Source organism: Gavia stellata, chromosome 8, assembly GCF_030936135.1.
Source record: "Gavia stellata isolate bGavSte3 chromosome 8, bGavSte3.hap2, whole genome shotgun sequence".
In the NCBI taxonomy this organism is placed as follows: Eukaryota; Metazoa; Chordata; class Aves; order Gaviiformes; family Gaviidae; genus Gavia; species Gavia stellata.
The window spans coordinates 19,273,290-19,561,647 of NC_082601.1; the positions used below are offsets into that span (position 1 = coordinate 19,273,290).

The 288,358-nt window shown below is 38.2% G+C and overlaps 1 protein-coding gene across 1 annotated transcript; it reads right to left on the minus strand.

Moving 5' to 3' along the window:
• Window positions 1-12,616: 12,616 nt before the first annotated feature.
• Window positions 12,617-160,906, minus strand: RBMS1 (RNA binding motif single stranded interacting protein 1). The gene is made up of 14 exons (XM_059820219.1): window positions 160,791-160,906; window positions 80,256-80,431; window positions 54,048-54,106; window positions 51,099-51,190; window positions 38,967-39,124; window positions 35,631-35,710; window positions 26,795-26,901; window positions 25,855-25,904; window positions 25,665-25,758; window positions 22,325-22,375; window positions 20,087-20,197; window positions 19,340-19,420; window positions 18,001-18,085; window positions 12,617-15,105 (listed from the first exon to the last, which is right to left on the minus strand). The coding sequence occupies exons 1-13, from the start codon at window positions 160,863-160,865 to the stop codon at window positions 18,008-18,010; spliced, it is 1,212 nt and encodes a 403-aa protein (XP_059676202.1). The 5' UTR covers window positions 160,866-160,906; the 3' UTR covers window positions 12,617-15,105; window positions 18,001-18,007.
• Window positions 160,907-288,358: the final 127,452 nt, after the last annotated feature.

Here is a 288,358-nt window from a genome sequence, read left to right on the forward strand (position 1 = left end):
AGGCCAGAAGTGCCCGGAGAACATGGATGTGGAAGGACGCAGCAAGAAAGCCCACCACACTCCTCCAGCCAGGAGCCGCGCGGGGTGGGCAGCACTTCCCCGCTCTCCCCCATTTCTGGCTGTCAGCTGCAGTTAGGCAGATACAGTGAGTCATAAATCGCCTTGGCAAGCCGTGGTCCGGCACATGGGGTCACCAAGCAGCGTGCTCACAACGTGTCGAAAGCACGAGCTGCTCATGGCAGCGGCAGGCGGAAAGTGTGAGGCGAGGGGGGGCTGAGCCGTCCCGCGGGTGAGACCCGGTGTGTTGGCAGCACTGAAGGTCTCCCCTGACCTCACACAAACCCAGCAGTCTAGCTCCATGTAACAGCCGCTGATATGCAGTTATATGTATTTATAGAATACAAACCATAAAGACCATTTTCTTGGGCTTTCACCATCAGTGTGGTGATAGGACTGTGACACGTTGGAGAATTCTATTAGGTGCCCCTGAAAATGGTATTTAAATGTCTACAGAATGACTTTCTAATAATAATCGGCGATTAAACTCCTCTACTGAACTTCTGGGCCGTGGTCAGCACAGTGGAAAAGCACGATATACCATTATGATAGGTTTATCATAAAAGTACTTCTAATTTGTCAAAAGATATTGGACCAAAACCTGTAGACACCAGGTAATTTATTAGATCTGAGAGGGGTTTTTGCTTGCTTTTATTATTTTTATATACTTAAATAAGTGTAGTCTCTTCCTAAGTGCAGCTTGCCAAATCCTCTTTTCAGTAGAGTGTTTCTAGCTACATTTTTAGCACCTTATTCTTTCACTTTATTTTTTAATCTGATGATTCAAGGAGGACAGGCATGCAAACTCTGACCAGCTAGGATGCCAACACCTGCTGGGGAGGACAGAATATCCTCATTTCTCATTAGTTTTCATATGGGGCCCGAACACGTGCAACTCAGGTTGACAGTACATTGTTGTGGCACTTCCCTTTTACGCACCAATTTAATACAGAGGTTGCTGCAAATGTGAGCTGTACTTGTCCCGCGGGTGGCATCCACTTTCCCTTTTTGGAGGAAACATTGCATAAACAATGAAGTGAGCCAAATTTAGACTTTGATACCTAGACTCGCCATCTAATAGGTGGGACTGAGTGAAGACTAAGAAAGCAATGGACGTTAACAGAATTAGTATGATTAACAGCTCTGGAGAAAATAATTTTTAAAGCTGTCTCACCAGCAGTACCTGAAAATGCATTTAAGGGTTTTTTTGAATGATATGAAAAATTCACATGAAAAGAGAAAGACTGAGCCCTTCCAGTGGAGACGGCTGGATTTTGCCTTTGTTTCCTGGAGGAATATATTGCTAATAACTAGAGCTGAGTTTGTCCTTAGATACCCCAGGGAAAAAGATTACCCAAGTTGTCTGCAGTGGTAGCAACACATTACCATAATTTTTCTTTTTTCTTCATACAGGCATAGAATCAAAAGATTAATTTCCTTCTTAAATAAAGATCTGAGGCTAGACTCATCCCATATGTATAATTCTGTAACTTCTGATTCTGTTGATAAATTATGTTTCTTCAGTAATCCATAAGGATCAAGAGTGATGGAAAATTTGAAGGGAAAGAGGATGTTTGTTAAACACTAAATGTGTCCTAATGCACGAACAATAAGACCAGAAAATATTTTTCCTGTAATAAAATGCAGCCTCCCCCATCCCCAGAAATTCACTGCTTTTCTTCAGAGCAAACATTTATTGGCAACATACACTTCCCTGAACTAGGTAAAGCTTGCAGCTGCAAGAGCAGTGGTGGTAAACCAGAGGATCTAATATGCAGTGGACAAATTACATGTAAAATTATTTTTGACAAGCTCAATGAAATCAAATGCTGTCACCACTTATGACAGTCCACCTCACTGACCATATTGAATTTGCTAGATACATCCCTGAGAGCAGAAACTGCAGGTGCCTGGCATAAAAAGTCTAGATATAGAAGCCCAACAAACTCCCATGTAGAACTCTGCTATGCAAAATTAAGTAACAGAAGTACCTGAATATTTTATGGGACAAATTCTTCTGATGTATATTTATTCAAGATAAAACTTATGGCCAGAAATCTCAGGTCTGTGTTCTTGAAGATATTTACTTAATCTGGGGCTAAGACTTTGGGTCAAACTAGTGCTAAATACTTATATCACTTTAGATCATAATGGGCAAATATTGCCTGTACTTGATTTGTAGATATAAAAGGTGCTGGAGGTGGTGGTGGAAGCAGTTTATATTTTATTACTTATACTACAGTACTACCTCAATCAGAAACAGAACTTTGTGGTAGAAATTGCACAAATACCATTAGATACAACTTGTACCCCAGAAACTCAACACAGGTGAATTGATTGCACAGCAAAAGAGGTAAATTTGGGGGTGCATACCATGCACAGAAGTTGCTAGAAAGGGAGCATGGCAATGGGGATGGACTCAAAGCGTGATGGAATCTGTAAGTAAACAGCAGCACAAGAGAGTATGGACTGAAGAGGGGCTTCATGATGCTACAGGAGTGAATGAGCTTCGCTTCTGCTCTCTGGTAAGGGGACTACTAAGCATTGTGCTGGGGAGAACTGCAGGCACCATTCAGGGTCTGCCCCAGGCCAAGTACAGTGTCTTAAATTAATATCCAGAACAGAATCTAGTATTAAATATATGTAACTTTATTTTATCAGTCATAAGCCTGAGTGAAGTGTAATGCAGTGTTAATAGTGTCAAAGTATTAATAAGGAAAAATTAGATCAGTCAAACAATAATTTTCATAATTATTAAACCAATTAACTATCGTACCGTGCAGTGAACGATTCCAGGTGTCGTGAGGGTCTGAATTCTTAGCAGACATCACAGATCATTTCAGTACCACTTTACAATTGCTTTTTTAAAACATTCTTAATGCAGTAAAATACCTGAAAAAGCCAGAATGGGCTTTAGGCTGCATAAATGGACTATGACCTTCATTTGTGTTTAAAAAATAAAAGATATGAAAGTGATGCATCGTTACAGCAACCCTGACAAAACAGCTAAACTGTAACTTCAGGCATACTATTTTCATAGCCAAATCAATTTCTAAAAAACCTTTCAAAGGACATACCAATAAACCTTTCATGTTATTTAGACAAATTATCAAAAGAAATGAGCATTCACAAACTTATCTATATTTCAGAATGAATTATGTTCTCTTTTGCCATCAGCGTCAGTATTTTATCAAGAAACTTGTTGGAACCACAAGGTAATTATAAATATATTTTTAATTCCTCGGTTGCATGTATTTTTTGCATTCTTAGCTGCAAATTACAGTGATAATAGGAACAGACCTAGGATATGTGCTATGAAGCTTTTAACCACGCATTGCACTACTTACCATGCAGGACAGACCTTTCAATTCAGAAAATGCTGAATGCATTACCGGGCCCATTGCCCAAAACCTCTGCTAGACATATCATTTGTCTCTATTGTGGTAATAAAGAGATTCCTGGCATTCTGGTATTAAGAAACCAGAAGTAATATATTAGTTTTACTTTTCTTCTGCTAGTTAAAAATGAACACATATGATAGAGCACATAGTTTAGAAGACTATGAAGATAGTGTCCTATTGAATGACAGACTGCCTGGTTGATTTACATGAAATACCAAGTGCTCGTATGAGAAAAGGTTAAAATTAGATTGACGAGCAAATGTGCTACCAGACTGCTGGCTGACAAATGGCAAAGTTATGCCAACGTATTACTTATTCTGGAGGCGCCCAAGAAGCAAGCAGGAGGATAGTAATTCATGTGCTAGAATACATTCACGTTTAGCATAAACAAAGAGTCCTCAGGGTCTGCAACAGGAACATATTAGCTATATGTAATTTATGTCAACAAATAAGTCAGTGGAACAATTTCGTTATTAGATATGGAATTTGAATGACTTGTGTTTTCTTAAGTCAGGAGTGGGCTGCTCTACTGTCATGTAAATTAGTTCAGAATAATGCCCTGTTGAATGACTACATTGTTCTTCCAACAAATTGACTATTGTGCTACATCCTCCTTCCAGTTAGACAATGAAAATACAGATTAGTCATGTAGCTTTTCACAGTGACTCTTAGATTAAAGTCTGATTGCTTCTCGGTCACTGAGAAGAGTAGTCTAGTTCAGTAGTGGTATCTCCTTTGCCTTTCTCCTTTCTTTTCAGCAAGTTCTGCTGAGATCCACGCAGTCAGCTATATTAAAACCAATTGATTGAGAAATGTTAACTAAGGAAAAATTTTAACTTGCCCAACTGAAGGCACTTTGGTTCTTGAAATTCAGCATTATGCATTAAAGACTGACCTTCGTGCTCTGGGCACCCAGCAGATCTGAAAATAAAGTTCTATGAGAGATGGCTGCTAAAATGAATATATCAGAGATGCAGGACACCTCTGTAAGCATTAGCTTTAATGATTAGCAGCTGGATAATGGTGATAATGAATAATAACCAGTCAGGTGTATCTCAATTTTATGTATAAACTGGAAATACCACTCTGAAAGAGATAGAAAGAAGTTAAATTACTGACAGCTGCTACTTTTTAACTCATCCTATGCACCTTAACTAGTTACTGCTTAAAATTTAAAAAGCTGTTACTTTATGAAGTGGACAACACAAAACTGTATCTTTCTCCCTTTGGAGTTAATGGAAATTCTGCAGCTTACTCCTGTGGAATTACAGGTTGGCTATAGAGTGAATTTTTCAATATGTGAACATGAATTAAATAGGGATTTACAAAGCGGACAATATGGGCTAGAACCTGCTCTTCATTGGAACAAGTTTTTGACATTTTGTTAATATGAAACTATGCTAAAGCTTTAACAGACCCAAACCCATTTGCCAACCTGTTTCCTTAGGGAAAAGTGTTCTTATTCCCTTTCAAATGGCCATGACAGACAGCATGTTAGGGGAGGGAGCTAATTGTCCCCATTAGTCATCACCTTGTCAGGATGACTGGCAGCCGGTAGCCTTCAGGCTTGCTTGAAAAGCTAAAGCTAGTTAAGATCTTCTTAAGTCTGGGCTGGAGAGACACCTCGAGACCCGCTGCCCCTCAGTGACACCTGAAAAGCTGGTCCAATATTTTATGCCAGGTCTTTAATATGTTTGGTAGTTTCTTCTTCTTCCAAAACTACTAGTCAAGTAACAGGGGAGGAAAAAAAAGGAATTCAAGGTTTGAATCACAGCAGGGTCTCCTTCTAGCCTCCTCCCTCTGCAATATTATTCTTGCTAGTGATTGATGACCAGGGATATGCAGGAACAATTTGCTACTATCTAAAATAACTCACTAGGGTGCAAAATAGCCCCTATAAAAAGAGTAGCCATTTCTGGAAAAATCTCTGCTTTTTAAAGCTCTGATACACTGAATGGAATTTATCATCGGAGCCTTCACAAGTAGCTGTTGGAAGCAGTTATTAAAGTAGGTATTAGGCCAGATTCAGATCTCGTGCAAACAGTTGTAGCTCCCGTGAGTACGATCACACTGACAGGCTGGTTTCAGTCCTTTAGGCGAGAGAGAGGCAAAAAAGTGAGAGACGCTAGCAGAGCATCTGCTAGTTAGATCAAAAAAAGTCTGTCTTGTTGGCAGAGCTATTGTCCTTTGGTCACACCAATCCTAATTTGAGTCCTGCTTGCAGCAGCATATAAAACCTGTGACAAACATAGTCATGCTGACACTGAGGTGGGTGCCAAAAGAAGATAATCACAAGTACTCGAGACTGCAAAGAAAAAAAAAACACCGAGAAGGAAAGCTTTCAGGTCTGAAATTTGAAAAACAAAAAAATATTTTGGATTTGTGTCTTTTTCTCCCCAGTCCTCATTCAATATAAAAAGCAATCCTCAAAAATTGCAAACACACGCCTGGATCAGATCCTTTTCCAGAAATTCAAGTCTGCATCTGTGCACTGTTTAGCCTAAGGCTAGGGCGTATGCAAAACAGAGAAATACTTTGTATTTCCAGACTTACAGTATCTTTATTCATGAATGGCTATGAACTGTCCTATTTGTTCTGGTTGCTCTTTGGGTCTTTTATTGTGCCTGATACAGCAATCTGGCCTGGTCCAGAAGGGAGTCATCTAATTACTTTGAAGAATGATGAAATTCCTGGCAGAGATTAACAGATGCTTCTTGTAGTCCACGTCTAAGAGCAAGATTGTGCAGGTCAGAGTCGCTGGCCTTGCCTGGGGAATTGATGATGCAGTATAAGGCTGAGTGTCCAGCAGAACCAGAGGTGAACGCAACTGCCCGAAATGCATAGGCAAGCCGATTCCCCTTGACAAAAGGGATGCTAAGAAAACTTCTGAGACTGGAAGCACTAACATCCTCTGCGGGTTATGGTTAATTTATTCACTAGATTCAAGCTGTACTACAGACAGAGAGACAAGGCAGCAAAAATAACTATTTCTGTTGTCCCCTCCTCCCACCTTCCCATCTGCATTAGTAATCTGGGTAGATACATAAGAAGTCACCTTTAATGACCACCAAAAGGTCTTCTTCAGTGAATTTCACAAAACTGAGCAGCCTTTTCTATATCACCCCAAATACTTTGCATAGTCTTGTTTCGTAGTACAGATTTTTCATTTAGCCCCCAAGATACTAAATTATTTTCAGAGCTGTATTTACTTCCTGAAAAGGTGTTTGTTTCTTTTACACTGTGTTTTGAATTAATATATTTTTAATTGTCTTGGCTCTTATGAAGATATAATAATAATAAAAAGGATGCTCCCAAGAGTACATGCAAATAGACTGGCTTTGAGTTAATGGGAATAAGGTTTCTTGGTCTGGTCTGGGTTGAATCTTTGCAGTCTGCTTGACCTCTCCAGAATTCCCTTGCTGTTTGGCTCCTCGTGTTCGTCTGCCACATACAATCTACTTGTCCATTCTCCCTGACCCTGCCTGGAACACTTGTATTTTTGGTGATGTTGTGGTTTTGATTAGATTAATTTATGGGTTGTTTTTTTCCTTGCCTTGCACCCTTATACATTTCATTACCCAAAAGAAAATTACGCCTTTTTTTGCCCTCTGATAAAGACAATCCCATTGCTATCCTAACGATGTGTAAAAACACATTATTACAAATGTGAGCACTTGCGCTGTATTGTGCAAAGGCAGGACAAGGCTTTGCTTTTAATAATAGGCAACTATAAATACACTATAATTACATCCTAGGAATGGGAGTTCACTTTTTTGATTATTTCAGCTTATAACGAAGATGCCCTCTGGTGGCTGCAAGACAAAGATGTTATTTAAGCTCCTGGGTAAGAACAGCAGCGGTGGGACAGCTGGGGTGCGGGGTGTCCCCGGCCTGTCCCCCCGACTGCACTAGCAGCCAAAGGCAACTGCAGTGGGAGAGCCTGAGCCCAGGCCAGCACGGAGTGCCCCTCCGAGCCCAGGGCTCTGCACCGCTCACTCACCTGTGCCAGTCCGGCTAAACAGGGACGGCTCCCACCGCTTGGGTTTGCTGATGAGCACAACATGGCTTAGGAAATGAATTACAGCCTTGAAAGGAGGCAGGACTGCACATTGCAGGGCTGATCAGATGATCACCATCTGGAATAGATGAGCTGTGCATACACTTACTGTAATACACGCAATGGTATGGTTTGTCCTGAATTATTTTCCCAGAGATGACTGGCTACTTTCATCTGCAAAATATTTTCAGGAGAGGAATTCCTGGAACTGCTTAGGTTTTTTTTGTTGTTGTTTTTTTTTTAATAACTGAAATCTGGATTTTCAACACTTCAGTACCAAAAATTTGCCCTAGACTGCGGGGTAAAGTTTTGATGTTTCTAGAGACACCACAGTGAAGATGGAGCTAGACCACTCTCTTAAATACAAATATAGTTTACTAAGAAACAACTTGAAAACCAAGGGTGAAACTTGGGCTTGGTTTTTATCTGCCCACTCTCGTATGCAAACTTACTTCCCTACCACTATCTTTGTTCAATAACTTCTGCGGTTCAAGAGCTCACCCACAGTGACTGCGCAAGTGGCAACGGGCTTCTTACTGTGAAGCTTGTGACTTGCTGCTGAGCTGCCTCCTTCCCACTCACGTATGAACCCTCTTCCTACTGACAGCTGGAACTTGTTGAACTATGGAAAGTGAGCAGAGCAGGGCTGAAAGGTCATGAACTTAGGATACACGTAGCTGGCAACTTCTGGAGCATTTTATTCTACCAAGCTACATGGGCCCCTCTTAAAGCTCTTTGACATCTAGTTTTCATTTTCTTCTGGCAAAGAAGCAACACTCAGAGCTCTTTGGATACCCACTCCTCCAACTGCACTTGAATGATGTTTTCTTGACAGGAGGAAGAGCTGGAGTACGTCACCCCCTCGCTGCAGCCCCTGCCGTACGCCTCCCCCCCTCTCCCAGGGCTGTAGCTGCCTGGGCACCAAGGCCCAGCTCTGATCCGGCCCAGCTGCCTAACCTTGCCTCAGACTGCTGCAAAACAGCTGTGAGGAAGTCTGTGGAAAGACAGGAAAGGTAAAATTACAGACGAGGGTAGAGCTGTTGAGACAGGATTGCCGGTAGCTCAAGGATTCAGGAGGGAAAGCAGAAACGTGGAAAGGTATAAAATCTAAAGGAAGAAAAGAGCAAGTCTAGTCAGGAAGCACCAGGTCGGTTTGTTGGGGCAAGTCATCAGTGCCAGGGGCAGTGACGGAGCTTGGCAGAAGATGGAAACGCAGCAACGCTGAGGGTCTGCTCCGGGGAGCTGCAGGAACTGACCCTTCCCCTCCCGCCCGACGCCTGCCTGGCCAGCAAAGCCACCGCGGGCACCTTGGCTGGGTGAGCGTACTCGCGCTTTACCTAACGGCTTGTGAAATCCTACCCTTCTTTTCTGTGGGGTACTCAATAACTAACTGCTTTATGCTCCTAGTTACGTATATTCTACTTACAGATTATGTTTGAGACTGGCTAAAGATACCTGAACAAACCCATACAAAAGCGAGGATGTAACAAATACCTGTACATGCATTTTCATATTTTTTACATTTAACTGGAAGGCAAAAAAGAATTAGCAGAGTCTTTTCTCATTGGTGGAAAAGTATTTCCCATTGGGGAAAGACTGAGGTACACAAAGGAGAAAGTCATTTTCTATTTGCACTTGCAAAAAGCTAAAACTATTTACCAAAACATCCTATTTACTAGTAAATTTTCTCTTGGCTTTCTTTTAAACCATTGTTTTATTCCATTACCCTTAAGTGCTTCACAGATATTGCTTAAAAACATCAGCCCTGTGTGTGAATTTCAGGTGGTGAAAATCCTGGGGAAAATTCCTACTGTAGATGGCTTCTTTAGGATCAGCAGGCTGTATATGCAGAAATCATTTTCCAAATGTTTTTTTCCTTGGAATACTAGCATGCTAGGCTCTAAAACAATAAAGCTACTTAGAAAGCTGCCTGAGCAGGTTGATCTGTACACCTGTAGTGTGCATGTGGGAAGTCTTTAGGATGCCACATACCTTCATTCTTTAAGTTCTCCAAAAATCTCTTTCTATCCCAGTGAAGCTGTCAAGAGAGATCATGTTATTCAGCTGGAGGGAGACCGATGAAACACAGCAGAATTCAGAACACCACAGATGTAAGTACTGAGTGAGTACTTGAAAAAGGCAAGATAACTTGAACCGCCAAAGATTGCCTGTTGAAAAGCTGTCCTTTCTTCTTGGACTTGGAAAAAACCGCAGCAGTATTTTCCTGTGATATGATTTCTTCTTTACTACAGAAATGGGCTGCGCAGGTTTCTCAGATGGTAGATGCAGTTAGAGCTGTCCTGAAAAGGAAAGACTGACTCATTCCACATGCAGGCTTTTACACACTCCCTCTGGTCACTGCACTGTAAATCTTTGCTGTTCTGACATCAGCTTGGCTTTTCTTAGTAACTGGAGGAGAAGCTGCCAAACAGCATAGGTTTTGTATATCCTAACCCCTATTCTGGAGAGAATTAATGGACCAAGTCTGAAAGCCAAAAGCCTCAGATTTGTTTGGGTTAATCAATGCCAGAATTTGTTGGCTAGGGAATGATACAGATGATCTTTCACAGTTGAAAGAGTACGTCAGTGTTGCAAGTGTTTGGAAGGTAACAGCATACATGTCTTAAATGCCACCAAATAACACATTGGCTTTCACAATAAGACACTGCTGGACAGGATAGGATTGAGTATCTTATTCCAACACATGTGAAAGTTTGTAAATAATTTTTGAGCGGTCGATCAAAGCAAAAGGAACAAGTGCCGTGAAGTGTGCACAGGAGGAATAGGCGTACAAACTCATATAAATATTCTGGCACATAAAACGCATTTCTCAGATAACGTTTCTGCAGAAAGTGAGGTGGCACAGTTTTAGTCAATCATCAAGTTTGTCTGGTGTGGTGGAGGTACAATAGCATAAATTAAAGCTAAAAGGGAAGAGTGAAACAGCACTTTTAAATTACTTTTTTTTCCTGAGATAACTTGACAAAGAGTACCAGGAAAGTGCTTTAGACTACTCTGACTTACTCCACAAATATTCTAGCCCAATATATGCAGTCATTAGCAGAGCTCAGCTGATCAACGGTACTTTGTTAAGCTGCTGTTAATGCATTGCTTGCACTTGTCTTGCACCTGCCCAGTTCAGTTAATTTAGAAAATAGAGGGACATAGGTTTTGTTCAGCCCCTAAAGAAAGGCTACTTTCTAATCACTAACAACCAACAAACAATACGGTCTGTGCATGATCTTGCACAAAACATTTCTATCAGTATAAAATCATCCTACATAAACATGATGCTTATCAGTATTTGTTAACAGGTAAAAATTTTATTAACAGCATGTTTGCAAGTAGGGTTCAAAATAGGTTGTATGCAAGAGGATGGAGTCAACGTTTGAACAAGCCAGTTGGTAATAAATGAGTTTTATTATATATAATAAAAGTGTATTACATAAAGACATCGCATTATTGCAGATTGCCTGATAGAAATGATACACACAACCTTATTATATCTGGCAAAAGGTACTAATCTGAAAGCATTCATTCTTATCAAGTATATTTGAACTTACAGTAAGAGAGCTGTTTATCATAGGGCTAATTAGAAAAAGCAAATAGATAGCAAAAAGTCTTTCCAACCTGCATTATTCTGAGTCTACTAAATATAGCTTTTGTGAGGTAGTATTCATACTTACTTCGACAAGACTGTTTATTAGTATGAGATTAATTCAGTATGGTGGTGAACAGGAATAATGTAACAAAACTGTTTAAAAGTTTGCTGTATTCATCTTCTCATCCATTGTATTTTACACAGGCAACATACTGGACCAGTATTTAAATTACCACAAAATGGTTAAATGGCATTTTTTTCAGTTACAGGAGTCTAAATGTGTTTAGTAGCACACAGTGTGAGGTTTCTTTCTCTTCATTAATAACAAACGCCATCATCGTCGAGGATGTCTTTACTGCATAAGCTAATGTGAATCAAGTTTCCTAACCTCTAGGTGAGTCCCTTTCACTAGCTCCACTGAAAACACATTTATTCTCAGTATCTCGCATCAGCATCGTGCGAACGAAAGCTCGGGCTGCACGCTGCCCGCAGCGTGACCCCAGCTGACCCACCCAGCAGGCTGCCTGGCCTGTCGCAGGGCTGGCTGAGTCCTTGGGATATGTCAAAACCAGATGTATAATGAAAAGGACTGTCTCCCAAGTGGGAGAGGGTTCTCCAGGGTGGCACAGCCTGCAGCGAGTGAGCCCCCCCTTTGCCTATCCCACAGCGGTGGCAAGGCGCAGGAGCCCACTGGATCACCCAGTCACTGCTCTCTGCCTCTGGGTGCACCCTGGGGCACCCAAGACTAGGTCAGAGCCCCTCTCCTGCTACACGGGTCGATACAAAGCTACGTTGAGGACTGTGTGATTGGAAAAGCATTTGGCTGAGGAGACACAATAGTTGATTTTACTCTATTTCTTTTCCAAGACTTACTTTGGGCAGCGCAGTCCTCTACCTGATCCACAGCATTGGCAGTGGTGATCTTGCCAAAAGGATAGTAAAATCCGAGATTATCTTTAAAGAAATAAAATGCTCAAAGATTGCAGCTGGAAGGCGAACACTTGGGATAATTTTTAATTCCGGTGAAGTATCACCTCTGCTGTCCAGAACTGGGTAGGCCAGCCAACGCCACTGCACTTGGGAAGACAAAAGAACTTTTAGGCAGCAATTCAGTGCTATGAACTACCAAAGTGACCCCCCATCTCCACCCTTACTTCTTGCATTTACAACAGTGGGCAGGCCTGGTTATATACAACTCTCAGTGTGGGCTGACACACAGAACAACAGTTCTTGCATTCAAATCTGATATTTCATCATGTATTTTTCATACATCTTTTCCTGTTTTGTCTGAAAGAATAGGTGACTTTGTAATGTGGTTTGAAAGAGTTAAAATTTTATTTTAACAAAAGATGGAGGAGGGAAAAACCCAGCCTGTAAAGCAGAAAGCAACTCTGAGCACTTCAAAGCAAGCACAAAGGTTTTACCATGCCTTGTTTGGGTTTTTCCCCAATAAAGGAGCGGCTGAAGGAAAAAAAGTGATGCGTTTTCATTTTTTTGGATCTTTTTTATTCAAAAGTTTTCAAAGAAATAAAACAGAAAAAAGCTAACAATCTAATCAAATTTACAGTTCAAAAATGTCTTTTGGCGTTTAACAACAAGTCCTAGGAAACAAAACTACAGAGTTATCTTGAACCGGACAAATAAGTTACCACTGGCAAGTTTGTGGCACTAGTAAAACAAAAATAAAAAATTAACTCTCTTGATCATATAGATATCTCTATGAAAATCTTTTTTTTTTCAATCTGTACAAAAGGTCTTTCTTCATAAATTAATTTTTTATAATTTAATGGCTGTCTACTATGTGATGTTTAAGTAACTGATTATTTCTTTATGTACAGAGGTTAAATTTCCCAAATCTTACCCAGACAATGAGTATGGCACTTAGTTCAGACATTTCTGGCAGCAGCTCTTCCCTCCCTCTAACACAGCTATCATACTGCAGTTTTAATTAACGCAAAAATATCAAGTAGTGAGAGATCCAGGTTTGGAAAGTCACCAGATACAGGCAAGGTGCTGCAGGAAGTCTGGACTTTTACAAAGCAGTAATATTCCAGGGAGCATAGAACCAATAATACCACAACTTTTTAAAAAAAGAAAAAACAAAAACACATCTCTTATGACTATGTATTTCACTAGAATCTACACTTCTCAGAGCAGCAATTTACTTTTGAAACTATGAAATGTCACCGACATCTATACTCCAATACTCACACAAAATTTAAAAACTAAAAAATACTTGAAAGAAACAACTGCTTAGCCCTAGCTCCCGAGCTAGGATGATTTGGTCTGTGGAAACAGGGAGGGCCAGCAACCTGTCCCAATACAAAAGGAAATAAACTTTGAGGTAGATAACTGATCATATACAGCTGACCAGAGAAGTACACAGTTTTGGAAGACAACTTAATTTATCATTCGATTTAAAACATATGCAATTGTAATAAAGAGCTTTAGTAGCAGTGAATTATCTAATATGTGAAGTACAAATAACTGTGTATTTATGAATCAGGAATTTCATAGTTTCAAAATTGGTTTTCTTTACACTTAACACTTGTAGTGATGATGTAAAGTGTGGCACTGCTTGGATCCAAGTCTTCCTTCATGCTTTTGTGTCCATACATCAATTAAAATTATAAAACCTAAATGCAAATGTACAAAAAAGGCACATTCTCCTAACCGCAAACTGGTCCGGCAAAAATAAAGAGTACAGAAGACGTAATGCTGAGACAAATCAGAATTATTGGTTACTGGCTCTTTGTTCTTTGGTAAAGTTACCTTTTAAAAGTGCCAAGTCTTTTTATTTTTATTTACCTACTATAGAGAGCTAGTACCCAATCAATTATGCTTCTACTTACATCTCAGCGTATGTTTGAAAACGAGTCCTTTAGCTTTTGCCATTTTGCTGTAATAGCAACTTTTCTGTTTGCTAAGTCTCAGCACGATCCTCATCCTAAAGCACTATCATTAGTATAAAGGAAGGACAAAAACATTCGGTGATATCCCCACCCCAAACTCCCTACTCTACCTATGCTAAAACTAGAACATCAAGTTAGTTTCTGAAAAAAGGCAAAAAAAGATTTTACATTGCATCATACAGCAGAGTTCCTAAATCATTCAAACTACCAGAGGGAACTATTGGCATATGGCCTTACAAACAATTTATCCTATTAAAACTTCCCCAGTCAGAAAAATGTGTTTCACACAAAACATTTTTTCCCCTCTTGCATTTTACTACCTTACATATTATGTGAAAAATCATTAAAAACACTTACTACACATTAAAAAAGCCAAATTTTCAGCAATTTTTATTGACTACCTTTAAAAGCCCTATGCTGCTGTTTTACAAGGCATAATAGACCAGCTCATTTGGTCAAAGCATTCTACACCATTAGTTTGGACTACTTACTGAAACAGCTACAGCATTGAAAGATTTAAGGCAAATTGGAATTTATAGAAAAGGATAAGACACTTCACACTACGTTAAAAGAAAAACAGAAAGCTAAAAGACCAGACACTATAACTGCAACACTGCACTAAAGCAACACTCACACACTGCAAGCACAGAACATCATCTTAGATGTTTTACTATTTTAAACTTCAGAAAACCCATCTCATACAATTAAAAAAAAAGAAACAAACAAAATAAAAATAAACCAAAACACAAATTCTGTCATGCACGTGAATAAGTCTTCGTGGTCATCTGTGCATACCCAGAAATTTGAATTTTTTTTTGCGTCATAACACTTGATAAAAATTTTTTTTTTTTACTAAAATAAACCTGTTCATGGGAACAGCTACTAGATGAATTTAAGGTTTTTCTTATGCACCTTATAGAACTTATAGCAAAAATAGTTTTAGTTGATTTCATTATAAATAACATTTTCAAGAACCTGTGCAAAACTGTCAATAATTCCTAAAGCACAATTGATCAGTAAAATCCATGATTGTTTCAGCCTTTGCACCCTTCTCCAGGCCAGGTCAACACTGGACATCTGCAACACAGAAAGGTCAGAGCTAGAGCAGAGTTACAATTGCATGGGTGTTTTCTAATGTAGCTGTCCAAAAAGCTAAATTATTTCCTATTTTAGACAGCTGTGAGAAGACTAAGTGAATCTGAGTACAAACCTGAGAAGTAACACAGGCAGCACTACAGGTGCTTGGCCCTTCCCAGGATAAGGCTCTCTGCCAGGATACAGCCTGCATCATATTTTCCCCCTCTGTCTCTAATACCTGCTCAGTGTGCAGAGTTCCCACTGGGGAACCCTGAGTCTGCATTCAAAGCTATTTCCTTCTTTGTTGTTTTGTTATTGTTGTTTCCTTTTAATTGACTAAAAATGGTTGAGTGTGTGAGCTCACTCCTGCGGCACCTCCAAGGCTTTTGATCTCTGGAAAAGGAACACAACTTACTTTCGGTGCAGCCTCAGGGAGACTGTGTACAAGTTACAACAGCCAAGGCAGAGGCAGCTACTGTGCCTCCATGATGGTTAATACTTAACAGCAATTCAGGGCTCTTTAAATTTGAAGTAAGACTTCTCAATTCACTGTATCAGCTTATATTGCCATAGGGGTTAAAAAAAATACCCAGCTAATGAAAAAAATTTTAGACAATTTTTTAATTTCTCAAGCCAAGACAGAGTCTGGTATTTTAAGGCTTGTACATTTATAGGTGCATATATAATTCAAACTTTTTTTTTTACAAGTCCCTTTGACTATTTTCACATAATAGCAATTTTTTTAAAAGAAGCTATAAAGTTATTAAATGTATCTGTCAAAGGAAAGACGCTGTGTATTTCTGATTGACTGCATCCACTTGTGCAAATGGGATAGTTGTCATTTACCCCTTATTTATGGCAATATGTATACTGACTTTTAATAGCACATTCCCAAAAGTGCTGCCTGTGCATTCAGAAAGAAGTTTCAATTTGACAATAGTAATGGAGCCACAGCAATTAAGAGACTGCAGTGTTCCCTGTATTTAAGGCAAGAAATAACTGTCAGTTCCCTCCCCTTCACCTGTCTGAAAAATGACCAGTACCAACATGTTCCAGGGACAGAAATACCAAATGCCATACTCCGAGGCTGAAATCAGTTGAGTAATATTAACCTTCCCCATGTGCCCACTGCCATAGCCATTGCTGACATAGATTTCACTGGCTCCTACTGCATATAAACACAGGTAACAGTACTTCTCTGGAGAATAAAATACATGGAGCATTGGCTTACAGCAAACGCACAGAGTTGCTCAAAGAGCTCGCTATTCTACACAGAGTCATCGTTGTAAAATCTGTCTCAGATGGCAACACGTCTCATCCTTTCAGGAGACTAAATGCTCCTCTGGCCTGGCCCCAGCCGAGGGGAAAGGTACTGACAGGCTGGGAGAGAGAGGCAGGTCTGGGAGATGCCGGGCAGGATTAGGCTTCACCGTCTACCACAGATCTCTATTGGTAAGGAGGTTTTACATGCCCACAGGGGAGACTTAAGGCAAAACAAGTAATTCCTTGAAAAGCGGTTAACACCAGCCAATAGCCTTGGCAGAGGAAACATGCAGGAGCCATGATTTTAACACCAGGAGATGGATAACGAGAAGAGCCTGTGGCTTTGCTTTCTCCCTGCCCTGGATGCAAATCAAGGATGTGGGCTTTCTCTAGATGCCGGCATTTGGCCAGACTACAATAATAAACACAGGTTGTATGTTGCGCTATGCAGACTGTGCCATCTGTTGAATGTGTGAAGTTTCCCCATTGGTTTGTTTCTATCTTTACATTCTTGAACATATAAGAAGTTGTTATGCCAATAACAGGGATGAGAGCAGTGTTGTCAAATAACACAGCTGACCTGCAAAATCAAAGGTAACGGAAAATGTGTGTACTGTTAGATCTATACATTTTAGGGAGAATATCATACAATTAGAAGTTCCTCACACATAACTGATTATCATTTTTGAGTATCTAATAAAGCTGTGAGGGCTGTAGAAAAACCCTTCTAAGATGGCCTCTAGCACATTATTGCAGCTGAACAGAATTTTTCAGTATGAGGTCCTACAAAATATAATTAAAAAAATCACGTAGTCACGTTGCCTGGTTTACAAAGCACTCAGAAAAAGATGAGTTAAGGAACAACTAAATTCCAGAATTTTAAAACATGGAAGATGGAGAAGGGGATGGTTAGTGCAAACAGTATTTTCAGGGTGGCAATCTAGAGAAAGCAAAAATTTTGCATGGAAGGAGTTCAGGCAAAGCTAATGATTGGTTAGTAAAGAAAGCCCATACAAGCAAAAGCAGAGGAAACCTGAAGTAGGAAAGTAAAACAACTCTGGAATCGAGCCAAAGTAGAACATGGCTTAAAAATTAATTGACAAAATTCTGGACCAAACTGCTTTTTCCTAGAATGAAGGATGAGCAGGGAAGTCTTCAGGAGAAAGGGTCAGCAAGGATTTCTACCAGACCACCACCCAGCCTGTGATCTATAAGTTAGTCGCAAAGCTGCTTCCAAATCTTACATGTACCACAGAACTAGAGGATATTATACATATAAACACAATTCCCTTTAGCATTGCGATTCTAGTATTTTTGCACTAATTCATTCTTATTCTTGTATACAGCATGCTGCCAAGATGAACAAATTAAAATACAACATAATACAGTTACACTATAGAGAAATTATTAAAACACTATTACTCATAGCTTATTAACTCACTTCTGGAACCTGTGCTTCCTTTCCTGGCTTCTAACTCTGGCCAAGTTCAAATTAACTTCACTGCCTGTCCCCAGATATTATCAGCATTACTTGTATGATATAAAAAAAGAATTTTCAATACAGAGTACTGCAAGCTATGAAATAAAATATCTTTGGATCCACATCTTTTATGTTACAGGATGAGCCCCTACCTCACAGTTACTTATTTTGCTGATACGTATATGGAGAATGGTCACTGGACGTCTCTACTGTAACCTGTTGTTGACCACTGGCTTCCTGCAAATAAAACGGGAGACAAGACATGAGACACAAAATCAGGCAGCATTATCTGCTGATTTCATGCTGTATTTCCATGTGACTCAAGCAATTAACAGTCTTCAAATCCAAAGTCTTTCTCACATTTCTCAAGTGGGGTAATTCCAAATTTGAGGTGTTAACTTCGCATTGATTTACACTTCAGCAAACAGAAAAAATAAAAGGATCATGCAAACCTTGTATTTCCCCAGCTGCTTTGACGATAATTAAAAAAAGCCCTCTAACATTATAGAAATAAATACATGGAGGGAGCAAATAACTACTAGTATATTTTCTATCTGCAAATGCAAAAGAGCATTCTGCCTCTCTCCTTTTGAGGGGCAGCAAGAAGAATGAGATCTACTTACCACATGTACAAACACTATCACTTTGACTACCGTGGTGTGACTGGCACTAAGCAACGCAAGGAATTGTAGTTGGGACTTGGAACACAGGCCCCCCGAAACCAGGGAAGTAATTCAGCTGATACTGCTCTGGCAGACTGTGCAATCAGCTAATTGCCAAAAGTCTTTCTCCGACCCACATGGGCAAATGCATAAACTGAACCAAACAAGTTCTGGAGCTTGTGGACAAATAGACTCTGCCATGAAATGTTTCTTCTTACAGGCTCTGGAAGAGACTGTCTAGCCCTCATTCTGAATACAAGAGCTGCAGCCTACCTCGTCTAGTTCCTCTGTTAAAGAAGTACTGACCTATGGAAGGGTGTCGAGTAATTCAAAACAGTAGACAAACTATTGTCTACCATTGAGTTATGCTCTTCAACTGGACTTGCAGAGGGGTTTATTGGGCAAATGTGCACAGCATCCTGAGGTGCCAGGGTAAAATGGGGATTCTTTGCAAAAAGTTACAATCATGATCTTTTGGCAGAGAAGTTTGCTCACAGAAAAACTAAGTGAAAGATCAAAACTACAGTACACCCCCTGGCTTGTCCCTATTGGAAGTTAGGTTTCACAAAACACAACATTTGTCTGAGCTACGGTCATACAGAAGACTGCTCGAAGTACTGTACTGCTACAAGTACAGGTCATTCTTTGTTACAATACTAGCTATAATAGTTGAGAATAATGACACTTTATAGTTTTAACATACATTGTATTCACAGTACATTCACAGTTACAATGTTAGGCTTTAAATGGTAGTTTTCCTGGCAAAAAAAAAAAAATCTAGTATCATATTCATGCCTCTTATCTCTAGTCTTTTAGAAAATATACCGACCTCAACAGGAACCGCTGCTGTCTGGACATGTGTATATTGGGGTATGTAGGCTCCTTGCATAGCTGTTGTGGCTGGCATGTACTAGAAAGACAGAGAGTCCATTAAGTTGAGTTAAAGCCCAATGTAAACTTAAGAGTATTCGAAATACCTATCATGATACTGTTTAAGAGATATTGACTGTTTCCCTAAAGCAATATATATGAGAGAAAGACTTTTGTGTCTGAAATCAATAGGCTTTTCAGAAAAGTGAGATACCTGTTTTGAGAAAACTCAAATTTAGACTTCAAAGACTAGGTACAGGACTTTTCCCTCTCTGTTAATCCCAATCATCAGCTTTTCTTTTTCTAATTCTATCTGCTCAGAAAAGAAGGGTCTTTCAATTTAGCAGCTAGACTGCATCTCCTCTTCTGGTTTAGTTTCTGTTCCACACTTTGTAGTACTTTCTGCAACTCTGATCTCCTGAAGAGTAAAAACAACTATTTTTTCTTTTTCGATACAACTCTGGAGTTACCTCCTGGGTTCCTTTCATTTGCTTTGATCTATTTTTATTTACTAATATCCAATTTCTGATCAGCTAACAGACTGGAAAAAACCTGCTAAATATGATTTAAAAATGGAGATAGTTCTTAACACTTTATTGGATGAAAGACTACTTAAAGGATTACTTTTTTCCTACATGCAAGCTGTGATCTACATGCAGTATTTTCTACTTATGTAAGTTCTATTTTGTATCAGATTGCTACATACTGTTCCAGTACTGCCTAATGAAAGATGACTCATCTGCTGTGTCAGAGGGCTTATCATCGATGCAGGCTGTAGTGACATGGTGTGGTCCATGGAGGGAGTCAGTACAGCACCCTATTAAAAGAGAGAAAGAAAGAAATGGTTGCGGCAACACTCAGATTTTAATTACATTTTTGATTTGAGAGTCTAAGTATGGGCTATCCTTCCAAGGGGATATACCCCAAGAACTCTCCTTAATCCCAGGCACTGAACTCAGGAAGCAGGTCTGAGGCATTCTGAATATTCTACTTGAGCAGATGCATTTTGCACAGTTTGGTAGTGGGGTAAGAACTGCATTGACTTCCTATTGAACACACAGCTGATGTGCAACACGCTTGAGACACCTGCTGAAAACACTTTGTAAAACAGGAGTTTAATCAGATGCTAACTTTAAAGCAAAAATCGCCACACGTTACCAGGTATAGATTAGATTAGACTTAGATTAAGCTTTGGAATTTCAGGCTTTAGGAAGCAACTTTCATCTCATCTTTAAGAAAGGAGGCTTTGGAGGAACATTTGTGTTAGGAGAATTCTACCCGTCACATGCGATATTCACACACAAGACGGCTGCCCTACGTAATGGCTGGTTTCATTAGCACACACATTTTAGAAGAATGGGTCAGCAATGCTGATTCTTTGTCTAAATACCAGCTACTGTGATGACCTTTCCAGCACTCCTGTACCATTTTGTTAACTTCATAAAAAGTGTATGTTGAATTTTTAAACACTTGAGATTGCTAAATATGGAGGGCACACTCATAAGGTTTTCAGAATAATCTGAAATGGAGGGTTTTCAACAAATTTCATTTTACCAATCACGTTCTACAAAAACACATTTCTAAATACTCTGTATGACTTCTGCTTGCAGAAGTGTTGATTAAAACTGATGGAGGCTCAAAACTAACAGAAATAATTGCAGTGTACGGAAAGCCAGTATTTTGAATCAATAACTAATCCTTAAAAAGAAAAAAGAAAAAACTGTACAGAGCATAGTTGGAAAAACCACCATGTGATCACGTAGATGAAATGAGTCACAGGCACATCAAACACTAAAAGAATTTCCTGTCTGTAGACTGCAGGCTTCTCTGCAAAGCAAATGAGCAAGACAGCACCGGTCTTTGCACAGGCCAAAACTGAACTTCAGCCAGGAATCTAGACCTTTATTTTCAACTGTGAAATCTCACCTTGTATACCTGTGAATTATAACATATCAAATTGTGTCTTTCACAACATGATTTGCAAGATGTTTTTTTATGAAAATCTGTATTGATAGAGAAGTTAAAACCAGTTGTGTGCGTGTGTGTTTAACATCAAAAAACCACAAATACAATAACAATTAAGTGTGTGAGAGAGTGTTCTCGTTCAGTATCACCTTCTCTGCATGCACAAGAAGAAAATGTTCTGCCAAGAAGATTTACATTCTATAATCTGCACGGAGAGGTTAATTAAAGTCAAGACAATATCCTTTCTATATCTGGAAACAGACTTGTTTGTTAACTACAGGAGTGCATATATTAAAGCGCCTGTTATTATTTGTCACGCTCATCTGAAGAAACCCAGTAAGTCTCAGATATAATGGTACTTAATTGGCAAATGACATAGATAGGAAGCAAAATATCACGGGAGAGTATAGATTAGAAAGCCTGACAGTCTGGTACAGATGCCACAGCCAAAAGTGTAGGGAGACTAGCATTACTCATGAGTGGTGAAGCCAGAACAAGCTATGCAGGTTTTCTCAAGTGAGTGCCCATAATCTCATTTACATCACTACATCTGTCTTTCACAAATTATCCAGTCTGAACTATTCTAGACCCATTCTAAAACCTTGGGTCTTCAATTCTAGCTCCTGATAGGTAAACAGTATGTAAAACGTTGGTATTTGCAAAGTGCTTTTCATTTAAATAAAAAAAAAAAAAAAAGAAAAAAAAGAAAGTTTCCTCAGGATGCTGACTTGGTAACTTTAATTGTCCTCATCACCTTGATACCCTGCAGGCAGCTTTCTTTTTTTTCCTAATAAAATGAGGCCCCAGATCAGGTCACTATCTTTGTTTCTCTTTTCATTTTGATCCATGATTTCATCATGATGTAATTGTCAAAACTCTGGAAGCAATTGGGCAGGAGTTGACCTATTTCCTGTTGTTTAAAGTATGTAAAGTGTTTATACAATCAGTAACACAACAAAGGAGAAGCATAAAAACTTACTGGGTGCTGCATTATATATGGTTGAGGCTGCATCCAAGAAGGACTCTGAACCTAGAACAAAATCACTATTTTATTTTTCATTTTAGTCATTCTTTTCCTGAATACTCCAACTAAGATATAGTAATAATTTAATAAATCGTTATCAAGCCCCTTCCCTGATTTATTCACTTTTTAATGCAATTAGTCACTCTGTGGAGCAACATTCGTTTCTATGAAAAGTGTATTTATTGTACCTGTAAATCAGAAACAAGATTTGGAGACAATATACCACATAAACCTTTCAGAACAGTATGCTATGTTTTTAGTGCAGGTCTCAGAAACTTTATCAAGTACTCTGAAAGGGTTCAGAGAGATGCATGAGAGATTCTTGCTGTGTTGAAAAAGGAGGCACCTTCTGTGTCTGAAATTCCTTTGGGAAAAAGTAACTGGGATCTCAGAAGGTATAGCATCATTAGCCTTCTAGTGTGATCGGAATAAAATAAATTATTGAATTTTCACAAGGGAAAAAGAGATCAGGAATTCTGCTGGAATCTCGTTCCAGGAACAAGGAGAAGATTTCGGAGAATTGTGCTTCTCCAAGACATTGCAGTATGTTATTCCAAAAGCACAGGAAGAGGAGAAGGTTCTGATGAGCACTCCTGCTCTTGCAACTGTCATGTTTCTCTCCAAAAACACTGACTACCCAAATATTTAAACTGAGGAAGGATGCCTAACTTTGCATGACAAGGTAAATTAAAAAGATTAAAAGGTAAACTATTAGGTTATATGGTTATCTTACGTTAAAAAGAGCTGGGTGCAACAGCTCTTTGAAAAAGTGTGCTGCAAGAAATATTAAAGGTATGGATGGAAATGTTTACTCCCCACCTCCTGTAGGTGTGTAGGATAAGGCAGGATTCTGACCTGCAGCGCACATGCAGAACTGGCTCACCACTGCTGCCGGACATTTAAAGCCCCTTAAACGCCTCTACCATCATTCCCAGAGTCCTGTGAACAGGACAGGTAGACAAGACAGCCTTGAAAAAAATCCAGGGGAGGTACTTTCTGCAAGACGGAAATATTCCTTCCCTTCTTTTAGTACTGACTTTCAAATCATAGTAATATTTTTTTCTGTTTTAATCAGAGAAAGAGCAAACAGGAGTTCAAAAATGGAAAACACTTGAACCCTCCCTTTCCTCAGGCAAAAGCTTAATGGCAAAAATACTGGTACAGCCTGACTACAGCTTTGGCTAATCTACTCATAGTATGATAGTAACTGGCTTAGTACTGTCATTTGGGTATACAGAAGTTGCAGAAACAGAGACTAGCCAAAACTTTATTAAATTTGTTTACCTTTAATAAGAATAAATCTAGGAACAGGTTATACCATGCCTCAAAGAAAAAAATAAATAAATCATGCTCTTGTGATACATCCTGTTGTGCAGATGACAGAATGCTGCAGGTTTCAGTGAGAAGGGATCAGTAATGAAGATGTGACTAATACTCAAATTGTGAAACTTTTCTGGCCAAGAACGTCCTTCCTCCCCAATACAGAATACTTCAATTTAATTTTCAATTCCTATTATTGTAGCACTTTAAGCATAATGATCTTAATAACTCCATCCACAATAACTGAAGCTCCATGCCATGTATATTGAAATACTGGTAACATTTCTGGAAACATACACTATTGTGGTCTGCCTATCTCAATAATCCCAGAAAAGTGATACTATATTCCTAAGTAGTACATTTCCACGCCAACTTCCAACTTTCACTTGGATTCTAAATATCTGAGAGTCTTATGTTGATAAATAATTTATATTTTAATAAAGAATAGAAGCTAATTCTCCTGGAATATTTTTCTGGCTAAGAACTTGTCATTTTTGAGGTATTGCTGTACAAAGCAGAATGAATCAATATACTGAAAAATACAGTACCAGCACTGTCTGCTGAGAGCAAACATTGTGTTGCATAAGTCACTTCAGAAATTAATAAAATTAATCCAACTGCCCTTTACCCCAGAGTATACTGTTTTACCTCCTACATAACACTTTGCTTGCGCAAGAAGGCATTAGACCTCCAAACTAATACTAGACAATTCTTCCTCATTCTTCTCACCTGGAATGGGAGGGTACATGGAAATTTCTGCAAGGGAATACTGACCAAATGGCCCACAGTGCCTCTGTTAGCTTTCTATATGCCTTCTACATAGCCTTCTATATTCATTTTCACCCATAGTAAACTAGAAAACTCAGCACATCTCTCACTAAAAAGCAAACAGCCTCTTCTCCCTCCCCTGACACACAGAGGTAAGAATTTTCCATATTTAATTGGGTTTGGTTATTTATTACCTGAATCACAGATGTTTACTTCATCTATGTGTTAAACAGTAAAATGCCAAAATAGCTGATCATTTAGCTTACACTGGGATAATTGGCATGTCTCAAGTAGTAACTACAGAGCATATATCTGAGACTGCCATACTAGGTGCATTAAATGCAAGTTGTTTGTAAACTGAAATGTACAATGCCCTAAAATTGAGCATTCCTAAGAGATTTATATCGAAGTACAAAAACTGTTCCATATCATTTCTCAGCATGTTGAGTTGTTTGTCAATATCCCTTAGCAGAGACTCAAGGTGACACCTATCGAAATTCCTTTTCAGGAAGCTTTGGACTGCGGTCTAAGAACAAAATATGTGCATGATAAATGCTTTGATTTATTGTTCAAAATAAAGCAACTTTTTGTTTAGAAACACAGTTCTAGACAATTAAATGCTTTACTTTGACTATGAAAACACCAAATTTGAATGCTAATGCAATTTGAACTCTGAACTCTTTTTCAAATTTCCTTCTCTAATGTGAAGCAAGTTTCTGTACCCTTCTTAGTACAACTACATAACGTGTTATTGTTGGGCTTTTTTTTTTTTTTTTTTCACTGAAACAACCTGGAGAAAAGTTCAAAAAGCATGGAGAAACATCTTTGAAATAGAACTCAACTAAATCAAGAAGGTTTTAGATCTCTAAAATAATTATTCTTTATTTATTATTGACATTAAAAGAACTTGACTAAGAGAAAATGAAAAATTATACAGGAAATGCAGAATTGGCTACAAATATCTTAGCCATCAGTACAAGTTAGAGACTTTGTTTTGCAAGACATCACATATCTCACTAAATTGCTCTGCTTCCTGAAACAAACACACTTTAATTTTTAAGGCCTTCATTTTCATGCTGTACAGCATGAAGAGGCCACTTCATTAAAATGAATCATTATTGCAGAATTCATAAAACCAGATGTAGCAATTGATAAATAAACATAAGCTCCAAGGAACCATTTCAGCTACTAAGTTCTCAATACAAACCTGGTATGTGGAAACCGGAGAAGCAATATATGGCGTAATAGACGTCTGAGTGATCATTCTGTTTGCTGTAATACTGTAGGGTGACGGATAAAATCTATAAAATGCAGAAATATTTATTAAATGCCTGTTCTTTGCATCTTTCATAATGCAAACTTTTTTTTTTTTCTTACTGTGCCATTATTTAACATACCCATTTTGTAAAGCAGCTGTGGTTGGATCATACGTCAGTGTCATTCCAGCCTTGGGGGGAAAAAAAAAAAGTGGAAAGAAAGAGTTGACAAAATTCATTTTGATTGTAAATTATTTCTCATACTCTTTCTTTAGTTGTATTATTTTTAACTGAATATTTGTATTGAAGTAGTTTATTACTGTAAGATAGGGAAAGGTTAATTGACAGATGTAATTATATAGCGAAGACAGTCAGCAATATTGCCTATGAATACAAATTTCCAAGTTCCCAGCATGAGGAACAAAATGCAATCTATGAAATACCTGGCTAAGAGAACATGTGTGTGTTTGAGAGGCAGGGCATGAAGATGATTATGTTAGGGTGTTGCCTACAATATATTAACTACAAGAATGAATGAGGAGTGCTGTTTTTCAGAAGACACATTTGAATTTTCTTGTCTCATACAAATGAGGTGTCTAGGCTTGCTAACCACAGTAAGCCTATGAAACTATTATCTTGAACATTAAAGATTAAAAAAGCTGTGACTAAAAAAAAATTAATGCTGCATTGCACTGGTATACTATTTTAATCTTATGAAAGTGATGTGCATTTCAGTGCTGCATAAATCAAAGGATTATTTACTACATGTAAATGAAGTTATGTTTCACATAGTTCTATAATATGAGAAATATCTCAGCCATATTCCTGACGAAGTTGAAGGAGATTTTTATTGTTCACTTAAGTGAGGTATGATTTAGGGTTTCCTCATTTTGCCTTTTTTCCTCTTAAGAAAGATACAGTTAAGTGTTTTATAGAGTTGCAAACTGTCAGGTAAGAGCTGTGTGCCCATTTTTAATATGCCAAAGATCCAAGCCAAGAAGTCTCAATGCCTATCATTTTCATAAGTATTCGTTATTGTACACCCACACTAAAGCTTGAAGGGAGGACTTACAAGTCTCACCTCGCCTTCTCTGTGCCATGCTCTTCCATTCTGTATATATTTATTCTGATTCTGTCTCTTTTTCTGTCCTCCATCGGCAAACTTGCACAATAAAGGTTCTGCAGGAACTGAGAAGAAAGAAGAAATATTATTTCATACTCATGTGTTCAGCGCTCCAAATGAGATATGGTTTTTAAGTTATATTCCCGATATGACAGTTAAATAACACAGACTCATACTACAGCATCAACAACTGTTCTGCATAGCACAAAGATAGCTGCCACACACAAACAGAGCATCTGGAATGCCTTATATCTTTGATTTTAAACTACTGCTCTAAAACCTGTTGGAAAGAAACATGGTCTGTATATCCTGAGTATGTGTCTGTTGGTCTAGGGATGAATGAGAACTGCCATCTGAATTCTGAGCTCTGCCTCTTCGGAGGTACATCTAAGGAGGGTGGAGAATTAATCTGGCCAAAGGCCTTTAATATATTCCCCCCAGCACTTGGGAGGTTTCAGTAACATCCCAAAACTTAAACTGCTCTGCTCATCCAGAACAGCCGGAAGAGCTGGCACAGTACCTCCACTTAATCTAACCAGCAGGGTGGAGTGGGCACCTTTATCTCCTGCCACCTGGCACTGAAAAAATGCCACAACTGCCCATTACCTTTTTATCTCTGCTCTATAAAGAGCACAAAATGCAACAAGAAATTTTTCAAGATTTTTCTTTTATCTTGTTCTTTGCATACTGTCATGAAATGGTATGACTACACTTTTTTAAAAAACAAAAAAAAAACTTTTGCATAACATAATCCTAAGCGTGACTTCAATTTCTAATGTCAAAATTCAAGCAATGAACAAGAAGAGTTTGCATAGTATTCTTTCCCCATTACTAGCTTAAACTGTAATAGTTTCTGAGTACCTACGGCTGAAACACAGCTCTGCTACATCACACCCCACCCTCCCTAATCACAGGGTGGAAGCACTGTTATGACTTGGATGTGAACACTTCTCTGCCAATAATTCCTGACACATGAGCTGTCTAAGCTTTACCATGACACTCCTCCAGCCATTTGCTGTTTGGAAACACCTGCATGAGACACAGCTGGATCTGAAAACATGCAAGTTTCCAAATGTAGAGTAAACACATGAGGTGGGAGGGCCACCCACAAAAAAACCAACCCCAAGAAAAATTTTAGCTTATCTGTATCATGCAACAAAATCTGTTAGTATAACCACAGCCAGTGCTGATGTGCTCTTCACTCTGTCTGCATTTACAAAAGATGATCAGTATTGAAAACCTCCGAGACTTATAACCTGGCAAAAAGCCTGACTTCTAAACCATTTGCACAAAACTAACACTAATGGCCAAGTCACCCCTGGCTTTGGATGGCATACCTAAAATATTAGCTCTGGTTCTACTAGGAAAATATCCACTTCCTACATGATACATTTTTTGACAGCCTTCTCTACAAAAGATGGACAGACGGGGAGACAGAACTGGTATGTGGTTCCCTGTCTCATCTCCAACACTGACCACACATCCGTCAGAGACTTGTACCTCTCCTACCCGTGCGCTGTTATTCAGCAGTCAAATAACTTGAATATCAGAGAGTCAGACTTTAGTACTAAACAGACAACTGAATTAATTTAAAATGTATTACCTTATAGAAAATTGTAATTAAAATCCTATAATCATAAAATAAACCAGAGAAAGGTTAGGCTAATGACACTGGAAAAAGTATTGGAGACCTATGGACAGCGGAGGAAAGGCACAAGGAAATTAATCGAAACCCTAAAGTAGGAGAACATTGTCTTCTAAATCTTGCATTTCTGAGGTGATTTTTGGCATTCCTACAACCAAGTTTAGCTTTGTGGTCTTCTGTCATGAGAAAAAAAAAACGTCTGCCTTGGCATATTTGGGGCAAAAAGGTACCATGTCAATATGCTGATGGATAATTTGATATTACTTTATAAAAGCTAGCTCCCAATAATCTTGGTCATATCACACAGCATTTTAATCCACATACAGTTCTGTTGAAATAAGAGGAGTTAATCTCAGAAGACCGTACTCAATATGGGTAAAATTGTCACATTCTGGTCTGAAATTATTTTGACTCCGATTTTACACAGTGAAGAAAAAAATAAATCCATCAGAGAGAGCGAGCTGAGATCCAAATACCGAAGTTAACTGCCTTAAATGAAAAAAAGGTCTTTCCCAAGTTGAGTATCTCTGGCTACTTATAAATTATGTCAAACCACCTAGTATTGCGGGAAGCATGTGTGACTTCCAAAATACACACTGTGAATTTTTGAATGAAGTCGAAAGAAACTGGCATGAGAACGGCTTATGAAGTCATAGAAAATACCTAAAGGTTTCTAGCCCATTGATTCTGTATTATAGCACTCACAGGTAGCAAATAGTTTATTTAAAGCTGCATTATGCTTTCATTAAAAATCCCCATAGTGAATTGTACAAAACTTTCCTGAAAGCATTATTTGTGCTTACATTTCCCATAGTCTCAAGATAAAGAACATTTTTTTAAAAAAGTCAGAGTAAACCTGTCCAACTGTTTGAATAAAATGTTCATAAAAATCTATTTTAAGAATAAATTTTTTTTTTGGTCGGTAGATAACTGAAAACAGCTAAATTTTAAATGATGAAACATCTTCTGTGGTGCATTGAAACACTCTCCTGACAAATTTAAAGACAAAGAAAAAATGGGAGAAGAATTATCCACGTGTATTGGACTTTGCATATGTAATAGCCAAAACCTGCAGCAATGAAAAAAAGAAATTTAAAAAGGCATTAATTTGTGATTTGCCAGAAGTTGGTGCTCCATCTTACTGTACACAGATCTGGCATGGGAACCCTTGTTTTTCTGACCTTCCAGCTTCTCTTGCTCCTCACTGTGTCCATAAATGAAGCCAAATGCTGTGAAAGCTCCAACTCATGTTAAAAAAAAAAAATGAAGCAGACCATCTATTTAATACCGCCAACTGCTGTGAGAAGGCTCTATTGCGTTTGCCCGATTCCAGTTCAAGATCTGAACACGGATAGTGGCGACTGCTGCGACTGAAAGCCTAACTGCAATTTTTGGCTGCTCTTCCGTACATGTGACCTGAGTACTGCTGCGTTCATTGCTTCAAGAACACAATGACCGATGGTCATCAGAGGGAGGGTCGTGAGAAGGAGATAAACCTTCATGGGAGCCAAGTAGGATCTATTGATCCCCCTCCCACTGAAGAATGAACATAGGCCTTACTCTCTTCAAAATTAAATCTACAATTTATTTCTTCAGCTTACCTTTCCTCATATTTTTCACAAATACATAAGATATTCTCTCTCTTGCACATACCAACATGTATATAATAGATATGTGTATAAACAAAAAACTCCAACAAGCCCTACAGACCAGTCAAGCAATCTTTTTTGTGGTCCAGGAAGGAAGGGAGAGTCCTTTTTATTGTTTTATTGTTGGGAAGTGCGCAGGCCCAGTGATGAAGAGGATCATTAATCATTCAGTAACTTGTCTGTATGTGCAAGACAGAGGCAAAGCATAAATATTCAGAGTTGCATTCTCAGCTAAGAGATAACTGAGGCAAAAGGCTACGACTTAGAGTGGATTTATGCTTCTGCAGCTAACACACCATGTTTAAAATGCCCACTCCACTGACACTTAAAAGAAAACCAACAGACACTCTCAATGGTTTGTAGATGTCTGCTGAGCTGCTGCCACGGAGGCGTTCTGTAACTGTGAGCTTTCCTGTGCTTTAACAGCAGGTCAGTGCTTTAACACCTGGCTGTCAGAAGGGCTGACCATCTCCTCCTGCCTTGAATCACCCTCCTCTAGGGCTAACGTTTTTACAGAAGGAAGATATGAATGCAATATTAGTCCAGAGAGTAAATACTTCCTTGTCATACACATTGTGCACGTGCATACATTAGAATTCAGTCTTCATTTGTTCAATACATACCAGGTGACACTATAAATGCAAGACGAAATTGATGTTCTTATGTTGGACTCTGTGTTTACAACCTTGACTTTACATGGCTAATTTTATCAACTTTTCAGTAAACCCTGCTTTCAGGTATTAGAAACACAACAAAATAGTTTTAAAATACTATTATTTTAATCAATTTTCAGTTAAACTGCATTTTTCAGTGACTTCCATTGCTTATTTTCTAGTGACAAAGCATATGTGACTAACGAATTCTGACATTAAAACATCACTTTAATGATAGAGCAAGCCTGTACCGCTAGAAACTTTTGCCAAAAGCTGTGGAAATTAAAAAAGAAGTTCTGCAACCCAAGATCTCAGTAGCTTTATATGTTTTAAGAGAAACAAAACGTATGCTCTTCACCATCCTAATCTTCACTTAAACACAGTGCTCAGGGTTACATTTCTTTAATAATTTACACAGGGTTTAATAATTTGTCACAGGAGTATATTTTGAGTGGTTTTAAGTAGTATTTTTCTCTTCTATTCCAATGTTGCTTCTTAAAGCTAAGCAGTGATTACAAACTATGAGAATTGGAGCAGTAAAAGCTTCTAATCTTTGATCTAATGGGTAAAATCTTGGTTCCTCTGCTTTCAGTGTGACAATCAGGAGTAACACCAGCACTGTGACCTCTTGATACCCTTTAGCAGTGGTTTTCAGAATGTGGTTTATGGATTATTTCTGAAGGATCTGTGAAAGATAACTAAGAAATGTGAGTTTATGGTCAAACGACTTAAATTCACTACATAGAGATCTGCAGTGCTGGATACTTTGTAAAGGTAAGCAAATAGAAAAAGCTCGAAAATGACTGCCACAAGATAACTACTTCAAGGTTCCATTTTCACTCCTCTCCTGCACAAGGAAAGATGTCTGAGATCAGAATCATTTCAAACAGTAGTATCTACCACACCTGCGGACCTCTTCCTAGTCTACAGTCAAGAGCACAGGCAGGAACAGGGCTCTCTTCAATTCCCTCCCTAAACCAGAATCTGAGTGACCAATATCTTTATCATAAGTGGGAAGGGGAGGGTGGGTCATGGTTAACCTATGATTTTTGGGTCATCACCATAACCCACCATTCCTGAAGCAAAAATGGTATGGGCTGCTCAGCAAAAATACTCTCTACCTTACACCCATTAAAACAACACCACCTAAGTTATTTTTCAGTAAAAGAAGTATTAAATAATCCATAAAGCCTATACAACAGACATAAAACTTCTGTAACATTTTAACTTCCGTATTTTTCATTTTAAATGTAAGAGACAAATACGCCCAGACTTACACATACCTTACGTATTCTACAGCACAACTGCTTTATGTAATTATTTATATAATTATTCTCATGTATCATCATGCAGCTACACACTGCTGTGATAGGGAGGAGATGCCTTTCATGATTTTGCCCAGCAGATCATTTCTACAACTGTTAGGGGTCCAACACAAGACAAAACCACAGCAAACATTAAGCATCATCTTTAGGGGAAGGAGGCTAAGTATGCTGCTCTGCCCTCACTACTCATCTTCTGTGTCCTGGCTCCTTATACTAGCCTAGTCTCTGTTTCCTCCAATTCACGTCATGAGGTTCACATTTCATAGGAGAATAGAAAAGCTTTAAATATCACATTATTCACTGAAAACAATAATTCTTTAAAGAGAGAAAAGTAGAACTAAATGCAAAATTTATTTCAAGGTTATAGCAATCTTGTAATAAACATACAGTTGAGAAGAGAATGAAATACAAAAATCAAAGCCCTGAGAGAAATGGACAGAAAGTCGTAGCCCATAAACCAGAACAAACTACTACAATAACTTACATAACAAAAGCACAAACCCCAACTAGAACAAATGGTGAAACTAATACACCACTCCTAGGAGTTTTAGGATTATACCAACTTGCAATGCACTTGAAATTGCTCTCTGAGCTAACCTTCCTTCTTCCTGACTGAAGGCAAACAAGGACACACTAAATATTGAACATATTTCATTAAGCTAACATGGACCAGGGTAATAAAGCCCAAATAGCTTGTTACATCTGGGTTCAGCTTGCTCCGTATCATCAATGCCCAGTCACTCAATTCTACAGTCAACACTTTTGTCACCACCCTGTGCTACCCTTGGCCCTCTCAGATTCAGAGAGGTTTTTCTGTTCTGTCTTCTCATGCTCCAGAGGAGGTTTCACCCATGCTTCCTATAACTGTGTTTAATCCATTCTTCCATTTAAACCCAAACTTAGTTAAAATAACAAAGCTGCATTATGAAAGCATGTTTTTGTTGAACAGATGTTCTTCCTCCCACACCTATTTCATTACAGGCCCGCCTCTCCTACCCTCCTCATCCTGATAACAGTGTTTTTATAGCCAGCTCCCTTTGCTGATTTTAGCCAAGTTTCTAGGACACAATGTTTTAATTTAAACATAGTTCCAGTTCTAGAATTTTATTTTGCATGTATTTGAACTTGCTGCTCTATAACCCCAAAGGGGGCTGATGTATTTCAAAACATTTTCCTAACCTTTGTTTGTCCAAGAGCTTTCCCACAACATCCACTTTTCTCTGTGCAGGTAGTCCAAGACCACAGTTGCCCCATGACTCTGCCCCACTTTTTGGCAGACTGCAGCATATTATTATGCATAAGCTGCATCCTCTAATAAGACTGCATTATTGGACACGTGCTTGCTATGTGGTGAGGAACTCCAGGAAGAATTTGAACGCAATAAAAAGCTTTCCAAAGAGCAATACAACTTCACAGCGCCAGCATGGAAAAGTAAAGTTGGGGCTGCACCCTATAGAACAAGATCGAGAGTCTTTAATAAATAAGGTTCTCATGACTCCCTTACACACCTACTTATCTGTCGCATTTTTCAGCATCATGGAGGGTGCGACTCATCTCACTTAACTGACTTCCAGCCATTTAGAGTTATCTATTTCTGAGTGACTCATCTAGACGCTCTTTGTAACCACAAGGACAGCTGACAGTAAAGATACATCAGTCTCTGGAGGTGTGTGCTTCTTTACCTATTTTAGACAGAGAGCCTAGACAGCTACTTTGCCAAGTAAGCATTAGAAGTTAAAGTCCGTGAGGTAGATTACATCATCAGACCCCTCTTTAGTTTCCGCTTTCTGACAAATACCAGTTCTGTGCAAATTTCTTGTCCCTAATTAATCACACTTTTCTGGTAAATGGTTTCCTCCACACTGCAAAAATCGTTCTTACAATTCTGTGCAGCAACTTTTTATTTCTATCTGGTTGAATGTGATCATATAAGGGTGCAACTCCAGCTTCAGCAACAGCCCACCAGAGACATAGCATGATTAGCAATGACATGCTTGACAGCCTGTTCATGAGAACAGGATAATGCAAGTGAAAATAAAAAGGAGCAAACTAAAAAGCACTACTAGGAGGTTCTGTTACAGTTTTTTTACTGTCTCTAATTGAATAGAAACCCCTATATGCTAATTGGAACTCTTGGTTTCTCCATACTTTTTACTCTTAATTATGTCCAAGCCATAGCAGCACTATAAAACTAATCACGGAGGGTGGATCAGAGCACAGTCAGCATTCAGAGAAAATTGTTCCATGATCTCCTTGCCCCTAAAGGGATTTTCCATCTCATAAAACACAGATTGCTAAATATATGAAATAGAAAAGTAAATGTTACAGCCCCTATGTATAACAAAGTTCTAACTAAATAATCTCAGCAATCAATCCCAATGCAAAGGGTCTGCAAAAGCCAAGCCAGGGAAGTCAAAACCCTGCATTAAATTAGTGTTGGTGAAGGGAGTGGTTTCCTGTGCTCTGAAGCAGCTTTCCATCCCTACCGCAGCACAGACTGACTCAAACTGGAGTAAACTTTGGGGATGAGGCATGTATGTAGTTTTACTAAACAAGCCACATTCTTGTCTGCCTGCTGAGGGCCGCTTTCCTCTTCCTCGGTGTCAGGGTCTGGCTGGGGAGAACATTTCACCAGTGGGATAAAGGTGGCTTCAGCAAACACATCAACAATGTAATCTGTAAAATTCCCGCTTGGGATTCTCAATAAAATGGTTACCAAAAGCTGCTTAGAATGTCAGGCATGTATTCTTTCCTCCTTTATTGTCCTCTTTTCTTTCTATTTTACTCTGCTGCTCTGAATTTGCTTTCCTCAGTTTTAAGTGTTTATGGAATATACATTTTGTCTCTTAGAAACAGTGCTGACAAAGCAGGCAAACTGATGAAGAACTTGGTATGACAACAAAATTGCACCATGCAGCTTCTCTGCATTTTGCCTTGCACAATATTTCTAGAAGTAGCATTCTTTGTTGACCTCCTTCCATCTTCCTGAAGAACGTCAAAGCCTACTGTGACTTGAGTCACAGCTCCCCAATGCATGAAAGTGCCTGGCATTAAGGCACTGCTGCAGTATCTGTTTTTTTCTAATCAAATCTTTTTTTGAAAATTACTTCGAAAAAATCACCAACAGATGGCAAAAGTAGTCCATTTTTTGCCTCTCAAAAAAAATTGCCCGCGGACAATCAGCCAAATTCTGTTCTGATACACATACAACACATACTTGTCTCCTGACTTCAACTGGGATTATGTGGGACATAAATTTGTGCATAGCTGGCTTAAGGCATCTTAGCTGCTTGTCTATCTGCTAGGAGAGAACATTACTAGATTCCTAGAAAAGGTTTACAGTAGATAAGTGATATACTGTGTTCCAAGTGAGCGAGTATTGCAGTCATCCAACAAGACACAGTTTAATTTTAATAAGCCTGCCTCTGAATAGGAAGCCAGATACAACAATCAGCGTAACAGGCTTCCACTATGTAAGCAGTAACCCATTCATACATCTTGTTAGAAATATATGCAACATACCAGAAACTCCTGCTGGTGTCTTTATGAATTTCCCATTAAAATGAGCAATCACTGCTTCACATTTTTCTGTTGACTCCATTCTAAGAAAATAAAGAATAATTTACATAAATTAAACACTCATCCAGATTCCCATGTTTGTGATTTTTTTAAAGCATATTTCTTGCTTTTTCTCGCTTCACTTCTGTGGCTTACTTTCCCACGTGTGAGCAATAGAGAGGATGTTTTCTAAGAACACACAGCTTCAGAAAGGTAAAACTAAACTCAGTTAGCATTTTATGCAATCTGAGGCCAAAGTCAGTGCCAAACTGCAAATACAGTACCCTTATTTACTTAGAAATTAGGCAGAACATAACTTGGACAGCTATAGTACAAAGTACCTATGCCACCTTGAAGGAAGCAGAAAGACTGATCCACAATCATTCATAACTTAATCCCCAGTGTCCATGATACATATAAAAAATGTTAATGCCACTTTTGATGGAGGATTCTGAAGTGTCTGTACAGTTTAAGAGTAATAAACTCAAATATAAACATGCCTGACCACATGACCCAAACTGCCTTTGCAGCTTTTAGCTTATACGTATCATCCCAACTAAATGATGTACCTGTCTCCTATTTAATTGTTTCCAAGTTACCTTCAAAACAGGAACCAATAACAGAATAGGTGCTACTGAGAATTTATCCAGTATCCTGAACAGGTTTGTGCACTTACGTTGTCAAAACTAGACTTAATAGACTGGGTGGTGATCTAGTGCTAGTCTGGGAGCGGCTCCGTAGGTTGCAGCTACATCCTTACATTGCTATGCAGATGTGTCGGTCCTAACTGCCAGCTTGGACTACATTGCAACGGATGACCGAGACATGCAAGTGTAACAAAATTTATTTTGAAAGAAGAACATATTTTGCAGCTGTCTGCAAGATGGTATTTGCATAATGTTGAACAGAGATTTTATTTTTATTTGTTCATTAAATTTTGTAATTCAGATCCACAAATTAGGCCAATGGCCTCAGCAGCAAAGAAGCAGTACTAAAAATTATTAAGCCTTGGCACCTTTTTAATTCTGATAGCCTTTCTGCACAGGCCGATGAAATATAGTCATAGACAACAAGCAAAATCATCAAAATGCCAGACTGGACAAGAAGTTTTCTTCATGGTTTCAAAAATACCTTCCAGAGAATTTTCAGAAGTTCTGGATTGCTGGATCTGCATCAAAGAAATCTAATTTTTTTTGTCTCACATGAAACAAACAATATAACTTAGTTTCAGACTCAAGTCGGGACTTGATAAAATACATTACCCCTTATTAACCTAATAAAATGCTCCCAAAGGCAAGAAATTAAAATCTTTATTTAATGCCTACATGTTTCTTGGACAATTTTAACTTTAACTAGTATTTATCCAAAAATGTTCCAATACCTACCTTGCAGAAGGGAAAACATTCTGACTAGATATGACAGCAACAGCTTATTCTATAAATTATGTATAATATATGTATGCGAATAAAATTATGTATATAAAAATAACTTCACATTTATGTATATATATAAAACATATAATGTATAATACAGAACCTATTGAGAAAATATTTACTTTAAAACTAATCTTTTAATGTCTTCAATACAAGCGATGTTTTGGATACACACAAGTCCTTTGGACTTTTACATACAATTTTAAAACACTTCTGGCTATATTAGAATAAAAGCATTCTTAAAATACCACTGATTGAAGATAGGGTGAGCAAGTTTACGGAGAAAAGACTGAACAAATTTGTAACGCCTCCTGAATTCTAGCTTGGGTGTAACTGGATTCTGCCTTTCATTGTACCAAAAAGTGAAAGCTGCATTTAAGCAAGTATCAGTATTTTTCAAAATTAGTAAATATAACTTTTTGATATATATTGCTTTGCACATCATCCAAAAACACATACACACTTTCTGTGTATACTTCTGTGGAGTTCACACTCAAATACTTATGCATATGCTTATATCAAAAAAATACAAGTGTATGAATGAAATAAAAATGCCCAATTAAATTTTCACCAAAAATATTACAAATACTTATTGATCTATTTAAAGGGGACAGGAAGAAATTTTGGTAGAAACTGAACTTGATGGTTTTGCACTCTTAAATAAAGGAATATCATACCATTGTTTCTAATTTTGCTTCTTTGTTGCATCTTCTTGAAACTGGATAGTCTGCCAAGCAAATAAATGGGGAGAGAGGGGAAAAAAAAAAAAAAAAAAAATCACAGTGCTGTGAACTACCCATAGCCAACTCACAGGGAAACCAATCCCTAAAAATTTTGGCTTCATCAGGAGACATAATTTGTTCAGTTCTTTTCTGTGCACTAATTTTAGATTCTGCTATTTGTTCAAATACAGAGCTATTGTAATATTGGCTGAACATCCGAATTACTGGAATTTGACTGTTGACAGAGATCTTACAACATATTTTGAGAATCCCAATTCTTTGCTCAAAGCATGCCCCTATTTTTGATGATAGAAATCTCCAATCTAAGCCTCCAAATTTTGATTGCCATACTAGGTTTAAAGCAGGACTTAATGAGAGAGAGAAAAATATCAGAAAGGCACAGAAAAGGCTTTGATGAAGAGACCCCAGAACAAATAACTGAATTAACTAGAGAAAAAGTAGACTCACACGGACAGAACATTCGGGGCATACCTACTACTTTATGGAAAATATTTGGTCTTGTTGATTTGGGAGAGATAGTTGACTGAGCTGTCAAATATTTTAAGGTGAGATTTACTGTAAGTGAATAAAAGTATTTTCTTTCCCAGATGACAACATGTTAATGAGCCAGAAAATTCAAAGGGCTGATGTTTCAAAGGGCAATGATGAGTCGATTTTCTCAGAGGAACTAATGAAGAAAAAGAAGGAAAGAATAAAAAGGCGGGGGGGGGGGGAGGAGGGGTTCTTCCTTATGGTCTCCTGTCTCGAATTCAAGCCTCAAAAGCCAGAAATGTCACAGAAGTCTCTGTGAAGCGCTGCATAACTCTTCCTTACTGGTTCAGGGATAGAGGAGAAAGGAGAAGTACAGAGAAGAGGAGGAAGCAGTGGAGAGTGAACTCTTATTGTAGACAGTTGTCCAATAAGAGCAGTAGATTCAGATTTAGCCATCTACGCAAGATGAGACACAGCCATATTTGCTTTACCAAAGGAAGAATTAACAAAGCCCTGATGGTATCTCCATCTAGATCTCCCTCTTCTTTAAAAGCTTGATTGTTTTCAATAATTTATGCCTTTCCCTCTTATTTCTGTCTTTTTAATAAAAAAAAGGAAAAAAGGTGCCAGCGTGGTTAATGCCACTGAAGTACCTTGCAAAGCCAACACCACGGCTTGTCCCACTCGAGTCCCGCAGTATCCTCGTAGAGATGACCTGCCCAAATGGTTTAAGCATGTTCTCAAGCTCCTGCTCATCCATTGAAAGTGGCAAATTGGAAATGTATAAGTTAGTCGGATCTTGTTCTTGTTGCTGAAAGAGAATTCAAAACAATTGTTATTGTTGTTGCTACTAGAAAGACATTTTGAATATAAAATATAACAACAACTACATATAACTACTGGTACAGATTTTTACTTCTCAGGCCCCCTTCTAAAGGCTGCTCTTCCCTAGTATTAATGACGTCCATCTTCTGTCACTGTATACAGCATTCCTGAGAAAAGCTCCCCTCCTCCTATTACTGCTGACAACGACATTTTTAAGTGGAGATAAAGGTGAATAATTGACCAGTTTATAGTCTGTATTACAACTTCATGTTTCAGATTTTTCTGAAAGAAAAAAAAGGCAAAAACAAGATAAAGGAATTAGCAGACAAGGAAATACAAGACTGGTGGAAAGAGCTAAAAAAAGCCAGATGTAAATTAAACGGAGAAAAGATTGGAATGACACTTTGAAAACAATACGGGGAAAAAGGAGACAATGCATTTAAGAGTATGTACGTTGCCAAAATATTACCACAAGAATAGGCTGATACACACAGAAGTGAGTGGGACACTGTCTTCTTCTCCCACACATGAACGTTTTTGAGTTTTCATCAAACTTTTACATTATGCATTCAGACAGCACAAAAGTCTTCCAAAAACTTTCTCTAGAAACAGACAAGATGACAAAGGCGGGCAGCCAGGAGATGAGCAATTAGGGAGGAGGCAAATGTAGTCACGTCTTTGCCATTCTCCTGACCTTAGGCTCTCTACTTTGTGTGATCTATGTACGTACAATCAAATTCCATCTTAACCAAAGAAACATTTTTGTTGAAATTGATCGTTTCCAGTGTTTGTCTACAGATTCTCCAGCTGTGGTTAGGGAGCATCTCTTGCATCCCTCTCATACTGCTAATTGCTGGCCATGCTCTGGGATGAAATACATTCTTAATCTACGCAGATTTATATGACTTGGCCTTTACAGTTGCGCAAAACCTCGATGTCGTCGTTGTGGCTCCCTGTATAGATCTAAGCCTTTGCAGGATGCATTATATTCAGTAGAACTGTTTTGACGTTAGGAATGATATGATCTGAAACAAATACAATTTTGTTGGCATAGTCCTCAGTGTATTTTCATTCTGTACAAGAGGGCTAACTGACTTACAGGGAAGTTTGAATCAAATCAGAAAACAAAAACCAAAACCACAACACTTTACTACTGGAATTAAAGCATTTATTAAAGTGATTATACCTGTATGGGTGGTGATACCTTCTTATGCAGATTAGACATCACTTTGTCCTTAAGCTGCCCTTATATTAATAACATCTCAGTACCTTTGGTAGCATATTGTATAATTTAATAATTTGCTATCCTGGATATCACCTCTCAGTTGGGGTTGGTTTTCCCTAGGACAAAAAAAGAAAAGGAGTGCGGGCTGCAGGGAGAAGGTCGCACCTTTTAGGGACAGAAATGAATTCTCACGTTCCAAAAACTAATGAAACTTAAAAATAGAGAAGCAAATTCTATGCTTATGGACCTTCACTATTTGCGTTTTCACCCCGAGTTTCACATTTAGTTAGAAAGGTCTTTCAAGTTTTCTGTAAAGGTTTCTTGAGAAACTTCAGCATCACAGGACCTATAAAAGGGAAATAAGTTCCCATTACATCCTCCTGATCTCCACACTATGCCACTGATATGATTGTGATTCCTAGCCACACTGAAATCCCACATACCGTATAAAACACAAACTTTTCCAAGTGCCCTACTATTATCCTAGTCAGTCCCTTTACAGTCCATTACAAATGCATTGGACTACCATATACATTTTTCTTTGTGTTACCTAGTGGGAATATCCCCCCTCCCAAAGTAATGCTGAATCTATACAGTACATATAGAAGTTTATAAGTTAAATTATCTTAGAATATCTGACTTCTCTTTCGTATTAGAAAAATCAGGAGAAAGAGAAGATAGGAAAAAGGATTCACTGAGAGGCCAGAGCTGACATTAATATTCATTGCTGGGCAATGTTCAACTATGAGGGAAAACCTGTGTTACAGTAGTTACATCTTTGACACACAGTTCAAAATTCCTCAGGTAGGAATGTGAGACGAAAACAGCTTTCACGTTTTTAGAATTAGTTTGTTACTTAGATTGTATTAGCCAATTTTGTTTTGCACCTTGAGGTATGTAGGCTTACTTCCTTCTTTAATGAACGCTATTAGCAAAAGCTTTACAGAAGATTTTAGCCATGGGCATTACAAAATTGCATTTGTAGCTATAGCATAATTTCCCGAAACTCCAAATAGTATTTGAAAGGAAAAAATTTGGATTTTTTACTTTTTATTATAAGCTGCAAAATATATTGCACACAAATATCCTAAAACTTCCCTAAATAACCTAAAACAGTATACAAGATGGAAAAATCAGACCTTTTGCATATTTTAATCTAATCTGCTAATGTTTTTATTCTATAATAACAGAAAGTCTGAATTATATTATAAAAATGTTCTCATTAAAAAGCCTAACAATATTTGGAAAGATAAAAAAGGCCTCGTTTTGTTCACACTAATAAAAATGTAATTTACATGCAAAAAAGAAATGCTTACATTCAGAAACACCTAATAGGGAAAGAAATTTAGTCAAGTGCAGAATGTCAGAGCAATCTGTTTTATTTGGGTAACTGGGGAGATCACACTCCCCTTCTCTCAGGCTCCTGTTCCAGCCGAGGGGGTTACCACACTTTTGCATTATACAGGTAGAGTATTCAGGATGAGACATCATGAGCTTTCCTTGCCAAAAGGGACACAAAGACCTACTATGATTCACTGTAAGACAAGATCCTCCTCCATACACACTGGGAAGCTCGATTCTTGTACCTATCTACCTAGCAGAGAAAACTTCATGCCATAAAGTCATGTAACAACGTTGTTAGAGAAGGGAATGCTCAGCTTTGAAAGAGTATTAACTTTAACGTTAACCGACACTGCAAATCCCTTAGGAATGGAGGGGGAAGAAAAGAGCATCTAAGGAAACTGTACTAAGGAAATCACTTTCTCTGAACAGAAAGCATTTTGTGATGGAAAAATTTGACTTGCAGCCCACGAAACAACCTGTATTTGTATTAGTAACTAGATTGGGTTTTGGTCAGGCGTGTGCTGAATGCGTGACTGGAAAGGACTTACTGCTGCTTTCCTGACCCTTTCTCTATGTCAGTCTATTACAGCCTGAATACTCCCAGGGATTCAGATATTTCTGCTTTCGATCCTTCGATGGGACCCACGGACGACAGTGGCAAAAGGGGAGTTTGAAGATACTTCTACATATGTCCATATCTAGAACTGGTAAAGATGGCAGAAATGGGAGAGGAAGAGCAAAAAAGCAGCCAAAAGATGAGGGTGTCACACTGAAATCCTGAAATATGAGTTGAAATTTCATTCATTTGTAACTCTCCCAGAACAAAATAGTTGAAATGCCAACAAACACATTCCACAGTGCACCAAGGCTGTATCTGCACTGCAGGTGCAAACCCACAGACGCCCTGGGGAGCAGCAGCAGTTCAACTATAAGGACAAATCATAGAAACATAGAATATCTCAAGTTGGAATGGACCCGTAAGGATCATCGAGTCCAGCTACGTCAGGATAGATTAATTTAATCCATTTCTTCAATTTGCAGGAAAAAAAAAATACTGCCATTGGTTCTCAAAAGAGCTCATTTACAATATACTAAGATAATACTGTTGGGGTAGACCTAAAGCAAGACCAAACTCTTTTTAGAGCGTATTTGGAATTTTATACAGTTTGGCAGTGGAAAAATTATATTGATGGGCAAAACACCCTCTCCTCCTGTTAATTACTTACATCACAGTGCAGCTTCTGTCATCTCCACAAGACTACTAAATCTCAAAACAGCTATCTGGGTACATTTTGGGAGATCATAAGCAACAAGTCATTTCCTTCCCCTTAGAACACGCTAGATTTCCAAGCTGACTTCCAAATGGCAACCCCAACTAGGACTCCCCATCCATCTTTATCCTGTCTTACACAAAAGGCACTGTACAAACAGATGTTTGCTTTTATACAGGGTTTTGGCATGGAAAATGGTTAAACAGTTAAAAATTCAGGAATTTAGGAGAGAGACAAACTGTTTGTGTCTCTGGCAAACAGCAGTTTAATACATTAAGTTCTGTGACTTCCTTCCTTACCAAAACCTGTCTCACTATAGTTTAATTCACGTGGTTATCACGGTTCTGTTTCAGAAGAGAGAAAGAATTCCTCTGATATCTAAGTTTCTAACTTTTATTGTTGAATTCCACAAAAAAGTGAAACTGACAAAAATATCTGCAAATATAACAATTCAGCTCAAACCTTGCCTATACACTGTAATCATTCTAAGTGCTTTCAAAGGTAGGGTTTTTTCCTGTGCTTAAAATCCATGAAATCATATAAGCTGCCTTCACCTTAGAAATCTTAAATCTCCTTAAATTATTTGTACCATTTTACGGGAATGATCAAAAAGAATTACTAAAGTCAGTGGAAAGCTTCCTACTTTAGGGTAGCAAGTTAACATTAAAATATAAACCACTGATTTTTTTTTTTTTTTTAATTCTACTCAAATTAGGAAAACTGCTTAATTTGAGAGTCTTCATATCTCATGCAGGGTCTCCTCGGTTAACAGAACCTTCAGCAGGTCCTGAAAGACACTGAAAGTGCTCAATATTTGCAGATTATAGTCAATGTCAGTGAATTTGTGGGGTAGTCTAAGTATCCATATTACCAAGCAAACTAGGAAGTCTTATTTTTAGCAGTTCACATCAGCAAGTTTCTATCAGTCTTTTCTCACCAAACACCTTTAGTCACGTCTCTAGAACTTCTCTAGCAGAACACAGTAATACAAAGATGCAGAACAGTGCTCTTGCAGATTAATGCATTTCTTATTCCTAAAAAGCACTTACAGCACTAACTTAATAAGCTGACTACAAGATACAGTATTTCTCATAAAAGGGATAGGAATAATCAACTGCTAATGCTCATTTCTGTAGAAAAGTGGTGATCAGGAGTCCTACATAATGCGAAATGCTCTACCATCATCTGAAAGAAATTAACAAAAACCTCCCTGTGCGTGTGGAACTGTTCCTAAATTGCAAGCAAGAAACTTGGCAACATGATAAGACATCTGTTTTCTCTTGCTCTGTGTAAGGTCAGAGCAAACAGATAGCCATTCAGGAACATGTGACTAGGCACTGCTCACAGCATGGAAGATCCTCTGGCTGATAGGGAAGGGATTAAATGCTTGTCTGCCTTCGTATAGAAACTACTTTAAAATTTACAATTGGCCTGTGCCTCGCTGAAGTATGTCTGGTTTAGCCACAGTTTTAATACTGTCTGACCACAGACTGTTAACAAGACAATTCAGTGGCAAAATCACTACCATAATCTTCACTTGTTCTCCAGAATTGCATAAACACTACATATGATTAATAAGCTAAACATTTTACTTCATTTTCACATCCGTATTACAAAGAGGAATAAGAACGGTATTAAATGGAATTTTTAACTACAATAAGCATTGTGTTCAAGTTTGCAATCAGACTATCACTGCAATCATGCATTCCCTTTTTATTCCTTGGCATTCTTGCTTTCCCTTTGCTAGAAGGGCACCAAGATGCTCCCTGGGAGTTCTGCATGCTGCTCATGGATGCCACCATTTTCGACAGAAAGCTGAGTAAGCCCACCACGATTCATAACAGGGCACTGGACCCTTGTCTGAACAAGCCGCAGCACTACTTAGCAACTGAGATAAGACTTTTGTGGGTTGAAGCTGTGTACTGAAGGGAAGTGGTTGTTAACCGTCTTATTTAATGCAAATGCAATTCCTGAAATGATGGTCATTTAGCCCCCGGGTAAGCAAAATTTGGCTTACCTTCAATTGATTTTATAATGACTTTTAAGAACTTTTACAAATAAAATGAGGAAAATCGACTACATTTACTTAAAATAGTCTATTACAGTAGGATTTAATACTACTGCCTACAGAAAGTACTACAAATTAGATAAAAAGAAAAGTTTTCTTACAAGACAGTTGCTAAAAACTGCTGTAGAAATCTCCTTGAGTTAGTTCCTGTTTGCCTGTCATCTGTTCTTTAGCATTCAGAAGCCCAGATGCAGAACAAAAAAAATTGCAATATGCCTACCTTCTCTAGTTAGATTAAGTGCACTAGCTACCATGGTAACCTAAACTTATTTTCTTACTTTACTCTGTAGGAATGAAAACTGATTTAATTCTCCAGAAGGTTGCCACAGTGAAGACAAGTACAAAAAGCAACACATTATTAAAAGTCATAAAAGTTAGCTGTTTCTCATTTTTGCTAGCTCAAAACCATGTTCTTCATCAGCGACATAAAGGAAGACTGCCTTTAATACATTATGTCTAATAGCTGTGGAAAAGCCTGGATTTCTGTTACAGAGATGAGGACAAGTGGCTAAGCAGCCTTTCCCACCCAAAAACCCCATACCTGCTGTGCAGTTCACACTTTATATAGTGTGGCAGTTCATCTTTTCCAAATATGCTTGGAAAAAAGTCACCTAAAGTAACTTTAGAATATAAAAAAATGCTCCTACATTGAAATTAATTGGGAAGAAAGAGAAAGCTACCAGCACGTGGGGAGTGCTTCACAGTTCTGCCTTTATAACTGTTAGTAAAAAATACAAAGATTACAAATTCATGCTGTCCCTGGGTTCTGGAGGATCAACGTGAACGCACACAATGGGCTAATATTTTTCACAAACTAAAAACCACCCCCACATAATAAGCTTCAGAGAATTTGGTCTGTTGTTTTGAGGGCCAATAGACCACTTCAGACAACAGAAATTCTATCTTAAGAATGGTGGAAGAGTCGGTATATGATGGTACAACATAGTTTGCATTGTTATCACAGGCATCCTGCTGACACAATTTGAATAAGAAACAATTCTGAAGATAGCCCTAATTCTTTGCACAAGCCTAAAATATCTGATAATATTTAGTGATTTGTTAATGTGAGAGCTAATACAATATAAGCAGGAGCACACTGAATTGTGTCAGTGGAAGTGAAGCTTTTAAGGAGGAGGAAATTATAATATTATGACTCTGAAGCCCTAAGTCCTAAAAATGTGCAACTGTGGGGAAATCTTTGAATGGATAAACAATGAGTCTTCCCAAAAAACTGCACATTAGTACATGGAACAGCATTCTTTGGCTCAAATTAACGAGTTTCATTAACCACAGAAATCTTCTATGTCCATGGACTACTTTCATGGGTTCTATTATAAGAAGCATACGTTTACTAAAGGTAAGTTGGTGCTTCCGTAGGAAAAAAAAATTAGAAAAACACAAACTGGAAAAGATTGACTATCACTTGTTTAAGTTATAAATGATCTTGACAATCTTATAGCAAAGTTGTACACACAGAAGAACTAACAATCCCATGAACAGAGAGAGAATAGAGGAGATATGAAGGAAGTCAAGGTCTTCAACAACAAAGTCTGGAGGATCAGGCTTGTTGAGTCTATAGCAATTGTGTTGGACTCGGATGGTTATATCATTTTAAAGGGAGGACACTACACTAATTTTAAGGACATATTGCTGAAATACAATTGAGAGAACACTGGAATGTATGTGAATCCTTGTCATGCTCAAAGTACATTACAAGCTCTTTGCAAAAAGTGGTAACTCCATACAAAGAACAGTTTTAGTAGATGTAAGCCTTCTACTATATTATCTCAGGAATCTCTTAGTCTACCATGAGCTAGACAATATGGCTATACAAATACCACTGCCACACCAGGAAGAGAGTTGTTTAGCACTTGATGGACTGAGCTGCCACAGCCAGACTGGCATGCTAGCTGGCTTGTGTATCTCTACATTGCTGTCAGTACAATAGAGATATTCTCTAGCTGACTTTATCTGGGCTGCAAACACAATCATTCTCCTCCTGGCTTAAGTTTGCTAGATAGAAAGATGAGAAGAACTGTGGTTTTTATTAACCATTCTTATTCAGTAGTTCTTTTTTACCTTTTATATTTAAACATTAGTTTACATCCAGAAGAATAAGAATTAAATTCAGCTTTCCACTTAAAAGTGCCACTTTTCCAATCATCTGAAACACAGTTACTTCAGTAACTACAGTTGAACTTAGTTGAATACCATTTGATGAGACAGAACTTTGTCTGACTCAAATGCCTTATGTTAAGTTCAAGGCCAAAAACCTATGAGGATTTAGGTGACTCATACCTCCAGAGCATTTAGACCTCACCATCTCTAAAACATTCCTTACAGATTCTCAGTGTTTTAAATCTCGGTTCAAAATGCCAATATAGAGTAGATTTTCTGTGTGCATCTCTCTTCCTATACAAAGTCATTTGCTATCTGCTCTGAACAGCGTAGAAACCTACAGTTATCTCACTGATTTTTACCTGTGGGGTGGGGGGAAGAGAAGAGAGACGTTTCTCAGAAATTCACCCTGACAGCAACCGTAACAACTTTTCCAACAAAAGAAAATGGACAGAGCTTTTCAATACTACTACTAATCTTACCTAAGAATGCACTGCTCTGCAAAATCAGAGCTTTTGAACTTATTAGTATTGGTTTATTATCGAAGCACTTCTCCAGGAGCAAGGACAATAAACTAATTACAATAAAGAAATTTCAAGAAATTAAAATGAATTAAAATGAGACACTCAGCCAGTTACTAACTAGCTTAGAAATAACAGTACTCTCGCAAGACACGTATCTGCTCTTTCTGTACCTTATCTCTAGAGTAAGAGATAAGCTATTGGTTTTGTACTAGGTCCTGAAACAAGCCAGCTACTACTGCAGCTAACATAATCTCCTGATCCCTTTCCACAGCCACTTGTACACACTGAAAAAGTTGACTGGCAAGAGTAAATGCTGGCAATACTCAGCGTGAAGAGAGGAGAGGGGCAATAGCCCATTACCTCTATTTTAAATTTCCATCCAAAAGCTACTCCCATCCCCTGGCAATGCAGTATCATCTTACGTAAGCCCTTAGGAGCATTATCTGACCAACAGGAATCGTTGGAGGCATTTCCGTTACAGCAGTGACTGGAAGATACTGTTATCCAGCACAGAGAAAAAAACCTCCCAAGCTGCTTCATCTTAGTCAAGCGTTCCCAACCGAGATCTCGGAAAGAGCAGAATAACTGCAGACATAGCGTTTCTTGAGCCATGGTCTGACACTCGGTTCCTTCGCCGACACTGTCATCACGACGTCTCCCAAGACACGGCCACTTCTCCCCCTGAAGAGATTTGGCAGGATGTGGCCTGAAGCCGTGTCTTGGGCCCCAGGCCTTCCCGGTCTGCTCAACAATAGCCGAAAGGATGAGACTATATTTTTCTGGAGTCAGGTCAACTTGGAAGCAGATCGCTGAGTACAGCGTGATCTTACCCCATGGACAGGAAAAGCTCACAAAGTTATATATCTACAAACAAAACAACAAAGGTTTTCATACATATAATCTGAACCACTTCTACTAAACTAGGATTTGTAGATGATCTTGCTGACATGAGTAATTCTTAATTCACCAACATATAGCTACAGCAGGACACTGCAAAAAGGGGTTTACGGCAGCCAGAGTCAGGACAAGGCTTCGGCAGTAACATTTTCCTTCCCCTTCAGCTGCTGCGAGTCAGGGACTACCACCACATCCGGGAGGAAGGCGAAAATACTGAGGAGCCGTGCTGCTGGCTGACAGCCTGGGCACAGCATAGTCACACCACCTTCCCACGGACAAATCCCGCCAACAGACATCGATTTCTCTTTGGATCTGAAGCAGTCGTAGTGGTCAGTGAGGACAATCCATCGGCCAGACAGCCGAGAAACTGTCCTCCAAATCTTTCTCTGTGACATTCAGGCTAAAGCCTGAAGAGTTGCAGTGCAAGAAGACACTTCATGGCACAAGGTGGTAACATGCAAAAGGATAAAATATTAAATACACAAACACAAGTAAACTTCTATAGTGTCTTGCATGTGAAGAGTCTGATTTGCTAATCTTGCCAAAACAACTGTAAGTGACTGGCAATTCCCAGTTTACAGCATCCAAGTGGAGATAGGATTTTTTCAGACAAAAGGAGAGCAGCACTGCCCAGAAAAAAAAAATCCAATGGCTCAAAATAGACAAGGATCAAAGCACTCAAACTCTTAGTCACTTGTGAGTGTTTGTTGTGGTACTGTTTATTGGGTTGGTTTTAGGGTTGGTTTTTTTAATAATTCAAAACCTCTTTCCATGTTAAGAAGCAGAACAACAAGTTTCACTGGAACGCAAACTTTGTAGTTATAGATTTCCCACAGGTCACCAGGCCTGACACAGTGTCAGAAAAATCAAGCAAAACTGTCAGGTATTTTTTCATTAATGCTAACAGAAAGAAATATTAGCAATATTGCAACTAATTGTCAGGGGAAATGAGTCAGAAAAAATATACTATGGGAAAAATTAAGAAACTATTCATTAGATTACTATAGTGAATTATTAGAGCTTCTAAATCTACTCAGGACGACAATTAAATTGGACATCAAAATTCATTAGCAAAACGAATTTACATAACTTCGCATTCTCTTTTCTCCCCTCCTACCTAGATATCATATCCATAAGATGGCAGGCAGAAGCTTTGAAAAATCTGGTGTATATTTTAAAGTGATTACCTAAAAACTAAAGATTAAAAGGTCTTTATTAAGCATACAAAAAACCTTATTAAAAAAAACAAAAAGGCCCACAAACAAAAAACACAAGTGTTTTCCAGTTAGCATGTATATTTGTGTCATGGCTGTAATGAAACATGTCTTAAGTATGAAACATATGGTTTCCATTTTGTTGCCCTGGAATCCATCCAAAGACATTTTATGTTGTTAGCTTAACTGTTCTCCTCAGCTGAGAAGCTGTGGAAAATATCTCATCTGAAAAAAATCTGTACCTAATGGATAACTATAAAAGATTTGGTAGTTCTGCGGCAGACTACTTTATTTAAAAAAGCCTCCAAGATTACTATTTAATTACTGGATTTTTTTTTTTTATTAGAATGTAATTTTCAAACTCAAAAAAATTTGCTTTAAGAGGTACCACAAATTATATGAACAGATTATGTTGGTAATATTTTCTTTCTATAATAAATTTGTAGTGGTGTTTATGGCACTCTGTTAGAACCAGGCCATCTGACCTAACAAGAATGCATGACAAAATCATTACTAATTTATCATCTCCCTGATTTTATAGATTTGAGAAACTTATCTTATGCTGAAAGAGCACTGCTCTGAAGATCACTTTTGGCTAATAACCTGATTCAGAGGCAAGGATCAGTAAAAACGAAAGAAAAAGAAGAAAGATTCTATTTCTTTCTTTTTAATAATGCTTGGGTTTGCCCCAATGCAGAAATAGGTTGTCAAAGAGTTGGCTAAGAATTTCAAGACATCTGTCATGAACGCCTAGATTTAAATTTTCCTTACGTTAACAGAAAATATACTAGAAAGGCTGAAGACAAAGTCGCAAGGTTAAATTTTGCCATGATGTGCTTAAAAACTCATCCCCAAATTGCAAAGCTGCTAACCTTAGTAACAACAAGCAGACAATGTATAAAACCTTTCATACCTTTGTGCTGTAAACTATTTCAGCTATTGACTTGTTCCAGGAATTAACAAGTTGTATTTAAACCGTTAAGCCCGCTGTAGTTCTTACAATTTATTGCTAATCTTTCTTCTGCCAATGGAAAAACAGTATCATGAATAAATTGATAAATCCAACCAGATGAGTTTGGAGACTTTACCATACTGTGTTTACTTCATTAGTTGAGGTGATCTGGGATATGGCAGTTGAAAACCCCCATTTTGTTACCTTAATATATCATGCGGCTTGAGGGCTGTGCTCTCTGTAAAAGGCCTGCAACTTGAAAATTCACATTGCCGACGCTCTGCTAATGTACAAGCTGGTTCATCTTCACAACCCATTGCAAGAATTAGCCGGTTATTTTAACTCACCTTTGCCATCTGTGCTTGGACTCCACTAGCCTTTAAAGCAGAAACTGCCTTCTGAGCAGCTGCCGGGCTGTCAAAGTCAACAAAACCATAACCTGCAATATAAAACATATTTCATTAAAGAGACAGCAACCAGCTTATAATCAAACAGTTCATATGCTACTAGCACAGTTATTTAATACAATTTTCTTGGTGGTGAAGAGGGCCAATTTGAACTCCAAAGTTCTTCATGTAGTCCCACAAAAACAATCTACCGAAGTCCTTCAGCCTTGAACTGGTGGGGATGTACCCTAGTGGAACAAATCAGTTTCCATGCTCACGCATTATCAGGATTTTGCCCAAATCGTTAACTAGTAGTATGGTGGTTTGCTTTGTGTTATCTGGTATGTATCTTCTAAGAGCAAATGTGACATCATCAGCTTATTTCATAGAGATCACCGAGTAAAGCACAATCTGTTAATGTTTCTAAACTAAATTCTTAGTCCAGTTTGAATAAGTGACCAATAAGCCTCCAAGTTGGACATCACTTACTCAAAACAGGGAGAGGAATTTCATTTAAAAGATTCATCTCTACTGCATCATAACCCAATTTTTGGTGAATTAGTTACTTCATTGTATATTCATAAAAGACAATTAAATTTAAAAATTGAGTGAAAACTCAGCCTCAGTGGAATCAAGTGAATTTTTCCCAGTGTTATTATTGAAACCAGAATGTAAAAAATTGTCCTGAAAGCATTTTCTATGCCATATAATGCAATCTTTAAATGTTAAAGTAAACCCACAGTTAATTGCAACAATTTCCATATATTTGCAATAACTTCTTTTCTTATTCTGAACAACAATGTACAGCTAATGGATTCCACGACATCTGAACAACAATATATCTTGGCCTTTACAGACACTGACCTTACAGGCTGGGATATCTAATGCAACCTGGGAGTTGGATGCTCAAGTGTCACCAAAAGGCAGTCAGAGTTTGGAAAGCTACTTCCCCTAGATGTTACTGCAAACCTCATTCTGCATTTTTCAACCCCCCTTCCTTCCCACCAGTGAACAGTCTCAAATATTAAAGAAATCCCTCTCCAATGTCAAGTTGGGTTAAAAGAAAACAAACAAACAAACAAAACAATTTAAAAAAAGCTCTAGAGGAGTAGAAAATGGAATTATTTCTTCAGAAGGTAATGGTATTCTTTTACAGTATGTCTATACTGAGAAAAAAGGTTGTGTAAAGATATAACTGAACCAGCTTTAAAGTCCTTAACTTGGGAAAAACAACTTGAGCAGCCTTGTACATCAGCACAAGCTTATTTAACCTGCCAAGAAGTTGAAGAAAGCAGCATATTGTTCTGTGTAACATGTGGTGTTGTGGACTGTTAAATCTTGACATGAAACAGAGTGAGTTAGCTCATATCAAGTTTTGTGCTGCCAAGGCAAAACTAGCTTTCCATAGCCAAAACTAGCTTTCCATACCCATGACAGCCCAGGTTATCAACACCACCGCACTGCAGGGTGCAATACAGATGAAGTTACATGCTGATACCAAGCATGCCATCAAAGCCGGCTTTGCCATCTTCTAGATGATACATAAACTCAATTACTTGTTGCTCCAGTTACTTTAAATCCCATGGGGTGTTTTTTGGCAAGAGCCAGACACGCTGTCAATCTTTTGGTTAAATTCCAGTTAGGTATCTGCATTCTGCCTACTTATGCTCCTACTGCAATTTCAATGACATGCAGTGAGCTTCCCTGCAGCCTTAACTTACTGTATATTGTTACAACAGACTCTTAGTTACCACTTTTCACTAGTGAGATTTAAGATCTCTATTGGAAAAGTCAGCTTAAATCTCTTAAAACATTAATGTGAGAATTTCTGTATCACTGACAGAGCTACTGAAGTCTTCAGGAACTGGGGGAATGGACAGAATAAATCAATTAAGTGCTGTCGCAGGTATTAATGAATTAAAATAATTGAAAAGGGCATCTGCTCTTTCCTAGTCACAATATATGCAGATGACATCTGCATACAAGCTGGCAAAAAAGATTTCTAGAAATTTCTGTTTCTGAACTGTCAGCACCCCCTTAATTGCTTAAGATGGGGAGCTAAGAAGCTATGCCCCTGCACTGCTTCCAAGTTCTGCACAAAAACTGCATCTCAATTCATGATGAACTCTCCTCTCCTGCCTCTGCCTATCAGCTTTATGCTCATTCATGATCTTTACGCTTATTAAAATTGCTAAACCAGCGACTTAATTCTTCACTTTGCTTAGAAATTATCCTCTTAATTGCAAAAAAGAAAGTCTGAAATCTGATATTTCAGTGTCTGCTACCACACCTTCTCCCACCATGCACGTTCCTGGGATATGATCTCACTGTAATTGCACGAGTGATGAAAATCAGTGAACTGCTGTATCCAGCTTATCTAAAGGACTTCTAATATTTTTTTCCAGCTGCAATTACTTTGGTGAAAACAAACCCTCTCTTTGCTCCCAATACATTCAGTTGCATATAACAAAACACAATTAGAGGACTGGAACATGTAATTAAGTGCTGCTTTAAACTACTCTAATCAATGGAGCTCATTTCCACAATATATAATTTTTTCAGATGCTTAGTACAGTTGAATGGTCTTCTGTAAGCTTCCCTAGTTTCTCCGGGCAAAAGGGGAAAAGCTGCTTTTAACTCCATTTTTGTTTTTAAAATAGAGGCGAACAGCCAGCCACCACTGTGCATGTCAGCTTCACTCCGGCTTGGCTGTACCACTGACATAGGCTGTCTGCCAGCTCCACTGGAAACAAATCTATTCAATACACTGACTATGGGCAAGAATAAGACTAGTTCAGGAATAAGAATGGCAAAAAAAAAGTTGAAAGCACTTGAAATCCAACATTAGTGTATTTTATAGAATCAGTTAGGACTTTCAGATTAACGTAATATAAAGGCAAACATACATACCTTTGCATTTGTTTGTTGTCTTATCCAAAATAGCCTTCGTGGATACAATTTTCCCATACCTAAAATGCATTATACATATGTAAGGAAAATGAGAAAAAACATCCTATTACAACAGATACCCAATTCACATTATTTTATACCCTATTACCCCTTACTTTTAACAAAATGGAATAATATATAGACTATATAATTGTACAATGAAAGCTCATACGTAGATAGAAGTGACAAAAAAGGTCAACAATTTCAAGCATGATCTTATTCTGTTCTCCCTATGTTCTCAGTAGCACAGCAGAATCACAAAACAAGCCAGACAAAAAGTGCTTTAAAAAAAAAAAAGTAAAAAACTTCGCTATCTCTCCCACACACACAGGAAAAGATTAAAAATTCTGTTCTGGAAGGTGACAAGTCCAAGTCAGATTTATGAAAGCTGATCAGCAAAGATGGTAAAAAATTTCTGTATTTTTAAAATGGAAAATTGAAATGTAAACAATTTCAACTAAAACCAAAACATCCCTCAGGAAAGTTTCGATTTTCTTTTTTTTACAAGAAAAACACACTCGTTGCCTGTTCCTCAGCTTCTCAGTACCTGGGTAGTCCAACGGTGAGCACCCAGAGATCTAAGAGCAATTAAGCTTGGGAAACAGGCGGACAGCAATCCCAGCTACAGGAACGATTGCCATTTTTGAAGTGCTCTGCAAAGTTTATCAGTATTAGGTTTTTTGATCAAATTTAAAGTAGAAGTTGTCGCTGCTGGTGAAAACTTGCCATTTTCCTTGGAAGTCAAATCCCAGTTCCAATTTAAAAAAAGCAACTCCCTTGGCCTTCAGCAGCAGCAGAATCGGAAACAGAGCACAGGTTTCCCAAGTTCCGTACCACAACTCCTTTGTTTGCTTGTGAACTACATTTGATACAGTGCTGCGAGTATATAAAAGAGAAACAATGCAATGTGAGTTTGTTTTCACATGAGAATATAATGTAACTTATTACATTAACAGGTATACCTAAGCACTGTGTGCTAAGAGGTTCTTTATCATGTACAAGAACCCAAAATGAACTGAAAAATATGACAAATGTTATCAGCACAATAAAGTGGAATTTGGGGAAGAATGAAGTTTTGCCAGTTCACTTGCTAAATATCACTTCAACAGAGTGAGTATCATTTCAAAAATATATTATTTCAAAAGACAACTGACTCAATTTCTGCAGTGGCTGTATTAGTCTTAGGAGTTCTTCAAAATATATAAGGAGACTAATAAATACAGTTAAGCTTAGTTAGTTAAGAGTACTCAAGTAATTGTTCACTTGCAAAGTTATTCAAGGATGAAGCCTATTTACAAAGTACTTTCCCCCTAAAGAACATTTAAATACATGTTTCAGTGTAGTTATCACTCTTTGCGACCAGTTTCAAGCACCTTCTGTTTATTTAATGAATTATTGTGTGGCTTCAAATAGTTGCAAGGGGGTAAACTTGGGACACCAGCCACTAGGTGTTGGCTTCCTTATTGTATATGAAACTGTGAGCATCTGCACTGACATAAAATAGAACTATCCATCTATAGCCTAAAAATTGACAAGTGTCAATGAAAATCAGTGCATACCTAAATATATTATGCTAGAAGTGTAATAAAGCAATAGAAATTGTGCGTAATACCTGGAGCAGGTACTTCCTTATTAGTGCCACTTATTTTCCAAATATGTCATTCCATTTAGAAAGCTCTACACCTCATAAGTCCAAACTTTTGAAGCTTTCTCCAGAATTTTTCAGAGTGCAAAGTAAACATACATGTCATAAATGAGAGAGGCAAACTGTTCAGGGACAGTGCTCTTCAAGATCCACTGAACTCTTGTGTCCCAAGTCGCTTGCACCCAGCATTATATTTGCTGGCCAGCATTCTCCATACCCCATCAGCTTCCCTAAGCTTCTTAAAGTGAAGCACTACATAACCTTTCGTGGGAAAAAATCCCTGAAGAATGATCTTGTCCCTGCTACTGTTTCAGCTCGTGAAAGTGTAGAAAGTGGATACGGTCAAAAACTACAGCACTGGGTATCTATGTAAACAAAGTAACTGCAACTCTCAGCCAGTTTGGTCACGGAAGGGGGTCAGGGGCTGGCTGTGGACTGCACTGGCCCACAGATGCTGATGCACACCAGTCGGTAAACATGTGCCTGTATGTCTGTTCTTTACAACCACTTCATGGACCATCTTCCAACATGCAAGACCACTAGTGAATTAAATCACTGTCCTAGATAGCACGGCTCCTGCAAAGAACCAGCTGCCATGGAAGACTGCCAAGAAGTTTCAGCAGTGTGAATCTCGGAACGATTCGGAGAACCAGTATAACAATAGCAGCTATCACCAGGATTTCTCCTACGATTTTCCCTGTGAATACTCCTCCCAAGTGCTAGCTCTCCACTCACGCCATGAAGCACAGAAACGCAGTTTACCCCACTTCAGCCTGGGCAGAGGGATACATCCCCTCCTTGCTCCCACCATGTGGTCTGATATCAGGGGAACTTACTCCTTGCAGTTCCTCATAAGTGCTTCCTTCAAATGATGACCGTCATGAAGATCTACTTCCTTCCTCCTCAATTCTGCAGTCCTAATACTGCTGTTAACACAGGCTCCTGCATTCAATTGCTCATTTTGTTAGATGCAACTGCAATCGAAACCCACCAGAAATCAATGAGCTATAAAACCCATCAAAGTTTTTTATATTCCAAAGATGCTTGTGATGTTAGGTCTTGCCTGAAGATCATCATTCCTCCCAAAGCTCACGCGATATATCTAGTTGTCTTAGGCACCCTGCTGAGGCTACTCTTCTGCTCCAAAGCCTTACTTACATGCTTGGTGAGACTTGCTACCTAAGGCAGAGCACATCTCTCATGGTTGGCAGAATCACTTCTATAATATTTGGTGATTGCTCATTCCCCTCTCCTCTGAAGCATTTTTTTAAAGATATGCTTCCTTTTAAATTAAGTGCTGCTCTTGAGAAATAACTGCTAATCTGGCTGGTGACAAGCAACTAAGTATTCCTAACTAATTAGGATATTTTTCTCCCAAAAATAACATCAAATTAATGTTCAGCAGCAATGAAGATGGGGTTTTTTGTTTGGTTTTTTTGTTGGTTGGGGTTTTTTTGAGTGCTATTAACACATTCTCTCTTTAGTCTGAATTATCTTTGGAGATGGAAAAATGTTTTCAGCTTTGCATCTCTCTTCTATACAGCTCTTGTACCAACGTCAACTAACGTATTAAGGAAGAGAGGGCTTGGATAAGACGCAGGTAAATAATTGCCAGGGTGCATTGGTTATGGGATTAAAAGGGGTATGCTCAGTAACAGTGTACAAGCTATCGTTATAGTACAGAACACCGATACAAATGTATATTTGGATACCAGATAAAGAAGAAACTTGTTTTTGAACAAGTTAGGAAGATAAGCTGTACTGCTACTTAATAGGACAATGCTTACCGCTTACCGCTGCCCATTACACACTCTTTGCGCAGGAATGAAAGGGTAACCCCACCTAGTCAGCTGCCCTAAGAAGATCTACTGCCAGGCAACGTGAATGTCAAAACACAGCACTATACCTTTGTCTTAGATACTTTTGAAGTGGAAGGCTTGAAGCAAAGCATCAACATACACTTTTTAAAAATCACATTGTTCAGCAAAACAGTCAAACCCAGTGCAAATAATCACACTGACAGATCTGTTACAAATAGCTAGAAATACTTTTGGCATTTAAAACATCTCTGAAGCCTAATTTTCGTGACCTCCATGATGATGAAAGAAAAGGGTCCTTAGAAAACTAAGTACATGGATCAAACCGAACCATTGTTTATTTTTCTCCCTTTGTACATCTGCTAGTATAATGAATATACTTGCAAATGTGAGGGCGATAAGATGCCATCATGAGCATAACAAAGAATGGGGAACGAAGTAGCTTGAAGTCTCTGCCACAAGTGCTATTGAGTGTTGAAAGAACTTATCTGTGTGTGCGTTAGGGGAGGTACAATAAGAACAGGCAGTAAGAGGCTTGATAGGGGTTGTCTGGAATGAATTGTTCAAATCTTTGTCCACAATAGCTTAACGTAATATACCTCATACCACCAAGCTCACAGTGCTTCCCTTTGCAGTACTTTCAAACTGTCTTCCTGCTTGTGCTATGAAGGGTTTCTCTACCACCTGACATTGACTTGGACACTAACAAGCCAGAAGGATCTCTGCTACCATGGAAGGTCCTTGCCTTTTAGAGCTGCTTAGGTCCTCCATCCTGAACTGTCCAGAACTTTGTGTTGAAGATGAGCAGTGCTCTCCCTTTGCCTAAGTCCAGTCCAGCTGTATAAAGAGCGTGCCTTCAGATTCTGCTGCTATCCCTTGCGTTACTGCAGTGCTGTCAGAACTCCTCTGCTATGCAGAAACAATGCTGCGTATCTTCTGTGTTTATTCTAGATTAATTTTTACATCTTAGCACCTTATCACTGCCCTTCATGGAATGTTGTTTATTTCTAAGAGCCAGAATCATGTGGTAGAACCAGGCATGAATTTCATAACATAGAAGTGGCTTTGAGTACATTAACTCACTATCAGGTGGGACTGTGAAAGGAAAAAAAACCTGGCTGAACACAAAAATTTTGGTAGGGAGCCAATGTTCTCACCAGGTGACCCAAAGACAAGAAAGAGCACAACAAACAGGCAGATCCAGCAAGAAGCGTCACAGGGGAGAGCAGATCAGTTAATCCTAAAATACATTGCAGTTGCTGAATGGACCCACATCAAAATAAACCTTACTTTAGACTAGGGTAGAGAACTAGAACAAAATGATAAAGCAAATACTTCCAAAGCAATTCCTGTATATTAATTGTAACACTAAAAAGAACATGCAATTGTGGATGCTTAATCTGTAAATCAGCTTCTTTTTAAAAAAAAGAAACCAACCAAAAATAACTTTCTTATTCAAACATGGTCTTATTCAGTGCACAACAGTCAGTGGGCACCTTGCATGGGCTCTAAATGCAGCAAATTCCTGCTTGAAAGGGAATAATATTATCCTTCAGCATGACCCTAAATAAACACACGTAACAAACGCTGACTTCTGCAAAACATTGATTCGCAACTTTTAAGACAGCATCCTCACCTCCCCAAACACAGAGTATTCTATTTCGAACAGTATGACTCAAAACATCTACGTGAAACTAACGGTCTTAATTGCCAAGTCCCCACCACAGTCCATCTCACTTACAGAGTATGTGGAAGCCCAACCCATTCATCTCGACTGAGACCTGAAGAGGAGGCACCTGAGCAGTCCGTGGGAAGGCCTCCCCTATGCTGCAGTTCTCAGCTCCTCTATGCCACCTGGTGCAAAAGGAGCAAAGAAAATTCCCTGTAACTGAGGAAAATAGTCAAGGGAGTAGTCAGCAAGAGCTGACTTGGGATAACTGGCTCCCATACCTCACTGCTCTTCCAGCATTCAGGGCATTTCTAAGCCAACAGCACAGCCAAGGGAACAGAATCAGCCCCAGCAATCTTTTCTGCTGGATCCAAAAAACACCTCTGAGCAGTACAAAAGGTTTTATCTGGCTCCCATACCTCCCTCTCTCTGCTGCATCTTGGGAAAGTGGTGTACTGAACCTTAAGCTCTTGCTCCCTTTTAAGATCAGATAAACACAGGGAGTTTTTGTTTCTCCGTGTATCAAATTTTTAATTTCCCAATAAGGGGAATTTCAGAAAAATAATTGTCAATACAATACTGCCAGTCCTTGTGATTGCCTACTCTAATCCTGCTATTTAATTATGGGTAAATGTTCTCTTACGAAAACTTGATATAGAAATTTATTCAATCCAGCAGTATACTGAGTTTGGAGAGCAGAATCAAACCATATGGTTTCCATTTTTAAATTCTTCTTCACCACATCTATGCCCTAGTGTAGAAGGAGACATTGCTGAGAACATTTTGTCCGTATTTTGTTTTCTGTTGTTGGAAGACACACTGTTCTTTGAGAAACTCTTTGGAATCGCTCAGTTGCTTTATGACTAGCATGAACCTAAAGGTTTGCTACTGGAACATAACGACTACCTACCACCAAAAGCTGGACCAATCATTTTTAGTGCATAATTAAACATTACATAAAGAGTTGCAGTTATATTTTTCTTATTTTTATTTGCACAGTTAATGGGTGTGCATAATGTAGCTTAGTATAAGTTGTGTTTTGAAATTTTTATAGATTTGGCTAATTTGCCTGGTTCAGCAAAATCTCCTATACTAGCATCAGATATTCAAGCACTGGGTTAATCAACTCAGCCAGATGTGCCCTGTTTCAGGCATTGGATCATCTTTTTCACTATGTGCAAAATAGGACTTCCTTATGAACCTAAATAAAAGTTAGAGCGCTGCTTTGATGACATTCTGTCAAATGGTCATGTGGTTCTGACACAGAGCTAGTTCCTTCCTTTCTTATTAATTGCCCCTTTGACTCTCTGGTACTTCAGAGAGAAAGATAGTATTTTCAAAGTGTCCAAATATCCAAGTAGTCCTCATTGTCATTTTTTATTATTTTACTTGGGAGATAAATAATACCTCCAAATAAATTAGAATTTATTATTATGGAAGCCAACTACTGTTTTGATTGTCTTTACAAAATGACTAAAATTACATTTTGTCCATTAATGTAAAGACTACTTTTGATGAGTTAGGATCTGTGCCCTAAAAAAGGCCAAACAAATAAAAAACCAAAAAAACCCCTGAAACCTGCAATCCCACAGAACTTCGGCTTTACTGATAATTCAATAGTCTTACACACTGCTGTAAATTCTTCACAAGATCAAGAAAGCTTTCTTCACAACCCTTCTACCTTTAATTCTTCATTTGTGTTTGGCATATTTGTGTCTTCAGTAAGAATCAGTGGATAAAAACATATATCATCATCATTACTGATGCAGGTACCAATACTAGTACAAACTAATATTACTTTGGTACAAATGATCTTTTCTTCAGGCTCAGTAGATTACAATTCCAGATTTCACTGAGAAGTATCAGAAGTAGCAAAAACAGATGCAAAATCAGATATACTATCAGCTCTTACAGTTACCCACCCTTAGAAGACCTCAGCATAACAGACATATACAATTTGGTGAAGTGTTAGCGAATTCTCAGTTTCTTGGGTAGTATTAATTTTAACAGATAAAAAGCAGTATTTTATTAACACATATTTAGGTTATAACACACAGACTCTACACAAACATAACTACTCCATAGCTAAAAAGAACCAGGAATTGAAAACTCTAACGAATAGTGAAGTGACACACAGGAAGATGATTTTGGAGATGATTATTTTTCAGCTACCCGTTTTGTTTTTCTTAAGAGTAGATATTTCCTGGTTTAGCTGAGGATGAGCTGTGGGGATAGGGAAGAAATGTTTTTAGAATCAGGAAATACTTGCTTCCACTTGCTTTGTAGAGATGCTAATAATCTCTATCCATTCAGTCAGCTCCTAAGGAAAGTCAAGGGGAAAAAGTCCTGTTAGCATCCTACAGCTATTTTTAGGACATTTTGCAAAGGTTTTTCAATTAGTATGCTCCTTTTTGCACAACAAATTGATTAACTTAAAAGCATGACCTGCTTACAATGCCCTTTCATTTAGCACAACTGAGGAAAATTGCTTTTTTTAATATCTCCGGGTATTTTAAATGTTTAAGACATATTACAGCTGACACTAAAACAGCATTCCTAATGTGGCTTTCTAGCATGTACTAAACCAACAGATTTCCAACAATTCCCCCAGAGGTGTTTTCTTGTCAATCTTAAATCAACAAATAAAGTAATGGCATGTTTGTTTAGTTCTACTTTATAAGGTTAAAATGTTGCAATATGTGAAAAAGCAGTTATTCTTCAGTACTATGATGACACAATCATGGAGAAAGGGGGAAAAAAAAAAAAACATCCATGAAGCCTCCCCTCTAAAGAGCTTTTGGAGTAGTAAGAGAAGGCGCTCGTATTCTTCCCTGGCAGGCATTGGGAAGAATTCAACTGATGCTACTTTGAGAAAAACACAATAGCAGTAGAATCAAAATAATAGGGGATTTAAAAACTTAAGTATAAAATCTTTACATTAGTGTTTGTTTGGGGGCTTTTTTGTTAATTAAAAAAAAATAAAATAAAAGGCAAATTCTGAAGGATCAACCTGTAACTTCTATTCTAGGCTCTGACAAGTTTGTCATCACCTGTTGCCTCAGTCACTCCACTGAGGATGTGAATACAGATATTTGGCAGAACTATGATTAATAATCACCCCCTCTTCAGGGTGAGATTTTTTTCAAAGCCCTGAATCTTGGCCCGTCCTTGCTCCACTGCAACGTGATTTTTACTACTAAACACACGGTGTTTAATTTCCAGTTAATCTTTCCTAGGCTAGCAAGATGATAATGCTCAACTTGACGGTAGGGAGAGACCAAAGCAACAGCTCTAGACACTGAAAAAGGAGAGAGCAACAGCAGCAAGTGGCAGAGCCAACCTCTTGCACCACATAAGAGATCATCTTTCATAGACACCATCCGAATGCTTCTTATGAAAGCCAGGATACTAACATGCTAGTCCTAAATTCGTTGATTACTGCACCTCAAATACTGTGTTCAGTTTTGGGCCCCTCACTACAAGAAGGACATTGAGGTGCTGGAGCGTGTCCAGAGAAGGGCAACGAAGCTGGTGAGGGGTCTGGAGCACAAGTCTTCTGAGGAGCGGCTGAGGGAACTGGGGTTGTTCAGTCTGCAGAAGAGGAGGCTGAGGGGAGACCTTATCGCTCTCTACAATTACCTGAAAGGGGGTTGCAGAGAGGTGGGTGTTGGCCTCTTCTCCCAAGTGACAAGTGACAGGACAAGAGGAAATGGCCACAAGTTGTGCCGGGGAGGTTTAGATTGGATATTAGGAAAAATTTCTTCACTGAAAGGGCTGTCAGACATTGGCACAGGCTGCCCAGGGAAGTGGTTGAGTCACCATCCCTGGAGGTATTTAAAAGACGTGTGGATGAGGTGCTTAGGGACATGGTTTAGTGGTGGACTTAGCAGGGTTAGGTTAACGGTTGGACTTGATGATCTCAAAGGTCTTTTCCAACCTAAAAGATTCTATGATTCTAAGACGTCACATGCTGTGCAGAAAAATGGAATTTCAAGCAATAAACTGAGAAAAACGATCCCGTTCAGCGTTTCGTGCAGCCACTGCCCCTGCAGTAACCCAACCTAACTTCTGACAAGCTGAGATGATTTAACATAATCTCTGAACCATCTGCTCGGCTATCTATCAGTAGCCTCGTTACTTTACAGTTTATAGGTTAAGCAGGATAAATAACCTATCAGAAACACAGACGGATTTGCCTCTTTGACACACTTTGAAGTGCAAGTATTGTCTAAGTAACCATGGCTTGCTTTCTCCTAAACTGAAGAAAAAGAAAATAAAAATCACAGTAATGCATTAACCAAAGTGTCTGTTCTTTCAGAAAAGGAAATTGTTTATGTTTATCATAATCTTTACAGTTTATGAAATCAACAGTTCAGCAGTGCTAAGTAAATACTTTCTAACTTATTTTTGCCTATACTTTTAGGAGACTTTTCTATTTAGCCATTTGAAAACTCATAGGTGAAGTATTTTAAAAGGTGTGAACTACGCAGAGTTACGTACATTTTCAAACATCTGTTTGCAGGGACACAAATGCTGGTTGACACTGAAAGTGTTGTTTCCTGCCAACATTCTACTGAGTTTGATGACCAAATGATAGTGAAAGACCACTCTGTGTTTTTCTTATAAATTACACGGCATTGTTCTTTGAGAAAAATATTTAGAGTTGGATGAAATATGAAGTGATGTGCGTAAATTAGATTGAATGGTTTAGAAACTGATTTGCTACTATTCTACTTCTAATATAGTATATTGTAATTTATATGAAGTACTCTTACACTGAAAGCATTATAGAAAGTTTTACCATAAGACACTGAACTGAGGATCATTCATATGAAAATTATTTGTGCAGTTACTCAGCTAGTCAAAAACAACAAATCTAAGATTCACCATAAATTATCATAAATCAACTAACATATTAAGACACTAGCACAAGAAATTATCAGTAAATGCTACAGCATTAGAAAAAATTCAAGATGTCTGCCTCCCAATTCCTGCCTTACAAAGCAGGCTGCACTTTCTAATCTCTATCATTCAGCATCCAGTTTAGCAGAGCAAACTATGGACAATCCTTATTTTACAGAAGAGATAATTAATTAAAAAGATTTTTGGAACTCTTGGCTAACCCACTTTTTAGTACTACAATCATTCTTACTCAAAAAAATAGGACCATCTACACTTTCTGCAGGAATTGGCCTGTGCATCTACTGACAAGGCTATTCAGGTATAAGGGAAGGGGTTACAGTTTCCTACAGCTACGAGATGGAAGAACAAAGCCATATTATTTTAAGAAAGCAAATGGTCTCACCCTGTTGTTCTCTTACCCTAACACTACAGGACACAAATTATGCCTGGGTTAAGAGTAAAGCACTGAAAGAGATCTGCATTTTACACACAACTGAAAGCAAAAACTGAAGCAATATTCTTTGAAAATAAATGATCATAGTTCCTGTGGCTCCCAGAAAGAATACAAAAAGTAGGAGAGCATGGTTTCACATAGCCATGAAAGATACAGGGGTTTTTTGAAAATCATAATTCATTTGAAAGCAAAATAATGAAAGTTCCAAACAGGTTCAAATTACAAGTCTGGAATATTATTTCTACAGTCTAGCAATTTCTTTTATCCTTTTTTTCATACTGAGAAATGATCGCTAATCAAGACAATGATTTGGAAAGATGAGAAATTAAACCAGATGAATGCTAATATGTATTTATAAGCCAAGCTCATGGCAGGTCTGCAGACGTCCATGTATTGATTTACCACTGCTAGCTGTTTTAATCTGAAAGTAAGGCAATATTTCTACACCCAGCCATAAATCTTGACAAATTTCAGCCTCACCAATTTTGCAAAGCCTACACTAACAGCTTGAAAGAATAAAACTATGAAAACATAAGACAGCAGTTCTTGTTATTAATAATTTATAACTCCTTTCTCTTCCCTGTGCTAAACAGCACAGATCAGCTTAGGAGCATAAATTAGTCTCTCTACCTGAAAGTCCTTTATTTTTCAATTCCTCCTCCTCCTCCATCCAAGGAAACCAAACTCACTCATTGTCAGCATATGGTGCACTGTCCTTTATTTTGGCTTTTCCTAAGCATATTCCTTTTTCTCATGGAAGGGGATTAAGGACAAGGCAAGGGAAAAATAAAATTATGTATCAACACTTCCCAATACTTTTTTTTTCCTTGTTTTAGTCAGAATAGTATAAATCAAAAGGTGTTATTCTGGCTACAGTCCTAGCTAGTGTGAGATTACCTCCTATCCGGATAGATACACAGACACCTATTAATGCTACAAGCCTGCATACTTGCAGAAGATTAATTTATTCTTGCCTATTAATTTCACTTCTAGTGAAGTTGCTAACCAAGTCTTATACTCTCAGTTTAAATAAATGATGCCGCGAGCAATATGTTGGCAAAGTCTTGAAAACCATGAGATTGGAGATTGCCAAAGTACAAGGGCACTTTCAGCCACATCCCATTTCCTAAGCTCTGACCCATCTGTCAACTCTGAACTACAAAAAACTGTCTCACATATTGTGTAAATTACATATAGACATATACAAAAAAAACACATACATATATATGCACACACACACATAATGCTTTTTCTTGCATTTGTCTTGTATGGAGGATGTTTGGCCACTGGAATAATGCCTGTCATTGATAATTTTTTTAAAATATGTCAGCATATTTTGTATGTTTTCCTTCTGTTTTTGTTAACACTATGACAACGCTAAGCCAACAGGATGAATCCAAGACCTGGCCTGCTGGGTTAAAATACCTTCTACACAAAGATACCTATTCGTTCTTACCTCCATCTTCCACTAATTTAACACCCCATCTCGGAAAGTGCTGACTGCCCCCCTTCTGTCTGGAGGGCAGAAGAGGAAAAAAAACCCAATACATTCAAATAACTTCCAGTCTCTCTGAACTGCATTTTAACAGTTGTTCTTTTATGAAATACTCACAGTAACATCTTGCTTTCAATGGCTATTCTATACTGGAATTAACACCTAATTACAGAGAAACTGTAAAATTTAATATTAGAGTCTGATCTCCTTTAATTTCTGGTAACTTAACGTCAATCATGCTAGAACAGCACTAAATGGACAAATTATTCAAAGCCACTGCTAGACCTTCCAGAGGCCTTGCCCCCTTAATAGCACAGCATGTGGACCTGATCCCTATTTGAATCTGCTTCTCTAGTCTCAAGTCCCAGCTGTGCTGAATAGCAAATATCTCCATTTCAATAGGGAAAATGGTTGTACTAAAGTAGTTCTCTCCAGGGGTCAAAATACTTCAGACGGGCATTTAAGTGGCTATATGTTATTGAGCAGAAACATCAGCTCACATATTATTGATTATAACTGCATGGCTCTGTTGAAAAGATGTCTGCAGTAGTATTAAGTGCTGAGATAGGGACAGAGGAGTGTTATACATTAAAAAAAAATACTGTCCATCTGTTGCCAAATTTTAGATACATGAGCAATCACAAGCTGTAACACAAAATCTAAAGTGCAACCTTTGTGGCTGATGCGTCAGGGTCATATTCAGTGACACTTCCTCAGTTTCACACTGTTTAAGATAGACAGTCTTTGGAATATTGATTGAAGCAAGCAGGAGGCAGAGTTTGATTTCTGCAGTTTTGCAAAGAGAATGTAATAGATACTTATCTGGAAATTTGCTTTGGGTAGCTTAAATATACCATTTTCTTTAAAAACACCATTAACCTGTTCTGATCCCATCACTATGGCAGCTAGCCAAGAACAACTGAAGTCTTCTGGAACCACTGCACATTCAACCTACTCTTAGCCCTGAGCTGCAGACAGACCTGCAGTCACAGCACGCTGCCCACTACCAGATTGTCATGTAGAACCTACCCAAGCTGGCTGAAACCAATGTGATCCCCCAGACCCTCATTTCCAGTGTTTTGGGGGTTTTTTTTGTATAACGACTATGCCAAATGCCACCATGGAAGGATAAATTCAGTGTCCCAGACTGCCCTGGCTGGTGTCTACCAGGAAGCACTTGCATCGATGGGCTTCACAGTGAAGAACACAGACAAGGGAGGTTAATCCTGGCCTAGCAGGGAAAACCCAACCCATGAGCACCTGTGCAAAGGGGTGACTCAAGACTGGGTCAACTAGGCTCAAAGAAAATGGGGATCCTCCAGCTGGCTGTATCAACTGCAAGGCTGGATGGCATCTACATTAAACAGACGCAGATTCAAAGTTTCTTAAAAGGAGTAGCCGTGGCAGTGTCATGAACCCAGAGCACCAGCAGCCACAGAAGGGACAATTCAAAAAACTTATCCTGATACAGTGCCAAGAAAAATCAACCAACCACTGCATGACAGCAAAGCTGACAGGCAAGCCCAAAAATCAGTGAAGTTAGTCTGTATCACAACAGCCTTTCTTGAACAGATTCAACAACATATGCCAACAAGGAAGCTTGTATGACATGGTCACAGTGTTTCTGGGCTTTACAGACCTTTTTTTATCATTGAGAGTCTGAGATGACTATTTCTTTGTCTGCAAGAGGGCAGCAGAATGAACTTTTCTCTTAAAAGTGATAAAGCACTATATGAAAGAAGCCGTAACTTCTACTTGAGGATGAATCTCAACACCTACGCTTCAGATTCTAAAACAGTTCATTTACTAATTTTTCCGATCAATTTATCTAAACAAGATGCTTAAACCCATCCAAATAGAAATCTTAAAATATTTTTAATGAAAAACACTCAGAAGCAGGAAAATGTAATGGATACAGCTATCTCACAGAAAAGGACTGAGAATTGAAAGAGACAATGGCTATATCCAATGTCAGAAAGCCACTCTTTTTAGTAAAGAGTTAAACAGTATCTAGGTCACTCTACAGTCCTTCCTGCACACCCTCAGCTCACTGCATATCGGAAATGCTGTGTGGGAAGACCAGGGAACTAAACTCACAGACCCGGTATGACTCAGACTGCAGTATTTTAATGATACTTTTTTTTCTCCTAAATTATCCTTGGGATTAAAAGAATCCACACCCTCAACATGAAACCAAATCACGGTGAAAGGAAGAAACCACAAATTCACGGATCTTTGAGTCAACAAAAGGTATCCAGAACCAAATTAATTATTAATAGTGAAGGACTGAGACTTTTCCTATAACATACTATATGGTTAGAACAGCAGAAGGTGAAGAATTTGAGCCCCAGTCAGATGTTCTTCTGAAAGCCCTAGTGGGGATGATCTCAGCAATAAGAATGTCAGAGAACTGTCTGCCAAAAAAATAAAGGAGAGCTGTCACAGCCAAATGCTGACCTCTACCACCAGAGGAAAGCAATTTGAGAGAAAGAGCCTCACATTTCCTCCATCACTGCAGAAGCTGAACTCAAGAGTTGTCAAATATTTTCGGCGTAAGCATGAGCAGAAGAGAACTATAAGATCCTGGAGAAGGCAGAACACCAGCAACCCAGGTCCAAATACAAATCCAGTTAAATCCCTGAGGAACAATTAAAATTTCTGCAAATTCTGTCCCACTGAACAAAGCAGAAGTTTGGAAAGGATACTAATGAGCGGAAGAAAACATTGCCCTCAAACACTCCTTCCTGACTACAATATAAAATTATGAAAATTTACTCTTTCCTCTGCACTTAAAGCTGCCTCCCTCCCCTTCACTTAAGCAAAGGAGAAAAAAGGCATGCTAACTACCACAAAAAGAAGAGCAAAGCTCAAATGTCCTAACAGCACTAAAGTGTCTTCTATCATAGGAACTCACAAATTTTCATCCAGAGAAACAGGAACTAATTTCCCCATTTTCAGGGCAAAAATTTAACTAGTTTTGTTGTGGTGATATAAACAGCAGTGGATCCCTTTTTCAGAAGGGTTTTTATTAGTATGCTGTGAAGTACACGGCAAGCCAATTATAAAGAATTGAGCATCTGGCTTTACAGCTATATATTTAGATGTATTCTGCTCTGTTTCTAATTAAATGGTCTAATTTTTTTAATCCCATGAGATAAAGAAACTAACCATGTTCCCAAAACCTATATCCACCATATAAACATCACTAGGATGCTTGGTCAGTAACCAGTTACCTTTGAAAGTAAACTCTTGCTGCTGCTCACCTTTCAGCTACAATTGTGGAGAAGTCCCTGATCTCCTCTGATTAAGTGAGGGGTTTGGACCCAAGTGAGTTCAGGTGGAGGGCTCTATCTTGACAATACAGACAGTGTCACTTGATCAACAAGGGCGACATCTTTGATAGAAAAGACCAAAAGAATCGCCACAAATGAAGCCGAAGTCCCATGTTCCATACCGATTTAGACCAACATAGGTCTGCTTCAGATCACTGCTTCAAAAAGTGCAATTTATTGGTTAAATGGAAACTTAAGAGGAAAATAATTAAGTCTTCCCTGTCTTTCAAAAAGGAATCAGATTCAAAAACTTTTCTCACCCTGGCTATCTACCCAAGAACATCTTAACAACTTGGGCCTTTCTGTGGTCTGCTGAAACCTACCTACTTATTGCACCTTATCAATTCTACCCAATTCAGTTGTCCAAAACAGTGAGCTTTGCTCCTTAGACTGCCACCTCAATCTCAGCTCACGTGGTAGATGGGAAACAGCTGATTAGTGACAGGGCTGTCCCCTCTCCCTGGGAGGGCCACTCTTTTCAAAATATTTAATGACATTTGCGAAACTGCATAATTCAAAGCGAGTGTCCTAGACTTCAAAGAGCATTAACAAATATTTAACTGAATAAGCAATTAATAAAATGGGTGGAAAAAACTTCAGTATTTCTCATCGAACAAAGTAACATGGAATTCACTTGGGAAGAACGGAAGACTGGGACAGATAATTATGCATTTTTAGAATATCATAGCTCTGAATATTTGGAAGATGTTCAAAAAGAATTGATCCTAATTTACATAATAAAGAGTACATTCATGCTGAGGCCTTGGTATGATGGTGGATTGTTTTCAAGGCAGTCCTGGCTAATGGTCTTTCACTCCTGGTACTGTACCTCTGTACTGCAACACAGAAGCCCTGTAAGCTGCTGCTGAGAAAAAGGAACATGGAGCCACACTTTCCCTCTCAGTATTTGAGATCTTCAAAATATAGCAAATAGGCCTTTGGCAACAAATAAAAAAGCCTCAACAATAAAGTTAAGACAAAGCCTGCCACACAATAAAAACGAGTAGCTTCAAGTGTGGGAAATGTAGGGAGTTGAATACAGGATATCTGGAGAAAAAAAATGCAATTATTTACAAACACTCCTTTTCAGATCACAGTACTACAAACAGCAATGCGGGGAAGGAAATGCACACTGCTGAGTCAGCTCCACTGGATACTCCACCATGCTGATACCCTCAGGCCTTGAAGGAAAAGAGTCTCTCTTTGCCAAATGGCTTCTCCAGAACTCAGCCGAGGCATTCAGACTTGACACAGGGGAGATTTCTGCCTTGGGGTACTGCACAACTACAGGTTGAAAAGAAGAAAAAAACCAAAACACAACAAAAAAAAACAAAGAACGAACCAGAGACCATGGAGTTCACGTGGCTCTGTGCAATTACATCGCTGAAAAGCTCAGCCTTCACTATCAAACAAATCCTAAGTCCATACTACGGAGTGCTAAGCGGTTTTAAACCCTAATACCAGCAATAGGAGCTGCGGGCTCCGGTGGGTGCTCCCTGCTTTCTAGGATCAGACCTTTGCAAGCACACTGCAAACAAACAGGAATCAAGCTTGCCATCGTCTTAACGGCATAGGTACACGTTTCTGTTTTACACAGAGTTTGTTAACACACCAGTTCCTTGGAGATTTTACATAGAGGCTAAATAAAACTATGTACTGAACTGTAAAACTCTGCTAGCCTCCAGGCTCCAAAAGCTCTTCAGTTCCTCTATCAGCAGAGTCCTTGAAACCAGAAATAAGTAGCTTGGCTCTTTTTCCAGTGTTTAGATAATTTTATTTTTCACATTTAGGGTTTGCAAATAAAAGATTTGAGATTTCTGCAGTATTTGTATTACCCTGTATGAAGCATTTTTTTTCCTCCTGGTTTTAGATCTTCTGTTAACATAACACTTACTTCACGATTGCATTCAGTCAGACATTAAAGAAAAAGTCCTTATTAATGTACCAGAATAATTGCTGATATTTTGATAAGACTTGTGAAAGCTTGTTAGTGACTATATCTAAGCCAGAAAGCAGCACTAGGATTTTGAAATACTGATAAAGAATGTGTAAGGCCTTAAGTCAATAATGTCCTCCTAGACAAAAATTCTGATCCATACTGTCTTTTAAAAGGTAGTATGTACAATTACACAACTGCACAGAATAAAGAAAACAAACTTTTAAAAAGAACACACATTTTGGGCTAATATAACCCAATTAAGATGGCCAAAATGATCAATTAATTAAATGTATTATTAATATATATTGTTAATATTCAAAAAAATGGTGAAATAACACACAGTGTTTATCTTGGGGGATTCCTCTTGTGGCAGTAAAGCAACAGATTACGAATTTTTTACTCTTTTGGGACAATAAGAGATTAAAGTAAGTAAAAGAAGAAATGGAAATGGAAGAGGCAGGATAGGAGTACAAATCAGAACATATTTCTTCCACCGAAATTGATTCTGTTAATGATTAACTCAACCCACACAGGTTATTTCAAGTGGAATATTTGTACTAGTAACATTGTCAAAACAGACCCCAAATCAAAGTCTTCTCTTTTTGTGTTTTTCATTGGTGTTTTTTGCTCTGTGTCCATGTATCATAACATTACCAACATTCAAATTAAAATTTGCCTTTTATTCCAGGTACTGAACATCTATCTGCAAAGCTTAGATATTTAAATGATCAAATGTTAATTCTTCTCCCAGCAGCCCTTTAGATACCTAATTTTCTGCAGGGTTGATCTGAGTCTTGAGTAAGGCACTGCTCAAACTGAACTGAGGCAGCTGCATTTTTTGAATGTCAAGATAGAGTAGAATTTTAGGGTAGAGGTTGTGGGAAAGGATAAGCACTAGTTTTTCTGCCTTTTTTTCCTCAATTACACGTTTCGTTGGAGGTAGCAGGATCTGAATTTATGTTTGCTATGGATGTTTATTATCTGGGTTGCATACAATTTGGGGGTGTTACCTTCTTAACCCTAAATGCAGCTTGGCAACAAGGAGGGGGGGGAAGGCTGAAAGGTTACCCAAAAGATGACTGGTCTTATAATGTGTCAACATCAGATGGCTCGTTTTTTCATTTCAAGGAGTTAACATTACAGAAATCAGAGCTAAGCAGAACTAACCTTTAGCAAACAAAGTCAAGACTTCATGAGATTTCCAACCGTTACATGAAACCACATGAGATATTAGACATTAGATATAAGAATCTGCTTGCAAATACTGATCCTGCTTTCTACGCTGAATGGTATCCTGAGAAAAAGGGCAAGTTTAATGTAAGCATGCTGGGGCAGAAATCAACTTAGAGCCTAAGCTGATTCAATTTTGAAACTGTTTCTGAGTTGCCTGCCTAAGCAGTCTCTAACAGAAGGGACAATTTTTGACATCACGGAACCCACGAAAGAGCCTGATTAGTACTCATCAACATTTTCAGTAGTCCACCAAATTAAACAATCCCCTTCAAATGTTCTTGGATTACTGGTTATTCCTTTGAATAACTGTGGTGCTATCGCCTCCCATCTGAGTCGGCCCCTGCCATCAGGGAAGCTCGGGACCGGGACCCTGATCAAAGGCATTCCACCAGCTGCCACGGGACACACTTTTCCTGGGGCTCTTCGATAGGGAACAAGAGTTGCATCTCCGTACAACAAATACCTGCAGACTTGTAAACGTTCACAGATTTTACAGGCCCCACGCTACCAAATCAGCTTTTTGCTTTCCAACAAGAGATCTTCGATGGCGGTAACTGTTACCAATCTGTTTTCCTACTGCTTCTTTTACAAGCAGCTGTGGCTGAAACATTCCTTCCACTCTCCTCTCCTCCCTCGCCCCCACTTCCTAGAGGAAATTCCATGGGATCACCTCACCTCTGGCCCCACACTGCAACAAAACTCTCATCTCCTGTGGGAGATGAAGCTTGTGCAATCGCTGGGTCCCCGCATCTGCGACCACAACGCAGACACAGAGCTCCTCAGTACATTTGTATTCAGATTGCTTCTTTTTTAAGGGGGTGTACTGAGGGGAACTGCTGAACACTGTTAGGCTAAATGACATACTGAGTTCGAAAAACTTCAGTCTTTGCTTAATCACAAAATAGAAAGAGAAAATTAAAACTGTGTTTGTTTTAAATTCAAGGCATCTCAAGAGACTGTCTGCATCAAGAGGATAGGACTCCAGAAGACAACTTTTTTTTACTTTTTTCTCAATTATCATTTCCCCAAAAATACATATGGCTCCCTAATGACATTCTACGGGAAGGCATTATTGTAGAAAAAAATACTTTGGAACTCCTCAGAGAGGATTTCAGCGTGGATTTCATTTGATGGCGAATGTAAAGCTGTCTGAATTTTATGTCTGCCTAATTAAAGTGCAAATATTGAGGGGAAGATAGAGAGTCTTCCTTCATAGCATGCCAGGCTAGACGTTTCATAACATGACTGCTGAAAGCACTTGCTAAAAAATAAAGGAAATGACTATTTAAACCCAAACAGCACATCTCCAGGCCAATCACAATTCCCATGGTATACCACGCAAATGCCTCACCACTGACTGTGGAAGTCAAGCCCTAACAAAAAGGAGCATTTCAACCTCCACGTCAGACTTACATCTCTCCAGTGCATCTGGCAAAAGGGACATACAAAACTGAATATGATTTCTTCTCAGATGTAGAAATGGGACACTTACTTTTGACAGCAACCTCTTAAAAGATCATCAGCTAAGACAGAAGCTAGCAGAGCCGGTTTACATACCATACTGGCACGCAACTCCTCCTCTGGCAGTTTGTCTAGCTGAGAAACCAGGTGCATCAGCTGGGCAGAACACAAGTGAGATTATCTAAAACCTGGTCCCGAGGTTACGGCGGGTGTTTCTCTGCAGCACTGCACTGTGTTCCATACAACGTGTGCCTGCACAGGCAACACAGTACTGGCACAATCAGTTATTACATCTAGGGAACATACCTTCACCATTCTTGGTGTTATGTTTGCTCTGAAGTGCAAAACCGGATTAAAAAGCACCATTAAGGGAATTCTACTGCAGATTACACAAAACCCAAACCATGCCACAGTGCCTGAAGAAGGAATAAAGAAAAAGATGGTGCTGGTACCATACAACATAAAGCTGAACATAACAAATCACATACTGCTCAACTGCTAAAGAATCTACTTCCTCCTGCAAGCAAATGATATACTGTAAACCTGGTGTTATTTATAGAGACATGTATGCAATAATACTATTTTAAAACACGCATACATAAACCTCTAAAAGAATTAATTTGTAGAGGACTTCTTTCCACCCTAAGAAAGTAAGAACAATAGATAGGCTCCTGCTCCAGTATAATCGGTATTAACACTGATCTCAAAGGGAACAGTTTCAGAGACACTGATGTATCACACTTGATTACATGACATGAAATCATATTCCACATAATTATGAATGCAATATTTCACTGCAGCTGACAAACCATGAAAGAAAAATGCAAGAAAAATGGAGAATAAAAGAGAAAGGAGAGAAAATACTTTAAAAAAATTGGAGAAGTTAGCTTTGAAATCTTCCATTCCGCTTCCCCGTATTGCACCATCTATCTAAAGGGGTTGTATTCACGTGCTACAGGCATTTCCTGAGACTGAACTGAGCACCAGTGACCTGCCCAGACCATTCTCCCAAGGAGTTAAATGCAAAAGGCAGTCAAACTATTTCCTCAAGTCCAGCCATGTCCTTTCTCTAAGGAGATACGCTGAGTAAAATTAGCAGCTTTCTTGCTCTTAACTGACCACAGTGATGACAGGTCCCTGCCACACTAAGTGTTGGAGCTCCAGTTCACCATTTCTCTCTCCTGAGTATACTTGAAGGAGAAGGGAAATGGCAGTATGGGGAGAGGTCACAATTACACAGCAAGCAAAGAACATGGAAACATTAATATGCTAATGGCTGTCACACGACTTAATAAAAATGTGTGTTTTCTTAAGAGCAGGGAATTGAAACAACTTTTAGGGGCTCTTGCCCCAAAACAGGCAAACATTAGAGCATGCAACCACAAAAAAAAGTTCCCATACTGTGGAAACAAAGCTGTAGAGCAGGCCTGGCTCAAATGTTTCAAATCCACCATTAGCCTGCCATTAGCTTTAGCTATGCTTGTGTTCATGATGCTGAATATTTAGGAAGGAATCCTTAAAATACTCTTTCAGCAAGAAACACCATTTCCCAACACACATAAGCAAAGGCAGCCGCTACAAGGGTCTGTTTTTGTGTTCCGACCATCCTGGCACAGAACAACGTCTGTCGTGGTAATTATATCACTAACTTTGTTACCTTAAACCAGCTGCTTTCCTAATTGTAATCCCATTAAAAACCCGCATTACAACCATACAGCAATAATTTAAGGGGGAAGGCTTAAGTGAAACTGTCCAGAGCAAAAACAGATTTCAAAAAAAACATCATATAGACTACAAACAGCTCGATACGAGTGACACGGTATGAGCAAACAGCCTGGAAGGGAGCACACCAAAGGGTGGGCTGGCGTGATGATTTATGCTGAACTGAATGGGGGAGACCTGGGTTAAGCCTCAAAGCTTGAAGTCTCACCCCGGGACTGGGGTTTGTCAGGAGGATGAAGGGTCTGCTTCATCATCCTCCTTTAATGATGTAAATAGCACAAAAGGAGGTCTCTGAAAAAAATCAGCATTACAGAGATGCCATGCTGCAGACTAGTAAGTCAATCATAAGCAAGATGATGGAAAGCACAGGGCTTTGAAACCATGTGGCTTGGGCATAAAGGTCGTCCACAACGAAGCACAGCGCTTAGTGACAGTCTGGAAAGCACCTAGAAAATGTGTCAAAGCAAGTTAGAAACTCCTAGCTGAATCTCCCAAGACGTAATCGCTTAAGTCCCTAATCACATAAGCAGTCTCAACAATTCCAGTGAAAAACTGGAATGGATTTAATCTTGCATCTTCAGATACAGATATTAAATAAGCTACAAGAAATGACTGTCTAACAGTCACCAAATAAGGAAGTACAATTAAAGCCTAAATAATGTATTCATAAGCAAAAAGCCAACACAACAGCTGAAGGAGGCACATCAAGCAAGTATTGATAGCCATGCCAGGGGAAGGGAGTATAATTAGGCATGGCTGAGGCTAACACCACTCCAGCAGCCCTGCAAAACCAGCACTTCATGGCAAAGGTTTGCTCAGTACAGCAGAGCTCAAGCAATGGCACTACATGGTTTGGGAAAAGAAATGGCACAGCGGAGTCAGGCATCTTCCTGCAGGCTTCCCCAAACCGTGCTCATCGGCTCATTACTCTCATTTCTCCTTTCCTCTGCTCTTGCCCTTCTATTTAGCTGATGGCTCCTCTCTAGCCTCCCACGGAAAAGACAGTGTCTGTGTGCCACTGCGTCGACTGCTTTGCCTACCCTTACATACCTAATGGAAAGCTCTTACGGCCAGGACTGACTCACATGGTGTCCCCCTGACACTCCAGGCCCTGTTTCTGGGCTGGCTGTTAAGACATCCTTGCGACAAACATAATACCTACCTTATTCTTCCCCACACTTCTGCCTCTGGCGCAAGTGATATGAAGAAATTTGTTTTCCCAAAGCAGAACTGGAGTAGCAGGTTCAGGTTTGAATGAACTATTCAGAAACGTGGCAGCTTCATTTCCCACACAAAAGCCAATAATACTGTCTGAAAATAGCTGTACTCCTAGGTAAGCCTTCACAACAAAATTATAATATGCTCTTTTCATCTTGGAAAAGAGGAGAAAGCTTCACCTAATAGAGCACTAGAAAGAACCAAGCTGACGAAGGTGGTGAGCAGATATGTAGAGACATATACTGGCGAATCGCACTCTTGCCAGGAAAGTACTTTTCCACAAAAATGGTGAACGTTTGCTAACTGTGTTTGTAAATACCGCGCAGCTGTGCTACAACAGGAAAGCAAGCCCAACACTTGTATAATTTGATAAGAGGTTTCTCTAGTAATTCACCAGAAATAATTAATCAAAATAAAAACATGGCCAAAATTAGCACTGCTAGCTCTTTGTGAGCAAGAACTAAAGCAAACATATCAACTAAAGCAAATAAAAGTCACTGTATAACCAGACACACACACACACACGAACTCTGTAGATTTTTCTACCTTGTATTCTGAGAGATTATATTGAAAGCAATATTTCTCTACAATAACCATCTCTGAAAATAACTTTTCAGTACAATACATGATACAAGTCCATGATGATCAGAGGGAAAATCTGTGCCGATGGGATGTTTCTGGCATTTGTAGTGACAATGATGTTTTTCAACCATTATTTCCTCAAGCCACAAGTGTTCTTCTGTCTTGTCTGACAACAGCCAAAAGATATAAAACAAAAGCCAGTGACCTTTTTCTGTACATCCACTGAAAACTGCTTATTGCTAGCTAGCAAGATCATTTCTACAATATGCAGAGCAGCCTTTCTGTCCATTCTCAGCATCAAGCACTCCAGTGGACACCCTCTTAGGATGGCAAGATCCACCCTATATGGGGAAAAGGAGCTAAAATTACTCTAAAGTGTCCCAGTAAAATCTTAGGCATTCGGAAAGAGCTCATGAAAATATTTCAGTGGTCTGGAGTAAACAGCAGTTTCTTCATTGACTTCTATGTGTCCAAGATTTTATTCCCCATTTATTTTGTATTGTCTCAGCTTAAACAATGAACATGGCAGGTTCACTTTCAAGAATATCTTGCCCTCTATGTTCTGGAAGTTTAGGCAGATTTGTAGGAAGGAAACATTTTGCATCTGAAACTTTCCATACTCTATTAAAAGTGGATTACTGAGCTCCTGCGAACAAGGAGAGAGTGTTGTCATTTCTACCTTATTGCAGCATCAAGTTAGTTGCTAAGGGGCTATGTTGGCAGAGAAGTCTAAGGCCCTTAATAGATTACCCAGATTTTTGAAAGATGTTCCAAGCCTAAAATTTCTGGACATCTCACTTGGGTCCTCAGCAGAAATGGAGAATTTTGAGACAGGGCCTCCTTTCCTCCCAAGTAAGACATTTTGGAGAGAAATATCTCACAGGAAGAAACACCATGACCTTCCAAGTCTGTAAATTCATGTCAGAATTGATTTAATAACTTCATGGCTGCGGTTCTTGCCTTTTCTTTATTTGCAAAATTCACGCTGTTCCAACTACAATTATATATTGAACAGCAACAACAACAGAACTGCAATCCTTGGCTATCCAAGAGGAAAAGGACCGGTTACAACAAATTATCGAACGTATTTTTTCTAGGATGTTCACGCATAGATGACATCTAAGACTAGGCAAACCAAAATGTCTTCAGAAAGAGATTAAGGAGCTATAGTAACCACTGCACAAATAGTAGTTACTGGGCGGCTCCAGTGCAAAATAACCTCACAACTCTGTCCTAATATAACATGAGTGAGCAGGCCAAGGTTTCTTCATCCGTTCAAAAGACAAAAATGGGAAGGAAAAATCCACTTCTGTAAAACATGCATTTGCAACTAAAATTCAAGTGATGAGAGGTCATTGTCACAGAGGAAACTGTAAAAATGTTTAATTTATCAATGAATCTTTTCACAGAATGATAATCTGTTCTCTTTTCTGTAATACACAAGGATTTCATTTGCTGTTGGGAAAATTAAAGAAAAAAATTTTCCATTTGGTCAAGACCAAGTTCGTTTTATTATAATACTAAGATGACTGATAGTGACTACTATCCTGAAAGACCAAGTTTTGTTTAAAAGAGAAAAAAAATTCTTCTCCATAAATTAGGAATCAGCAATATTCAAAAACAAAGGCATCTCATATAAGCTGGGATCCAAGACTTACAGGTTTTCCTAGCTATTTTGCTAACTTGTGTTGTGATCTTGGGTATGTATTTTTGTATATTCGTAGTTACTTATCTGCTAAATTGAACATAAAATTACTTAGAGAATCTCAGACAGTAGTGTTATATACAAATCTTAATGATTCTTCATTCATTCAAGAGAGATTTGGGGTTTTCCTTACAGGTAGTATTGAAAATTTAACTAAGTACTTTTGATTTCAAAATAATTCAGAAAGTGCACTATGAATTTCAGAAGTACTAAGGATTTTTAAAATTCAGTAAAACATTTAAGAAAGGTGATTTTAAACAGTGTATAAACAACATAATTGCACAGTCTCTTGACATCTGACCCACATTTGAAAGTAACTATAAACTAAAAAGCATGTGCTGCTGTAAAAATTTAAAAACAAACCCAAAAACTCACACAAGCAAAAAAAAATCTCATGTTAACAACATCACCTGAAAACATTCTGCTAAGCCAAGTCTACCTGGAACTCCAGCCACAAGAGAGGATTCTTACGCAGATCAGCTATTTCTAATCATAAATATAATTGTGCAGTAATGTACAGCCAACATAAATTAGTCTGAAACTAGGATAAGCATTCAAATGCACACTGTAATTTACAGTGATGCAGAACAATTACTCGAGGAGTTTGTACCAACAGATTATCTTAGTAGTGAACAGAGGAGACCCTCTACTGCAAGTTCTTAATAGCAAGTTTCACCTTCAGGTGTTGATTTTCATTTATCTGTGATTTCAACAGCATCAGGCAGCAGTAGGGGTGATCATAATTTTTACTAAAGCAATGGGTTGCTTCTATTCACCACTATACTTCAGCTTTCTTTGCTTCTCCAAAGTGCCAAACTCATTCTTTTCCTTCTGATTGCCAGGGAAGATGAAACTTGCCATCATACTACAGCAGCACAAGGATTTTTATTTACGAATCTGTTTTTCTTCCCTCATAATCCAAACACTTGTTTTGTAAACCTACTATAAGCTTTTAAGGTATGACATTATAATTTATATTTAAGCGTAGTACTTACGGTTGGCATAATTTTACCAGGTCCTGATCGGTGGTGTTTGGAGGCAGTGCTCTGATGTAAAGGTTTGTTTTACTTAATTGATCCCATCCTGAGTTGCTGCTGCTACTACTGTTGTTATTACTGCTGGTGGTGCTGGGACTAGGAGGAGCCATTGGGTGGGCTGGTACAATGGACTGCTGCAAAGGAAAAAGCACGTTAGAGTAAACTATAGATAGTAATCGCAGCATGCACATTTAGCTCTAGCCTGTTTACCGTTTGGAGTGCTGTGTTAAATCTCTATGTACTTACTCATGTGTTTTAAATACACCTACTTTCACACCACGTTTGGGACAGGATTCAGGGCACATTCTAATATACCTAACCACCATCTGAAGCACCCTCAATGCATGACACAGGCTTAAATTATATATAACCTCTGCTGAGTATTACTCATAGGATTATATCACTCTTCATTGTGGCATCTGATGTGCAAATGAAATAAGAGATACTGTTCCTCTAGGTTCCAGCAGGTATAAACTAAGTTTACATCACTATGACTATTTCACATCGTAAATTAATTATTGTGGCAGACACAAAGACTGTGCTATTTCCTTAATCTATCCAGAAATATAAAAATCATTAGAAGCCTCTTTTGTATCTCTTCTGGCTTTTAGTACTTCATACAATACTGCTATTGTTTTTTTAAAGATAGGGAGCACAGACAGCTTAAGGACCAGACTTTAAATTAATTGTGTGCCTTGGCAGAACTTTCATACTGCCACTGGTTTCAGTATTTGTGGATTATTTCAAAAGTGTCAAGAAAAAGATTCTGTAAAATGGCAAAAAAATTCAAGTTTCAAAAGGAGATAAGCACATAAGCACTTCTGCCTAGTCCTCAAGGTATCTAATGATATTGTTCCTAAAAATCAGGCCCTAACAGAACATAAAAATGTCCTAGAGAAAATTTGCAGTAACAACAGTATAGCAGGACACTGTACAGAAAGTATTATGAACAGGTCTGTGGTGTTGTAAAAGAGGAATACTTTAACAAATGTATTAGAGAACTAAAGTTGCCAGTAAAAGTCTCATGACTACAAGTTTTTCACTGACAAAACGAATCAGCTGCGGGCAGCCCCTTTCCTGCAAAAGCCTGAGCCTCCACAGCTCGAGAAGCTCATAGCAGCCCTGTGAACTGCAGAGGAAGGGTGCCATGGGGGGAAAAAAACCAAAAAAATAAAGTGGAATATGAAGTGAGATGTCAGTGTAGACTCACTTGTTCCTGCCCCAGTGCCACCCTCTTCTTTGGACTAGTACAAACTGTTGTGCGGCCACAGCCTGAATCAAAAAAATTCTCTTCCCTGATCTGGTTCACCACATGTGGTTTTGTGCTACGCAAAAGCTTTGGCTGTCACAAGGCAGGGAACAGGAGTGTGGAGGGGATTACAGTTTACTTCGGTTTAAAGCATCCATGGAACTACAGCCTTAACACACAAGAAAAGTGAAACTATTTTGGAGATAACCTCGGGAAATTGGAATGAAATTGTGAGTGGGAGAAAAGTACAAAGGCATGCCTTATATCAGATACTTTATGCTAATTATGTGTTTCTTTAGGAAGGTTTTGAAATCTTCCAATTCAGCATATTGCAAAGTTTATTATGCAGCAATAATAGCCTGGAACAGCAAACTGCAACACTCACTATAAAAGTCAACACTGATATGTAGAAATTGTTGTTGCCTAATTTTATTGAACTGAAAATTACCATAAAGAATGAAATATATTCCTGATCATTTAACATTTCAAAACTGAATATCAGGATTTCATTGCCATAGGGTTGGAGGTTTGTTTGTTTGTTTTTAAATAAAGATTTTTAGAAACATAAATCTTCTGGAAGAGATTTGATACTTGGAGTTGAAGCACTGATCTAGAATTTCTTCCAGGCATGATTTAAAAATGGGAAAAAGATTAAACCATCCCTCCAAGTTTGTAATGGAAACATTGACGGATTTTAACTATAGCAGCGCAAGTCAGGCTGTCAGACCGTTCTGCTTCCAGTAACGCCAGGCAATTATTTTTAGGGTTACAAGCAACGTAGAATGACAGAGCAACTAGTTTCAAAACATTTTCATAACAAACTGAACAAACTTAGTCTGGCACGGTGCTATTCTTCTCTTCAAAAAGCTTTCAGCAGTGTTCTCAAAACGCACACAGTGATCAAGTGCACAACTGCTCTGTTCAAGGTTTCCAAACATGCACTTCCCGCGTGCATGCATGTACAGCTGCCATAAAAGTCAACATACATGTACCAGTCTTCATCTCAACTGGTAATTACTATTGGAGACTAAAAGCCTCTATCCTGTTTTTCAGTATCTTTGGTTTGGTTTTGCTTTTACTTCTTACAATGTTTTTCCCTTAAAATCTTTGTTTTTCTACATTATGAAGAACTGGAGTTTTGTAAAATCTTGTCACCAGCTGGCCAAAGGCAGGAGAGGAAAATGTGTGTGTGTGTGTGTGTATATACGTGTGTGTGTGTTGAGAGAGAAGAAATCCTAACTCTGTCTTCCGGTAAAACATAAACGCTCCATTCTGAGTAATTTAAACTTTTATTTAAACATGAAGATGCTCTAGTGCTAGTGGTCACATCCAAATATGATGGGAATGTAAATGTGATTACAGTTGTCTTCCTGCATTTACAGACAGAAGGTTTTTCAGTGCTTCCACAGAAACATGTGCCTTTACCAGCCTTAAAGGCTTTACAAAACATCGATGCTGGGCGTACTGCAGCTCTCAAACCCTGCAACCCAACGACACACAGACAACCAATAAAGGGCCAGTGACATCTTAAAGCCATACGACTTAAACACATTTTTTTACATTAAAACTTAATTTTAAAATTGGAAGCACTCTTTCCGCTCTGTTCCTCATCGATGACTACTTACAAAAACTAAATTATAGAAGTCTCTCTTTTGTTCGAAGGGGCTTTTCTTCCCCAGTTGCAGTTGCTGCAAAAGGCTCGTTGCAGTGCAGAGCCTGGCTGCAGCAGCTCTGCTGGCAGAGCCCCTCCTACGCTGACAGCACATGCCAAGAGAAGAGTTTTTCTGCTGGCATAGTTGCATCACCTCCCCAAACGACATAAGCTAAGCTGATAAAAGTTCTCTTCTGCCGGCACAGCTGCATCCACACCTGGGGTTTTGCCAACGTAGCGATGTCAGCGAGGATGTATGACTTCTTTCCACACCCCTGGCTGATACAGTGCTCGCTGGCAAGACGTTCTGCAGTGGAGACCTGGCCAAAGTTTGGGGTTGTTTGTTTAGAAACAGCTTTCACGAACATTAACGGAAAGCTTTTTATAAAACCTGAAATCAATTTTGAAAAGTTTTCTTTTACAAACTGTAGTCTCTGCTGCAAAGTCATATCAAAAGCTGTTTTAAGATTTTATCATATGGACTTCACAACCATTTGCAATAATGTAACATACATAAAACCACATTCATTAATTTTTCTTTTTAATAATTGAATCTTAAATTAAAACACTGAACACAAGTAGAGGAGGAATAAAGTAACAGACCATTATTTCTTGTGACAATATTCCTGTTCACAAGAAATACCATTTTTGCACTGGTTTGCCATTTCCTCCTTAGTCTTCACTCCCAAAGGCAATTAGCAATTTTTCTTTCTCCACAGCAGTTTCCTACCTGTCACCTTCAACAAACATCCAAGCAAAAAAGGCCAGTGACAGAATAACCATCCCATATGCTGTATGATCAACCCATCCCATTCTGGAGCCAGCTGTGAGGAGCCCTCAACACCCTTGCCTGATTTCTGAGGGACCTTCCCTCCAGACCTCCACAGCCCGACCGCAGCAGTGGGAAAACCACAGGTACTTGTTAGGAAAAGGAAAAGCTCAGTGACAGAACAGGCCCCGTGGAGTGCCTTAAATCAAGGAAAACTGCCTGCCTGTGTTTTCTTCTCGATATAAAACCCAAACAGGAATAATCACAAGTATTGAAAAACAACAGGAGAATATAGTCATCTTTATACAAACCATTCCTGTCTTTCTTATAAACCACTCTATGCTTAAGGACTGGAAATGACTCAGAGCAGGATTTTGCCTGCCAAGGAGAAGAATCTCTTCGCTGTCAACAGGAAAAAAACACATTAAAAAAAAAACACCCAACCAAAACAGAACGGAACAACCCTGAGAAATTCCTTTGACCTGGGAGCTGAGAGGTACTGATCCTTGCTGCCTTCAAACTACAGAATTCCAAGGAAACTCCAACAAGCAGAAGGTAACTTGGATAGAGACTGTCCCAAAACAGAGTGTGATTATTATGGTAGCAATCCATTTAAGTCTCTAACTTTTATGACACAAAGCATGTCTATGAAATTATGTAACACGCTAGCATTTAATTAGGAGTTCCTTCGCCCAGCTAAAATTCCTGATAGGAAAAATACTGTGACTTTTAACATCATTAGTTCTCATACATCTACTCCAAATTCAAAGCATAAATTACAGCATAGATTAACTATCTTATTTAGCCTGAACTGCTACTTGGATCATCTCATAGTTTCAAAATCTAGTCATTGGCGTTTGCCTCGTTTTGTTCAGGTGATTAAGCTTCAAGTGCCTGCTTACCCTGCCTGACTTTGCCTAACCTCCCTGATTTCACTAGACACCATTTCAAAACAGCACCTTCAACAACTGGCATTGATATAAAAATTACCATACATTTGTGTGGATGTGTGCAACAGTGATAAAAAGTATTGAATTACATGAATCTGGAAAATTTCTGGATTAAATCAGGGGTTGATTTTTTCTTTATTTATTAATCTACTGAACACAGAGCTTTACATGCACAATGAAAGCAAGGGCTCAGGAAAATAGAAGATGCCACATCTAGTAAAGCAAGACACTGCCACACCTAGTGTACAACTTGGGAAACAGGAGGTTGTTTGGAATAAAATCATGTCCCAAACAGAAAGAACTCCAAATGTTTAACAGAAATGACTGTTCACTGATGAAGACAGTTGCTTTATCACCTTCCTTTAGATAAGGAAACATTAAACCTTACTCACTCAGTCTAAGCCTGCAAACTGACGGCTGTCGTGGAGATGCCATTTTGAGTGTCCTGCACTATTCTATTCCATGGTTTCCATCATCATGTCTGAACTGTTATAGCAAGCAAAACTGAATTTCTGGAGGCCTCTCCAAGTCCAATTCTCAGTGGATGTGAGTCAACCAGTAGAAACAGAAAGATCTGCTGCTGCTGTATTCACATCTCCTGCCTTAGGGTAGGTTCTCCGACTGTTGTTCTTCAGTCTGTCAGCACTTGTCACAGGAAGATTCAGCAAGTCAGCTGCTTTCTAAGCATTTTCAGGATGAGACCAGTATAAAGTGCAGAGAGCATCTCAGAAGCTGGGTCCTCCAGACTCCTGTTGAAAATCTCCTCAGGAGGGAAAAACCCTGAGACCTGCCCCCTTTTCCTCCTTTAGACCACTGACCTTAACTTCTCTTTGCACGGGTAAAGACCATGGTCTCACAGTGACGCTGCAAGAGTCAACGGGACTACTGCAGCAGGGTCTGGTTTACTTCATAAGGCTGAGACCACAGATACCATGTCTTGTGATCATACAGAGCTATTTGCACACCCATGATCCAAGCCTCTTCCATCTTCCTTTAGATAGTGAAGATGGGTGTTGGTGCTCCAGCCACGTGCAGCAGAAACAACTAGGTGCTTGGGAGGAGGTAGGACCTGGTGGGTGGAGGCTGGCATCAAGCAGAGACTCTCCCTGTTATGAAGTATCACAGACAGCCCAGAAGCACCTGGAGATTCAGCCCTGGGTTTCTCCCAAAAAGCTCTCTGAACCTTCCGTACCTTGGCATGGAAGAATTATGCCCAAAATACTACAGCTGGCATTACAATAATAATAGACTGCAATAAATAGGTTGAGAATCAAGTACTCAAAAAAAAAAAAGGGAGAAAACCACACTGAACGGGGGAGAGGGGGGAAGGCCCTCAGCTTTAGTTTTATTCCTTAACACAAGTTTTAAGAGGAGCTTTGCAAGATAAAAAGAGGGTTATGCCCTTTTTCTTGCCTGTATGTTTCAGCCAAGTCCTATGAAAACTATTTTTCTAAATACAGATGACAGTCTTCTCCATACTAAAAGGAAATAAAAGGAAACAAAAACATAGATGGATATCATCACTTATCTATGAAAGTAAAAAAGAAAAGTTATGTTCACTTTGACTGTTTTTTTTTTTTTTAATTAGTATTGTCTTTCTTCTCAAGTCCATGGTGTTTCAACTAATAATTTGAACCATCTTGCCAGTAAGAAAGATTTCCAGCAAAATCCAGGGAAGCAGTCAATACACCTTTTTCCTGGGCCATTTAAGAAGCCCTTGCTTGAAACACAGAAATGCAGGAGTGAGTAGGTGCTTTTCTTGGCTTCCTTTTTAAATGATCTTCATGGAGAATGGCTCTATCAGCAATAAACAAGACAAAGTCTAGCATAAACCCTCAGTCACAGCTCAGATGCTCCTAATAATTTCATCCCTAGACTATTCTGATTATAACCCAAGCTCTCTCCCCACTGACAGCTATTTTGCTTTGTTTTCCTCAGGATGATGAAAGGACAAACCATCCTTCACAGTAACGTAACAGGACTAAATTTGTTCTCACCAGAAAGCAACGATTACTAACAGTAAGTACAGAAGTAAACCATTCCAGCTTGTTTCAAAATGTCACATTCCTGTATTTTTACAGGAGATGGAACCAATATTATTTAAATTATATATATTAAAGCTTAATGCAACAGCAATTTTCTGCTAGTAATGAAACAAAGCTCCAAAAATACGTATTTCCTTTTTATGAAGACAGTTGAAAAAGTGGGAGGATAATCCTGGCCACATTGAAGTATATGACAAAACCCATGCTGATGCTACCGAACAGTTTTTTCTCCAAGAATATGGGTTTTTTCATTATTATTATTATTACTAAAAAAAGAGATCTCTAACTCTGAGACAGCAGGAGAGGTTGCACCAACAGAGCAAGCAATGGATGCAGGAAGCTCCTCCTGATTCAGGTAACTCTTCTAAAGTCTCAGTGACAATGAAAAAGCTTCAAAGTACCCAGGAGCTCCCCTACTCTATTGACTTCATGCCCTCTCAGGGATTTTTTAAGTGCTCCACTGACTGACTCGCCCAGTCCAGAAACAAATAAAAGGTGCTGGATACATGAAACTAGCCACACCCCAGCACAAAAGGTGTCACAAAAGAGAGAGATGAAGCACTGAACTGGCCTATGTCCCTGTTCCTTTGCAGAAGCTATCAACCCTTCTCCCTTCTGCTTGCTCGTCATGAATCACAGCATCCTCTTCCCTCTCAGTTTCACACCTGGATTCCCTGGACAATCCTCTGAAGCAATACACTGGTACCATGTCCTAGCCATGACAAAATTATAGACTCATCTAAAGCAAAATACTTCAGTTCTAGTTTTGAAATTTGAACAGGCTGCAGCAATCCAACAGCTAGTCTATGTTAAAACAATATAAAAAGAAAGTCAAGATATTGAAGTAACTGAAGAAAGAGAACTTCTTACTGAGATCTACTGGACAAAAAAGCATGTACATGCTTTTGTGGTTAGCCCTTCATTGAGCAATAGACACAAAAGAATTCACTGCCAACTTCTTTCTTGACTCTAATAAATACACAGACTTATTTCCTTCAGTGAAACCAGCCAAGGCTTTTGCTTAAGATCCAAAGAGAAAACGGTACTGAATCCCTAGACTATGTTCAAGTTTTTGTTCCAGCCTGAGGATTTAAGTTGCAATTAGAAGAAAACACATCCCTTTTCAGAGGCTTAACTGACATACTAATGGGTGTATGCAAGTCTCTGAAAGGCAGCAAGTCCAGCACACAACACTGAATAGAAATAATAAAATTAATTCCTCCCTTGCATTACACATCTGTTGGTACACATTAATAGCAGGATATAAAATCTTACAATGTCCTCTGCAACAGGAAACATCCAAGATATTGTTGGTAGGAGAAATGCTTCAACTGCAACAGCAATTAACTTAGAAATTCCTGTGTCATGCAGTAGATAAGACTAGACCAGGGATGGTCACATCAGAGTTGGCAAATCACAGTACCGCTCACAAGCACTTCAATGGCAGCTCAGAGAACAGTACTGCCAGACACCACGTCAAATATGACTCAGTAAGCTCTTTATGTCTCAGGCGGTGTGATGGGGAGGGGCCACACCGGGTAATATGCCAGCAGGAAGGTCCTACATAGTGGCATGGGCCCTATTTCCAGTGGGGCCCAGGAGTGCCAGTGATAAGCATATGGAGGGTTACTTAGAGCATCAAAGGCAGCAGCTATGAGGTTTAAGGGGAAAAGTGCAGATATGTAGCATTTGCAGATGCTGACAGATGAGTCTTTCGGTGCTCACAGCGTTAAGAGGTTCAGAGATCCCTAAACTAGAAGGTCATTGCAGTCCCTTCGCTCTGTATATACAACTTTGCTTAAGCATTCATTGAACAGGAAACTCCTACTCACTACCATAATTTAAAAACTCTTCAGGTGTCAGCCCAAAACAGATAAAAAAAAAAATCAAAGAAAAGAACAAGTATTCAGGCAATTGTTGTACTTCATGAAAGCTGTCGAATTCCCAGGACGTGAAAAAAGGTCCAGCCAAACTGCGGCTGGCACATATAGAAGTACCATAAATAGCTTCACTTCTGTCAGCCATCAAACATCTTGCAATTTTTTATTTTACTTTTTTTAAAAGGGGAAGAGGAGGACCCAGTGAATTTTACAGCAGTCAGCCCAACTTCAATTCCCGGAAATATTCTGGAACAAATTATTGAACAATCAGCTTACAAGAATCTAGAGAATAACAAAATGACAAAAAAAGCAGACAGAGTAGATCTGTCAAAAACAGATCACAGCAAAACAATCTCATTTTCTTCACTGCCAGTGCAACCAGCTTAGTGGATAAGGCAGAAGCAGCAAATGCCTAGAGATCTTGACTGAGACACCATCCCACGTGGTATTTTCATCAGCAAAATAAGGAAATATTGTCTAGGTCAGCAGTTCCCTTTCTAAGGCACGCTGTAGCAGAGCGTGAGGCATGGACTGGAATGGAGCACAAGCTAATAAACTCATTAGCTTCTCAGCGTGCACTGTCATAGGAGGGGAGGAAGCAGAGCAAGAGGCACACTGAAAGGCATCATCAATCCTATCGCTTCCTCCTCCTCTCCAGTCCTGAAATTCATGGTGCTTCTGAACCTTTTCGGCTTTAACCGCTGCTTAATAAGTGAAGTTACCCTGAACAAGACTGAAGATCAGAAGGTGCACTAGTACCTCAAAGTAGAAAATACTGCTCTGATTAGGACAATACAAAGTTCCTATCTTTTAAGACAGAAAAATTTAAACCAACAAAAATAAAAAATGCAAAGGAAAAATGGCAATTATTTTTACTTATTCATGGAATCTGGAAACAAGCATACTGAGATCTGAAAATAAATAATATGTATTATCTTCTTACTGCATTTATAGTGTAATGGGAAGAAGTAACATACCAAAAGCAGCACCACCAGGTGGTACTTAAATGTATGGTAAATGAGACACCTAGATTTATCCTGGGTATTTTTTGGCTCCCGTGTAGGAAAAGAAGAGACAACAGGTAACCGTTTCTCTAACTGAATCCTGCGAAACTAAGCTCTGGCAGAGAGACTTTCCTGCATCACACAAGCAGTTTACTGTAGACTCTTCTATCAGAAGAACGCAGATCTCCAGCTCAACTGCTACCTTGTTCACCTTTTTTGTCATTACTTGTTGTGAACTTTTACCTCCAGTGCCAACAAATGGGGCCACAGACAATAGTCAATGTGATTGAAAACTTCCTGTTTTCAAGTACTTCTATTTACAGTATGTTAAAATTCATATTTTATGGGTGTTGGTAATTAAGTTTTTTATTTCATGAAGTAGTAAATGTGTAACATTCATGAGGCCATTGTCTTTTCTTAACAATTAAAGATGCCATCCATCATTGTATTTTGGTGGTTAGTCCAGCTAAATCTGTATATCTCATAAAGCTGCTGTTGATGAATCTAAGTACCATGTTAAAAAATAGCACTATAGAGACATGGAGATACTCAGCTTGGCTTATTCAGAGAACTGCTGGAGTCTCTGTATTACAAAGACTCACAGTACAGTAAAAAAAGTATGTCTGGCCAATCTTTAGTTCTTCAAAGTAATAGAGAAGGAAATGTTTTCTTTTGAAAAGTTAAAAACTCCGCAGAAAAGTTTCCGAAGTATTATTTACTGTTCTTCCATATTGTATTAGACTTATGGATTTCTGATAAGCTCTTGCAAGTATTGTCTCTTATTTAAGAAGTGTCACAGATTCCATGAAGCACATGGGAGGATTCTGCATTTTTTTATTTCAACTTTTTTTTTCCAATTATTTTTGTAGAGTTTCTTTTTTATTTTTTGTTATTATTTTCCAAACTCTTATTTTTTTCCCCAAAAAACTACAGTTCCATCATTCTGCTCATCTGGCTATCCTATCCACCCTCCCTCCATAGACAGCAATTATAGGATAGAAACTGCACTGCACTGAAGATGGATGTCAAAAGAAGCATCTGCTTTTTTGGCAAACTCCACACTGTTGGTGGCATTGGAATTATTGCTATACTGTTTGTCACAGGGTTAGACCACAGATGGCTCTTTTGGCTGACATGGGATCTGCTATGTTATTTTCTGTTTATTCAAGTTAAAAAACAAATTGAAGAACTTGTGCTCGACCATGTATGAGGGAGTCAATTCCTATCAAAATCCCTTTGTCTACAGTTGCTGGTTCCTTATGGGCAGTATACTACACCCAGCACGGCGGCAGCATTGTTACTGTCCACACCTCTATTCTATTTTAAAGAAGAGAATGTACGTTCTTTTTGGCAAGGCCATCTTTCTGTTACGCCAGTATTTAATAGGTAGCCCAGTGCAGTACACCCCAGCCTACTCCTGCTTCTCCTGCTGCGTTCTTTAACAACATAGATGGGACCGTGCAGGCTCTGGCCCTTTCGTCTACATTCCTAAATCTTAATCTTTCTCTGACAGACCACGCCAACTTCACTGCAGCCAGCATCTCCAGCTGGAGGAAAGGCGGCATGTCAGAAAAAAACTTGTAGAAAAAGAAGCCAGTTTTGTAAGACTTCATCAAGACTGAAACCGGGTGACCCTATGAACAGGTTCTTTTGAGCTGCACAATTGATGCTTTAAAGTAGAGATCAGTTTAGATATTTTATCCTTCCTACTCAGTTTGCAAATGTTTTTCCTTTTCGAATCGTCTAATGTATTTCTGCGTCTCAAGGCCTAACTACTGTAGAGGTATCATCGAAGTACAAGCCAGTGTCAATATACTGCACAAGTACAACACAGAGGTTACTGTAACACTGATACGAAGAAGGTCCAATTCTGTTGCTCAGCAGCTTGTTATGTGCCTATGCCAAGTTACAGTTAAACCAACTTCAGTGAGAATGGTAGCATCTTACATCACTTTCCATGGGAATGAATGACTCCTCCAGGAGCTGGACAACAGGAAAATATTCTTCAAGCATCGCTACCCTTCCTAGTTACTCCACTGCAAGTATTTCCATAGTCCTTTATAGTATTTGCGATGGAAGTGAGGTCAGCATGATCTGTGCTGGGCTGAAAGTTCCTTTCATCTTTTTGTTACTCACTTCTGAAATTTCAGAAAGTGCCCTTGGGATTCTTACATTCTGCTATATGATAAAATGCAGCAGATCCAATGTGTTGATTATAATGAATTGTAAGAGGACATATACAACATTGCTGGTAAACTATTAAAGCAAGTCTGAAATACAACTAGGAAAGCACATGCCTAATTCAAGAAACACTAACAGTGCAGATTAAATACAACATCAGGATTTCACACCCCACTGCCTTCTATATACTGCAGTCACATAAAAGGGAAGTGTAAGATACTTTTACCATTATTTCAGCACAGGTTGAAGTCACTGTCAACTAAATTTCAGCAGAAACGGAACTAAGAGTTTGTGCTAAATTTGTCATGGTATTTTGACATTCAAGGAGTCCATGGTTGAGGCCACATTGCTAAAGTTGCGTATGTATATACACATTATATATATGGTTTGACACTGAACTCGCAATTCTTTATGGCAGGGTGACCACACCTCCATAAATGTGATTCTCCCCCATGGCAAAAACACCAAACTGAACAGAAGCATCCAAGTATAATTAAATTAGCAAAGTAGCTGTTTTTAGAACAAGAGTGAGATCAGTAGCAACTTTTTAAATTATCAGACTCCTTATGTAAGGAGTGGTCAGTTTTCTGCACTTGCACACATCGGCCTAGTTCCACTCTCACCCCGTGGTTCTGCATTCATTTACACAAGCTGAAAATCTGTCCAAGAGTTTTATACATTTCAACATTGTATAAAACTGACAGACCAGAAGACACAAGTGTATAATGTTGGCAAAACTTTTCAACACAGGGCTTTTCTACAGAGTACCAGGGAGCAAACTCTGCTTGGTTTGCACGCTAAAACACGTATACCAATTTTCTTTGGATTTTAACAACCTCGCATGTAGCACAGACGAGACTGCAAATGAAATTCCTAAAGTCTTCTAAATGACTCTCGAGTCTCTTCATGGCTTCCTAAAATAAAACGTAGAATCTCATTAGAAAAGAACTTGAGTTGAACTTCATTGCTTTTAAAACGTTTGCCTCTTGCATCGTTTCCCATTTGGGAGGGGGGTGTTGCAAACCCCAGGCAAAGCTTGATGCAGGCGCCTGGCTGCACTGCCTGCAGCGTGCGTCTGACATGGTAGTAGCACTTACCAAAGATTTTCATTAATGCAACTATACCAGTGCAGTTACATGCGTGCTAACAACTGCAGGATGAACAAGCTGTTAGTTGTATTCTCATGGAAGGCGATGAATACCGCAATGCTTTAAGTATGCTTTATACCCAGCAAAAGTGATTTAAAGCAAGAGCTGAGAAAGAGCTGTGTGCAGGAAGACCCGACATCAGCATCAAGGACAACTGTTTCTACATTTTTGGGGCCAGTGGATACCAGTCAACTTTTGACATTTCTCAGAGATATCTTGCACTGTTACACAGTCGTACTAAAGCCCACCACATCCAACCTTTTTGGCCAAATGTTCACCTCGGCATATTCAGCATAAGTGGCATACAAGGTCCATTTTCTATATATGTATGACATAATACACAGTCATACACAGGATATCCTCTGCTCTTCAGGAAAAAAGGAGTGAGTGGTGTGTTGTGCCCAGAACAATTTGCACAGCTTTCTCCTATGTAGCACATGGAGATTTACCTGTGCACAGGCACCAGAGAACAAACTACCATCAGTTTAGCATCACAAAAGCAGCTAACTCCTGGGAAAGATAGAAGAAAGAACAGCCCATCAAGTCAATGAACGGTTCAGATACCAAACAACACTTATCCTACAGCTGCTATTACTACAGAAAATACTGCTAAGATGGTACAGACAACTTAAGATGGCCCCAGCTGATATGGAAAACACTAGCAGCAGAAAATGTAGCTTGACGAGCAGCAAGAAACTATGAATGTTTCTCTGATTTGTTATCACCATCCTGCCCCTTTGCCCTTAAAAAGTGTGTGTGTGCGTGAGTATACACACATAAAGCAGTTATATCTACGTTCTTTTAGATTTGTGTATTGCACCTGCTCGAATCTTGAATTAAACTACAGGTTGTTTGAACACTGAGGACTAAGACAGTATCACGCAATTTCTACTTTTTCCTTCCACAAGCCTTTATGATCTGCTTTCTTGAAACTATGTGCTATGAAGAGTACAAGGAAAACATTGACATTTGGACAATTTTCTCCTGGAAAAGACAAGGAAGTAATAATTTTTGTCTCTAGATATCTCCAAATTCCTAACCTGCAACTGTAGCTTGGTTTAGCTTCCTAGAAGTTAGAGGGAAGCATTTTCTTCTCACATTTCCAGTCAGTATGCCTTTTGCATCTCACAGTACTCCATGATTATACCCTCCGACACCTTTTTCTCTCTCCAGCTAGCCAATTTTTATGCACAAGCGTTGAAAAAGAGTATTTACTTTGTTTCTTTAAGGATATTTTCAGATGTTACAGTAATACACATATCACTTGTTTCTCTACCAGCATACGTAATGGAGGAATCACTTTTCCAGCACTGTTTGAGGAACCAGGGACTGGGATACTCAGAACACAGCGCTTAGTGTAGTACAAATACTGTTTAATCCCATTCAACTTGGATCAAGCAGGGCTTGTTAGCATTTGCTCGGCATCAGTCTCAACAGATCCAGGCTGTTTCTAGCAAAACCATTCTGTTGTTGTTTGATGAAAGCTAGTTCGGGCAGCACGTCTACCCCCATGGCCCAGAGAAGTTCACTTTAGAAGTCTGTTTAAAGCACAAAGTTGCTGAGAACCAATTTAAGATGATCGTTGGGTGAACTCTTTTGAATTTTAAGCCATAACAAATAGGAGCATGACATTTAATTTAAAAGTACTAGTTAGGGAATCTAACCAATTAGTAAATCTAATCCTGTTTGTGCAAAGTTATTAAAAATGTAAGTATTTTCCTAAATGCCGGTGATCAAGGGTGCACAGATGAGAATGAGTCCTTTCATACATTAAGGCAATTCACCACAATACTGTGAACACAACGAATCTGGGGACTTCATGAAACACAGCAAGGAGTTTGCTAAAATCAGCATAGCAAAACCCAGCACATGAGCCTGCTTTTATAGATAGTAGTTTGCTTCTCTTTATAAATAAGGAAGACAGTATTCCTTCAGTAGGATGAAATTCTCAAAGTTCTAAAGGCAGGCAAGATTAAAACTGCAGATTCATCCAAAAAAACTAGGGCAAGATTTCCAAGGGTAGGTAACTTCTGGTGGAGCTCCCCAGTAGATGTCAAGTTGCATATTAGGGATGATTTGTCTGTACTGGCTTTTGATGGTCTGAATATGGCATCGGGTCAATTAAGAACAGCACAGAAAGCTGAAATCTTTCAAACGTTATTGATAGGGTGTTTTAACATGAAAAGTCAACTCCTGATAAAAGTTGTGAAGTGGAAACTGCACTTTCTGAGAGATCTAGAATGTGCAGATAGGGAAAAGGGCAGTATAAGGAAGTCAAAAAGCTGTAACACTGGTGGTTAGATCTGCTGGTCTGATAAGCTGGCTTTGGTGCAGAACCAAATAAAGAGCAAAGATGACTTTGCCAGCCCTGTTGGCAGCTCAGCTTTGAAGCCAGCCTTTCCCTTGGTTTGGCTGCGAAAACCAAAGTGTGATGGAGGCAATTGCTGGCCCTGTGCGTCTCAGCTCCATCAGCTCTGCGATCTGGATTGCCCCAGAGCCACAAGTGTGAAAGAAGATAGAAGGTACAGGGACCGGAACAAGGGAGGGACATGACGGATGGCAGGCTAGGGACGACTGTGGACCCACAAACTGAGATGGCAGTTCAAGGAATAGCTTAACCTGGCACTACTGCCAAAAGCAGCAGCCTTGCCCCCATGGCTGTTCTTTCCCCCTCCCGGTGTCTCCCCCTTGCTAAACAAACAAAAAACCAAACCAAAACCAAACACAACCAAAAAGGAAGTTCAGACTGCTGCTTTTATCATCGATGCTGACTCATGAAAATGGTAACAAAACAGCATTAAGCTGTCAAGCAATCAGGACTTAAACCAACTTTGGTTTTACATACACAAACTAAGACAACTGCAGCGAATACATGTAGTACCTATGTCTGTAACTAAGCCTTACAAGTAAGGCAACAAGCAGCATGCACAAACCTGTCTGCTAAAACTTTGGTGAAATCCTGTGTACATACCACATGCAGCAATGCTGCTCTGGCCTTAGGGTCAGATTTTCCTTATAACCTTATCTGAAACAAACCCAAGTCAGTCTTCTCTCATTCTTTAAAGGATGATGTTCTGGTAGATGCTTATCACTTATTAGATCCAATACTTTCCGACTGCTGAAAACATTCTATTTTCTCTTTACAGATTACAATCTTTTCCAAAATCCTTGTGCATGCACTTCCAAAAAATCATGTGTACTTATGTCTGATTTATCATTTCCTGTTCTTCTTGAAATCTGGAATTTATATTTGAATAATGCAAACAGAAGCTATTCTAACTCCCTTCGACAGTACTCATCAATTTCCCTTGCATTTTGCCTTCTAATTTAAAACTTCACTCTTGGTTTGAACCAAGAGACAATTTATATTTTGTAAACTACAGTTTTAACTCATACAACTAATTTTTAACTCTAAGATATTTTTAATTCTAAGAGAAAAGTGGCTTTAAGCAGTTAAGAATATCATTCTGATGTCTGAAACTCAAGCAACACGATATGACTTAATCTAAAATTAAAATGTTGGTGACTTCACAGGGATAATGATAATTACTGATTCCTTTTACATCCAGAAACTTAGTTCTGAAGTTAAGTTACAAACGTTTAGCAACAGCATGCTGAGCAAATGCAGGATGCCATTCCTTGGTGCATCGTAAAAGTTAAAGGAAGCAACACTCCAAATAGCTGCTGGGGTGAATGTCTGACTGTATAATGAATCATTTTCATAGACACTACAGATAATTCACTACAGTTAATTCTGAAATGAAAAAATACAAGAATTAGATAATACCTAGGAAAGATTCCAGATGTACTGCTAATACAACACTTTAAATATATGAGGAATTCAACTGCCAAGATGAACTGGTCCTGGCAGCACAGATAACAGTCAGACATGCAGAAGTGATACAAGTAGTTGCTTACAGCAGTCACCAATGTATTTAGAAGCCCATGCAGTCAGCAGGCCATGCACGAGCACAGCCGGCACATACAACTGCAGCACTTGTGTGAGAGAGCCTCTGTCTCTGGAAGGCGAAGGGACATTTCACTTGAACCATGTCCGGCGCTATGTATGGCTAGAGACGATAAACACCACGTCAAACACTAGTCAGGAATAAACCAGTTCATTTGGGCACAGAGCCCAACTCATCCACAGCTTTGTTAGTCATGTTCTTGTCCTTGGTACAAGAATTCAGCTGAGGAATCATACCCCTGAACACATCAGAAAGTTATAGATAAAGGAAAATACTTCTGATAAGTACACTTGGAATTGATAATTAACTTTAAAACACTGCAGTGAAAGGGAATCTGCCCAGCTAATGGCTAACATTTTAAGATAAATTAATCACTTGCCTCTACTTACTGCACAGCTACAGTCCTGAGCTACTGCTTTCAGGTTTGTCCTACATTGCGGGCAGTTTCAAGGAATTCTATTTTTAATAGGAGAATTCAGCTCCACTTTTCTTAGCAGCAGTCCTACCTTTGCAGCTTATCAATCTGCGCAACCATTGGATGTTTAACACTAATAATCTTGTAAGTCATCACTAGTTTGCTACAACAGTCACAGTAAATTGAAGTTGAAAGACCGTGCATTGCATTTCCTAAAAGAATAAACCAAATACTTGAATTCATGCAATTTAATTGGATTTCAAAATTAAAATGGGACAACAGAATATTGGAATAAGGACTTCCCAGAGGAGAAAACAAAACCAGGAGTTAATTTAGTAGGAAAGATAAGGCCACAAAACCACTAAAGCTATGTAGATAAAAATTCTGCAAAATCTAGGCCACCGAACTTCATGGAGTTATTCCTGTTCTGAGTAATATTTTAATGATTGAACTCTGCCTTTCTGCACACAAAACTTCTGCTTAGAAATAAAGACAACCATTGCTAACAGAAAAACAACATCTACTCCTTTCTAAAACTAGAGTTCTAGATAGTTTTACCAGTCCAGTTTCTTGCCAAAACAAACTTTGCCATTGTTATTAAACTGGAAATATCAATAATAGTATTCACGTGAACATTCCCATAGACTGTAACGAAGCTACTCACACAGTAAATGACAGGCAGAATTTGAACATGAAGTTTTATCATTCTGAATAATCTGCTCTATCCTGAGATTTAGAGAACAGACTTAAACATACACATCTCTATACGTGTGTGTGTGTGCATATATTTAAGATATTTAGTCCTAATTGCTGTAATATTTGACCCACTTCCAGATGTTAGTAGATTTCTGTATAAAATCTACGGGAGGTAGGAAACTACTATTAACAAACATTTTTTGAAGAGCCAAACCTAAACAATTTACCTAAGATTATCATTGACAGGACAATTTGAACTTCATGTCACCATCTTAATCCCTGTACTGTCCTTGAATAAACTTTATAGGTATGGGTGACCTGGGACTTTTATTATCACCTAAGACAATGACTCAACACAGAACTTATTTGAGGGGAGGAAGAAGGTGGAGATGGAAACCAGCTCTGAGGATTCAGTAATTTTGAAAGAGGGTTGCCGGAGAAGTGTCACACCAAAAAAATGACTTTTGATAGAAGGATCAAACACACACATAGGCTAGATCTTTCATTCCATCATCTTATATATTAGAATACAAAACCACACATTAATAATACAAAAACAACAATAAAGTTGCAAGTGCAACATTGAAACAGAAAGTACAAAATGGTGAGGAGCTTCAGAGCAGGGAATTCCCAACAGCTCATCAGAATACCTAAAGAATGGTTACATGAAAAGCCAAAGTGGCTTTTCTAATGACTAAGCCAGTCTTCAGCCTTTGGTGACTTCCCCAAGACCATGATACTTCGCACCTGACAGATCTAAGAACAGTATGTTTGTTGGCAATCTGACAAAGTCTGGTTCAAAACTTAACCTGATTTTGTCACTATAGCAATTAAAATATTAACATAATGCTGAACCAATGAATGACTTCCTCAACCATTTCCATCTTGCATTAACCACCATAGGATCATGGAATGTTGTAACTAGGAATGGAGGCAGCTCCTAGGGCACGTCAGACAACCAAAAAACTACTGCATTCTTCTATTGGAGCCATGGTGTGCCCTAGATTTCACTAGCACCTTTAACCAACTGAAATTCTACATAGTGAATTACATCTTGGTATTCTTCACCATAAAAATTTCTCAAGTTTTCAAATATGCTTTATAGCTTCTCAGTACCGCAGGATACTGCCGGTCTTCTCCTTCCAAAAATTGTCCCTAATTCTGGACTATTTACATGCATACATGTGCATTGGAAGAGTCACTGCCCTAAGACAATAAAGGAACAGTTATCATTTATCTTTTTGTTTAAGATAAACACTGCAGAAATGCTTTTTTAAAAATCCAGTTTTGGTAAGTGTCTCTCATAAGTAGCACCCAGAGCTACATCTCCTGGAATGCCGAAGAAAAGCCAGAAACTGTCCCTATTTCAAAGGTTAGTAGCTGAGCAGCTGTATTTAATACCTAACTCAAATGTTTTTCCCAAATTACGCAGAAGTATTTTTAAATAAGCACAAGTACTACCGTAATGAGGACCATGTAAGCCAAGTAGATTGGATGGAATAGTATTAATTTAAATATCGTTTGATTCTGCTGAATGTCAGTCCAATACCAACCCTAGGATACACCAACTATTCATCTCAGGTTTCTCATTGGGGAAATTCAAAAGTCTTCTGGTTCTCTGTCTCAATAAGCACTTACTCATGTCAGTAGCCTCACCACAGGCAGTGGCACCACTGGGTATGTAAATATGCACTGGCATAAGCAAGAGTCTTAAAATTCAGACCCACATTTTTGGAACTCCTCTTGAACTCATCTGGAAGACAGACCACTAAATACTTCAAAGGATCTTGTCCTGCTGGCAGTTGCTTTCATACCGGACAGAAATCTGTGGAACTGTGTGCCTGGCTCTGCCAAAGCCCAGGTTTATCAGGCGCGGGTGCTGCCTGCCCGCACTCACAGGAGGCACGTTCCCAGGCATGCGATGTGTTCACAGATGCATGGCACACCCGCTCCATGCCTCCTCTCCCACAGCACAGCTGCAGTGGGCCAAGTTAACACAAATTTTTATTGTCTGTTACTTGTACACTACATACTTTAAAGAGTTTCATGTCATAGTAGGTTATTTAAAACCTTAGCTAGGTGAATAGCTAAGTTAAGCCAGAACAAACAAATGTGTGTAGCAACACAAATGGTTCAAAATGGGTCACCATGGCCATCCTCAAAGATGGGCACACAGGCTACGCAGCTGCCAGCCACCTGCAGCAGCTGGAATAACAGGGTCTCCCCCACTCCAGTAGCAGCCCAGAGAAAAGTCTCTGTTACACAACTGTTTAAAGCATTATTAGCAAATTATACATATAGGTAAAAGAAAAACACTGCAAGACTTGAAATTCATCCATCATAGCATGAAATCTCCTTTGCAACACACCAACCATCTCTTTAGTGCTTAGCTGAAGAGCACTCCAAAGCCTGGGCAGGCAGCATTGCACCTGGTGATGCCCAAGAGACATTACTACTTCCAAAGCAGGAAAAAACAACCTATGGTCTGGTGAAAGAAGGCTGAGTGAAAGAGGCATAACCAACTTAAAAAATAAAAAGAAACCTTATCCTCCAAATGGGTTAAGTATAAGGAAATACAGGGCCTTAAATCAGAGCCTCCTCTCCGAACACAACCTGAGGCAACAGGGTTGCACAATAACCAGTCTCCCTGGGAAGACTGGAGGTCGTCTGCCATGGAGCTGCATAAAAGGTGAAGGAAACTTTCAGGTCCTGTACCATTATTTTGGTGCGTTTTTTCCATTCCTCAGTTTTAAGAATTTTCTGATTTTGCTTGTGGATTTGTAAACAAGGATCTGCATTTGATTTCACCCTCGCCTGCCTGGTGTTTTGAGTGATTTCAGATTGTTGCAGTGGCATAAGCACAGCCTGATAATGCTCCTGTGGGTCCGACAAACCCTCGAACAGGATTCTGAATCACCTTGGAGGAGCATCTCATCAAGCATCTACAAACATTGCTTCAGATTGTCAAAGATAACTGGATACTCCTGCACTAAGCTGCAGCAGCCTTCCTAGGAGCTGGTAACACCTCAGGCATGAAAGAAGTGCCCTGCAGTGACTAACAATCCTGAGAAAAGCTCCCTGTAACACTCACCCAAACTCACACCTGAATCCTGGATTTCACTCCCGAAGCAAACTAAAAATGGAAGTGCCACACACATACCTCGGATATCCTAAAGGACTGAATTCCAACATTGTCGTACTGTAGTACCCAGATGACAGAATATATGAGCTGTAGTTAACCTAAGGAGTCATGTTTCCACTTTCTTGAAGCAAAGCGCCATATGGTAGAGGAGATTCAGATATAAAAGAACAGAAAACAATAGAAGGTGAGGAAAGAAATAAATCCCCTTCTCATCTAGGTGGAGAAACAGAAAAAACGCTTAGAATAAGGTGCGAAAGTGCCATTGCCAATAAGAGACGCTGTCAAGAAACAGAATCAATGTTGAAATAAAAATGTAAGTATATTTAGTTGCTGTAAAAAAGCATTTCATTTCACAAACAGGTAAATGTCAGGCTAGACTAAGTTTGATGCTCACCTTGCCCTGCTGTTTCTGCTGTTCTTCAACCAAGGAAGATGAAGCCCAAACGAGGCTCCCCAGAACAATGCGTTATTTCTTTCCACTGCAACCTCACAAAGTTCTACAGTTCTACCAACCGAGTAAGTAAAATCAAAACACCCACTCTATTTGACACATCATTTTTCTAAAGCAGAATAATTTAAACAAGTAAGACACACACACCAGTGATTTCCTAAACTATTAAGGTTAAGCGAACAACACCATTTTTATGAGGACATATGAACGAAAAGGTATTATCATGTTTTACACTATTATAAATTTGTACATATCTGTAATTACTGTCTTTTGTTTTGCAACAGACCATAGAGCTGATATAGCCTTGTACTACATCATAAATTCAGAAAAAGACATTTTGAAGTGTTGTAACTGTATTTCTGTTTTGAAGAGCTTATAACACTTCAAAACATTTGCTAGATATTTTTAAGCCAGTGCATCTTAGTGCACGGGTTAGGCCTTAAAATTGGTATAAAGTTTTATTGTTAAAAGTCAATTTACGTAAACTAATAAATGTTACAAAATTTAAACTGCTGTAACTAACACAAACTGACATGAACCTAGCTCATCTTGAATCCGTTTAAAGCAATCCCTCACCAGCATTCATTTACTTCAACTGCAGTTTAAAACTACTTTGTGTGTCAATACACAGCTGCAGCTACACTGCTTTAACTGCAGTCTCTTGAGGAAAACAGAGCTAAACCTGTGTTAATCACAGTAACCAGCCCCTACAGCACATGATTTTTTTGTTGTGTGCATGTTTTCCTCAGTTGCTGTGTGAGGAGGCTTGTGCTTATCTAACCCGTGGTTCCCCCCCCCATTTCTCCTCTCTTTGTAGCTCATCCCTTCCCTTTCCTGTTGCATCAGGAAGCTGCAAATACAGTGGCTTCTGCAGGACTGTTATAATTACCACAGTACACTACAATTCTGAAACATATGCAAAATAACTAACAATTACTTCAACAAGGTTTCTGAGAGCATTTAAATGTGGTTCTGTTGGTTTTCTAGAAAACTTCTGACCGACACGCTTCGTCCAAGACAAAAACACCTCCATGCACCTCTTCATTAGGACTACAGCTTTGTAAGCCTTCACAGTGTCCCCTAAGTAAGCTGTTTTAAAAATAATCTGATGTAGAAACAGAGAAAAACATTCATAAGAAGCTGGAAACAGAGCTGTGAGGGAAAGCCAGTAAAAAAAGTTCCTATTCTCCACTGACTTCTTTTGTTACACACCATCTCATGCAACAACCAAAGACCAGTTTTAATGAAGACTTTAGAGATAAAAAAACCCTGCAGACCGAAACAGCTATCATGTCAAAGGACCATTATTTTTATTTATTTGGCTGCAGCACTGTGCTGATGTTTTAGGAGCCATCTCAAGCTCTCAGGAAAGGATTTTCCCCTCCCTTCCTTCCCCTCTCCTCCCTGCCAGTAATCCTAGTTTAAAGGATCTAACCCTTCTGAAATGTGTTAACTCAAGCAATTTTTTTTAACAGTTGGAAGTTTCAGGAAAAAAAAAAAATTAACCCAAAACAAAACAGCAGATGTTCAAGACACAGACTTCTATTTCCCTTTCCATGCGAAGCTTAATGGCAAAGATACATACTTTAAACAATAACACTTTCAAGGAGATAAAATATATTGTTCACCCTGTTAGAAATACTAAACAAAAACTTCAAATTGCTAAATACAGATAAGACAATCATATCGCTTTTCGTAATCTATAACATCATACCTGACAAGATAAGGTGCTTCCTTTTATTTCTTTCATTCATGTTTGTGTTACAAGTATGGAAACCCACTGACTGAGCAGTTTTGCTCCCTTGAGAATAAAGCAGAACTTCACAAACAATCTTATAGGTGCACTTAAAAATTTAAAAGAGCTGGTACTTAATGTAAGAGCTGAGTCTTGTTAAAGCCAGGTAGACCCTTTAAGATAGTATACAATGTAAAGGGAAATAGACTCTGTCAGTGCAAGCCGATGATACAAAATGACATAATTCTTATAGTTCTGAAAGAAAGAAACAAAAATAAAACTAACCCCATTTATTTAGGGAACCAAAGATACCTGTTCATTCTTAGGCTCCTCAGCCTCCCCCCGCAGCACCCTGTACACACGCACGAGGTGTAATGTCAAATCGGTCTGGTCACAGACCGCTCTGGGGAGCTGCATGTTTTGAGTTATGACCATGCCCAGGTCTTGAAGTTTAATGAGGTTCCTTCTCACACACACAGACACCACACACAGCGCCAACTGGGAAACAATGAAGTAGGATTACAGGTGTAGCTCCTTGATACATTAAACCTATAGACAGAGTGAAAACCTAATCTACATTTTTAGCCTAAGACTGGCAAAAGCTTTCTTCATTCAACCATCATTAGGAACCCACCTTATTCTTCAACTTCTAACAAAACCCAACACGGCACTTGATGTTAACAGAGCTGCATGATAAGATTAATCAAAAGCTTTGTATGTCTCTCCTTACACAGTCCAAACACCAAATCAGTGTTAAATTCCTCACATGCAGCTACACCCAGTTAAGCTGCTCGAAAGCAGCAAACTGTGTAAATCTCCTTATGCTGGCGAGATAAACATTACACTCATCAAAACGTAACAAGAACCACTGTTACTGGGCAAAGCTGTTAAAAGGCACAGGCACACCGGGCTTCCTGAGCACCCAGGCTGTGGAAGGTGGGACCCCACGCTCGCCTCCATCCCAGGCCTCCAGAGCTGCTGCTGCCTTCCTCTTCCAGAAACCTGAGAGCAGAGCAACCTCCCTGCACAAAGCGATTTTAAATCCCTAATCAAATAGCTGCACTAGCTCTGTAGATTCAAGGAGCAGATGGCAGGAGAGAGCCTAATTTTCCATTTACGATAATTTTACAGAGTGTAGAAATATTTACTTCGGATTTACATGAGAATAACAAAAGTGGGAGGAGGGACAGAGAATCATCACGTTCTCAGCACACACAAACTGAGAGCTAAGAAAGCCTGTATTAAGCAGCATATTGTATGCCTGCTTCCTTCGCATTATGGATGCACACGTGTGCATTCTTTGCATAGCTTGAGTAACCTTGTTAGTAAAAATATTAGCTTACGCCTACCTTTTTCAGACAGGATGCATGGCCATGAGTGTTGTGATAGGTTATTACTGCAGATACTGTATGGCTTTCATTCTTTAACTAGACCTGAATCTGCATTTCAAGCCAATTCACAGATGAGTTGCCACTCATTTAAGCAACGTCTAACTTTTAAGCCTGGTAGGAGTATTTTTAATATGCCTGTCTGCCCAGAACGGCAGGAAATCCTTCTGAAAATACAACTTCAGAGACTATATTTTAGTATTCTTACAAGTACTCTGAAAGAGAGAAAAAGCTTAGGCACCACCCAATCGAATCTGACCTGAAACCGAGGATGTCGACTGGCTCCTACATGCCTGAGTTACACACTGAAACAGATACAGCAGATAACAAGCATAATACTATAAGCACAGATTCATTTATAAACCAAAACATAGTTCTTTGGGAAAACAAAAAGGGAGTATGGGTAAAGCTCTGGCCGTACTGTAGCTAACTGGTATTTTGTCAATGTTTTAAACGAAGGCAGAATTTCACATTAAATTACAGTGCCTTAAAATTAAATCAAGAGAGTATCACCTTGCCTTTACCAATAAATCACTCATCTTTTCACCTAAATCTGTTATAGACTCTTAAAAATGAAACAGGAAAATACTAAAACTGAGGTGCGCTTATACTATTCTGATATTACATATGTTACAATATTAATAGAGAAATACAAGCTACTCAAAAGATTTTAGTTTCATTTTTAAGTTATTTAAGTTTTTTTCAGCTTCATATACTACGTGCTGTTAGCATAGGAAATCTAGTTTCTCCTTCTAGAGGTGAGGGTAGACTACTTTTCCGACACTAACAGTACCTAGCGTATCAAGCTAATGCACAATTATAGCTCAATTGTCTGAATATCGGTTACACAGAGCACGCAGAGATTTAATCTGGACTATTCTTAATTATCAAGAGTTGAAAAATTAGGCTCACAGAACTCCAGCACTGTTTGACATCAGCTCACGGCTGCAGGTGAAGTCTGAGCGAAAGGGAGATCAGAAAGTCAATCTTTAGGCGACCTTCGTCTACATGAATGAAGTTAGTAGGAGTTTTCCATGGACTTCAGTGGAGAAAGGCGCAGGCCCTGGCTCCTTATGTAGGAGGTGTCTGAGCGGAGAATGGCTACGCACTAACAAAAGAAACCTTCGGCACCCAGGGTCTTAAGCCCACATAATACCCCCGCATTCACTTCTTTCTCTGCCTATTGGGAAAAAGGGGTCTGTTTGTTTTTCTGATTCCGTCGGCCCTTTTAGCTCTTTGAATCTAAGGAGTGCACTGTGAAAAGAAGGGCATCTTATCAGCCTGCTCCAGACCAGCAGGCAACTCACATCCGCAGGCAAAACACAGCCCTGCCAGCAACAGGCCTCGCCCGCGCTGCCCTCCGCGCCTGCCAGCGAGCACCCTGCCCAGCGCCCCGGCGCACACAGCAGGCCCCACGGGGCCCTCGTTCACTAATGGTCCTTTCAGGTAGAGTAAGAAAATAGTATCTAATAAATTGGCTTCATTTACAAAGTATGCAGGCGCACCAGACAAGATCATCAGCGTGGGCGTATCCAGGGCATTTATTAAAAACAAAGCAAAACCAGCACACACAATAAGCACGTTTTATTATGTAGGGACTTGAACACTTGGAGTACAAGATACAAAGATAACTCCACGCACTGTTAGGCAGCATCTGCAGAGTGCTGCTGAGATAACACACCAGCGATTCTTATCAAAAAGATATTGCTATAAAATACGGGAGGAGGAGAAAGGAAACAGCAATTTTTGTTTGTTAAGCTCTAAGAAAATATGAGAGTCTAACTTTGGCTGTCACGCAGGTTAGCCACGCAGATCACGCACCGTCCCAACATCGCACCGAGAGTTCAAAATTTCGAAGCCCATTTCCCCATTATTTCTATGAAACCCTTCACCGTGCGCGGCAGCGAGATCCGATCTGCTCTTTCTGTCCTTAATGAATTCTGACCCCGAGCAAAATAGGCCAACTCCCCCCGTACTGCTAACCGAGCCCGTCAAATTACGTGTTTCAGCTGCTACGAGCAGCAGACACGGAAGGATTTTTCCTCACCTGGAAAGCAGCCTGCCATAGTATTTTTGGCATGCTTTGTCAAGCCGGGAGCTTGTCAGCGACCTCTACTCCATTTACCCTCTAGCACACAAACACACGGCACACTTTCCGATGAACTAAGAGAGTAACATTTCTTTTTTTAAAAAATCTAAGAGTCGATGAAAAATAACACGCTTCGCCGTAAATAATGTAACATTAATGCCAGCGTTTGGGGGGGCGGGGGGGTAAAAAGCGCAGCCAAAGAGACAAGGGCCCAGCAAGGCTGTAACCCAACTATTTCAACTATTTTATTTCCAGCGACCAAACAAACAAAGAAATACCTCTTTCACTGCAGCTCCATAGATACGAGTGCTCCGAGCTTATCAAAGCGATCTGTCTGCCCATAAAATGTTAGAGGATTTCCCTTGTGCACTTCGCGGGGGGGAGAAGGGGCAAGCCCGCGGCGCGGCGGAGGATTTGTGGAGGGTTGTTTGAAAGAACCAACGCGCCGCGATTCTTTCGCTCATTTCACGCCGAGCGAAAAACATCCAGCCCAAAGTTTCGTTTCGCCGCCCGTGTTGCAACACCGGGTCCTTTCTAACTTGTTGCCGAGCTGAGCAGGGCCGGCAGCCGCCCGGCCCTCGGCGGCCGCAGGCACCGCACCGCACCGCACCGCACCGTCCCGCACCGCACCGCCCGGCCCAGCCGCTAAGGTCACCCGGCGGAGGCCGCCCGGGCACTCGGCAAGGTCACGGCGCAGCTTTTAAGAGGGGAGGGAAAAAAAAAAGAAGAAGAAGAAAAAAAAGAAAAATAGAAAAGTTTCTTTTTGTAAATCGCAGCTCTCGAGAAGCTAACAGGCTGCGAGTTGCAACGCACGCAAGTCGCCACCCCTCTCCCCACTCCTCCCCCAGCACCTCGGAGGGGTGCGGGGGGAAAGCGGGGGTGGGGGAGCCACAAACACCCCCCTCCCCCTCCTCTTACCTGCTTCCGATACGGGGTCCGGCTGCTGCCCGCCGCGCTGCTGTTGCTGCTGGGGAAGATCATGGCCCCGCCTGATCCGCGGCTCCCCCTCGGGATGGGGACCAACTTTGGCGGCCGCCGGGCTGCGGCGCGGCGGGGCTGCAGGGCGCTCCCCGCCTCCGTGCTTTCCCCGCCGGCTAACGGCTCTTCGTTCCCCCCCCCCCCCGGCCCCCCGCTCCGCTCCGCGCCGCGCCGCGCCGACCCTACCCCGCCGCGGGCGCCCAGCCTGCCATCAACGGGCTCTCATTGACCGCCGCCGGCTTGCCCAGCCCAGCCCCGCCGACCCCACCTCCCGCCGGCCTCAACCACCGCCCAGAAAGAGGGAGGGAGCGAGCGAGCGCCGGCCGAAGCGGGGAAGCGCGGAGCAGGCACTGCGCCCGCGCCCCGCCCCCGTGCTGCGCGGAGCGGGGCGCGGCGCCAAGAGAGGCGCGGAGCGGGGCGGCGGGCTCCCCCGCGGCGCGCAATGGTTGCGCCGGGGGGGGGGGGGCGGCGCGCCCGCGGCGGAATGCGCGGCACGCGGGGCCAGGCGCAAGTTGCGCCTGGCCCCGCGTGCCGCGCATTCCGCCGCGGGCCCGCCGCGGGGTGCGCCCGGCTCGGTCGCGACCCCCGAGGTGGCTCGGGACACCCCGCAATTCCCCAGCTCATGCAGGGAGAGCTGATTTTCACCCCCCGGCCCCCCCAAACTGCAGGGCTGACTGCTCTGGGTGCAATAAATACTGTAGGTTTTAAGTCCCCCCCCTTTTTTTTTTTATTAGAGATGGGGAGAGGGGGAGGAACACCCGATCAAAGCCCTCATAATGCCGCAAGGCAGAATTTGGGAAGCAGGGGGAAATTCTGATTTTCTTCACAAAATTTGGGCCTAGGAAATGTTACAGTTCTTAGGCAACAAGACTGGGAGACATGGAGAAAAGGGGTTTCCAACTTCACTCACTATTACTCTGCATTGTTTACATTACTCAGTGATGCTGGTAATCTAGTTTTTGAGAAGTCCAGGGTTACAGTTCTGTCAAGCCACTGAGTTTCTGACTGGCAACACTGCAAAAGACCTTCTGGTATGGACATGCATCATCAGGCACCTTTTGGTTTCTCTTCCTCTTTCTGATAATACCGTGGCCCTAATCTCACACACACAAACATGACACTGGGAAACAGCTGGGAAGAAACAAAAAATTGCCAGGTAGTTCATTACTGAAAGGCTGAGTAACATAGTGCCGTCTGACAACGCTAGTATCTACAAAAGCCATCATCTTCAGTTACTCAGTTCCCTAGAAATAATCACCGAGTATTCTGGTATCCTAATATATTGCCACCACAGGCTCTGGCCCATCTGAGTACAGCCGATGGTAAGAAAGCACCGTCACTTGGCAGAACTACATTCTGCGTAACTTTCCTTTTTTTTCCTCTTTCAAGTCCTAAAATGGACCTCATTCAGTTTGGCCTTGATTTGACAACCCAAGTTTAAGGGCTGCTAGTCCTGGATGAAAAGCACTGCAGCCCCATGGTGATCACTGCCATTGAAAAATGTTTGATGGAGTAAGTTTGTAGCGGCAGCCTTTATGCCAGATCAGGTACCGTCTGTCTGTACTACCCTAACTTCATGCCGCACTGTGGATCATTTGTATTCCCACTGCTGGCATAAAGTTAGCACAGAGGCTTAAAGCTAGGACAAATTCATATTCCCTGGTCTGGTTAAGGCTGTAGGCTCATGCCCGCTTTACAACAACCGTTGGCATCACTGCTGAAAAAAGCAATGGTTCAGCAACTGATTCTGGGTGAAACCTTTTTTTTTTTCCCCTCCCTGATCAGGTTAGTTTTCTTCCAGATCATTTCCTTTGTCTGGTTCAGCATGTGGCTGTGCTACAGTGTAATGGAGGAGGTAGCATGGGAGCAAAAATAGGCAGGGGCGAGAGGGTGGATATGACTGCTTGTTTTGGCAGCAGTATCAGATTATATTGGCTTAATATGTTCATGGACCTGTGGCTTAATTTGATAGAAATGTAGCTGTGTGCTCATGCCTTTCTGAGATGTACTACATACAGTGGGCGATCTGTGCTCCGGTCTTACTTATTATAGCCTCATGGTCACAGATGACACAATCGGATTCAGTGCTGAAACAGTGTCTTAAAGCAGTATAAACTGTAACAGTGACACGCTACTTCTCCTGCTCAAATCTGTATTCCCAAACAAAAAACAGGAACAATATTTTCCTGCACAGTGTTCTGGTCACCAAAGGGGTGACAAAGCTTACATCTGCTACACCTACAGGAGGGCTTTGTTAGCTGGAGATGCGTAGAGTGACCACACCTTCCCCTCGCGGGGAAAAGCTTTTCCAAACCCATCAATCATCCCTTGCTTCCTTCCCTCTCCTCTTCCCCCAGGGAAGAGGCTGGAGGGATGTAAACACTGTACGCTCGATTGGGCCTATTCTCAGTCACTGTCATACCAGGGAAGGCACTCAAGAATATTGCAAAGCAGTATCTGAAATGCTGCTATCTTGCCCTCTCTGCCGCCACATGTCCCATAGCTTCCCGTGATTCAGACATGGATTGCCCTCCCTTGGATTCAGTATGTGACACATTTCCCTCAGTTACCATTTACTCTCTTTCCTAACATATTAGGAAAACACACATCAACAAATATAATCCTGTAAACATCTATTAGATCACAATCAGATGGTATCTGCATATTTACTGTTGTTAAAGAAACACACATTACAGAATTTTCTGGGCAGAAAACCTTGATGTCCTACCCTAAATGCTAATCTACCTATCAACATTTTCTGTCCTTTTTAAAAGGCTTGAGTAATCTGTCTCCATTTTTGCCTCTAATGGGGAAATAGCTGCCTTCTAATAGCTATGACGAGGTTATCAAGAATACAGAGCCAGACTCCTTACAGCAGTGTGGCTGGAGGGAAGGGGACAGTAGACCTAAACTGAAATGAGAGAGTTTCTGACTGGACATAAGGACAGCCAGGCATTGCCCAGAGAGGCTACACAGTCTCCATCCTTGAACGTTTTGGAGACCAGATTGCGTGCGTACAGCCCTAAGCAACCTGACCTGACCTCTTCACTGATGCTGCTTTGAACCTATGCTCATATGAAAAAGCTGCTTTGTTCTTACTCCAGAACATAGGCAAAATGATTTCTGTGTAAAACCCTGTATTTGAGATTAAGTTGATAAGGCTCAAGATAATTCCCTGGACTTTTCAGTACATGTACAGTGATGTATCAGTTCAAGACACTGACAACACTTCCCCTACACATTTTCTGGGATGCAAGAAGCATGCCTTCTTTGCAAAGAACAGTCTCAGTCTTACTCATTTAGCAATCCCAAAACTGAGACACCTAATCTACAAAATGTATGCAGAAGTGATAATTTAAATCATATTTTCAAGGACTTTATTATTAACTGTGTTACAACAGGTGTGAACAGACTTGCAGGTAGCCAGGCATCTTGCTGCTTACAGTTATAAATGAGCAATTTATTTTGATCCTGAGGGAAAAAGGTGACCATAGAGCCTAAGAAAATCTACGTGCCTGTAGAAATGATGTTCAGAGCTTCTTTAAATTACCCGGAGTTGCTTATTCAGAAATAAGGAAAACTTGCTGAGCAGATCTGGTGCATTTTGGAGCTACAATGTTGCAATTACATGTTCTGTTCTGTCTGGGGTTTTTTTATGTGCAGTTCAGAAATTTAGGTTTGCAGAGAGACTGGGTAAATACAGAAAGAACGATTTCTCTGAAAACCTGGAGACAACTGGAAGTCCTCAAGAATTTTTCCAGTAATGTTTATCAATCTTAACAAATAGTAGACTGGCAAAACGAAGCCATTATTCTACACGTTTAAGCTGCTACTTTACAATTTCTGTTCTAAATCGAATCCATGGCTTCCCTCATTTATCTCAAAATTCAACCCAAGTAGCTATTTCCCCTCGGGGCATTCAGTGCCTCTGTAGGACAGATGGTCCCTCAGCCCTGGATCTGCTTTAAAAGGGAAACTTTCAGTCTCTTGCAAAACCCTGTGAGTCCAGATTGGACCTCCTGAATTTCCTCGCAACCCTGCTCTCCTGGCCACTTAAGGCCCTCCTGAAGACCCACTAGTGGAGAAGTGGTTGTGGGCATCTCACTTTCCCACCTTGATGGGATCTAGAAGACCTATGGGCTTTCCACCACAATGCTCACTTGCTTGAGGATCCATCCTCTCATCACACCCAGTCATATATAAAAAGATAGAAACCAGAATAGGCAGGAGGCTGAGCCACAACAATGCAAAAATACTTTGAAATACCCTATGCAAGCCCAGGAAACAGTACGGAGGGCTGAACTTTGAGAGATATTAAGCATTTCCTGAAAAGTGTTAATAATGGGTTATGGGAAGCTAAGAATCATTCCGAAGTAGATTTTTAATTTTAGGCTTAAATTCATCTATTCAGAACTGAAAGCACGAAAACCACTTATAACAGCCAAAGGAATAAAGTAAACTTCATTACATGGGAAGCTCCTTTAAAGGTAAATAATCTCATAATTAATAATTTTTATTATTATTTAAGTATCCCCAGTATGCAGGTAATGAAAAAAACCTGTATCTTGCCAAGTGATGATGAGAAGGAAAGGTCAGTAGAAATGGGACATAGTAATGCCATGAACATGCAAAACACCTTCTGTATAAAAACTTCTGTAAATTTTCTTTTTTTTTTTTAGAAAAAGAAAATTATTAAGAAACAATGACTTCTGCAGAAGTGTATGATCTACTAAGAGTGAGGTATTGCACACACAATGAGAAGCCGTTAAGAATGCAGGCTTCAAAATAATCACAGGAATATATTCAACAATAAGAAAAGAATCTCCATGACGATCACAACCAAAAGGGGAAGACAAACAATCTTTTCCAGCTGTACCGTTTCAAATATTGGTACCAAGACACCAAATTACTTACATTCTAGATTAGAATATAAAAAATAAATGCCGTTTTATCACTCATTATAAAACACCTGTGCACAGTCACTGTAACAGATTTCTTTTGATTCAAACCCAACAGCTCATTCTCTCTGGGAATCCACCAACCTGCCTCTGATTTTCCCATCACCTCTACTGTGGAGTTCTCTTCCCTTAAATCCAACCGCTCTTTGTGAAAAAAAGAGCAGTCCTCTGCTCCCTTCAGTGCACACAGAATGCCTCTGCTGTGGCCACTGGGTCTGTGCCTCCCATGACATGTTTTGACTCCTCCTATTCATTTTAGCTTGCAGTTCATTCCTTCCATGCTTCCTTAAATGTTCTTGGAAGGACACTTTATAAATTGCACAATTAGAAGTAATTGTTGCCATTCCTTCACTGATGACTGGTGTTAGGAATATGAACACAGAGAGCAACACAATCTCTTGTTAATGCCATGCCAGCATTTTATACTATGGAATGCGTTATTTATTCTTTGAAAGCCACGACAAGATACTTCCTTATAGAAGTATTTCCACTGTCAAACAAACACACCCTTCCTAAATATACCCTGTATATTCTGGGAAGCACAAGTATGAAACAGAATTACTGTAAAGGATTACTATGTAACAGGAATTTAAGGAGGCTGCTCATAATCGGTAATTAAAACACAGGACAAAATCCAATCTTGATTTGTGGAATTAACTAAAATGACTCTAAAAGATCTGAATTCTGCCATTAGCTTGATAATGTTGCCAGACACTTGTTTGAAACAATAAAGCAGTCAAAGTCTGTAAACAGTTGCCAGATTTATTGTAGAACAAAATAATAAAGTCTGTCTGAAATGATAAAGTATATTTTTTTTTCTGCTTTGTTACTAACTACGTAGGAAGTTGTTCATCATGATATTGAAACATATTTATGTTTTAAGTGAGACTACTAAGAAGAGCTCACTGTTTCAACACGCTTTCTTGACTGTGTACTTTTTACATTTTGTGCAGAATAAATTTATGGAACAGTAGAAGAAGAAAGAGAAAATATTTGCTAAGTATTTTCTAGGAAACAATGATTCTATGCAGCTACTTGATTTTTTATATATTTTACATATTTACATTTTAATACAAATATTAATAAAAAATGAATTAAAATCTGGAAATACACAAATATTTTTTCTACAACTTCAGAATTAGTATGGCTCTAAAGTAGAGTTAAATCTGCTGGTTTTCCAACAGAAAAGAGCCTCTTTCTAGCCATAGTTTGTTCAATTCTGGTGTGCTGGATTTTCTTGGATGAATTGTTTCATCGTGTGGGCCAGGCTTGAGTGGTTACTATTTTACTAGAATCTTAGAAATAAGAAAGAAAATAAATGAAAAGACTCCTACAATTAAAATACAGTTTAAGATTGAGAGCAGTTAATGACACTGAAGAGATAAATCATTGCACAGTGGTTAGAGTGAAAGGTCTGGCCGAAAATCAGCCAGACATAAATTTTATTCCTTTGTGTGTTGTTTCCTTGGTATCTAAGTCTGTGAAATAGCTTCAGATTTGTCAGTGCTCTGCGGTTATGGAAAAAAAAAATTCAGACCTTCACCTGGTCTTTCCACATCTATAAAACGGGACGTATACTTTGAAGCCTTGAATGAAACATGCACTATTTGCATTATAAGCAAATTTTGTACTAGAGCAACGAGGAGTAGGCTGGAATCGCAGCACACACTATATCGAAAATGGCTCATTACAGAAAAAGAGGAAAAAGGCAGAAAAAGTCACTTAAAATATGATATGCCAAAAAAGATGGGAGTCATTATTACTTGTGCAAAACCAGGCTTGCACACTCAAGCTATGGGCTTGAAGAATACCTGAGGAAAAAACAGACCAGATACTGCTCTGCACACCTCTGCTGCAGACAGCAGCCACGCTGGCAGGGGTGACAAGCCAGACTGGAGACTGCGTACAGTAGGTGTATACGTATGGATAGAACTAAACCACAAAACTCGGCTCTTTCCAAACAATGGTGTTGTCCTAAAATGACTCTTCTTGCTTTTTTTTTTCTTTCCCTGGAACAAAGTCCTGTTGTGTTTGTTCGACAAATACTAGTCATCAAGTGAAGAACTGACAGCTCTACCTGCTGAACAAGCACTGTGCAAATTTTTCCTGTCCTCACACACATCCCTGTCAATTAACCTCATTTCTGACCTGCAAATGTCTTTACAGTGCTCGAACTCCCCTGAGTACACTGACAACACTGTACTGGCTCTCTGGTGTCCATTTACATCATCTCAGTCGGAGTGTGAGAAACTAATTTCCATATGGATTTCAAAGGGGCATATAAATTTTATCTGTTTCAAAACTATAGCCTTTACCCTCCCTGTTTGTTTTATAATCACGTATAAGCAGAAAGACATTTGTTTATAATACACAATCTGATTATAATGACCTAATTTAGAGTACAAAGGGAAGAAACAAGATCATGTGGCAGAAGTTAAGCAAATATCCAATAAGGCTGAATCTTATCTCATTTTCAATATCTTTAAAATAAAAGTATCCACATAAACCTTGATAGAATTGTTCCTGAAGTACCTGGTGTAGCTTACATCTCTGACAGACGTTATGGGTTTCAGCCTGCCAAAGAAGCTATAAACTGGCTTTTTCCCCTAAAAATGCATGCTCTACCCCTCTGAGTTTTGAAATTGCATACTTGTTACATTTGTTAGCACCTACACAACACCAATATAACATAGAACAAAATTATCAACAGATAAACCCTCAGAATAAGAAAATTCTTCCTCCTGTGTAAATCCAGGGCTCACAAATGTCACTTGCCCAGTGGTCATGGCAATGACAGACCTGCACCAGCAAGGCACTCGGCATCTGCAGCGGAAGGTTCCCCGCGCCTTGTGTCTGTAACTTGCAGAGCCCACTCTCGGGGGTGAACGAAGGATATAGCTCCTGCTGATACAGCCCTTCCCTGAAGGGCTATAGGATCCTATACCTGAAGGTATAGGATGTGGCTGATGCACCACGGACAGGTGAAAAGCAGGAGCGGAACACCAAAACCATTTTCTGACACGCTGTACAGCCGTTGGCTGCAAACAGGGTTTTTTTGCCACTTCCACTCTGAGCTAAACTAGCAACAAACTTCATTGCTGTCCCAAGTCTGCGTCTTCACCTTCATCATTTCAGTTCCTGTAATCTGAAATTCAGAGATGATCTGAATATTTAGGTTCAGTAATCAGTAAATTAATCAAGATGGCTAGGACAATTTATTTCAGGGAGTAATTCATAGAGTTATTTACTAATTGTTCTATACTAGGTGTTATGGGCTGGCAGCAGCACAAATCATGGTGGGAAAATACTTCATTGCATCATAATTAAGTTTTATATTTATTTAGGTAAATAGATTGTTAAAGTTGCTTTCAACACATTCTCTCGAGTTTGATTCAGAGTATCTATCCGATATTGCACAACCATATTTCACAGGTCTGTTCACCAATATCAATGCACATAAATCAAAGATAAAACCTGGAATGAAATCCTGGCCTAGTCAATAGGAGCTTTATCAGCGGGTCCCAGATTTCACCCAAAATGAAAAAGCACGTACACTGTGCTTTTGTGATCTACTGAGTGCATTTAACCGCTCAGGGATGCTGAAAAGGAGGAAATCTTCTGCTCCTTTCCCCCTTCCTGTCTGAGCTTCATATTTTTGAGCCCTTTGCTTGATCCTCTGTTTCTTTTCCTTGCTGATTCAACTCACTAACCCAGCAGGAATCTTTCTGCTTTTCTTTCTGCCATGATAGGGAGTTGAGTTGGGTGACCGAGGTGTCTAACAAGACCATCACAAGTTAAGTGGCAAGAGCACGCAGCTGGGAGAAGGCACGGTGGGGAAGGTGTGTCCCCCGCCACGGGAGGAGGTGCTGCTGGCTGGGTGGCTTCTCTTGGTCTAGGGCTCCCACATGGAATTTTACTCAGAACATGGCAACCATGTTTTTAACCATACATTTCCAGTCAGATTCCAGAAAAGTGACATTATTGCAACAACCAGACCCCAGCCATTTTGTGCAGATGCGCTGCAACAGAGTTGGGTGAGCGAGTTCGGATAACACAAGAATTAGGCTGAACTTTCGCCCCTAGTTCCAGCATTCTTTGAAGTTCTTCACTGCCTTAGCAACTCCTTCCCCTATCTTCCACTATTGCAGCTTCTGTCAGAGGCTCTGCATAGCCAGGATTTTCTCTGTTCTGGGATCTTCAAAAGGAATTTTGCACTAGGCTCCCCAGGGACCAGGTCTTCACAATGTTCCAGTGCTTGCAGTACAACTTGCTGCACTTATTTCTGAGCAGAGCAAAACTCCCCACAGTGTTTGCTGAATGGGGCTCTAAGACAAAAAGGATTTCAGCAAACGGCCACGGGAACCTTCTAGGACTACTTACTAGGAAGAAACAGATTATCTTCTTCTAGCGGGAAGCAATTTTGGATAACTTTATAGTATTTTAACATGAATCTATGTGAACATGTACCCTTGTATGCACATCAGGTTTTTGTTACCCATCCATCAAAACTACCAAACAATGGTCCACTTCAGGACCTGATCCAGTTGTCCCCTAATGTAATCCGGAAGTACATAATAAAGACAACTGGGTACTATCGTAATATTGCTTTTGACCCTACAACACAATTTAACCTTCACAATTCTAAAGATCATTGAAAAGTTTTCACTTGAATATTTGTTTACATAATTATAGACGGAGCTTTGTTGTATTTTTCACAGATATCTGTTGGATATATTACTTAACCTGACTGGCTGAACTCCAGTCCAAAATACCATCCAACTGTATTTGGTGAAGCACACACAAAATTATGTTTGGACAAACAGATGGATTTTGGAGACCCGCAGATAACATTGCTGCAGAACACAGGCTTAGGTACTCGAGAAGCAAGGCAAGGTTAATGGCTTGGAAAGGCAAACATGCTTGCTTCTTATACCTTCATTGTAATCAGCTACTTTACAGCAGACAGTCTCATTACTATAAATTGCAACTAGAGGCATTTTTGCCTTGCAAAGGAATTCATAAAAACATGTCAGATCATGTCAGCTGAGATGTTATATAAATCACATTCTGCACAAAGTGAAAAAATACATTTTGCATCCAAGAAATTTCAGATTGTTTTCTGAGTAAAGCCCGCTGTTTCACAACTCCAGAAGAATTTTTATCAGAATTACAGACACCATTTAAAAGACATGAAAAGAAAGTTGAAAATCAAAATATGCCTAAATGCTTCCATTTTAATCGCTTTGTTCATTCTATTTCAACTGAAGTTGCTACTTCATTCCACAGAAGGGTTGTTCCCAGTACTGCCTCAGACCATTTAAGCAATACGCATTAACTTCTGTGCTTGCATGTATGCAATCTAGTGACATTACCTGGAGAAAAAGGAGCGTTCTTAAATCAACTACAAACATACTGACAAGAGGTATGAGTAAAGAAAAATCCTTATGTTGTAATACTAATTTCAACTGCAGGCTCCTGACACCAGTCACTAAAATCTGTGAAAACTACTAACTTTTTTTGACATTACTAGGTCTCTAGCTTTTTTTTTTTCTACTTCAGTATTCGGTAACTCGAGAAAGAATAAACCCTTTTTCCTAGCGACGACATACAATATGACGGTTCATGTGAGTAAATCATGTAGGCACATGATTTTGCAGGAACTAGGCCAGAGTGAAAAAAAGCCAGAGAGCTGTATTAATCCCTTGGTGACTATATTCAGTGGGCTATGTGTTGGCTACACCAGCAGATTTGACCAAACTGCTCTTACTCACAGAATGGGAAAGAAAAATAGGAGAAGCTAAAACTTTGAGAAATAAATGACTTAAACTGCAAAATAAAGTCCAATCTGAATCTGCATTAAAAAAAATTAAACAGTAAATTACATATTTTGTACCAAAACACATAAAATCTGACCACAAATAACATTAACACAATAACAAATACTGTAACATTTCCATTTAAGATAATGCATCCTCTTATAATCTATATTTTAGATTCCTCCACTACAGTTGGTTTACATGCTTAAAATTGTCTAATTACTGATTTTGTATTATGTTTGGCTGATAAAATTCAAGAATTGAATCAAATCTGTGCTAGAACTCCTTTGTTAAAATGTTAAAACAGCCAGGCAATGTGTTCTCATTAACTACCAGCTACTTTTTGATTGTCAGTGTCGGTTGCCTACTAGGCAGCTCATCCTACAATAGAAATTATTTTATGATACCTACCTACAGATCTTAGTTTGTGTTGGACTACTAAACTCCTCCTTGCTCCTTTCAAGAACTGTCAACTATAAAGTAAACACACTGAAAAGGCAAAAAAAAAAAAAAAAAAAAATCATGCCTTTTCATGCTGAGAAACTCCAGGCTTCAGATGACGCATAGTACTTAATGCTATTTACTGTACCACTGTAATTATTTGGTAGCTGATCAAACTAATAAACATACCATTTGGCAGAGTGGGTACTTGTTGTAGTGAGTAGATATGAGCTCCTTTTTTTTTTCACCAAGACTTTGCTACTCCTTTCATATCAGATCTGATTTAAGAGATGTCTCTCCCCGCCACAGCATTCCCTTTCCACAGCCATGCCAGCCACTTACTCCACTCTTCGGAACAGACATTACCACACTCCTTAGCTGGATTGAATCAACTGTTCATGAGGGTGTGCTATGAAGTGGAAAAGTAAACTGATACAGTTTAACTCTACAGATACACATATATATTTTTCCTAATGGGTTGATTTCCCAGTTCTGATGCAGAGAGCAGCTGTAACACATAACAGGCTTGGCTAGACCTGGGCACAGAGGCAGGTACTTCTAAATCCCACCCAACTGCTGAGGGAACAGCAACGTGGAGAAGCAGTTTGACTGCAGAGCCCTGACCAGACTCAAAACTGAAAGCAAGCAGCTACTCAGGGTTTTACGTAGCAGCACATAAAATCTTTTCATTTCAAGAGACATTTGCAAACACAGAATGTCCTTAGTTTTGTCTTCAGATCTCAATTAAACCTGCAAATGAAATCATCTTTGTTTCAAACCATACTTTAGGGAAAGACACTGCAATATACTATATGCTTGGAAACAAATTAATAAAGCTCCGCAAAGAGAAGGAAAAATGTGTGATTTATCCATCTGAATATGAGTGGTTTAAAAAACAAAGTGGAGATGTCGCACATTTAACAAAAAGCTTAAGTTCACAAATTTCCTCACGTGTACAGCAAATCTTTCTTTAAAAGCTGAAATCATGGTTACAGTAACTTCCTATTCAGTCATTTCCTTAATTAAACCATTGAACTTTAATGTGAAATACAGCCATTACAAAACCAGAAAGGAATCTGAACAATAACAACCCAGTCAAATGGGCAGCGCAATAACCAACAGTGATGTCAAGAATACTGGCTGATACTTTTTAGTCTGAATCAATTATGCTGTGATTCCCTGAAATAGGAAATCAAGTTTTAGGAAACTGTACTGGATCAAAGCTGCACTAGTCACATGATGCAATGCAGTGAATACTCAGCACAAATGGGCTCTCCTTGGTAAAAGTTACTTAAAAACCAAACTGTGTGTCATTTTTTTTCCAAATTTTTGAAAGGTGACAGTTTTAGTCCAGTGATCCATATGCCTCATCGTAGTCTTAAACATCTGTACTGCTCTGTAATTGAAGGTTACCCAGACAGAGGCATTTTTTAGTCCCTTTTTGTCTCCTTTCTACTCCAACATCACAGTCCCCGGTGGTGCCCGAAATGTCGGTGTTCTCATTTTAAGCAGGCTCTTTCCTTTGGACAGGCACTGCATTCACGCCTGTCTGCGCCTCCCACAAATGATCCAAACACCCAAAAAGCCAGCACGTTGGAGGACGCTGGTCACCACTGCTCAACCCAGGCAGTGTCTGCTGCATCAGAGACAGCAAGTTTGTTTTCTTAGCGGTGCCAGAAACCCGGCCTGGCTCAGGAGCTGGTGATACACTGCCTGCGTTTAGCAGAGAAAGAGGGCACCAGTGCTGGAAGGCTGCTAGGAGTTCCAGGCAGGCTGCAGGTACTGCTCCACCTCTACAGTCATAAGCCCTGCACTGTGCGCTCTGCCTCTGCAGCAGCAATGCAGCTCACGTGTGCTCGTCCCTGATCTGGATCACGTTTGAACAGCCAAGCACTCCCACAGGGCACAGATCTGCAATTAATGATCATGGGACCACAGTATTAGGTTTTGATACTATTAGCTCTTTTCTGTTGCCCAGAGAGTAATAACTTTGCGGATCTCTAGTTACACAGCCAGGTCACACTCTGGGTAGGTGCGAAGGGTCACAGAGTCACTGCAGGGAAGGACATGATCTGTTTTTCAGGCTGGTTTAGGGTGCTGGGGCATAGTGTCTTCCTGAAGACACATGGCCACTAGACGATCAAAACTGACAGCACCTTCGTTTTTGAGGGATCGGTAGGTCATTAAAAAATAAGAGTAAAAAAAGAGTTTACAGAACAAATGCTATCAAAATTGTGGTGCCTGCTATCTTGAATATAGATACTCTTACATAAATCCTCACATTTGATCAGGATATTTTTGATCGGTATAATCAAAGATTTTGCAAAATATTTGGAAATACATATACACTGACTTTTTTTTTTTGTCTTATATATTTTACACCCCTTACCACTGAAAGTGAAAGGCATGTTAGATACGTGGAACTGTCTGATCCAATGGATCCATGTCTACCATACTTGGGTTACACTTAGACTTTAAATTGCGCTGAAGAGACAATGTTTAATTGTTAAGTGTAAACGTTGTTGCAGAGATTGATACTCAGTGAAACAGTCATACTAAAACTTCTATTTTTTCCAGGTATCGCCATGCTTCCAAGAATTAAAAAAAAAAAAGAAAAAAAAATCAAAAAACAACCCAGAAAAAACCTCAGAGTTAAGAGATTATTTTTAAGAAGACAACGATTCGTTCAGGCTGTGGAGTAAGGCACAATGGTGTTCTCTCCTCTGCCTCAAACAGGGCTCTTCTAAATGTTTCTCCTAGCTGACTTTATTCTTAATTGCTAACAAAAATCCATAAAGATAAAAATCAAAAAATCCCTTAATTATGCATTCTAAAGCGCATGTTGTCTGCAGTTTGATCCAGCTCCCAGACAGTGGGATTTTTTTTTCCATGTATTCAACAGGAATGGTAGGTATCATGTTGCTAACTTCAACACTGCAATCTGATTTACGCAGGCCAGCCCAAGCGGATAGCTACTGAAATCAGCTGGGTTCTTTTATGGGTACAAGATAAAACTGTACAGATAACACTGAAGATTGAGTGCTAGGGCTAGAGCCTGCTGATTTATCTAATTGGCTGCACTAATATATCAACAGAGCCTCGCTGGCTTTGCCAGCAGAACGCTGCACGGGAGCGGGCGGTGCCCCAGCCCACGCTGCAGGACCCTGCCTTTACCTTACGCTGGAAATGCCCTGCAGCGGAAAATATCTGGATAAAAGGAAATCTTATTTTCACAGGTGTAAATCCACAGCGATGACTTTTTGGTCCAGTTTACAAAATCTAATTTGGAACAAATCCTGGATTTCTCTGTCGCTAGGTGCTTGTAAAGCACCACAAGTATCGATGAGCTAGTAATTAAGTAATAATAGCCATAATAATACTGCAAAATTCATATGTACTGGATGAGACCGTAATCCTGCTGGATGATATCATGCTAACCAACTACTTTTCACTGGAAATTAAAGACAAATGTAGATGATATTAGGTAACATGCTATTATTAATACTGCTTCTACTTTACAAACTCTATTAAGAGAAATACTTTTCAGTAATTGTTCAAGAAAAAACAATACCTGTATAATAAGCCTGTTAAACAAACAGACTGGCACACTGAGATACCGAGGCTTTGTTTGCAATGAAGATACTTTATTAAAGGGAAAATAAAACTGCTTCTGGGCTGGATCTCCAAATTGAAAGGGTTTTTCAGGTGATGGAAGCGAGTATTGTGCTAGGTCTCCGGCCTGATTACTTCCTGCAGGGATGGTTTTGTCATTGTGCCACCACCCCTCCCCTGTGACTTCTAAACAACCCAGGGTCACTGTGTCCTCTCTTTAATTAGTATCTCACTGCTGGAGGGAGGGGAGAATGTCACAGAAAAAAAGAATGAGAAGACACTGTAAACAAAGGTCCTCGGGGGCATCTTAACAATTTGGACAAGGAATGGAAAAAATCCTCAGTTCTTTTGTCAGCGGTAAAAAGGAAAAAACTGGTTGGGGTGGGCAGAATTTTAATTTTAGTTATATGAATTTGGATAAAATAAAGAGAAATCATGCTAAGAAAGAAACTAATTTTGTTCCCAAGAGGCCTTTATCATCCGACAGATGAGTATATAATCTACATTTTACAAGAAGGCCAACTAAAATACATTGTTCCAACCATAAAGCAGCCAAAGCCCTCAGGTATACTTTGCTTCCCTAAGAGCCATAATCGAGCTCAAGTGGGGTGAAAGCAATTATTTTTATTTGCATTAAAAGAAAACTTTCAATGTATATTTTTGTACAAAAGTATTTGTACCGCAATGAGTAGTCTGTTGCATTAGTGCAATTTACACCTATATTTTCCACAGAAAAATATAGATAATCCAAAAATAAAATAGCATATAAAGCAATAAAAGAACCCCATCACTTCACACGAGATCATTAACTTGCCATGAAAGTTCTCTAGACTGATGAATCATAAAAATAGCAAGTATTACTAAAGACTGTCCCTTATCAAATGGGAAATGTTGTGCACATGCACATACGCATTAAGAGTTAAAACATTTACCTTTTTCACTTTCCAGAATCCACAACGTGACACACAGGAGAAATTCTGCATATGTTTTGTTAGCTAAATAGAGCCAAAAGGTCAGTGCTTACACAAAATTTAACCTTTCTTACAACTTAAGAGTATTTTACAGTATTTCAGATAACTCTTTCTCTGGTCTCTCCTGGTAAATCAGGAAGTGAAACTTGATTTGAAAGCAAAACTCCTGCTGAAAGGAGGGTTTCTCTTTAAAGCTGTCGGCATGCGAAGTTAAATGGCAGTTTGTCAGTCACTTGGCTAGCTATTGTAGAACATAGTAGGTGGCCTCCCCCCTCCTGGAATTTCCTGCTCCAAGGTAGGCCCTTAGGTTACTCATGCCATGAGTAAAGGAAAAGGGAAGAGAAACCACACATGCTTCAGAAGAGAACCATACATGCGAGGAGTTGCAGAAGAAACACACGTTTGGAACATCCCAATGGAAACGAGAGCCCAAAATTCAACCTGGAGTCGGCACTCACACCCCGTCCTAGCGCCTGCTGCCTTGAGCATTCAGGAGTGGATCTCTCTCGATTTCTGCTGTCAACGTGGTCACAGTTTTATGTAAAATAATGAAATGCCAATAAGGAAGAAGGGGATTAGACTCTAACCTGTGGCTATGGCACTCATCCCAAATATAAGAAAACCACATTCGAATCTTTGCCCTTCTATTCTGCTTCCAAGGTACTGAATGCAGAAATACATGCAAAATATATTGAGATCCCTAGGTACATATAGAATTAGGTACCAGCTAAGGCAGGACTTTACTGGAGTGCCTCAATGTCTGACTCAGCTGCTCAGCCCCTATAAGGATTTAAACATTCTGTTCCTCTATTTAAAATTCAAATACAACTGAGCAATTTGGGTTTGGTGTGTTGTTCTTTTGGTCTTGTTTTGAAGTCCTGGATCATGAAGTCAGAGGAACGATAGATTTATGTCAACTGTTCTAACGTGCAGCTTCAGTACGTGGATGCTTTTGGTTTTGTTTTGCATTTTGAAGCTCATGTACCCCAAGCAGTGTAGTCACCGCAAGGTAGGTTTCAGCTTCAGTGGCATGTCTGGCTGCAAGCTGAGCATTATTCCATGGTTTTAGCCTACACCGCAAGAGTGACGCTTACCAGTATGCAGCCTAGCTCAGTTTCTACCTTTGGATTGCAGTATAAATACATCCAGAGTCTCACATTTCATCCTAAATATATTAAAAAAATACAGAATACCTCCCACCCGTTCCATGTAACACTGCAGTGTTAAACTGAAGAATAGCCTGATTTTTAAATTATTATTTTTTTTACAAAATCAGGTGTAGCTTTTAAATACCTGTCTTTTTTTAATCAGTCTCATGATTTTCATGACTGAACTTACGATGCCAAACACTTAGGGCAGGTAAGAGTGCAATTTTTCATGCCCTAACTCCTCTCCCACCTTGCACAACCACAGCAGAAAATTCTTCTTCTTAAAAAAAAAAACAACAAACCCAGCAAACTAATGCACTCTCTGGGTGAGGGGAAATAAAAAGCACATTTGAAACGTATGAATTTTAGCTTTAAAAACATTGACATTGATTAAAGATTTCCATAGTGTACAATTTACAAGAAATTACCTCAGCAGGGTGAATGGATTCAGTTTCATAATCACAAAGTTCCCTAACTCCATGGTATTATATTCCAAGCAAGCTTGTATATTAAGTTTAATTTCACTTTTTTCAGGAAGTGATTTTACTCAAGATTGAATACAGCTGTTAGTGGAGTTCACTGTTCCAAAAATGTTTCTACGCAAACTGAAAAAAGAGACGTTCCTGGAGGTGAGGATTCGCATCCTGATTCTGAAACACAGAATATTTTGGCGAAGCCAAGCTCCAGTTCCAACAAATGTTAATGAAGAAATACAGTCTTCAAATATTTAAATATTAAAGAATGGGAGAAAGGTGTGTAACACGTTTGATGACTTAAATGAATTGCTCAATCTTCTTTGACAGCGCAAAGCTAGCACACTTGCTGGTTTTACAAAAAGAAACACGATGATAGATGTATCGCTTCTTGTTTTGTTCCAAGCATTATTAGTATTAAAAACCCACTTATGGGGGGGGAGGGGAGTTTCATTTACTATTTCATCTTGGTTCTGTTCTTTTAATATACACAGAAATGTATGCTGGCATACAGAACAGGGCCTCTGCAGAGGAAACGCTGCCAGCTAAAAACACAGGATGTAATCGAGACCACAAGAGACACATACTCAGTTATAAATATAACTATGCTGGAGGTATGGGAAAGGAAAAAAAAACCCTCTTATTTTTCACTGCCAGTTTTAATTGTTTCAGTGACATTTTCCCACTCTTATTTTGTGCCACTATAATGAGAAGAAAAATAATCAGATTTAATTACTTTTGCAGCTAAGATAACTGCAGGATTCCACATTCAAGAGTCCAGCCGTTCTCTTCTCCTTGGAGTAATTCACCGTTTGTTTTACGCCCATCTCAAATGACAAGCACATATTCTTCATGCAATGCAAGCTTTAGCAGGACACTATCTGGTCAAATTAGCCCCAAACGCATAATTAAAAACCCTATTAAAATCTCCTCAAAAAAACCCCAACCAACCAACCAAACAAAAAAACCTCTGAACCTTAAAAAAATACTACTAAGCAAACTACAATTTAAGGCAAGTGGAAGTACATAGTAACAATCAAAGTCCCCATCTGCGTTTGCACCCCAGGCACTTCAGCTTTCTGTTAAGACGAGAACAGGGAAGTAAAAAGGCCTAAAGAACTGGAAAAAGCTAAACCGGTTACCTTCTTTGCGACAATACAATGTTTTCTCTAAAGCAATCAAGAGTAAGCGAGGTCCCTAAAACGCTCCCAGTTTCAACATTAAACGGCATTCATCGTAATACGGCTTAAGACTTTTAAAATCTGGTTTTAATAGACGGCCTAAACCACCCGCTGAAGCGCAGGCGAGCGCGGGGTGAGGGGCCCGGACACGGCCCGCGACCCACACCAGGGCGCGTTAGGGCCACGCCGAACCGCTTATCCTTCGTGGCCTGCGCTGCCCACCGCGGCGTGGAAGTACCCCCCCGCGGCGCGGGGCGGCTGCGCGGGCAGTGCCGCGGCGGGCGGGGCGCCGGGGCAGCGGCGGGGGCTGGGGGCGGGCAGCCCTGCCCGGCGCCCCGGCTGTGAGGGAGCGGGGTGGCCGCTCCGCCCGCCCGCGGGGCGCGGCGGGGAGCTCTCCGCAGCGCTGTAGCGCGGAGCGTCCTACTGCGCCGGGCGCAGCCCGGGCCGGAGGCGGGCGCTGGCGGGGCTGTAGCGGCTGCCCTTACAGACGCTCCCTGAAGAAAAGGCAGCGGTGGCTCCTAAGAATGAATCCTGCCGGTCTCTGCTCTCAAACAAACTGGGTGGTAACGGGTGCATCGTACGCGCTGTGTAACTTTTCCCTTAACTTCACTGAGAGCGGCGGCAGCAACAGGCTGACCAGAAACACGGGAGGGTTTTTCCATCTCGAGGCTCTCGCAGCCTGTCAGCCATCTTGTTTATCGGCTGTAACCGCTGCGAGAACAAGCCCGTAAGAAAAGCTCATACGCTAAAATGACCCGCTAGAGGGAGCCCATAAATCCCTGTGATAGGAAGACTAAAAGTATAGTCAATTAGGGAAATTGCATTTTTACTTACTCGGAAAGTTTGTATATGACGTATTTAGAACACTTCACCACCCACCCACAACCTCCAGCTCTGCAGAGAGCTGCCTCTCCCTATTGCCAACAGCCTCACTGACGCATCGCAATACATAAAGCAACCTTGAAGTTTTGAGGCTATCGCTGTTACGCAGTATTTATATAAACTCACCAGTTCATAATGCGCTTTAAATAGGATGGAAGTCAAAACTCTCCCCAAAATATTTTCGATACGCGTATGCTTAGTCTGAAAGGCAGATAAGTGTGCACGCACACCAGCATAATGCAGATCACAAATGCCCATTTTTTCAACCCTAGCAAGGCTCCCTTGGCAGATGTGCTGGAAGAGGGAGTAAATTCTGGTTTCGCTAAAGTCATCAGCTATTTTACCTCTGAATCCAGTGGGAGCAGATTTAGCTCTAGATGCACCAAACTGGAGGGGTCCCTACGCACGCCTCCAAACCACGGGCTCTAGGGTTTCACACAATTTGCAGGATTGAGGCAGCTCTTGGGCCAGGCCATCAGCTAAAAAAGCTTTTAGAAGTGAGTACAGTTGTGGGATGTATTTGTCAGTTAGTATCCATCCATCCAAAATGCTCTTCAGCACCTTTACAAAGTGGGTTTTGTGCAGAAGAGATGTGTTTTGCCTGCATCAAATGAACTAACAGCATAACTAGAAGTTTCTGCTTTTCCCGTTCAACATTCCTCCTTAGGAAATACAGTTGCTACAAGAAGGGAAAAGAAGGCACTGCACAAAAGCTTGAGACGTACATTTGAGCAGTAAAAAGGCACTATTTGTGACAATAGATTGGAGTCTATTCATAGCAAGTTTGACAATACATGCTTTTATTTCAGCATCCACTGAAACCCATATTATTACCCATTTGCTTAAAACCTCTCTAACAGATTGCTGATATGCTCAGAGTATCACTTAGAATTTTAATCAAGTATCTGTTACCCCACCATTACAGTTTACTACTCCTCAGATTCTAACCTGTACACTAATTTTAAGCTTGCTTTCTTTCAACAAAAGGACTACAGTACAAATATCCAAGTATCCAAAGCCAATACAAAAGGAAGATGAAAACATAAATAGTTTAAAATTTGTCCTTTTGAGCCCCCTAGCAAAAATGGACACTCATGGTAAAGAGGTCTAGCGATTAACATACCACACTAGGATGCAAGAGAGCTATATAGATTCTTTTCTGCTTTTACCACTGCATGATTCCTCCACTGTGCATTCCTTCCTCCGCAGTAAAATACACTGATAATCTTGGGATTGTACTTTAATGCTATTTTGAACCTATCAATGAAAAAGGAGGCATTAATGCTATGATACTAGAGCTATGGTTGCTCTTTATCTACTGTTACTTTTCCGTTCATATTTGAACATTTTAAAAAACCCTGTTATTGCATACATTTCTAGCAACATTTTTTTACTCTTGGAATTTAAATAAGATTTCATGTACTTTGACCTTTTACTCGATCCGATAATGGTTATTAATATTGACTTTAAAGCAGTTCTGCTTGTACACTCGCAGCATGACCCAAACAGTATAATAGCTGATAGTTTTGTCCATGTTTCATGTTACCTGTTTGGAATCTTGATGTTTATGCCAATCTTTTTTAAAGTAGTTGACTCATACAATATCTGGGAGACCCAATTCAATCTTTTTCTCAACATAATACTGCTTTTGATCTCTTCATAACATAGAAGAGAGAGTAGAATACTTACAGTATTTCAAAAACATCACTTACTATTAAAGAAAATTACATCTAAATAAAATAAAATGTTACTGAAACGTGCAATCAATAGTCATTTGACAAGCACTGGTTTAGGCAGGGTCAAGAAAGCCACGAGGTGGAATGATGTTTCAATTCTTTTTTGACCTCAGGTCTTGATATCTTTATCATTTAAAAGCATCAAAACAGTGCATAAAACAGATATAAACAGAGTATAAAGTAGGTGAATAATACTCTTTTGGTGATCACAGCAGAACGCACAGCACCCCTACTGATTACTGTCACCTCATCCTTACTGCAGTGCCTTAAAACCTCTCTAGTCAACGTGGGAGACACAAGATACATTCAAGTGGGACAGTGAAAAGTTCCTTGCACTGCAGAGCTGAGTGGAGACCTGGAGACAGTACTGTTCCCTTCACATAGATTACTGTTCAAACTTTTATATGCTGATGAATTGGAATAATTTAGCTTTACAACCTAAAAGTCAACAGAAGGATCTAAAAGATTACAGAGATAATACATGAGCAAATGAAAATGGTGATGATCTGTTATCTTATTCATGTTTAATTGCTGCTGGTTTTAACTGGGAGAAATAAAGGGAGACAACAGAAAGCCTGAGAGTCACGTAGGGAAAAGTGACATTTTTCCATCTACCTTGCTGAAGTGATCTGGCAGGCTACTGCAAATATTATGAAATAGATAATGGTCATATGAAATACGGAAAACGGAAATATGGAGGCAGTCATGAGACAGGAAGCTCTGCATTTACAGCCTGCAAACATTCATAATGGGGATTAGATCTGATTTAACCATCTGATTAACAAAAAAAATACATATTGCTGGATCAATCCAGATTTTTACTTTAGGCAAGAGAACTAGACATTGTGTTGACAAGCCAGCCTTGCAACAGGGAAGCTGACCCCTGTTTGAAAGCAAATTAGGACTTTCTTTACCTACAATAGGGAATTACACAGTTGCAGTATCGTTCTTCCAAATGCAGAAGTCAGGATTTATTTCTTTGAGGGTACAAAAGGGTTTTAACTAAAGGGATGATTTAGGAATTGCAGTGTTCTAGGAGGTGTCCCTGCTGCTGGACTTCCTACTGTCTTGGGTACTTTTGGAACAACCTTTTGTCTTGATTATTTGCAGACTACCTAAGCTATCCGTTACTGGAAGGCTGATGACAAGCAGGTAGTCTGGGATGGGGGAGATCTGGGATCTGACTCATTAATTCCCCATGCTCTGGGTAGTCATTTATTCTAGTGTTAGAAGACTATTGAAAATTTGATTTAGATGTAGATTTATTTGAAGACTCTGGATAACAGACACCTTATGCCCACTTTGTTTTACTATAAATACTTTCATGAGGGGCAAAGCAATAAAGAATCACAGCCCCTGTCCGTCCTGGTTAGGAACACACAGGAAAACCATGATGATCAGCATACAATAATAATGACATTCCTTGTTTTCTTGTATACTTTATTCAGCCCTATTGGGGAGGGGGTGTTCACCAACACAAAACATTGCTTTTTTTAACACATGTTCTTATCTTCTTTTCTTTTTTTCTTTCAGGGGTATATCAATAGATATAACCAATTCTAGAGATAAAATGAACGACTCCACAGTATCACTTTCTTCCAAATTCATAGACAAGTTCACGGCATAAAATAATGCTGACTTTCTTGATCTATGCATAGATTCCTTGCTCGCTTAGTCATAAAGACCAGAAGTCGGGTCAGAGAGGAGGAGAATTATGGAAATAATTCAATACTGAGTTGGAAATGGTGGCTGAATAGCAGAGACAGGTTGGATTTAAAATGTTGTCTTACAGTGGCTGCTATCCCAGACAGCTTTAGGATGCATTTGCCTGTTCTTTGAGAAGAAAATGGTGCCTTCAGTTGCAGAATACAGAGCTTTCCTAAGAGAAGTAAAGAATTTTGCCTCATGTAAGCAAAAACATTGACACCAATCCATACAAAAATAAGACATTTGCATTAGCTGTAGATTCTTTGTCCGTTTCCCCCCGCCCCAGCCTGTGTGTTCACCATCAGTGTGGAGCACAGAGCAAGGATCACTCTTAGGGAGGAAGAGACTGTTGCTGGAGTCAGGCACAAGGTATTTCCTGAATTCATTATTTTCAAGTACAAAGTTCTGCAAGCCTGTTGTCTGCGCTGTCAGACAGCAATTTGTTTCCTCAGTGTTTGAAATGTCGTATCTCACCATGCAACTAGAAGTTGTGCTTTACAGAAGTTGTGCTTGTGTGCAGCACTCAAGTATATAAGTACATAAATGTTTTAGAAAAATTAAAACATATTACAGTCATATATGGGAATACTGTTGTTCCATAACTACATGCTAATGAACATGATGTGTTGTCATTTAATTATAAAATACCCATTAATTCTTACTCAGTTTTTACAGTGTATAAAACAACAATCCTGGGATTCATCTTTCCATAAAAGATGGACCAAAGAGGGAATGACAATTTTGGCTAATTATTTTCCAGACTAACTCAGTAAGCATATTTTGCTATCACACACACAAACTTTAATTACTAATTGGGTTTATTTAACACTTTTCATTCTTGAAGCACTGCACAAATAATCTTCTCAACACTATTATTACTATTACTATTTATTATTATTGTTTAGTACTATTACTAAACTCTTCATTTACAGATGGTGGAACATCTGTAACCATTTTACAGGGCTATCCTCAAGAGTAAACAGGAGACAGCAAGCTTTAAAGACTTTTCCCCATTTGTGCATCAGTTTTTAAAAGCCTGTTCACTAACTCAGCATCAAGTTGAATACTCGGTGTCTTAACACTTCACAATCAAATCTTTTGCTCACCTATGCCATGTCCAACCTCACTGACAAGGGCCAGCAGATAAATGTCATCTAGTCTTAAACTTCCCTGACTAACTAGGGAATAACTAACAGCTCCCAAGTTAGCTGTAGTAGATCATTCCAGGGCACCAGTGGTATTGAAGCAGTCCATTATTCTCAGCCTCTTTACAGCCTTAAACCTACCCGATGACCAAATTTTTTAATTTTTTTCACTGAACGTTGTCCTACTTACTGCCTTTGAAATCTTAGGGACCAGTGGCAAGACATTTACAGGAAAGCTGTTCTGCATTTGGCCTGAGCCCTCAATTATTGCCCCACAGCCAGCATTGCTGATTTTCACATTAAATCTCAGAAGGTTTGGTTTTTTTCTGTTAAGGACTTGCTTAAATTTGGATTAAGACATTAATCTCAAAGTTAAAACTTAAATTCAGCTTTAAATTAAACATCAAATCCCTTGCTTCTCTACCTCAAAGCTAGTTTAACAGCTCTGGAAAGGACAAGATCCCATTTTCCACAAAAGGAGATACAACGTGGGCAGTGGAAGAGCAAGTTTCCCCATACTGCCCTGTGAATTTGCTTCAATCCTGCTTTTGGAGGTTTGCCTTCAAAAAGGAATGAGTATGCAATTCTTCTCTTTTTAAACTCTCTGCTGAGCCTATGAGGAAGGGTGACAACTGAGACAGTGGCCTCTGTAACTACAGCAAACACAGGGTGAGACCAGCAGCTCATCTCATTACCGACAAACAGCCATTGAACGCTGACAACTTTGTTCACTTCCTACTAGCTACTGTGACTTTAGGCAGTAACATCAGATTGGAAATCACATATGTTCTGGGGAAATAAGGATTTTTTAAAACAGTTGCAGATGGAATAAAGACATGTCAACATCATTCATGCCTTTATAAACGACATTCTCATTCTAAAATCTTAAGCGTTATAAATGGTGAGACAATCTACCAGTTGTAAAGTAAGTGAAAACCGAACTCTCAGAAACAATGTCACTTTTGCTGAAGTTATTTGCAAAATCTATGAAAAGCAAAGGCATAGAGGAGCAGGCCAGAGGCAGAAGTTGAAAAAAAAGGGTTGATTGAACTACATTGCTGTAAGATTCCTTTTATTAGCCAGGGAGAAGATAAAGGATATAACCCTATCTTCCAGACATCAGGGCATGGAAATAAGGACAGAGCTTTAAATATTCAAGGAGACATTTGATCTGGAAGATGGATGCGCAAGGAGAGTCCAGAGACAATACACCAACAAATCTGAGCTAATTTCTACATTGGTATCAGGGATGACAACCATGCAGCAACAACAACAAACCTCACAAAAGTTATCAACAATATGCCCATTTATTTCATTCTAACCTTTTTCTTATTAAATGATTAAATATAAGATTTAAAAATTATCTTCACTTAATTTTAAATGAGCTTTTAGAATCTGGAAAATTAATTGGGGCAAAGAAACACTTAGCTCAGCCTGAAGCAGAATGCTCTCAGCTTCTTGTTTCACTGAAATATCTAAAAATATTCCAGTTCAGGTGGACTCTAAATGTAATGCCTTCCACTCCCAGTTTTCAAATTTCAGCAACTCAAAAAAAAATATTTCTTCAGATAGTTCTTGTCTTATCAGATAAATGCTAGTCCCCCAAACTATCCAGTCTTTTGATCCACTTTATAAGGCATAAAACCCAGACAGATGAGATACAACTGTGTTTCAAACTATTTAACAGAATCCCTGCTTTAAGGCAAAATAGGTTTCTTATAGGTGTTGGGATGTTAGAAGGGGCTAGCAGAGCTCCTTGGGTGTGGAAAGACCACTGCCTGTGGCACCCTGCTTTACCGCATACCCAGGGAACACCGGTATCTCAACATCTGTACACCCAGTCATTCGCTGGTGTGTTTTTTCTTGTTTGTTTTAAACTAACTGCAGATATGAAATACAGTGTGCCATGCCCTATTTACATGAATCAAAAGACCTATTTACAAATACATCAGATAGAATGTCCTAGCCTTTGTAAATCTGATTTCTCCGCAAATATATCATGCTTTTCTCATTCCATTTTCACTGTATGAGCTTATTTCATGTCCTGTGGTATGAAGATGATTTCACCAGTAAGAACAGACTGACTGATTGGATTATTTTTTATGCTGCACAACAGCAGTCATTAATCTTTACTCAGAAAAGGTAGCCCATTTTCCCCCTATTTCCATACTTTGAGATTAAATTAATTTCCTCATTTCATCTGTAATAATGAAAATAAATATCCATTCTTTATATATTTCAATTAGCCTTTTATCATGACCGTTGGTCTACTTTATACCAAAGACTACAAAATCTAGTATTGAAATACTCTAATACTATAGCACAGGATTTTCTCTAGAAACTCCCTAATTCTAGTCCAAGTTTCACAATTACTTTTTCCTCCACTGTACCACAAAAGCAATTTTTAATATTTAACTTCTGTAACCCCTTTTTTACTTATTGATTACAGCGGGGCCTGACTAGGCCATATTCTCCATGGCAATAACATTTATGTAATAAATGAATACTAGCTCACATTAATGCAATCCCTTTCGTAAGATATAAAGGTAAATAATAATTACAATTTCTCTTCTTAGACTGTCAGGACTTAGATCTGATGGTTTAATTTGCACATGATCAGTTGTCATTTTCTCCAGCAGTAAATGTGAATTCACTAGTGCAAAGTTTCTTAAACATTTCTTTCAGCAACAGTGCTAGCATAACATTTCCCCCCTTATCCTGCTTGTTCCTGGTATTCATTTTTGTTGTTTATTTTTAACCTGGACCAGTTCCCAGATCTATTTCATTGTATGGCCCCACTAACAGCTATGCTGGCATTGTTGATGGGGTAATGTGGGGAGAAAGAATGGCTGGAGACAAAGAGGGATGCTTAAAGTCGGTACTGCTACAAAAGAATACATCTGAAAACACAGCTTTAGTTTTACAATGCATCTTCTGTATTATAGGATACTGATCTGAATTGAGCTACAGACCTTGGAGCACAAATTAGGAGCACTTAATGTTCGTCTCCCATTCATCTCCTTCAGACACGCTACTTGCACCAGCTGCTGCTGTTGATACCATACAGCAACAACTTTGTTGACTACTGGAGAGCAGTGAATGTTCTTACTACAAGTTAGGCTTTGGCAGATGAGCATTTGCAAGCCTTCCTCTAGTAGTTTGAGGTATTGCTGCCTCCAGGTGTCCTTTTTGCTCTTCTGCCAAAAATGCCTGAGTGAGCAGAGTGAGCAGAAGGGAATGCTTGAGCCTCAGCTGCTCCAAGTACAGCGTGTGGTATCTTAGCTCAGCAACCTTTTTTCCCACATGTCCCACCCTCCCACACCACTAGGGTTACTTTCCAGGCACTCCACCTCCTGACTGTGAGAAGCATTTTATTCCTATAGGACAGACTGAAGAGGAGGCTGGAAGGTGCTTGCAAAGTACTCGTTCTCTTTCTGCTCTTCTATATTTCCTTGGCTGCTGTGTCCCCACCCCCTTTCCCAACTAGATTTTTTTCAATGCAGCTCTATTTCAGTCCCAGATATATTCCTTTTTCACCTACTGCCTGCAGCAAACTTTCCTCTCTGCTCCCAAGTAGTTACCAAGTAGTTACTCTGTAGTTACCAAGGTGGGGACAGCTTGCTTCAAGAAGCAGTGTTTATGATGATGTATCACCAAGGAAAGTGAGCTTGAGTGGTAGTGCTGAACTCCGCAAGGGAACAGGAGAGGCAAATGTCCCCTTGCTGCCTCCCCTGAGAAGGTATAGGAGTAGGGAGAGGCTAGGCAATGGAGGGAGCGTGGTTAGCTGAGGAAAGTAACGTCTGAAATCTGTGCAGCAATATTCACCAGAGTTAATCTCTAAAACCCCTTAAATTATTGCTTGCATAGGAAAAGTTTAAAAAATGCATTTTTCTCATGTTTCTCCATTCTGTTACGGATCCAGAGTCAAGAGGCTTGTGGTCAGGATTAGAAATAAGAAGGCACAGCCCATTGCCGTTTCAATGTTAATGCCATTTGTGACACATACTGAGTTATGACTCTAACAGAAGAAAATGTCTTATGACCAAAGTTACTTGGGTGGAGCCTTTAGCTAAACAAAAACTGAAAAACGATCAATGCTTTCTCTTGATGATTTAAAGTTGCAATCTTATTATGAAAATTAATCTTAGGAAGGCATCAAGAAATTTCCAGATGAGGACTGTTGCTAGGGTCTTACATGGTTTGGCAGTTATATGCTGGAGTTTGTAATAATCCATTTGATACTGTTGATTGTATCATAGTTAATAGATAGTACTCTATAAACTCCTATGTTATTCGTAACACAGGTGCCACCTGTGAGTTTTACTGTCATGCTTTTTAACTCTCCCCGGTATACCTTTAGACAACATAGGGTATGTCTACACAGTCTTCTTCCAGTACCTCTGGGATGACACGGCCTGTGCCCTTGGACCAGCAGTCACCTCGCTGACACCTCAGCAGGATTTTTTAGCTCAGGTTAAGCATTGCCCCAACATGGTTTCCCTTTAGCTCCAGGCTGAGACAAAGTGAGCTTATGTCAGCATGATAAAAACCATGTGAAAATACCTGCAAGTATCCCTTGGGGGTATTCACAGCAGCTGCCCTGCTAATCTACGAACACCAGGGGACCTGAGGAAATTCTAATTGTCCACCCAGAAGAAGGGCTGCCACACATTTCATACTTACTCTCCCTTCGCCTTTTGCCATGCCAGGTAGGTGGCAGTCCCTGCTCCTGTTGGTTTTACTGTGAAACTGGAGCTCGTCAGCAAAGTTGCTGGAGAACATCCCCACTAATTTAGAGGGCTGTTAAAGAAGGATGAATTGCATTTTCTCAAAGAGCAACATACCTCAAGGAAATAAAAAATACGAGAACCCTTTTTCTCTCTACTGGGAGTTGCAGAATTAACTTTTCTCGACCGCACTTCTCACTGCCTGGGTAGGGCTACTGTAACTGTTTAGTTTATAATAAAAAAGTTTAAGCCTTCACTGCCTCGCTTCATTTGCCATTAGAAGTCCCCTAAAAGGCGACAGGCATTTCATTTTCTTCTGGATCCGTTCGCGACATGTATTGGTGCCGTGCTCAGGGCAGCAGGAGCTGAGGGTGCCGGGAACACTCGGCAATGCCCAGGACCCAGAGCTTGTGTTTAAGCCGCAGCTCCCTGCCAGCTGGAGACACATTTAACATTCCCTGCATGACTTCAGCAGTTCAGCCGCTTTCCCACATTCCACAGCTGGCCTCCCACCACCGCTCAGCCTGCAAGCACACACCACTCCGGGGTCATATTCTTGCCATCAATTCTCAAGTAGAACTTGCTAGTGAGAGCACTGGAGAGTTCTGCCTAAAATGTAATGGCACCATAAGGTCCAAACATCCTGGCGTCTCTGAAGTGGCAAGGCTACGTATAAAAAAGTACTTTCCATTTGCTCTTCGGCCCCTCTGTGTTTTATAAAAGGTCTGCATATCTTGAGAGCCACAAAATGGTTGGGTGGCAACCCTGTAAAGTCCCAGAACAAATCCTTACTACTATGAGTAATCCCAGTGCTTTACAACAGGACACATTTGGAAAGAAAGTCCTTCAGGACTGCATCCGTGGAGGTTTATTGTTAATAGTCCTTTTTTCTGACTGCAAATTCATGTTGCTTCACATGCATGCCTCATCCATTTTTGTCCTTGTGCAGAAGTTAAAAAAAGGAAGCATTGGAGTCTGGAGATGTTCATTTTTAATACCATAATTAGCTTAATGGGTTACTGTGGTTTGTATTTTTTTATGTGTTTTTTTATGTATACAAGCTGAACTGGCTCATGCCTTTTTTGTCATGCTTTTTGTGCCATGAAAAAATAAACAAAACCAAATTTCTGGAATAATTGATAAAGACATGGAAATTTAGTAAATAGTGAGAATTTATGACAGCAACATTCTGGCAATTCATACTTAAAATTTATCTAAAAAAAACCCCCAAAACTATTCAAACAATTTATAGGTTAAGCATCAAGATTTTATGGGGACAATGACTAGGAGGGAAACCTATTGTATGATCTGTATCTGGATTCCTCATTTATCTAATTCCAGTCACATCAGTGGTTAGGGACTGTGCAAATAAAGAATACTTGCACAAAATTAAACCTGCACATCTGGGCGTGTTGGAGAGAAAGGTCTACAAATGCATGTTAGTTTTCCCTGGAAACAGTGAATGAGACTGAGTGAACATATCATTGACTTTCTGGGGTACAACATGAGACTATTAATTCCACTGAAATGATGATTTGCGTAGCTGAAGTGAGCTTTATGTGGATGTGTATCAACTGCCTGTTTCAAGTCTACCGAGATAATCACGATAGCCGTGAAACCGGTTCATGGATCTGCACAGGGGACCAATGCAATGCTTGGGCATTACTCATGTATCATTTTAGGTTGATTTTGGGACATAAATAGGACCTCATCTTTGCATAGCACCTTACACTGACATGATTTGGATCCAAACATATACCAGAAAATATCTACCAGAAGATGCAGCTTATTTGTGTTTTATCTTTTGATAAATGTTTTAACACTTATTTTACTAATGTTTGAGTGAATGCCTTAAAAAATTCAACCAGCCATATTATCATTATAACATAAAGACATTGGCCCATATTTTGAAATATCAGGTAACATCCTCTCGCTTACTTAAAAAAGTTAATTTAAGTCAAAACTGAAAGAAAAGGATTGCTCAAATAAGATGCTATCTTCCTTTTACAATTAAAAAAAATCAGAGAAACATATTTTGTACAAACTATTCTCTATAAACTCATTTTGAGCGAAGTCCCAGTTTATGAGTTAACACAACAAATAAAATACAGTCTAGCTCTAAATCTAGCTAATACAAATTTATTGTGGAAGCAGTGACAACCCCTTATCTGCACAGGGATGGCTGGCACCAGTACACAGAGGGACTAGCTACAAATGCATGCCGTTAGGTACTATTAGAAGAAAGATGTGCTGCCAGTGAGAAGGTAGATTTATATTAGCAGACATTGAAACTTTATTAAGACAGAATTATTTACAACCACAAGACATGCAGGGTAGCACAATATTCTTACAGCCTTAAAGTAAATGTGATGATAATTGCAATTGGAAGTGTAATGTAATGGCTTTCAGAGTTTATCTCTCTATTCATTGGCCGTAAGCCCGTTCAAATTGGTGGAAATACTGGAAGTTACCCGTAGATATCAACAAAAAATTTCCCCACCTAAACTAGCAGGCAAGCCTCTCTAGTCCACAGCGGACACAGCTGTGACTTTACTGATTTGCAGCAGCCATGTGCCTTTAGGTTTAGCATTTCCTTTTACTCTCCTCAGCCTACAATTCTTGCACACCCAAATACCAGTCACCACCTAAACCCAGAGTGTCCCCATAGGGTGCTTGTTTCCAGCCTACATGCACAAAGCTGTGTACCAAGTGTGTTTAGCAAATGGTGAATTCCTCTCACAGTCTACACAGTTACTATCCATTGATTTAGGTACTTAGAGCACCAACATACTAATTTGACTTTGCAAGCCAGGGCCTTTCTTTGGATTCCCAGGACATACAAAACCCCATCTAATTTAAAAAGCAAGAACTCATTAGATACTGAAAGAACTTTTTTTGTATTAAAAATATGAGGGAAAGGTACTGGCAATGTAATACCAATCGTATCTGGCAGAAAGGCCTAATTCAAAGGACAGTAATTGGAGAAAATGTATTTCAAAGGTAATAAAGTTGCTGTACATTCACAAACAAAAAAACTTCTTGATGGGGCTGCTTGGAAGAGCACTTTCTAACACTGTTAGCAAATACACTGCAGGATTGCTAATGCAGTTGTTTATCTACTACTCACACAAGAGCCCATGCAGTATTCCTAAATTCTGTGTTTTTAAAGCAGTAATACTGGCATGTGACCATTCTCCAGCTGAATATCTGTCCAGACAAACGAGATGCCATTTTTTTTAAAACTGAAAAAATTATTAAAGAATAGACACCACTGAGGGATTGAGGGTCTGACAACATAAAATTATGATTACTCCTCTTGCTATCAGCTCTAGTATAGAGTAGAATATAATTATTCTATCATAACTGTAATAAACTGCAATTTCAGACAATAGCATGAATAATTTTTGGTCAATGAGCAGTAAAAACTGCTCAATGAAAGTGAAGAGAATATATAGTTTAAACATTTTAATTTCAAGTCTACGAATACTACAAAAACCTGTTTTAATCTCTGATGAGTGACTGTTGTGATTATCTGAAATTGCACAGGATTAGTATTATTCCTACAGAAAGCAAAGGTCAAGAGGTCTCGATTAAAATGAATATTTGAAAGAAAACATTGTCTATTTGAAGCATTTATGTTTATAATTTGTTCATAAGCTTTGAACTGTTCTTCTGTTCTGGATGCTGATGAAAGTTCAGAGCATTTTTCATATACAATACAATTAGTGTTCATCTTTCTGCAGTGTCATCAACTGCATACAACCTAGTTAATTGTCCTAGATTTAAACAAGTCATATACTGCACATTTAAATTCATATCCTACATTCCCTTCCATTTTTACATACAGCCATTAATATTAACAGTTATTCATTAAAAACGTTCATTCAGATACAGTTTCTACATAAAAATAAACAGCTTAATAGAAACTGAGTGCGGCAAGTTAATGAAATAACATTAGTTACAAGCACTACAAGAACTATTATGATGTATATGGATGCAAAAGTGGTATCCAAAATAATTTCTTTTAAAATAAAAATTAAAAATAACTAGAACAAATATGAGCTCATATAGGTGATTCTGGAAATTCCTACTGTTATAATGTGAAAGACAAGTATTTCTGTGATTCTGTGACATGCCAAACTGCAGTTCCAATTCAGATCATCTACTTTCAAAGACTACCAACTGGCTTGTTGCTTTAGCTTTCCTTTATTCCTTCAGTAATTTGTGTTTGCTTTTCTTGGGTTACTATACCAAAGCAAGGATGAGTATATAGATGCTTATTAGTCACAGAAATAAGGGTGCAGAAAAACAATCAAAATTAATTTTGCAATATGTTAAATAACTATTAGTCCATACTTGCAACTACCAAATTCAGGTACACATTCACATGTCAGAATTGCGTTCATGTTTTGCTGTGCCCTTACCATTATTTTATATATCTCATTTACTTCTTAAGCTGTATAGGTGAAAATGCAGTTATGCCCCTTGATGCACTCAGCTACCATGGGATAGAATTACAAGTGAATGTTCTCTAGCCCTGTTTATGTTGTAAGTTCCAAGAATGACTATCATATGAGTACAATGGAGGTCTTTTTAGCAGTATGCCGACATGAAAGAAAAGTTCAGCTATGTTGTTTTAATTGTGTATACTCCAGTGCTAGGCAACTCTCCAAACCTTACTGTAAACATTGTTTAAGGTTCATCCAGATCAGCACGACAACGAAGTTTATGCTTTTTATGCTTAGCTTTAAATGACAATTGCTTTTCTTTATGGTTTTATATTTACCTGTACTGAAGGAAAGGTAGAGACATCATACCGGGCTGACCTTTTTCTTTTACAGAATGATGGGTTGTCCTCTAAAGCCCTGGTCTAATATTCTGTTTACATGGTGTCATTTTCCTGGACAGAGAACTGATCTGTTCTCTTTTGTTAGCTTGTCTGGAGGACTTATTCATCACAGCCTAACAAATGGCAATATTAGATTAATAAGAAAAAAAGTGCACATTCAACAAACATGATGTTGAATATTTTAATGGAGCCAAAAACACTTAATAGTTCCACAAACTGTATGGCTACTCTGAAAATACATTCATGTTCTAACAAGTATGTATGCACATAGTAATGTAAAACTGGCACCATTAACTCTAACGTATAATCATTATGAAGTTATTTTTGTTAATGTAAAGACATCTTCCACTACAAAAACATACAGTTGAGGCCAAAAACATAGGACATGTGTGCTCCTTCAACGGCGAGTTGTTATTAGAAGTGCAGACTGGGTGTGTGTAGGCAGACAATTACGAGACAAAGAACACTACATTCCTAAACTTCAGTTCAATATAAGAAGAAAGTTCATTTATTGTACAAAGGACATAATTTACAGTGCTCAAGTTTCTATTATATAAGTACTTCTGTATTTTATGGTCAGCAGGACAGTGAAATTTCACTAAAGAAATGGCCATTAGATTTCATACAAATGCACAGTCTTCATGTGAAATCTCTTTTCGGGGAGGAGTACTGCAAGATGTGTTTTTTGTAATTGGCTTTCACTTTGCAACATAACAGAATATCCAGTATAGTATTTCTCCCAACCCCAACTACCTATGTCTAAAAACTTATGCAAAGTTCAACACACCTACATTTTTATTAACATGTTTGTCAGAATTTAGAAAATTCAGAGCTACGGTAAAGACAGGCAAAATACTTCAGACTTGATCTGCAGAGGTCAGATAGAACTTCAAATTTTTAATCATGTGAATATTCTTAACTATGTGAATAGTTCCAAATGCTGTTCCCATGACTAAGTATTTCAAGAATTGTGACACAGAGCCGAAGGTTGTTAAAAGTTGATAGAAATTAAGTATTAGCAAAAAATACATCTCACTTTGTAGGAACTGAGGTGTATATATAGTTCTTTTGACAATGAGATTAATGTGTTGCTTTGTTCTTTATCAGGTCTCCAACGAGTCTGACATACTCTCCCTAACTATTGAGATTTCCCTAATAGTATCTATTAGTCAGAGGATATTGAATGCACATTATGCAACAAAGTTTTCAAAAAAGTACTAGTCTGTCTTAAACCCAAGGATTATCACACAGAACACTACTACTACCCAGTTTGTTTATACCTTCCTAAATCCATTTTGTCTCCAGTGTTTCACTGAGACATGCAAGCCCTCCATGGCAGTCACACACCTCACGCAAAGGATTCCTGACCTGTGTGGAGGGCTGCCAGGGTGCTTTAATAATATAAAGAGTAACAACTGATAAGCTAAATCAATTACCAAGTACCTTATAGTCTATCGCATGCAGTGGCAAACCCAGCTTCCAGAGAAAATCCTCCTGACCACCTGGGCTCATGTGAACAGAACCTCAGGTAAAATAACAAATATAAGAAAATCTACATTTCCTTTACTATTTATTTTATTTCAAATAAACATCCTTTTCTATTTCCCACAAGAATTTGCTCTCTGCAGGTTTGGCTGGATCCTTAGCAATTCCTTACGTTGATCAAAGGCAACAGAGAAGGATCTCCCCAACTATGAGAGCCATTTAGCCAAAATCGTGATCATCACCTTCCCCACCTGCCACAACAACGTTCCAGGCAGTCAGGAATATCATGGGAAGAAGACAAGCTGGATGGAGCCCGATACCCCCCATTTAACCTGACCAGTACAGGGCTTCAGTTTGTACTGGGAATGCATTCAGGAAAAGTGGAGTTGACGCTACAGAAGGTACCTCCGCTTGAGGATGAATCAGCTCGTCTGTACCTGCAAGGGTCTGGGCCACTGTGAAAATGAATAGTCAGGTAATTGTTGTCGATCTTAGATGCACTAATATGGACAACAAAGTCCACCAATTTAATTTTTGTTTTCAGTAACTTTCTTTTTTAATAAAAGACCACTGAGAGCACCTTAGTGGCTGCTTCTGTGCAGACACCAATAAAAATTTAGGGATGTTTGCTCCTTCTTTGCTGAAACAAGTCTGTATGTTTGGAAATTAATTGCTTAAGATTAGAAATTCCAAACTTAATTGCAGTGAAGAAAAGAAGACTGCAAAAAGAAACGAAAAATAGTTACTCACAAGAGTCAAACATAAAACTCTAATAAATGAACTCAAGAAAAAAATTATTTCTTCAAGAAATTTTACTATCATTCAAAAAAGCAGGAAATACAAACATACTTATTTAAATGCTTCATATATTTATGCTCCAATGCATCCCTAGAAAAAGAAAACATATATTGTTTACCTAGTATAATGCTCTCATTTACTAGAAAAATATTTAATTTCAACTATTTCTAATGTGTAATTTGATTCTCAGTTCTTAGCTACATATCAGTCATGGGATACATTCCATAGTTATGAAGTATTACCTTGAGAGATTTCATGCTTCCAAGCACACGGCCAATTTCTGCCCTGGGATGCAAATGTACAATTCTCTTTGAAGTCTAGAAAGAGTCAGAAAAGTAGAATACGCTACGGACTGCAACTGAGTTTTTTTCTGTATTTAGAGTCAAATTCTACTCTGCATCACTTATTTAACTCCATTCCCCTCCAATTACAGGGCTATAACTGAGCAGAGTTGGTGTCTCATGCCAACACTTAGTGTAATTATATTAAATATATGTATACATCATCGTAAATGTGGTTTTTATAAAGCTAAGCAACTTCATATCCATCCTTCTGTGTAACGTAACTTTTTATTTATAAAACTACTACTGTTTAATATAAATGTGTTAATATAATTATGATACACACATTCATGTAATTACTTGTGTTTTGCACTACTGCATATCCTAGAAACCTTTCAATTTAAAATGAAATTCAAGATACCTGTGTAGCTTCAGTACTTCTAATTCTTAAGAAAGCAGATATCAAAAAGAACACAGAGAAATCTCATCTGTGTTCCTCCAAGCACACTGGAGCCCAGTCCTGAATACTGCATGCAGGCAAAATGCTCACTTAGTGAAGTGAATAAATATTCATTGTGCATTTATTTACTTCTGGTATTACTGGATTTAGTCATATAATTAAAACTATTAAAATTATTAATTAGAGGACAACACAGTTAATAGAGTTTTAGTTGACAGGAGTTTAGCACATGAAGTCAGCTTAATTAGGTCTTGTCTACATTTGGAAATTCACCAGAACTGCTCTGAAATAACCCCTGATACAGACGTGTAGCTATGTAAACATCTGTATGGGAATTTATAACACTCAATAATTCCAAAAAAGTAATTCCTTATAACTTCCATTACATTTTTAAGTGTAGACAAGCTCTAAATCTTGTTAGCGTCAATATTCTACACCTTTGATAGCTTTTACTCTCTAACACACCAGTGTGTTTACTTGAGTATCATCAAACCGTTAAGGCTCTGTCTTGGAAAGAAGTAGGAACTAAAGCCTCATGTATACATAAAAATTGTATCAGATTAACAGTTTAAAATATAACAATATTTGTAAGTAATGCCATGAGAAGGCAATCCCATTTCAGAATAAGAATGCCTTTTCTTGTTTAGCTGGCTTTGAAAGTGGATTAAGCTGTTCTGGACAATGGTACTGTTATTCAAGAAGAAAGCTCTGCTCACTTGAAGTTATTTGGGGATAATTATTCCAGGATACCTAATAAATCCTTATACCTGGCCTTCCACCAATGCTCGCTGTGCTAGTATTGTGCATAGTGCTTGCAAAGCAGTTACCTCTCGAAGATCCCTGCTGTCAGAATAAAGGAACTAGATGCCAAATACCATTCTCAGAGGATCACTGCACATGAGAGAAAAGCAGGATGAAACTATATGCCGCAAAACTCTGGGATTTTATCATTTTTTGAGGGCTAACATCACCAAAACAACCAACGATTAAAAAACAACAAAAAGAAAAAGAAAAGCCACAAAAACGAGACATTAAACCTGAACAAAAAGGATCTTCTCTTGGTCAGATGTAGTTATGGCTTCAGGATAGCATACTCAAAGTGCAAAATCAGTATTTGTTATTTGTGACTCCTTCTCCATAAAACTACAGCCCTTTTTTGGGCTGTGTTACTCCACAGGGGTAGACTGTGACGGAAGGATACAAGCTCTGTGTTACCCCTTTGCAATACGATGATCTCCACCACCTGCAAAGGCCACAGCAAAGTTGAAAGTGATTCTGGCCACTTCACAAAAAATATGAATTGAAATATGCAAATCATCCCATCTCAGTTATAGGAACTGAAAATGCTATTCTCTGGTGGTGACTCCAGCGCTTCAAACCTTCTCTTGGTCCTGCTTTTCCCTCCAAGTGATCTTAATCTGAACAGAAGGCCCACCTCTCCGCTCACCAAAGCAGGCTGGAATGTTAGTCCAAACACTGGATCCGCTTAGGCTGCCAGGTTGGACCTTAGCCTCTGAGCTGACTGACACATGACCAGAACAGCGTGCTTGGACACAGAAGTGTTCTGGTGTAGTACAAACAGCACAAATTGACAATGAAAACTTTAATATAAGAAAGCATGTCTCTGTATGTGTAAAGTTTAAAGGCATGAAAATATGTTGCTATAAATTCAAAGTTTCACTCTGGCTGATATCCTGTATAATTTCAACTGAACCCTATTTTCCATGCATACTCTTCTAATTTTTTATATTGAGATGGATACCTTCTGATTTTTTTTTTCTGTTTAGCCACTTTTGCCAGGAGTAGTGTGTGATACAGTATAGTGATATTCTGGCTGCTAAGTGGATGCTAACTCCATTCAGTCTTTGCTATACTATGTATTTTCTTGGATTCAGATTCATGCCAGGCCTATCAGGGTAAGAGGATTTCTGACCATATACAATATCAAAAAGAATAGCAACATCACCACGTCACTTAAGAGTGTGTTCAGGAAGTCCTTGCGCTTACTCTAGTTTCAGTGTAGTAAGAAAACATGTATAATCTACAAGAAATAAAAAGAAATAGCAAAGTCTTCAATTCTGAGGAGTTTACCTCTGTAACATATGCGTACAGTACCACAATATGGGTGCACTCGTTCAGAGGCAAAGATAACTGCCAAATCTGCCCCACGAGTACCTTTTGTCCCCTCACCATCTATTTAAAACGAGGCCTTTCCCAAAGGTCTTGTCTGTCTGTTCCCCCAAACCCTCCATTGTTTTTGTAAAAATAACCTTTAATTCTTGCTGAACTTAGCAGTCCCCAAAATGAGTTCTTGCAGAATACTGCCTTCAGTCTCCTTGTGTTGGAGATACAACTCCCCGTGGACGGCCTGGCAGCTGGAGGGTCTTCTTGTGCCATGCTCTGGCACACATGCCACAGTCTCTCCACTGAACTGTGCCTTTTCTCTTCCCTGCTCTTTTCTCTCATTCTTTTCCCTTATCTGTTCTCTACAGCAATTTTCCTCTTTCAAAATTAATTTTCCTTGTATATTCCCTCTGTCCAGCTTTATCTTTTTCACTTACCTTTTCCTCTCTTCCTATCTCAACTAACAACACAAGGCTCGAGAGACAGGTCTGTAGCCAGCTGTAAGAGCCTGTTCAACCCACTTTCCGAGACAAGCTCAACGCTAGAGAGCCCAGCTGCTCTGGGTCTCAATTCGGCAGTAAGGACTAACAGCAGGTAGTTCTCCCAGAGGTGTCTGTTGCTTCAGTGAAGCCAAGATTATATAAAATTACAGAAACCAGACTACTTCTCTGTTGTTATCTCCTTGGTATCCTGAGCCATGCTTTCCTTTCCTCTTTTCCAGATGCTATTCCTAAAAGTATCAATTATCAAAAGATTCTCACTAAAACTGTGAAATATTTGTCATTCCCAGACATGGCTCTCAGCTTTCTACTCCCAGAAATCCCAGCTCAGTCTCCTGACGTCCTCCAGTAATTAGGTAAACCAGAGTTGCTCAGACTTGTATACAACTCTTGATACCAGCGAGCTTTCTTTCTGCTGTCTCCAAGGGATCCAGAGCAAATGGCTCCTGAATTCTGCTTTAAAGCTATAGGCTGGCATAAGCAATAGCCTGGTATGGGCTGGAGATTTTGCAGCTCCTTTAAATTGAAAAATGGGGGGCTGTAATGAAATAAATATGAAAATTAATGTTATAATGTTTATTATTTCTTGAGGTAAAATAGAAGTAAGATTCTGGTGCATGATTTTTCTGCAAAGACTAGATTCTGTGGCCATTTAAATTAGAGAACACATGGAGCTCAATATCAGTGTCAAGAGAAGCACTGAAGTCTTAATTTATGAAAAAATCACAACTAGTGCCCATTTTACACATGAATGCCTTCATTATAGAGACAGCAACCCAGAATATTTTATAAATAATACACACACATACATACTTCACTAAATTGCCCAGTATCTAAGTTACTTGAAGCACAGGCTATCCTGCAGAGTAGACACCACACTGTCAAGAATCAAAGAATAACAGTAACTAGTCAATCAAGGAAACTGAATCAACAGTGAATATTTTCTGACAATTGGTAGGTAAATCTAAACTAAACTATATAGCCAACACATTTTAAAAACGTGTATATACAAGCATTAGCAACCACCACTAGAGCACAAGGATCTGCAGCATCCTCCCTGGATGACAAAAGCAATTGGGTGAGATGCAGCACGCTTTCCATCAATAAGAAAGATGGAATACATTTTGGAAGACAACACTCAAATAAATCCCTACTCTTAAAAAGGTGGGCTGCAGAAATGCCAGTTCTGTTGTTGAACATATATGCATTTCTAAACTTCATATAAACATCAGTAAAAGAGGAGCCATTTATATTAACCTTGACAGAGCTTAATACAGTGTAAGTAAGCATGGAAAATGACCCATTATATTTCATATGAGTAAAAAAAAGTATTTATTATTCATTTGTTCATTATTCAATTATTCATCTGACATGGAACTCCACTTTCAGTTTTAAAAGAAGGAAAGTGGTAGCAGATATAAAATATGCATAGTTGCTTTTCTGCCTCTTTTTGGGGCAACATGGCAAAGCAAACTTCTGTCATTCTTCTTTCATTTTTACCACAGTTTTTTGCTATTTCTCCCAGAAAGATGCACGGCTACTTAGCACGTAAGTGTTAGATGCTGGGTAACACTCCTCCCTAGTCCCAGGCCCTCAACTAAATAAAAGTCCAAGAATAGCATTTAAAATTCCTAAGAGCAGAAACATCCCCAGTGCACAAATCTCTCTTCATTTCTTCCCAATTCTGCATTTTTGTAAAAATCTTTACTTTTATTTATGTCACCATCAAGGTAAACAATCTAGGATAAAGAAGGAAATGAAGTCTTCAATTAGGTAATTTCTTTTCTATGGTAATGACTTGGAGTGATAATGCTGCTGTCTCTGCAACTTTCTGGCCACGAGGAAGTCAGCTTAAGGCTAACTTAATCCTGTCTTAGGTCCCTAAATAAATATTCTGGCACCTAACAGAAACCTCATTTTCAGAATAAATGAACAACCATAATCACATTATTTAGTTAGCGGTGTAAGAGTGAACTGACATTTTGTGGGTTTTACATGTTTTTCTCATCATCAATCTGGCTGACAACTACAGCTGTGATTATTTTTTTTTTTAAGATCTAGGAGAAGCAGCATCTTGAAGACTAACTTCAGAGTTTGGGATCATGAGAGCTTCCTATTATTATACCTGCCATTGAAAATCCGTAGAAAAAATGGGGCAGTGAGTCTATAAAAGACACTGGAAAGAAGTGCTAATAAAAGCAGAGTGGGCTAAGAGTGGGTGGGTGGGTTTGGAACCCCTTCACATATCCATAGCTTCTGCAGCTGATAAACTTACTGTAATTTGGAAGAAAAGTCACTTGAGATACAGCAGAGCTGTCAGTGAAAAGCAACAGGAACATGCTAATTCTTCCCATTTTTTCTACTAGAAAGTCAGAACACTGCCTTCCTCAGCACTCTTTGCTGATCCCCTGAATAATGTCTGCTTGGAAAGAAACAAGATTTAATTTGGCGTTAATTATTGTTTTATTTAATCTTTAGTCCGAGACAAAAACTTACCAACAAATTCAGATTTGATGCAGGAGCAAGAAATGTCAGCCTAAAGAAGTGTTTTGGTATGAAAATGTATACACGTCTGTCACAATTTACAGCATAGTTTTGTAGCACTGTAATCTTCTGCCAGGAGAAAAACAAACAAATAGACAAACCTAAAACCTTAAATTTTAAGCAGCTTAAACAAGATATTTGCTAAAATGGGATAAGGGAATTTGCATGCTGAAGACATTATTGAAATGTCATTTGCATATTTGTAGAATGCATGTTCACTTAAATAGAAAAAGGGAATTCCTTCTATACCTTTCCTTTCCAAATACCATATCACAGCTTACGATGATGAAACATAGAAGGAACAGTAACAGTTACTTTAGAGCCTCTTATGCTCATGATAGTTATCAGGGTCTTCCTTATCGAATCACACACTAGTTTGGAAAGGACGTTGAGGTCATCTAGTCCAACTTCCCTCCAACAGCAGGTTCAACTAGATCAGGTTGCTCAGGACCTTGTCCAGTTGAGATTTTACTGTCTCCAAGAGATTCCAGAACCTCTCTTGGAACCTGTTCAGGTGCTTGGCTACCCTCATGGTGAAAAAATAATTTCTTCAAATCTAATTACAATTTTCTCACGTCACAACTTGGGGCCATTGTGTTGCATCATATTGCCTATTCCCATCTATGATAAAACTACTAGATCTGTAGACAAGGGGAGAGCAGTAAATGTGATTCACATTGATTTTAGCAAGGACTTTGACATTGTGTCCCGCTACATTCTTGGACCCAAGGTAAAGACATTATAGTCTGGACAAGTGGACAACTAGATTGGAATGAAACTAACAGGATGGTGAGGCTCAGAGAATCACAGTTAATGGGTTACACTCCACCTGGAGGCCAGTACCAAGTGGACGAGGGTCTACCCTGGGGCTGGTGTGTTTAACATTTTTATATGAGAAGTGCAAAGTTCTGCACCTGGTAAGGAAGAGTCTCTTGCAATGTTATAGGCTGGGGACTGACTGGCTGGGGAGCAGATCTGCTGGAACAGACCTGGGGGGCCGTGGCAGACAGCAAGCTGAGCATAAGCCAGCAGCATGCTCTGGCAGTCAGGTGTACCTCCTGGGCTGCATTCGGGTGAGGGAAGTGACTATCCCGCCATTTGACAGACCCTATCTAGGATACTACATGCAGCTTTGGGTCCCCAGTAAAAGACATTGATAAACTGGAGCAAGTTCAGTGGACGGCCGTCAAGATGGCTGGGGGCTGGATCACATGCTCTGTGAAAAGCTGAAGGAACTGGGCTTGTTCAGCCTGGAGAAGGGAAGGCTTTGGTGGGACTTAATAGCAGCTTTCCATTTGTAGAATGGAAACCTCTGAGGAGGTTTATCAAGAAGAAGCCAGGTTCTTACAGTGGTGCATGGTGTGAGGATGAGTCAATGAGCATAAGCTGAAACAAGAGAGATTCAGACTGGAAATAAGAAAAAAAAAAATTCACCATGAGGACAGCCAGCATTGCAACAGATTGTGCAGAGAGGCTATGCATCTCCGTCCTCGGAGACTTTCAAGACCAGACTGGATAAGGCCCTGAGCAACCTGGTCTCATCTTCTAGATGACCCTGCTTTGAGCAGAAAGTTGGATTAGAGAGCTCCTGAAGTCCCTTCCAACCTGAATTACCCTGTGATCCTATCCCTGTGCACCTCCAAGAAGTGTCTGGCTCCACCTTGTCTATACATTCTCATTTGGTAGATTTAGACAGCAATTAGATCTCCCCTTAGCCTTCGCAAAGCTAAATAAAGCCATTTATAGGACGTGGGGATAAAACAAGGAAATATACATATTCATCAGAGGAGGGAAAAAACCTCACCCAAATATGGAAAGAGTAGAGAATAACCTAAACGTAAGCACTGAGTACATGGTCAAGTAAAAGGCCTAAACAGAGAGAATAGTCAACTGGGAAAGGGAATTTGGGACTGAGAACAAAGAAACTGCTTCTATTATTCAAGATCCTTGCGTTCAGGGAAACTGGAGTTTGACTACTCTTTGTCAATAATTCAGCTACATCAAAGAAATAACTAAGTATCACCATTTTTTCCTTCTACCCGGAACAATAAGAGTCTGAATTTTTGGCTAACTGACTGAGTCAAAAGAAGAGGCGTTCTGGAGTCTTTGACCCTGTTAACAGAGATGTTTCCCCCTCCAAAAGGTCCCCATGCATCCTCCTCATTTTCATATGCAATTGTCAAAAGCAAACGGTCACTACTCAGAAAAGCTACCTGAAGGAAACCAGAAGGTCACAGGCACTATTCATGAAATGCAAAGTTTATATCATAAACCCTTCTTCAATGTTTTTTCTAGCAGACAGAATGTTTTAGCTAGTACTTTTCCAAATGAGTCACTAACACCCTTGTCTTAATTCTGCAGCTGCTGCTAATTTGAAGTGCCAGCCTTCTCCCCTCTTTCCCCAGAATGAAATAAAGTATCAATGTTGCACTGTGCTGAAAATGGAAAGTTAGATGTAACACTATGCTACAAAGCCTCTGGAAGTCCCATTTACATTTGATTCTTTCTTTCCTCCCAGGCCTATACCTAACTTAAGCCCTCTCAGCAACTTATTTCACACTTTCTTCCACACTTATTGGTCGTAAGAATGAAAGACAGACTCAGATGGGTTTTTAACACCTAGTGCACCAACATCTAACACAATTTAAAAGAGTAAAAGAAAAAATAAAGTTGTACAAAAATGATGCTGGCAGTTATCTGCATACATATGCCATCATCAGATTTTGGTAACCTAAGAGCTCTGTTGTATCTTCCTTTGGCTTGGATCTTTTGCCCTTTTGGCCAAGGACACGGAAAGCCTTTTATTTAGAAAAGTTAAGCACCACCACTTTGTTGTACAAAGGTGAGACCCAAGAGGGTGTACTTTTCTCAGAGACACCTTCACCCACAGCTGTGCAAATCTCAAACTCCTTAAGTATCTCATTAGTTGCTCCACTGTAAAAATGTATTACAAGTGGGGGTTTTTCGGTTAGTTTTCAGCCAGACTGGTTTCTTGATGCAGCTCACTGACTAATCATACAAATACTAGTGCCAGCACAGGGGAAGGGACAGGAATGAGTTGCTGGGGGCAATGGGGAAAGACAAGACTGCCCTTTTTTGGCTGCTGTGCATAGTTATGTAAAATTAAAGCGATTATGTAGCTATGGCCTGAGGGATAGAAGAGGTCACAGATACTACCACAGCCTATAAACTGCTATAGAAATTGTGTCAGTGTGTGTTGCCAAGAGACAAGCAAGGGAATTTGGTTCTTAACCTGTAGTAAAATCCACAAAGTGAAGCCCATTCACTCTACCTCTCTACAGAAGATCAATACTTTCCTCTCAATGCACAAAAGTCACACTGAACATTTTGAGTTGCATTTTGCGTCAGTAAGCTCTGTTTATCCACCTGCAATGATTCTGAAGCACTTTTCACAGGCCTGATGTGTACACTGAGATTTCAGAAATTTAGCTTAAATATATTTTGAAATGTTTTCACCAGATCAGAGCAATTGCTAAATGTATTCTTACGGTCTTACACCACGAACAGAGAGCACAGTGGCTTCAAAAGCTACCACGAAACAAGTGAACGATGGTACCTGATTATACCCATTTCCAAGCTCTTTGTCTTCCTCAATACTGAGATAATATAATTCAGCTTAGAACTTAATGAAATTACATTTAAATGCAGGTCTCAGTATTTTCAGCTGAGGAAGACTAAGAAAATGCATGAAGTCAGATAATAATTATCACCTATTAGCCACAGTAAATATGACCTCAGTCTGTTGTGTGCCTGTGTTTTGACTGACATTAATTAAACTCAGATAGAACAGATTTTTATCAGCATGGTTTTCCAACATTTTTCACTTCTTTAACAAAGCAGGTGATTTTCCAGTAGAAATAGTGGTGATCACTACTTTGCACAGGCCATAGAAAGTCTATACAATACAACAAAAATGAGTATGTAATTTGTAGCATATTTTTGGCTAAATCTGAGTATGTATCTTCAAAAGAGTATTTCTCAAACCAAAAGCATAATTTCATGAAAAGCAATTTATTTTTTAAACCATTGTTATTCACTCTTGATTATAACTACTTGGAAAACTGAAACATGTAACTGTAACAAGCTATATTTTCCAGTTTATTACTATGGCTTTATTCAAATGTCTTAACTGCTATCACAATCAAGTGTCCTTCATTAGGAGCACTGCATTAGTAGCATCAATTACCAAGTAAGAGTGATGCATCTACTATCAACATTGACAGCTCAAACTGCTGCTTGGACTTTAAGGCAGCTTAAAAATTGTGTCCAAGGTGGTTTTTTCGATGTATAGCCTAAATAGATATGTTTGTGAAAGGTATTGTTTTATAGAAAAATAGATTTAGAAAACAATGCGTTCCATTGGAGAATTTCAGTAATTTTGCTTGTCTTTTCTTTGTTCCTTCAACACTAAGTGGAAGCTTAGAAATTTACTCTCAGGAAATTTCATCCTTGAGACTGAGTCCTGAAGTTTTATGCTCTAACTGGAAGCAAATTATTTTGAAGTATAGGGTTCCCTTTACAAATAAGGTTAAGAATCTAAACAGCATGCTCAACTCTGGTTTAAAAGTAATGAGAAAAAACTACAGTCATTACCAAGAGTAACAGCTGAGTTGTGAAAGAAAACATACTTTAAAGAACTATTTTATTCAAAGAAAATTAACTTTTCCCCCCACAAACTCATTGCACAACTTTCCCGACTGCCTTGGGATCCTGCGTTGAAGGTAAAGCTAGAAAATACACTAGTACAAATCAGACATACTGTGTAACTCTGGTCTCTTACAGCTGTTGCCTACCTGCTGGATATAAACTTCATAGACATGGTTTTGGAACACACCCAGTGCCTGGGGAGGTTAACAATCAAACACAAAAGGAAAACAGCACTGAATAAATTTTTCAAGCCTTTTTCAAGTCATATATAGGTTTATCAGTTTTCTGTAAAAGTCAGTCCCATAAGACTATCAGACTCAAGATCTGACGCATACATCAGCAGTAAAGTTACTACTGAATCAAGGAGAGGGACCAAGATTTTGTTGACATTTGTTAAATGAGGCCAATCATGCAGTATCAAATTAAGCCCTAAGCACAGTGTACTCTAGGGATAAGTTTAGTCTCAAACTTCTAGAAATTACAAAGCTAATAAGAACCTGTCATTTCTACTATTAATGATGTGGGGGAAATATTTTTACTTTGTCATTTGCAAATTCAGTCTCTAGTGCGTATATATTTATACCATTCCTCTCTCTAAGGAGGTTGGATTAAGGGAGGAAAGTCGTGGCTTTTTAAAAACTCTTTTTAAAAGATTCCCTAGAAAAAATACAAAATCATCACATCTTACGGATGCCATTGCTACTTCTCCTTGATTCTAGCCCCCATCATACAATCTGTATGTTGCACTGCCTAACTTTTGCTCCTCTGAAGTGAAGATTATGAATATCATGTCATTGCAGATCACCCCCAAATTACGCATAGTCAGCGTAACCCAAGCATCAGTCGAGTTTCTAGTATATAAAATGTTGCTCATCTGAAATCAAAGGCAAAACTCACGTTGACCTCAGTGAAGCCAGTCTTCAGGATGATGATGTTGTGGTGTTTCTATATTTCACGTACCTTTATCAGTTATTTAGATAGTTATAATGATGTACATTAACATACATGATACATTAACATACATCCTTCTTGACTCCACCAAACAACGCAGTGCTCTCAGCGTTGAATATCTAGGTTTAAACCTTCCTGAAGTCACTACTATTAACAATACACCTGGTTACCTCCAGCTTCTACTGCATATTTGCCCTTGGGGCTAATTAACATTACTTCTCAAAAGAGGCCCTGATACAGAATAATTCAAAACTGGAGAAATTCAAGGCAAGGAGGATGAACATTTACAGAGCTTTGTACGAGCTTCGCTCGATCCATTTCTAGAAAGGCTTTAACTTTTGCATATACAATAACTACTCTAGCAACAGTTTCTAGAAATACTTCCTGAAGGACATATTTCTAGTTCATAGCAAGCCACCTGAACTAAACTTCAAAAGTTAAAAGGAGCTATAACTGGGACGAGGATAGAGATGCCCCACACAAAATAAGCTAGCTGGAACAATTACATAAAACAATCATTGTGACCAGAGACAAAAAGTCACTGGCCTGTCTGATGGGTGGATGCAAACAGACACTCCCAGTTTTGGACTGGGATGTTTGGAAGAAGAAAAAATGCTCTTTCTAGAGAACACTCTTCATTTCTCCATATTTTATATCCCCTGAGATTATTTTATAGAGCCGCAGTGATCACCTCACCACCAGCACTCTCAAGTTTTTCTTAAAATTGGTAAATTTTACTCTTCTTTCCCTTCCACAATGTGGTACACTTTTTGAAGGAATTATTTGGATAGTTGCAGAATAAAATCCCAGCCTGGCCAGAATGGGAGAGAACACATTCAAGAGGCTGAGGAGGCTGACAGGATCAGGTAACTGCGCGGAGACAAAAAGTTTGCCTGCAGCTAACCTGTGCTTTTTGTTTGTTCGTTTTAATGGATTTCTGAGGCCAGCCAAGAACGAGAGAGATCACAGTTATGGAAAATTAATATAACTTCCCACAATAAGAAGTGTGCAAATTATTTCTATCCAACCTTATAAACACGCATACTCTGTGTTACCGTAAACTTGTTTTTTGCTATGTACAGATTTTGCAGTCATAGTGCATATGGAATAAATCTAACTAAACTGATTAGAATTAGTAATCATTTATGCTGATTAAAATCAGCTCTAAGCTAGTTAAACTTTTTAAAGGGTAATAGACCTGTGCTTGGCACAGAATGCGGTGAGTAAAGGTATTCATTAGCAGCAAACGATTAGAGGGTCCTACTGCTTATGCTTCAGAAGCATCTAAACCAGAAGGTTCTAAATCGGTCTGTTAACTTCATACACTGACAATAAACTGTGGATTATCCAGTGTCTCCTAATAAGAAAGCTTCATATCTGCTTTGTTTAACACTACAATAAGTTCCCTGTTAACTGATTTCCTACTTATTCTGCCATCAACAGGCATGGATAAAAATTAAATGTTCCCATTTTGCAGTTTGCTGTCAACAGCCTCAAAATAAGTTTTTGACACGGCAGAATCTGCCTGCTCACTACAAGTTTACATCAATCTACAGTCCTGCCTACAAACCTACACAAACTTCTAGAAATATTAGTTCTTTTCATAGCTGCCAGGGCACTAATTTTGCAGCTACCAAATTATACCATTAGAAGCCCACTCTAAGGTAATTTAGCAAGATTCACAAGATTGCATTTTTTCTGGGGTATTGTTACTTAGTACCATACAAAAGAAATAGAATTCAAGTATCACATAAATATTATCTGTGACTATTGAATGCCTGCGCTTTAAATAAACCATGCTATTTATAGGAAATGTTGCCTTTCCCTACTAACTCTCTCCTATACAAAGAACTTTCCTTTATGATACAGAAACCTATCAGTAAAATTAGTCATACTGTCGCATTATTGTCCAAGGAGAAACCAGTAATACAGCTACTTATCACAATTTATTTGTAAATTGTTGTGTGTGTCATGTCCCTGAATTCCATTTGATATTTAGGTAAAGGAAACAAAACATAAATTCACTTTTATTTCTTACTTGACCAAAGCAAACAGATTGTGGCCTAGAGATGTATATATACATTTATATTTGTTTACGTGTACTCTGTCTTGTTAAATGTTACAATACTTTGCCTAGCACAGACAGATTTTACTCCTGGTCAGAGAGGCCTTTAAGCATTAGTAAAACACATACAATCTTAATTAACGTCATTTTCTAAAACATTGAAATACAGAATCTCTTCATTACAAATAAAATATTAAGTAAGGAAATGAAATACAACTGAGTTGAAATTTGAAAAGCAATGTTACGGAAGTATTGTTAAAGTGTCTAAACCTTTAGAAACATCCATTGAACTTGGAAAATATTTTTTATGCTCTCCGACACGCCATACAATGCTGCAATATAGGAACTGTCCTAAAACATATATTCATTACAAGACACAAAAATTTAACAGATATGTCAAAGATATCATTTGCCAGAGTAAAAATTGTGGCAGTCCCAAAAATGCAGAAGGTTTTACAAGCTTCAACTTGAAACCATTTCAAACTATTTTCATTGCTGTAATGATTTTTCATATTAAAAGCCTTACACCTTCTTCCAATATTTATTTTGTTCATTTCATTTAAGTCCATGGTTTCCCTAATCTCTTTTGATGCTGAACTCCCTAAAATTAGGGGGAGGGAGGTGCTGAATCACAGCAAATGTTTGTATTTCCTGAAGATCATTACAGACAAATACAAAATCTGTTTTTAAAATCTATAACATATTTTGTAGCAATTAAAATAGTTGACACATCAACATTTTAACCTAAAGAGCCATTACGAATGTATGCAATTTCTAATGAGTATTTTTGAGCTCTCTATAGAAAAATTCATCTTCAAGCAATTCCTGTCATCTCCTAATTATCGATTTGCAGTTTATTAGTCAGCAGATTTTCCATTATTACTTAAACAAGGGTAAGATGGGAAGCAAAACTTCTAGTTCCAAAACCTCTTACCTCCCCCAGTGTAATCATGTACCATTACCCATCATACATTCAGCAAAGGCTATTCAATTCTATTATAATTTGTCCTCAATAAAAACCAGAGATTTCTCCAGAATTACTCAAATAGTTCATGTACTGGACAATGGGTTGTTTTAGGGCCCAAAGAATAGAACAGCTGAAAACTATGAATTAAATTAATTTTTCTACATGTTCACAGAGGATCCATAGTGAGAAGGTTACCTATATTACTGAATTCTGCATACTTGAATATCAAAACTTAGAGTTACTGGTCCTTTTACCTACACCAAGGAGCCACCTTTTTTCTTGTATTTCTTTTGTAAAATCAAGATCTCTGAAAACAGGAAACTTTCACTGGATCCCAGATATTTGATTTCATGTGTGTAGGTCAAATGGCTGTGTGTGCTCTCTGCTGAAACAGAGTAATGTAATTTCAGGCTGTATAATTTTATAGCAAAGACTGCAAGATGTTTTGAAGATGTCATTGACTGTAATACAAATCAATATTAAATTATCTATACAGGAAACATTTTCAAAAGACGGTCCATCAAGCTTTCTCATAGGATCATGGATTTCTAGGATCATACTCTAATAACTACAGTAAGCTATTACAGTTTATCTCCCTCTTCAATTATTTACAAGTCAAAAAAGCCAAGTGACATTGCTTTATATATATTCAATGTTACGTACTTGGTTCGTAACTTACTAATGTCACACAAAATCATGAAGGTAAAAGTTTCTGAACAAAGACATTTTTTCATTTGAGAATATTTATATAGTCATACAGCTAAGTGATGCAAAAGGCTGTCCTTTAGGCACTCTACCTTTCTTAAAAATAATGCATTAAAAGTATATATCTAAACAGTACTGAAGTGATTACTCTGCAGCATAATCTTTAAATGGCTACAGACTGTACTATTTAGCCTGATGTCGGTTACACATTTAAGAGATTAGTCATTCCAAATCACCTAAAGACCTTCATCATAGTTCTATCAATTTCTGTATATATGAAAGCACATTTCAAAGCCTCCTCATTGCTGACTTGTAAAACGTCTCATGGCTGTCAAACTGAATTTATTTCTCAGCCAAGCAGTATAAATTACATTTCACAATATAGTAACACAGAAGACAATAAAAAGAAGAGCCTATCAAGCATACAGATAAAGAGAAGGGAATTCTTGTCCTGTCATTGCCACACAGGCAGGATACTTCAATAGCAAAAAAAAAAAAAAAACCAAAAAAACCCAAACCAAAAAAACCCCCACACCACTGTCATAACCTCTAAAAAAAGTTCACACATTGAAGCCTCATATGGGTCTGTTTTGATTTGTGAGGAGTGACACTGGTGGTTGGAGAGGCTTATGCTAAATGTTCCAGACAGCTGATGCAACCACCTCTGCATCTGCCAGTTTGCAGCATGATGCTTCTAGAGCAGTGGGGCTGGCTGCCCTTACAGACTTGAAGGAGAAAGGCAAAAAAAAAAAAAAGGTGGAGATCCACCACCACAAGAACTACTAACAGCAATTTTCCTGCAAACAACAGCTACCCGTGGGCAACATTAACCATCGGCAGCTGGACCCTGAATGCGGTTTTAATCCAGTCTGTAAACTGCGAGGTGGCAGCTCACAAAGGTCCAGCTCCCCAGACAATGAGTATCCATCCGAGTCCAGCAGCCTCCTCAGCGTCCGTATTTAAGTGGAATTACGGCCATCCCCATCACAGCAACAAGCACGCCCTGCCACCCCCCAGGATGTCAAAGCACCCCCGCCCCAGCTGGAAGTGCGGCTACCGACAGCGGACAGCCCCAGTTTGGGGCCTGCCGGCTAAAGTTTGGGTCGTTTCCCTGCGTTCAAGGAGGCTGCGCTAGGTGAAGGCAGCGGGAGCGGGGCCCCGCGGGCTCCGCAGAGCTCCGCTTTGCAGCGGGGTGGCCGAGGACGTGGTTGGGAAGGAGGAGACACGCCGAGAGCCCTGGGGAAGAGGAGGGACCGCCGGCGGGAGGGGGAAGGCGAGAGGGAAGGAGCCAGGTCGGAGACGGCACAGTCGGGAGCGAAGGGAAGGGGGGGGAGCCCGGCGGGGAGCACGGCGGCCGCGCTCCCGGGGCGGCGGCGGCGGGCGGGCGGCAGGAAGGGGCTGCCGGCTCTTTCCTGTCTCCGTCCCCCGGTGCAACCTGACCGCCTCCCCCGGGCTGTGCCCCGCGTCGCGGAGCCCCCGTCCGCGCCCGGTCCTTGGCCAGCCGCCCTGGAGCGGGGCCAGCCTCAGACCCGCCGCGCCGCCCGGCGTGCCGTACCCTACCTTCGCCTGCAGATACTGGGGGTAGTAGTAGGTGGTGTACTGGGGGTACATCTGCTGTTTCCACACTTTGCCCATGAAGCTGGAAATGTAGCCTGCAATGCAGGGATGGGGGGGCACTTTGGGGGGCTCCAGCCGCCTCTCCGTCTCTCTCTCCCTCCTGTCTCTTCCTCTCCGGCGGCGGCTGCTGCTCCTCGGCCAAGCCCAGACCTTCCTCCTCCTCCACCCAAAAGCCACGGCGGAGCGGCGGCAGCGGGGGCAGGCACTCTCGCTCTCTCCCCGGGAGTTCCTGCCAAGTCCCCGCCCGGCCGGGGCTGAGCAGCAGCAGCGGCGGCGGCGGCGGGCCGGCTGGCGGAGCAGCGGCGCGGGGAGCGTTCGGGGCGGGCGCGGCGGCGGGGCAGAGCCGGCTGAGAGAGGGAGGGAGGAAGGAGGGAGAGAGGGGGCGAGGGGCGGCGCTTAGCCCCGCTCGGCGCCCGCGGGGCGAGCCCCGGTCCCGGCCCGGCGGCGGGGCAGCCCCGCGGGGCAGCGGGGAGCTTTTCCGCGGCGGACAGCGAGCGGCGCCGCTTCAGCGCCGGAAAAGCTGCGGTGCCGGGCGGGGAGCGGAGCGGGGGGATTCCACGTTCCGCAGGAGGAGGGCTGCAGTGGTCGCATCCGCACACGGCTCGGCTCTGACCTAATTAGCCGGGTTGTGCTTTGTTACCGCCTTTGCTCTTTGTGCATCTCGTTGCCGAGCAGTGGTGCAGGGCGCAGGCTTTAGGGGAGAATTGGATACAGTTTTGGAAAACTACATTTGGCTTCGGTTCTGCCTGGCGGTAGAGGGGCCATTTATCTGCTAGGCGCAGAAGGGACTGCAGTGCTAAAACCAGTTTACAGAATAGGAACCGCAAAACCAGACCAAATTCTCCGCCTGGCCCATCGTACGCCCTTAAATTTGTACTTTTGCCGGCCGTGCTGAGTACATTTCATTCTCAAACAGGGAACATTCCTGTTCTAGTCGATAGTAGTTACAATTTTTTTCACTTGAGTATTTTCTTTCTGAAAGATAATTTCCCAAACATTAGAAGTAGGGACCAGCGGCACACTATAATCCACTGTTATTTGGAAAAATCCCACTTAGCCCAGTGGGTTTACTTCTGACAAATGTGTCTTTTCTACCCAAAGATAAACTGATCCTCAGAGTATTAAGCAGATGCTGTTCTTTGTCACACTAATCACAACCATTTTTGTCTCGCAGCACTGTTTTATTAATAAAACATATATGTATGGGCCACCAAAACTCCTGAGTGTATTAGCGTCAGCCAAGCCAAAGGTGATAATAGTGGAAAGAAAGATTAAAAAACTTGGGGATTTACAAGCATCCCAGTGCAATAGCAAAGGCAGCCTTTGTGCAGCCATAAATCCCTGGTGCAGGCTGAGCAATGAGAGGTAACTGCAGATATTCTTCCAAATTCCAGCTGAACAGAGGACAGTTACACAAACGACATTGCAGCTCTTCTGGCTAGCCATTAAGATCGCTTGACAAGATTTTTCCAGGGAAGAAATTTGTATGTGCTTTATGGTCCACACAGATTAAAAGAGTAGTTGCATCTTTAGGAGATGGCTTTTTCCCCAGGAAGAAGGCATGGGAGCTTTTGAGTTTTGGTTAGGTTGGGGGGGGGGGTTGTTTGCATTGGTTTGGGGTTTTTTTTGTTAACAAATGACTAGAATGACTATGAAAAGAAGGACGAGCACAGAAAGCATATGAGTTGGTAATATTTTTGTGTCCATGATGGTAACTTTCTGTGGGAGGGACAAAGATTAAAGTTAGATAGAAGTTGAAGAGAACAGAAATATGAGGTATTTGAGGGGGTTACGAATGTGCATCTGGCAAAGCTGAAATGGCCATGGCCAAAATCAGCTACCTTCTGTTGACTGTACTGGCATTTACGCAGTGGAAAAAGCATATAGGCTGCAATTATATCTGAAGAATGCAAGGTAATATGGCTCCAGGGTAGTGCATGGTCAGAGGATATAGAAATGAAGTTTCAGAGCTTCATGGGGAAATGTGTTGCTGCAGCCCAGATACGTGATGATACTGTTATAGATTGCTTTAAGAACTGCCAAATTGTGGTCTGAAGTTCTTGGTTGAACTACAAAGAATGTGGTGCTGGCCTCTCTTAAGCTGACAGGTTACGGGTGCTAGTACACTTAGTTTCCTTCTGAGAAAAACAGAACAAGCAAGAAGAAGAAATAAAGACTGGTAGCTGATGGATGGATTTTGTGGAGATTTTCCTGAGGAGAAGGAAAGAATGAGGTCTGAAAGAAAACACATATTGTACTGAAGACAGCTAGAAATAGAAGAGTGTTTTCCTAGAATCCATCTTCCTGTAAACAGCTACTGTGGTTGTCACAAGTACGTTGTGCAATCATGAATGCGGAGAGAAGCATCCAGAAGAAAAAAATCTCTAGGAAATGAGGAGAGGAGAAATGCAGCCTATATCATTCCAGCATTTACAACTGCAACAGTCTCCAGCTTAGTTGTGTCAAGTTACTGAGAATGGCCGATGACTGCCAGTGACGGGAGCAGCAACACACTCTGCCACAACGGCTCCTGAAAGTGATGAAAGAGGAAATCTGGCTAAGAGAGTATTTGATTACAACTGTAACAGCTAAAGCTGATCTCCAAGTTCCTTCCCAGTCTCTCTCCTTGCAGAGACTTAGAACTTTCCCAAATGAGGTCTTTTGCTCTAAAGCTTAATCTCATCCCCAAACGTGTCACTGTTAATGTAAGGTTGAAACCAATTTGGTTCCGTTTTCAACCAGAATATTTTCTAATTAAAGATCTACTTCCATTGGAATATCTGCTCTAATCTATTTAGCAAAGCTGACATTGCAGAAGTTCAAAATTGATAGAGTTTAATATTTATCATTGAATTTTAAAAATAAGCCTGCAGCTTAGTAATGCTAACTTTTACAGTGCAGTGATCTCACTGACAATTAATGAGGATTTGCAAATGATGCTCAGTTTTTATTAAAATGAGGTTAGAAAAAATAATTATTTTCTTGGAATCGTTTACAAGAGCCTCAGTTACAGTAATTTTTTAAATTTTTTAAAATGGTATTGAAGGTGTTTACTGTATTAAGAACGGATCAATGAAGAATTCTTCAGAAAAAAAAATCTTAATTTAACATCACTCAGGGCAGTCTCTGCACGTATCTTTTTAATATGTTGATTATTCAGCCAACTTAGTAATATGAATGCAAGTTGTGCAATACAGACAGGATGGCATTGCAGAAGAAACTTTAAACTGAATTACTAATTTCTTAACTTTTCATACTGATGGAAATGTTTGGGTTTAATTGGTTATTCGATGTTCATAGCAAGGGCAAACAAACACTTTTAAATTGAAACTGTTTATGCTGCCTGGCGGTACTAACTCCTGCCATCAAAACTAAATATTCACAAGGTTAAAAATGCTTCCCTTATTTACAGACTACACAAAGTATAGGATTAAGAAGGAAGGTAAACACTGAATTGTGTTCTGAAGGCTAGTAGATACCCAACAGAGGAACGGAAAGATTTTTTTTCTTCTTTAAAAGCTGACTTCCTACACACTGCACTAGTACAAATGTAGATACTGTGGCTTTGTAAATGTTAGGGAAAACATGAATCCATACTTTTTGTGGCCAGATTTCATTGACTATTGATGGTACAATATTAAATTCTACCTTTTTTTAAAAAACATTATTTCCTTATCATAGTTACAGTCTAACTGGTCAGGACTGATTAAAAGATGATGAAAACACAGTTGGGCTGTTGCAAAAGCCTGAGAAGCACTGTATGTGCTGCCATGTCAGAGGAGTTTTAGGGCAACTCAGTTAAACCCAATCGATGGTTACCCACTGACTCTAAGATTGTTGGAAGAGAAAGCCCATTTAAGCTTTACAGACTAACTTAGACATTAGGAGTTCTACCCTAAGGCAGAAAAAGTCAAATGCAGTGCAGAATAGGAGGGAAATATATTTAATCCACCTCGCTCCAGGAACCAAGCGGACTGCTGTACTCTGCACTACTTGGGGTCTTTGCACTGGTTTAAGCTGAAAGAGACAGACATGATTATGCTGAAATTGTTATTACTTTGACACAGTCAGAAATATTTGAACAAGGATTTTTTTTTTTCTTGTTAAGATACTAGCTTGAGTCTTGGGAGATCTTTGTCCAATACCAGGTCTACCACAGAATGTGGGCAAGAGGGTGAGCAAGTCGCTGAATTACCCTGTGCCTTACTTCCCCAGTTTGCAAACTGTGTCAAACATTCACTCTCTTCTCTTCTTTGTCTGCCTTGTGCGGTCAGTCTGTAGGCAATGCAAGGCAAAACAATCATTTGCTAGGAATCTGCCTGGTGTGATTCACATAAAAGGACTAAAATAAATAGAAGCAGTGGCAGTGCATCACTTGTGGATGCAGAGAAGCCAGGTACTGCATCCTAATTCGCATACAAATACTAACAAACCAAAGATCTGTTTTATACCCCCAAACAGTGTGTTAGGGCTACAGGAATGCAACTAGGTTTAAGCTCTCGACCAATAACTTGTTTGCTCTTCCACTTAAACCCAACACACGCAGTTCCAATAACTTGCAAAACCTCCTTGTTGTAATGCCGCGCTTAATGATGCCCCATCATATGGCCTTGACTGCTTTGCAACACAAATGAAAGACTCTTCAATTCAGGTCGCAGTAGGCCACACTCTTAAGCACAAAGGCTAAATAAACGGCCATTGTTAATGGGCCACCAAGATGAAAAGCCCTTGATGGTTTTCATCAATTAAATCAACTCTCTAGATTTAGTGGCTATTAACCTTTCAGCAAATTCTTAAATATTTATTTCAACAGAGTGGCTACAATTCTGTATTTTTACAGTAGCTCTCCTGGTATAACAACACTTCACTGAAACATTGCTGAATGTGGCGTGCCCTTGTTTATCCTTACAGCTGAGCCACGTACTGCACTGGCTCAGCTGCTCCTGACAGCTGCAGTCAGTGTAATTCACTTTTGTAAAATCTACAGGGCTATACACTATTCTAAGATTGTCCAGCTGAAGTATTTAACTGGCACTAACATTTAGGAATTGACATACTTCTGCATTTGGGCTTCCCCTCTCAAGAAGTTTCACGTGCACCAGGCAATGCTCCCACTATCGGCAATGGCTGTCAACAGAAGATGCAGCCGGACTGCTCATGAAAACGGTTTCTGTGTTTGCAGCTAAGCATATCACCATGAATTTGGGTACACGGATTGCCAGCAAAAACCTTTTCTTCATGTTTAGATAGGTCTGGGAGAATCCTTTCCCCCATAAGCACTGCATTTTCTGAGTTTTCTATATTCTGGTTTACTTTACCCTAAGATGCCTAGCTAATAAAGATGATTGCGTACTAACAGTAATTGGGGGTTTTCTCAGCATTCTTCATAAAATCTGTGAGGCACCTCTTGTTGGTCCAGCTCTATAGGTCTATTTAATACATGTACATTTTATTTAAATCACCTTCTCACTGATGGCAAAAATTAGCTGTATTATAGGAGTATGTTCATCCTAGGGTGGAGGTAGTTAAGAATCCAACTTCTATTCATACATTATCAGAAACTTCCATCCCATGCAGTTCCTAACTGCCCTGGAGTCTCTCTAGCAGGACAGTCTTCACTGTGCAAGCAGATGAACAAGGAAGAGAATAATTGTACCTCTATAAAATATTGACCATCTCAGTTTCAGGGCAGTATTTGCCATTCCTTCCCATTCTCCACAAACAGATGAGGAAAACACCAAGCCCGGCCCGCTTTGGCTGCAGCATAATAAGAATTCTTGTGGGTGTCTTTTTACCAGCTTGACCAACCAGCTGTGGTTGGTCTTGATTGAATTCAAACCATTGATTTTAAATATTTGTGGATAATTCAGAACAAACATTTTTTTCCTGCCATGCAAACAAAAATTAAAAGTGTAATTAAGATAGACACCAGACATCTTATTTCTACAGACTTTAGGGACACATTGCACTGTCTTTAGGCATATCTTAAGCAAGTTCTGAATAAAAGGTGAAGGATACATCCTTCAGGCTTCTATTCTAAAATGCCCCTAAATTTTCCTATTTTTGGAATAAAACTATTCCCAACTATGAAACGCCAACCTTCCAATCCAAACACAGTTGTATTTTAGACAAGTTCTGCAGCTTATGAAATATCTAACAAGTCTTTCCAATGGCTCAAACTCCTCCTACTCCTTCCATCACCCACAGCAATACCTTCGGCTGACCCACACCCTCTGCGCGGTTGTATGTATGGGTTAGCTGATTTAATGCAAGTGCTGACTGGCCAGCGGGCTGCTCTCTGGCCAAATGGCCCAGGCTGAACCCCACCTGCTGGGCTCTAAAGCAGAACACCAGCTTTCTCACCTTTTCTCAGCTACTGATTTTCATGCAACTTTTAGGGCCATGCTACCTGTGATACCTCTGCTCCACCATCACCTTTGATTGAAATTGCCTGAAGGCTTCAAAAGTTATAATGACATAAGGGATGAAGAAGGAGAAGGTGAGTAGGCAAAACAATTGCATGAGCCTTATTTCCTTAAGAAAGCACATGAATAACTCAAAGAGCATAGGCTCTTTTACCTGTTATCAAGTATACAATATTAAGTTCTACATTTTTGATGTCTTAAATTTGTAATTTAATGGAACCAGAGAATAAGGCATTTTAATAAATTTTTAAAAATCCTTTGCCATATGAACCAAACCCTTAAACTGTATATCTCAACAGATACCTAACAGTGCTATTTTTATTTGATTTTCTTTACCCAGGGAAAATGTCTTTCTCACAAAAGGACCACAACACACTGCCATTTTGAATTAGTTCATGTATTTGAGCTGCATTCACAATTTATCATGTTTAGCTTTATCACAAGCTATTTGTAAGTGCTGGACATTCAGACCCATGTGCATGCAAATTAACACTTACAGTGCAATACATTGTCAGAGCTAATAGGTGTTGTGTCTTTACTGCATAATGCGAAAAACCATTAAAGTGTCATCACCCTTGATCTGCTGTAAAAATGGAAGCTTCCTCCTTGGCTTTGAATCCATTTCTGTCTTGTAGATGAGATGCCAGACCCTCAGTCGAGCAGGGGTGATGACCTTGTTGTGGAAGCCCCAGCATTCCCTGCTAAAATAGTTCTCAAGTCATGCAACACTGACAAAGCGGAGTTGAGCAACTTCATTTATTTTTCTCTGTTTGGCACAGACAGTAATGCTAATGCTGATGTGAATTTGTGGAACTAAGAGCAAGGCCCAGCTAGATGTCCCAGTTATGGTGTATTACTTAGGGGATTAAAAGGTTTTTTCTTATTTCTGAAAACTGATAGTGGAAAAGTGTCAGTCGGATAAACTGAGATTCTACTGGGTCCGTTTTGTGTTGTTTCAAGACATGCCCATTTACATGCTAGTGGGACTAAGACGACAAACCCCTTTTTTAATGATTAGGAACGTTTAGGATGTTTATATCCTGTCCTTTTACTGTACTGTGATAAATGTCACAACATTTTTTTGATTCATCTTCAAAACACTTCTGAACCCATTTTTTGAGCCCTTTCATAGACATGAAACTGAGATGTGGAGGGACTATGTGACTTTTACAAGATTATATAGGACATAAATTTTGTTGCACGTAACATAAATCAAATAAAAATACAAAAAAATAAAACCAACATAAATAATTTTGGATTTTCTGATTCCAAGGCTAGCTCTCCAGTTTTGGACCAACTTCATGTTTTTTGTTGTTCTTATCATAAATGAGAGAATACACCAATAAAAGCTTTGACTTCTCACACGTGTATTTAACCATTTTGTATCTTTCTTGTTTCCAAAACTGTCAGAGTCTCATTTTACTCTGGGTCTTCCCTTCCTTAGGATTTCATGCATGTCAGAAACATTGTGATATCAAAAAAGCGTTTTAGATATACACCAAAACGTTCTTAGCATTTAAAATTCTTTCCAGATCTTGTGATTCACAGCAACTCTTTATAAACCAATGTGTATTTATTTTGCTGGAAAGTTACCCAGATGAAAATATTGCATTTCCAGTTCTGGTCTCTGGGGCTTTAGTCCACTGAGGAACTTGAGAAAGTACTCACTGATCATGGGGTAATATTTCTAGCAGATGCTAGCAGTATTTATTGCATCATTTTATGAATTTTGATTAATTTTTTAATAATTTGATGTTTATAAAGCACTTTTGCCTCCGTTTTCACTAGGGGAGGCACAAAGACATCAACCCTCCAAACGTATGTTCCTAGGGGACCTAAAAAACTGTAAATAAACAAGCCAAAGTCTGAGCTGTAATCAACACATGTCTAGCAATGAAGAATGTTAATCATTTTTTCTCAGAGGACTTAGAGACTAGCACGGGCTTTCTAAATCTTGCAATCATCTTTGGGATTTATAGTTTGGGATTTTCATGTTTTTATACTGGCTGATTAAATATGCTAGGAATTCACAACATTTTTAAAGTTTTAGTTTGTGATAATTTCTAGTTTATTTACAAGCTTAGACTCCGTACATAACCTAAAGAACATGAACATGTGTGACAACGGCCGTAATACAGAATTTTTGAAGTATCAGCATACAACTCTGCATATGGGTCAGTGTGCCAGGCAGACACAGCAGACACTCTCTTTGTTTCAGGAACGTCAGGCCAGTATCAGTTCCCACTTCTTCAAGAAAAGTCTCCTTCAGGAATTGCCTCTAGTCAGGTATGAAAGGGGAGACTCAACTGCTGTAGCTGTTCGGCCGGTTCCATACCTTCTGTGCAGAAAATCTATGATTCGCAGCGCCAGGAACATTCCCAGCTCTCAGTATTTGCTGGGAACGTTTGGAGAGAGAATTCAGCGAGGTTAAAGCCATGTCACCATAGGTGGAGCTGGGAGGACTCCCCTTCCTTCGTCACAGGCCAAGGTGTCCCGGCCAAAGCCCCGTTGGGCAGGCGGGTAGCCACGTCCCTGCAGTGCAGCCGAGCAGGGCGGGCGGTCCCGCCGCGGCGCGGGGGCGGCTCGGGGCCGGCGGAGCGCGGCGGGTAACAGCGCCACCTGGTGACGCTCGGCCCCGCCGCCTCTTCGGAAGGGGTGTAGCCGCAAGGGCAAGTCACGCCAGTTGCGGAGGGGTGTAGCTACGCAACCCGTGCCCGTGTCAAAAGGTATGTCATTTCGATTGGCGAAACACAGGAAGCTTATTAAGGGCCAAAGCCCCCTCCCAAGTGATGCCGTCATTGGTATACCCAGCGAAACACCATTTCAACAATTTTGATTCCAGTTTTGACATCTGAAACGTCTGGTGCTGCAAAGCGCCGCGTGCTCCTCGTTCCCAATGGATTCATACTGAGGGCGGTCATCTCCCACTGTTTGTACCTAGCTCCTTGCAGGAGATCTCACGGTACTGCACGTTGCCTATCTCGTTATCAAGTCCATTATTTAATGTTTTCTATAAGTCCTTCCACATTTTGGCCTTTCCACATACCACCATGATGATGGTTATATTAAAAATAAGTTAAAGCTTATTACAACATCATCTATGTATGTTCAATAAAACAATGTTTGTTCCCTTTTTTCTTGCCTGTATTTAAAAAGAAAAAGACGGCATACCATGTTGAAAAGTAACCGACATATTTGATTCCTATTCAGCCCTTCTACCTTTTCATAGTTTTCTTTCCTATTTTTTGTTTTAATCACTGTTACTGAATATCATACATTTTAGAAGTTTCTCTGACTATTGATTGTGTATTTTCTGACAAGCTCTGAACATATTCCCCATCTCAGAATCCAATTAGGTATTCAGAACACCCACAAAGGAAGTAGAATTAATCTGTGAGAACTAAAAAAGTGAATAATTAAAATAACTGAAATTAATCATTGTTAATAATGTATTTACATGAGTGTTTAACATGACTAATGCAAATTCATCATATACCTTACAATATATTTATACAGGCTTTTAAACAGGGATGTAAGTTTTTAGTATGATGCACAGATTCTTGTTACCAGTCAAAGATTCTGCCAAAAAAAGAAAAAATTAGGAAAAAATTATCTTTTTAAAATATAGATTCTAAAATAAATAGATAGGCTGCTCTATTCTTTTGATTTCTTCTTTTTTTATTTCTAAATACCATTTTTTCTTTCTTTCCAGTTATAGTACATTCTTAGCAGGATATAGTAAGACAGAGATCTTAACTAATTTCTCAATAGGATACTAGGAGTGAAGATTCTCCTAAAAAAGCACGTGCTCAATATAGAGTCCTTCTGCAAAATGTTTTCCATCAATTCAGCTGGGAGCATGTGAGCACATTTGTGTGGGTGTACGGGTATTCTTGTAGGCATAACTAGACATGGCCATCTTCGACTCAGATAAGGGGGTCTCGGCTAAGACCATGGATTTGAAAGGCCTCCAAACAGGGAGGAGCCTTTTTTCAAAACAGAGGGGAGTTACAATTACAAGGGATTACATGTTTACATGAAGAATGCTGTTATTTGACTTCATGTTGGAGCTCAGCCTCTTCAGTTTATCAAAGGAAAAGATAAGACGTGGCTTCAGTCATAGCTGCTCTTATAGCTGTTCACAGACAAGACTTTGATAATGACCTTTTTTTCAGTCTACCATTCGATCGTGGCATGATTCAAATCCAGAAGTCAATTTTTATGTCTCAATTTTTCCTTCACTTTGTACATTCAGGAAGCTGAGAGCATTGCTTAAGAAGGATCATATCTTCTCATGAGGAACATTTATTTTATTACTAAAAAGTAAGCATTACACATCTTTTGACACTGGTAGGTTGTTTGGCCTTGGCTTGTGTCTGATCCAATTCTTATGAATAGTCCTTTTCATGGGTGTGATAGTCACCCAATTATTTTTACTTCCACAACTGTTTATATGCTGCTATCCCTGGCCCTGTTTATCTCCCCATCTCTGATCCTTTCCCTCAACTCCATTCCTATTAGGTTAGTTTAAATCGTTGAGGGATCAGAGATATGGGGTCACCTATGCTGTGGTTCTTTCAGTCTTTAAAATATAGATGCATGCAATTGATTAAAAAAGTAAGCGAATAAGGTACCACTCTCATATAGAAAAACTCCCTAAGACGACAACTTGTAAAGAGTCTACTCATAAAGAGGAAGCTGATGTAATAGACTTGGGACTCTGTCCCTCTGGGAATAGACTGACTACCATGAAGAAAAAGCACAGGATCCCATCAAGCTGCAGGTTTCTAATTTATGCACCTAGCCCACACAGGATGGAAAAAGTTATTTTCTGTCTTCTGTGTCACTTTGCTATTATATACTCCTGTCTTGCTGTAATGACTCCCTCCTCCAGGAAGAATACCATCAGGCTCTTTTGTTCTTGGTTCGGGAGTTTCGTTTCTGACAGTTATAGATGAAAAGGTGGGGATGGGGGCAGAGGCTTATTGTGAAAGAACTGTTTTCCCTTGCAGGTTTGTCACCTATGAATCCTTTCTTTCCCTTTTCACTTAAACGTGCTCACAAACGCACAAACACCTAAACTGGACCTGACTCTCTCTCAGGTGGAGAGAAGAAACACTAATTTATCAGGTTATAAAAAGAAGTTGCAACATGTGTTTTCAGATAGATTATGTAATGATCTTACTATCAAGTCTTGTCTTACATGCAAAGGTAGAAAACATTGCTCTAAAATACTGGATCATCCTGCATCTTGCATATCATATAACTCCATCAGACCTCTGTCAGAATAAGAGTCTTGTAAGTCTTAATCTTAAATGCTGATACTCAGCACTAGTGTTCACAGTAATAGTTTGCCATGGACTTCTAAATTCTCTGAACCCATTTCTTCCTTAAAAAAGGTTACTTGGGATGTCCGTCCGTTTCTCAGTAGCTGTACACTCACAGCAACTGAAGATACTTTGTTGTACATTATTTATAGAAACTAGGGGAAAAAGAGATGCACAAAGGTGTTTTTCTTTCCAAACCATCGTGCTAGACAGTTCTCTTTTACATTTGTGGAAGATTCTCAAAAATGCCTCATCCTAACTGGCTTGCTATTGGTCACATCATAAAGAATTAACAAGCTCAGCCTAAACTAAGTATGACTTCCTGAGATGGTTATTCCATGAAATGAATTGGGATACATTGGACAAACAGTGCAAAGAAGCTGGTGAGCTATGGTTGTCCCATTGAAAGAATAAGGAAGCACAGGGTTTTAGTTTTCAAGGACAGCCAACAATTCAAGAGGACAAACTGGCATTGTTTTAGACACAGTGCTAATGGTAGGCAAACATCAAAAAAAGGTCAGTTAGCATGAGCATCCAGAAAAGCTCAGCAGCTTTGTTGAACAGCTTTGGACTATGAAGCTTGTGAAATTTTTGTATGGGTGTTAGCACTTCCTGGCTTTGGTAAGGCAGGAAGTATTGCATAAACAACCCTTATCGTGGTATTTTGGTGCTGCCAATTCCAGTGCCAGCAAAACCCAAGAAGTCCCAGGGAATTATAAATGCCAACACACACAAGAGAGAAAGTGTTGGAAGTCTCTAAATATAAAGAAAGCATAAACTTACGATGCTTTTTAAAAATCGAAACCAAAACAAGTCTATCCTCAATTAGCAGTGTTTCCCCATAATTTCAATAGTGGTGTGTATTAAACTGTTAAACAGCAGAGATATACTTGCCTTGTAAATATTTTAGCAGAAAACATGCAATACATGTATGGCCTTAGTGAAAAAAACAGAATGATGTACATTACAAGGCATACATTAAGAAAAATATGTAGGGAATGAAAATAGTAAGGAATTAATTGATGTCCCAGCTATGTCATCGTTGTTATTGACTATATACTGACGATGCTTTGTACAAGATGTTTTATTTCTGCCTCCAAAAGGCTTACAGTCTAAACTAACACAGACACAGAACTGATATGGTAAACAGGGAAGGTAAAAGTAAGGAAAAATAGACAAAACCAATCTACATATATTCCATCTAACATCCTTTTAAAATTAATGTGAATGCTTTCATCGTATTTTGTTGGAGATAAAAATTAATATCTCCATCTGATCATGAGGGAAGTCCATGGATGGAGGGGAAAAATGCTGACTCCGTGGTGTGCTTGCTTTCAACAAAAAAATATTCCCAGGCATCTTCATAGGAGCAGGTGAAGAGGGAATAGGATGAAATGGCAGTCATTCGCCATAGCATTATCCTGACCAGCCCACTAGAAATTTTGAGCATAATTCAATGATAATGTATAAGATGTAATTACAATGATTCATCCACCATAATGGGAATCTTTCTGAACAGGGGTGATACATTTACATTCTCAAGGATAGAGAGAAATTTCTGTTAAAACCTAAGGTACTTTACTTTCTTTTTAGCTTGCAACAGCACTTCAGTGACGAAAAACCTTATAGTTACGTGGTGTGGACCTCTCTTCAGAGCTGTAGAGGGCCCTTTCAACAGCGTATGAGCATGCAGTGCTGAAAAGTACTTGGCTTTGGCTTTGTCTGAAGGCAAAATCCATAGTAACTCAAAGCTAGAGAGTCTGCATCAGAACACATAAGATAAATGACAATGAATGACACAGAGGGTGTAAATCTATTACAGCTCCTCTGCCTCTTTGTTCAAGCTGCAAAATACGTGTTCTCCTGTTTTAGCTGTCCTTGGTTCACTTCCTTTTACTAACAGCTTACAGCCCTCAGAAACTGTGCGGTGACGATTTCCCTTGTAAAGCACTTCCTGAAGGCCCTGGAGCAGAGTAAGCTCTACACCACGCTATGAAAATAAGTACACGTAATACATGGGAGAGGTTCAAATATAAATTAATTCATGTAGGAAGAACTGAAGCCATGAAGTCCAGATCAACTTCTACACAGAGACCTCTACATAGATATAAAAGAAAACCAACAAAATCTATGTCTTTCTGCAAAGTGGAAGAAATTGAAAGTGATGAGAGAGGAAGAAAGAGAACAAAACAGGGAAACTTTTCAAAGCAAATTTATTATTGCATATATTGAAACAAAATCCAAATCAAATTCAAAGTATTCCATGAACAGCACAACTACCAAAGCTTGATTTCCTGTGTGTTTGTGCCCTGGAAACCTCTCCTCACCAGCTACCCGGCTCTGTATCCCTTATGACTGCACAAGTCCTGTGATAAAGCCAGTTCTGATTGTGTTCCCAGCCACTCATGGTCCCTGCCATTATCTCCACAGCACTCCTCTGCCTCCAACTACTGCTTCGGCCAGAGGCAGCATATCTAGTCACTGGTTTCTAGTCAAGAAAGTGCTTACTGGCCAGCCAGCATTTGCATGCTGACTGACTAGTGACAGGCTAAACAGGACTGATCACTGCTGAGCTCATCATGCAGCCTCTCCCTTCCTGGGGGCACTGCTTGGTGTCTCTTTCCTTCTCTATTTACCGGATTTTCACAAAACCTGTTAGAATTTGACCAGTGAGATTTCTGCCTTTCTGCCTAATTTCAAGTAATCTTCAACAATTTCAGCCCCAGCTTCTAGAATTATTAGGCGATGCACACATGGTGCATCTGCAGAACTATATTTCCTGATGACACCCAAACTATTAGAAAGGCATGTAAAGGTTCTTCAGAGATAATGTTGCTCACCAGCATTGGTACCAAACACCAGGAATGATGGGATCAGTGCTGATCCTCTCAATTGTCCTTTGAGTTTGTGACGGGTTCATAATAGCTCAGGCATACTGTAAAACAATAGTAGTGTAACTTTACTGAACCTACCTATTATATAGAACATGATAAATTCTCATATGTGAATAGCGATACTATGAATTATTTTTTATATATTCAAAGACAGCTCTTCTATAGAGCAATCTTTCAACAATGAACCTCCGTTGCTAGTTACCACCCATATATTAATTCAGTGGAATAGCTCAGTTTCAGCATGACACATCAACAAGCTAAATTGATGAAGTCAAACTCAAGAAAATTTATACTTCCTGAGCAAGATAGTTTTAGCATGTCTCTGGATAGGATTTAGGATTTAGATCAGTGAATCTTTGATAAATCTGCCATTTGTTATCATGTTTGCTGTGGATTCTCCAAGTGTTCATGCCTCCTGAGGAAAATCTCTCCATGTCTCCATTGGTTGCTCTATGGTAACTCTTTGATAGAGCAAATTGATGAACCCCAAATCAGAAAAAGATCTATTTTCAAAGAGAAGCAGATCTATATTTCTGCCCATTCACTCCTCAACTCTTTGCTAAGATTCCTAGCTGCAGTATCTTCTTTATGGTGTTTATTAAGGATGAGTGATCTCTTGGAATCTTAATGAGATCTACAGTGACCAAAGAAAAATAAACTATAATCAAAGGCAGGATAGAATTATGATTATTTTCTAACACTGGCATTTTCACAAGAGAAAGATCATTCTAACTTACAGGTAGGATGGATTTTTTGAAGACAATTAAAGAGCTGGAAAAAAAAATGACAAGATGGGAATAATTAAGCAGTTCTTAAGAAACCTTTTGAGATAATGTGTAGGATAGTAGTCTACAAATTCTGCAAGCTTGGAAAAGGCAGAAGAGCAAGTATTACAGCTTTTCAGAGGACATACAAGAAAAGCCTGCAGGGTGTCAATTTGTAAGGAAAGATGATAGTAAGCAACTTTTTATAGCAAGAACAGAGATGTTGCTGGACAAAAAATGTTCCCACACATCTTCACTTGCAATAAGCTTTTGAGTGTTGAAGAATAATGGGTAGATTTTGATTTCATTGGAAACTTTGAAGATTTTTTTTCCCTTTTTTTCAGGGAATCAGATTGAAGAAGAGAATGTGACAAAAATTTTACATTGATTTGTCAGCAAAAATTGAGATTTGTTATGGATGCTTTTTGTACAATTTATGGTGTATATACTATGGGGAAATGATTGAAAATCTTTTTTGCCTTTAAGTAATGAGTCACAAAGATAGGGATTTTCTTCTAAAAGATACTGTGTCAGAAATACCTTTGTAAGCAGAGCAGATTTGTTGAATCTGTGTCCCATTTACTTCTGGGAAATTGTGCTTAAGCTGCTAAAGATGCAGACAACATCAACAACCTCATAACCCAGAGAAACAATCAAGCAAAACAACACAAATAGTATAAATATTGTATAGAAAACAATAAAAATTGAGGTATTTTCAGTGGTTAACTTCCATACACAGAGAAGTCACTCAAGAAAATAGTAGTTGTTCAAACTCAACAGGAAGAAAGAAAACAGATTCTTTACTGAAAACAATTTGTGACTAACTTAGGTTGGTTGGGGTTTTTTTTTGTCCTGCTCCATCATTTATCAACCCATGTCAATTGCTATTATCTGCAAATAGCAAGTACTCAAATTTGAAAGGAAATTTCAAGCTGTGAACTTTTTATCTTGACCATTTACTTTTTCTTATTCATACTGAGCTACTTCACCTAATTGATATTTGTGTTTCTTCTCTCTGTTGGTTCATTGACACTGTAAAAATCTTGGAATATTAAAAAATGACTGAGTAAAAACAGGAAGAAGAAAAGACAAAAAGCAAACAAACAAATTAGAAGCTTTCTCCCTTCCTATCCAAACAAGATAACCCAAGTGAATAACGATTATGAGTTATGACTTTAAATCACACAAGAAAAAGAGAGTTGGCTGATATTCATAAGTATTTGAAGAAAACCTTTACTAAAGTAACTCTTTCTTCATTTTCTTCTTCAGTTGCTCTTTGGCTTTTCTAACGTGTCAGAATTCCTATTTATCTACAAAAATTAATGCATTCTTCTGCACAGCACATTAGGCATGGAGACCCCTCCAAACTAAATTCACCTTTTCCAGTTCCCTCTTGACTTGATTTGATGTGAAAATCAACTGGATTTTCAAAAGTGACAGATTTTTTTTATGTGTTAGAACCCCTAGATTCAGAAACCTAAGTGCCATCTCTAAGACTTGAAAATTTAAATCAAGTTGAACCAAATATAAACCATGAAAAATCAAATATGTTCTGAACAGATATTTACTGGGTAATGCCAAAATAGAAGGAACTGAAGCTTATGCTGATCTACCAAACCTACCTCCAAGTGCAATAAACAAGATAATTCTAAGAAATTAAATATAGCCATCAAATTAATTAGAAAATGTCTAGAAAGGAAGGCTGAAGGAATTATCCAAGCACTGTAGAAGTCTAGTGAAGTCATAAATCTGAGAATTCTTTTAAACTTTATGTCAAAGAAATGGACAAGACAGAGCACAGCAATGATAAAAATTCCAAAAATTTTACCCTAGGAATCTATTAGGGCATCAATTTTTATACCCCGACATAAATTTGGAGTTCTGTTAGAAACTGGATAGTAACATACAATCTCAAATTATTTATGAGAATGCATTAGCATTCAAAAGGGATTAACTGATTTCCTACTGAAGGCATTGGAGCCTTTGATGATCAAACTTTCAAAAATCAAGGTGTTTATTTTGATTTTAAAGAGTATGGACTCAAAATAATATCTTGTTCAGAGTTTGATCAGATATGTATATTGATGATAGAATTGTAATGAAATTTCAGAGCATGTCCTTTACACCTGACTATGCCGTAGAAAATAAATCACTAAATGCTATCTCCTAATTTTCTTTTCTTTTTTTTACACATTGTTAGATAGGAATTTGAAAATCCAGTTACAAATGAAGAATCTCTTTCTTGCTGCATGGTCTTACTGACTTTTTAGCAAAAATATTATTAAATATTTACAATGTTGATACTGAGAATATGAAATAACAGCAAAATCTATTTACTACATGATTTATTTTACTTGGTGCCAACAGCTGCTTTGTGTTATCAATGATGAAATCATGTAGAATAGGAATGAGAGAGGCCTATTAGATCATCTTGTGTGTCTGCTTCGCTCCTCCAAAGCCAAATAGCTCCTCACTGCTTGGAATTTTCCAAATGACCTGTATGTTTACATTTATGAACCTGAATTCCCCATTTTGCAAGACTATCTCTAAGCTTTTCTGTAGCTTTTTGTAACAAAAGCTTCAATAACAAAAGCAACAGAGCTTCTACCTTGCAAAGCTATTAACAAATATAATCATTAAAGCTTTTTTCCCCCCATTTTCATTGTTTTCCCAATAGTTATAATCAGCAACAGCATAAAGAAATAATTGCTGAGTGACAATGGAATAAATTCAACTAAATTGCAGTATGCTAATATTATGCAATATTACATGGTACATATATTTATTAGTATGAGAGACCTTTCCTTATTTACCTCAGGCCACTTTCATCAGTTTCTTGGTGGATGCTGTCATTTCTGTAAGCAATTGCCTATATAGATATTACATGACTGTGTGTGTCTCTAAACACTGATTTTTTTTCCCTCTTTACCTATTATGCTTGTCACAGGAGTCTCTAGCCCAAAATCAACATAAATGAGCGTGCCTGGCAATGTGTGCATGCACAGTCACACAGCCTCATCTGTGAATCTGCAGCAATTAATTGTATTTACAGTGAAATATCTGCAGAACATTTGCATGTATGAATTATGTATTGGGCAAAAAGCAGTACACTATGGTTTATGCATTTTTGTTCTCATGAGAGTCTCTTTTTAACTGTAATATATGCTATAAAGTAAAACCAATTTTTATTAATTTGTCTATCAACTTAATGATGAAATACCTTTTTAATTAAAGACCTTCTTTTTAGAAGTGTTTTTCAAATAGCTATTTTTCCTGGTTTTACCCTTATATTTTCTAATAAATTGTTCATTACTGTTTAATATAGTTTTTGTTGCATATTAAATTCTTCTGGCAAACACCAAGAAAAAACCAAAATCATCAATGAGTCCAGGCCAGAGTTTAAGGCAATGAAGTATGCATGAAATATAAGCATGATATGATTAGCCCTCTTATTATGGTTATTACAATACATAATGAGCAGTGTCAGTCTGTTATCTTATCATTTTATTATTTTGTGGATTCACCCAAGAGTAAAATGTAAATGTAGTAGCTGAGAAGTAATGAGTCAATGGGCTGGGAAGCATGATAAAGAAATAATAAGAAGGTACTATGCTGCAAAGACTATTCTTAGCTAGACTAATTGTATGCTCTGAAATTAATTGTCTGCTACAAATATGACAGGTGGCTAAGTTAGCTGTGAAAGAAAACAGAACAGGATATTCAGAAAACCTTTTTTCTTTGCTAAACAACTTTCGGTGACAATACTGAATTAAAGCTTCATAAACTAAAAGTAATCTGCTTGAGCTTGAGGCTCCTGTTCAGAACTTCTTAAACAGGGATGCACCAAAATACAGCTTTAAATTTTGCGTGAATTAGTGCCTGCATATGGAATGACTAACCTTCAGTTTCAGTGTACATCTATATTTTTCCAAAAAGCAACAAAAAATACCTAAGTAGTAACAAGAAATCAGATAATTTGTTTAAAAAGTGATAAAATAAACAGTTGTTTCACAAAAAGCCTGAATAGAATTTATAAAAAACCTCCCAAATTCTTTAATGATTGAGCCAGAATTTATTGCAGCTCTCTCATGGCGTGTAACTATTTACATATACCCCGTGTGCCTGTTTGCTTGTGCAGCCTGGAGGAAGATTCCAAACATCAACACTGAAATTATATAAATTAAATCTTGTGTGAATATTGCTCCCTAAATATTCCAGTTGTTTACAGTTATTGCAGAGTTTTGACAGATTAATACAAACCATTAAAAAGTAATAATTATTATAGCACTTGAAAAAAAGAATTTTTTTAGAAAATCATCGTCAGCATAACCACACACTCCAGTATTCCTTAATTCATTTTGCTGTAGGACAGTACTCAGCCTGGAATTATCTTAGTTAGAGAGGGGGAGGGAGTTGTATTATTCTTCAAGGTTCTGTTGCAGGAAACATATTAACATTCATTGACCTTGCAGTGGTAATTTGTACTGATGAGCATCATTATATGACTGGTATATTAAAGGAGCTTATTAGAGATAGGAAGCATCCTATGCTATTCAGAGACACTATTACCATTTGAGATGTGGCTGTCATGGAGTGTTCACACACAGGAGACATTTGGAACAGTGGAAAAATACTAGAATAGCTTGGCTGAGCCATCAGGTTATTGTAGCTCACAGCTCAACCTTTTAAAATCAGATCATATGAAAAATTCACATCGATACCTTCCTGGTAAATAAATATCACATCTTTCCAATTTTAACCACAGACATACTTTGTTCTACTGGATGAGTAAAAATTAAAGAGTATAGTGAATGAGAAATACACATTTGGGAGTACAGAGTCACTCTCTGTTCTGACCATAGAGATGCTGGCCAAAAATAGAACTGTGATTGCAGTACTCTAAATAGAGAGTCACCCTGCAAGCTCTTCTTAGGAGGTGCAACACATCTCATTACCACATTTTGGAAGAAATATGTTGTTAACAGAGGATTTTCTTCTTGTATTGAGGCCATGAATATAATTATCACTTGATAATTTACAGTGTGCCAACTGTTTTACTGCATCTAGTAAGCAATAAAGCACTATAGGGAACATGAAGTTTGTGGCACCTGCAACTCATTAAAAGGGCACTATCAGAAACAAAATGTTTAGTTATCATGTAGTGCTTGGCTATACGCGAGCAGCATTTAGAATTAATCCAGGGATGGCTGCATAAAGGACCACTGGCAATGTAAGGTGTTCAGAGAGTATATGTTCAGAACACAGAATATAGGAAGCCTTACCAATTTATGAAGAGAAATTAATTTTCTTCAAAAGTAGAGCATGCCTTCGCTGACATGTCATAATAAGTTATTTTTCCTAATGGTGTTCTCCGTGTTCTCGCTTGCTTCTCATGTCCTGTACGCACTTCTACTAATAAAAGTGTTCACTATGTAACCACGGATGAGGACATTTAAAATGAATCATTTCACTAATTTAAATAAACAGTTAGGTACATAAAAGGAAACTTCAGCTTTTATTTCTTAACAGAATTAAAGTTTTCCTAAAATAAAGAAGTTATTCAGCTACAACAATATAGAGTATTTCAGAAGCGCTATGGCAACCTTTTTGTTGCCGTCTCCTTTCAGTATCAGGGAGCTGCAGAGAGCAGCCACTCCCATACAAGCAACTGCGCATGACTGACACACTTGCTGTGTGCACAATGTTCAGAGTACAAATACCAGCTTTATTGCGTATGCATTGCAAGCACATCCACCAAAGCTGAATCCTATGTGCTCCACGATTGTCTGAGAGAAGAGGTCACTGAAGAAATTCACAGACCCTGCTCCTGGTTGCCCTCTTCATTTGAGGTAACTCATGTGCATTCAGGGAACGGGCTGAGAATTGTATGAGTTGAGCTGGGCACACAGCAGGAGAGCGATCCTCAGGGAAAGGTAACTTTGTAAGATGAGCAACCTTCTCTGAGACTGTCCTGTTGGCACTCACAATGTGCACAAGAAGTTGCAGGATTCAAATGCAGGCAGAATACCAGGCAGCATATGGAGGTGAAGAGGGAAGAAAATATGGAGCAAGGAATCTGGTGATACTGAGACTGGGTGGGTAAATGGAAATAGGAATTAATAAATAGGAAGATTGGTTGAGCTAGGGACAAGAAGTTGGTAAGAAAAATAGAGGAGGCCTGGGAATCAGTTGACTGGGGGAGAATGACCTCATCATAGAACTGATCAAAAAAGGATTGCTTCAGTAAGTAAACTGAAAATAGGAAGTAAAGAGAAAAGGAAAGTAATAGAACAACTCAGGCAGGTTTGATAATGGCCAAGAATATATTTGTAAATCCTACGGAGCTACTCTCCCGCTCTGCCGCTGTCCCTTCACCATCTAGTAGAGCACCCTGCCACCGGCTACGCCAGTTGTAGTAGCTGAATGGTGCATCACGAAGTTTGATCTTGTAATGACCCTTGTGCACAAGGAACAGCAGTATGTTGCACAGGGATAAACTTTTACACTTTCCTTTGTCATTTTAAAGACTTTTGAAGTTACATACACCAAAATCTGAAAAGATTGGCTAAACCCCCATGCAGTGGTAACTGGTAGAGGATTAGTGTCACAAATATTTCTGTGCAACTTTTAAATAGGTAATTCTTCAATACCATATTGTGAGCCTTTCTGCTTTTAGGAAGAAAGCAACACTAATGCTAAACCTTAGAAGCATCTAGTAACATGGAAGATACTAAGTCTTATGTGTGCTGCCTATAGATAGTTTGTTCATGATTCACAATTGCTCATATTGAATGAGTCATCCTAAAGCAGATAATCAGCAATCTTACAGCTATTTCCCCTTCCCACCACCAAGGACTTTGTAGGCTTGAATTAACAAGAGGCTTTAAAAAGTAGCTGGGAAATAGAGGAGACTTCTGTTTTATTAGGATCGGTGTAAGTAGAAATTAATCTTTCTGTGGATTAAGTAACCCACTGTCGAATGCTTTTCTACGCTTTCTACTGAGAAACCAGCATAGGCCTCCCTTTTCAGAATGAGGTGCTCAGTTTACAGCAACATCTTTGTACTCCAGCATTCAAGTTGATGCAGGCATGTAGTATACAGCAAGTAGCAATTAGAGTTAAGTGAAAAAAGAAGAGACCCATATTTGTAACTCATGTTTGACAACTGATCCAATTAAAGTCTGTTAAATTGACCCATTTTACACTACGCTAACCATGAATAGGGCTCTGGATAGAGTTTTTGGGAGTGTGCCAGAGGAGGGACTGTTGAATACACACTTTTACATATGAAGTGGCAAATATCCCATAATGAGACTGAAGAATATTAGGACCAGTTTTCCAAGCCAGAGTTTGAAGCTTAGCGTCCTACCTTTATGTCCGTCAGAGAATACACTTTTTTCCTCCTTACACATTCACTGCACAGTGCCAAATAATTTTGGACTTGTGAAAATGTATGCAAATTCTTACCTGAGACTATTTCCTACTAATAAATTATTCAGTTTGTGCTTCTTTCCATACTTTTGTTCCTTTGTCCTTCTTATCATGAGGCAATTGTAATAAAAAACTAAAAAAGAATAGAGTGTTAATTATAACAGACTGATTACTATGGAGATGTGTTAGCATCAACACAAAGCTGATCAAGATTAGAAAGTCCTTTCTGTGGATGTTTTGTGTTTTTTGTAAAAATAATGACAAAATCAAGCTGAAAAGAGTACAATTTATTATTTTTTTAATTATCCTCAATATACTGGATAAAGAATGAACATCCTGGACCAATAAACTGTAAAACTTGCCTTAAAAGAAAACAGCCATTTCACACAATTCTTTTTTTTCCCCACTGCAATGGAAAAAAGATAACCATATAAAAATAAGCTTTTTTCCCCTCCTATATACAGTCCTGTCTCAATCCTTTTTAACTGTTGAAAGAAAAATAATTGTTATAGTAAGACTAGGAATCTTGTGCGTTCTTTAATTGCACCTGGTGCAATAGGTACAGTTCTGTCTCCCATAGTAGTGATGCAGCATTTAACTCAGTGAGCCAAATTTGTTCTGTGTGACTCATGTGCCTTCAGCAGAGTTATAATGGGAATTAGTTTGTTCCAATAGACTTAGCTGTTTGATAGGAATGCCACATACTTTTATCATTTTAATTAATATTCCAAGACTAAACTCCAACTCTCAGCCCTCAAGCACCTTCTATTTATTGTTGTTATAATATCTCTTTTGACACAGTCCATCATTCAGATTACTGTTCTCAACGAAGTTTTTTAAATTGCCCAATTTCCTAAATAACAATGATCATTTTTCTTAGTTACACCTTAGAGGAGGAGCCATCATATAGAAGCATTTTGAACCTTTTTCTTAGCACAAAGGTGTGAGAATTTCTCTCCTTTCTGGACAAAAATCAGCTTTGAGATTTCTTCCTAGCACTGCATCAGAAGTTGCACTGCAGCAGCTTAAGTAGGAATAGGATTTTTCTGTTATCACAGCAATGAATCAGGACTGCTTCTAATATTTGCTTCACGGCAGCAGAGTACTCTTGGGTTGGATTATATGAAACTTATTACTTAAGAAAGCAAAGCAGCAACAAAACTCAGAGAAGCAGCAGGAGATTACTGTTTCAGTGACAGCATTTTGAATAATTATTTTTTAATTCCTCTGCTAATTTCTCTAAGTTTACCATTTTGGGGCAAAAGAATTAGTTTTCACTTCCAGAGGTGGAATGTCAAGGCCCAAGCTGTTAGCTTTACTGTGCTTTAAAAAGGAGAAGTCTGAACTTTTTTGAGATCCACGCAAAAAAAAATCCCAACCACTGGACAGATGCATGAATATCTGCTTCATGTCACAACTTGGCTTTGCCAGTTTCCAGGTACAGGGAGCCATAGCAAAAGCGCTATGAAAGCGGGTAAGCCTTTGCTAATATTTAGATACAAGAGTATCATGAGACAAAACAGACAATCACTATCTGCAAGACCCAATCTATTAAGGTTCTTGTGTCTCCTTATCATAATAAATGAGTCTCCTTCAAGTATTTAGCAATGAGATAATACCACCTTCTTCTATCCTGTCCCTCCTCTGCCTCTAGAAGAAAGAATTGTGATAGATTCCTCTTTTATCCATTTTCTTGCCTATGAGTAGGAGCGAATGTGTTTAGAGCCTGAGGTTAACCAAGATCAAAAATTCAGAACATTAACCTAGAAGAGTAGTTGGAAGGTACTATGAAGAAAGAGATCTACTCTTCCCCTTTCAGAGACATCCAAACACAAAACCTCAGAACATTCCACCAAAAAGAAGAGAAAGCATCAGCTAAGCTAATACTCTGCAGCATAGTCTTGTGTTGGTTGCCTACACAGTGTCCCCCAGGCTGCAATCTGGGTGGGCTTCTACTCAGAGGAGCACAGATTGCAGAGCACTGCAAAGGCTTTTCCAGCTACTTACTCTCATCATACATTATCCACTAATGTAAATCTTTCCAAAACAATATCTGAATCATGCAGTCATAAATGCATAGGCTGGCAAATCTTCTCAGTTGCATTAGTCACCTCAATTGCATGTCTGAAAATTGGTTTTGGATGAAAACATTTACATGTCTAAGTCTTAAACTGTGTGCCTCACTGTGCAGCCGTTGAAAATTCCAGCACCAAATAGTCTTATCGGATACACCCTACTGCATACTTCATTCCAGCTGCATACCAATAAAATCCTCAGAAGGAAAACTGCAAGAATGAGAACAGCCCACTATGTTTTTCAAAAACAGAAGATTCAGAGATAAACATTACTTCTTCTGTCTCAGGTTGTAAAGGTACATCCCGTCATGGACTCTGCTAATAGCTATTAGGATGGATGATTTTTACAGCTACTAATTGGCAGCTGGGTTTGAACACTTGAATAGCTTTGTGATTGGCTGCCATCTAGTTATTACACAAATTGATAAAATACACCCATGTGGTATAACTGCAGTAACATGAAACTCATTTTTTAGCAACACAGCAGACTCCCTCCCACATTTTTCTTGCTGCTTTGCAGTTTCGAAGGAGCAAAACGGGACAGAGAACAGGAGGGAAACGCCCAGAGTGTCTGGAAAGCCTCTCATTTCAATCTTTGCATGTACCCAAGAGGTGAACATTAACAAGGGTTGGAGAATGTGTTCTCCTTGGAGTGAATGCTAATTTAAACTTTCACTGTGATCTGATATGCTTTAATGCAGCAAATCCCTTATTTATGAGTAGAAAGGCCATGAAAGGGCTTTAGAATCTAACCCTAGGGGGCTCTTCAAGTGCATGAACCCAGCAATGTTTAACACTTACACTTATTCTTGAACAGTTGCTTGAAAAGGATAGAGAAAAATAGCTGGTAGACGCCCTCTTTTCCAAACAGTTGAGAAAGCTTCTTGCATGAAATGAACAAAACATTTTCTGAAGAAAATGCTTTCTGGTACTGAGCTATTGCACTTTGCTATTTAAAATTCACATTTCTAGAACAGAGCTGTTGCATACATTTTTTATGACATAATCGCTCACATAAATGCAGGTTTTGGAATGCTGACAGGCCAATAAAGAAACCTTGTTGTATTTGGGGAATAAATAACGTTTCTCATCAGGTCTCATATCAAAAAAGTTATTGAATGTGTCCTTTGATTTTTGTGATCTCGTTTTTCCCAAGGAAGTCCATAACACTGGCAATGAGACATTATATAAGTATAAAAATTAGATGTATTCTAAAAGCTACAAGCAATTAAAAGGCAGGGTATTCTACAAATAAGATTTGAAATATGTTCCATGAAAAACAAGCGTAATAAATTAATTCTGTTAAGCTGATGCAGAGTCAGATAAGGTACCCTGGGATCAATAGTTATGCTTATGTAAATCTTGATTAGAAATTGCTCCATTGACTTATATCTTGCTTCTGAAAGTGGTTGTGTTGCTGCTAATAGGGCTACAAAAGAGGCCTTTCATAAAACTCTGGTGATCCTTTGGGATGATATAAGACACCAGTATGGGGTGTTCCCAGCAGTCTGCCTTCCTTCTTCCCCTCCTCCACTGTCCAAGGTTAGCATCCTGACTAGCCTCAGTAAAATATATATGCTGAAACTTCATCCCCAAGGTTCACAGCCAGAAATACTAGCATCAGCTGCCATTGGTCTTGGGTTAAAATAACATGCCAAATAGTGAATGCGGAGAAGACTTGCAGGCTGACATGCAAGAGGTATTTGCTTTTACCCTCTTTGTTCCATTGGACAGTATTCCCTCCAGCACAGGGACAGACTGTTGCTGGGACTGGGGAAATGCTCAAAACATCTCTCCCTGCAGGGCTTGTCTGCAGGCATCCCAAGACTTGTGGTTCTTGACAAACTTCAGTATTAATTGGTGTAGCATTGCTCTGACTCTTCCTGAAATTGTGAAGCATACAAGTACTACCATAGCTGCTTATTTTCGTTACTGCTTCCTTCTTGAAAAATAGAAGAAAGCATTCTAATAACACACAACTATGCAGCACGTTCAGACACATCTAATTAGAAGCTGCCTCACACTTACTTCTAAAACACTTTGTTAAAAAATAAACTTGATTTCTGATATAAACCCAGACTACATGTTACAGGCTGTTTGAAAAGGGAATACCTTCCCTCTTCATGCAAGCTATCAAGCTGCTACTATTTTCACCTGAAAGCCTTAGCAAGGGTAGGAGCTGTTGGTACCTATTCTTCAGCTTTTTTGACATCTCCAGTAAAGTAAATATTCAGTCCCATTTAAGCCCAGCCTCTTTGTGGGCCCAGTCCCTCCTGAGCAAATTTACCAAACCAGCAAGCTATACCTTTCTCAAACAGAGTGCTTTCACGTGGAGTTCTTGTTCTCTTTTTTTTCCCTGACAACCTACAAGTGAGGTCACTGATAAGTCACCAAGGACAGCAAGCAGCTCCAAGACTGTTTGGGAGATTGATAACTCTGCCCTGTTCCATACAACTAGAAACGTACACTCCAGTCCAATCCAAGAACTGGAGCTAATATCCAAAATGTGATGTGGCAGTTTCATTAGCTTAACTAATTAGCAAAAACATCTTTTGTATCATACCCACTAGTTAGTGGCAATCAGCTTTTTGCCCAATAATTATACAGAAGGAACATTGTACTAAACAATTAATTTCTATGTTGAAAAAGATACAGATGTGGAACATGAGGATTGCCACACCATATAAGATTGGTGGTCCAGTGCTTCAGCTGTCCCATCTTACATAGTGCTTAGTACTTCATCATCTTAAGTAATGGTGAAGAATCCCTGAAACGAACAATTGTGGACTTGACCATGAGAAAAAAATCATAACTCTCCCTTAGTCAGTAGAATGGTTCTGTGTAAGGGACCAGGAGAAAGTTAAAAAGTTCAGGGTTTAAAACATCTCATAAATTTGTTCAGAGATTGAAGATGAAAAGGATGAGGAGATTAGAAAAGCAGCCTGATGTTTATACTGCATGGAAAGACAACAAAGATTCATCCTCATCATGCAATGAAGTGGCAAGCAAAGAGACTAGCGCTCATTCTGAATATAAGCTGGTTTATCTACATGGCACAGTAAAATAACCATGAAGTGATATTAGCTAGGATCCCATAACTGGTACAGTAATAAAGAAGGAGAGCTGACCAGCGGGGGCACAGCACCACCTGTCATCCTGCTGCTGGATCTGAGTTGGCTCAGTTATCTTGAGTTTTGTAAAGAAGAAATACACAGCAAAAGAGGTGTAAAACATCCAATTCACCTCATCTCAGTCACAGAATTTCCAAATTAAGATTAAAATTCAAGGCCTGGATGAGCCATAAATCCTGAGGGCACCTGAAACTGTCGTGTAAGAGAATGTGAATAACTAGCTTTAGCTTTACAATTGCTAATAATAGAAGCTACAGTAATACTAAAGTCTTACAATGTGTTACACTGATAATTGCCTGTATTTTTTTTTCTTTTTGTTGTAATATCCTCTTTTGAAATCCCCTTACAAACCAACATAAAAGTTATTATATGAAATTAATATGCATTGTAAATGGTTACAGCTTCCCTAAGAGTTACATGCATTTTTACCATGCCAAAGTTTGGCCAAGGACTTAAGTGTTCTGTATGTCTTGAGATAATTTCCTCTATAAGAGGACTGGCTATGTGGGGAAATAAGCTATTTAAGGGAAAAGAGATGAGCAGAAAGGGAGTGAACAGTCCCATAAATAATATTAGCCTTGATAGTAGAAGAATATCTTCAGCCTTCAGTAGAGTGACATTCTGGAGCAGCACTCCACTAGGAGTTAATACTCTGCTGTTGTGCAGGTAGAGATAGATGCATTTCTGAAGGGCAGTATGTGATGTGACTGATGGCAATACAAGGCTGGTCTCCATATCTTAGGAATCTCTTTTCCATCTCATGTTCCTATATTTCCTCCTCTCATATTGAAAAGGAACAGTGCATTTGTCTGCCTCCTGAGGTGAAGCGTAGTTTGAATCAATTTATTTAGTTCTTTGGCATCTTGCAGTTTCTAGAGAGAAAGATACAGTTGATAATCCCTATCCAAAATCACTTTAGCATCAGTGGAAAGAATTCTGTGACATTCAATAGATTGCACATTAAGCCTATAGCACAAAGCAGGGGGGATCCAAACTGTGCTATGCAGATTATTTCCGGGTGGCATGTGAATTAAGGTACCTACAGTTTATCCTGTTTATGACTTCTCAGAAAAGGAGAAGCTTCTTCTGAAGTATTCCGAGAGAATTTAGACTTATGGAGACTGGGAAGTCTTGCTGGAGATGCTTGAGCTTAAGGGAAGATTTCATAGGAGCTGTGAGTTTTTCCCAGAAATTTCACCCTACATGAGGAAAGTTTCCCAAAATTGGGAGGTATCTGAGCCTGACATCCTCATAAGTAGGTCTGTACCAGAGTGAGTTTGCCTTTCTTCCTTCTATTTTAATAGAGACTGTTTAGGAATCTCAGGGCAGGTCAGATGCCCTGCTGCACCCAGCACAGCTGAGGCAGAGAGGAGTTGTATATACCTAGCAGTAGCAGGAATTTCAGACCTGCATTCAACTTACTTTTTGACAAACTGAATAGTGTCAAAGCCAGAAGCTGCAAAGTTTTTCCAGAGATACCCAAATGGTACATGCTGTGGTAAATGCAGCTCACCACAGCTGATGACAAAGAAAGCATCCCTGCCATGTGATTTGTACATGTATGCAGTGACAAATAAAGCATTATCATAATTAAAATGACATTTCCTATCTTGGGATAGGCATGGGTCTTGTAATGGGAGTAAGTGAGTCAGAGTACTCTCACACATGTAAGTATGTAAGACTACTTGATATATACATATAAAGATTACCTCATTTCTTTCATAAAGTCAGAAAATAATTTAAATTGTGTTGATCAAAGACATGCCAGCATTTATATCTCTGTGCTAGATTTATTTATTACTTTTGAGTGGTAATTTTTTTCCTTTCTCTCAAAGCATTGTAATGGTTAGTTAATTGATATTTGTATAATTTTGTGGAAACAAAGTGTACTGTGCATAAATGAGGAATTATATTCTGCTGAAATGCCATTCTTTTAAAATAATTCAACAGCTCGTTACTTCACTGAGTGCAGCATCTGAATTCATAATTTAGGAAACTCATTCACAGCACTCTTTTGCCTTAGACATTGTATGAAAGACTAACTTCTAATTACATGAAAGGCCTACTATATGACAGAGAAAACAAACTGCTTCCTAGTTCTGTAAATGTAGACCAGGCTTTGCTCAGTATTGCCCATGTTTACCCCATGCCTGTTCTCAAGGGCTAAAAAGAAAACATTTCATTGTCACGTAAGTTCATTTTACTGAAAAATTTTCCAATAATATATTTTCTTCCTTCCTTTTCAAAACATGATTAAAACATGATAGAGTAAAAAAGGATAAGTGAATATTCTGTCCTGATTTTCACTGTATCCCTTTACTTAATACTGCAGACCTAAGTATGTAGACAACAGGCTAAATCCTGGCTGAGCTTAAGAGCTGATGCAGTTTATGTGGTATCTTATCCTGAGTGGAAATTAAGACCACATACTTTATACTGGCTTCATATTCAAGTGCCAGTTGATAGCTGGTCTTACATTACATTCCATACAACAAAGACAGAAATTTAACTCTCACTGAAAGAAAAAAGAAAGATATGCAGATTGCTCACAGTCATTGCCATTTGACCATCAAACTGCAGATTTTCTCAGAAAACAGAAGCATTGTATATGCCAACTACACAGTTGTAAACACTAAAATAAATTCTTATGACTTAGCATAGAAAGGAGATCCTTATTAATTTAACATATCCTTGATTGCCTTTAAGTTATCATTCATTCTCGTAAAAGGCTAATCATCATAAAAAATATTCTGCAAAGACATGCTAGCCTGTAAGATGATTTAGAGTAATTGCTTAGCTCTGTGCAAAAGTGACATGTGGATATACAGGAAGCATTACATTTTATTCACAGAGGACAGATTACATGGGACATACTGTGGTTCTTCTCATTTTTTGACAACTTATTTAGTTCAGGCTCCTTCTGGAAGCTGCATTTACCTATTTTTACATCTGTCCTACAAAAATGTGATTTGGAAACTAGAAAACACTTTCATGCTGTGAGAAAGTGAAACTCCCTAAAGGGGCTTTTTGATTTTTCTAAAGCCTACTTTGTTTAAGGTTGTGGATTTTCCTGCTGTTTGCCAGCTGGATGATTATATCAGTGAAAACTCCTAGTTTAGGTGATTCAAACAATAATTTGTACTTGGAGAGCTTACTTGGGTTTTTAGTAAAGGTGAGCTGTGGAGGAGCAAGGCATGATGTTCCATGTTGGCACTGTCTGATGTAACTAACTGTACTACTAACCGGAATAAAGGCTTATTCTCAGTATAGACCACGCATAAGTTATTGTACAGTGTAAGCTCAAGTTTCCAGTAGGGATAGAAAAAAACTGGCAATATGTCTCTGAAATTTGGCAAGGTGTTATCAGTTTCTTTTGCAGGGCTACTTAGATTTTCACTCTATGGAATATTTCAAGGCTGGCAATGTTTTTCAGGGACCAGCTTGCAAATCAAGTTTTAGTTTGAAGTTTTATAGGCTGATACTAGGAAAAACATAACAACACACTTCTTCAGAAGTGGTATCTCATGAAGAATATGACTGAGAGCAGGATGGAAAAGAACTTAAGAGTGCCCGAATTGTGTTCCCCAAAACTGAATTTGATGAACTTTAGTATTCCGAAATTGCATAACCGGTATGCTCTGGGTCTGCTTGCTCTAAGCCCAGTGCTGCACAGTCAGAAACACTATAGTGACAGTGCTGGAGCATCTGTCACCTCAATTACAGTTGTTTCCTACTCCATGTTTCTGTATCTGTTTGTGATCCCTATTTTCACTTGCATCATGAACTTTCTAGAGCAGGAAATATTGTACTGAGAATACACAGTGGGATTATAACAAAATGCAGTGAAATTACCACAGGGACACCTAGTCTGTGACTAAATAGCCAAGGTATTATGATAATACTAATAAAATAATTAGATAAATAGACGTGTGCATGCAGGTAAATGCTTGTAACATCTGCCATAGGATTTTAGCGTAGTATGTTATACTAAAACACATTCAGATTACGTGGTGCTCTGTAGAGGAACCAGCACTGGGCTGAAGTTCTGTTAATTTCTTAATTTATTTTTCTAATGGCTAGAAAACCAACAGATGCTATTTAGAATGACCTTCCTATTTCAGGACTGCAGTTACTAAAATAAAAGAAAAAAACCTAAGAAACCCGCAAAAATATTTAAAAAAAAATCCTTATATCTTCATCATCCTCAAAGTGAATACATGTTGAAAGACAAAACCTACACAGAGCCAAGCAAAAATCTCTGGCAGATTTCTCTTCTCAGTGCTCATGAGTCATCACTTATGTAAGCATATAAGGGACACTGAATATAGTAGGTGGGACAGCTGTGACCTGAGGTAAAAAATCTTCACTGGACATTTTAAGGGTGAGTCTGTAAGATCTCTTTTTTAGGGTTTTCAGTTAGGAATATTGGCTTCCAAACAGTAGTTGATCCTAAACATAAGAATCAGTAATGGTATCTATTCTACTTAATTAGTGTTAAATGTTTCCAAAATCTGAAAACCCATATGGCAAAATACCCCTGCACTGAATCCATACTGAATTCAAGATTGTGATCTTGATCTCTGAAGACCTTTGGACTAGTCATTTTGAAACGGTCAAAGGAACTATTTGACCATGTTGTAAGAATGGATTCCATATTTCTGTGGATTTCCACAGAAGTAGTGTTCCTCAGAAACAATAAAATATTCATTACAAATGTGAAACAGCTGTGGCTAGAAGACACAGAAGAAAAATGTAGGGCATATTATCATTAGCAGAATAACAACACTCATTAGGATTAGTAAACATACAATGACATTTGCTATGCACTTTCCACACTCCTCCACCTGTCTGGACAGAATAGAATGGGAGAACCAAAGAGTAAAAAACCTGGTTAAAATTTATGGCAGAGGCATCTTCTTTTTAAGGTACTCAGACACTCTATAATGCCTGCAGCTGTCAGAATGCTTAGGTATATCGACTGGATAGATCAGGTAGTTCAGAGTCATTGAATGGAAAACACAGTGAAATTAATAGTTATATGTTTCACAAAGACTGCAAGTTAATGTTGCTCTTAAACATCCACATTCATCTGTGATAACCCTTTGTTAGAGAAGGCCAATCTCTAGCACTTGTACACAAGGTGTTTATTTCCTCAGTTTGTATCTTTACCTATTTTTATATGCTAAACCGCTTTTTGGCGAGGAAAAAAATAATTAGTCTGCTGTGTAAGGGAGAGAAGGAGTTCGATTTATTTTAAAATATTTTAAGTTGTTTTCTCTGCACTTTCTCTCTAACCCATCCCTAATCCCTAATTACTCTGCATAATACATTTCAAAATAAACAACAATCTTCATGCTGCATTCATCAATTCACTGCAGTTACACTTATACATATCTGAATATCATCTGCTGTGCTTTTTGGGATTTATAGCATTTTGAACATGCCCAGAAAGTCCTAACTAGCTACCTGTGTCTGAACTGTTAATGCAAGGTCCTGGTTCAGGCCACAACTTTTTTTTTCCCTTGAGTCAATCACAGTAGATGACCTTTAAGTTTCAGTTAGCTTCTCCATTTCTCCTTTGCTCCCCACTGAAATTATTTAAAAATACTTGCTTATGTTTTAGTCAGGTTGTCAAAAGCATGCCTCAACATTTAATTAATAAACATTGGGTTTGAGATTCTCAGGTGAGTCTGAATATGCATGCAAACACTGGTTTTGGAATAGGACAGATTAAGCATCTCTTCAGTGTTTCCCGGTGTTTACATCTAAGCATAAAGCATTGCTTTTTGAATAATCTTTACCAGTGGGAATGGGAATTTGCTTTGTTGGTACTCATGATGCAATAAATGTAAGATTATCTGCTACACCTATACACATATGCAAACATTAAATTAAAAAAATGCTTGTATATCTAAACTATCACATATACATGCACAGGTGTGCAATGTTTATGCACATAGATTTATGCCATCAAAAAAAGGTCATAATATATACTTTAATTCTCAACTGAATATATTTGGCCCTCATTCTTTGCTATTTCCATTTAAGGCTGTAGTAGTGAAAGGAGCTATATGGAGTTTCTGCCCAAATTACATACAGGATAAAGTAGTCTATGTTGTACCAGCTAGCTATGTTCCTTTAGAGACTCCACTGTAGCTGAGAATTGCTCAAACAGTCTGTGTTACTTATTTTGCTTGGCACAATCTCCATAGCTTGGAGCTGTGAGAAGAGAAAATAGAAAGTGGTTTAGGAATGAGCTGCGCCGATCTTAAGTCTCGTGAGGATGCCTCACCAAGAAGGGGTGACACTCTGTGAGAATACTCGGTGCTGCCTTAACACCAGGAAAATGGAGAAGAATCTTACTGGTTCTGACTTGCTGGTCCAAAGAAAGGAAATATCGCCTCACTGTTTGTATGGATCTGATCCAACATCTTTAACATTAACATAGTCTGTTCATTGATGACAACTAGGGCTATAAGACTATAAGACTCACAGTTGCAAGGAGGGAACTTGCAAATTAGTTTCACAAAGAACACAAGCCACAGATACATACAGTATACATACAGGTATACACATAAAACATGTGAAAATTAATCTTCTTTTCAGAACTATATAAATTGTTCACAGAACTGTACTACAAAGGGATCAAGGCTTCCTTCACATGACATGTGCTAACATCATATTTACTATCAATTTTTCTTGATTCTGTGTAATTACTGTGCGACCCTTCTACTCTGCTTTAATTAACAGGGTATCTTAGCCCAAAGACTGCAACCCTAGGGTTCTTTCAAACTATATTAGGCAGCTAAAATATGAAATTAAAAGAAAACAGAGTTCCGGCCAACAGAAACAAGTGACTCATTTCCTTGTGAAAACACACAAGGTTTATGTTACTCTGGCAACGATGTTCACCATTCCAGAATAAAGTCTCTTTGCTCCCTTCAGAGCTTTTATATATTCCTGTTACAGTCTGTGTTCCACTGTGACCTAACATTGAACCAAGTTATTCAGTTATTCACAAGAGACTGTAAGTTATGCTTTAATTTAGATAGATTCTAAGTCTGCTCCTTTGAAAATGAATTAATAAATACATACATTCTTTTCCACAGTAAGGATTTCAGATGAGAAAAGTTGGTTTTGAAGTATATTGGTAATATGTGCCATACCAGACTTGTGTGTTGTCATGGTAAAGTTGAAGGGCTGTGACTGCATTTGCACAACCCTGCAAGCAACAAACGCATCATCATTCCAATGGCTGGTTTTCACATGGAAGTTGATTCAATTGTATCAAATAAGCCAAAATACAGGTTAGAAAAAAAGTCACAATTTATAATCTTATTGTGAAATTAGCCACATGTTTCAGGAGAACACCGGCATAACAGGGATAGAAAAATTCTGCCCTTTGGAATCCATGCCAAAAAAAGGTTTTCTAATACAGCAGCTCTCTCATATATAAAGACATAAAGTCATCATGCAATATGAAAGAAGTATAAAGTTCTAGTTTCAAACCAAAACTACAATTTGGTATTTGTTACTGATTTCCTTCAAGATGTGTCCTTAAAAGGAATAGACAGTGGATTGCTATTTAACTGACAAGACAAATTTTCTGCTTAAATTTTGAAGGTGTTGCCCATGTATTTGGAGATTTCTCTGGAGTTAAAAAGGAATTCAGGGGATTTTGTCTGCTAGAGTTCTTGCTTTTCTTGATAGGGAAGTAAACTTCAGTCTTAAAAGAAGCATTTTTATGGGAGGCTGTGAACATTAAAAGCTCTAAAATACTGCATAGGAAAACTCCCACAGAACACATGATGAGCAGAGATATATTGCCATAAACTTCTGTAGAGTAGCTGAATTTGAAAGCCATATGTCAAAAAACTGAGTTTTATGGCATTTATGTGCACACATAGGTGTTCAGCTGAATGGCTTCATTTACCCATCTCTAACAGTTTCGTCACTCATGTACAGCTCTGTCACGTAAATTAAGTCTCGGAAAACTTCCATTAAAGTCCCTGAAAGCTTTGCTAACATTCTCCAAGGGATCAGGGTTTCGTCCTTGCCCCTGAAAGTAGCAGGAAAGAACAGGCAAAACACCCCTCTGTGCCCAGGTAATGATAAAAACAACTTCATTTGTATTCAGATTTTCCCCATTTCAAAAGCATTATATTAATATTAAGCTGGAGTTTCATAAGAATAAAGTAGAATGTTAAACTGTATTTGGATAAAGATAAATGAAAGCTGTGAAAATCTTTCCTTGAAGAACTATTGCTTCTTAAATAAAACCTTCACAAAAATCACTGACACTTTTAAAATGCTTCCTGGGCTTGGCTAGAATCTCATTAAATTACTGATCTTCATGATGAATTTGACAATGAATTCTATGATTAAGCTGTGGAACCTACAGCCATACTACCAAAGCCAAAAGCATAGTAGAATTCAAAACATGATTACACATCTTGATCCAAGTTCTTGGCTCCAGTTCTTTCTGTTGAACATAGCTGAGACAGCATGAAGAAGATGGAAGGAAGTCTTAAAGGGGCAGATGTGGATTCCCTGACACTGCAAAATCCTTGACTGAGGCGAAGTTGGAGTAGATTAGAATGCCACCCGACCCTAATTCTTCATGGTAAGAGATCGGTCAGGAACAAAAGATGGTGAGGAAGCTGGTACCACGTGATCCTCAGCTGTCTCAGATGCTATGTTTCACATGGCACAGGTTGTAGACATATTTCTCTTCTCACTGTTTATTTGGGGCATTCTGAGCACTGATGAAGAAGAATTTTTTTATATGCATAACAAAAATGAGAATGAGATAGGATAAATTAGATAGGACCATGCTGTTTTGAGACATACAAGCATTCATGTTTCAAAGCAAAAGCTGTCTGCTGGCTAGCTGTTGAAGATCAAGATGAAGACTTTTTTTTACTATGGCTTCTTGCTTGGTTCACTCAAATATCTGGAATTTGTCATAAATAGATGCAGGCTACATGTTTGGATACTGGAGGGGTTGCAGGTCTCTTTCCACATGGCAGTTCCTCTGCTGCAGTTCTGTTTTCACATGGTGATGCAGTGCCAATGTACAGATAAGAAATGTAAGCAGAAATATTTTGCCTTTCTTTTAATCTTTAATAATTGAAACAAACAAGATATAGCAAGGTCGCCAAGCAAAAAACACTGGTTTATGTAAGTGATTGAAGGGAAAGGGTTCTTTCATACTGTAAAATCCCACAATACTGTATACTGCCATAAGCATTCTTGGCTATTACAAGGCATTGAGCAAGTACTACATAATCAGCATGTGCTCCAAATGCTTGTTATAAAATATGCATAAGCTGTAATTGCCTGTGAAAGCTGAATGTTGATAAGAAGAAATAATAATTGTGGTTTTGGCCTTGATCCTTAAAAAGACATGTCTCGCACTAATAAAATACAGTAGCTAATATAGAACACATTATCAGCTTATGAGAAATGAAATAATTCTGCCTAGACTAAATTGACAAACTGTAACCACAGTATATAAATATATTAAAATTGATAAAATGGCACTAGTTTACATGACCCTGATGCATAATGTTGATTGCTATAAACTCACAAATCTGTAAGAATAATTTCATCTTAAACTGTCAGATGTTGAATATCAACTCTGTTACTCTGATGTTGCTGGAACATCCTTCTTATACAAGTACACAGAAAGAAAACATTGTTTGACTGCAGTCACTGACAAATGACAACAACAACAAACTCAATGACATCTCTGATTACAGCATGAGGCTCAGTATTGTTAGCAATAGCTTGCTCATTACTGTCATTTCTACATTTCTTTATATTTTGCCAGAGTATATGTTGTCAGGGTAGTTAAAAAAAAAAAAAAAGGAAAAGAATGTGCCAAACCATTTCTGGGGACTCTTTCCCCTAATATGCTAAAAAATAAGAGAGGCCATGTTGTATAGCAGCTGTCTTTCACATCCACAAACCTCCCCCCATCATTCGTCCACAATTTAACTATTACAAGAAGCAGTTGCTGTGAGAATCAGTGGTTATGGCTGGAGAGATTTCTCAGATGTATCTTCCAATATGAGGGCAGAGACATACAGCTACTATCTATCTCCTAGAAGCCTGAACAGGAAGAAGAGTATTGAGATGACTGGTTCATTTTGACCTGTTTTGCTGAGGAAACAAGCTGCTACTCTTTTGCTAGCTGGAGGGATTTTTCCCCAAGCACCTGGCAGCATTACTAGGTAAAATAAATTACAATAATCAGCCCTGGAGGTCACAAATGCACAGATCAGGAATTTACTACACATGGGTCCTGCTGGCTCTCCAACACCTTTTTTTTTTTTTTATTAAAACACTTCAAAGGACTGTTTTCACCTGCAAAAAATGGTTCTTTTAACAATAGTTTTTGCTGTCTGTACAAAAACCAAGGACACTGGGAAATATATTTTTCTTTCCCTGGTTTAAATAACCTGCAAAGTTCAGTTGTCAAAAAAATTTAACAACAACATGACTTGTGCCCTACAGTAAACAGTGCCTTGAGTGAATGCTTGTGTTAGAAAGAATATGCACATACAGTTTGGTTTAGGAGTGCCATAGGAGTCACAGTTACGAGGTTTTGGGCTTTGCATGGATTTGTTGTTAAAAGAAACTTACTGCCAAAGCAAGTAACAACCAAAAATCCCCAACATTAGTTACTTGAGTGGGTCAAAAATCTTGACAACACTTATTTAAAACAGTTGATGGCTCTCCATACCTTTAAAGGCAGGAACAGTACTTTGGAGATCAGTGTTTGAGTAACAGAAGGAGGCTGTTTACTCTGAGGACTAATGTTAGTACTGTTAATGCTGAAGAACCTGCAGCCCTCCCTCAGTACTCAGAGACCACGGATGTAAACTGTTGTGACTGTGCCCTGACTACCTTCTGGCTAGAGCACCTGCATTTCCATCCCATGGAAACCAGGACATGACGCAGGTATTAGTGGAGACAGTTGAAGCACCCCTTGGCTTCCCCAGTTTAATACAGAGCTCTGTGCTGTCAAGCAGAAATACCTAAGCTCTTTCTAAACTGGCTAACTAGGAACTAGCTAGTTAGCTACCTGGAAGCAGAGAAATACAGAACTCTATGTGGGCCTATTGCCCTTCTGAGAAGCACTTTCTGTTGGTTGGACCTCGTACACAGTCAGAATCCATTTGTGGAGCAACTGTTGAGGGTTATCAAGGGAGCTATGTATGCTCACCATACTCTGTGCCTGGAAGAAAGGAGACAGTTGGCAAAATCTAACTAGAACAAACCTCAGACCAGATCCCAAGCTGATGTTAACGTGCGATTCATTACAGAAAGTGAAGTTATGCCAGTCAGCAACAGGATCAGAACCCAAGAACACTGCTTTAGTTACCTTTGGGATTTTTGGGTGGCATTACACGGGCCTTTGTATGGGTTACGCTTAACTGCGTATATATTCAGCACATTGCCAAGAGCTGACAACAGTTTTCTGTGTGCACCCTGACAGTCATTCTCCAGTTTCTCCTCTCCTGTTATTTACTGAGTAAAAGTGCCACATGCTCACACTAAATAAAAGGTAAAGTGGGCTAGGATGGGAAGAAAAGGCAGTTCACCAATTGTAATAATCCCATTATCCCTTCTGAATTGCAGAAGGGGTTCATAGCACAGATATGGGGAAAGTGGACAAAGAGACTTTGAAAAAAGGAAAAGACTTAAAAGAATAAGCAAAAAGAAAGAAAGGTGAAATCTAAGACCTGGGAAAATGGAAAAGGAAATACAGGATGGGGAAGAGGAAAAGAGATTTGCATGAGTAGCAGATAAGAGAAAATACAGAAAATTTATTTTTAATGGTGTAGATAATGCAGAGAAAGAAGAACTGAAGGAAAATAATAGAAGAAAATAAACAGGAAGGATGTGAGAATACATTTAGTAGTACATTAGTAAATAATATGAGGAAAACCCATGTAACCTAATAGAAGCAATACTAAGTATTGCCTGACTCAGGCTGACTCAAGTCTAAAAAAAATACAGTTTCATTTAGACGGACTATCTTTTCAGTTAGGAAAGGTTCACCCAGGCTAAGGCAATTAATATTCTCCTACAGTGAAAACAGTATGTGAACAGTCTTGGCTCAGTAATATCACAACTTGCATTCAGACCACCACAAAATCTGGTTTTCATTCATATTTTTAAAAATACCAAATATAGACAAGCAATTGTCAAAAGTCTGAGAAGGGAGTGGGCTAGAAGAGGCAGGTTGGATACATGACCTTTGCCTACGGGGAAGAACATGTCTGTAATCAGTTTTCCTTACCTTCAGCTGCAGTTCTTCAGTACTACTAGATCATTTCTAGAAAACTTTCTATCACATTAAGAAGGGGATCTCTGTACTGTAATAGATGATATACAGGTTCTACCCAGGAATGCAGGTAAAGGATGTTGCGTTTTGAGTTTATCAGTGATCACTCCACAGGTTACACAGACAGCTGGCTGTGGCAAGTCAACATCAATGTGAGGATCCACCCACATATCTAAACATGTATAAAGCTCTTGGTCTATGACTCATACAGTTTTACTTACCATAATACTGGGCTGAGGAAAACAGGCAGCAAGACTTGATGAATGCTTGCCTTTGTGTTCCACAGAAATTCTCCCACATAAATATTTTATTTAGTTTAAATAAAAAATCTTAAAATATTTTCTCTACTGTTCTGTTCAAATGGTATTTGGTCCATAAAATGCTGACTGCAAATTCACATCTGGCTAAGCTCAATATTTGTCTGTGTGCTTCATTTTATTTTTACTTTAAAGGATTTTGAGGGTAGGAATGATAAAGTGCTGACATTTATAGGAACATTTCATTATTATAGTTTGTATTTGATAAAAATATATGATTGAACTTTACAAATAAAATCCCCTCTTGCTTCAGCTGCTCTGGTTTATAATGGGAAGTCTTAACATACTATTTTCTATAGTGTTGTTACTATTCTGAGAAAAAAAATTAGATAAAATCCCAGCCCAAGATATTCATCATCTTGGTAACAAGCAGAGAAAATAGAACTACAGCTAAGATAGGCTCCTGGTGTAAGAATCCAGAAATGAACATTTTCAAAATGTATGTTGATGCCACACTACAATTGCTCGTCAATTGGCAATGATGGATGCATGCCACCTTTGGGTAAATAGAAGACAATTATTCCTAATTTTTTTCTGCTTATGATAACTGTCGTAAAGAAAGTAAGAGTACAGAATGCATATCTTTGAATTTGGAAATGTACCTTTTAGAGGATAGTGTAAGAAAAATCGTTCCAAGTATTAAAGTGTAGAAGAATCACTATGCCTGTTTTCTCCTGCTGCTTTGGGGAATTCCAAGAATCAATCCAACAAGACAGTAGGCCAGGGTTAACGTTACGGTTGTCATTGATATGTCTAATGATTCTTGAAGAAGATGGAATTCTTTAATCTAAATTTAATAGTGAGGTTCCTATTAGCTGGGACAGTTCTGATATTTATTGGAGCTCTCATATTTTAAAAATGGCTCTCTCAATACAGTGAATATGTTGCTTATTATAGTCTGTTTTTCTTTCTTCTTGAGAGTGGTTCCAAATATTCCTCACATTTGGAATTTACTTTTTACAGGGGTTTGAAGTCTGATGGGATAGGGACAGACAATGCTATTCAGCTAAACCTCTTTCCTTACTGATGGATAGGCACAAAAATAAATGCTTACCTAGTGTCTTACCTAGTTAAAATACTGGACTTTGGCCTGGCCTTAATGTCTGTCTCTTGATGAAGACATAAGAACATAACCTACTGAGCATCTGAGCAAAGTGTATTGACTTGGAAATAGAAAATACATTTAAAATTGGAATCTGATTTATGCTGCAGCTATTCCATGTGACATTCCATTGGCAAATTGTGTTTAATTATGAAGAGCCGTAGATCTGTGGAGTCATTCTCCTTTCTGATCCTTTTCAGGAAATGGACTTTCTGAGTCTAAAAAGAATTCCTACTATAGTAGAGTGATGTTTTTTAAAAGCATCCTCCAATCCCAGCCCCACAAACAATAGCTCAGCATTTGCATAACATATGCAGTTTTTTAAGGAATATGCTCCATAATTCCTAGAATTAGGCAGAAACAGGTATTGTTCATTTTGCCACATATGGCCACATAAGTCTCCCAGTCATATTTTCAGGCAACTTCATTTGTAACTACTAAAGAATAAGTTAGCAGTATACGAAAGTAAGACAGCACTTGTGATTCCTGGTGTTCTAGATTGCTATTTCACCATTTGCTGTGGTTCAAGTGATTTTCTGTGCTTATTACTCTCCATTTCAGTGGAAGATGTTTTGAGTGGGGAGAGCAGCTTTTAAACAAATGCTTCTTTAGTGTAGAGAAAGAATGGTGACTTATGAAACAGTGCATCTTGCAGTAGGTAATCTCCATTATATGTTATAATAGGGGGGAAAAACAGCACTGAGGTGGTTATGCGTGAATACTGACAGTCTGAGAACATTATCTCACTTCAAGGTGAGAAATGTGAGCGGGGGAATCGGAACTTGGGTAACAATTGCTTGTGACTGTGGAACTTATTTCCACAAAGATGAGCTAGACAGTGAGTCTTGGTGGCAAAATGACAAATGCATTACTTCCTTTTAGCTTTACCACAGAATTAGGTAAAATAAGATAAGATATGAAAAATACAGAGATTCCACTAATGTAAATGTCAGTAATAGAATTATATCCGTACAGATATGTACATAGAGATATACAGGTACTCCTATACGCAAATGATTCATTCTGGAATAACTGCCCAGATGAATACAAACAACGTGCTGACAAGATCTTTTTAGAGTGTTGCCATGCACTCATTGTGAGAGTCAGCTTTTTCTTCCAGATTCAAAAGTCTCCATTACACATCCTGATTGGTGATAGAGAATGAGCCTATTAGACTAGAGTGGTTGAAATGGGTAAATGCAGGCCCTCTTTGGATTGCAAGAGAGATAAAGAGATATTAAACACCTAGAGGATGTTTTTAGAGGAGAGCAGACAGCAGGGATTGCTCTACCTGAGCTGCTAAGGTTTGTTCTAAGCCCAGTAGAGACATCACAGCCTGAAGGTCTTGTGCCCCAACTTACAACAGTGGAACTACACTGACATAAATAGAATTGCAAATCAGAATTTGGCCTAAAAAATAATAAAAAATACGAACCATGGGACCCGCCTCAATGTGCCTGTTTTAAAGATAATATATTTTATATTTTAGACTTCAAGGATTATATTGGAAGTCTTCTACTGTTTGCATTTTGCACAGCTCAGGAAATTAACAAAACAATAATCCTAGGTTATAATCCTCTCTGCTCAATTTTAATTAAAAAGCGATGACCTTTTTATACAAAAAATTTATTTATGCATGTTAATTACACAGTGTGTGAAAGTGAAAATTAGTGTGTTAGGCAGCTTTCTCGGAAAAGTATACTTTCCTGAAACTGAACTTTTTCCAGTGATCTTGTATATACTATAAATAGACTTCCACTCTTTATTCACTAATTTGCAAACTTGAATTTGCATTGTTATGGAATTCAGTATTTTCCCTCAGTTAAGCTCAATGCTGAACACAGAATCCCAATGGAATAAAATTATTCTTCAAAAAACTAGAAAGCAGGGGAAGCCCTTTGCCATTTACATCAAATGATGGCAGTTGAACCATTAGATAAAAGCAAGAAGATGAAAAAGAAAGTGATGGATAAATATTCAGCGTATCTTTCTAGCTGTGAGATGGCGAGTATGTTAATAAGAGTGGTGAGAGAAATAACAGAACACAGTTTTCTTACCAACCATTTTCAAGTTTTTAATTCTCAGAGTCTTGTAACATAACAATTTTAAAACATTCAGAATTCATTTAATCATCGCTTTTGCAAAAAGCTCCTTTGAACACTTATATACCTTTCTTCTCATCCTTATCATAAAGTTTCAACATTTTGTGTCATTTGCTAATATCTAACTAAAGGATGAAATAGAAGATGAGCTTTCATTATGCTGTTCAGATGCAGAATTGAAATACCTCAGAAGTAAAAGAGGATTCAATATCTGGAGTTAAAATAGGTATTGTGCAGTAGATTTCTGTGATAATCAATCAAGAACAACAGGACTTTCTAGAGTAAGCAGAGTACTCAAGAATAGATAATAAGTATTAATGCTTTGGTTTCAAGGTGTTCAAATTAAGATGCTTGAGAAGAGAACTTCAAACTCTGAGTAGCCCATGCTCTCCCAAGAATTTCCCAAGAATTTGTGTTTTCTCATTTAATTGAATTTGGTCAAAAATTGTGGTTTGCGCTTTCCCAGTACAGTATTTATATATATACACACACATTTCCGTGTGCTTTTGTTTATTTATCTTGTGCATCCTACCATAGTTAAAATTTTATTTATCAGATATAAGCAGAAGTAATTGCTCTTTTGGTTACTAGACCATACAATTTATTTAAGAAATTCTATTTATCTTTGGAATTACTCTTTTTTCTCATATGTCATACATTCAAGATATGTTCAACATCCTTACTATAAATTGTCCTATAGGTCAATGACTGTATCTTCTTCTAAATTAGTAGAGCTTCAAGCACTCAGTAAGTTACAAAAACATGTCTCTAGTTAATTTTTTCAACTTGTTTTATGAATCACAGAGACTTTGTTTCTTTACCATAGGGGAAGAAATAGCAGAGAACAAAGAATTAAAGTTATAGGTTAATAAAGTTACACTATGTAACATTTTGCCTATGGCTAGAGGTAGGTCAAATTTACTCATTGCTTATTTAGCCGGTTCATTTCATTTCTCAGGTCACAGTAAAATGATACCAGAATCTTTACAACTGCTTTCCAAAGTGTTTGCCACTATCCAGCAAAAGGATAGTTATTTGACTAATCTTTCATCAAAACAGACCTACAGCACTTTGTTTACATTACCAACCACAGGGGCTGTAACAACAGCCTTTGACAAAGACATGTTACTATGCAGGTTCAATGCATTCAGTTTCCTTATCAAAAAAGAACTCTTTTTATAGATGCAAGAACTGTATGTGCAGATTAAAAAGATTCTGTCCTGTGGAATAGTTTGGCCCAGGTTTTAACTTTCTTTAAAACAGTTCTAATCTGGTGGGAACTTCCTCTGACTTGTAAATAGCCTTTGAAAATAGCTAGCATTCTTTGGCAAAGAGACAAAAATAAAATAGCTTGGGCCAGGTTTTCAAAGCATATGTACACTTTTGTATGCCCTCTCTGTCTAAGGACTTAAAATATGAGAATTTGACGAGTCATCACAAAGCCAAGGAGAGGAATGGATGCTTGCTTCACGTTCTTAGGATTAGCACCTAGGGAAGTTACATATGCTATTACCTTTTTTAAAGACAAAACCATCTAAAAGTATGACACTTGACATCTGAGGTTTTTACTTGCTGTTTGTAGGAACATAACAGTATAGCACAGTGCCTCCATTAACAATGGTCTAAGATGTATTATCTAAACCCATCCAAGACAGAAAATTTGCTACTTTCTACTAAAATTTCAACCACTTTCATCCCATAAGATCAGTACTTTCCTCACAACTGCAGTGATTGTGATATGGTTAAATACTTTGAAGACTTTTAGACCTAATGCATGAGAAGCCTGGATTGTTTCTTTGATTGCACTTAATTCAGCAAACAAAGTAGTCATTAATTCATTCAAGCCATTAAACATCTAATTTCACTAACCCAAAATATAAATCGAATTTAAGGAAGTCTTTGAGATTAAAAAATTTAAAATAAACTGAAGAGAGTGAAACATTTGTGTTTATACTAAAAGTAGTTAATAATAGTAGAAACCACTACTAAGTTGAATTATGGACTGGAGTTTGTATGAGAGTCTAAACAGTTACAGAACTCTGGGAAAAATACATATTCATAGCCCTACTTTGATGTTAGACTCTTGTCTAATCTGACTGAAATGGCAAGAAAACTTTCCACAAATTATGAATTAATTTCCACTAATGAGTCTCCCAGGTCTGCATCAAAGCTGCAAGTCATAAAATAAATGCAGTGTCTTTCCTTCTTTAGTGAAGGATTTTCATGATCTTTTATGACCTAGGAAGTAAAGTAGGTACCTAGATAAAGGTACAGATGCTGTAGGCTAGGCATCATGCATCTCTATAAAATGAAACTTACAATTAGGGATGAGACTTGAACATTCTATCCAACTATGTTGGTATTTTGTGAATTTCAACAATAACCAAACTCTGAAGCAGGAATGAAAGGTGTCCATCAGTTTACGACAAAATTCTTGAAGGACGTAAGTGACTTATATTAGCTAATTATCTAAACTTTCTTAGATTTGAGGTTGAATGGGAGTAAGCCAATGTAGCTCGGATGAAACCAACAGAGCAATGCTGATTTATGCTGGTGGAACTTGAAGTCCACTGGGGAGTTTGAATGTGGAGAGAATTAATTTATACAATATATAGTCAAATCAGACTTGCAAACCCCACTGTTTTTGTAGCAGTTTCCATCACTTCCAATTTCTTTTGAGATGTGTGATTCAGCTATGAAAATTAATTTTAGAGTCAACGTTGGCATAAACAGCTGACAAGTCTATTTTAAAAGTTTCATTTTGATAAAATGGCTTTAGTAAACTCTATATTAAAGGAGCCCAGAAAAAGTTGTGGTTTGAGAGGCTTTCTGTTTCTCTCCCTAATAAAATCAGCTTAATTTAAAAAATAAGGGTTTAGAGAGTGTTAATGGGACCTAGGCATGTTTTGGAAACAACAGTAAGCAGTTATTCACAAAGGCATTTTACTGCTCTGTGTGCAGTTCGAAGGTGTTATCGGCTAGCACTGCAAGTTATGAAGTCATGGCCGCTCTATGCGCTCAGCTCTCTTTATCTACAGTATGTGATGACTCTGCTAGTTAAATGGCTCTGGGCAGAGGCCCAAAGCCTGTAGTTTCCTCTCTATGACCATGTGTTCCTACTACCAGAATGGAAAAAGTTGCATGTAAATGCTAAGCACCTTGTGGATGGTAGTCAAATTGGAATAAAGTGGAATAATCACTGGGTTGAAGGATGTGAGCTGAGATACATAACCACCAAAGAGGAAAGAATGGCAGAATACAGCAGAAAAATAACTCACTATACAACAGAAATATGTTTAAAAGTCCATATGTTTTTTGATCTGTGGGAAAGAGTTTGAGCAGGGGCTACTTCTGTTTGTCAGAAGCAGATCCTGCTTGACAAAATCATCAAAGAGCAAGGAAGAATTTTCTTGATCTCCCACTCAACTAGAGGCCCCATAGCCACAGAAATCCATAGTTTGCATCGCAACAGAACATTGCACCATGCACTCACTGCATGGTGCAAAAAATCATCCTTGTGGAGGGAGGAAAAGATTTGTAACGGTTTATCTGCAACATTTGGTTAACCTTTTTGCTCTGAAGAATAACATGTAGGAACTTGATACCTTAAATTTTAAAAAATGTTTTGAAGGATTTCTTTAAAGAGAAGTTGAACTTTATTTCTAGTTTTATGTGCTCATACCTCCATTTTGAAAATCCCTCAGTCATTGCTGTTGAAAATCCAGCTAATAAATAAGAAATATAGGAAAAATAGCGAAGAATTTAACTTGCAAATCATAGTGCTTTTGGCTTTAACCTTCAAGAAAAATTATATCTGCCACAAGACGACATTTACTTAGTTATTGACTCTTCTGTGTTTTCAAATCATGGTTCAAACTTTTTAAAAGCCCTTGGAAAGATAAACCCAAGAATAAATCAAGTTTAAAGGAAAAAAAGTGTGAGGGAGACTATGAATCTGACTGAAGCTACTTTGTTTGCTCTGAGATTGTTTTTCTGTGTCTATATTCTGCCTGTGAAGGATAGAGGAATGGTTATGGCTCTGACAAGCTCATTCATTTTTTTATTAAATTAAAACATTATTTCTTACCTACGTTTCTGGTGGGTTTTTGTGGTTTTTTTTTTCACTTCTGTGGAGATATATGTTCCAAAATATTGAGAAACTTCTGTGTCAATATATATACTAATTTCTATTGTAAAGTATTTATATGGTTTGTTTCAGTTTCCTTAAATCAGTGGGTAGGTTATTAGGCTGTGTCTAATTCCTTTTTCTCTTTTCAGACAAAAGGGGTTTAGGATTCATTGTAAGATTCTGCACCCAGATTTGGACAATGAACACTGCACTAATGTGTTGGTTACAGTTTGTACACAACAGACTACACAATTTTTGTCAGCTTAGCAGATGAAAGTTAAAGACAACTGTATGCTGTTGTTATCACATACTTATCAGGTATTTTTTGTTCTTTTCTGCATATATCTGAAGTATTTTCAAATACAATTGAAAGTATATACAAACTATATAGAAGTATATAACTATATAAAAATATTTACTGTATAAACAGAGACACTGAGGCAGGTTGGGTGAGGGTGAGATTTTTAGATGCGATGCCACTTCATTTCAAACTTTAGACCCTGGGGCCTTGCTGTTCACAAGTTCACAAGATGAAAGCTTTCATTAACTTAGGGAGTCATCATGTTCAGTACATTTAAACATCTGTCCTCTTAGGTGCTCCTAGAAACCAAGGCATTCAAAATGAAGTGTATTATAGTCAGCACTCATTTGTCAAATATGAGCTGTAGCTCTGCACATTAAGTTATAAGCAACGTAAGTTATTGTCAACGACACAACACTCTTATACCATTAACATCAGTCTTAGTCAGTGTCCAGCATCCTCACACCTGATCTGTTCCTTTCCAGATCCTCCTGTTGATCTTCTGTCCCTTCAAATTTATTTGTAAACCTGACACAAAATTGTGTTCAGTTTACAGTAAGATCTTTTTCCTAATGGTAGTATTAATCCACTCTCTGCATACAAAAAGATTCTTAATGTCCTGTTCCTTTAGAGAAATAGATAACTTTTAGGCAGAAGGCCAGGATCTTAGCCCAGGTCTGCCTCTCATGCCCCATTCTCACAGGGGAAAGGAAGTAGCTCTTGCCTTTTTGCCTGCATCAGTTGCTGGCTGCCAGATTAGCTCCTGGAGGCCAGGGGCATCTGAGCACACTGAATTGGACCGGATTGACTGTATGCCAGTTTGGAGAGGGGGGAACCACAAATGCTTTAAAGCCTTCACTTCCTCTTCCATTTTCCAGTCCTTTGCCAAGGGCAGCTCATTTAATCTGGGGAATCTAGCCACAGGAATCTGAAATCTATTTAAAGATGTTCATTCATGAAAGGATAGTGATCATAATTTGATCTTAACTCAAGCACAATTTTAAGTTTGACTTTACCAGGGTCCAAAAACAGAGTTTTAGATTCCATAAACAAACCAAGCATTACTACCTGTTATGATGGGGTGAACCACGTGCTTTGTTTGAGAGTGCAACTGTACTAATCCTGCAGCTTTTGACTTATAAAGAGTTTGCAGTTATTTGCTGTTTCTGGAACTAGACTTGCTTTGGTTTTGTTTAAAGGCCAGACTGGGAACTTTAGGAAGAAATCCTCAACCTACAGCCTTCCTTTCTAGTCTCTGGGGTATTTCCTTTTCACCTTCTTCCGAGTGGGAAAAGATCAAGGAAGTTAGCTTTTTATTAGGGGAACGTCACTCATAAGCTTGGGCTGATAACCATAAAACATCGAACCTGTACTTAAAGCACTCAAGTGCCCTCAGTTTTAATCCTAGCAAAACAGTTGTAAAGTTTTCTGATCTACCCTTGATAACTAATTTGTATTACATGATTATATAAAAGAATATTTAAAACCCACAAAATTTACTTCTAAAACTTTTCTGCAGTTAAATCATTTGAATAATATGATAGGCCAAATCTCTTAGCCATTAGAATTATAACTGTAATGATTCTCAATTTTATTAATCCTGAAAAATATAATATTTAGGCTTTGCTATGTTTATTAGTCCTGGTTTATATTACTTAACAATTTGAAATATGTAAAAACCTGATTGTTCTTCATATATATTTCCAGATTTAAAGAAGGTAATTATCATGTTAAAGTAATTATATTTTTGGTTTTAATAATTCCTAAAATCCCTCTATTTTCATAAAATAATTTTCATTTCAATGAAAGCAAATATTAAATCAGAAAATTAACTTTAGTTTATAAATAAATGTAATGTCACTTCTATGTCAGAACCAATACCAGAATAACTTACAGCGTGGATTGCTTCATTTTAGTGCTTTACTTTGAAAAAAATAATAAATCTGCACTCTGTTCTCAAAGATTAAGTAACATGGTCTTTCCAGACAGTAGTTCATCAGTTCTCAGATCATTACAGAGAGACAGGCTGTTTGATTAAATGCCTAGACTGGTGGTGTTCAAACAAGCTGTAAAATGTAACAAAACAAATAACAGTAAAACAGTAATGACTGGCAGTAGCATTAGCACAGATTTTTAAATATAGAAGGAACATAAAGCTGATCCTTTGCAACTGACAAACAAATACCAATTGTTTCTGAAATTTTAGATAATTATGGAGATTTTTACAAGTCCAAATATATTTCCAGTGCAGGATATCTGGAAAAAGCTTCTTGAACTTTACATCATCAGGGTTTCTGATGAGCCAGCTGACTGCTGATTTCTTTCTCTTATGCGGGCAATCCCGTAAAGTAACCATACTTAAATGAAAAATTTCCTGTAAGGTTATTTAAAAGAAAAGGCTTGAAAATTGCAAATGGCTATGGCTTGCTTATCTTTCATTTCCATCTCCTGTTTCTTGAATCAGTCTTTATCTTGATATTTAAAATGACTTCACTAGGTCACTGCATAAATTTGGCTGTAGTGGATTAGAAAAATCTTTCAGAGTGATTGGCTTCACTGGCCACTATCTCCAAAGTCCTAACTCCTCTCTCAGTAGGCCTACCTACATAATGCGAACATACATAGTGATAACAGAATAGTGCTGCAGAGCCTGAACCTCCCTCACATTGTTCTACACCTTATTTTTTCCCTGTCTAGAAAGCCCACACTTCTTTTTCCCCAGCCTCAGATGGAAAAAGAAATTCTGGGTTCTAATGGCCCAAAATAATACACAAAGTTATTTATTTAATGGTTACAGATCAAGTAAAAGAGAGACGTTGCTTTGGCATACAACAATTTTATAGAACAAAATAAAATGTGTGGACTAAGATAAAGAATCTCCAAGATTTAAAGGTAGTTTGAAACCACTGGACATCATAATTAAAAGCTCTTATATATAGTCAGTTTTTGAATGCAGTAAGGATTCCTTCAATGTCCTTAGCACACAAAATTTTCTGAGCTATTTTATACAAATTCAGGAAAATTGTCTGAATCCCAGTGTGAGCAGTGCACTTGCTGTAAAGAGTAAAGGGGACTAACCTGTTTCTGCATTGCAGTGATTGTTCAAAATTCACCAACACAGAAATACTAGCTGAAAAATAGTAGTAATGGAAACTGTAGAGTCTCTTTTACATTTTTCCCAAAGTAAAGTGAAGAACACAAAGCTAAACAGGATTACGACCAGCCATTCTCTACCACAAACAATCAATCAAAAGCTAGTACCATTTTCAATGGATATTTCATAGGAGAAAATTATTTTTTAAAGAGAAACATGATTTGCAACATTGCAAAGTTAATGCACTGTTTCAAGACACAGCCATGCACTGTGGGGTCTCCCATAGAGCAGGAACTATTTGGCTACAGTTTCAGCCTTAGGCCTTGATCCAGAAATTTGATCCATATGTGTAGACTGCTCAGGCTGGAACTTCTGCACCAGTTGGATGCAATTGCATCAGACTTCTGCACCCTGTAAGAGAAGATATGGAAGCAGGTGGTGGAATCTGGGTGGGGGAATGAGAGAAGAAAGGTACTTTGGGGAAGTGATGAGAGTTGAGGAGATTGCATAGCAGATGGATTGAAATGTTTCAATAGAGGTTAAGGGCTCTGTAAGGGATTCTTTCACTGTCTCACTGTGCCCTGAACTGGGATCCCCTCCATTTTCCTCAGTTCTTTGGGATATGAAATCCCACCTCAGACTCCTTAAGCCGTGTAGTCCCCACTCTCCATCCCCTAAGCAACCTCTGCTTTTCTTCTTTTTTTAAAATTTTGTATCTTCCTGGGAAGGGGCTGTACTAGACCTGGGCCTATTGCTATCCTTACTGAAAAGAAAGAAGAGCAAAAAGGAGAAGAGCTCTGCAAAGGTAGACTTTCCGCTCCTGCAGCTACCAGGATGGCAGCGATAACTGCAAAAGGGAGGACCATCTCCATTTACATCTTCCTTACCCTCTTACCAGCAGCAGTGGAAGAAGGGCTATGTAAATAGGAAATGGAGACAACTTCTCCAGGTACTGGTAAAGGTAGCAGTCTCAGGTGCCACAATCTGTTTATAATTACTTCAGTAGAATTATTAACTACTTTCTAGCCCTATTAGCAATATATTTTGTCCTTACAGTCAAAAAACCCCAGTCCCCAACAGGTACGCACAGTTTCTTAGAACACTACCATTGTAAAGATTCAGTTCTAACCATCACCAAGAGGAGAAAGCCAAAGCGTATAAATTTCCCCTTAATGTTTGAGTGATTCTGCAGCTATCCTGCATGCTCTAGAAACCAGTGACTTGTAGTGCATGTTGTTTACAGGACTCCAAGATTTTGAGCCTCAGCTCAGATGTACTTTGCAGGAGACAACTATATGAACTTGTACAAGACAACTGACATACAAGTGTAAAGATTCTTTACCTCCACCTTATCAGTATCTTTGATAAAACTGCAATAGTTTAGCAGTAATAAATGAATCCAGAAAAGGGCCCATGGTTTTCTCAAATGCTTGTCCTTTCCAATAAATTCCAAACATCTCAATACAGGTTAAAGCAAGTAACACCAAGTGACCAGTTCATAAAAAAACAGTGTATCTATAAGAATATAGGGCAAAAGACCACTGTGCTTTCCATCATTATTTTAAAAGTTCTGCTATTATATATTTGCAACACTTGGCCATATTTTGGCTAAACTGAATGTTTTTTTGGTATCTGTTTCTTGTCTGATCTGTTTGGGACACATAAAGCATGCCTGTGCCTAAGTTGTCTATCCAAGTTCCTCAATGACCCAATCTAACAGTACTTTAGACACATAAAACACAGAATGTATTTCACTTTACACAAAAAACACCCACTTATTCAAAAAGCAGAAGGGGAAAGGAGACATTTTTTACAAAGCAGTGTAGAGAACAGCTAGAGAATTTGCCCAGAAAGTAGAAATCGCAGTGCTTCTTTATCCTGAGGAGGCTCAAATTATAGTTTCTATCTTCTAAGGGAGCCTAAATTCTTAGGCTACATATGTTAAGCTAATATAGGGTATTCTGTGGCCCTCCTCAGGAAGCTGAGATGATATATAAAAAGGAACACTAAATTTTGGAGCAAAAGGCAGAAAAAGAGAGGCAGCCAAACTAGCCAAAGTGGGTTGATTGCTCCCACACATTTAAACTACAGGGTATTGAGAAAGCAAGTTAGACTAGAAAGTACACATAGACAAGACCGTGGATAAGGGGTTATATCTGAGGAGGATGTCTGTAGGCTCTCCTTTTATCACAGTCCAGGGAGCTTAACTGACCTATGGCAGTTTTCTCTGTTTCTTCCACTATTGGGGAAGTTAAATGTAGCCACATGAAGTTAACCTTCTGTTTGCTACTGAACAGATAATATTGTCCCTGAATTCTGTCCCAAAATAACTTTTTGGAAGTGTATACGTGTTTGTCATTTGTTTCATTAATGCACTTTCAGTGCTCTGGATATTCACTTTCTCATGGTGCCATAGAAGTGCCATTGTGAGGAACTGCCAAGAAAACAGTAATAGGATAATCTGTCTAATAAAGCCAGACATTTCTTAGTTCAGCTTCGGTGAAGAAACAACTTGCCCCACCAGCAGCTGAAGCATGCTGTGTCAACAAGATGGAATGTAACTTATTTCATGCTGCAATGTGCATTAGAACAGAAATCAGGGCATGATTACTGCTTGATGTGGGGGGTTTGTTCAGGCATAAGAGCAGCACTTTGAGAGTGTGCTATGACAGAAAACATCTGGCCCATTTGGGCTTTCACTTGCATAGCCAACCTGGATATGTCCACCGACAATAAGCCAGCTGGTCATTCCTTTCATAAACACCAGTTAAATATCTGCTGATACTCATTTAGGAAACGTTAAATATGAGAAACCTAGGCTCTGTGTAAAGAGAAGCTGTTTCCAAGAAATTTCACCATCCTTTTCTGAATCTAACAAATCACAAAACTAACACTTCTTGCTGTCAGACATGAGACATGGCATGGTGATGCCTTGGGCACAAATTTTTTTCTAAGCCGGAGGGAACAGGATATTCTGCAACAGAAGAAAGAGCAGAGTTTGCACAGGTTTTGATTCATTTTCCCTCCAATATTGCCACATAATTTATAGGATAACCACAGGCATGGAGTTTTGATAGATTTTTTGACTTATGCAAGAAAGGGACAGTTCCAGAACAAAAAACAGAAGAACAAATGTCTGTAGCAAAGAAGAAAACTAATTTTCAAGCAAAGAAAAAGTCTCCAGATCCTAGATTCAGAACAGAGAAGGAGAACCTAATAGCTGGGCCACTTGGCTATTTTCTTTTTCTTTATTTTCTTTTAAATTATAGTTTAGCATACTTCCAAGAGGCTCTTTTTCTCTTCCTAAGTGACAAATCAAAATATTTGACAAAAAAAAGGTAGATAAGAAGAGAACAGATATTCTTCTGCAATGTTTAACAACTTTATGAGAATGAAATCAGATCGCTGTCACTCTATAGCTGTGTTTCTCATTGCAGTGAAGGTTTCTACAGCATTTAATACTTGTTATTTAAAATTATTGCTTGAAAAAGAGATCTAATAAAGTTTTTGTCATTTGCCCATGCTGTTATTTACGCTGTTACAAGGTTTCCCTAATATTTATATTTTAGTGCATGAGTATACACAGATTTTGAATACTATGTGAGATCTGACTTATGACTTTCAGAAAATACAAAATATGGATAAACATTAATTGTGATACTGTCATATCTGGAGATACATGTACTGAAGTACTTCCATCAGATGGAGCTAGAGAGGAGAAAGAAGCATTTAGCAAAGTGCACTACACATCTGAAATAAAGCAGATGTGTATTCAGTCAGCAATGTTGTAACTTAATGTAACTTTTGGCATGACATCTGAAGTGCCAGTGTGCTGTGTTCTGCTTCACAGCCACCCTCACACCACTAGCGATACCAAAATGGGTTCTGAGAGAATTTTCATCCTTTATTTTACTGTATCCTTTCCTTCCTTCCTCATACCTTCCCTCTTTCTTCTCCAAAAGGAAGTCTTCTAACCACAGACTCAAAAAATAAACAAACTCTTCCTTACACTAACCACCACACCATAAAAATAAAGAAGCACTAAGAAGGGTTTTATAGCAAAAAATCATAAAGTTATGAAGAGAAGGCAGGATCATTCTGCTTCACTTGCTTCATGGGAAAAGTGGTAAATAATAATAATAATAATAATAATAATAATAGTAATAATAATAATGATAATAATAATAATGATGGAAGCAGAAGAAGAAGAAGCGGTTTTCAGCATACATATTCCAGTTCCATAAAAATCCTTTCTAGAATTCCTACTAGCTGCTATCACCAATAGTTGCCTTGCCAATGGCATTGGTAATAACATATGGTGACTAAAAGGGAAGGTTCATAAAATAGGCATTTTCCGTCACAGCAGAAATGGTTTACAGATACTACCCAATTCATCAGAGAATGGGAAAATATATTTGACTTAAGTGATGCGACAACTACAATACGACTTACTAAAGAAAACATGGTGAACCTCAGAAAGCAATTCCTAACTAATTGGCTAACATTTGTTATGTTCAACATTTAAATAATTCTAGATAAACCAGTGTATTTGTAAAAGCAGTTATTTGTTTGCAGGTAATTTAGAAAGAATTAAAGACTCCAGCAGAGGAATCTTTAGATAGAGGAATTGTATCTAAATTGTTTGACCAGCCCCAAGGAAAAACTTGCAAAAACACTTGAAGTGGTTATAAGACTGAAGTTCCACTTCCAGGAACCTGAGCCCTTAGAAGAGTGTTTTTAACCAAAGTTGACGCACCTAGCTTAGCCAGCTTGGTTTCTTTATAGTTAGTGAAAAGAAACAGGTTCTTCCACTGGGCAATTCAAGCACTTAAATTAGGTTCCTGCCATAGATCAGCACTGAAGAAAGCTATTTCTCTCCATTGATTTTACAGGAAGCCCAAGGAGATTAACCAGCTAATCAAGCTGGGTGAAGTTAGGAGCCTTAATTCAGTAGGCTGAACATTCTGCTGTGTTTTCTGCAAGCTGCTGGTACTTGTGCTTTCAATACATGCCTTAACCACTTTTTTGAAAGGGATTTAAACCTTTATGTCATTAAGACATTACTGAAACCTTATCATTAACACTTTCTATACATGAAACATCTTTATATTTTGAAGTTGTTGCTGGAAACATTTTTTGAACAATTAACTCCTTATGAATTCTATATGTGAATTTTGTATGAGATCTCCTTTATAGGCATAGATATTTAAATGTAATTTGTACGTATCAATAAGACATTGGAATATATTAGTATTCCTACAAAGCAAAATATTTTCCGTCTTCCTATCTTCACAGTCTGCTGTGTGCTTTAGCATTTTGTGACTATTTTCTTAGAAATAGTAAAAGAATCTTGCTAAAGAGGTGCAATAGATTGTTTGGATGAAAATAAGTTATCGGCTTCCACTTTTTTACTTGCAAGGTGTGCCAACAGCAACAGAAGAAGGAGCAATATATTGCCCTACTGGAAGGAACAAAAACGCACACAAAATTCAGAAGAAACAACAAATTCAAGCCCTTATGCCACATAAGTCCTGAACCTCATCTCACTGAAAGCAGTCAAGCTTCCAACACTGATTCAAGTGAAACCAGGTTTCAGTCCTAAATGACAAAGCATCTTAAATGGAATTATTTCCTACTTCATGACAATAAAAATGACTGTAAAATACACTGGAAATTTGAGGGAAAATAGCCAAGTTCTAGTATTTTGACTTTTCTGGAGCAGTATATTACATCTATTGACTGCAGAGGCACAGCTGGTGGGAGAGAGAATTCTGGAATCCTAGGGGAAAAAAGAAAAGAAGATGCAGCGACAGTTTCTAACTCATTTTAAACAACACTCTGCTGCATGGTGCTTTACCAGTTATTGAAGAGTGAAAGAAGTCTGTTAAAAAGAGCAGGCCTGTCTAATTTGAAAATAAAGAAACAACGTTATAGAAATAACTGGGATACTTGAGAGCTTGGCACGGAACCAGAAAGGTTATGACCAACTGAATATGACCTCATTATCACTGAGACAGCTGTCTTGTACACAGACACTTCATATATAAACTTTGGCAACAGCTATCTACCTTGTACTGCCAGTGATACCACAGAAACCAGCCTGAGTATCATCTATTCAATCAAAACATTTACACAAATATAAATGGTTGACACTTCCACTTTGATCAAAACAGGGTGAACCAGAGGGTTCAGAGAAACATCTTTTCGTAAAGAATGCAAATAAAAGGAAGGGCTATGCTCAGTAAATAAATAGTACATATTTAACATAGCATGCTAGGCCTTTATGGTGTGGCTGTTTCCTGATACTACCTCGTTCTTACAACAATGTACCTGGGACTTTTAGCTTAGAGCACTGCTTAGAAACCTGACTGGAAAGTTAGGAGTGCTGGGAAAATCAAGACAAAGTATAAAACCAGTTTTTGTCCCTGAGAAGAAATACTCAGGGGGAATAATGGCTAGATTAAAGCACTTGAGGTCTTTAGCTCACACCTGCTAAATTAACTGATTATGTTTACCTCACTTGTTTTAAGTTCCTGGCCAAAGTTTATAATGTCAATATTTAAAGCATAGGTTAAGGTTAAACAATGTAGCGATACTTCCAGGAGTCTACAAAAAGCTTGAAACTGAAGAACTGGGAAGAATGAATTGCCAGCTTCATCCTAATTGGCCATAGAACTTAGTGCTCTGGAGAGATTTCACCAAAGTTCTCTCGTCAGAAGACTTTTGAGCACAGCAGCACATGCGGTTACCCATCTAACAACATACGTGTCAGCTGTTGGTACAGCCATTTCAGAGGCTGGCACTCTGGAGTGGAGAGAAGAAGCACTAAAATTCTCACCATAACAGAAAATGTGACAGTGGTTCTCAGGGAATGGAGGCAGTTCCCTGTAAGTGATATAAGCAGAAGAGTCTCAAGATAGAACCATACAATGCAAAAAATTGGTCTAAAATGAGTGGGATTTTCATTCTGCTTCTGAGTTGGGACTGGGAGACTAGGCAGGGGAGTAAGCAAAACCCAAGGTAAATCCCTTCAGACAGCAGGCCTATATGTGAGAGAGGTCAAGAAAAAGAGCTGTTTAAAGGGGTGTTCTTTAGCTAAGGAGCAAGATAAAGATATACTACAAAAGGGAAATGAGGAACTTAGAGGAGTTAAAGGTGGGGAAAAGTGAAGAGGACTCATTTGGCTTGAGGATGCCAATTTCCAAAGATGGAAGAAAGAGTCTTTGGTGAGACTTTTTGGGAGCAGACGGCAGGCAGAGTTCTTTAGTTATGTCTGATTACTTGCCTTTTTAATTCAGGGAGACTGGCATTTTATTGTTTGCTTGGAGACCAAAATAGAGAAAGTTGTACATCACCCCAGTGATGAGAATCCAAAGTCAAGTTTTAGTCTACTGTCTGCTTTAACTTGGTGAAAGTCTGGAGAAATAGCCCACTCTTCCTCAATAAGATGAAACAAGGTACATGGCTATAGGTAGGTTTTTACTCTTTTTTTCATCTCCTTTTCAGAAACTTATCTAAAGCACGGCAACAGACACCTACTAGAAAATATGCTATCAAGACACTTAAGTATCAAAGCATCCAAATTATCTTCAAATACACTATAAACAATTGATTATTCTAATTCTGTCTCACAGTTTGAGCTACATAGATATTTATACACATGATATTTTAATACTTTTCTTGTACAGAAGTGACTGAAAACCAAAAATATTTTATTCAAAATGTCTTACCTTTCACAAAGCATGTTCACATTTTAATTTGTTTTTCTTTTCTTTATGAATTATTATTGTATTATGCTGATAATTTGTAAAAAAGGAAAAATCCTAATATGTAAACATTTGGTATATCAGATATATTTATAGCAAAATATTTGGTTTTATCTTAGAAGTAATTTGTTTAAGTCAAAGTCAATCATCTCTAATGAGTCTTCTGGAAATTCTTAAGAATTATTTTACTTTTTCAGATGTTTCCAGCCTATATGTTGCTCTAGATGAGGGAATATATGTTGATCTTCACTCACATCCTGTTAAATGAAACAATCTGTGTAAGTAAGAGTTACGACTACGTTCTCTATTCAAATGATTTCTTTGACTCATACAGAGAATTTGCTCTACTGAGTTCTTTCTGTTTTTTTAAGATTATTGAATGCTATCAGACAACAGTAGGCAGCAAGACCTGGAGCTTCTAGGTCTAGTGCAAAACCCACTAAAATTGATTGGAATCATCCAGCAATTTTAATGAGATTTGGGTCAATCCTTTAAAACTCTATTTGCCTTCAGCGGTAATTTCCTCATACTGGCTGCAGTTTTAAAACATACCTCAAACCTCAGCTGGGGAGACCACCATTTGCATAGGGAGTAGATTGCTTTCTGACTATGTTTAGAGCAGCAAATACTGTGGTCAAACAGTGAAGAGTCAAATAGTTGGGGCTGAGGAGATCTGAAGTTCACATTATATATATATTATTTTTTATTTTATTTTTTTACTTTGACTAGCTGTATTTTAGGCCCATTAACTGAATGTCCAGTTGCAGTTGTAGTGTATTAGATGTGTTCCTATTGTGCATCTTCCAGTTTAGTTTCACTCAAAAGGAATTCATTTGCACCCTGACACTACTCTGCAACACAATCCAAAGTACAGTGTGTAGGGACAATTGAAAGATTCACTGCACCCCTTATCTTAACTAAAATGTTACAGGGATAAAAATTAACTTCCTCTTGCCACACATGCTTGCTTGATTTATCAAAGCAGGAGGAACATCCCCTTTTGCTCCAGTAAACACCCAGACAAATAACATGTTGGGATAACATGATTTCCCACTATTATCCTTTGGGAACATCATATTTAGGAAAGCTCAGAGCTCTAAAAGATAGGAGTTACGGAGTTAAGGTTAAAACAAAAAGCAACTGAACTATTCATTACTGCTGCATTTATATATTAGAAAAACTAATATGTGTCAAAGTCACAAATATGGTATCCTGTTCGTAAAGGCAAAGGGATTGTAAAATTTTACACATGTAATGAACGTTGTATATGTAGTGTACATGCAGTGTTGTTTCTGGAAGACCAGCTATGTGTTTAGATGGGGTGTATCACCTAATAACAAATTTGATGGTAGTTTGCCCTAGACTGGTTTAAGTATCCTGCTCTAAAAAGAAAAAGTAGACAGAATGTATCTTACGAACTATCAGAACAAAACTTAAAGAAGTAAGAATCAAGACAGATATTCAAAACACATTGTTAAAAAATCTGAGTTTTGCTGAACTCTGTAGTTTGGAGAGGTGCAGGAACCTTCCAGGAAACCTTAATTCTTGTTAAGCTGTTATTTAATTTCCAGTGTTAAAACCAGAAATGTTCTTGGTGGCATCAGCATCCAGTTCCACATTTTTGTTGCCATACAGATGTGAAGCTAATCTCTATAGCAGCTAGCAAGTGGTAGAGGATCCTTTAACTTCCTATGTGCTCCTCATCCAAACTTGTACACTTGGAGTAATGGAAAGCAGAATTTAAAATTATTTTGAAGTATTTTGAGGACAGAGTCACTGAACAGGAGGGAAAAGCAAAGAAAAGTTGAGGCTCATGAACTGACATTTTTATTCCATGGTATTTACAATAACTGAAATATATGAGAGTGCTTAAGATTTCCTCTTTTTTTCTCACCTTTATCCTACTCTTTGCATCTCTATATCTCTGCAGAAGGACCCTAACCTCTTTATCCTGCAGTCTAAAACTACAATCGTACTTTCTGAGCTCACATGATAAGGGTTAGCCTAATCTTTCATTTTCTAAATATGTGGTTAGGCTGCTAATGCACTTAGTCTAACCTGTATCTTTAAAAAAATTTGTAGGTGGTCACTGAATGTAAAACTCTGTTATCCTTTAACTACCTGTGAAACACAAATGTCATCAGATACATTTTACAATAAGGTATATAAATGCCATCTGGCAGAATCCTAATGATTTTCTAAGGTATGTATGTGAAAAGCATGTATTTAAAACTACTTTCACATTTTGCTTATAAATGTACATGTGCTTGTTGAACTCACATTCTCTTTGTCTCCCATTTATATTGTATCCTTGGAAATCGTAGGATTAGGGATAAAATAATTTTTTTCGTAATTCATGTGAATTGTTTAATTTTTTTTAATTTTAGAATGAGGATTTAAATTTAACCACCCTTTACTTTCATCAGAGGACCCATTTTTAATACCATTAAAGAAAAATGCTCTAAAACAATCAACTGGGACTTGAAATTTTTCTTTGGGGGGAATATCATAAGTTCTAATCCCTTTTAGGGTTGCAATGGAAAGGAAACAAATACAAATATCAGAAATGTTCCATCACAAGAAAGTGCAGAAAATACTTTGGATTAATCTAAATCTTCCATTTTGATGTGCTCATCTTAAAATTGTATCCAGTAGGCAAACCAATGCAAGATGCTTTTCGAATGTTCTGTTTTGAAATAGCTGCAATAGAATTCATTTAAATTCTTAAAAGAATTTTCTCTCTAAAGAAACTTAAAAGTTATTAAAAGTTTTCACAAAGCATCCTACTTTTGATAACTCAGAATTTTCAACTTAAATATTACCAAAATATTCCGGCTAACTCCAAAAATCAATTTAGCAATAATAAGCTTATGTTTATACAACCTTCCATCCCAAAGTATTTTGTGTTTTCAGTTATTGAACTTGTGCATATTTCCATAATTTAATTGTACCTTTGAGCCTCTGTTGAAGCCTTATTTGCATTTAATATCTCTAAATGTCCATTTTTATTTCAATCTATACTTACATTCTCTTTGAAGATCAGCGTTCCAAGCAGTATAATTTCCCTTAATATTATCTGGTTCCAATATCTCTCTGAGCGAAGACATGTTTCCTGAAATCTTATACCACTTGTCAAACCTGAGCATTTCTGTGTTGATTATTCTTCCAAATACTAATGCTAGCAAAATCAAAGATGCAATCTTTACGTTTGAGGATGGCAAACACAGATCAGAAGGCTTTTCTAAGCATACAAAGAACATCATTGTTATTTGATGAAGGCTATCAACTTTTGTATAAAGCACAACTGCTGAATTTCATGATAGATTATGTATTGTCTGTGTTTTTTCTGAATAGCTATGTATATAAATTAATAAAAATTAATATTCAAGGTGACATCATTATGACATTGTTTCCTTTTCAAGTAATTCCACTGCAGAACTAATGCTAACAGGTTGGCTTCTCAGAAGAAATACAAAGATATTATCATATATACAGCATCCATGTTGCAAAGGATTTGTAGACATGAGCATTTTATATTTGCAACTCGGAAGTTTGCATCCTTAATATAGTTAAGGCATGCTATTAAAATCCATTCTATCAGATTCATTCTGAATTGCATATAATGTTTAAGACTGTTAAGATGTTTAAGAATTTTCATTCTCTTTGAAAAATTCAGGTGCAGGAAGAGAGATGGGCTATGTTAGTTCTGTTCTGATTACTGGTTTTAGTGTTACACATGGAAATTCATTCCTCCCATTATAATTTCCGTGACTTCTTACTAAAGCCAGGAGACTTAGGCAAATTGCATACCACCCTCATTGTATCTCTTTTTGCTTGCCTGACAGTTTATATCAGCCACACTTCACTGCTTGTTAATATTCACCAAATACCAGATAGTCAGAACCTCAGAACCTAAAAGAATTCAAGGGCTGAGTAAGATGTTGAGATCATCAAAGCTACTGCACTGCACAAAGACAGAATGAACTACCCTTACATAATTTCTGACAGATGCTTGTCTAACTTTGGGTAAAGGGGATTCCACTACATCTCCAAGCTGTCTTTTCCTGTCTTTAATTGTCATTATTATTAAAATAATTAATCTAATCCTAACATAGAATCTGAAGACCATTACTTCTTGTACTGCCCCTCACAAACATGGAAATAGAGTCTTCCTTTCCTTCATAGCAGCTCTTTGCTTTCCTTTCTCTGGACAAATAACCAGATTTTTCTGGTTTTCCTTTTAGGTCATGTTTCTTGGACCTGAGCACCTCATTGCTCTCCTCTAGACACTGACTGGTCACCATCTTTCTACAAGTGTCATACCTACAGCTAAACACATTATTTCAGCTGTGGCTTTTCTGCTAACGCTTGCTGCTTTTAACTTCCTTCAGCTTCTGCTGAGCAGAGCAGAACTACTTCACATCTTGCGGGACAGGATTCTGTTTTCATATCCCAGCATGATGTCTGCCTTTTTCAAACCTGAATGATGCTGTTGACTAATATTTGTAGTGATCCAAAATAACTCCTTAATCCTTTTCTATACAACTGCTACCTAAATACCCCTTTCTCAGTCTGTATTTTTGCAGTTGAATAGTCTTTCACATTACCTTACATTTGTCCCCACTGAATCACATGCAATTTGTTCTAGCACATCTCAAAATCTGTGAAGACCACTTTGCTCTTCAGATGGCTGTAATAAGTACTTGGAACTACATTGCTTTATATGCCTATTTTTCACATCAGAGCCCTGCTGACAATATTGAAGAGTAACTTTGGATTTAACAGCTTTTGCAGCTATTTTGTGTTGATATCCTACATAACAAGAAATGTTCTGTCATTGCTGTACAGAGAACCTTTGGGTGTCTACTTACTTTAAGGCATAAGACGCAGAACACTTCACATGGGGTTTTTTTGTGCTGAAGTGGAAAATGTTCAACTCGTAGGTTTGAATTCTGTTCCTGTCCTTCTTAGAGACTTGTCATGCTCTTCATTCATTTGCTATACCTGCATTATTACTGCAAAACAATTGTACCTTCTCTGTAGGACCAATCCATTAATATAAAGTAGTTGGGCAGATAATGTTGCAGGAATGGAAAATGCTAAACCTTCTGCTTCAGAAAGGAATTTAAAATAATAAACACCTGTAAAAATTCCAATTACTTTTTGGCATATTTTGGAAAAAAGTCTTTCTATTTATTGCTTAGTCCTCTACAGACAGTGTTGCTTACTGCAGCCTCTGTTCCTGTTGCTGAATGCATTCTGGTGAAATGTGACTTATTTCCTGTTGAGGGCAAGTGTTAATACAAAATGCTATTCAATGAGCTACAGTTACCTGCACTGCTAGTCAAGTAGCAGGTTTGTCTACAGCTAGATGTTTCCTGCTGACACCTCAGAAATCCCTAAATGAAAATTGCCTGTATGCAAGAACCAAACAGAACCAAACAAGGCAGAAATAAAGTTTTGTAAACAGATGAAAAAGGGAAGTTCTGTCTTGGAAATCCCACAGTACCTAGATTCATCACTCTCTGTATTTATGAAGTTTCACTCAAAAATTTTATCTTAATTTGCAAGAGTGTCCATTGAAAGATAAGATATTTATAAAATCTTCAATTCACCTCAAATTTTACTCACCAGTAAGCAGACAAAATTTTATACATCTATCACAATCTGGATAGGCTGTCAATGATGAAGTCATCACATGAGGTAAGAAAAAAAATCCCCCAATCCTTCCTGGAGCTTGTGGAAACAAAAGGTAACCAAATATTGGGAGGGTTGATTATATGCTGTAATGAGCTTGTTTACAAAACAAAAAAATACCCCAAAGGCCAGAGACCCCCCACTTTTTCTTGAGTTTCTCTGGGGACCAATTACATCTCTCGAGTGTGCTCTCAACCTTTTCTCATTCTGTACTAGGTTCTGACCAGCTTCATTTTATACCAAGCTGACCAAGTGTGAAAACATATCATCATCCAGGTGTAAATGGAAAAAATATATGGATATAAAATTTATAATGTCCACTCTGGCACCTGGTAGTCTTCTGTAAAGTGCATTGTTGGAAGCATACCAAAAATGTAATGGTACAAATTTTACAACTCCAAGACCATGCTTGGATCCCATATCAAGCCTGGGACCATTTCTACCCACTCCACAATGACACCGGATCATCACTGTCCACAAACACCAGCCATGGGAACAGATTAGATGACTGCATCATTTATTTATTTAGATCTTCTAGAAGCACTGAATTTTCCTATAGCTGATCAGTAGAACTACAACCTCCTAACACTGTTAACTGTTTCTCCTTTCCATGTGTTTCACTGGCGAAATGTGTTACCCTAGCTCTTTAACACACAGCTTCCTATTCCTGATAGGAGAAAAGGAATCCCACAGTCCTTGCTAGAAATATTAGCTTCCCTTCTCTCTCCCCCTTATGGTAACTGAATAGAAACAGGAGACCAAGCCTATACGGCACAGCTTATGCCTCGCAGCTATGGAATCAAAATTTTAAAATTAAGTACTTTACACTCTGAAGACAAACTGAAAGGCATCCACAGAATAGTATGACCTGTGTTGTCATACCTGTACCAAACCACTAATCTGCCTCTAAATTATATTCCTAGTTATCCAGGGTAAAATACTTGTCTCCTGCAGCGTTTGCAACATGCTTATTTTTTCCCTACCCCATGTCACAGAAATTAATGGATTTAAAGCCACAGACAGAGGTTACTGGTAAAAATTGCTTTCAGTCTTGTTAATATTTAATATTTAAACTTAAAAACCCACCTTGTAGACATTTAAATGTATGTGTGTATCAAATCATTGTGTCTGTTAAGATTGGCATGTGTAGTATTGCATGCCTGAAAGATAAAAAAGTAAAAGACTTAAAGTGGTTATGTGAGCGAGAATACTGGGACCATGTGATATTGCTGTTTCCAGTTCTTACCCTGTGGGTTAACAATAAAGGGGATTTTCTCTCTAATTAAGAAGCAGTTAAAAAAAAACCCAAACAAATAAATGTTACTTAATTGTAATCTTATCTTTTGCCTTGTTCTTTTGTAACATCCAGATGGTAACAGCCACACAGCAACAAAGCAGTCAAGTCAGGCAGAAAAAAAATGAAAGTCCTCAGAATTCTCCAAAAGCAATTGAGTCTGCAGACTCAGTTACTATGTAAACTCTATGCTTCGTAAGTCATTTAAAGACTTAGTACAAGTGGCTTGTGGTTTAATCTTTTAATTCCATTGCTCCATAAGTTTCCTTGTAGGTTCATTGAGCAAGGAATTCAGACAAAATATTTGGGGCCCTTTTTTCTAAAAGGGGCTGGGTGTGGAAAAATGTGCAGTACTGGAGCTCCTAGAAGAGCCTGCGAACTAACCTCCAAATTTACATGACATAAAAGCCATTATCTTTCAGGGACTCTTATGTTTCAGACTGTGTACATTTACAACATCAGCTGCTTGGCAAAGGAGATACTCCCTATCAGCGAACATCTGTGGAATGTATTCAAGCAGTTGCAGCTAAACATACAAATTTGTGCCACCAGGTCAAAAAGAAAATATGCCAAGGAGGAAACCACTTTCACATTTTTGAAGACAGTTTATAGATTCTGTGCACGGTTGTAAAAATCTCAGTTCTGTGTGCTCAAAATCCTAAAAATATACATACACATATTCCTGCTTATTCTAATCAGAATTTTAACTTAGATTATAAATAAATCCAGAATTAAAGTAAATCTGGTTTCATGTAGTGTAGCCAGGCTTGGCTAATACCCTGAAGTTAATCGTTATATATCAAATAACACAGTCGTGGTGGATAGAATACATGAAGAAGAGAGAAACATCTACCATGTCGACTTCTTGTATTTGCTTTAGCTTTGGAGGAGTACATAGGCAGTAGTCAGAGGCAGACCACAGGCTGGCAAGAAGGAACTGATAATTTCTGCTTTTGAGGTGATATTTGAAATATATATAGGGAAGTTAGTATGTTATTTGCTTGAACCTAGCACATTTTACTCTGACTTACATATATTTTATTTGCATAGTATGAAAAAACTGTGACAGCTATCACAATTTTTTTAAAGTCTTTAATATTGAAAACATAAGCATTGACGTATTTTATATGAAAAAATACCTCAGTTTTATCCTAAAGCTGTGTCTCAGTGACAAAACAACATAGGCTGAAAAGTCAAGATATGGCATGATATTTCTCAGATCATACTTAGTAAAATTTTATATTAATATAAAATATTTTGATAAGGCATTACAATCTTTATTAATATAGACATTTAAATATTTTCATTTTGGAACTTTTTAACCAGTAGACAACCAACAAGCCCTACAGACTGCTAAGAGGAAATATTATGCTTTTTTTGTCTGTCTTGAGTTTCTGATTTTTTAATTAGCATACCATAAATATAAGTGAAGTGATTTTACAAGCCTAATCTTATCCTGAATATTGAGTTTGTCTGTTGCCACTGTCATCAATGCTGTAGTGAACAGTCATGCATACACAACTCTGTGTTGCTGTTCACAGCTGAATCATTTGGAATTAGCATGGCTAATTTTTCTCAAGGCAAAATCCAGTTCATGCAAGAATTTAGAATATGTTTTCATTTCAAAGTAAATCCATATCCTTACTTTGGTGTGGCTTCTACATAGCCATAAACTATGATTTGCAATTAGGGTTACTTAACCTCAAGTTAGCCCATTTCACGGAGAAGTATGGTGCAGTCAGAACATGGGCTGATACATTTGGACAGCAATGAAATACCTTCCCTCAGTTCAACCCTGCATGCCCAGAGGAACAGAGAACCTATTCAAGAATTTTATTGGCAAAAGAAATGTAGAAAACTTTCTAAAATGTAGGTCACTGTCTTTGTCAGAGTAGATGGCATATGCTTGCAGAAATCCCAGTTACATGCACAGGTGAACACAGTATGTGTACAGTAACTTTGATATAAATTTAGGGTTCACACCTTCAGAAAACTAGTCAATGTGCTCGTATGTGCCATCAGTGACCTGAGGTAACTCTGTGGTGCTGACATACTCGTTATTATGAAGCACATTTCCATCTTCTCATGCAGGCTTTCAGAAGGTAATCTCGCCCGCCTTCTCTTTTAATGTCACATTCAACCACCTAAGATAATTATACCATACTCTACTGAAGTGTAGAAAAGTATTCTTCTAGAACAGTGAAAATCTTTTATATGGCATGTTAGCCTATAAGGTAGTTTTAGTTATTAATTTTTTTCTTAGCCACAGTGCCAGTAGTAAGTGCACTTGGAATCAGCAGACTGCTGGTGTTGAAAAATCTGTTGTGGAACTTCACCTCTGTTAAATAGAGTTGGTTAGTGATGCTGAAACACTTTAAAAAATCTATCCTCTTGTTACACAGTACAGTTGAACATGCCAGGACAATCTGCCTCAGTGTTCAGATATTGTTGCAACTGAACCACAAAATGCATGGCAAAGGCTATAAACTGTTATTTACATATCTCAATAAGAGGCTTTATTTTGGCTCCTTTCTGTCAGTCTGAAATACAATTTTTTCCCCCTCAAAGATGATGTCTTGCAGGGCACAAGCCTGTATTATTTGGTAGGTGTTCATAACAAATAAAAACAATCACCAGTTAGAATATCAAAATGTTTTTCATTAGGTCTTCTTAATGAGTATTGTAAATTAATGATTGCGTGCAGTTCTAAGATTGTTTCACAACTTAATTTATCAAATATCTATGACATTTTTCAAATTATATTTATCAAATATGTTATTTATATGTATATCTCCTTCCTTAAGGAAGGAGATCAGCTTTTTTATATTCCTATAGTATTCTTCAACTGGGGATTGCAAACTGGGGATTGCAAAGCGTTATCCAAATTATCCTCAGTTTATGAGTGTTAAAGTGGAAGGATTGTGAAGGGTAAATGACCTGAATAGTCACAAGGCACATCAACAGCAAACCCAAATCTTCTAAATCTCAGTTCCCTGGGCCAGAATAGCTCTCTTTGTTCCTGTGGTTAAATTAAAGAGCATATGTATCAAATGTGTTGGCTATATTATGCTTCGTATGGCTCATGAATTCATACAAAGTTTACAAATGTATCAAAGTTTACGAATGTATTATGTATTAAATTCATGTTTAACACTGAGTTAGAATTCCTTTTGCTAAACCTCTCATTAGAAACTCAGTTGTCTTCCCTTTCCAACCACAGAGTCGACTGTTGCTTTGCTAATGGATCTCAGATACCTTTTCCTAAACACTGAATAAGAAATTTCTCCAGCATCTTTCAAAAATATGGATTTTAGCAATCAGCTAAGAGTTTTTCTTCTAGAATTTAACCATCTCTGGCTTTCCTGATCTGTTTCGTTTTGTGCATGTGGTAGTCAACCTCTCCCCAACTGAAAGAAAACATTATATGTATCTCATCACAAAATCACAGAATCACAGAATCATTAAGGTTGGAAAAGACCTGTAAGATCATGAAGTCCAACCATCAACTAACACCAGCATGCCCATTATACTATGTCCCACAATGCCACGTCCAGACGTTCCTTGAACACCTCCAGTGATAGTGACTCCACCACTTCCCTGGGCAGCCTGTTCCAATGCTTCACCACTCTCTCCGTAAAGAAATTTTTCCTAATATCCAGCCTAAACCTCTCCTGGCGCAACTTGAGGCCATTTCCTCTTGTCCTGTCACTAGTCACTTGGGAGAAGAGGCCAACACCCACCTCTCTGCAACCCCCTTTCAGGTAATTGTAGAAAGCGTTGAGGTCTCCCCTCAGCCTCCTCTTCTGCAGACTGAACAACCCCAGTTCCCTCAGCCGCTCCTCATAAGACTTGTGCTCCAGACCCCTCACCAGCTTCATTGCCTTTCTCTGGACACACTCCAGCACCTCAATGTCCTTCTTACAGTGAGGGGCCCAAAACTGAACACAGTATTTGAGGTGCGGCCTCACCAGAGCCGAGTACAGGGGCACAATCACCTCCCTACTCCTGCTGGCCACACCATTTCTGATACAGGCCAGGATGCTGTTGGCCTTCTTGGCCACCTGGGCACACTGCTGGCTCATCTTCAGCCGGCTGTCAATCAACACCCACAGGTCATTTTCTGTGGGGGAGCTTTCCAGCCACTCATCCCCAAGCCTGTAGCGTTGCCTGGGGTTGTTGTGGCCAAAGTGTAGAACCCGGCACTTGGCCTTATTGAACTTCATCCGGTTGGCCTCGGCCCATCGATCCAGCCTGTCCAGATCCCTCTGCAGAGCCTTCCCACCCTCAATCAGATCAACACTCCCGCCCAACTTGGTGTCATCTGCAAACTTGCTGAGGGTGCACTCAATCCCCTCATCCAGATCATCGATAAAGGTATTAAACAAGACTGGCCCCAAAACTGAGCCCTGGGGGACTCCGCTTGTGACCAGCCACCAACTGGATTTTGCTCCATTCACCACGACTCTCTGGGCTCGGCCGTCCAGCCAGTCTTTCACCCAGTGAAGAGTGTACCTGTCTAAGCCACGAGTCGCCAGCTTCTCCAGGAGAATACTGTGGGACACAGTGTCGAAGGCTTTACTAAAGTCCAGGCAGACAACACCCACAGCCTTCCCCTCATCCACCAGACGGGTCACCTGGTCATAGAAGGAGATCAGGTTGGTCAAGCAGGATCTGCCCTTCATGAACCCGTGCTGGCTGGGCCTGACCCCTTGGTTGTCCTGCACATGCCCTGTGAGCGCCCTCAAGATGAACCTCTCCATAATCTTCCCCGGCACCAAGGTCAGGCTGACAGGCCTGTAGTTCCCCGGATTCTCCTTCCGGCCCTTCTTGTAGATGGGTGTCATGTTGGCAAGCCTCCAGTCAGACCAAGCACTCTTTTAAAACAGCAGTTAAATGAAAAAGACAGAAACATTGTGTGGTGATGCTTTTTAAGGGGGTTGTGACAAACGCTGTAGAGAGCCACAGAGCACCATTAGTGCCAAATGGTGTGAACCGTAAGTTCTGCAGCACTGTGCAGCATCACACTAACATTTGTTAATTGCATGTCCCCTTCAATGTTTTTACAGATATTTTGAAAAATGTGCCAATACATGCATAAGTTTCTTGTAAAAATGTGCTTATGTATGAATGGTAAATTAAGTATTTTTTATTTTACATAATTCACCTGATTTGGGAGTATGTTCTTGTATGTTCTCAGGCAAAATTCCTATCCTCCAAGTTAGTAGGCATATATAAAAATTAATTTCAAGCCAAGATAATAAGATTTATTTTGAAACGAATTCTGAAAACATTTGTCTTTGGCATGGTCACACATTTGTTTTCATGCTGTCAGTTTGGGTTTGACATGAAAATCTCACACACATACAGAGTTAGGCTTCAAATATATTTTGTATTTTTCTTGGGTAACTTTTTTTTAAAAATGAGACATTCCTGTGAAACAGTTTGATTTCAACAGAACTGTATTTTTCCAACAATTAAAATATTGCCAGAACATTCTTAGCTCTGCTGAGGAGAAAGCAAGGTGAGATGGATAACACTTCTATGTGAAACTTCTGGTTCTCAAAACCCACATACCAAAATACTTTTTTCCTGTTCTATTTGCTTCTCCGACTGCATTACCACATAAAGACTAAATTCTACTGTCTTTTCCCTCAGAACTTGGCTCTGTGAGCTAGGAAGATTGTCTGTAGGACTGTGAGGCATGAAAACCAAAAAGTGATAACTCTCTATAAAGTGAGAGTATTATGGGATATGAGGATATTACTATACTGCAACCACAAGACCAGCAGTCCTTAGGGAAGTTGGAATGGCATAGTTTCCCCCTTGTGGGAACAAATGTATGGAGGCTGCCACCAGGGAGAGAGTTTTAATTCCCTAACCCTTAAGACTACAGAAAATAAAACAAGCCTGATAACTGTTCAGGTGGTCAGACCTGTAGAAGCTTTAACTTGGACACACTGTGTACACAGGGAAGATGCAGCAGCAAAGACATGAGAGTAGCCCAGCAATGCAAGTACATCCTCCATTGAACTGTCCCCTTTCTATTGTTACTTCTAAATTAGACTAAATTAGTTCAGATAGAGCTCCACACCCTAGATTCATGGATCATTCATGTAACATAGATAGTCTTTAGATAGAAGAAAAATTTAAAGCATTGTGGAAGGAAAGAGTAAAACATCTGGAAAATAAAGTAACTGAAGTGAGCCATTCAAATGAGAAAAAAGAAAATTACCATGAAATGAAAGAGTTAATACGAATAAGCAGCTCATCTTGGACTGCAACCCCCATGCTGAAGCTTAGGCTATATTTTACATTTTTGGAATGTATCCTAATTTTTCAAAGTCAAATGGGGAGAGTTTCATTCTAACTGCTATATCTGTGCAAAAATCCAACCATAAAGAGACTGCACAACAAGAACTTCATTCTCCACATTCTGAGTTCAACAGAAAATATTTAAAGAAGAATTATGGTGATTTCACTGAGCTCTGTCTAATAGAATTGTTGCTTTGAATTTTTTTTTACCCTAAGACATTCTTTAAAAATTACAATGGAGGAGTTAAACCTGTACATATATTCTTTTATACATTTTTCATATTCACACTTTTCCTACTTGTATCAAAAGGAATTTACTAATCCAACAAATACAATCTCACCTAATTTATGGCATGATCTCACAGGTAGGGTATAGAAATGCTGTTCTATACATTAAACTTCGTAATTTGATGCCACAACTGACTAGTTTTTGGGAGCTCAATTTTTGAAAATATCTTTTTTTCTTTCTTTCTCTGTGAACACAGGGAATGCAAAGAGTCTACTGTTCATTCAAATCTTTGCTATCCTAGGACAGTATATTCACATTTTTTGCAGATCTTATCTTTACCATTCATGCGACTGATTTGAGATATTTATGTGCCCCTGACTTTCGGCAGAGTGGGAAAGCTGAACTTCAGGATGCAGGAAATAGCATTGCTAGTACAGAAGGTCACCAAATATAATCAGCTCTCAATTACCAGTAGGGGATTATCTAGGTTGTGGATTAACTGTGCCACCCTGAAAGTGAACCTGCTATATGATACATTCACTAAGTCTAGTGTAGAGCGGAGCCTTCTTCCCTGTCATGTGGTCTCTTGCTTCCAACCCAGCAATAAATTCACCACAGAATATTTTCCCCAAACTTAATTTTCATATTTTCTTCTGTTAGTCGCACGTTTGTATTACTGAATTATTCCACCCTCCACTGCCCTGGGCAATCAAAAAGTGAGCAGCTATAGTACAAATTTTGGAGCAATCTGAATAACATCCTGACAAGAAAATGTGCCTAGGCAGAATCGTAAATCACCATAAGCCTTCTACAGAATATTAGGAGGACTTTGCAAGCTTTTAGAAAGAAAGGTGGTTATAACCCTCTAGTACGACACGAACACAGTCATCTATGTCAAATTAATTCTATATTCCAAAGTACAGAATTGCTGTTAGGATCACAGTGAGTGTTAATATGGTTATAACCGTCTGTATGCCCCAAAGGTAAATAATATTTGCATGTAGTGCACTGACACTTTCTTGAGGCATGTTCTTCCTTCTCTGTGCATAATTCTCACCACTTCAATTTTTCTTTGTAGCTTGTATCTGATTAAAAGATGTCATTTTGCCTAACAATGTGTGAGCAGAACCATAGGTATCACAAATCAGCATATTGGCAGTGAAGGAACTCTTGCAATATACAGCCAAAAACTGAGTTCTGGGGTTTTTTTTCCAAGAAAGGAGAAGACTAAGCCATGTTACACTGAAAGTGAGATTTTTCTTAATATTTATTATTCTTTTTGCCTTAAGCATATAATTACAAAATGTATCTTCTGAATTTCAGATGTCTAACTGTTAATACGAATTTCAGTCAGATTTCTCCTTAATCTACAAGGATAGGTAGAAAGTAGAAATAATGAAGTCAAAATAGTGTCTTCCATGCAGTTAGAACAATAAGAAACAAAAATGGGAGTAGTCTCTATCAGAAATATATGCCACCAGTAACTACTGCTTATCACTTTTTCAGGGCAAAAACTCATTAAAGGAAAGAACCATACATTTTAAGGTCGGGGTTCACCCATGAAACTGATACTTTGCATACAAAGTTAAAAGGCAAATTTACAAAATCATGTGAGTTACAGGTCTTAGTTTGACACAAACAGCATTAATGCTGAAAGCAAAATACAATATCCCTAAAACTTGAAACACTACTACATAGAGGCCACTTCTGCTTTAGTATGGTTTTTTTTATGTTGTAAAGATTATATCAGACAGAAACATACTGATCTAATATCTAGTTTGAAGAGCCATAAAATGTTCTTGCAAGTGTGGACAAAGAAACATTTATACTGCGAACAATACTGAAAGTTTCTGAATAATCTATGGCTTAGATATGAGTGTTTAGACATTACAAGATGGCTAAAAAAGAAAATAAATCAATAAAAGCTGTGTTCTCTGGCTCATGGTGATAAGATTTATTTACAGCCAAAGGAAGGATGATTCTTTAAGAGAGAAGAGGGGACTCTTGTTTTTCCTCACACTCTTCAGATCAATCCAAGCAACTGAATATCACATAGTCATAAATTAATAAAAACTTTCAAGTGCATATAATGAACTTTTTCAATTTAACAAGGTGTTTTAAGAACAACAACCATTGGCAGTTTTATAGTTTTTTTCTTACTAAAAAGCAGGTTGCTTTAGGCTAGATATAAGCTCTGATGCAGGACTGTTCTCAAGTATCATTAAGAAGAGGGATTTAAAAAAAGCCATTGCTATTTCTGGGCAGAAATATTATTGTACAAATATAGATATGTATGATACATATTTATAAATATATCCATAACAAAACATATAAAATATACCTCTAAAAATATGAGGCAGTTCACATGCACACATGCTTCATGTCCAGTCTTGCAATAATGAAGTCAAAGGAAAATTTTGATGGTTAGCACATAAGATCTGTGGCTGCATATAGAAAAACAAAATTGCAGGTATTTTGCCTAAAATATTTTGCCTGACAGCCATACTGCCACTAAGTGTATTTCAAAAAGATACTTAAATAAATGTCTATCTCCTGCTTTGGAACTTATGTCAGGAGCTGAGAAGTGGTTGCCATCCAACCAGCAATGTTCTGAACCTTGCTGTATATGTACTCAGCAAGTGGCTCACTGAATCAGAGGGTAGGCCAATAACAAAAGATTTATTAGGCAAGATCCTACTGATAACCACACTGAAATGGCAGATTTGTACCTGTGTAAGAGTGCAAAATATGTCTAATTTTTAAATGAGAACATTAAATATAAGTAGGATCATAATTTATGTTTACATTTTGTATGTTTTTATTTTATGGTATGCTTTTAAATTACAAAAGAGAATATGCTTTTTCATAACAAATAAAAATATGTTCTCTTGTTCCAGCACGTCAATAATTAAAAGATAAACAACTAAATTACAGTATACAAAAAGTTTTAGTCTTACTTTTGGTTTAGTCAAGATTTACTGTTATAAAGTGCCATAAACCTCTCTCATATTATAACTACAAGAAAAGAAAGAAAGCTTTTTTCCAAAAGCCAAAGGTAGAAGCTAATAATATTTTTCTTTGTGCGCCTAGTGATCACTTTTTGTTGATATTGGTTAGAAGGAGGAAAACAGCAGAGAAAAAGGCTTTAATTTCATGCCAGCAGTGTTTATTTTGCAGCGGGGCTATAAGTTTCATGAAGACTGAAAGTATAAAAGAGGAGTGGACTCAATGAACTGAAGAATGCAGTAGGAGGGGAGGTAAGACGAGCTGTAAAACTAATTGGTGTCCAACATGTTTTGGACTGCATTTAATTTTCTTGAGGGGAAGAGAGGTCAAGAATGGAATGAAGTCAATGAGAATAGGAATAAGAAAGTGGAAAGCAAAATGGCCAGCATTAAAAGGTCAGCGAATATCCCAGGGACAGGAAATGAACTTTAAACAAAAGTATAAGGTAGTATTTCTATCCACGTTTGGGAGTTGTTAAAATTAGTATTAAAAGAAGGAAACTTAAATAACCAGATGTTTCTTGTATGAAAGCTTGTTTTAGTCTGCTTTCAATTTATTGGATGCCTTAGCAAGACCAAGATTTTGTGTGCTACGCAATTAGGAAATGAGTATTTCTGCACAGTGCTAATGTTATTTAAATATTTTAAAAGACTTCGATATTTTACACTGACTTGCTTCCTGTTACACTTTTATAGTCTTTCTCTTGGAAGAAATCTCCATCCTGAATTGGGAAAGTAAACTTCTCACAAGATTTAATACAGAATTTAGCCACAGCAGCCAGCCTGCCAGCATCTAGCTGATATACAGACACTTTGCAGTCTACCTTAAGAGATCTAGGCTATATGCATAAATTCATACATGACCTGTAAAGTCACCAGTTTAGCATATTTTAAATTACCTTATTTAGAGCATCAACTTTTTTCCACAAGGAAACAGTGTTTCATTCAGAATCTTTTCTGCCACTAAAGTTTTGGCTAAAATTGAATCCAGGGGCATTTATTACTGTTCCTGGTTCATCTGTGTGCACATCAGAAAGCAAGAATCTTTTCCCAGTATATTTAGGTTTTCATCCAAAGACCACTAGTTTTAGCAAGAATCTTTACTTTGACTTAAATGGGCTTTGAATCAGGATCTTTGTGCTCTGGTCTGGCTGGACAGCAAATATTTTTCTGCTTCAGATTATGTTTAATTCAAAATATCCACTATTTTTATCACTTGTGCAGCTCCACTTTTCTCTTTCCACCCCAGTGCAGCGAGTAATTAACAGATGCTGAAATCATATGAAGTAACTCCACTGAAGGCACTTTATTGGTAGGGGAAAAATGGCAGTGAATGGGCCACCAAGAAGCCCAGAAGAATAAGTGGGGGTCCTAGGGCATGAGGGACACGCTATAGCTGGTGTCTGAGAAGTAGCAGCACACCCAGAGGAGAACATTTGTTTAATGAACAAATGTCCTTCTGCCATGCTTGTAAAATATAGGATGCTGCCAAGGCAGCCTCAGCTGTTGGAATTGTAAGTTTACTAAGAATACTTCATAGTACAACCACCCAATGTAGAAAACACTAGTCTTTTAAAATCACTTCTAGACCATGTCTGCTTTTACTCAGGCAAAATTTGAAAACATGATGTTAGTTATAAATACATCCCTATTTTCAAGTGAAATTTTGATTTCTTTTCCTTTCAGTGAATATAAATCTCAAACCAATGGGTCTGAAACCATACAACAGCTTTGAAAACATAATATGCTTCCTATAAAAATTTAAATTACATTAGTCCTAAAACCTGGGTGTCAGGCTTCCAAATTCTATTTCCTATGTAGTATGAGCTCATGGAGTAACCTCATAGAGTGAGCAGAGCAATTTATTTTCATTTCTGTTTGAGACATTTCTGATGCTTCAAAAGGGTGAAGGTAACAACGAGTACCGTATCCAAGGACTGTGTGGATTTATGTTTACATTCACGTGGCATCTTCTCTTGGAGATTTTTCAGGAACTTTACAAAAGTATTTTTGTGGAAATTTGGAGAAGCTTACCATGTAAGGATCAGTACTTTTTATGTAGCAGTGATGCCTTAGTATATTTTTTAATTTTTTTTATTGTGAAGGAAGTATGAAGAATTTGAATGTGAATAGGCCTGCACCAGATTACCTCCTGTGTTTTGCAAGATAAAGTTAAGGGAGGCTTACCCTTTAGTCAGATCTGAAGTAAATACTTTTATTAAAGAGCAGAAGAAGAAGATATACAGTAAGAAACTGCCACAGGATTTTGCTAAAAAGCATAAAAGGACAGTTAGCAAAAAAAAACCCAAAAAAACAACAACAAAAAAAAAAAAAACCCAACCCAACACTTTGGAAAAATACTCGCTGCATAGACCTGAAGAACAGAATTGTATGTGTATTTATGGTTCTGAGTTAGTGGAATGTCATTTGATTCTTTTCCCTCTTCCCTCTTCCCTCTTCCTTCCTCTTTTTTGACCAAGTTATAGGCTTGCAAAACTTCACACAAGTTGCCAAAAAGCAAGTTGTCTTTTCCTTGGGACTGCTATAGCTCACATCTTCCCTCAAATGTCCCTGAAGTTTCTTCTCAAATGTAACTATCTTCTCATGTAAGTGTTTGGACCATTCCTACTGGTATCAAACACCCATATGGCACTGAAAATGAAGGCTGGACAGATCATTCTTCCTAGAGCCTTAGTGGGAAGGAAAATGTCTAGATTTTATTTAATTTGTGTTGTGCTTAACAACATCACAGATTTTTATTACTCTACTATATATTCATATTTAAGCAAGAAGAAAAGTTAAGCGCAATTATTTTTAAAAACTAAATAGATACCTTGTTACCTAGCATATGCATCTCGCTCAGTGAAGACTAAGAAACCTCAAAGATTAATCTTTCATTAATACACGAGATGTTCACAGAATGCCTGCCAGAACTGGGAAGTCAAGTTTAGATGGAAACTTGGCATGGATTTACTGGCTTGTCCCTTTGAGGGTTGGGAAGGAAAGGAAAAGAAGAAACAGTGAATAAAACTGTGTTTGCATGCTTGCATGCCTGTACATACGAGAAGACTTTTTAACTTCATTTTCTCATTAAAGTAGAGAACAGTGAAACTGTAAAGATTCCATGTGTGTTCTTATAAACTGTGCTTTTCACACATCTTTTGTTAGACACATGGAATGTTAACTGAAAGGGCTTATCTTAAAAATCAGCAGGGTAGCTGGAATGCAATTTTACAAAACCTGGCCATCTTTCAACAAGAGTGGGTGGATTTTCAATGCAGCAAATGTTTGTGTATTAAAAAGTATTTGCCATGGTGACAAAGCTTGGAGAAACATCCCATTAGCCACAGACGGGAAGCCGTTGCAGATTGTTCTGATTATCCATGCCCAAAACTTAGTCTGGCTCTGTTTATACGGCATTTCCCGATTAAAAAAAAAATTCAACATACCCCTAAAACCTGAGCAAACTGTTTGCACTTACTTACACATGCCTTGTGCTGTATTTTCTGGCTCAGATTCAACACATGATTAGATTCTTACTTTCCTGGAACTTAAAACATGTGCTTACAGCTAAGCATATGCTTAAATGTTCTGCTGCACTGGGACCTAAGAGGATGTTCCTATATTCCTGGTACAGCCAGGACTCCTTGTAAAACAAATAGGAATTTTAGAATAAAAAGGCCTCTAATCTATAGCTCAATAGAGAGATGAGTAAAACAAGTTGATAAGGGTTTGTGGTGAGGGATTGTATGAGGGAGCATGGGAGAGCATGTGGGCATACTTTATGTGTGTACGAACATCTTATCTGCATGAGTCTGGGACAGCTGCATTAACCATGGTCCCAAGACGCTGTTAGTAAGAGTTGTATTATATCATCGTGATTTTGGTATAAAAACCTGGAGCAAAGTAAGACATTTAGCTGCTAGGGCACTGCCATTGTCTCGCTATTCTTACAACATAGCTCTTCTGTGCATACAACATCACACTTCCAAGATCAACAGTTTGGGATGTTAGAGTACTGCATCTCACTGGAAAGTTAGGAGTCTCCCTCACCAGAAACGTGAAGTTCTCATTTCTGCTGCTCTTGAATAGCAAGATATGGAGCTTGCGGAAGTTAGAACTAACTGTCACCTGCCACGGTGAAAGGAAAGAAAAATTTCCATGTCAAATGGTACCCACAGGAAAATGCTCAGTTCTAGTTATAATTAATACATGCAAGCAGAGTGGTCAGAGCAGCCCTATAAAGTGCATGTGGGATCATTAGAGATGAGAGGGAAAAAAATTACAGGTCAAAACCAATCTGGAATACATATAAGTGCCCAAGCCAGATGTGAACTCTACAGGTTTGATACCTCTGGCTCATATGTAATAATCAGAGATGGATTAAAACATTCCAACAGAAGGGTGAAAACTTAGCAGTAAAATAGCTTTAAATACAATAGAAACTGCGTGAAACCCAGTCTCTGGAAATACAACACAATAGACATTTTTATATCATATATACAGAGGTTCTTATGCTAATATTCCTGTAGGAATTAAATTAAATAATGGACTTAAATAGTTGAAAGTGTGCGTGCCACCTCTTTTATTCCTTTTGGAACATTCACCCAGAGGCATAAGCTGGGAAGCTTAAAACAGACCCATTTTACTCCTATTTTCAAGAACAATGTTTATAGGCAAATGATCTTTTATGTGCTGGAATGAATGATTATGCTATAAAACTAAGTATCCTACAGAACACTGCTTTGAAGTTATACTTGGCTGCCCAAGGTAGATGACAGACAGTGTCAGGAAAAGGGATAAAAAAGCTTAAAGGTCATAGTAAGGTCAAAACAAATAGGTCACAGCAAATTAATCCTTATCATCTGACCAGCGTGGAGCAAGAAAAGGCCAGTGTTCAAGCTCAAATCTGTTAAAATTTAGTGGAAAGGTATAAAACAATTAGTTGCGACACTAAATTCTTTCTTCTCTTCAGTTGCTGGAAATACAAATTCCCCTTGTGGATAAAAATAAGTATAATTTTAAAATATTCTACTTAATGATTCATGTATCCAGAAAGTGTTTTTTCATCACAGATAAGCTCGGTTGGTCATTTTTGACTCCAGTGCAAGTTTGGTCTGAATAAGAAACAGCACAACTGAAAATATTTTATTTTTTCAGTGCTAATTTTCATAGAAATTATTACTTATTTCCAAAACTTGGGTCAAAACTGTGCCATGCTAAGAATCAAATCAATATGATCACAGTTAACATTGGCTTTTGGTAAGAAAAATTTAAGAGATTATAAACTTTTCAGAACTCCTTACGCTTAAACAAATACTGATAAAATGTTACCATTGTTCAGAGTAAGACTATCATTTTTAATCAAAATGCACAGTAAATTCTTCATGTAGTTTTGAATAAATCTAATAGAATGTTTTATCAGAATATTAGAATACCTAGACACTATTTTGTAACCTTGCATATCCATCCCTACTTGCTGTTATCAATGTACTTAGATATACAAAGCTAAGAACATGCATTCCCTAGATTATGTCAGTGATGCTCTTTAGAAACAGCATAAAGGAAATATTATTCCTAAAAATACTTGTACCTGAGCTTAAACTACCCAAAACTGAAACTGCAAGTTGACAGGGCTGTAAAGCTTTCTGGGATTGAAGGGAATTGTTATCAGAGTCTTCCTTTCTGACCATACCATCCTCTAGTGCTGTCCCTGAGTCTCTTTTCTGATCACGCCCACTAGCTGTGGAGGAAAGAGAAATGTCTTTTTTCCCCACAACTTCCATCTCTTGTAGGTCTGTGGGAGGCAGGTGGGACTCAGTCTAAGTAAGTTGGAATGGAACAACTCTGGGTAAAGCTACTCATAGCTGAGAACCCTACTATGTCAGAGCTTACTCTGCTCTGTTGCACGTTGCCCCCTCCCCTGCTCCTAGCCTAAGATGCACTGTGCACACAACCTCCTTCAAACTGTCCATGCCTCTCCTCTTATTTTTCTTTTACTCCTTTTCAAGCATCCCACTCAGGTTCTGGACAACTGTTCTCAACCATTTTCTTATCTGAGGTATATCTGTGTCTTAGGAATACTTCAATGGCAGGCCTACATCTCTTTATGCCATCTCTTAATGTCCACTTAATGGAATGTAATACTCAAAATTCCTCCTGTGCTGAACAAGTACAAAATGAAGTTCTTACTAACCATTAAATTATTCATTATTATTAAAACCTTCATTAAAATTAATTAGAAGTGATTACCTGATTAAGATTACTCTTAAAACGTGCCAAAGTCTGGAGGAACCAGTCTGGGGCCCTGACATATAGAAGATTTTGCGTGCTTTCAATCTGGCTTCTACCACGCCTACTGCTACCCACTGCAAATTTCGGAATAAGACAGAAGTCCTTTTGAGACCAGTGAAAAGGTAGTAGAACATCCCAGGTTGTTTAGCTGAAATGGGCCAGCTAGAGGGAGAGTAAATAGAACAGCAGGCATATGTAGTTCATATTCTGAAGAAAAAGGCAAATGTAAGCATGGGATAAGGATGCACAACTGAGAAAGGACATTAAAAAAAAAAAAAGGCATTGATGTAGTAAGCATGTCAATCACCAATCTGATCATTTACTTATATGCCATAACTATTCCTCCCCAACACTGAATTCCAGAAACATAACTATGCTTTTTGCCTAATGTATCTTCTGAAGTTTGTAGATATCTCATGAAAGAAGAGAGTTTACACTGTTTGTATTACAGGTTCCTGCAATACGAATTATCGGCTGAAATCTACAGCAAAGCTCCCACTGGCTGAAGAGAGAGCAGACTAGGTCAAACTTTTAAGTAAATGTGAAGGCAGATTACCTTTGGGAAAAAAAAAAAACCCACCCCCAAAAAAAAGGCAATTCAATAAAATCAGAAATACTGCTTTAAGATTATAGCATTCCAAAGTGATATTAGAACTTAATTTGTTTTCTGAGAAGGACTTTACATTTATCATGTCTCTGTGATATTTTATATCTGCCAAAATAAAACTGAGCATAAGAGGCTGCATACCAGGAAGTGATAACTTGTGGTGTCATATTTCAGTATATAGAGTCTTAAATATTTATGTGCAAAAGTCATTTAGCTATAAGCCTGTTTCCTGTTTTAAACCAGATGCTGTTGCATAAGCTAAAAATATTTAAGAAAAGGTCTAGAACGATAAAGGATTTCATTTGTAAATGTGCTCTGTACATGGTGTCAAAGGACAATCCTGTGGACTTTTGAAAAAGGAATTAGCTAGTCTTGTGTGTGCCTCAGCCTTGATGCATAGACATATAACTAATTTCTCTGCATTTGCACAGTGGCGTAAGAGCTTTCAATACAAAGAATGATTTGCTTTTACCATAGATGGATTTCCCTGAAAATCAAGTATTCATACTCTCCCCTTGGAAAGTTTTGGGAGTATTTTTTTGGAAACTATAATCAAAAAGGAAAGAAGAATGAGAAGCAGCAACACATTTAATCACAGATTAGAACATTCCTTGCAGCTCTCAACTCCTGGCAGGTGTTGTCGTAAAGAATAAAAAAAGAGTTAATCATGACCATAAAATGGGCATGTTTTTAGAAAGCTGGAGTTTGCTATATGATATTAAATTGGAGGAGGTTAAAGCTCCTCCTAGAAAATATAGATCTAATTTCAAATGCATAGAAGTTAGTCTTCACAATCAGATAAAACCATGCAAAATCTGTCACTAAACAAAATTAAAAACAGCTTTTTCAGCCTTCTGTATTTCAGTATCTCCCTTGAATTAGGACAAATAAATCTTAAAATCAAAACAACTATGAGGTGGGGCTAATAGTAAACTATCTACAATAAATAAAAGCCATCACATTTCACATTGCTGTATATACACTCTTATGATATTTCTGTTTTCAACTGCAATTAACTGCAACGGGTGTAAAGAAAGGCAACGAGCTGGAACTAGGGAATATGTAACATGTGGTAATATGACACTATATTAAGGCACTGCCAGTATCAACACTTCCATTTATACCATTTATCTTATGAGCTACATGAGCTACTTTTTTTTTCTTTTTTTTTTTTTTTCTTCTTCCAAACACAATTATCTAACTCTTACAGCTTCCTATTCTCCACATTCCACAGCCAGTTCAGGAACTATGCATTTTTGACAGGAACAGGAAACTCCAGATGCACTCCTCTCACCTGCCATCCGTACAATCACAGGCAATAAGACACTCTGCATACTGAGCTACTGGGACAAAACAAAGTACTTGCTTGTCCTTGTTGGCACCATGAGATTTCCTCAGCCTGCTGCTGTTGCTGTCCACCTTACCAGTATGTCTCAAACCCATATTCATACACCTGCAATCCTGGTGACCTATGAATGTTCCCTTCACAGGTGTCATACAGGCCACCCACCTGGAGGGAAGTATGAGCGCAGTTCCGTTTGATCCTACTGTATTTGTACATCTTTCCTGAAATTAGATGTTATTTCTAGTAAATTTTTAGAGGTATGCATGGGCCAGCCGTAAGTTCACAAACATTTACTACCACTGCGATACCCTGCCAGCTGACTTGCTGAAACCAAACTGGTTTGCAATGCACCAACAGCATCTGAAGTAGCCAGAGACGTGAGTGCAATCTCACCCCTTTGATACTGGTATTGGTTCCTCTGAAAGTTTGCTCTGAAATGGAAGATAGAATAAGTTTTTCACATAGTTTCATGTAGAAACTCTGTAGCCAGTTCCCGTCATCCTGTATTTGTATGCAATCCTAGAATGGCATGTTTGTTATCAACACAACCGTTCAGGCCTCCGGAAGTCAAGTGACCTTTGTGTCCTACCATCTTCTGCAACAAGTAATAACTCTATACCTTAAATATCTCGAAACAACTCACTGAATGTCTACTCTGCTGTATAAACAACTCCTTTGAAAGCAAGAGTAATTAATTGAAAGGATTTGTGGCTTTCTCCTTCATTAGACTGAAGCAAGAAGGTGCAGTATAAGATCTGTTTCAAAAAAGTGTGTTGACAAACTAAGCCACTTCTGCAAATGCTTGTTTAGGGTGACAAGCTCTCCTCTGAATCAATTTTTAAGGCTGCTCCACTTGGAAAAGTGCTAAGAAAATACCAGAAATATTAAAGCCAAATATGCCTGGGTTCAGTACCACTGGGCCTATGGGAAGGGGCCGGGGAGGAGTTGCAATTTTTTTTGCCTTTGTTTTTTCACTGTATTTGAGGCCTGCAATATATGAGGCTCAGCAACCTGAAATCTTGGAAGCAAATTGAATAACATGTGTCTGCCAAGATACAGTACAGTGTAGTGTTTATACATGTCATATAAATCTGATTTATATAATTAAACCAATAGAAGCTTCTGTACATGGGCAAACCTTAATAAGTTTTCTCTCCAGCCATTTGGCCTTCCAGATGAACATTACAGTAAGGAAAGCTCCTATGTTTAGCACTTACAGAATATAGTACATAGAGCTTACCAATGTTCAACGGAAGTGCAGAAAAGCTTTAGTATTTTTTATTCAACTGCTTTACTATTTCACTATCTACAAACACTGAACCAGCAGAAGGTCCAATAAGCTCAAAAACCAAAGGTAGCACTTCATACATAATTTATTTTTAAAGCATTTTGACACAGTATGCTTACTTTTTAAAATATTTTCATTACACGCAGTGTGTGGAAGCCTCAAGAGATAATATTATTTTCTCATATTACTCAATGAACGGATTCTTTCAATCAAAATAAGCGACAAGACTTTTTCTCCTAAAAATAAACATTATTATTGCCTCTTACAAATAGGAGACCAAAGCATGGAGGGATTCAGTCAGCAGCCCAAAATCACTAAGGAAATCTGAAGATTCCTGAACACTGATTCTGAGTAAAATGTTTTAGTAAGAATGACATCTTCTCATTTTAAAGTTGTTGTGTCTTTTCAAACTAGGCACTCCATAACAATCAAGAAAAGGCCTGGTCAGTAGCAGATGTGGGAGAAAGGAAAAGGGGATTATGGAGAGCAGCAGCACAAACATTTGCTTTACTCAGAGCAGATGGGTAGGAGTTTAGAAAGATTTTTCAATTCTGAGGCCATAATGAAGGTCATAAAACAGTAAAACAGTACAGCTTTTCTTGAAATTTCCAAGTTAAAACGCATTTGCCTTCCTTGGTCTATATTGTAGACTGTGATCTTGTAAGCAATAAGTCATTCCTGGTAAACATACTGCCCATTGCAAAAATAAACTGCATAGAACTTTTCTAAGAAGTTGTTAAAAATAATGCAAATAATCATATCCAGAGGGAAGAAAATAATTTGAAAAGCTCACACACCAGATTTGGTTTTGTTTATAGAGTATTTCCAAATTAAGAAATTCTTAGTGAAAATAAATCATATCTCTATCTAAGAGATGGTGCTTCAGTATATACTGCTCCATGCCTTTTCACATATAAGCAGAATTTAATAACAGTTCACCACGATATGACTCTATCAGTGAATTTCTGAGCATTGAACCTGCTTCTACAGAACTGCTGTTGAACCACACAAATATTTAATCAGCCACTAAAGACTGTTAGAAAGAAGTATTTAGAGGCAGTATTTTCATTTTGTTTCGTAGCACTAAAGAAACAGAGAGGAACACGTTTCTGCACTGTCCTTCAGTTTGATGCAATTTAAATTCTCAGTACTTACTCTTGCAAGCGAGAAAAGATTTAAGGACTAGACTCCAAGATTTTATAAGTTGTAATAAAAAGGATTTCATTTTTCTGTCTTTTATTCAGGCAAAGGTCTATCAAAGGCAGTGGTGAGTATACTTTTTTCTGAATAATGATAGCAATGGCAATTTCAACTGTCTATACTTTGCCTTTATGCATGATAGCAATAGCTATTTCAACTGTCTATACTTTGCCTTTATGCATGCATCCATTTACAATATTAAAAAGAACTAATACGAAATGAAATAGCATATAATGAAGAGATTAAGTGTTTTGATAAAGCATCATGCATTTTAGTCATTATGTCAACAGTTCTCAACATATGCATTTGAAAATCAGAACATCCTCATCATACAACAGTAGATTGATTTTAATTTAAATTATACTCTTCTTTGTACATCTGAAATTTAAATATGGACCTGTGTCAACTCAGATCTCAGTAATTTGTGAAGATCTGGGAGAGAATTAAAAAAATAAAAAGATGTACTAACTACATTCGCATGAAGTTTTTTTAAGTATATTGTAAATAACTAAAGTGAACCTAACTGTTTATACTTGAATGAAGAACAAAAGGAAAATAGGAAGACTGCAGTGTAAAGAAATTTTGAATGTATGTCAGAACGTTGTGTGAAAACTCTGAAAGATCCAAAAAATTTCATCTGTGAAGGGCAAAGAAAGAGGAGACGTCAAAAGCCATTATCAACAGTTAAGATTCAAAAAACTAAAACAGAAGAAAAACACTGAGAGAAAGAAATTAGTATGATTGACTGATTAAAATAAATGGTGAGTTTATATTAGCTTTTAATTGCCTCCAGACAAATACCTTACAGTATATGCTTTAAAGTAATCACAATGTTGGAAAATATCTTTATACCAATTGATCTTTATATCACATAGTGAAAATTCCACCAACTAACATTAGGGTTGCTACAGAATAAGAAAAATACCGGTAAAGCATACCATATATTTTACAGTTAACCCTCAAAAAACCTAAAAATAAGATGTTTTTCCAAAGGTAAGTTATGATCACACAGAGTACAAAAAGCTTCTGTCAACACAGAGGTTAAACTACAACAGTCCCAACATACCACAAATTTTGTCTGGTTTGTAGCACTTGGAACAGCAGTATAAGGGCTGTGCTTACATCCATTATTCTCCTTTCTAGGTGGAGAACTGGAAGCACTCTATGCCCAGCAATGCTGGATAGACTTGCAATGAGAAATAAGTGTATGTCATGCAAGAGGAAAACCCCAGGAGAATGTTTTAAAGAAGTATTCCTAAGGTAGAACAGCTTTTTCTTGAAATTATATGCTTACATACCATGACATTCTTCAAGGGACTTGTGACAAATTTACCAGCTGAAGAAAAAGTTTCCTGTGCTTAGCAAACATGATTGCAGGTTTGGTACCTAATGTGAATGTGTAAGTCCTTAATTTGTAGCAAGAATGACTTACACGGGTGAAGTTCACACAAGAATGCATGCAGGATTTGGGGATTTAATATCTAGAGTTGGTGTATCTCTTTAGGTATGCTATTGAATACGCTATGGTTCTGAAGGAGATAGGAAAAGAAGGTGTCTCAAGACCTTTTTTTAGACATGCTTTGTTCCAGGCACAGAAATACTACCTGCTTGACTTCAACAAATATAAGAAGCAAACATCTATGTTGGATGAGAATTTCAGTCTTGTTCCTTTTCCACTTCTGCTGCCATTTGCTCTGGAAAGTTTCTTCTGCATTCATATAAAGATGATGGGATTTGTTTTTCTTATGAACATGAGTTAAAATTCTAGAGCTGTTACAGGTGCTGACATGGACCTGTTTTAAGAACACTAGCTATATTATTTTTTTACTGAAATATCTTCATTTGCCTTGGGCTCACTCATTCTTTCTAAAAAGAATGATTTCATTTATTTGCACATTTGACAATGGGTAAGACTCTTAGGTACCACAGACATAGGACTCAGAAGCTTTTTGGTCACTACCCGTATGAATAGGGACCTGAAATTCTTAACGGTAAGATAATCATTAGAAAAATCAGTAATTGGAAGAGGTCAGGCCTGAGTACTACATTTTGAAAAGTCAAGGTCTTAACATTCTCCAGTCATTTTCTGAGAATAATAGTGCTTTGATGAAACTTAGCTATTCATAGTAAATTAAACTAGTACCACATCTGTTAGTGCTGTGTGCCATGAAAATATGGTCTCATGTCAAGGCAGAGAATGCTACAAGGAAGTCAGAAGTTTTACCTTTCTCAAACCATCTCAAAATGCAGGTTTCTGTGCAATCTCAAGTTCCATACAACCTGCCTGCTGATCAAATATAAAAGGCAATTAGTCAACATCACTTAATCAGAACTTGCATTTTGCAGAGATAATCCTTATGTAGACATTTCTGTGGCATCATTAGTTCAGCAGATCTAAGTTGCTTTAGTTCTCCGAGTTCACCAGTTTAGCTTGTATAATTTTTTGGGCTCAAAGTAGAAGTGTGGAAGAACCGTCCAACTAGTCAGACTGAGTGTTTTAAAACATTTTTAAAGAGACGCTTTTTAGAAGTGCCTGGATTCCAAGGGTCAGGTAGATATGAAAACCTTCTGTTGAGAAGCAGCAGCAGCACTTTACTCTCCATTTAAATCTCGAAAAACTCGAAATCAAACCGTGTTTGGACACTTTTAAAAACACAATATAGTCAATTATGTCTGTTTAGTGCCCAGTGAGTTCAGTAGCTAGATTACCACTATCTTAGGCAGAATGTTTTTCTGGCTTTTTGTAACTTAGTCACAGATTTTGAGAGAAAACTGGTCAAACATTTTGAACCTTGCAGGACAAATGATGTGTATGTTTTAATTCAAGGACAAATCTAGAAATGGATTATAGAAGACTGTGAAATAGCTGGTCTGTTAAAGCACCTTTGTGAGACCCTGTGTACTTCCTTCAACTACTTTAGTGTAAGCTGAGTTTTCATCCACTTCAACTTACATGGTCTGTCCTTCAGAAAGTTACTCTATTTGGCTTTTCTTAGATGTAATCAGAACTGTTCTGTGTTTCCCTAATTACAAACACATTTCTTTCTCCATGCAATATCCCTAAGTATGCAGCAACCATCCTCTTGCCAAAGCTTTCTGGCATTTTTATTCCAGTTAGAATCCAAATCTACATTTTTGTGTGAGAAAAGCTGTAGGAAAGACTATAAACAGGATAATTATGTAGCAATACGGTTTTAAATGCAAGTTTTACTTGCACATCATTTTGAATGTATGGTTTTTTACTTCCTAATGAGTTGTGGAGATGCAATGCTATTGTTCCTGAAGCACATCATACATGTTTTCATTAACGTAAATTGCAAGAATTCTGTAAGAGATTTTAAACAGAAGGTATGAGGAAGACAAAAAGATGTGCAGAATGTCACAAAAGTTACTCACAATCATTTTAATGGTCTAATATCTCTAATCTGTGTCAATTTTTTGTGGCGTCCTTTATCACCCTGTGGAATAGCTCTGGAAAGGAACCAACCAACCAACCAAAATCCCCATAAGGAATGTAGCCTAGATTTCTGTGTAGTTTGCAGAGACTAGAAGCACCTCAGGTTAGAAGAATATTTTCAGAGTTTTGGAAAATATTCATAAATATATTTTCAAGAGGTGAGTTAAGTCAGAACTCAACCAGTAACTGTCACCAATTTTATATATTTGGAATGAAAACTGCCAGTGACATGCTAGAACAAATTTCTTGGGAGAGTTTTGTGTTCCTCAAAAGAGCTCAAATGGAAGTTAGTGGAAAAGCAGTTGGAGGCTTCCATGTTTTCCTCTTCTTCTGGAAGTTATTAAAATATTGATTCATAGAAAGAGAAGAAATCTTGATTGTTAAATCAACCATTGCTCATAGAATAAAACTTACTGAGTGTTTTCATTCATGTATCATTTTAAACAACACTCATTTACCTATTAATCAGACATTGAACTGAGCGAGCTTGTCATTATCTGTTCCATTTGAAAGGAGAAAAATACAGTAAAACGCACTTGAATGTGCATTGTTCAAAGGTGTAAACTAACTGTTTAAAAGTGGTAGCTCAAATTTCGAAACAATATTCTTTCAAAACATTTAGACTGTTGACTAAACTTGATATAACAAATAAGAACACTCACTTTCAATGGCAAAATTTAAGAGAGGATTGTACTTTTTCCTGGTTCTCAATAAAGAACACCTGCAAAATAATTTCAGGTGGAAAATTGTGAACAAAGTAGTTCCTCCCTACAGCTCATGGAATGAAAATGTAGGCAGTTTTGAGCAAAATTTGTCATGTTCTCAGCTGTTCTATTGCCTGGCCAAGTCTCCTGTGCTGCTACCCACTAATAAACATCCTCCTTTTGTTCAAGTGGGTAAACGGCCTTTGCTTTTGAAGTGAAATGATCTGCATTACATTCCCACCCCAGGCATTAAGCGTCTGGAAGCTCTGGTGTATAACCTAATGATAAATACTACGTTACTGGATAGCCCTTGTGTTAACTAATAACTGAATGACTCTTGAAGGATCAAATTAATACTCTCTTGTTTCCATTAAAGCATTTCCCAAGAGTAATGGTCAGTTTCGCTTTCACAGAATCAGAATCACAGAATCACTAAGGTTGGAAAAGACCTGTAAGATCTTCAAGACCAACCATTACAAAAACAAACAAACAAACAAAAAAACACAAACAAAAAAAACCCAACAACACCCACACCACACAGCACCATGCCCATCAAGCCACGTCCCACAATGCCACGTCCACACGCTCCTTGAATACCTCCAGGGAGGGTGACTCCACCACCTCCCTGGGCAGCCTATTCCATTGTGTTACCACTCTCTCAGTAAAGAAATTTTTCCAAATATCCAGTCTGTATCTCCCCTGACGCAATTTGAGGCCATTTCCTCTTGTCCTGTCACTCATCACTTGGGAGAAGAGGCCAATACCCACCTCTCCGCAACCCCCTTTCAGGTAGTTGTAGAGAGCGATGAGGTCTCCCCTCAGCCTCCTCTTCTCCAGGCTAAACAAATCCCTACACAGGTGAAATATAAAAATATCACTTATATTCAGGTCAATGGATTTTACATGGCATTTCCACAACAGAAACAGAAGCAGCTCTTTAAATGCCACATAGTATATAAAACACAATAAAATGTTTCCCAATACTTAGTATAGGTGTTTTGCATTTAAAATGCTGTAGCTAACATGCAAGCCTTGCAAATCAGTTTACAGACCCTTTCCAAATCTCATGTCATCAATTAGGTAACTGCAAAACTGTTCTCTTAAATTGTGGGTGGCTAAATAGTAATTTGCAGAGAAGCCTCTTAAGTAAGCAGGAGAATGGAAAAGAGAACTCAAGAGATCCTGATTTCCAGTTCTTTCATCTGTCTCCCAGTATCACAGTAAGAAATATTAAAGGCAATCAGAAAAAAGTATTCTAAGCATTACAAGAACGTATAGCTTAAGCTCAATGGTGAAAACAGCTATAGAGTATAACAAGTTTCAGTGGTTCAGCTGAATGTATGGAATGCTCTATCAAAACAGACGGAGTTTTATAGATGTAGTTACTTTTTAAATGACAGAGAAAAGCAGCCATTAAGCCTCTTTCTTTAGATTCAGCGTTTCCATTACAAATCAGTTTTTTATATATCTTTAATACTTCAACATGCAACTCGGCAACGTTGATGCATAGATTTTTTTTTCCAATTAGTATGCTCTGTAGTACAAAAACCTGTACAAAACAAAAGTATTTTGTAACAATATGCAAATACTCTTAACACAATCCACTTGGTATGTTAGCTGAAAGAATTCATCTGTTGAATGAACAACAGAGGTTGTTCTCAACTGGGGGTTAATTACACCATGTATGAAGCCTGAGGAACCTGAAGTTTGAAAAGACAAAAACATCTTTAGAATTACTACAGACCTATTGAATGTACAGTTACACATTTTCAGTGAACACAGTGAGTTTCAGAGCTTATCAAGTTTTCAGTTTTCTCAGTGATACTGAGTGACCTTTGTATATTCAAGTTTAATGCAACCAGATGAGTAAGAAGTACGTGGAACAATTGCTTAATGTTTGTAAATATTTGAACTTCTCCTACTAGAACATATTTAAACTGCTTTTAGTTTAGTCTGCTTTTCAGGTGTGGACTGATTTTTTGGGTGTGGATGCTTCAGGGAATGTCAAGTGTCTTCATAAGAATGATGCTTTTCTTGTTGTGCTTGATTCTTTTGTTTGTTAAGTTGTCTTTAAGGCAGTACTGGCAAGTGAATACATTCTTCGGCCCTGACCCAGAAAAGACTTATGAACACAGTTAGGTTTATGTACTGTGAGTGGCCTCGTTGACTGGTGATTTAGTGCAATGTGTCACAGACTTTTTTTTACCTAAGTCCCTTGAGAGGATGTAATAATACAAAACTGGCTTACGATAACTTTTTGCTTTGAAAAGAACAGAAGCAAAAATATATGCTCTTAAAACTCATACAGATTGTATATTCTGAAGTGTAAAGTAGTTAGAAATACTTACTATTAAAACAATTGAAGTAAGCACAAAATAACAAATAAATAATACGTGCATCTTGTACTCTGGAACATACAGTGCTTTGCCATCTGTAATTTATATTCACACACCCTGAGTGTAGATACACCCCCACTTCTAGGTTATTCTTTGAGGAAGGGATTATCATAACATCTGGCTAAATCAAAACTTAGAGGATATTGCTCATATGATGCATAATGATAACTAGTAGAATTTTGTGTTCATTTTCTACGGACCGTATAAACCCCACAGGAGAAGCTTTCAGTAAGTATGTGGGAAAGCGTTAGACCCTCTCCACTAAATTCTCTAGATAAAAGCAGATTACTCGGAGTTTTATAGGAAAAGAGTGAATGCTGAAGCGTAGCCCAAAATGGCATGAGGTGTTGTATTTCACAATAACAATCAATTTGGTAACAGAAAAGCCAACAGCCACAGGTGATCGTGACAGTCATGTTACTGGGCCTTTAAGTCTACTGAAGCTGGGTGTGCTTCCATCCTGGTAAAAATGATGACTCCATTGTCATACCTCTTACCTTTCTAACAAACGTCATTGTTAGCAGGCCCAGAAAATAACAACTCTTTACTGCAACACCTGCTTCCAAATGTCCTTGTTTGTTATGCTTCTGAAACATTATTTTTGTGTTCACTCTTGTCTAGAGTGGAGGAGTCCAGAAGGATCAAAAGTCTTATCATCTGGCCTACCCTGGACAAGTCTTCTTGTTGCATTTCCTGTACAAGATTCACTTAAGTGCTTAGAAAGTGTTGGCAAGTGACCCGAGAATAGGAGGGGGTTATGCTAAGTCCATGAGAGACTTCATTTCTACATTAATGAATGAAGAGATTAAGAAGGCAAAAGCAAGTGCAGCAAAAAGAGGTGAGATTCTACTAAAACTGCAACACCGTTGCTGCAGTAATTTGACAGTATTCTGGAACTTACCAGACCCTTGCACTGCATAAAGGAAATGTTTGTCCTTAAATAATACATCACCACATTTGCAGCATTTTTTTAAACAAGTCTTTCTGTCATCATTATTTCCTTTTATTCTCTGCTTTGAGACATAATCAATTTAAATTGCAAATGGAATATTTTTACAATGCTCAAATAAAATGTATAAAAGATTTGATTCTTCAAGGTCCTGTAACAGAAGGCAAAAGAAAAAGTTTACATGCAAACTAATACAGGAATAAGCAACTAACTGAAAAAACTCTATGCATAGTCCACTGATTGTGAGGCTTCCATTCTAGGTGGAATTACTGTACTGTAGTTCCTTTTGTTATGAAAATAAGTCTACGGAATTAACAATGTCTGTGGGGGCTGTATCTAGCAGTTAGTACCTGCTTTTTATTGAATCCTCTCTCTTCCACAATACTTCAAGAATTTCCTTAAAATCAGAGAAATCTGGAAGTTAGAGAGTGTCAAACTGCTAGAGCATTGCCACCACCACAGAGGAAAGTAATTAGGGGAGCAAAAGCACAAAGAATGGTATGTAATGAACAGATATGTGATTCAGTGAAGAGCAGAATATGTATAGCCTGAAGATGGTAGAGAATTAGACATTACATGGACCTAATTGATAAAGCTTTTTCATCAACAAAGAAGCTGTGTTGTACCCTGTCTCACCCATCTTGTCCTTTCTTTCTTTTCCTTCATCTTATTCCCCTCCAATCTGCCACAAACATAATTTAAACAACTCCAGTTTATCATCTAAGCACCAGTTAAAGGTAGGTGTAAGACATGTAATGAATTAGCATCATGATGCTATTAAATAGCATAAGCACACTAATTTAAAGCTCACTGGACTTGCGAGTTCTTTGCTGAGTGCAATGTCTGGTAAAGACGATCTGATATCGAATGATTCTTAAGAGCTGTTTTCTTAAAACTCATAAAAATCTGTCCCTACTATTGGTGGATAGCAAGGGTGCAACTTTTTTGCCAAAACAGATTTAGGGTGGGTTTTACAAATTTGTTTCTTTATTTTGGGATTCAAAATGTTCTTATTTACCAAAAATCCAAAGTAAAAAATAACAATTACCCTACTACTGACAAAAAGTACTGTATCTTTCACATGGAACAGAAAGCCATGGATAACAACAGAAATAATAACAACTCACATTTGTTGACATTTCAGAGCTTAAAATATCAAAATATCATTGAGACCATTACAAGTTTCAATTTGAGTCTATCCTATTCCTGCTCCAACACCAGGCACTCTTATCAGTCCTACGGCACACTTCATAGCAAACATATTTCCTAACACCTCATGCTATTGCACCAATACAGAACGAAATTACACAGTCTTCCAAACTCTTTAATTTTAGAGATTTGGAAGTGGAGTAATGGAAATAGACGTCAACCCTCTAGCTTTCAATGCAGATACAACCTCAAAAATTTAAAGATGCCTTTTCTGTTTGGCTGTCTTTCATTAGGAGAAGTTAGATCGTATTTTCTCTTTTGTCTCCACTTCCCAGTCAGCTACAGTACAAAATTCAAAACAAATGTACTGAAAACTAATTATTACCTATATAGACTGATGACAACTTTCTTCAACACAAATGAAATATTATTGCTATATATAATCAGATGTAGTTTAGTTTCTAACTTGACAGTAACAGATATTCAAAACAAATAATCTTGTAACTATATTAAATAATTCAGAGTTCTCAAATTTTTTTAAGATCTCTGCTTGGCCCTTGTTTCTTATTTTCTTAAAGTTGTTCATTTTAATTTTGCCTTTATTTACAAAAAGCAAAAGAAATAAAATTGTCATTTAGTACAACCCAGTTTTCAGTAAAATCATGGGGTTTAACTGATTAAAAAGATCTTTAAAAGCTTTTTAAATATTTTAATGGACTCAAAATGGCTCTCTTCAAGAAAATTGACAATTTACAGAACAAAATCAATCATTATTGTAAAATCTTTAGAAGAGATCTGTAATAAACCCATAGGAGACCTTCTGCAATAAAAGAGTAACCACTCCTTTATTATCTACTTTTTATACTTTTTATATTATCTACTTTCTGCTTACATGCACTTACAAAAATGATCTCACAGAAGTCACAGGGATTTATATGAGTTAGTAATGAACCATATGAATAAGGACTGCACAAATTCAGCCCATAGTGTGTAAAATTAATAAGGAGATCACGTTACATTATGAAAGATTTTATGCTTTCAAGATTAGATAATTGTAAAAGTGCAGCCTAATCAAAAAGATCAAGAACATTTTGAACTCTTAAGGAACAACTCCACCCAGTGAAAAAGAAAATTGCAAATGAGATACAAATGGCAAGGAAGTCAAATTTGTCAGATTATTAATGTAAAGAAGGTAAATTTAGTTCTCTCAGTAGAATTGGTTTTGTTTTGAAGAAAAACATACATCTTTCCCTTTTAAAATGGCATGATCTATCTGCTGAATAAAATCTACAATCTCAACATGGCAATGCTATTTACTAGATTTTTCAAGGAGAATTCTAATATGTATGGAAAGAACGCATCATTATTCAAGTTGACATGAACCCACCAGATATCCTTTTTAATTAACCAGATAAAGCAGTGTAGGAGCAGTTTCATACTGATGCCATAGCTCTACCTGAGCTTCTCAGTGATCTGATGTGACAACAGACTTACTAATTTTACCTCACACCCACATTTAAAAGTATGCTGTAAAAAGTCAGCTTCCGTAACCCCTTAAATGAAGACAACACAAAGTTTTGACAATTTTGTTGAAAAATCAAAAATCAAGGTTTTTTATAATCAAATAAACAAAATATAACACAGACAAATTAAAATACTTAGATGTAGTTTACATATACTTCTGAAGGAGATGGATCAGGACTCAGGGAAGAAATTCCCAGTGGGACTTCTCTAATGCTTTAAAACTGGAAACTAAACCTCAGACTCAATATTGCCCTCTGTGCTGACTTTAATATACTTGATAAGGTATTTCTGACCCCAAGAGCACAAGTGAGCCGTATAGCATTATAACAACTGCCTTCATTCTCCAGAGGCCTACAAAGTGTATGGTCATCCTTTCTCCTCCCTCCCTTCCTCCCTTCCTTTCTTTACATGTATCGATAAGCCATTAGGAATGGTGAAGACATGAAACACCTTCATTGTCAACAACATGCAAATGACATGCAGTCTCCAGCAGAAGAAATCAATGACATGAGATAAATGCCATTATATATTAATACTACCAGGACTGGAATGAATAGTGGCTGGTTCAGACTGAAACTTAAGCAAGACCTAAGTGAAGCTGTGAGATTAAGAGGCTGTCCTTTTCTTCTACTGAAGGGATGGGCCCCTCCATTGTCAAATAAGCTTTGTGGTTCAGAGCAACACAGTGGATCAAGTTTGCTAAACGCTAAATACTTAGATTTGAAAAAGGGTTTGAAGGGTGAAAGAATGTCTTCTTTTTTCTTTGGGATGCTAAGAAATAACCCTTTTTCTCAGAGTAGTCACCTCACAATGACTCATGCAATACTTTCAGAGCAGACTAATGTTAGCTGGTAATTAAAATAGAAGAAATACAAAATCTCCACCTTCTATAAAATAAGTCAGCAGCTTATCACCTTACCAGGACACCTGAGAAAACAATACATGTATTATTTCATACCTTTCACTGGCTTCAAGTTCACATTTAGTGCCAGTTCAAGGCCATGAACCTCCTCCTTAGTATATTTACCCATTTGAGGCCTGCATTACCGACAGAGTCCTGCTCTATTTATGATCCAGCAAGACAACTGTGTTCCACTGGCACAACACAATACTGATTACAATTTACAGCCTGAAAGTTTTGAGACATCGTTCATAGACACATTTGCTCTTTTACTTTCTTTCTCTGTTATTAACAAACCCCCAAACTGTCAAAAACCATATAATACATAAAACCAGACAAACCAAGGGGTGATGAAGACTCTACTAAGATCATCTCAGCAACATTCTTCATTACTTAGTAAACACCTTTCTATTACAGTATGCAATCCTTTAGAAACGAGTCTGGCCAAGTAACCTGACTATATATGAATTTACATCTATAAGACTCAGGTTGAAAAACAGAATATGAATGAGCCAAAATTTTAGAACAATTTTTGTCTTTAAGATATAGTTATTTGCTTCTGAGGACACAATTGCCTCTCTTATAAAGCAAACTCTCTGGACAGTGGCACCACAGCAGTGAGGAAAAGCACATACTGTTTCTTAAGCAACCATGTAAATAGGATATAGACTTTAGGAACAATTGTTAACTCTGATTCCACTGTAGTATCAAGGTATGTTTAGTCCACGATAACAGAAAAATTATTAGGAAATCCTTCAGTCAATTTTCCTTCAGGATTATTCTTTGCAACATACTGAAGGAATTTTGTTACTTATTTTCATTTTATTTGTTTCTACTACCAGTGTGGCTTCAATCATTATTTTTATTCAGAAACTATTTTACTAGTTGTCAGATTCTCCCTGGGGCTCAGCTCAGCATTCCTCCTCTGAATCTACATTAGGGTGAACCTCAAAATGTTGGCTTAAGGTAGACTAAGAGTCAGGAATTTAACCAAGCATATTTGTGCAAAGTTTCTGTGGGGTTAGAAACGAACCATAGTCACTTGAAACTTCCAGCCTTTCACATGAGGTTTCAGGAATGACCAAGATTTGATGCACAGACATTAATGATTTTTTGTTTCAGCTGAAGCTAGGAAGTGCATATGAACACAAATTTTCAAACAGATTGGTTACAATCTTTCTAAACTTGGATTTATATTTATTTCAAGCTGCATTTTCTGTATTTAGCCCGAATTTTGGTTGGAATTATGTAACTGTAAGCTCACCAGAGACAACTGAGACAAGGAAGGAAGACTACAAAAGGTTGCCATTCCCATTTGCAGACTCTTCCCCCCCCTTCCCCAATTTGCTGTTTCCTGGATCTAGAAACCGAAATCTGAGCAAAACTTCCAGGCTGAATACCAGCGGCTAGGTAGGTTGTGCACCACTGCCATCTTCGGTACAAAGGAGGAATCGCTTATATGACAGTCATTCAAATGAAACGTGTTGACATAACTCATTTAAATATAATCAGATGCTTGAAATTCGACAGCAGAATGGAACAGATTTTTCCACTGTTTGCAATGCTACAGAAATCAATAGACACAGCTTTTCTGTGCTGTATGCATATTTAAAAAAAATATTTGGAGATTGAAAATCCATGCACAATAAATAGGAAAATTAAAATATCTCATATTACATTGCCAAATGATGGGGTAATAGACACAAACATATTGTTCTGTAAAAAACTGCTTTAAGAAGAAAAAGTATGAATTGATTCATTTAGTCAAGCATTGCTTGAACAGATGGTGTGATTAACAACTAGTATGTTAGCCATCTCAGGAGCTTACAGAAAAAGTAAACAAATGCTTTAAAACATATCACTTTATTCCCCAAAAGGTATTTTCATTCATTTATTAGGAAATCTATATATTTATGATAGAGCTATGAATGTTTGGAAGATAGTAATAAGACATGCCTGGCAGTTAAAATTATTAAGTTCTGCTCTTAAATGCAGCCTTGAAATCTTGCAAGTTTTGGTTTTCATCTGACCAACTGAACTTTCACACTGGTTACAATGCATCAATATCTGGAAAGAAAGTGGAGGAATATTAATCACTCAGACTTTAATGAGTACAAATCAATAAGTATTATATGAGAAGTTGTTCAAAATATACCTGATTTTCATGTAAGGAATGCTTTGCATCATTCTAACAGGGCAAAAGCCCTAAAGGCAGCCTGGAGAGCGAGGTTACACATGCACAGAAAATGCCCAAGTTTTTTTTTTCACCACCAGCAGGAGGCAGAACCAAAAAAGTATGTTGGCTCATGCTGCCCTTAACAATTCTCAGGTAGTCATGACAGTCAGTATAAATGAGAACAAGCCTTTTGCTCACTCAGACGTACAGGACTGGAAGAGTCCTTCTGCACTGTGCTTGTTAGAAGCGTCTTGGACAGTTGCTATCTATGAGCTTTCTTCTTGGATCAGTTTTCAGTAAAGACATTTTGAAATGGAGTAAGAAAAAAAAAGAATTATGCTAGCAGCACTGAGGAATGATACTAACAGCATTAAGCAGGAGAATAGAAACAAACAGAATTAGTTTTCATTATCATCTAGAAAATGCATCATATGCATAGTTATTGTATTCCACAGCAAACCAGGAGTCAGTCAGGTCAGATCCAAAGGCCACATGGGCTTGTCAATGTGTTGCCAGGTCCAAGCTATGCACTGTCCAGTAGCTGAAGCTCAGAGCTGTGTTAGTGACATCACTCTGCTTTGTATAGACCCTGAAGAACCTGTTACTCATGCTTGCATTTGATCTCAATCTACCATAAACAAGTTCAACCTAAAATCATATTTGAGGAGAAAATTTAAATACGGTCCATAAAAATAATCTTAGAGCAACATATCTTTCCTTCAAGAATGAAGATTGCGCCATCCCTGGCTCAGAAAGGAAGATGGTCACATTCTTTTGATGCCTCATTTGTTCATCAAAACGCCTCTTGGTTATATTATTTAGTCATCCAGATAGAAAAAGGGAATGTCAGTGTAATTAATACACTAAGTAAGTTACTGCCAGTCAGTTCAGTTTATACAAATCTGTCAAAATCAGGGCCCAAAAAGAATGATTCTGTTAGCAGAAAAAGACTAAACAATTCTGAAGTAGTTACTAAAAATATATTTGCTTGATGCTAATGTAACTGGCATGTGAGAGGGAATCACATTATCAACAGCATTTGTAAGACCAGTGTCTGTAATATTGCCTAATTCTGGCAATGCGTAGCTTATTTCAATATGGTCTCTGCTGAAAAATGAGTGAATTAATTTAAGGTTTCCTTGCCCTCTCTCATGGTCTTTTCCTAACATCTACATCAGCCAGATCTGTTTCAGAACCAAAAAGTTTGAAGAAATCTTTATTGTTGTTCAACCATGACTGAAAGTTCTTCAGAAAAGACCAAGAGACAAAAAATACAGATCAGTGCATTGGATTGAATTTTCACTGCTTTCATTTTCACAAATCAGTGGTGAAATAGCAATGTGCTTTATGCAGAAAACACAGTATTGACAGTGATGATGTTTCTGATTATGTGTAAAATGAGAGTCATAACCACCAGAGTGAAGTTCTAATTTAATAATAGATGATTGTTTACTGATAAAAACACCTCAGTAGCTTCACATCTTTCAAGCTTCCCTTTGTCTTGATGCCTATAAACATATCGACACTAGAGAATTGACAACTACCTCACACATTAATATCGTCTTATTATTTCTTTTTTTCCCCATTTTTTCCTTTCTCTCTGCTGATTTGAACTTTTAGCTTTGGGGGGCAGGGACTATCTTCTTGATGTATGCTTATATGGCACAAAACCAGAGAGAATGTTTGTGTAACTCTGAGACTCTCAGGCACTTCAGTTATAAATTCATGTCTTAAAATAGGCAGATCTAGAATTGTACCCAAAATGTGAGCAGCACAGATGGTGATATCATGTAATAAGTCTAAAAACAATATGCAGGGGAGCTAGAGATGAAAAGCATTATCTGGATTCTGATCAGAACAGGCAGAAGACAGTCATTACGAAGTGGTATTAAAGTTTCTCATACTTTATATAGCTAATATTTTTTTGGTTTTCCACTGCTGAATTTTCACTTGGTAGAATGGGATTTTTATTGCTGTGTGATATAAAAGTGCTTGCCTAAATCTCTGAGTGCCCTTGGTAGTCTTAAGAATACACTGTACTTGAGAATACACCCACCAAATGTGAAGCCCCACACAATAGTTTACCTTTATCACTCAACATTGCACATCAGTGCGTTGAATTGCCTCATTCAATACATAGGCAAGCAAATTAACTTGGTTATAGCTCAAGAAGCATGTGAAGAAATCAAATGTCAGCGATGCAAAATTCCCTACTAACCATTAACTCCCTTAAGAAAATTTCCAGTTAGGATGATCTCAGTGGCTTACAACTGCAATAGCTCAAGTAAGGAGATGAACAGCAAATAATTTGCAGCTTTACACATTAAAACACACAGTGCTAATAACTTGGTAAAGGTGTAATACTCTGGTTCACAGGGCCAAAATGTATTACTTTTCACACTAAGGTAGTCTCCAAACCTCATTTAAGTATCAGGACCCTACTTTAAAATGAATCATGCAAACTGACACAAAATCTATTCTTCTTACAGTATATAAGTTCAAAAGTGAAAACATTGTGACCTTGTGGGTTTGGGCACTACCATAACTTTCTGAGGTTTTAAAAAGTGGGGAAAAGCTGAGATTCACAAACTTACACATATTTACCCACTAAGGAAATCCAGCAGGCAGTTCTTATGCTCTTTTGTAAGATAAGTGCCAGATATTGGAAGAAAAGAAAGAAGGAAAGTTATAGAAATGGGAAATTATAAACACATTCACTTGCACTATAATCAAACTTCGCCCTTGCTAATCAGATCTTCCTGGGCTTTCTTTTTAATCATTGGAAAATTAAAAACCTCCCTTAGAAGTGAATCTCTTTCTCTGATTCTAGAGGAGCTTGCCTCTCCTCACTGTTTGTATAGCAAAGCCAACAGGGTTAGCCTAGCAAGGACTCCACACTTTGATGCACACTTTACCATTGGAATGTTTGCTTCTTCTAGCACTTTTCTACCTTCCTTTGTCAAAAAACTTTTCCAGTTTTCCTTCTTGTGACATTTCAGAAGCATAACTTTGTTCCCCTGCCTCAGCTTCCTTCATGCGGCAAAACAGTAAATAAAATTTCCATTTCTGAGAGCTGAAGCCGTGTTCTGCAAAGTAAATACAATGCAGATTTCAAGTATGTTTATGAAGTAGTTCTCAACTCCTCTCTGAACAGGACTTTTTCTGATTTCTTACTATGATCCAAAATTCATACCTTGCTTGCAACCACCACCATTTCCCTAAACAGCACTCAGATTGGCAATCATAGCACAGGTAGGTCTGCTAAATGGTCATGGAACCTAACCTCCCTCCCTGAGATAAATGTTCTTGCTGTGAGAATTCTGAACCTCTGAGTCTGAAGTGCACATACACCTTCCTATTCCTACCTGCATTCCAGGCCTGTATCTAAGTGTTCTGCTGAATTAGGTAAATTCACTTCAAAATCTGAAGTGTCATTTCACAAGTATGTGCTGCTGACAGAAAAGTTGAGCAATAAGCAACAATCTTTAGTATAATCTTATATTAAAGTCACTTTCAAAAGGAAAAGGTTTCAAAAATTATCTTGTTTGCTTGATGACTGTAGTTTTTCTGCTTATTTTGACAATGAGCTAAATTTTATTTTTCTTTCCTCTTCCCTAGAAAAATGTACTCTGTCTAAACAAATGTAAATTACTTTAAGATGAACAAAACAAAATAATATCAACAACCTTGCTTTAAAATGCAGCTCTTGAAAAAGCCTGGAGTCAGAACAATACTACTGCTAAAATTAAGAGGAGATTTCTTTGTCCCAGCTTTCTGTATCACTGTAGTTCATCACCACTCTCATGTGCAGGGTTTCTAATATCATGCAAGACCTTTTCGTTCTTGTATTTACGCAGGAGAGGCAACACTGACTAAACAGTTTCTGCAAGCAAAAACCTTGCCTGAGAAGCTGCGCAGTACATGAACCTTCTGGGCCAGCTGGTGAGTGACAAGGGACACCGCCGTACTAATCCAACACATCAGTTACTGGCTGCCCCCTAGTGCAGATTTTTACGCTACACTCTCAATCCTCAAACTCTAATTCATCTGCGTATCCTCTAAACTAAACTGAGAATAAAGCACGTTTACTTGCTGAGAGCAATTCATTCCAAATTCCCGTTCTCTTGTTTCATTCTAGCAAAAAAGTTCAATGCATATTGTATGTATGAAATGGAAGAGCTGAGAAATCTGCCATGAACGCAAGTATTTCTCTCCTACTCTTCTGCTTCCCTTACGTAAATCCAAAAGCCACTTAAAATTTAAAGACAATTTGTTTTTCCCCAAAACAAAACAAAAAAGCAAAATACCAATTGCCATATCATTTTAAAAATCAAACCATTCTGTATTATCTTTCTGAGCATAGTGCAATCATGCTAGTTTCTTAGTTCTGGAGTCAGCTGCAATCCGCAAAGGGAAACACAATCCCTGATCTCCACTGTTAAGCTTAAACTCTCTTCCAAAGAGCTGCTGTTGCAAACAGACACCTGCAAACAAGTGTGTAAGCTTGAGGTCAGATTAGATCCAGATCTAACTTAGCGCAGGAAGTTTTTCATGTGGTTTAAGTACACACACTAGATCACTGCCAGAAATTTATCAAATTCCACAGGAATTATAGCCAAACATTATAGCCAGCTTTACCTCATCTCTTTGTCTCTATCTTGTGACTGAATTCGGATGAGTGATACTGTTACAACATGTGTGTTTGGCATTGAAATCAAGTTGATCTACCATTCTTTCAGACTTCCGAGATGACAAAAAAACACAAAGCTGTAGGTATGAATTCAATAGCAGTTACAATTGCAAAATCTGCTCACACGAAATTCAGGATCACAGATGACTTTCTATCGGCTAGAAGCCATACTAGAGTTCAGTGACTCCCACACAACACACAGCAGATCAAACTCCTGCTCTGGAAGCAAAAGCAGTATGTCTGCATCACCATGGCACTCAGCTGGAGCCAGGGCTTAGTACTGAGAGTCAAGGATTTTACTGAAGTCCAAAATCATGCTAACGCAGCTGGCCAGTTTGTAGATGGGTCAGCACTACTTCAGCGCTATCTGTACTGCATTTAATTGCACAATGCAGACATTCCCTAAGGAATCTCCCTTCCCTTTATTTTAAGTCCTTTAAATTTACATCTTTGAACATAGCAGGATCATACAGACACTTACTGACATCCATTTAATCATCCAGTGTGAATCACGGAATCACAGATTCATTAAGGTTGGAAAAGACCTGTAAGATCATGAAGTCCAACCATCAACTAACACCACCATACCCATTAAACCATGTCCCACAATGCCACGTCCACACGTTCCTTGAACATCTCCAGTGATGGTGACTCCACCACCTCCCTGGGCAGCCTGTTCCAATGCTTCACCACTCTCTCCGTAAAGAAATTTTTCCTAATATCCAGCCTAAACCTCCCCTGGAGCAACTTGAGGCCATTTCCTCTTGTCCTGTCACTTGTCAGTTGGGAGAAGAGACCAACACCCACCTCTCTACAACCGCCTTTCAGGTAATTGTAGAGAGCGATAAGGTCTCCCCTCAGCCTCCTCTTCTCCAGACAACAACCCCAGTTCCCTCAGCCGCTCCTCATAAGACTTGTACTCTGTCCGACAATGCAGTCACGAGACATGAAATATAATAACAGTAAATAATTTTTTTCTGAAGAGGAAAGCAATTTTAAGGAAACTTGGATTAGCTATCTGTACTGTAGACCTGCAGTTACTGAGGAAATAATGGAGAATCTGACAGTGGTTTAGTTGTTATGTCTCCAATGATCAATAAACTAGACTGCCCAATGGCAAAAATTACTATACAGCAAGATTGCTCCTTTACAGGAAATGTTATGCCACCATCATTACTGACTAAATACTACTTGAACACGGCTAAAATAAGAGATAACTTTTATGAAGACCTGGAGCATATAAATTCTCAGATACCAAAGAAGAGCACAATTATTATCCTGGTAGCATCAAAGCTTGTTTTGAGGAAGACCGTCAAGGCTGCTGCTAGTATTGAAAAATACAGTATAAAAAGTGCAAAAAACAGTGACCCATTCTTCCTAAATAAATATACTTAATACGACCACAGGCCTTCAGATACCAAGTAAAACCAAAATTCCCTAGACATATTCCCATTCTAAAAACTGGCAGTGATTTGTTACACCACTTCCAGGGCAACATCAGCCTCAGTCTATGGGAGGAGGATTCAAATGTCAAATTAACTGATCTGCGGGAAGTCTGACATCCACATCAAACTAAGCAAAAGCTTTGGAATAAGCTAAATTTCAACAATTTTAAAGTTAATATTGTAAAATTGTTGCTGTAAAACCAGCAGTTTGAAAATCAGTGGAAAGACAGCTGGATATCACTACTGCAACTTTGTGTGACATAAAAGCTGACTGGAAGTGATTCAAGGACGTTGTCTGTGCAACTTTGAACACCCTGGACACCTTTGAAGCAGAATGGAAGTGCTTCAGTGACACTGTCTATGCAGCTTTGAACACCCTGGACATCTTTGAACACATTGGACTTAACACTCTGGAAACATCAAGACTAAAACAATGAAAACGTAGGAGAAACAAAGAAATGAGAAACACTGTCTAGACACTTAACTTGGACAATGCAAGGTGCTTTAGCAGAACCTGGCAGAGCAGGACCTGGTGCAAGTAAAGACCATGGCTCCCCATGATATGGCAGCAGAAATTTTGCAGAATGGTGCTGCAACTACTGCAGGGAATGTCAGAGCTCTCCTGAGAGCAGGATCCTCCCCAGTATGTTCTCTACCACTGGGATCTTCATAAAGAAGATTTTGTTTTCTCATCCTACTTTCCAGATACCACATGACTGATTTCAAAAAAGCATTTTAGTTCTCCTGTCCTATCAACTGGAAAAGAAGAAAGAAGACATTCAGTTTTGGCAGTTTTCCATACTTGCCATTCCCTCACATGGTAGCAGCCAAAAGTGTTGCAATGGAATAGTCTGCATCTATGTATTAACCAGCGGTGGAATTCATTCCTTGAAAGAGGCTCACACAGGTTGTTTTCAAGCCATGAACACTGTTTTTAAGTACCTTAATGTAGGTAGAATTACAGTTTAAATATCTTCTACCAACATTGATAGCATTGACTGTAACCGACAATCCTTCCTATCTCTACGTCTCTGTAGACATCACATTATAATGCTTCACTCTTGCCAACGTTTGCTCTTGCTACATTTTTTCAAGCTAGCAATCATCACACTCTGTTGGGATGAGAACCAAGGATATTTGATTTATTCAATAATTCATAAAGAAAAAACTTCTCATCCAAAGCAAACTTTAGGTTTTCTATATTTACCCCTTAATCTCTCACTTACACTGGCAGGAAATAGGTATATTTTTGCCATCAGAAAACAGCAATGTCAAAGCAGAGCTCAGATGATACAGTTGGTGCCTTTACAATTGCTTTTATACTGCTGTTTTAAAAGTTGGCTGATCCATTGTTTGTATCATTGCTTTGATGTAGTGAATGATCAAGACCTTGCTGTTCTAGCCAAGGAATATACTCCACAGAAGCACATTGTCGTATTAGAACTGTGTCAGCTTGCTTCCTTCCAGGGAGATGACCAAGCGGATTAAACTCTTCAATGGTATTGTACTATGGGCATGTTACAAAGACCAAACCATTTTTGTTTTGTACTGCAGCTCGTTAGGCACTTCAGAGATCTAAAAATATTTTTTTACAGCAGCTGTTATATTTTACATATTTTTTAAAAGAATTGTGTGTGTAAGTAACATAGTCAAATGAAAAACATATGTCCACAGTTAATAGTATACAAAAAGAGCACTATGTATATCACCGAGAAATGAATAACATAAGCTTTGGTTATTGGCTTAAATGAATACTTTACAATCATTTTCCCCCATAAAAGGTGTGAACTCTGAGGGAGGGGGGGGGAGTACTGCTGGGAATGGTGCCCTCTCTCATCTTAAAATGTGTGAGAATCCAAACAGATTATTTATATGCAGCTTCTTGTATTGATTACATTATGCTACATACTGTGTGATTCAATAGGACTCCTAAAAATATATTTTATAAGAGCTTATGGTTTGTAATGGTAGAATAACGAAAGGTTTAGCTCTCACCATAATCTGAAGGCTCGGGATTTACACTCTAATTCTTGACAACTCACAAGGAAGGGTTTGGAGCACACACAAGCATACATGTACTTAGGGTTCTGCCCTGAAGGTCCTTTGCAAACCAAGACAAAATGCTGCCAAGATTTAAGTCTCTGATCTTCCAGAGTTTGCAACTTTGCATAACAGGAATTTAAATGATGAATAAAATGGACAAACAGAGATGACTGAGGAAAGGAAAGCACTTTATTCTGGTTCTTTGTGCCACATTAAAGATTTGTGGAACTAACACTGGCATCATGCGATGCAAATACTGGGTCCATTAGCTATATAGAAAGGCCCCTCCACCTACCTCCAGTGGTGGGGGGGAGGATCTCATCGCTTCTTCAGTGAAAGACAGGAAGAATCACTAGAGGGCTCCCAAACTATTTAAAGGGACATTCTCCTTCCTGTAATGTGCATAGGATAACATGAGTTAAATAAAAGACTTCAAGGATTCTCTTTTTACTTCTCTCGTTGGCTCAAATATTCCATCTTTGTGTTCAAATTCACTTTTTCTGGAGGAGAGGCTGCAAAAATCACTTATAGGGTGATATAAAGTAGGAGGGGGGAAGCTTTCAGATAGATTTAACAACTGGGGGATTGGCACTGCTGTCATTGGCTGAGGAGAGAGACAGGAATGAGAAATGTGACAAGGAATTGAAGTTGGAAATGTAGCTGAAGGCTGAATTTATACAGCTTGCAAAGAAAGGACAACAGTCTGTGGGATGGGACCACCATAATTTGATAAACTGTCCTATTTCTAACCCACTTTCCACCCACTAAATTCAAGCACCTTGGTTTTCTTCTGCAATTTTTGAGGACTCAAGGAATCTCCAAGAAAGACACATTTACTTGTACTTATATGTGTGTGTATAAATATATATGTATACATATACACATACATATATTTAAAAGTGGTCTTAAAGGGAGTCACTACATTGTGGAAAGGACAGAAAACTACTGAGTTAAAAAGGAATCACCTAAGATCTTCTCTTCACTAACATGACCTGTCACCTATTCCCTGCCAACTCATCTGAGCTGGAGAGACCTTGCTTCCTGAAGAGCATCATCTCTTTCTTTATGAGTTGGGTTATCAGCAAGAAAACATAAGTGGGATTTCTTCCAGTGCTCCAAATAACCAGCGCTTATTCTCTCTCCCTTATGTGCCATGTTGAGGTTGTTGTAGGACAGGTTCTTTTGACTTGACTTACAGGAATTTTGTCCAAATTACCAGTCATTTTAAATGAAAGTTGAAAAATCACCTATATCTTTGGACTTTGCCACCTGCTAAGAGAGTAAGGCAGACAGCTAACTGTAAAATAAGTAGGTACAAGTTGTCTATCTCCTATGCATGAGCTAATTGAACAGGAAGACTTTAATTGTTTTGATACATTACTATTGTTATAGAAGATGAGGTGATAGAATTGAATTTTTGTCTGTTACTACGTAATTGTTGCTTTTCCAGACACACCCATTCTGGAAAGCTAATGCCCCACAGAGTTAGTAAGTCTCAGCTTTCAGAGGCTGTGGTCTCCTCACCCTTGTATCTCTAGGCTAGAACTGTGTGACATTCTTCTTTATCAGCAGTCCAGTTTTGCTGGATTTTTTTGAAAGTCTCGAACTGATTTCTAACTGGTACACTTCAACATAAATACTTAAAAAGTTCCTTATAAGAAGATCAGAGAGGGGGTAGGGAAGTCTGAAGCTATCAGGCTTCTCTTGCAGTGGAAAAACAGTATTATGACAAGCAGACATCAGAGATCAATGAGCTGTTTAGCTAAAAGTCTAGGAATGAGATCTGAAAGCAGCAATTTTATGTTTGATTCTGAGACTGTCCCTTGTGCCTTTCTGCTTTTGGACGTTCTGTGGGCTCCAGCAGTATTTTTCTAAGTATTCAATTGAGAGGAATGAAACATCAGTACATATCAAGTAAGCTCAACAGTAACGAAGTGGTGCTGTAATGGATATATCTGGTATATGATTCCGAAATGGAACAGTTAACGCTATTAGCATTAAAGTCATCATAATGATGTTTTGCAGTTAGTGCACCATTAAGATGAATAGGAAAATTCACATCTGCCTTTGATGCCACTGTTTCAGGCTATCTAAACACAGACTAACCACGATAATTACATTCTAATTTTCTTTTCCATTTCCTTGAAACTGTATGACATCCTCAATTCACTTTGTATCAGCTTGACAACAGTAATTTCACTATCTTTTTTAATTTCTGCTGTCAGTATGTTTGTTCTACCAAAGACAGAATGGCTGACTTGAAACATAGGGGAAGTAGACAGTTGCCTACTGGAGTGAGAGGATAAGGGGCTGGAAAATAACAAATTCTACAACATTTTAACAGTTATTATTTGTTGTCAGGGATTGTTTATTTTTAAAACTGGTATGCTGGTGAGAGTCATTCTACTGGGGAGTGAAGAAGTCAGCAGAGGTAGCTGGTAAATAAAATATGCATCCAGTGCAGGTAAAAACCTAGAACCATTTTTGTACACATGCATGTCCTCTGCATTGCTGTGTACTCTTCAAATGTAGCCTCCTACCATATACACTGTTTATTTCTATGCTGCAATATCTATTTTGACTGTAAACTTCAAGTATCTTGGGGCATAGTTTTTGTGTCCTTTGCACAGTAATGAAGGATACTGATGATCTCGATAATAATGCTCTGCTACTGAATATGTCCCTAAGTATTTAGGCTGTTTCATTCTCCTGATTTACAGCCTGTGTTTCGTTTGTGCATTCTTTTAAGTGCATCTAGGTCCAAGATTTTCTGGACTGACCATAACTCTCTATTAGCTCTCAAATACTATTTCAGAAGATTACATTCTTCCTCTGCAGTTCTTGTAGTCGTTACATCTTTGTGTCAGTTCTCACTTGAGGTATTTGTCTTCCAATTACAGTGTATCTCTATAACCTTTTGGCGATTTCAAGAGCAGTTTCATTGTCACTGGAAAGGAAATTATTGACAATTCATAACCTGTTACAGTTTCTGCTCCACCTGCCATTTTCCAACTCCCTAGACTATTGTGAACTTCAAGAAGATTGCTTTTTAAAAATCTTTTACCATCTGCTGTATACTGCTTAGTGCTTGATATCCTGTTAGGGCTTCTTGAACCAATTTTTGCAGTCTAGTTCTATTTGCATTTTCCAAGCTGAGCCAAGAGACAATTAGATAGCAGACAATTTGTGAGTCTCAGTCCTTCCCTACTGAGTTGGGAATGTCATGCTTAAGTATTCCAGGTAACCAGGGAGGCTTTAGTTTTTTCTAGTCATTGTCTGCAGTTGTATATCTTTGCTGCGTGATTCTGACATTTTGCAAAACTATTTGTGCCATCCTTAAAACTGACTGTGTCCAGTACGATTAATTCCTGTTTCCATAAAATCATAACATTGTTCTCTCAGACAATGTGCTACTATTTTTCTGTTTTGAAACTATAAGAACTCTTGGTTTTCCCGATAGTGTCAAATTTACACTGGACTTTGAATCTCAGACTAGGCAGGTGCAATATCATTGTAAGAAGATCAATAAATAGCTGTTTCTTCCAACTCCAATTCAGCCAAGTAATAATAGAATATATTTCATACTGCACTATCTTTCATTCCGAAGTGTCCTGCCGGATACATACCACAACAGTCAAGGCACCATAGGGATCTGATTCACAAGTGGGGATGGCTTAAGCTGAGGCACTTACAGTGTTTCACATCCCTCTTTTTCTTGCTTCTCTTAGAGATTCCTACCCTGACTGCAGAGCTGGCTCTGCTTCTCGGAAAGCAGTAGTTGAACTGCTAAAGTTTATTACACAAATGCCAAGCTCTTATTTGCAATTCTGTAGCTGCTACATCAGTGTCTGAACTGCTCCTGCAGTGTGGGTAGGGAACTACTGCAGCCATCCCAATATAAGACATCCCATTCTTCATCATGACTCAGTCCACAGCCATTTCTGGTGAAGAAGAGTGTCAGCTAACACATTTCAACCAGCAAGAGAGCATAAATTTTCTTAAGGAAAGGCCACATAGATAAAACAGAATTTGGCTTTTTATAGTACCTCATAAAGGATCACTGCTGAGTATACTGCATGGAATCTTTTGGCTTGGAAAATTGAAATCTGACTTGATTATACTAGGATTTGATTATCCAGTGCCAGAAAACTTAAAAGGCTCTGAGGCATATATAAATTAACAGGACACTATTCGGTTTAGCAGCAAGACACAACCTTCCATACTTTCTAATACTGACCTGTGGTTTTTACACATGTAGATCTTCTATTTTATCCCGAGTTCTGTTTGAGTGCAGTAGAAACAGACCATCACCTTGACTTCACCATCCGAGACTGACTCTCTGACTCACCAGTCTTTACAGGAGCACAGAACTACATATGGGAAAGTTACTAATACATCTTCTGGTATGATGCTTTCATTCCTCACCCTCCCAGCTTGATGAACAATTACTGTAGGGCCAGGAACTACAGTTTCATTTCACTGAATATATAGACCTTTGGGTATATTGGTGCATGCTGTACATTTTAGCACAAAGGTCAGTCTAGTCTATAAACATAAACACCTATATAACACCTAAAGACAGGAGAAAGCAACCAAGAAAAAAACAAACAAACTTACCATGGCAAACCAGCAACCAAGAAATAGGGTATCTGAAAAGGGAACGCTGTCAGGCTTGCAACTGGGAATACGAAAATTGTATCTTGTTTGTTCTGACTGAATCCAAGGAAGATCTCTATGTAGTCATTGTAAATCAATGGGATTTTTTGAAAGAAAACATGATTCATATGGTCAGCTTCAGAGCCTAATAGATACGTGCCAATGAGGCCCAGAATATTGGCTAGTCATTTTGGCTATAGGTGTATTACCTAGTTGAGAGCTGTATGAATAATAGAATTTGCAGATTGACAGATGAATCACATATACTCAGAGAAATAATTAATTTTGGTTTGTCCTGAACAATTTCAACTGTCCTAAACCAAAACATTTTGCTCTCTTTCAGGATTATTCAATTTTAATAATTTTTTATTAAAAACAGACCAATTTCAAAAGAAAAATAATAAGATCAAAAATCAATTTTTAAATTTTTCAATATATTAAAAAAACCCTTTGATTTTCTCACTTTCCCCTTTGCCTTTTCCCCAGCTGATTTTTTTCAAATGAAATTGCTTACTGAATTTGATTTAAATTTATGAACAATGTTGTCATCCCCAAAAACATCTCAATGAGTTAAATTCAGCCAGCTGCTCACCTGCTCTGAGCTGGGTTAGATTAAAATCCTGGAAGTCAGTTATAAAGCTCAACCATTGCACAATGATGGAAATGTTTTTGGCAAGTGGTGATAGTGTAGACATCGCCAATAAGTGCTTCAAACTGGACGCTTTGTCTCTTAAACCCCCATTAACACTCATCAGTATTTGATACTTATTTAGCAGCATTTCTTTCTTTCCAAAATATCCAATACAAAGCAATAGGAATCTTTGCTTGACTTCTGTGCACTTTGGATCAGGAACCAACCTCCTGCTTCCTTTTGGAAAAATAGAAAGGCAATATGAATACAGTGTAAATTTTCTTTTTTTACCCTAGCCTTATCTTTGTTCTGTTTTTTTTTTAACGAAGCTAAATAATTTCTTCTCAAAGTCTGCCTTGTTCCTCTTCCATATGTTCCCTGCCTACGTAAATACCTTTAGCCTCTTTATTAATTCTTTGACAAATGTGTTTAGACCTCCTTCTCACTGTTCCTTTTTTCCTAGCAGGTTTTAATCTAATCTAATGGCATTTAGTAGCCAGTTCAGGTCCAGCGGAAGTTTGTGCCACTGCCCTGGCATTAGTGGAGCAATATAGCTTATTCTGGGTCTTGGTTTGACCCTCTCTTTCTCTACGGTTAACACTTTCTTTCTGCAGCTCTCCTCCCACCAAAGCTTGAATAATAAAACATGCTGCAAAGCAGTGGTGTTCCTGAGAGTTAGCATTTGGGGTAGCAGATGGGGTGATAAAGAAACTGTTTGTGGGGGCGGGGTATGGCCCCTATTACTCCACACCCACTACATGTATTTTTAGCCATTAAATATAATGTGGAAATGTAATGCATTTTAGAACTGTATTTTATCAATATATTATCCCCTTAAGTACAGTACTTTATAAATATTGATAAACTTGATTATAAACAAACTCATTGCTAATTCCTGGAAAGCAGTCATCATGATGTGGCAGTGTTTACTGAAGTGGCGATTGGCATGAAGCTACGTTGCAAAGGATATATTTCTCTGGGTTAACGATTTGATAGAGGACGTATCTCTGCATGTGTATTCAGTTCGGTGGGTCTGCACAAGTATATGCGAAAATAGTATTTGACAAACAAATGCTAATGTTTACATAATATCCCATGTAAGAGGCATGTTAGAATTACTTCTAATTCTCAGTATCTGTACTTACATCAAGTACTAGTTATGAGGTTAATATGATAAAAAAAACTGACTGTCCCTCTCAAAAATATTTCTTAGTGAAAAAGTGCAATACCTATTTCTATAATGTTTATTCATATTAGATCCAATTCAGAATTAATGTAAATTATAATACACATTAAGTAGAAAATGGGTGCAAGACATTACCATTATGATTTGGTATTGCCTTACAATCAGTTTTAGCACTTTACAGTGATAATGCAAGGTGAGCAAAAAGCAGCCCTCGAAATGATTCCTCACCCCATAATGAGTCTCTCTGAGCAGAATGAGATTTCCCACCAAACCAAATACAGGTCAGCATGGGAAAAACACAGAACATGATCTGATAGAAACAGTACCCTGAATAAGATAAAATGCTAGTCACAGGAAAAATAAGAACATTGTAATAGTTCTCATTTTTACATTTGTTCCATTAAAAAAAAAAACCACTAGAAGTTCCGTCCTTTTGCTTCTATTTTGCAGAAATTGACATCCTGGCATTTTGTTATTTCTTATAACTTTTCTGTATCACCACTTATACTCAAATATTTTTATTATCAAGGGGAAAAAAAACTTATGAAAACAAAATCCTTAATATTCTGTTCCTTCTTTATCTCTAAGTACACTTTAATTACTTCTTCAGCTGAGGGAAATTATTTTCCTGAGAAGAAAACTGCTAGGAACTTAAGCAAAATGATCAATAAGCAGCTTACTGGTTTTTCCCCTCTCTGTTTTGCTTTAAATTATATTTGAGATTAAAAGCAATATGATATATTTATATATTTTACTTTACATCAAGTGCGGACCTTTCATTTAGAGACTAGTGAACCGTTGAGATTATTTTTCTGAAAATTCAAAAAATGTATGTGACAAAGTATTAAGATAATGTAATTATCTGCATTTCATCTTAATAAAACAGGTTGCAGTTTCATATGTACTATGTCTTTGTGTTTCTGCACACAGTAGGGACACAGGAGACTGATCTTCAGACATGAGCTATGAAAATGGTTAATGCATTTACGTAGCAACAATTTTCATATAATAAAGGACTATTTGCTTCATTTTTTTCACATATCCTCTGATTTTTAAGGAGAAAAAAAGAGATAAAAAAAAGAAAAAAGAAAAGCTTTGCTACGTTGTGCAATTACTATTGTCCTATTGTTATCTTTAGAGATGGACAAAAAGCAGTAAGGACACCCTTCTGCACAGACACAAACGAGGAAAACAGATTTGTTTTGACAGGCTATTATACTACAAAAATATTTATGAATGTAAGCTGCAGCAAAGTGCATCAGACTTAGAAAATGCAAACCCAGTATACTATATTCACTAATGTTATAGGAAGGCATAGAAAAGTGAATATAAGAGAGTCGTCTTTTTTTTTGCTAAATAGGCACATAGCAGGATAGCCTAGCAATTTACTATTGAAAGGATTTCTTAAATGTCATAATTTTCACAAAATTATAATATTTCTTGCATACACTGTGAAGTGACCACCCTTTATTTTGCAATCAGAGAGCAGAGCTGGCAGAACTGAAGTGGTTTGGCAGCTGCAGAGATGAAACTGAACTGAACAAACAGTTTCTTAAGTGATGCTTGGATAGAAGAATTTGGAAACAGTTCAGCTTTTTTTTAAAAATTCATTTAAATGTGTGAATCCTGCTTGTTACATTCTTGGGAGTAATTTCTATATATATGGCACAGTAGTTATTATACTGCTAAGGAAGGAAAAGTATGAAAGTATTAGAATAAATTCCTGTTGCAGAAAAAGTACAGCTCTATTTACAGAGGTAACTATAGTTAACACATACATTCAACAATATATAATTTTGGCAATATTTTACATACCAAGTTACCAAGAACAATCACTTCTTGTTTGTTTTATTCCCACCCAGTGACACAGTTCTGCATAATAAAAAAATCTCTTTCTGTGCTGGCTAGATTTTGAATCTCTAAACACCTGTATTCAATAAAGATGACTAGGAAGGCATGTTCAGAAATGCTTGCTTTGTGAGTTTTATGTGTTATCCATCAAGGGCTACAAGCGACAGCCTCATGAACTACTTTGCAGAGCAACCTCCTGAAGAGCATAGAGCTCATCCTATACACAGAAATGTCATATTACTTTCTGCAATAGGAAATACCTAGTGTAGTTTCCAGTGAAGTCAGAATTTCATAGGGTCAAATGTCTCCACAGTTTCAGAGCTTCAATGCTTCAGCTTGATCAACTTCAGTTCTTCAAAGTATGCACATACTGAGCTTTTCTGATCTCAAAGGGACAGGCATACTTTATTGCTTATATTTTCTGTTCTCTTGAGAGTCCAAAAAGAAGAAAATTAAAATGCTTGCAAAGAATGAGTATCTTTATCTCAACAACAGCTTCTCATTCAGCATGAGGTCTTCAAAGCAAATGAAGATTTTGGTTTTGCTGGCATTTGGTCACCCTAACCAAGGAAGCCAACTGGCTCTGCTTTTAATACATAAAAGCTTCTGTGAGTTTTATCTTTTCCCTAGATCCACTATATTGTTTGAAAAGAAATAATGTCTCTTCAGATGAGGTTCATTAATTTTTAGCAGCAATGTTATGGATTTTATTGGTGTTATGGACTGGGGACAGTTTATCCATCATCCGGTACTATGTGCTCATGAATACTGTGATTCTGTGATTCACAGAGATAGACTGCATATGTTTGCCTATCCAAAGACACTGGTAATTAACATAAAGTTGACATGAACCAAAGGTCATGGAAAATGCAGGGTCTAAATTTGCATTTTTTTACTTATGCAAGTCAATAAATATTGGGGTGCCTCAAAAATATAAGTGCAGGCCCAGCAAATACACTTCATCATGTGCTTTCTAATATAAAGTCATAGTTCTTCAGGGAATATATCTTTTTTCACTACCTCACTATTCATGGATTGTGGATCACCATGCTTTCTATCCCACCTTCTTCAGTAGAAACAATCCTAACTCTACATACTTCCCTTTTTCATCAGCAGAACTCACAAGTGATTCCTTGTATTCCAGAATGTATTCTCTGGAAGTCTTCAGTAAAATCTAACTATTATAATTTCTCTCAGATATTTTAAATTCTCAGTTTTAAGTAGTTCTGTGAATATTGCATCCCTTTTAAATTTAATAGCTGAAGGACAGCCATTTGATAATTTTGCTCAGGAAGAATGTGTTATAATCCAGACTCAACCCTATATATAAAAAATGCTTTGAAAGCACTCTTCCTCTCAGTTTGCTGGCCTTTGTACAATCACATACTAAAAGAAAGAATCAAGAAATTTATAGTACAAACAAACAAACAAAAACAAGCAGGCATAAAATGACTGATTTTGAGAAACTGCAGAAAAATGCACCAGGTTCTTGATAGTGTTAAGGCTTACATGTGTGCTTACTTTTAAAACAGATACTTGTGTTTCTGCATGTCTGGGCTGTCACGTATCTTGCCTTTTCCATCTCAGTCAAGTACATGTTATATAGGTTTGGGATGAGAAGACTGGCAGATTTGTTGTCAAGGTTTTCTGATAATTCTGCCATACTGTATCTTTGCATGTGTACATCTATTCGTTTAGTGGAGGATAATAATTTTCAAAATGAATGTATTCATTTTCAATAGCATTGCATAAAATACACTATAGTGATAATATTAAATAAAAAAAAGATATATCATAATGAATGATATGTAATGAATAGGTACCGCTAACCTTTTCTGATTCTCTAGGAATCAGAACTACTGCATGTTGGGCCATACGTTGCTTTATTATATCTAAGACTGTAAAGTAAAGAGGATCCATACCCACTCTCTCTGCTGTGCCATCAAAGACTACTAAGCACTTAAAGACAATGCTGCAGTACTAGGATAGCAAGGGCAAGTTGAACAAAATATCCTCTATATGCTCCTACTTTAAGAAGGTGGTACTTGTCATAACTAAGAATGACAATAGTTGAGGAAAGAGGGACACAACAGTACACCAGAGCACAGCACAGCCCCATATGAAACTGAATGAAACTACTATGTAACTGAACCCCCGATTACATTTTTTTGCTAGAAAGCATTTGTACGTTGAGGATCTATTAGAGGTAGTTCAAAGAAACTTTGAGGAAAGGGAGTAGCACATGGATCTCTCATATGTTAAAAGCTCATTGCTGTATTTCTGATAGTAAGGGGGAAAACGGGATTATTAAAACTGGAATTACGACAACAGAGCTATTTTTTAGAAGATGATGCATGGCATGGGATAAGCTTATCATTTATCAGGAAGCCATATCACTTCCAAGACCCTGTTTCATTCTCCTGACCATGCATGATCTAAAATGGCAACTGGTTAAAACTAAAACATGAACAACTCACAGAGCTTTCCAATTTTGAAATAATTATTTGAAACAAATATTAAAGGATCATAGGTTCAGTGACCTGATGTTTCTCTTTGCAAGTAGTCTCCTTTGTAACATTCACATGAGTATGAGGATACAGGTTTATAATGTGGTTAGCATTAAAGCACTGCTCCAGACACAATAATTACAAATCCAAGTGGCTATACATAGCAATAAAAATCTCTTCAGACCTCATTATTAGACTAACCTGATTTGTTTATAATGTCCCCTCTGCTCTGGAAATGACAGTGATACTTTTTCTCTATTGGTGAAGGCTCTCTCTGAGCTCAGCATCCACTTCATGTTTGCTTGAATTTTCCTCTACCGCTGGCAAAAGAAATTCACTCTTTAAAAGGAGCCTGACAGGTCACATTCGTGGGTAGGAAAAACCTCATTTGGTCTCATTGTTTGGTCCCCAAACTCTCCTATTCATTCTCTAGATCCTTTGTAAAGGCAATGTGATTCATTCACTTGGTGGAAAAGACGTTGCTTTCTCCACTGGCCTTTTCTTGCTTGAAAGAGTGTTAGAATCAATAATCATAAATGGGGCCTTGGTAGACTTTCCTTTCTCTTTCATTCTAACTTGGCTGTAGTTTTTATTTTCATTAAACATGCATCTAACTGTGACCATACTATGCAACAGGATCTTCTGAGCAGGAAAGAAAAAAATAAAAGTACTCAAAAACCTCCTGATGTTTACTTGGACACTTTGAAAAATGCCTCCATTCTGGATCCAGCATTAATTTTTTTCAAAGCTGTGCCAAGTACCATATGATTCAGCACAGTAAATGTAGTTCTCAGAACTGGATATTCAAAATTCAAAATCCACACTCACTGTTTGACAGTGGTGAAACAAATAAGATACCGACTACTGTGAGTTAATATTATTCTTTGAAAAGAAAAAGTCAGTTCTTAAAGACTGTAATAATTAAATGTGTTCTAAAATGGCACAGGCAAATTTATTCCACCTAATCTCAAACTCTGCCTCATATTGGTGTGAACATAATGAGATCTATATTCAGTTTAGGAGGTTTCCTAGAGAAAATACGAAGTGGAAGGAGAAATCGAGGAAAATTCTATAGAAACACAAAAAAAATCTCTATGTGATATTTGGGACCATGACCTATGTCAGTGTGACTTTATTATCTTTTTCTAGAACCACAGCTTTCTGGCTTTGTGTCTCATTTTTAAAATTATAATAAGTAGCCAATAATCAAAGAAAATAGCTGTGCAAGGTCGGCACCATCTGCCACTGTCATGAATATGCTTGGCTTTTTGTTCTCACTTCTGTCCTCTTTGAATGAAATAAAGGAAACAGGCATTTTATTTTTTTTACATATGCAATGAGCTAGTCACCTTCTCCCGGCTGCTCCACTGTCTCCTACTTGATGAAGGAAACCAGTATAGACAGTAAAATACTGGATAATACATGGCTGGCAGAGTTTCTTGAAAGTTACTTTAACAATCCCTTTTTGGTTACAGGCAGATTTACTATAATTACTGCCTTTCTGTACAATTTATGAATGTGATTATACAAAAACTCTCACTTCTGCTGTTATTGATAAACAATTATAGGAAAAATTATTTTGTACAAGGAAGACAGAACTGGTGATCTTCTGTTACATGTCATGCAAGAATGACATGTGGGTGGATGCTGTAGTTCTAACGTTGAAATATCTTTAATTAGAACTGTTGGGACTTTCCCTCTTATTTCATTTACAGTTTTTCCTTCTTTCTTTTCTCTTTTGTTGTTTTTTTTCTTTTTCTCTCATGAGCTCTCAAATGTCCGTTTATATTAATTTCAAATTACATAACTAGAGGGTTGCTTTCTTTTATCTTCTATTAGTATTATTATAATGTATTATATAATACACATTCTGTAAATGTATAAGCATTGTTTATTATCCAAATACAGTTATCAAAGTAAAAACATGATTAAATCATTGTACTAAATGTTCTGAAAAGTAATATCCATCTTTAATTTAGTATTAGTGAAGTCAGTGCTGCACTAATCACAAAACAAATACTGCAATATTAACAGAAGAACAATGTCTAAAATTACAAAGATACTCACAAATTAAGATGATGTGTGTTATATCGCTGCAGTATGCACAGCAAATTTTTAAAATTAGTTTCAAGGCTGTTAAAATATACATCAGTTCTACGTGCTAACTGCTTTTCCTTAGAAAGTTACATGGTAATTCAACACATTATGTTTGTGCTATTGTGAGCATTTATTAAACAACCATCAAGCAGCACAGTTTCAGGCAAAGATTTTAAAGTTCTGGCACTATTCATATCAATTGCATTATTTTGTAGAAAGTACTGTTTAGTAGCTGTTAAAGATAAAAATTAGAGACTAAATTTGGTTTTGATTTTGTGACCCCTTTAGTTCAGGTTCTGCAAAACTCAACACAGTTGTTTAAAATTTGAATCCTTGCAGTTCCTAGGTTAGAGTGTGAAAGGTAAAATAATTCACATGCTTCTCTTTGTCTATCAAAGTGATAAACTGCAGACTTCAAAATTTTAATAAGAACCATTTATCCACCCTAACGATGGAGTATCCTTAAAAAGACAACAGCATTTTGCAAACCAATTCATTTAGGAAACAGTCACATGACCTTTTAAACTGCCTTTAAGATAGCAATAAAATTGGCTCAGTCAGCCAGCCCTAATGAGGAAGACAGAGAAAACATCAACCTTTTCCCTTTCCTCTATCTAATTATAAACAGCATCGTCAACTGACTCCAAGATCAGCTGAATCCTAATTGACCTCAGACACTGTACAATAAAAGACAGTGAGAACTGCCAAACTAAATGTTAAAAAAATAAACTATAATTAGTGTCTTAACCCTTCATTTTTCATTTAATTTTTTCTGCTCTTCATAATCACAACTTCTTCCTTAAGAGTTGTTTTTGGGCTGAAATTTTCCAAAATTGGGCACATTTTAGCAAGTCTATATTATGTGTCCCTGAAAATGAGCAGTCAGTGGGATGATGAAAATCGTTGGGAAATAAGCAACAAGGAGCACATCATTTAATACATCTTCCAGTGATCTATGGAATTATTAACTTTTCTTTGAAAATGGCATCTTCTTACCCAACTAGGTAATTTTTAGCGATATTTTCAAGAGCTGCTTCAAAGACTGTAATCCTGCTAATATTTAAATGAATGCCTTAATTTAATTCAATATTGCTCTCCTATTGCTTGCATAAACTAATGGAACTATTAAAATCACTAAGAATTGTAATTATTTTCATGACTGGGTCCTAAATCTTTACAAGTTTTACAGCTGTAGTATTTTTAATATTGATTAATGGAATTGCCATACACAGAATTTATACTAGCAAATAGATTAGCTACATTTCTAGCTATCTAGATGGGGTGCACAGCTTCATGCTTTTTATTACAAAACTGTATCTGCCTTGCCTATTCCATGGACAAATTTATAAAAGACAAAACCTTTTTCAAATCTTTTTCAAAATCTTGCCTTACGGATTAAATCCTTAGTGCTGGCTTTATTCTGCATGACCAATTCCCGATATTTACTTTAAGCTATGTATTTATATCTAGTACAAATATCTGTATCATACAAAATCAATCTTAACATAAGACAGCAATTAGAAATGTTAAAAAATGTACTTATCGCCTTCCAACAACATTTTACTTTATCACTTATACTTAGCATCTATCTTAATGTAATATCCAATCAATCCAATTAGAGCTTCCACGTTTGCAAGAAAAACATTGCATTAAGACATAGCTCAGTTTTGACAAACAGGCTTCTTGTTTATAACTCCAGATCTAGCCCTATCAAATTTAGAAAAAGGCTGCTGCAACTCTTTATGGTTTCATCTCTTAACCCCCTTAATTACTATTACTGTAATGATTTATAACTTTAGCTTGTCATCCTCCTACAGTTTCATTTGCTGTATTTTTCATCCATTACTACCTGAATCTCATTACAGACTTTCCTACATGGCACTTCAGTAATGCAAATCATCCTCCGGCAGGGGTGATACGTCTAGTTTCAATTGTCATGATTATGCAGATAATGTAGCATGATGATGAATCTAGAAAACTATGCTGAAGTGGTCACTGTTCTCTAGCCCTTGGAAGACTGAAACGCAGGCGCTTACTTGAGGGAAAAATTGTGGTAATAAAGACAAAGACTACATTTTCAAAGTTATTACCACTTCAAAGTCTACCTGACAGAGCCGTCTTCTCTCTGTCTGTCATTTCAGAGTCCATTTAATTGTTTTCAGATTTGCTACTGACTCCCAGCAGACTTAATTTATACGCAGGTTATATTTTTACAGCAAAATGAGACCATACTTTGATAATACATTATATTCAGCAGCATTATTGGCTTAACATACCCACTTTCTACAAGAGGCAAATTTGCTTTATAACACAACCCACAATCAACTGCATTGGCACAACTGAGAGACTGGTATGTAGTACAAGAGCAGAAGCAGGAGCAAGTGATGGGAATTGATGGGGTCAGAAATCGAACTAGTATTGGTGCCCAAGTCAATCGATGCTCAAGTCACAGTCTCATTTGCGATGGTAATATGCACTACTGTAATCTGCTTTTGTTACCCATGTTACCTAACAGAAATGCAATGGCAAGGGTCCTATCCTCCAGCAGAAAACAGATTACAAAATCTATGGCGATTTTGGGTGACTAACACATACTCACACTTGTTCTGCTGTGTTTTCACCATTGATGTTACCTCTGCAAACTAGCATCTATGGTAACAAGTACTACCTTTATTTCACTGCATAAATATGTCCCCATCCTTGTTTTCCATCAAGCTCATAAATTGGTTGGGATTTCTAAATTTTTAAAAATACAGTAAGAGTAGTAATAATTATTACTTCAGGCAATAAATTATCATTGACTATTCTTGTGTTTCTTACTGCTGAGCATGTCTTGGTTTGTAACAAATAAATAACAGCATAAGGAACAGGAATGCATTTACAGTGAAATCATAAGATATACATTTCTTACATGAATTTATGTAAGACAGAAGTTCCTTTAAAAAATGCAGATATAAGCATTTTTTAAATTAAGCACACTTTTTAAAGCGTGCATTTTATATGGATCAAAATGTGTCTTGGTATTTTTAATCTTAGACCAAATGATTAAAGATATTTTGACAGGAATGTTTCAAGTGTGAAATCCTCCACATAATATCTCAACAGTCTCTACTGAGTTAAAAAAACTGATTCCTCTAATTTAGGATGTTCAATATTAAACTTTATAGCACCAAAATCATTACAGAGGCAAAGATCTCTAGATGAATACCAGCAGCAGATACTTGTGTCAGTATTACAGACAAAACTGGTAAAATGTTTTTTATGTGAAAATAAAAATATTTATAAATTAAAATCTTAATTTTCACAACAGGACAGTTTGCACAAAAATCTTATGTAAGCCACCGCTTTGTTCCTTTTTTCTCCCCCCTGTGATTTATTCTTTGGCTTATTCTTTTTAAACCAACATTATAACAGAAATGAATTTATACGGCATTATTTTCACATTACATGCTATAGTCATGCACTTATATGAATTTCTAAAATCATATCATATCTATCAAATCATATCTAATCAATCATATTGATTGTAAAATCAAAACACTTCAATTATTTTGTTTTGATTTTACAGTTGATTGCATTGCCTCTTCTAAAAAATCTTGTGATGTACTTAACAATAATGGAAAAAGCATAACTGAAAGTGAAGAGAAGACACTTTGTAGTTAACACGGGGAGATTCAGAGCAGAGAATTTCTTTGCTGTGTGACTTCTCATAGTTCGATAATGCCAAGTAAAATCACAGCTAAGTATCAGGTAAATCCAAGTTTCTAAATGCTTACTTCCAAAGAAGAGAATATACGTTATTCAACACTTTTTTTTAGTATGATGATCCTTTTCAGGTAGGATATATTATAAAAGGAATGGATACAAGGATCAAATCCTAGCATTAGATAGAAAGGAATTTTATGATAACAACCAAAAGAATGACTATGGGTATGTGAAACATTTTTTTGCAAGATACAATGATGTTTTAAGCACATACCTAGTGCTTTCTCCACATGCTGAGTAACCAGGCTAATTAAAAAGCCCATACAGCTCTTGTTAAAATCTGTTCAAATTTTTGGAGCACCTGTTATAACAGAATGCCCACAGACTTGATAGTTTAGAGCCAAGACACCTGCTACCTTATGTCTCACAGTATGTTCAGTTTTATACTGATAGTAAAAAAAAAAAATCCACTTTCTGACATTTAACAATCTCATAAATGATAAGAAATAAATTGCAAAATTTTGTAATTTAACCCTTGACTGTCACTTCTTTTTACCTATAGCATCTTGTGAGCAGGCAATACAATGTGTACTTTTGGAACTATGTCATTTCTTTGTGGCTGAATTTATTGTATGTCTTACTATACACTGAGCATGGTGCACAATTCTTCCTATGCTTTGTTCCATAAATTTCAAAGATATGAATAATATATAAGTAAATATAGTTTATCTGGAAAAGGGAATGTGCTTCATACCTGCAATAAAATCCAGCTAGTCTGTATTTCTGTCTCCTTGAACCGGACTTTATTCTCTGCTACTGATCCATAACTAAAATACACTGATGAAACAATTACAGTTTATTCCAAAACTTTGCTTACATATGATTTGGCAATATTAATAGAAATGAACCTCAGCACACAATTTTGTTAATAAATATGCATAAGCACTGATCTTCTCTAGAGAAGAAGTATATTCAAAAAATGGAATGAGTTATTAACAAGTAGTTACCAACAGGTGTAAAAAGTGGTGAAAAATTTGGTAAAAAAAAATACATCATTAGCACAAGAGCCTTGTGACAGTGGTTCAAACCTTGTCAACATTTATGTATATGGCTAATTTTACACGTATGTAAAACAGCCTATGAATATCTGCAGAATCATGGCAGTCACCTTTTGTAGGTATCTGAGTCATGCTGGAATCACTTTATGTAACTGATTTCATTGCGAACATGATTTCATCTATGGATTCTATAAGAAACTATTGTACTTATGTAGCCATAGCTACTGGTTCAATCAGACTTTAGTATTTAGAAAGACACTGGGAACTGGGTTCAGTGAAGAGACTCCACAAGCACATCTTGAAGTCAGCTTACTTCAGTATTCTGCAGCTTAGATCTATAAAAATATGGATTTATATATATTTTCATATAATAATGCTTTAGGTATATTGATGAACAGAAATACAAACCTCTCAGGTGCAGAACTACATTTTCTTAGATGAACTTTTGAGACCTCATACACTGAATATTCTACCAGACATCAAGCTATTCCCATATTAGAATATACTACAAACTTGGAGAAAAACGTGAAAAAACACCCATGGGAAGCACTTTGTATACCTCTACTTTTGTTAGTTAACATTTTTACTGCAGTACAAGTAATAATGAATGAAAACCTGGGCCTCAAAGCACAACATAAGAAAAAAATGTAAAAGAACAGAATGTGAAGCAGAAATGACAGAGTAATAAAAACAGTATCATCAGCACAGTTCTTCAACAGGTAAATTTAATCTATCCACAACACTGTACAGTACTGCATAGTGAATATTTTGCCAAGAATAATAGCCTAATACTTAAACAGTTATTTACATTCTTTAAATATTTCTTTGTATTTCAAGTTTCCTATTCACATAGTTTTTCTATGTATTAAAAGTAGAAATGCTGATGTTTTAACACATCCCATTTCCATTTAGAGTTTATTTTAGTTTAAGCCAAGAAAACTTATTGGCAAAAGATATTAAAAGTTCTTGCAAGTTCTGTAAACTGTTAGTTGTGGGAATGGCATTTTTTCCATGCTCTGCCTATTGATTTGCCTTTGAGATAAAATGCAACAAGAAAGCAGGTGATAAGCCTTTGTTAATGCCTCTGGGATGAAATGCTGGAGCTACAGACTACTGTTGATAAACAGATTTTGAATTAATTAGTTCTGCATAATTATCTGAGTTATTAAGTCTTAAAATTGAATGCAACTGGTTTTCATACATTTGTTTATGCACCTCCTGCCAGCCATGAAAAACATTTTTATTTTCTAAAAGCCTATCAATTTACAAACCTAATTTTAAACAAGGTAATAAAAAAATATTCTTCTACTGTAAGATGGCATATGGCTGAAGAAATATTAATTGCAGTTATTTTTGTTGAATTCCAGAGGCACATAGGACAGGTCTGCAAAATTCAGGTCAGTCTGTTGGCAAATGAAGAGATGGGCTCTGTGCTGATAATTTTTTCAGCATATGTAGTAAATTCTCTTGGCCTTTTGGGCTTTACATTGATAAAGCTGGGCAACTAGACCTCAAAATTGAAGGGAATTAAGACAGAGTCACCCTGTACTTTCCTGTGTCCACCTGAAAGTCATGGATTTGAACCACCTCAGATGGAAGCAATTTAAAAATATTGAAACATTACAGCTATATCTCTCATATTGCTTTGAAAGAGTAAGCGCTTGGGGATATTTAGGATTTACTTATTTTTCTGCTAAAACCTGACTTCAAAGCTCAGGATGACTCTTGCCAAAGCTTAGAAGGCTGTTAATATACAAAACAAGAACAGAAAGCTGTATTCTTCAACTATAAACTGCATTTTAAATTGTTCTTTATCTGTTTTTCTTTTTTTTGTGTGTCAGACACAAAAAGTTGAGAAAAAAAGATCCTTGTGTTTCTACCTCCTGATCTTTGATTTTGCTG

Bases quoted from the DNA above. Each gene is read 5' to 3' on its own strand.
- RBMS1 (XM_059820219.1), bottom strand. From the start codon at position 160,865: ATGGGCAAAGTGTGGAAACAGCAGATGTACCCCCAGTACACCACCTAC. The intron at 39,125-51,098 runs GTGAGTTAAAAT...ATTCTCTTTCAG, and splicing joins TCCAAGCACAGATGGCAAAG to CAACAAGAACAAGATCCGAC. The intron at 19,421-20,086 runs GTATGTAGCAAT...CTGTCTTTCTAG, and splicing joins CATTAGGCAGTACTGGAACA to TACATGCCAGCCACAACAGC.